The 288358-nt window shown below is 38.5% G+C and overlaps 2 protein-coding genes, 1 long non-coding RNA gene, 2 other non-coding genes and 1 pseudogene across 8 annotated transcripts; 5 read left to right on the forward strand and 1 right to left on the reverse strand.

Annotated features, from left to right (window-relative positions):
• Nucleotides 1–21680: 21680 nt before the first annotated feature.
• Nucleotides 21681–21752, forward strand: TRNAC-GCA (transfer RNA cysteine (anticodon GCA)). The gene has a single exon. It is a non-coding gene; the product is annotated as a tRNA-Cys (tRNA).
• Nucleotides 21753–26884: 5132 nt separating this feature from the next.
• On the reverse strand, nucleotides 26885–125151 carry WDR44 (WD repeat domain 44). Of its 4 annotated transcripts, none has more exons than XM_081564423.1 (20): nucleotides 124676–125151; nucleotides 91201–91234; nucleotides 84235–84309; nucleotides 75674–76310; nucleotides 75074–75204; nucleotides 73168–73263; nucleotides 71761–71897; nucleotides 69391–69474; nucleotides 63230–63336; nucleotides 62080–62231; nucleotides 59777–59915; nucleotides 58403–58467; nucleotides 43351–43464; nucleotides 36767–36889; nucleotides 33940–34131; nucleotides 33630–33731; nucleotides 33298–33413; nucleotides 32081–32184; nucleotides 31549–31683; nucleotides 26885–27954 (listed from the first exon to the last, which is right to left on the reverse strand). In XM_081564423.1, the coding sequence occupies exons 1-20, from the start codon at nucleotides 124750–124752 to the stop codon at nucleotides 27860–27862; spliced, it is 2715 nt and encodes a 904-aa protein (XP_081420549.1). In that variant the 5' UTR covers nucleotides 124753–125151; the 3' UTR covers nucleotides 26885–27859. The 4 variants fall into 4 exon arrangements, with proteins under 4 accessions (XP_081420549.1, XP_081420548.1, XP_081420550.1 ...); XM_081564422.1 differs by having other exon boundaries at nucleotides 32081–32208; XM_081564424.1 differs by lacking the exon at nucleotides 84235–84309 and having other exon boundaries at nucleotides 32081–32208.
• LOC145535601 (uncharacterized) lies at nucleotides 124869–222372 on the forward strand. Its single transcript, XM_081564026.1, has 6 exons — nucleotides 124869–124879; nucleotides 125350–125408; nucleotides 125804–125875; nucleotides 126990–127129; nucleotides 131451–131549; nucleotides 221658–222372. Exons 1-5 carry the CDS (start codon nucleotides 124869–124871, stop codon nucleotides 131532–131534), a joined length of 366 nt encoding a protein of 121 aa, XP_081420152.1. The 3' UTR covers nucleotides 131535–131549; nucleotides 221658–222372.
• LOC145536042 (BCL2/adenovirus E1B 19 kDa protein-interacting protein 3-like pseudogene) lies at nucleotides 206260–206905 on the forward strand (annotated as a pseudogene).
• A 388-nt stretch (nucleotides 222373–222760) lies between the features above and the next one.
• Nucleotides 222761–227350, forward strand: LOC145536043 (uncharacterized). The gene is made up of 2 exons (XR_014075629.1): nucleotides 222761–225361; nucleotides 225803–227350. It is a non-coding gene; the product is annotated as an uncharacterized LOC145536043 (long non-coding RNA).
• Nucleotides 227351–268467: 41117 nt separating this feature from the next.
• LOC145537239 (U6 spliceosomal RNA) lies at nucleotides 268468–268574 on the forward strand. Its single transcript, XR_014076270.1, has one exon. It is a non-coding gene; the product is annotated as a U6 spliceosomal RNA (small nuclear RNA).
• The last annotated feature ends 19784 nt before the right edge of the window (nucleotides 268575–288358 follow it).

Raw genomic sequence — 288358 nt, forward strand, 5'->3', positions numbered from 1 at the left:
AGTGTTGATGTTTTCCCAGCTCTGTGTGAGAAGAATTTTCGTTCTTTTTCTTTTTTCATCGCTTATATTCACAGCACCTAGAACAGTGCTTGGCACGTAGCAGGTGCTCAATGAATATTTGTCAAATGACTGAATAATATCAAACTCCTATTCAGCACAATTGTTTATAATATGAAGAAAGTGTGTGATCAGAAGACACAAAAGTGTTGTTCTCATCCCTAAATATTGCTTTTTATACCACATTTTATAATAAAACTTGAAAACACAAGATATCTGACCTTAATATATTTTGTTCTTTTATTTTTTTTTGTTGGCATTTTTTTTTATTTTAGTTGGGGGCTAATTACTTTACAATATTGTAGTAGTTTTTGCCATATATTTTGTTCTTTTATACATATATTTTTAAAAGTCTTTGTGGAATTTGTTTCAATATTGCTTCTGTTTTATGTTTTGTGTGTTTTGGCCCTGAGGCATGTGGGATCTTAGCTCTCCAACCATAGATCAAAAGGGCTCCCCCCTGCATTGGAAGCCAAAGTTTTAACCAGTGGGCCACCAGGGAAGTCCCTGTAGTTTGTTTTTAATGAAATAAAAATAATTTAATCTTCTAAATGTGTTATCATAAGTATTTTGGTGTCTTATATAATGTATAAAGCCTCTGAATCAAATTGTAATCATTTCTTACAGCAATTAATCTCCCAGTAAAACATTTTTGTTGTTTGATTTTCTCCTTTAATTCAAATGAGCATTATCTTGAGCTCTTGGTGAAGTTCCAGCCACACATGATAATTTTAATTTTGGTCAAATACACTCGGGAAATGCTGCTTAGTCTATTATCTTGTGTGAAACTACTCCATCTCCTTGGTCCTTTACCAGATTTTCTGGACTGCTTCCAGCTGGGCGACTTCAAATGGTCTCTTGCTCTTTTGTTTTGCAAGTCAGCCTGAATCTCTCGTCAAGTGCTTGCTGTAGCATTTGCTTTTCTGCTAGTATTGATAGTTAGAGAGCAATTTTTCCCTCTTAGAAAATTTATTTTTTTGTATCTAAGCCTTAATGGCTATTGACTTTAGTTTCATATTTCTCATGAAATGGCTGGAAATGTCTAAAGGGTCAATATATGTTGGACTTCTTGTTCTCCCCACATGAAAAGTTTTCGAGATTTTCTTTTTCTGTAATTATGACTGGTAGTCCATTTGAAACTTTGGGTCTGGTGTCATCCTAAATGTTAAATTCTTTCTTCATGTCCTCTTTGCAAAAGTTAAAAATTTGAACAAATATAATATAGACATATAATTATGTATATATCATATTTGTGCATGTATTTATATTTTTGTTCATTATAACAAATTTTGAATAATCTGTTAATTAGTATCATGAATAATGAAAATACATTCCATACACACACACACACACACACACACACATACACATGGGCTTCCCTGATGGCTCAGTGTTTAAAGGATCTGTCTGCAATGCAGGAGACACAGGAGACCCCTGTGTATGTGTGAATATGTATGTATATATATACATAAAGTCCGTGTATTTACTTTCCATGCATATTTTTCTACTTTTGCTGTATATATGTATTTTATTCATAAACAGTATATAGTATCTCCCCCTCTTTCATGGCCCATCTTCTAAAGTAAATAAACTTCCACCGCTTCTTCCTTTGTTTCTTAGCTACTTGCCACCTAAACTCTCATCTCTGTATGACACAATCTTCTCATCTGAAAGTAATCACCATATTCAATAACTTTTCCTCAGTCCTGATTACCTGACTCCACATTGTTCCTCATCCCCTCCCTCTTAAATCTCTTCTCTGAACGCCTGGAGTCTGTGACATGATAAAAAGGTAGAACTCAGGGCAAATATCCTGCTTTGGCACTTCCTATTTGTAGGCTAGTTTTCTTCCCAATCTCTGGTTTCACGAATCCTAAGTGCATTTTTAGCTGGACATTCTGCTGTTTCCTAAGGCGAACATGTCTGAAATATATAGCTCCTTTTATCTTCCACACAGCCGGCTTCCCTAGCTTCTCTCTTTCTGTCAATGACAGCATCACCAGACATAAAACCTGAGTCATCTCTGACTCCTTTCTTGACTTCACACCCACACTCTGTCAATCACCCAGCCTTGTTGATTCTTTTTTTTTAATATTTGAATTTATGACATCTTTCAAACACATAGAATGGAGCATAGAATAACCACCTATTTAACCACTGCTCAGTTCAGTTCAGTTCAGTCACTCAGTCGTGTTTGACTCTTTACGACCCCATGGACTGCAGCACGCCAGGCCTCCCTGTCCATCACCAACTCCCGGAGTTTACTCAAACTTATGTCCATTGAGTCGGTGATGCCATCCAACCATCTCATCCTCTGTTGTCCCCTTCTCCTCCCACCTTCAATCTTTCCCAGCATCAGGGTCTTTTCAAATGAGTCAGTTCTTCGCTTCAGGAGGCCAAAATATTGGAGTTTCAGGTTCAGCATCAGTCCTTCCAATGAATATTCAGGACTGATTTCCTTTAGGATTGACTGGTTTGATCTCTTGCAGTCCAAAGGACTCTCAAGAGTCTTCTCCAACACCACACTTCAAAAGCATCAATTCTTCAGTGCTCAGGTTTCTTTCTAGTCCAACTCTCACATCCATACATGACTACTGGAAAAACCATAGCTTTGACTATATGGACCTTTGATGGCAAAGTAATGTCTCTGCTTTTTAATATGCTGTCTAGGTTGGTCATAACTTTTCTTCCATGGAGCAAGTGTCTTTTAATTTCATGGCTGCAGTCACCATCTGCAGTGATTTTGGAGCCCATGACATACATTAATATTTTTCCATATGGGCTTCAGAGGTTTTCTTTTTAAAGTTTTTTCTAGCTTTATTGAGATATAATTGACATATATCTCTGTATAAGTTTAATGTGTACAGCATAATCACTTGATGCACTTATATTGTGGAATAATTACCACAATACGTTATCATCTCATATAGTTACAAATGTAACTCATATAGTTACAATTTTTTTTTTGGTTTTTCAAGAAATAAGGTATTATTAATACATTTCAGATCTACTTTATACCTCTCTCCTCAATCCTATTCCCCTCTCCCTTACAGGTAACCACTATGTAAATTCCAGGGATAACTTCCCATTCAAGGTTTTATACTTTTACTACGTATGCATTGGGGTTGCAAAGAGTTGGACACGACTGAGTGACTGAGCATACCCCATGCATTTTTCCATTAATAATATATGGTATTGTTTTGTGTATTTTAAAATTTTACATATATAGTGTATTGTATATACAACTTGGTTTTGTAATTCAACATAATGATTTTGAGTGTTATCCATATTAATACATTTATACCTAGTTCATTCCTTTGAACTGCTATACCCTATTCCATTGTATGAATATACTACAATTTATTTACCCATTTTCCTTTTGACTTGTAGGTTATTTCCAATTTTTCACCATCAAGAATGATACTGGATGAGCATTCTTGTACATGTTTCCTTGGGTACCTATGTAAAGTTTCTCTGGAGTCTGTATAGCCAAGACTGTCCTCACCTTTCCCATAAACTAGCACATTGTCCTTCCAAGTGGTGGTACAGTCTTGCACAAGCTATTTATGAAAATTTCCCTTTCTCTTCAGTCCCATTACTATTTGGAATTTTCAGACTTTCTTCCAAAAGCATTAACATTCTGTTTTCATATTTGTGCTCAGTCGCTGAGTCATGTCCGACTCTTTACAACCCCATGAATTATAGCCCACCAGGCTCCTCTGTCCATGGAATTTTCCAGGCAACAAAACTGGAGTGGGTTACCCTTTCCTCCTTTAGGTGATCTTGCCCACCCAGGGATCGAACCTGTGTCTCTTGTGTATCCTGCATTGGCAAGTTGATTCTTTACCATTAGTGCCACCTGTTTTTCATATTTGAGTATTTCATTAGCCTGGGATTTAATTTTGTGAATGGTGTGTGGTAGTGATATTATAAATCTCTTTCAATCTGGATAATCAATTGTTCTAGCATCACTTAGTAAACAGTCCATCCTCTCTGTTCTTATATTTCAATTCACTTCTGTCATATACCAATTTTCCTTATATGAATGAGTCTTTTCTGGTTTCTCTGTTCCAATCCATTGAACATCTTATCTTTCCTTCTGCCAATAGCACAATGTCTTCATTGCTATGTCTTTATAATGTCATCAAATGTCATAAGGGAAATACTCTCATATTGTCCTCCTTCAAAATGTGTTGGTTATTGGCACTTTTACATATGAATTAGAGAATCAACCTATCAAATTTCACATAAATACAAAAACCTCTGGGGATTTTTATTGGAATTGTATTGAATTTATAGATCAATTGGGGAAAATTTATCTCTTTATGATATTGAGTCTTCCCATTACTGAACTTGATACACTTCTTCTCTCTTTAGTAATGTCATCTTGTCCTATTGTGAGTATGATTATTCTTTTTTCTTTTTACATTGATCTTGTATCCAGTAATCTTGCTGAATTCTCATATGAAATCTAACAGTTTGTGGATTATCTTAGATTTTCAATAAGTGGACAATCATATCATTTACCAGTAAAAATAGCTTTGTCTCGTCCTTTCCAATTTTTATGCTTGTTTTGTTTCTTTCTTAGTGGATTGACTAGATTGTCCAGTACAATGCTGGATAGCAGGTGCAATTTCTATATCAATAAGAATGCTTCAAAAGTATTATGAACTCTGAGGATGATATAAGAGATTTTTGGTAGATACCCTTTATCAATTTAAGAATGTTTCCTTCTATTCCCTGGTAGCTCAGTCGGTAAAGAATCTGCCTGCAGTACAGGAGACCAGGGTTCAATCCCTGGGTCGGGAAGATCCCCTGGAGAAGGAAATGGCAACCCACTCCAGTATTCTTGCCTGGAGAATCCCATGGACAGAGGAGCCTGGGGGGCTACAGTCCATGGAGTCGCAAGAGTTGGATACGACTTAGTGACTAAACCACCACCACCACCTTCTATTCCAAGCTTACTAAAATTTTTGTGTATCACCTCTTTTTTTTTTTGTATCACCTCTTTCTAAACAAAGATTAAATCGTGTATTGCCTCTGTGTAAACAGAGATTAAATCACTATTAACAACATTTTATTGTAATGGAGAGTTTATTTTAGAGGCAGATCAAAATTATGGGAGAAACTATTCATATTCTCTGACCCAGCTATCTATGTCTACATAGAGGCAGACCATTTGGATCCCAAAGACATAAGCCACTCATCATTGGAGTCACCTGAATGTTACGTGTAATTCTTATGAGTCAAGAGAGAACCTTTGAATGTCTTAAGAATCCAAATGTGTATAATGGGCAAAGAGAAGAGTCCAAATGACATTCCTGTCATTACTGGTAGGTGCTGGTTTTTAGTCACAGGGATATGCTGAAAGGAAGGCATTGAAAGGGCTCAGCACTGTCAGGTAATGGAAGAGAGAAACTGACTACACTGACAAGTGTTTTGAGAAAGAAACTCCTGCTATTCTTCAACAAATTCTACTAGGAGAATGGGTTAACTATTTAGAAAAAAGTCTATAATCACTCCTACTCCATGCACATTGAAAAATTAAAAAAAAAAATCAAACCGCAAAAAACTTGAAGAAAAGGTAAATGAATATTGGCTATCTAGATAGGGAAATTGTTCTATGTATGAGGGTGAAAGCAAGAGACTGGGTCATGTAAAACCTCTGTAAATAAAGGGATCATGACTTACAAGATCAACAATAAATTAGGCACAGAAATAATATATTTATTGTATGAAGAACTGATGCTCTCTTTGATCAGAAACACAGAAAGATTGATCTGTCCACAAAGTGGGAGATAAAAATAATGAAGGATTGAAAGCCTGTTCGGCCTCACTAAAAATCAAAGAGAGGCAAATTAAAACAATCGTTAAATATCATTTATTGGTTATCAAATTAGCAAACTTTTTCTTGAAGTGTGACTATTAGTAAGTTAGAAACTCCTGTTCACTGTTGGTGCTTGAGTTTGCTATAGCAGTGTGACAGTGTGGTGGGTGTTAGAAATATGCACTCAGAGCTGCCCATCATCTTTTGAACACCATTTCTATTAAGGTTGCCAAATTTAGCAGAGAAAAATATAGGATGCCTGGTTAAGTTCAAATTTCAGATAAAACAACAAATAATTTTTAATATAAGTATGTTCCAAACATTTATGGGATATACTGGTTCTTAAAAATTATTTGTTGTTTATCTGAAATTCACACTTAACCATCTTGTATTTTATCCAGCAACGTTCTATACTTGTGGGAATTCTAGGTTTATAAGGGCCATCTCATATTCTCTGTGTCCTTTGCAGTTAGCCTGCAAGCATACGACCTCAGCTTTGCTTTCAGGAGACTTAGACTCTACAGTAAGGACGATAATTAAATCCAGCTCTGCATGGAGCTTCCATTCTTGCTAACATTGGTGATGAAAAGTGGGGTTCTGCTTTTTTTTCTTGGTGCTGGTGACAGTGCAGGGCAGTGGGATTTTTTATAGTGATGTTCAAGGCCACCACATACATACAACTCTAAAATGTGCTATTTACTTAGATTATGATATCTTTTTCATCAAGCTTGTTCTGTGACCTGGTTTGGAGCATCATTTCTGGCCATTTAGCCTTGATTATTCAGTCCTCCCAACAATTCTGTGAACGACTCAATATCCTTTAATAAATTCATTTTCTGCTTAATCTTCCAGAGTCAGCTTCTGTTGCTTTCAACTAAGAAACCTGACTGACAGACAATATGTATCAAGAGCCTCAAAAATGTGCATATCCCTGAGTGAAATCAGCCAGTCACAAAAGGACAGATACCGTGTAAGTCCATTTATATGAAGTTCTTAGAGGAAGTATATTCATAGAAGAAGTAGGGTGTTTGCCAGGGGATGGAGGGAGCAGGGAGTAGAGAGTTAGTGTTTAATAGGGACAAGGTTTCAGTTTGGGAAGATGAAAAATTCCTGGAGATGTATGGTGGTGATGGTTACACAACAATGTGTATTACTTAATGTCACTGAATAGGATGCTTAAAAATGGGTAAAATGGTGCATTTTACGTTATGTATATTTTACCTTGATAAGGAAAAACCCTACAATAACCTCAGCCAGTATAAATATATACTATATATACAATATATTAATATATCTAAATATAGTTAATATATCTAAATATATACAAAATGCATGAAAGCTCACATTCCTGCAGGGAAAAAAATGTGCATGTCCTTTGAGTCCCCATTCTAAGATGTTTACTTAAGTGCAGTCTATACTGTGGAGAAAATTTGTATACAGAAGTGTTCAGCCAAGTGTTATTGAAGAAAACTAAAACTTTGGAAACAATCTAAACCTCTGATATTAAGAGAATGGTTGAGTAAATGATGGCATATTTAGATATCAGTACACTCTGCAATCATTAAACAGAATCATTTAAGGAATATTTAGGGTCATGGGAAAATGCTATCATAGTAAGTGACAAAAATCAAAATAAAATTTACATGTGTGGTATGATCACTATTGTGTTAAAAAAAAAAAAAAAGAGCAAGGAAAAATAGCTGGAAGAAAACATGTCAAAATGGAACAAAAATGCCGCCTTGGAGAAGGGTCCTGGTTCCCCCTCCAGAGACATACATAACAATATCTTTGAGCTGTTTTTCAGATACTGAAAACCCCACCAGGTGGGAGAAGGTAACTGTATGCTTCCCACAAGCACAGTCTTAGATCCCAAACCAGTTGGAACCAGACAGCTGATGATGCTGACTCCCACTTATCTCACCACCAATCAATCAGAAGAATGTCCTTGAGCTGATCACGCCCTCTTTGAATCATTACCATAAGACTCCTCTACCCTCTCTAGGTCTGGACACATAGTTAGTTTTGAGGGCATTAACCCTCTGTGGCCCCCTTTGCCTGGCAAAGCAACAAAACTACCCTTTTCTAATTCAAAAAAAAGAAAGAAAGGAAGAGAAAATTTGCCAGCTTGAGGTTGCTCTGGGTCATCAGCTTATTTTTCCCCCTACTTTTAAAATACTTTTCCATTTGTTACACAGTGAATAAGAATTGCTTTTGTAACCATAAAAAGAAGGCTTTTCTCTAAACTTATTGGACAACCTATACCCCACCAGGCAGGCTCATGTCCATTGTGCAAACACACTGGATGATTTCTGTTGGGTCAAGGACTGTGCAGGCATAGGATTTTAGAGTGACATCTCAAGGCAGGGCATGGGGGCAGAAATGCAAAAGCGCTTACTGTTTCTCTCAATACCACTCACAACAGAGCTCCTGGAAAAATACCCCAAGTGCCTCAGAGTAACAGCTCACTTTTGTTGATTCTGATTGGTTTTTACATGCTTAGGATTTGCTTCTGGTATTCCTTTTGGGGAATGCCTCCTATATAAGGTGGCAAAGTCTAGCCAGGCAGATCTAGAGATTATAATTTGATGAACAGCTCCAACATAAGGATGAAGGGGCCTGTTTCTTACACAGAGACAGGTGAGCCTAGGAAAGAGGGGGGCAGGGTGGAGAAGGGGTCGTATGCAGAGCAACAAAGTGCAATCTTCTCAAGTATCCATTTGACTGTGTGTTGTGCTGTGTTTAGTCGCTCAGTCATGTCCGACTCTTGGCAACCCCATGGACTGTAGCTCACTAGGCTCCTCTGTCCATGGGTTTTCTCAGGCAAGAATACTGGAGTGTGTTGCCATGCCTTCCTCCAGGGTCCATTGGCTAGCTCAGTAGTAATTTTAAATAGTATTTTTATATGACAACAAACTTGAATATATTATGGAGCTAAAAGCAAAAATTGCCTGGATTTTTAAAGTAAAACCCAAGACTTCAATGAAATCTTATGCTCACAGCATTTATATGCCCCTGCACAGAACACCTCTGTCTGTGCACAGAGCCCTCAGGTGGGGTTTACTTGAGAATAAGGCCCATTTTATTTAACAACTCCAGATTTATTCAACGTGACTAAATAAATGCATGGGAATCATTTCTTTTTTCCCCTCAAATCTTGTGCAAGTTTTTCCTCCTTTTGCCTACTTGGTTTATGTCCTGGAGTTTTTGCACAAAACTGGCTAACATGTTATTTCTGTTCAACTTCATCTGAAAATCCAGTGTCCTCAGAGGGACATTCCTTATCAAAGCTTCCAGATATATTCCGTGATTGCAGTCAGCCCTGAAGTCCAGCTTGTAGGTTCCTCTTTCAGAATCTCTTAAACAAACCATTGTCCTTTTGCAATAGTTTCTTCCAAGTCTTAACAGAGATCTCTGTTCTCTCAAGTGATCGCAGGACATTTTTGACTGAATTGTGAAACACTCTGATATTCTAGAAAGAGAAATGGGTCATGTGAGAACTCTAGTGGAACACACAGAGATCCATTTATTCATCTATTATTTCAATGACATTCATTAAGCATCTGCTATGTACTAGGCACTGTTCTAGATGCTGGAGTTTCAACGATGAGCCAAGTTTGACACCATCTTACCCATTGCAAGAGAGAGATCTGAGTTAAATAAACACAAATACATGGATAATCATCATAAGAATAAATAAATAGGCCTTCTCAGCCACCTCAACTCTGCTCTGATGTGTGGACAAGGATGTCTAGAATACTGGCTCATTATTCTCATCTCTCCCCCCTCCTTACTGTAGAATTATACATCCACACCCTTTGCCATGCAACTTTGCAGTGCATTCCACCCAGTAGAGTAGATGGAGTATATTTCTTCATTCTATCTACTTTGGGTTTGAGCATGCGACCTACTTTGATCAAGGGTTTCATTTGGCCCATATTTGTGGGCCAAAGTGATAGTGTATCAGTTCTGAGCAGAGACTTTACCATCTTACAGAAAAACTGGAATGAACATTTTGGCCAGCCCAATACTTTTGCTTCTGTATTGTACTCTTGCCAGCCACTAAAAGATGACTGTCTACAGGTAGCTGCTCCTCTTTGGCTTGGATCCTGAATGGACAAGCAGACCTCAGGAGCCAGGCTAGTCAATCCCAGTAGACCAAAACCAGTCTACAGAACCATGAACAAGAGATAAAGATTTGTTGTTGTATCTGGAATTTGAAGGGTTATTATTGTAGCAAAACCTGACAGGTCATCAGGTTATGGATAGTTACTTGAGTACCTACTATATGTGAGGCTCTGGGCTAGGGGTTGGGTTTAAGTGGTTAGCAAACCCAGACACTCTTCTCATGGAAATCACAGTTTACCCCTTTTGTTTGGCTGCCATATTTTTTCTCATTATTTTTTATTTTCTCTTTAAATTGGGGCCAGTAAAATATGCTAAAAATATGTCTGAAACCTCAATGTTACTGATCTGGTCTTGAGTTTCTACCTTCCACTAACCCCTCAACTTACTTGGGCTCCTAGAATGGAGGTGTTACCATCACATTTTCATTTCCAATGACATGGAAAATCTGTCTCCCTTGGGAAAAAAAAAGTTGTCCTTGCCAGTATCAGGGAATTGAAAAAGATTGGAAACTACTCCTATTTTAAAATTCTGTCTTCAGTTATGAAAATCTTTCCAGTAATTTAGTGCCTTTAAGGTGTTTTGTAGATGTAAGCAGAGTATGCCTTATGGCCTGGCAGTTTTCTATCCAAAAGCATGCAAGGTAGAGGTCTCCTAAGCTTAGCTCTGTGAGGAGAGATTCATCAATCACAAAGCTTTGATAGAACTCATAGGGTCCCTGATAAAAAGTGGCAAATTCATTTAAAACTTACAGCAAAGGGGGGATTCCATGGTGGTCCAGTGGTTAGGATTCCACGCTTCCACTGCAGAAGGCTCATCTTTGACCCCTGGTTAGGGAACTAAGATCCCAAGTGTTATTTACATCATCCTATTTAACCTTCCCAACACTCACAGGGCTTAAGTCTTCAGTGAAAGCATTACTGAGCACCTGCTATGTGCCAGATATTATTGCAGACCGTTCTGGGCATATCATTAAACAAAATAGATAACAATCCCTGACTTCGGGGGCAATGAGGGAGGACAGAAAAGAAACTATTACAATATTAAATAAATAAATTAAATAATATTCTTAGGATATCATAATTACTATGTAAAAAGAAAAATATGACTAAGTACAATTATCTTCTTTGGGAATGAGTTACTAGTATCAGATGTGGGTTCAAATCTCAACTCTACCACTTAATAATTAGGTGATCTTGGGCAAGTTACTTAACTTCTCTGAGCCTTAGTTTCCTCATCTATACAGGCAGAGTAAAACCTCCCCTGGAATACCATTTTGAGGACTGAGATAACGCAGGTACAATGCTTCCCACATTGACCCATGGTAGGCATCAAGGATTGGTAGCTGCCCCTGTTGAGAAGTCATGTATGTTGCCTGAGATCTGAAGGGCGTGATCAGGACTTGCAACCATATTTTTTAAGCTTGTAAATTGAGAAATAATTTCAAAATTACAGAAAAGTTGCAAGAATGGTACAGAGAATACCTCTGATTACTGTTATAACACATGCTCTCTCTGTGTATACACATTCATTTTTTCTGAACCATTTAAGGATGTTACATAATTTATGACCAATTGAAAGTGTCAGTTGCTCAGTCATGTCCAACTCTTTGCAAGCCCCTGGATTGTAGCCCATCAGGCTCCTCTGACCATGGGACTCTCCAGGCAAGAATACTGGAGTGGGCTGCCATTCCCTTCTCCAGGGAGATTTTCTGACCCAGGGACTGAACCCAGGTCTGCTGCAATGCAAGCAGATTCTTTACTTTCTGAGCCACCAGGGAAGTTTATGACCAATTACCTCTAAATATTTCAGCATATATTTCATAAGAATAGGGATATTCTTTTATATGACCACAGTATAGTTATCAACTTCAGTAAATTCAATATTGATACAATTTTATGTGATCTACCATCTTATTCCAATTTTGTCGATTGACCAATAATATGATGACCAGATATGATGACCAATAGCATGATCCTCCCATACAGGGTCCAGTCTAAGATCATGTATATATTTAATGGTCATGTCTCTTTAATCTGGAGACATTTCCATAGACTTTGTCTTTTATGATATTGATATTCTCAAGGAGTACAGTCCTCACTCTCCTCTTTATTTTTTCAATAGAATGTTCCTTATTTGAGGTTTGACATTCAGGTGATACATTCTCAACTGAAATACTACAGAGACGATGGTGGGTCCTTCTCAGGGTGTCACATCTGGAGACACCCTGGTGATGTTAATTTTATTACTTGGTCAAGATGTTACTCAATTTCCTCATTGTATAGTTTTTTCTTTTACTATGCAATTAACAAGCAATTTGTGGAGTAAAACTTGAAGACCATGCAACTATCCTACTGCTAATCAAAAGTCATTGATGACTCTGACCAATACTTAATGTGATGTTGATTTTCCAACCCAAGTACTTCTTTTGCTTTCACCATTGCATACTCTAAACAAGATCCCTTCACATTCCTCCATTTATATATGTATGTATGTGTTTCTATTATTGGTATGGACTCATGGCTTTCTATTTTTTCAGGGTTTCATATTTCATCACCGTACTTATTTTGCTTCTCAATTTGTCAGACATTTGACCTATGGCCCTTTCAGGCTGGTTCCCGTTCTTGTGATGTACCTCCATCATTTATTTTGAGTACTTCCTTAATTTCTGGAATAACAGCATGTTCCAGGACCATCTTGTGCCTACCTTGTCTAGCCCTGAAATCAGCCGTCTTTCCAAGTTCTGTGTAATAAGATCTTTTGATTCTAGCCTGGGGCTCTTTCTGTCACACCACAGCTAGTTCAGCCCCGCAAAGACCATGGCTACATTTGGGGGATTTGCATGGAAAGGCTCATCTCTGGGGTACAGGATAATTCCTGGGGAGTTAAGGGAAACAAAGCTGATTACAAAGTTGTCCAGAGTGTAGAATTTTTTGTGGTAAGCAAATGGAAATCAATGAAGGTTTCTAATCAAAATTCTTGATTGGAAATCCCAGTAAAAAGAATGGGGAAGGAGTGAGCTTGAAGACTGATTTAGTAAAGATTGAATTTCTTAGCTGGGGATAGATAGTATGAACAAGGCAAGTATATACTTGATTTCCTTATATTGAATAAAAAGAAAATTATGTAAAATACTCTCAAAATTTTTTCGTGTAATATAGGAGCACAACCGCTAAGAGAAATGAAACCAGCAGAAATCTCCGTTTCATTTTTGTCCATGTAACATGTTCCTTCTCCCAACTTTTTTTTTTTTTTGAGCACCATCTCCTTTCTCTGGCTGTCCTCTAGTGGACGTGAACTGAAATTACACAATGGCCTAAAACCAGATTGCTAAAGGAAAAATACACCGATGTATAAACCAAGCCAGGCTTCAGCAATACATGAACCGTGAACTTCCAGATGTTCAAGCTGGTTTTAGAAAAGGCAGAGGAACCAGAGATCAAATTGCCAATATCCGATGGATCATCGAAAAAGCAAGAGAGTTCCAGAAAAACATCTATTTCTGCTTTATTGATTATGCCAAAGCCTTTGACTGTGTGGATCACAATAAACTGTGGAAAATTCTGAAAGAGATGGGAATACCAGACCATCTGACCTGTCTCTTGAGAAACCTGTATGCAGGTCAGGAAGAAACAGTTAGAACTGGACATGGAACAACAGACTGGTTCCAAATAGGAAAAGGAATACGTCAAGGCTGTATATTGTCACCCTGCTTATTTAACTTATGTGCAGAGTACATCATGAGAAACGCTGGGCTAGAAGAAACACAAGCTGGAATCAAGATTGCCGGGAGAAATATCAATAACCTCAGATATGCAGATGACACCACCCTTATGGCAGAAAGTGAAGAAGAACTAAAGAGCCTCTTGATGAAGGTGAAAGAAGAGAGTGAAAAAGTTGGCTTAAAGCTCAACGTTCAGAAAACTAAGATCATGGCATCTGGTCCCATTACTTCATGGGAAATAGATGGGGAAACAGTGGAAACAGTGTCAGACTTTATTTTTTTGGGCTCCAGAATCACTGCTGATGGTGACTGCAGCCATGAAATTAAAAGACGCTTACTCCTTGGAAGGAAGGTTATGACCAACCTAGATAGCATATTTAAAAGCAGAGACACTACTTTGCCAACAAAAGTCCGTCTAGTCAAGGCTATGGTTTTTCCAGTAGTCATGTATGGATGTGAGAGTTGGACGGTGAAGAAAGCTGAGCGCCGCAGAATTGATGCTTTTGAACTGTGGTGTTGGAGAAGACTCTTGAGAGTCCCTTGGACTGCAAGGAGATCCAGTCAGTCCATCCTAAAAGAGATCAATCCTGGGTGTTCATTGGAAGGTCTGATGTTGAGGCTGAAACTCCAATAATTTGGCCACCTCATGGAAGGGTTGACTCATTGGAAAAGACCCTGATGCTGGGTAGGATTGGGGGCAGGAGGAGAAGGGGACGACAGAGGATGAGATGGTTGGATGGCATCACCGACTCGATGGACATGGGTTTGGGTAGACTCCGGGAGTTGGTGATGGACAGAGAGGCCTGGCGTGCTGCAATTCATGGGGTCGCAAAGAGTCGGACACAATTGAGCGACTGAACTGAACTGAACTGATAAACCAATTAAGAGAAATAGGCGAGATCACCAGTTAGAGCAGGAAGGACTTGAAATATCTTTGTGTTCAGTCCCTTATTCTGCAGGTAGGGATAATGAAGCCCAGGAATGGGGGAAGCTACTTGTCCAAAGTCAGAAAGCTAATGAAAGGGTCAGAATATAAGCTGTTCCTGGAACACACCATCATTTCAAAGAAATCCTTGACAACTTTCCTGTTACAAACAGCCCATTTGGATGTAGAAGAGTTTACTTAAATTTTGTAATACTTAGCCATCCAATATATATTTTTCAGAACTTCATTTTTAAGAATGAGAGGGAGCAATCAGTAGTTATTCCATTATACGAAATACTCCAACCCATTCTCAGTTTTCTGTTTTTTATTTTTAATGTTTATTTATTTGGCTGCCTCAGGTCTCAGTTGTGACATGTGGGATCTAGTTCCCTGAACAGGGATCGAACCTACGTCCCCTGCATTACAAGCTGGATTCTCAACCACTGGACCACCAGGGAAGTCTCTCAATTTTCCATTTTTTAAATAGTAGCTTTTAGAAGATATATTTTATAAACCATAGGATTCATGCCATAACTACTCGACACCTACCATCATTCCTTTAAAATACATGTAGACAAGCTTTTCTTTAACAGTTGAAAATTATTTATTATTCTCTTTTCTCCTTGAATATATAGTTCTGTTCCTCTTCTCCCAGATTTTTATCCTAATATAATATATTTTCATTCTTGGAAATGTTTATATTGATCATCCTGCCATACTTCTTTGCAGCAATATACATATACATATGTTAAACTTATATTTTTCATTTTGTGTGACCATGATGCACTAAATATTACCACTTTTCTTCTTAATTGAGTTAGCCTTACATTTATATTGCTGTAAGGCTCGATGGAAATAAATGCAACAATTTTAATCAATTATTAAACACCAGTACATTTTGATTGGAAATAGAGCTCCAAATGAGGTGTATGAGGCAATTTTCAATTAGTTCATATTTCTGTGGCTGACTAGTTCTTACTGCTAAAACAACACAGGGTTCAGCTTCACTTTTTACCTATTTTCCTTTCCATTTATAGACCTAAGCATTGAGGAAGATTATTCACAAATTTAAGTAGATGAGAATTTTGTCATAATATTGCCATTCAATTCTTTGAACCCTTTTCAAGTATATTTAAAAATAACGATCTATGATTAAAGTGATTTTTTAATGGTTAGCTGACAATTAGGTATTCATACGATTTTGTTGGAAGTAAAGAGTTGGAAACCAACACTACCCCATTGTTGTAGTCACTCATGTTCTCAGCCTCAATAATGGTATTTTGAATTGTCCCTCTCTTTGTCTCTATGGAGGTTTTTACACCCTGGGGCCATTCCTTAGAGTAAGTTTTGAGATGGGTGAGAAGTATGGTTTTTTATTGTTCTGCCAAGGGAGATACAGGTGATCATGAATGGGGGAGGCAGTAAAGGAGAATTCTTCAGGTTGCTTCTTTCTCAGGCAGATGGATTTTAGGAAATCTGAGGACATATGAAAATGGAGGGTCTGGAAATTGATTCCTACAAAACTATCTTTGCCTATCTATGCCTACAAAACTACCTTTGCCTACAAAACTATCTATGCCTTAGAAAAATCTTCATGTACCCTCAGGGGTATGTGTACTTATCTCTAACAGCTGCTCCAACCAAGGAGTTCTAAAATGTTAGTGCTTATGAGAATTGATGGTGAGTTTGTGAATATGCAAATTCTGGAGCCAGATTCCCTTTGATCCTGATTCAGGAAGCCTGGGGAGGCCTGGGCTCTGCATTCTAAGCACACCTCCTTCTCTCTCCTCATCTGAGGCAAGTTGTCTGTGCCTGACACTCAAGAAATCTTGGGTTAGAGTATAAGGTGCAGAGGACAGTTTTTGCCTGTGGGCTGCAGCATATACACATACCTTCGTTTTCTTAGCTCAGGCTCTAGGGCAAGCCTCTGAATGAAGCTAAAGTAGCTGCCTCGCAGGTTCTCTTTGGCCACACAGGCCCCACAAGAGTGAATAAACCAATAGCAATTCATGGATGTTGGTTACTGACAAAATTAATCTCCATACAGCCTTGCTCCCTCCCTTCTCCCCACCTCCTACTTGCTCCTGCCTTACTGGGCAGATGGCAGGTTTTCTTAAGATTGCTCATGTGCCGTGATTAATCCACAGGAAAAAGGAGGGTGGTGCATCTTTCAGGAATAGTTGCAGGCAGTGGTGTGCTAGTGCCAGCTTATAATACCTGTGAGAGCTGATCATTAAATTTGCAAGCCATGTATTAGACAAAGGCCATGTATTGCAAAGCCATGTATTAGAACTGTCAAAGCTATGGTTTTTCCAGTAGTCATATATGGATGTGAGAGTTGAAGCATAAAGAAAGCTGAGTGCCGAAGAATTGATGCTTTTGAACTGTGGTGTTGGAGAAGACTCTTGAGAGTCCCTTGGACTGCAAGGAGATCCAACCAGTCCATCCTAAAGGAAATCAGTCCTGAATATTCATTGGAAGGACTGATGCTGAAGCTGAAGTTCCAATACTTTGGCCACCTGATGTGAAGAACTGACTCTTGTTAAAAGACCCTGATAATGGGAAAGATTGAAGGCTGGAGGAGAAAGGGACGACAGAGGATGAGATGGTTGGATGGCATCACTGACTTGATGGACATGAGTTTGAGCAAGCTCTGGGAGTTGGTGATGGACAGGGAAGCCTGGCATGCTGCAGTCCATGGGATCCCAAAGAGTCGGACATGACTGAGTGACTGAACTGAACTGAACTGATGTATTAGACAGTCATACTTAAAATGTAAATTACAAGATAAATTATAGTGAAGACAAAGGAAATAAGTACTCAAAAACTCATCACTTCCTAATTGTTTTCCTAGCTTTCACTATAAGGGTTTTTTTTGTTGTTGTTGCCGTGAGCCATGCATGGTCTTAGTTCCCTGACCAGGGATTGAACCTGTGCCCCCTGCAATGAAAGTGAAGAGTCTTAATTGCTGGACCACCAGGGAAGTCCCCCTTTTACTATAATTTTTGATCTTAAGGTTATTTACATCTATTATAGCTGCATGGTAGGACTACTATATAAACGTGCACTGCTGTGTATCCCTTCTCAAGTCCACACTAGGTGATGTCACACTGGTAGCTTGAAATCGGCTATAGTGAGAGTATTGACATGGCAGAAATGGCAAATGCTACCAATGGAGGCTCCCTCTCTTTTGGAGAGCTGACTGTTAAAACATTTACCAGCACACCCACCACTGGTTGTTGGCCTTGGGAAAATCCATGGCCACACTTGACTGCCTCTTGGCCTTGCCCAAGTGAGTTAGCTGCTTGAACATCTATTCCTAGTTCAGGGACTTTTAAAGTTGAGGGTGCAAAGAAGTCTCTTAGGAAGATGTGAAAAAAGATTCCTGCCTCTCCCCTACAAGAGGTTATCATTCAGTGTGACCCAGGAGTGTGCATGGTTAACAAGCTCCCAGGTGCTTCTGAGGACGGTGGACAAATCAGACATCCCACAATTTCAGTGCTGCCCTGCCAGACTGAAGGGAGAAGACCTTGAAAAAGGAGAAACAAAATGTTCTGTTCTCAACATTAATACTTGAGAGCAAAATGCTTTCATGTAATTGTTTACATTTATAAGATGAAAATAAATCCTTTCCCTAATGGAGATGCACAAAAGCTTGACTGACCAAATCCAGCCTCTAATGGATTATTCCTTTGATTTAGCAAATGCCCACGTCAAGGTAAAAATAGAGCCAGTGAAGTCACACATAATTTTCAATCTCTCTTCTATTACTGTATCCTTTTTCACAGCAGGCAACTCAAGTTGGACATTTGTTGAGCATCTCATACTTGTAAGGCCCTGTGATCAACTTTCATATACATTCTAAGGGTCAGTTCATAATAATCGACCATGAAGTGGAATCATTCTCTTGTGTATTTGTTTCAACTTGGTTCCTGGAAGTTTTAAGGCTTTCTACCATCCTCCACTCTCATTGCCATCGGGATCTCTTCCAGCCTTTGGTGCTTCTGCAGTCTGTCTGCACTCCCTCCACCTCATACTTAGGGATTTGCTCTTGCCACATACAGAACTTCATAAAGATCTTTGTTTTTTACCTCATCCCAAACTCATCTTTCCTGATCATGGATTCTGAATTACCAAAAGCAAGATTCGATTTAAGTTCTCTTTGATCATTATAATACTCAGCTTTTTTAGAAAGCAGGTTAGTTCTGGTTTGCTGTGCTTTAGCAAACACTTTGTTCTGTAGCTAACTTAGGTTGGTTTCACGGTTCACTAAAATACATGTGAAATTTCTTTGGGGGTTCAGCAGATTGATATAGTTCCTTCTTGCTTTTTGGTTCCCTGTTTGGTCTGGTCCCAGGAGAGGAAAAATACTGCCATCTGCTCCAAAATTCCTCCTCACTCTTCCCAGCAAGGGACAGTGAAAAACCTAAGGCCTTTTGTTCTCCTAGCAATTTTAAGTTATGACTTTGGTCTTCTTATCCAGATAATGAATAATATATACTGCAATATTTTATTTCTTAAAGTTTATTTATTTAATTTTTCGGCTGTGGTGAGTCTTTGTTGCTGCATGCAGGCTTTCTCTAGTTGCAGTGAACAGGGGCTACTCTTCGTTGCAATGCACGGGTTTCTCATTGTGGGGGCTTCTCTTGTTGTGGAGCACAGGCTCTAGGCACGTGGGCTTCTGTAGTTGCAGCATGTCGGCTCAGTAGTTGTGGTGCTCGGGCTTAGTTGCTCCATGGTGTGTGGGATCTTCCCGGACCAGGGATGGAAGCTGTGCCCTTGCATTGCAAGGCAAGTTCATGACCACTGTACCACCAGGGAAGCCCCAGCACTGCAGTATTTTAAATGTTGAGCATCAGCTAGAGGAGACAATATTTACTGATTCAGCTGATGCATGTATTTGGGAGGAAAAACATTAGGGAAAATGCTTCTCAGTACACTGATTTGGGGCATGATCAGTTGTAATTAGAAATTCTAGGTGTAGAACTCAGTCAGACTGTGCCATTCTGGTGCCACAGGTCAGAAGTTTTAATGCCAGCATGAACATAAAGACATTAACAACACAAAGCCACACCTGTCCTGGCAGTTGGGTGAGAGAGGTGATGGGCTTGGCTTTATTGAGGTTCCTAGTTGCCATATAATACAGCCAGCTCCTGGAGCAGTTGAATTTACTGCAGTGAAGCTCTCAGGGATGCTCTGACTTGGGAGCACTAAGTGCCCCCTTCTAGTAGTTTTGGTTATTGTTGGTGTTGGGCTGTGAGCCATCAATTTATTGTCGTAAACATGGTCTTACATTCCATATGGGGCTTCTCAGGTGGTGCGAGTGGTAAAGAACCCACCTGCCAATGCAGGAGACCTAAGAGATGCGGGTTTGATCCCTGGGTCGGGAAGATCCCTTGGAGGAGGGCATGGCAATCCACTCCAGTGTTCTTGCCTGGAAAATCCCATGGACAGAGGAGCCTGGTGGATTACAGTCCATAGGGTCGCAAAGAGTCAGACATGACTGAACCAATTTAACACAACACAACATTCCATATTCCAGAAGTAAGTAACCTTGGTATGGCCTCTAACAGTGACGTAGCTCAGAATACCTTAGACAAAAACGTGAGGCCCATAGAGTTTGTTTTGGAGTCTTATCTCCCATATGTTTCCCTTTCTTCCTTCCTGGTATCTTCCAACATTTTCCAGAGCCCTATTTTTCTTTATTCTCAACTATTAGTTAATGCCAAATGATAAGGAAAATTAACTGATACCACCTTAACTAGTTATTCCTTCCCAGGGTAAAAAACCTTCAAGACCCAAACAAATGAAGCTATGGAAGTATACTAAAGGCAGAGGAGTTGATATACCTGGATGCGGTGACTGGCCTTGTAGACAGGTAGGGCAAGGTGAGCCAACTCTATTACCCACCCTCCATTCTCCTACTAGTCAATTCCATAACCAGGAATTCCATCTCCAGAAATGAGCTCCCTGAGTTGACTTCAACAGACTTCACATGGCTATGACTTTGCAGGTGACATAAACTGTGATTGCCTTGCATATCACAGGTTATTTAGCTATCTGCTGAGGAAACAAGAAAGTGAGAGAATTCTTAGCTATACTGCCTCTGAAGGAATGCTGACCAGGCACATGGACCACCAGAGTTAGAAGGAATCATAATCTAAATATCCTATTTTGTTAGGCTCTCAGAGAATTCCTTAGCTTTCCTGAAATCACAAGGCCACCAGAACCAAGGCTACAAACCCAGGCTCCCAATTCCTTTGCAGAAGATTTTTACCATCTATGATACTGTTTATCCTTAGAAGTTCATGCTTTATACTTCCATTTTAAGGATTTATCATCTTAAGTCAGTAATTAGAAATTCTGACAAAGATATTTGCCTCTATGTTTTCTGTTATTCATAGTAATAAAATACAGACAGGTACACCCTCAGTATCCATACATTGCTTACATTGTGTTTGTATGATAGAACATTAATGCACCATGAAAAAATATGGAAACTGCCCATGATGTGTAGTATGAATAGTATTCAAATTATCTTGTATAATTATATAAGCTTTTAAAAATATACATGCATAAAAATAAAGCTAAATATTCTAAGATATTAATATGTTATCTTTGACTTACAGTATTATGGGTGATTATTTCTTAAACTTTTTGGTATAAGTCACATTTTCTACAATGTGTATTAAAATAAAATAAATATTTTAAATTAGAAAGGATTTCTTATGAATGTGTCAGTTTATAGACAAGGTATGTAGCTACTGAAGCCTTCCTTCTACCTAAGCCTTACTAGTCCCTGCCAGCAATCAACATATACAACCCAACTCTGCCCCTACAAATGCTTCTTCGAGGGTAGCATTTTACATGGAAATAATCCTTAGGTCATGGTTTCTCTATAGCTTTTTGTTAAATCCTCCTAAGATTTAGGTTTCCCACAAAATTCGAAGTTGAAAAATGTGTAACGGATCTGCCGTTATTTATGCTCTACTGCTGATCTGAAGAGGCTTTATTAACAAAGGGCTTCCCTGGTGACTCAGTTGGTAAAGAATCCGCCTGCAATGCAGGAGACCCAGGTTCAATTCCTGGCTGGGGAAGATCTCCTGGAGAAGGAAATGACAACCTACTCCAGTATTCTTGCCTGGAAAATCCCATGGACAGAGGAGCCTGGTGAGCTGCAGTCTATGGGGTCACAAAGAGTTGGACACGACTTAGTGACTAAACCACCAATAGTGGAAAAAGGTTTCTATCATATTAATGAAGAGTGCTCTGATTGTGACCTTTGAAGGAAAAGGCCATACCTTATTATCTTTTATTCTTTACAGCACCTCAGAGTAGGAACTCAGAAAATATGCAATAAAATGATTGAAATCATAATTGTAATGCCTTCATGAATTTCTGAGATTCAAAGCATATTAGACTCCCTCAAGGTCTTGAGACAGATTAAGCACTGGATGTTTGCTAAATGAGCGCAACCCCAGTGGAGCAACAGGACAGACTGTAAAACTGCTTTAGGATAATGCTAAGCATCTGAAAGCAAGGCAGGAAGTTGTCTACAAAAGAATACCATTATTTATTTACTAAATAAGTATGGCTATCTATATCATCAAATCTCAATAGAGGAACAGATAATATAGACAAATCTAATATTTTAAAAGGTGATATGAGTAGAGAAAAAAGGCACTGACCTAAGTAACTTTGAAAAATGGTGTTGTGATCAGATATTATGACATAAAAGTCAAAGGACTTTATGTAAAAACTGTATTCTAGTTGGTAAAGGTGTTTCTCCCAGGGATATGGGTTAGCAATTCTGAAACTGCTGAACATTTTATGTTGTGATTGAACAAATAAGTAAATGGATAGTGAGTAGTGGAAACCAGGTGACTCACTGTTGGAGAAAGAGGTTATTCATAAGAGGAGGAAACTAGAATAATTTATGCACTAATGGATCACTCAGAGACATCAGCAAGGATTCATATCCAATTTAATATTGAGATACATAGAAAATTTTATAGATGTGGATATAAACAGAGATTTGTATGCATGCATATATTTCTTTGCTCTGTCAGCTGAGATGGCCTAAGAGAAACAACGCCCCAGTAGCAATGAGCACATCTATCACCCAGATCTTCATTTTTAATACCAGTCTCTAATAAAACGAACTTGGATAAGTGGTTGATTACAGAACTGGAAACATATGAAATGAACCTGGAGCATGTTAGGAGTGACATAAAGAAAGGAAGTGCTCAAAAAAAAAAAAAAAGTCAAAGGGACATAGAAGCCAACTTGAAAGAACAAGTTGAAAGACAAAATAATGCAGTGTTGGACTACAACTCAAAGTATAAAATAGTTACCTGTAAGTCCAAGCTGATACAAACAAATGGTTGAATAAATAAATAAGGGAGAAGAGATCTATCTCCTGTCCTAAGCAATTCCAAATTAAGTTATACAGATACTTGCTTCTCAAGGAGGTGGGCCTTAACTCTTCCCCACCCCATGAGTTTGGGCTGTGCTTAGTGATTCACTTCCAAAGAACAGATTTATGGAAAGTGAGAAAAAAGTAACTTTGTAGTAGAGAAACCTGACAAACACTCCTCAGCCAAGTGATAAGTCATGCTGGTACTATATATGCTTGATGCGATGTAATGAAGGAGCAATCCACCTCCGTGAGCTTCCTCCCTAGAGGCTACAGCCTATTGAATCATGAGAAAAATACCAGACAAACCCAACTGAGGGACACTGAACAAAATACTTAACCAGTACTCCTCAAAACTGCTGAAGTCATCAAAAGCATGGGAAGCATGAGAAAACATCATGGCTAAGAGCCAAAGGAGACCTGACAACCACATGTAATGTCACATCCTGGATGGGATTCCTAAACAGAAAAAGGACATTAGGTAAAAACTAGTGAAATCCAAATAAAGCGTGAGTTAATAGTAATGTACCAGTGTTGGTTGCTTAATGTGAAAAATGTGCCACTGTAATGCCAGATGCTAACTGCAGGGGAAGTTGGTGCAGGGGATATGTGAACTGTGCAAACTTTTCTGAAAAATAGAAAACTAGTCTAAAACAAAGTTTATTTAAATTAAGGAAGCACAATATGCCTAAATGAAAGGTATTCTGGACTGGATCTTGGAACTGAAAAAGGACACTAGTGAAAAACTGGTGCAATATGAATAAAGTTGGGAGTTTACTTAATAGTATTGCAGCAGCGTGGATTTTAGTTTTGATGAATGTACCATGGTAATGTAAGATACTAACATTAAGGGAAACTGGGTAATGAGTATACGGGAACTCCGTATTTCCTTTGGAGCTTTTCTGTAAATCTAGTTATTCCAAAATAAAATTTTAAAAATGTAGTGCAGAGTAGCTGGACATACAAGCTAGCTCGATCTGCTTGGGCCAGCCTAGATAACCTGTAATCTACATGATGACATTTGATTTATTGGGGAATCTGCAGTGGATCGCTCCCCTCTTCTCCACACCCCCCTTCGCGCTGGCCCTGCTGTATCAACCTGAATGTATTTCACATGCATGGATCTACACCAGCCATGTGGTTGTGGTTAACGGGGGGAGCCTGGGTTCCCCAAGACTAGATAACTTACATCTAGAGAACAAAAGAAAACAGAATGGACCAAGCTTCAGAACTGAAGGGAACAGGAAAGCAGTTGCGGGGAGGAGTCTGATAATCAGGAGTTAGTTTGAAACAGAAGACAGGTAAGATTTGGGGGGAAATAGACGATTTTAGGCTGGGAGGAAGGGGGCCAGAGACCAGTGAAAATGTTGCCTTGGTTAGGTACTTTGTTTTTTCTGCCTTACCTCTGGCTTACTCATGAGGTCTTTTACTCGTGTTATCTTCGCTACTTGTAATATTAGATGAACAAAGACTGGCCTGAAAGTCAAGTGGCTGTCATGAGTTACTAGGAAGCAAAAAACCAGAGAGGGAATCGGATGAGAAGGGGCATTCCTAGGGCTACAGCCACAAGACAGTTCCAAGTCTCCTGCTTGTTTCCGTGGCCACCTTCTCCATCAGATTGTGAGCTCTTCTGGCACACGGATGCTGCCTTATTCTTCTCTAGTCCCAGCAATGGTCTGTACATAGGAGATGTTCAATAAACATATGCTAATGCAGAAGTAAGGCAGGAAGCTAGAAACTCTAGTCAAACTGGGCATGATTTTCTTTTGCAAACTTATGGGGAAATATTAAATCCCAAACACAGTTTTATTCTGAATCCCCATAATAAAGACTTAAAAAATTCCGAAAATTTGATTTTTTCATATCAGTAAGGAGAGCTGGCTCTCAAAATCTGAAATTGGAATTTGGGGAACGGATATATTAATGTGATACATATATTTCAAAGAATAAAAAGCAACTGCTTAGCTGTATAATGGGAAAGACCAGAGAAAATGGCATGCTAAATTATGTTGTCACTCATATTTTAATAATTAATGTAAACAACATGAAGGCAAGGGAAGGCTTGTTATGACTCTCCAAAGAGTTTTTAATGAAATGTGACTTTAAACTTATTTAGGCAGCCACACTAACTCTGTGATGAAATTTTCACCAGAGAAAGGGAAAATAAGAAAATATGGTTACTTTTTTCAAAAGCTAGGTTTATTCACTTTAATAGGCTGTTTGTTGCTCTAAGATAAGATTGTGCTTGACTTTTTTTAGTATTAAAATGTTCTCTCTTTTATGACGGTGGCTTCCCAGGTGGCTCAGTGGTAAAGAATTCACCTGCCAAGCAGGAGATGTAGGTTTGATCCCTGGGTAGGGAAGATCCACTGGAGAAGGAAATGGCAACCCACTGAGTATTCTTGCCTGGAAAATTTCATGGACAGAGGAGCCTGGTGGGTTACAGTCCACTGGGTCACAAGTCAGACATGATTTAGCAACTAAACAACAAATAGATAGTGGAAGTTTTTTAAAGTGTTGAGTTGACAAAAAAGGGCTGGTGCCCTATGTCAATCCTTAAAATACTATTCATCCATGAAATATCAGTATCTGAAAAGTGCTTCCACATCCTCTCCTTTTTTTTTTTTTGGTCTAGAAGTGTACTGAGGGATTTGGGAAATGCAGTGAGAAATGTATGTCTATTGAGCACTGGGTAGGTACCAAGTTTTACATATACATGATTTTCACTAAATCCTTACAATTTCAGTGAGATATTCTCATATTACATATAAGGACGTGGAAATTAATATAAAATGACATGCCCAAGGAAGGTGCTAACAGAGGAAACCAAATCTAAGTTTATCTAATTCTAGAATCAGTGCTCCTTCCTATAATACCACACCACCTAATACAGTGAGTTTCTAATACAGTTCATTTTAGGGAAAAATACTGTTCAATTTTTCTTTACATACATCTTGATGCTACCTTTTCAAACTCACTTTCTGACTTGTAACTTTGCAGTATATTTATATAATGATAAACCAACATTTTAAAAACTAAATTTAGAAGTATCAGTATTGTTCTCTTAAGCTTGCATCCCAACTATTTTGCCTTTGCCTTTTTGTTCAACAAACAACATAAAACCCATCAGGAAATACTCATATGGCAACACCCCGATTATACACAGTTGAAACATAACATCCAGCACCACAGCAAGACTACAAGGCATCAGGCAGAAGTCAGTGAAAGCCAAGCAGCCTCAGAGAGTTGAAGACACTGAGTTCTCTGAGACACTAGACCAATTCCACTGCCATCCAGACCTTGAGACTAAGAAAGGGACCGGTTAGTAAGCCACTGGCATAACAACTTGATCTGTCTGTCAGGCAGAGTACAGGAAATTGAGCAGAGAGGTGGGGAGAAGATAGTGAGGGAGGTGGGAGGAGAGGAAGGAGAAAGCATGTCACTGGCAAGAAGAAGAAGGCAGCATAGAAATAAAACCAAGGCAAACAATATGGAATGAACTAGAAAATCCAGGACACTCAAGACTATGCTGATTAATAAGGATATGATCATGGCTCCTCAGCTTCTCACTTACATACTGAAAACAAGTGCAGTAAAGAACATATAAGCATAGAGATGAACTGCTAGCAGTGTTCATTTTAGAACTAGAATTAAAAACTATTTTTCTTAAAGGTATGTAGCTAATGCATTATAATTTAGGGGTCCAAAATTTGATCTCTGCTTGCTAAAAGTCAAATTATATAACAAGACTTATTTTCTTACATTTCTCAAGTTACTGAAGTCATTGGAAAATAAAGTCACATGTTTAACAACTTTTGGCCACCAACTTTTAATAATACATATTTAATTTTCAGAAACATATGCTAACCATCAACAACATTATCAGGGTTCCATCAACCCCAGATGTTATTTCATTGGTACATTATATCAATATTTACAAAGGCTTCCAAATTTAACAACACAAAACAAAACAGCTTAATTTTTAAAACTACAATGCTTTAAAAAAATGTAAACAGTTTATTTTTACATTATTGTAAAAAAGAAGACTCACTCCTTAATACGGCTTAATTTTTTTTCAAGTGAGCAAAGCCTGGTGCTCATGGATAAAGAATGAAAAGAATTCTTTACATAGAAACATTGTGCTCCAGTGTGGCAAAAAAAATTATATATACACATACAAAGAAAAGAATCTTAAGTCCACAATTTAGACCACACACAAAAAAAAACCGTCCCCAAATTGAGAAATTTATAAAAACCATTTACACATGGTTGTTGACCTACTGAAAACCTATAGAACATTTTTAAAACAATAACTCAGTCAAAAGATACCACTTCTCTTAAAAATGAAATTTTGTGCAAAAGAAATTATTTAAGCTAGAAACAAAACACTCCTCCTCAATAAGAGGCCAAAAGAGCCACCGAAATAATTTAACTCTGTTTCTGTTAGATTTAGTGCATGTAACCAAAAGGCACACACATGTGATTAATATATTAATATATTTTCATGCAGAAACGTGTGCATGTTCACAATTATATAACAAAAACACAAACATAACAAAATGTAAAGCCTAATGTTTGGCAATGTTATTCTAGCTACATTCCTTTCTAGTCTATCAGTTGAGGGTTTACTAGATCATTAACATTGCCTCTCAAAAAATATATTATATTTGAACAACTTCCAATAAAAATTAAAAAAAAAAGGATGTTAACCTGAAACACTAATGATTTTTTTCAGTCCTGGTACATATAGAAACTTACTGATATGTTTATTTTAAACTTCATTTCAAATTAAGATACATTTTTCCTTTTGTTAATAAACACTTTGATTGCTCCAGTGAAGTCAGCAGAGAGAAGAACTTCTGTGTTTTCTGTCTTCATAATACCTTAAAAGCATAAAAAAAAGTTTTTCATTGATTTTAAAGGAATATGAAGTCTGCTGCCACAAGCCTGTCACGTGCCCATGACCCTCCATCTCTGGGGTGGGAAGAACCTCTCCCCGCCTTTTCAGTCTATTTCCTGGCTTGCTCCCGTAATCCTTTCATCCTCCTGTATCTCTCCTCTCTGAGGCTCAATTCCACTTTACCTTGTCTTAGCGGCTCCTTTCCTGGCATAGGGAGATTATGGTCCCTTGGGGCCTGGATGCCTGGATTTAGTCCCAGGCAGCCAAGGCCTCTAAATTGTCTAATTCTTCATTTCATGGCAAGAGTGTGTGTGTGTGTGTTAGTCACTTAGTCGTGTCTGACTCTTTGCGACCAGATGGACTATAGCTCACCAGGCTCCTCTGTCCATGGTATTCTCCAGGCAAGAAGAATACTGGAATGGGTTGCTGTGCCTTCCTCCAGGGGAATCTTCCTGATCCAGGGATTGAACCTGGGTCTCCTGCATTGCAGGCAGATTCTTTACTGTCTGGGCCATCAGAGAAGCCCTCACAGCAAGAGGCTAGTGTTATTCAGCCCCAGGACTGGAGTGTTGGCAAGATGGGATCAGCTGGGCAAGTCTTTTGCTAACAGGGTTCACTAATGAGGCTGACAGTAAGGTTTACTGTACAGCAGACATACTGGAACTGCCATGAAATGAAGTATATGTGATTGCTCTGTGAATGCTGACAACATCTTTTGCCTTTCCAGTCCATACTGAAGAACTATGTAGCTATGCTGAATGGCAAAAACGCTTACCTCTTACATTTGCCGGTAAAAACATTTAACAAACAAAATTCAGTGTTAACAATTATGCACAGGCAAAAATTGTAGACTTAAGAAGTGCTGATTTGTAAGGAAGCAGACAATCCAAACTTTAAATGGAAAGTTGTGTACAGGATGAGTTAGACAAAATGGTTTCACTTAGATTTGCTAAAAACATATGCTAAGCCCTTGAACATTTATCTCAAAGTACCATCATGCAGCAGAAGCAGCAGCAAACAACTGACAGATATCAGAGAGGCTGGAGAAGAAAAGAAACCATCATATATATAAATATAAAAATGCTTTATAAGATACTATATAATGAAGATGATAACATCTATTACATGCCAGGCATTTTGCTAGACGCATGTGTTATCTTTAATTCTTATCACAACTTTGTTTCTTTTTTTAGTTTTCAGCTGTATCTTTTTAAAAATTGAAGTATAGTTGATTTACAATATTGTGTTAGTTTCAGCTGTACAGAAAAGTGATTGAGACATGCATATACTTGGAGGTACATAAATATGTACATGAGATTCCCAGGTGGCGCTAGTGGTACAGGACCTGCTTGCCAATGCAGGTAGACATAAGAGACATGGGTTTGACCCCTGGGTTGGGAAGATCCCCTGTAAGAAGGTATGGCAACCTACACTAGTATTCTTGCCCAGAAAATGCCATGGACAGAGAAGCCTGGCAGGCTGCAGTCCATACAGTCACACAGAGTCGGACACAACTAAAATGACTTAGCATGCATGCACATGTATGTACATATGTATTTTTTTCCATTATAGGTTGTTATAAGATACTGAATATGGTTCCCTGTGCTGTATAGTAAATCCTTATTATTTCCCATACTCATAATTTCTCCCTCTCCTCTTCCTTTTTGGTAACTGTAAGTTTGTTTTCTATGTGAGTCTGTTTCTGTTTTGTAAGTTCACTGGTACTATTTTTTAGATTTCATATATAAATGATATCATACTTATCTTTCTCTGACTTACTTCACTTAATATAATCATTAGGTCCATCCATGTTGCAGCAAATGGTATTATTTCATTCTTTTTAATGGGTGAGTAATATTCCAGTGTGTGTGTGTGTGTGTGTGTGTGTGTGTGTGTGTGTGTGTGTACTGTACTTTTGATTTGCATTTCTCTAATAATTAGTGATGTGGAACATCTTTTCATGTGCCTGTTGGCCATCTGTATGTCTTCTTATGAAAACCTTATCAATGAGGTATTTTCACCATTTTAAACATGAGGAAAATGAAGCTTAAATAGTCAAATATGTCAGGAATAAAGAGGAGGGCAATCAGATATACTTTATGATCTCATACCCTGGGTTTGGGAGTATTCTTAGAATATACCTACACAGGTAGAAAACAGCAAACACAAATCTGAGTATGATCCAAAGTTGTGCCTGTTTAAAAAGGACCCAGCAAAGTAGTAACTGAACAATGTTAATACGGTGCGGTTTTGAGAAGTTTAAAAAAAGTACTTTCCATTTTTCCTCAAATAGTTAAAAAAGCTAGAATTTTCTGTGCAATGTGTAGGGGAAATATACAGAGTGCAAAAAGGAATCACTGGACAAAAAGAAAAGAAAAAACCCAACGAAACAACTTAATTTAGAAGGCAGAAACAGGATTTGACTGTGAGGGAAAAAAATGAAAAGAAATATTTCCAAACAGGCATTTAGTAAAGGTGTAATAATTCTGAGTTGGTTTATTTTTAAATCATGTAATTGAAAGAAGTGCTAGACTGAAGCTTGTCTTTGGTATCAAAATTTTGCTTCACAGACAGAAGAAATAGTGTATTTAGTGCAGTGTAGAGTGCAAACAATACCACAGGGAAACTGCTTGAGATAAAATAAACATGCTTGAGAACTTTTAAATATTCAAATAATTTTAGAAGCACTCTTGGTACACTGTATGTATTGTTGTGTCTTTATAACACTCTGTAAGACCTGGTGTAGTCTCTAAAGTGAGAAAACACATTTACTAAAATATTCTGCAATCGATTATTAACAGTACAAACTGTTTTTGTCAACAACTGGTCCAAATTCACATGGCTTTACCTTGTTCTTAAGAATTAAAAGGAAAATCATTTTTATATAATTGGCACTCAATACTACTTGATGGTTTCTTTTCACTTCCTAACCTGAGCATTTTATGTAACTGAAAGTACTATTCATTATTAAAGCCTTATTACAGGCTTGGAGATATTGGGTTGGCCAAAAACTTCATTCAGGTTTTTCCACTGGATGTTAGGGAAAAACCCAAACAAACTTTTTGGCCAACCCAAGAGCTATCTATGAGAAGCTATAAATTTGTGGCAAGTAGAAAAGAATATTGCTTTCATTTTGGTTTAACTCACTTATTCAGTAATTCTTTATTAAGCATCTACCATATGCAGGCAAGCACTGGGCTAGGCACTGGCACTACAACAATAAATAAAACACATAAAATCTGTGTCCTCACAGAGATGATACTGCAGTAGAAGAGAAAGGTGATATATTGTGTATATATTTATGTCTTGTTTGCATTTCTCTAAAGAGAACAACTGCTCATAAAAAAAATTACAACCGTTCAAAATTTTCATTTTTAATTCCCAGGTGAATTTAAGAGAAGTAAAACCTCCAAGAATTATGTTACCAAAACATTCAGAAATGAGTATCTGTCAACCATTATGTTGTATACAAGAAATATTCTTCATATTCATGAAGACCTCATAATACTCATAGATCAATGAAGCTACTAAAGGCTGATCAGAGAGCATGAAGGACAAATAAAACACAGGTACCTACCAGAGGGCATGGTTTCCAACACTTCAGCATCTTCACCTTTTTCATTTCCTTCTGATTTTTCAGATTGCACATCCAAAGACAACATCAAACTTGGGTTTGGAGCAAAGATAGCTGATGTAACAACTGCATTATGTGCTGTAAAAAAAAAATCGACTTTAGGATAACTAATAAGATTGATTCTAAACATCAAGATAAAAAGTATAATATGCAAAAAATATAACTGTATGTTATATACAAATATCTTTAGAAATGAACAGATAAGTAACTGAGAAATACTTAAAACTCAAAAATATTTTCTTAAAAAAAAACACAAAACCACATACAAGTTCTGAGATTCCATGACTTCTCAAATTTTACACAAGTATAAATTCTTCCTTGGTATAGAAAAGTCAAACAAAGCCAATACAAACTGGAAGCAGTTAAAACTGCCAAACTCTCTCTCTGAAATAATGCTTATACAAATTTACCTATAATATATCTTCATTTTAACTTTATTCATTTAAAAGACACACCAAACTGGGCATTTACTTACCTTTAATACCTTCCCAAAAGTCATTACGATCTCTCCTGACTGAAGTAAACTTGCTTAAGTCATGGTAAGTACTCCAGATATAAACATACTTATCTTCTGAGCCACTAACAAGGTAATTAAAATCATGGCTAAATTTAGGGAAGAAAGAAAAAGAATCAAAGTTGTGGGGCTTTTTAGGGGTTTCTCTCTATCAGAGCTTCCTAGTTTGAAACACCTAAGAAAACATTCAAGAGAACTTGCTGAAATACAGACTCCTAGCCTCACTTCAGAGGCCCTAAACATGTAGGGTTGACATGGGTGGCCAGTGGCATTCGTATATTCAAAGTTCTAGGTAACTGTTGCTGGGTTAACCCACACTGGGAGGAATGCCTGTTGTTGCTGCTTTGTCTCTAAGTCATGTATGACTCTTTGTGACACCAGGCCTGCCAGGCTCTTCTGTCCATGGGATTTCCCCAGGCAAGAATACTGGAGTGGGTTGCCATTTCCTTCTCCAGGGGATCTTCCCCACCCAGGGATCAAACCTGTGTCTCCTGCATTGCAGGCAGATCCTATTCCACTGAGCCACCAGGGAAGCCCTCAGGAGGAACGTCTACTTAAGAGATAAAAGAGAGAAGCTGAATACTTTACTAAGTAAATTACTAGGTAATTACTGAGTAGTTCAAGAAAAACGGAGAACTGTAAGAAAAGGACTGAAATAAAGAGGGTTATAAAGAAAGAAGAGGTAGGTATTTCAGGAGAGCCTGCAGACCCTAAATTAAGAGTTCAAATAATAATGACATGTAAAGGTATATAAATACAGGACATTGTACCTTAGGGTCTCAAAATGCTTTATTAGTTTCTGTACTTAAAAGGCCAAGGGTGAGTGGTGGTGGGATAAATCTCTTAGAAAGCATACATGAAAGTACAAAAGCACAAATTCTGGAGCTGGGAGTCTTCTAATCCTGGCTCTGCTACTACCAGTGTGACTTAAGGCAAATTACTTAATTTTCTGGATGTTGGCTTCTTCATCAGCAGAGGAGAAGCAATTTTAACTCTACCAAACAGGTGGATAAGGTAAGTTCTGTATGATTGATAGTATGAGATACCAGTTGTAAAAATCTAAAGTAACTAATACCACTATACATAAATATATAAAGATAAGGTATAGATCAATGGAAAAATGGGAGTAGGGGAGAAATATTCTGATCTCTATGGGGAATTCTTCATTGCCAATTTACCTGAAACTTGCTTTGATCTGGCTGCTGCTGTTGACATAACCCTTATACTTCATGGACAGTGACAAATCTCTAAGATCATATAGTCTGATTCTGGAGTCATTTGAGGTTACCAGTATCTAAAAACAAATCAAAGGAAAAGTTAAAAATACCACCATTTAATCTGTGTTAAGGTACAACCAAAAAAGGGTGTTACACAAATATAGAATATACCTCAAAACTAGAAAAAGCAATATTCCATAAGAAAGGAAATGTATTCTTAGCCAAGATATGAAGAACTTACTTTCAGGAGTCTATATATAGTGTGGAGAGAGATGGTTTTGAATACTTAGTACCTTATTTTCTCCAGGTAAAGGCTCAATGCCAGTAATTTTTCTTCCAACTTTGTTGCGCCCTCTGGTAGATCGGACATGTATCTGTGTGTGGTATTTCAAATGCTAAAAAGAAACCACAATTTAAAAAGATCAGAACTAGAATCTCAAAGATCATCTGAGCCAACTCACAGACAAACATGGTATTAATATTATTTGTCCCAATTTACAGATAAGGCAGTTAAAGCCCAGGAAGGATACACCAACTTATTCCAAACCACAAAAGGGTCTTCTAAGTATTCAAGTATGTAATTTATACAAGATAGTCATTTACCTCTGTATCATAGAAAATACACCTGCCGTCATATGTTCCAATCACTGCATATTTGCCATTCTGACAGAAATTTGCAGCTGTGATCAATTTTGTTTGACCATCTACTTCATTCCACAAAGCCACTTTTTTGTCAGGTATGTTCCAAAGGCGGAGCTTTCCATCCAGTGACCCACTTAGAAAATACCTGTCATCCTAATAAGGTGGCAAAAGAGGAAGCTTTCATTTTACCACATGAAGAAAAACTAATCAGCAAATCAATACATCAAGTCTATTACAAATAAATGTTAAAATATATAAGATTTTATTTTAAAAGTATTAAAGTAAGCATTATTTTATTCATTAAAAATAACAATTAGAAACCTCAACATTCATTTTTGAGAAATGAGGTTCTAATCATTTTATCATATCCTTAAACTGCTTTTCCCAAACAATAGATGTTAACAGACAATGGAGTAAATATCGTGTAGAAGTGTTCTGTGATGAAATAAGTTTAAGAAATTCTGGGTTCTCTGTTAATGTGTGTTCTGAATCTTTAATCACTGCCTTTCTGTGGGGGGTTGGCAGGGGGTCAGGTAGGGACACCTAGCAGGGCTAGCACATTCAAGGAACATGCTTTGGGAAACACTATCCTGTAATGGTACATTTGCCCATACCTTCCTTGGGATACATGTAATACATGGATAAAAGAGTAACTAATGTTAGTTAGCTCATAAAACCAGTTAATTTTTGGAACTCCAACACCCTGTCAGCAGAGAATAGCGTCACTACTTTAAATTCTCAACCAAACCTTCAATCTCAAACCAAGGATTCTCAGATGGGGGCAAACAGGCCCCACAGGGTACATCTAGCAATGTCCGGAGACATTTCCAATTGTCAAAATTTAGGGGGTGGGTGCTACTGACATCTAGTGGGTAGAGATCAGAAATGCTGTTAAACATACTACAATGCACAAGACAGCCTTCCCTCTCTCTACAAAAAAGAATTATCCAACCCAAAATGCCATTAGTGCCAAGGTTTAGAAACCTTGTTCTAAACTAAACCAGGCCTATCACAAAGTTGCTCTAATTTTTGGTAACATAAGAATCAAAGATAAGATAAAATAATCAGGACGCCAAAACATGAAATAGATTTTCTTTTCCACTCAAGATTATTATTCTTACCTACTTTTGAAGCCTGTCAAGGATTACCTTCATAGAATAGGTATTTTTACGGCTATGGTATAGTAGGCTCAACTCAAATGTATACCAGTAGAAGTGATGAACAAGTAAAAATACTTTATCTTGGTCTTACAATTCAGAATTTTATTTATATACACATATACACATGTGTATATGTGTGAGTATCTCTATTTTGCTATTTCTTTTATAACCCTGCTTCCTTCCAGGTAACATTATTTGATAAAGTCATATTTCCAAAGAAAATGTCAACTTCATTCCATTCTTCCCTAGCCCCTCTCATAAACTCTCCAGGTAAGTAGAAGTTTTAGAAATAAGGCTTTTCAGTTTCCAAAATAAAACCAAATAAAGGTATAGGAAAATTTCTGACTAAACAGAAACCTTAATGATAAAGTACTACATGGATAACTATCACCATTTTTTTTGTCGTTTTTTTTTTTAATTAGTTTATTTTCTATTTTTTAACTATCACCATTTAATACCCCTCTCTTTCCACTCTGATACATTATAGTTAGAATAGAGGTGGGGGATTTTGTTCACAGTTGCTGACAGGGGTACATCCATTCTTCTGTTGCATCCTTAGGTGACAGGATGGGGGTATTTTTCAGAAAGAAGCCTCAAGAGCTTGATGGTCAAACTGATACGGTGTTAAGATTAAACATCTTTAATTTTCAAAAGTTCTTAATAAAGTATTTTATTAATGCCTATGTTATAAGCCTGCCCAGGGAGGGAAATTATATTGAGAGACAAAAGTCATTCTTCTTTCTTAATCTGAGGAAAGACAGAAAGAAATGTGAATATAATTGAAAGTCTGCATTAAAAAGACAACGGGTATTAACATATAGAGATGAGGACATGATTGGAAATGAAATCATATACACCAACATAGGGGAGGGAAAGTCAACGAAGGTCAGCTCAAACCTTCCACTTATTTCAACCTAGCTGGTGAAGAAGTACCAACACATGACATCCCTTGTGCTTACAGCTGCAAAGAACTAAAACTTCTCTAGCCTCATGCATTTAGTGGATCTATCTTACAAGGGCATCAGATAGGTCTGGAGTCCATGGTAGTAGATTTTTCTCCTTTAGTTGAAATCATATGAAATTCCTTCTGGAGGAAAGATATTACAGGATTTTCTACACTGAATATGAGTAAGAGGAGATCTCAAGATTAACAATTTTCCAGACATGAAACAGGAATTCAGTCTATCTTGTAATGAATTTTGGTGTTTGTCACTTTCAACTTTTTCTTTGTCTCTTCCCTTCCTGACTCTCCTACAACTAACTATTCCTGCCTATATGCTTCCTTTTCTTATTTACCTGCTGTCTTTTCTTCTTCTACCATCTCCAACCTCTCTCCTCTTTAATAGGATAACTTATTTATTTATACCCTGCAGGTTTTATTAAAGACTTGGGATGACTTTTCACTAGTATATTGATATTTAGACTATAATATTTCCAGCTCTTCTAATGCAGATTAGTACAATATTTAGTTCCTTTCTTATTTCTAAAGCAGAATGAAACATTAAATTAAGTTGCTGTAAACTATATGGCTATTAATAATTTTTTTTTCCTGTAGTCCAGATATCTTCCAGAGAAACCTGGTTCCCTCACCTTCCTCACAGTATAACAAAAAACATGTAAACACTTACTCTTGGATGGAAAGCTATGGCAGTGACAAAATCTATATGCTGAAAACAGCAAAGGCATTCTCTTCTGGAAATGTGCCATAATCTGACTGTTTTATCCATTGAAGAAGAAAGCAGAAAGTAGTTCTATGGAGAAATTGACATTGATTATTTTATCATCATATAAAAAAATATTTACACCATAAAAGTGAAATTTAGTTTTAGTACCTCAATAGTTTTATTATTATTATTACTGTTATATGCAGCATCAGACAGCACAAAAGATATTCAATTCACGTGGGCAATCCCATTTTTTCCCCAAATAGTTAAATACTGTATTTCTTTGATTTTAAGACTTTTCCACATTACATATTCTGAAATGAGGATGAATCTTATTACTTCTATTGAAAGAAATTTGCAAGATGCCAAGAGAGGACCAGGGTGTGCCTTAGTCGTTGGAGTCTGCACCTACTGGAAGTTAGCATCACTTTGGTTATTTTCACATTGATAACACTAGTGAATTTTAACTTACATGAGTTCCCTAATTGTCACTTAACATGCCTTCAAAAAGATCACCGCCCAAAATAGCATGGAAATGAAAAGTTATTGTGCACCTGTCACACCTCAGGCAAGAAAATTAGAGAACAGCAATTGTCAAATGTCTCAGAATTTTCAAAGCCAGAAGAGGGTAGTGTAACTGACTTAGGCATTATGATGGCTCATCACCCAGAAATCAAACATCTATCTGTCAAAAGCTTCCAGCTGGCAGAAGCTCTTTAATTTCTAAACACAATCTATTTAAGGGAAGAACTATGAGTTATGCTGAACGAGGAAACCCAAATGAAATCCTAGTATTCTTTGGCATGTGTAAAGGTGCTAAATAAATTGAAATAATGATGACATTTACTGAGTACTTACAATATGCTAAACATTGTTCTCAGCACTATACAGCAACTCTATGAGGTATGTACATTATTATCTGCTTTTGCAAATGAGAACACTGACGTAGAGAGGTTAAATAATTTGTCTAAGACTACACAGCTTGTCAGTAGCAGAGCTGCAATTTGAACCCAGGTAGAAGAGTCTGACACGACTGAGCGACTTCACTTTCACTTTTCCCTTTCATGCGCTGGAGAAGGAACTGGCAACCCACTCCAGTATTCTTGCCTGGAGAATCCCAGGGACGGCGGAGCCTGGTGGGCTGCCGTCTATGGGGTCGCACAGAGTCGGACACGACTGAAGCGACTTAGCAGCAGCAGCAGCAGCAGCAGCAGCAGTCTGGCTCTAAGTCAGGCTCTAACCACTACAGAGTGGTTACAGTGCTTATGAATAACGAGATGCTTTGTTATTTGCTTAAAGTAATAAAGACGCTTTAATCTTTGAATGTAAAAAGACTAAGCACAAATATAGATTCAGATATGTTACTGTACTGATACATATATGCTATCTGGGCCAGTGTAAAAAAATGTATATTTTATGTGGTATACCTATTTTAAAATAAAGATATATCTTACAACTAAAAATAAAACTTTGACAAGTTAAAAAAAGAGAAAAGAAAAAAATCTAAAAACCCCCAAACAAAAAATAACCAAAATAATAGAAAAAATAGAATTTTGAAAGATTTACAATAACTTTTGAAACATCTAATAACAATTCTTTTTATTTTCAAGGTCCACTCAGTTCCAGAAGTTTTGAAGAGTATATACAGTTTGCTTTATATTTCCTGATATTTAATAACAAGTATATAAAAACTAAATCTATGGTCTGCTGTTCATTAAAACTGAATTTATTCAATTCTTCCAACAGCCCATTGGTTTAAGTATACAAAAGAAATACTAAGACATCCTTAAAAGTGAAGATGTCAAAGACATGTTAAGACTGGTTCTATTATGCTAAGAGATTTTTGTTCAAAAATACTTATTAACTAAACAAAATTAAAATAGTTTTCTTGAACTAAGCATGGTCTTTTTTTTTTTTTTTAATAAATTCATTTATTTTAGTTGGGGGCTAATTACTTTACAATATTGTAATAGTTTTTGCCATACATTGACATGAATCAGCCATGGGTTTACATGTGTTCCCCTTCCTGGATCCCCCATCCACCTCCCTCCCCATCACATCCCTCTGGGTCATCCCATTGCCCCGGCCCTGAGCCCTTGTCTCATAAGCATGGTCTTATGAGTCAGAAAAATTAGATTCAGATCTAGGTTCTACCCATAACTAGTTTTGTGATCTGGGATGGGTCAGAGGCCCAGTCTTCTAATTCACAATATGAAATAGCATCCACCTCACAGCATTAACAACGTAAATGTTAAAAAAAAAAAAAAAAAGAAAAGAACTAACAAGATAATTCTTGCTACCTGGCACAAAATAAATCTTCAACAAACAGAAAACCCACTATAAATATCAACTGTGCTAGATACTGAAAGAAACAACAGTAAAGTAAGTCAGACCCCTACTCTTGAGGGGCTTAGAATCTCACTGCCAATGAGACCTAGAAATGTACATACGTAAACAGTTAAGTAAAAAGAAAGTTTAAGGGAAGAGCACACAGACAGATGAAGGCCTTAAGAACAAAAACTGAGGCTTTCTGGAGAAGAAATTTTGCCTTAAGACTCCAGTATGACACCTGCTGTGCTTTCAAAGCCTGCCCTACAGATTTTAAACTTGCTTGGCCCCACAACCATGTGAGCCAATTCCTTAAAATAAACCTAATGCATGTATTTCCTCTTGGTTCTGTTACTCTGGAGAACCCTGACTGATACAGTGGTCAATGGAGAATTAATTTCTTCAGTTAGTTTTACATTTCACAAAAAATACTGGCTTGCTTTAAGACAGTAAAATGAGTGCAGGGTTCCCAATTAGGTGCTTTGTACTTCTTATTCTAGATGAATATGATTATCAGATTTAAGGATACTTTAAACTTATGGCTTCCCTTGTAGCTCAGTAGGTAAAGAATCTGCCTGCAGTGCAGGAGACTTGGGTTCGATCCCTGGGTTGGGACTATCCCCTGGGGAAGCAAATGGCAACCCACTCCAGTATCCTTGCCTAGAAAATCTCATGGACAGAGGAGCCTGGTGGGCTGCCATCCATGGGGTTGCAAAGAGTCGGGCACGACTGAGTGACTAACACTTACTTACTAACTTCTGACAACACAGATTTCATATAGAGTAGGGTGAAGGAGGAAGTACAAAGATACAATTGGGGCTCAATTTCGAATTAGACTACCAGATGTGGCCCAAGCTGGTTCCAGGAGGTTAGAGAAAGATGTTATGAAATGCACCCATAACATCTAAACAAATATGATAGGAGCAGCAATTCATAAGTGGAATGACTCAAAGCTGGAGCTCAGGGAAGCCTGACTCGCTAGTATGTGTGCACGCTCAGTCATGTCCAACTCTTTGGAAGCCCGCCAGGCTCCTCGGTCCATGAGATTCTCCAGGCAAGAATACTAGAGTGGGTTGCCATTCTCTTCTCCAGGGGATCTTCCTGACCCAGGGATCGAACGCACATCTCCTGCATTGGCAGTCAGATTCTTTACCACTGAGCCACCTGGGAATCCGACATGCCAATATATACCAGTGATATCTTTGTGATACGTGAAGTTCTCCTGACATTGTTAAAATATATGGGCATTACCAGTATATTGTCACCCTGCTTATTTAACTTATATGCAGAGTACATCATGAGAAATGCTGGGCTGGAAGAAACACAAGCTGGAATCAAGATTGCCGGGAGAAATATCAATAACCTCAGATATGCGGATGACACCACCCTTATGACAGAAAGTGAAGAACTAAAGAGCCTCTTGATGAAAGTGAAAGAGGAGAGTGAAAAAGTTGGCTTAAAGCTCAACGTTCAGAAAACTAAGATCATGGCATCTGGTCCCATCACTTCATGGGAAATAGGTGGGGAAACAGTGTCAGACTTTACTTTTTTGGGCTCCAAAATCACTGCTGATGGTGATTGCAGCCATGAAATTAAAAGACGCTTACTCCTTGGAAGGAAGGTTATGGCCAACCTAGATAGCATATTTAAAAGCAGAGACATTACTTTGCCAACAAAAGTACGTCTAGTCAAGGCTATGGTTTTTCCAGTGGTCATGTATGGATGTGAGAGTTGGGCGGTGAAGAAAGCTGAGTGCCGCAGATTTGATGCTTTTGAACTGTGGTGTTGGAGACGACTCTTGAGAGTCCCTTGGACGGCAAGGAGATCCAATCAATCCATCCTAAAAGAGATCAATCCTGGGTGTTCATTGGAAGGACTGATGTTGAAGCTGAAACTCCAATACTTTGGCCACCTCATGTGAAGAGTTGACTCACTGGAAAAGACCCTAATGCTGGGTAGGATTGGGGGCAGGAGGAGAAGGGGACGACAGAGGATGAGATGGTTGGATGGCATCACCGACTCGATGGACATGGGTTTGGGTAGACTCTGGGAGTTGGTGATGGACAGAGAGGCCTGGCGTGCTGCAATTCATGGGGTCGCAAAGAGTCGGACGCGACTGAACTGAACCGAACCAGTATCCTTGCTAGTATTTTGTTAACTCGGATGACTTTTCTCAGTTTAAGGCTTTTAAATATTACTTTCCCCCACAAAGTCTTAATATATATTAGATTCTGATTACTGACAAATTTTAATACAAAGAAAGTATATTGAATAATGCAAAAATTCCAAAAACACCTTCATGTTTCAGATATCTTAAATAAAATTTAAATTACCTCTTAAAATTTTTGCAAACTTCTAAGATATTTGGAAAACTCAGCAGTGGCCACAGGAATGGAAAAGGTCAGTTTTCATTCCAATCCCAAAGAAAGGCAATGCCAAAGAATGCTCAAACTACTGCACAATTGTACTCATCTCACACGCTAGTAAAGTAATGCTCAAAATTCTCCAAGCCAGGCTTCAGCAATACGTGAACTGTGAACTTCTAGATGTTCAAGCTGGTTTTAGAAAAGGCACAGGAACCAGAGATCAAATTGCCAACGTCCACTGGATCATTGAAAAAGCAAGAGAGTTCCAGAAAAACATCTATTTCTGCTTTATTGACTATGTCAAAGCCTTTGACTGTGTGGATCACAATAAACTGTGGGAAATTCTGAAAGAGTCTGGTCTGGAATACCAGACCACCTGACCTGCCTCTTGAAAATCCTGTATGCAGGTCAGGAAGCAATAGTTAGAACTGGACATGGAACAACAGACTGGTTCCAAATAGGTAAAGGAGTACATCAAGGCTGTATATTGTCACCCTGCTTATTTAACTTATATGCAGAGTACATCATGAGAAACGCTGGGCTGGAATAAATACAAGCTGGAATCAAGATTGCCAGGAGAAATATCAATAACCTCAGATATGCAGATGACACCACCCTTATGGCAGAAAGCGAAGAAGAACTAAAGAGTCTCTTGATGAAAGTGAAAGAGGAGAGTGCAAAAGTTGGCTTAAAGTTCAACATTCAGAAAACTAAGATCATGGCATCTGGTCCCATCAATTCATGGCACATAGATGGGGAAACAGTGGAAACAGTGTCAGACTTTATTTTTCTGGGCTCCAAAATCACTGCTTATGGTGATTGCAGCCATGAAATTAAAAGACGCTTACTCCTTGGAAGGAAAGTTATGACCGACCTAGACAGCATATTAAAAAGCAGAGACATTACTTTGCCAACAAAGGTCCGTCTAGTCAAGGCTATGGTTTTTCCAGTGGTCATGTATGGATGTGAGAGTTGGACAGTGAAGAAAGCTGAGCGCCAAAGAATTGATGCTTTTGAACTGTGGTGTTGGAGAAGACTCTTGAGAGTCCCTTGGACTGCAAGGAGATCCAACCAGTCCATCCTAAAGGAGATCAGTCCTGGGTATTCATTGGAAGGAATGATGTTGAAGCTGAAACTCCAATACTTTGGCCACCTCATGCAAAGAGCTGACTCATTTGAAAAGACCCTGATGCTGGGAAAGACTGAGGGCAGAAGAAGGGGACGACAGAGGATGAGATGGTTGGATGGCATTACTGACTCGATGGACATGGGTTTGGGTGGACTCTGGGAGTTGGTGATAGACAGGGAGGCCTGGCGTGCTGCAGTTCATGGGGTCGCAAAGAGTCAGACATGACTGAGCAACTGAACTGAACTGAAGATATTTGATTGGTGGCAAAATAGCCCCCTACTCCTAAAATAATCTTGCTCTAAGGAAAAAAAGCATAAAATGAAGACTTACCATTGATTTGTAGAATATAATTGTTAAACCTAAATTAATAATTTCATGAAGGTAGCAGACTAGCTCCAAAACAGTCTTGATTGGCTAGGTCAGACTTCATCTCTGTAGTTGAAGTCATATGCATTTTGCTGAGGATAGTTATTTTGCAAAACTACTTTATAAAAGAAGCAAGAAGTATAAGTATATAGACAGATCCAGATAGAAGCTGTTAAGTAATATAAACATTTTCTTATTAGCCTAATCTATCATTTCTCTTTTTTAATTTCAATCAGTTTGTAACTCCCACAAAGTAGCTACAGACATTTGGACTTGATGGTGACAATCATACAAATAAAACATTTGTTCTTATCCTAAAAAGTTATACAGAATACAAAATTCATATAAGAATTTCTTACTTTAGACCAGGAAAGATCAAGCAGATCAGCAGTATGTCCTTTATATTTGCAAAACGGCCGTTGTCGAAATGGTGCATTTTTATCATCAGGGTCCTCATCAGTTCCACTGCATACCTATTTAGACATGAAAACAAATGTTAAAACTAGAAAGACGAAAGATTCATACTCTTTCCTCCCTATTTGTTTTCTCATCATTTTGTATGATATTTGACTGAAATCTTGATCCACTAAAACCCAACTCCTCTTTATGTTGAATCTACTACTTATTACTTCCTCACCTCCTTGTCCTAATAAACCAAGATCATCCCTAAAGACATTGTGCTATTGCAATCTTTCCCTCTCTAACAGAACTCCCACTTTGTCTTTTTTTTTTTTGAGCATCTGTTCCTTTAGGAGAGGTGGGAGCAAATACCAGGGGATGATCATGATTGGTTTCAGCTAATTAAGATGAGCTCACTCTCTTCTCCACCGATGATTGGTTTAGGCATAAGCATATGCTAGAATTTTCATCAATAAAAATGAGGGCAGGTTGTTTGGGGATGAGGAGATAGGGGAGGTTTCTAGAAAGATTTCCTCACTCTTAAAAAGGAGTATTCTAAAGGGACCTTCCTCTTTTCTGCCTCTGAACACGGTTGTCTGCATGTGACAGTAAGTCACTAAGACAGCAGCAGTCATCTTACTACCATGAGGGGACCAAGGTGAAGAGAACAACAGGTAATGAACAGCAAAGCAGGAGGATGGAAGGACTTTGTGTCTCTGATGTCATAACTGAGCTGCTGAATTAACAACTCTGGAGCTCCCTTAACTCCAGACTTGCTGCCTTATTGTTTAAGACATTTTCAGTTGAATTTCTGTAACTTGAAGTCAAAAGCATCCTGACAGGTAGAGGTGGGTAGAAAGTAATGCCATGCATGTTGGCCATGCATTTAGTTTACAATATGCTTTTGTATTCATTATCTGAATGAATCCTAACAACTCTGTGAGGTAAGTATTACCATTATGAAGATGAAGAAATTAAGAAAAAATTGAGGCTCAAAGAGGTCAAAATAACATATTAAAGGTCACACAGCCACCTGTAAACAGCAGAACCAAAGCAAAAGGACAAGTCATCTAACTGTAAGTCCAGAGGTTGGTCCTCGTATGTTTTAGAGGATGTTGCTTGAGCAAAAATACAGAATGTTAGCTAAGACTTGTGTATTTAGGGAAGGGTAGGTAGGCTGATGAGGGAGAAAAACTTATATGGAAAAAAGTAGGGAATTAGGACAGAAAGGTACTTTGAGACCAGATCATAAAGGCCCCTGGATTTGCAGTTTAAAATTTCAGACATTCTAAGGTAATGGAGAGCCAAGACAAGTTTCTGAAAAGAAAAAAATAACATGATCTGACTGGGACTTTAGAAACAGAATGCTGGGTAGTAACATAAAAGGTGGTTTGGAAAGAGAGTTGGGGCAGGAAGAGCAGTGAGTAAGTTTAAGAGTAATGAGGGCTTAAATAGGACAGTGGCCATGAGGACAGACAGAAACTACTCCTGCTAGCTGTTAACAATTTTACAGGTTATAAAAACATTCTCACATTCACTGTGGAGGGAGACCAACAATATCAATGCCCTGACCCTTTGCCAAACACTCCTAATGCTGGATGACTTTACTGTTAACTTTACCCTAACTTTACTGTTAGATTAGTGAGCACCACGGGAAGACACAAAAGAAAACAGGCATCTTGCCCTGTTCCATCAAATTCAACTTTATGTTTAATAATCCTTTTCATTTCATTAACTCCTAGTGTATTGCCCCTAGCCATGATTCCAGGTCTCTTTTTTTCTCCTTAAACATCCATTTTCTTTCATGTATATCTGAAGCACTTTGCTGTATACCTGAACCTATCACAACATTGTTAATCAACTATACTCCAATATAAAGTTAAAAAAACATCCATTTTCTTTCCCTTGTATTCTACATATTTTTAAAAATATTTTTAAAAATACTTCATGTATTTTTGATTATAAAGTAATACATACTCAATATAGACAAATCAGAAAGCATAGAAAGTAGAAAAACTAAACTGGCCATCTTCAATCTTTTAAAAATATTTTTTAAATATAATTTTTTTAAAAATACAGTTTTTTAATTTTTTTAAAAAATATAATTGAAATCATATTGTACACATGACTGCCTGTATTCTTGCCTGGGAAATTCCATGGACAGAGGAGCCTGGTGGGCTGCAGTCCATGGGGTCCCAAGAGAGCTGGACACGACTGAGCAACTAAACAACAAGTGGTTCAGTATCTTTCTTTTATTTTACATGAGTACCTTCCATATTTCACTCTTTGGAAACACCTACTAGTTGCAATATGGGTGCACCATAATTTAACCATTTCCAATTTGTTGGTAATTTAGACATTTCCAATTTTTTGCGAAATAAACAGCAATTCAACAAACATCCCGGAACATGAATCTTTATCCCCATTTTATTATTTGTTTATCCTAACAGAAGTTTCAAAAGGCTTAAACCAGAGATTTATATAGTATCTTCTGCAGTCTTAATGTGTGCGTGTGTGTTAGTCGCTCAGTCGTGTATGATTTTTTGCGACCCCATGAACTGTAGCCTGCCAGGTTCCTCTGTCCATAGAATTCTCCAGGCAAGAATATTGGAGTGGGTTGCCATTTCCTTCTCCACAAAACCTGGGTGCCTGGGCCCCCGCTGGGGATCTCCTCCTGTAGTTTTAATAAAATCAGGTAAATTTATTGAAGAAAATTTTAGAAATACAGAGAAATATAAAGAATCAAATAAAAATGACCTAAAATCCTATCACTTAGAGATAACTACTAGTTACAATTTACATTTCCTTTAAATTTTAAAATCTATAAATATTTATAGATATTTTTAGTCAAGATTGGGATAATATTATATCTAACTTTTCATTCTGCTTTTTTCACTTTATATTTTAGGATATTTTTTAATGGCATTAAATAGTCTTTGAAAAGAATTTAAGGACTGCAACATAATAATCTATTACACTGTATAAATTATGCCACAGCTTTTATTTTCCAACCATAACAATTTCATTTGTTCAAATTTTAGCTATTCTGAAAACACTAATATAAAAATCCTTTTACTTACATCTTTGGGCATATATGATTATTTCTTTATGACAGATTTTTAAAGGCAGAATTACCAAATGAAATCTTACATATTTTATCTATATCTCTCTGAATAGATATATATATGTAGAGAGATATTTTTATCTCTATGTAAATATAATGTATATATTAAACCTTATTATGAATATTTCAAATATATACAGAAGTAGATAAAATAATATACAATAAAATAAACTCCATGCATCTATCACCCTATTTAATGATTATCAACATTTTACTCATCTTATTTTTTTTTTTTAATGTTTACGGTTAATTCTTTTTTTTTTTTTTATAAATTTATTTATTTTAGTTGGGGGCTAATTACTTTACAATATTGTAATAGTTTTTGCCATACATTGACATGAATCAGCCATGGGTTTACATGTGTTCCCCTTCCTGGACCCCCCACCCACCTCCCTCCCCATCCCATCCCTCTGGGTCATCCCATTGCCCCGGCCCTGAGCCCTTGTCTCATGCATCGAACATGGAATGGTGTTCTGTTTCACATACGATAATATACATGTTTCAATGCTATTCTCCCAGAACGTCCCACCCTCACCTTCTCCCTCAGAGTCCATAAAATTGTTCCATGCATCTGTGTCTCTTATTCTGTCTCGCATATAGGGTTATCGTTACCATCTCATCTTATTTTATCAATCCTCCCACTTTTATGTATTTGCTTATTTTTGCTGGAGCAGTAAAAGCAAGATCTAAACATCAGTCATTTTATCAGTTAATATTCTGTATGTATCTCTAACTAATAATCTCTCTTTTAAATGTAACTATCATTACATTATCATACCTAAAAATACCATTTGTATCATCTAATATCTAATTTATATCTAAACATCCTGATTATATAAAAATGTCATTTTAAAGTTAGATTGCTTTGAAAATTTGTTAACCTTTTGATATTTATTAACACTTACTATATACCAGGTATGGTATATAACTTGAATGCCAAAATAAATATTTCTAATCTACTTATAATCTATTCTCAGTATTTAAGTCAGAATAAGCCTTTTAAAATATGTCAGACTATGTCATTCTCTGTTCAAAAACTCTCCATCGGCTTCTTTCTCGGAGTAAAAGCCAAAGTCCTTGCACTGGCCTATATATTATGGCTGCCCCATCAACACCTCCATGACTTTATTTTCTACTACTCTTCTCTTGCTCACTGGCTCCAACTACCCAGGCCTCAATGCTATTTACTGAACATACCAGAACTCCTGCCTTATCACTGTTTCACATGCTGCCATCCCCTCTACCTGGAATGTTCTTCTCCTCCACATAGCTAGATAGATGATCCCTCTCTCACCTCCTTCAAGTTTTTCTCAAATGACAACTCCCCAATGCTTTGCTTGTCCACTGTATTTACCTCTCATCACCTCCACTTTATTTTTTTCCATGAAAAATTTCACCTTCTAATATATTACAAAATTTACTTGTTTTGTTTCTCTGTCTTTGACCAATAGAGTAAGTTTCATAAAAATAGATTTTTTGGTTTCTTTTATTCACTACTGTATCCCAAACTTTCAGGGATCACAGCCTTGTCATGGAGAAGGGGCTTGCATAACTCAATGAAGCTCTGAGCCATGCTGTGCGGGGCCACCCAAGACAGACAGGTCATAGTGGAGAGTTCTGACAAAATGTGGTCCACTGGAGGAGGGAATGGCAAACCACTCCAGTGTTCTTGCTGTGAGAACCCCATTAACATAAACAGTATGAAAAGATAGAAAGATATGACACCAAAAGATAAGTGCCTCCAGCCCCCCCCCGCCCCCGCAGGTCAGAAGGTGTCCAATATGCTACTGGGGAAGAGTAGAGGGCAATTACTAATAGCTCCAGAAAGAAAGAAGTGCCTGGGCCAAAGTGGAAATGACGTTCAGTTGTCGATGTGCCTGGTGGTGAAAGTAAAGTTCAATGCTGTAAAGAACAATAGTGCGTAAGAAGCTAGAATGTTAGGTTCATGAATCAAGGTAAACTGGATGTGATCAAGCAGGAGATAGCAAGAGTGAACATCAATATCTTAGTAATCAGTGAACAAAAATGAATGTGAATGGGCCAATTGAATTCAGATGGCCATTATATCGACTACTGTAGGCAAGAATCCCACAAAAGAAATGGAGTAGCCCTCATAGTCAACAAAAGAGTTTGAAATGCAGTACTTGGGTGCAACCTCAAAAATGACAGAATGATCTTAGTTTGTTTCTAAAGCAAACCATTCAACATCACAGGAATCCAAGTCTATGCCCCAACCACTGATGTTGAAGAAGCTGAAGTTGACCAGTTCTATGAAGACCTACAAGCCCTTTTAGAACCAACATCAAAAAAAAAAAAAAAAAGATGTCCTTTTCATCATAGGGGATTGGAATGCAAAAGTAGGAAGTCAAGAGATACCTGGAGTAACAGGCAAGTTTGGCCTTGGAGTACAAAATGAAGCAGGGCAAAGGTTAACAGAGTTTTGTCAAGAGAACACACTGGTCCTAGCAAACATACTCTTCCAACAACACAACAGACAACTCTACACATGGACATCACCAAATGGTCAATACTGAAAACAGACTGACTACATTCTTTGCAGCCAAAGATGGAGATGTTCTACACAGTCTGCAAAAAGAAGATCTGGAGCTGACTGTGGCTCAGATCATGAGCTCCTTATTGCAAAATTCAGGCTTAATTGAAGAAATTAGGGAAAACCATTAGGCCATTTAGATATGACCTAAATCAAATCCCTTATGATTATATAGTGGAAGTGACAAACAGATACAAGGGACTGGAGGTTCATAACATTGTATAGGAGGCAGTGACCAAAACAATCACCAAGAAAAAGAAATGCAAGAAGGTAAAGTGGTTGTCTGAGGAGGCTTTACAAATAGCTGGGAGGTGAAAGGCAAGGGAGAAAAGGAAAAATATACCCAACTGAATGAAGCATTCCAGAGAATAGCAAGGAGAGATAACAGGCCTTCTTCAATGAAAGTGCAAAGAAGTAGAGGAAAACAATAGAATAGGAAAGACTATAGGCCTCGTCAAGACAACTGGAAATATCAAGGGAACTTTTCATGCAAGGATGGGCAAAATAAAGGACAGGAAATGTAAGGACCTAACAGAGGCAAAAGAGATAAAGAACAGGTGGCAAGAAAACACAGAACTATACAAAAAAGGTCTTAAGGACCCAGATAACCATGATGGTGTGGGCACTGACCTAGAGCCAAACATCCTGGAGTGTGAAATCAACGGGGCCTTAGGAAGCATTACTATGAACAAAGCTAGTGGAGGTGATGGAATTCCAGCTGAGTTATTTAAAATCCTAAAAGGTGATGCTGTTAAAAGTGTTGCATTCAAAATGTGAGCAAATTTGGAAAATTCAGCAATGGCCACAGGACTGGAAAGGTCAGTTTTCATTCCAATCCCAAAGAAGGGCAGTGCCAAAATACCATACAATTGTGCTCATTTCACATGCTAGTAAGGTTATGCTCAAAATTCTTCAGCTAGGCTTCAACAGTATGTGAACCAAGAACTTCCAGACGTACAAGCTGGGTTTAGAAAACGCAGAGGAACCAGAGATCAAACGGCCAACATTCACAGGATCACAGAGAAAGCAAGGGAATTCCAGAAAAACATCTGCTTCATTGACTATGCGAAAGCCTTTGACTGTGTGGATCACAACAAACTGTGGAAAATTCTTCAAGAGATGGGAATACCAGACCCCCTTACCTGCCTCCTGAGAAACCTGTATGCAGGTCAAGAAGCAACAGTTAGAACCGGACATGGAACAACTGACTGGTTCCAAATTGGGAAAGGAGTAGGACAAGGCTGTATATTGTCCTTCTGCTTATTTAACTTATATGCAGAGTACATCATGTGAAATGCCAGGCTGGATGAATCACAAGCTGGAATCAAGATTGCCGGGAGAAATATCAATAACCTCAGATATGCAGATAATACTACCCTTATGGCAGAAAGCGAAGAGGGACTAAAGAGCCTCTTGATGAAGGTGAAAGAGGAGAGTGAAAAAACTGGCTTTAAACTCAACATTCAAAAAACTAAGGTCATGGCATCTTGTCCCATCACTTCATGGCAAATAGAAGAGGTAAAAGTGGAAGCAGCAACAGATTTTATTTTCTTGGGCTCCAATATCACTGCAGACAGTGACAGCAGCCATGAAATTCAAAGATGCTTGCTCCTTGGAAGGAAAGCTATGACAAACCTAGACAGCATATTAAAAAGCAGAGACAATTCTGGTTTCCTTGGTGTGTATGCCCAGCAGTGGGATTGCTGGGTCATATGGCAGTTCTATTTCCAATTTTTTAAGGAATCTCCACACTGTTCTCCATAATGGCTGTACTAGTTTACATTCCCACCAACAGTGTAAGAGGGTTCCCTTTTCTAAGTAAGCCAGAAAGAAAAACACCAATACAGTATACTAACGCATATATATGGAATTTGAAAGACGCGGTTCATGGGGTTGCAAAGAGTTGGACACGACTGAGCGACTGAACTGAACTGAACGATAACCCTATATGCGAGACAGAAAAAGAGACACAGATGCAAAGAACAGTCTTTTGGACTCTGTGGGAGAAGGTGAGGGTGGGACGATCTGAGAGAATAGCATTGAAACATGTATATTATCATATGTCAAACAGAATGTCAGTCCACGTTCGATGCATGAGACAAGTGCTCAGGGCTGGGGCAATGGGATGACCCAGAGGGATGGGATGGGGAGGGAGGTGGGAGGGGGGTTCAGGATGGGGACACATGTAAACCCATGGCTGATTCATGTCAATGTATGGCAAAAACCACTACACTATTGTAAAGTAATTAGCCTCCAACTAAAATAAATAAATTAATAAAAAAATAATAAAAAGCAGAGACATTACTTTGCCAGCAAAGGTCCACATAGTCAAAGCTATGGTTTTTCCAGTAGTCATGTAAAGATGTGAGAGTTGGACTGGAAAGAAGGCTGAGCACCAAATAATTAATGCTTTTGAATTATGGTGTTAAGACTCTTGAGAGTCCCTTGGACAGCAAGGAGATCAAATCAGTCAATCCTAAAGGAAATCAACCCTGAATATTCATTAGAAGGACTGATGCTGAACCTGAAGCTCCAATACTTTGGCCACTTGATGCAAAGAGCCAACTCACGGGAAAAGAACTTGACGCTGGGAAAGATAGAAGACAAAAGAAGAGGGCAGTAGATGATGAGATGGTTAGATAACACCAACTCAGTGGATATGGATTTGAGCAAATTCTGGGAGATAGTGAAGGACAGAGGAACCTGGCGTGCTACAGTCCACGGGCTTGCAAAGAGTAGGACACGAGTTAGCAACTGAACAACAACAGATGCTAAATATTTGTTGACTAAATGAAGACACAGTACCAGACCTTCAGATGCCAACTAGTGGAGCATAATGGTTAAGAGCATTAGATCTAAAGACAGATCAGAAAAGTGAAAGTGTTAGTCGTTCAGGCATGTCCAGCTCTTTTTGACCCCATGGACTGTAGCTCTCCAGGCTTCTCTATCCATGTGATTCTCTAGGCAAGAATACTTGAGTGGGTAGCCATTCACTACTCCAGGGGATCATTCCGACCCAGGGATTGAACCCAGATATTCTCATTGCAGGCAGATTCTTTACAATCCGAGCCACCAGGGAAGCCCAAAAGACTGATTAGAGCTGGGTTCTAATTCTGGCACTGTATCTACCTACTGTGTAAAATTGGTGTATTACTCAATATCTCTAAGCCTTCTTTTCTTAATCTGTAAAACAGGGTTCTTAATAGTACTTCACAACAGTACCAGCATTGTTGTGAGGTTAAATAGGACATAAAATGTACTTAGTAAAGTACATGGCACAAAGTAAAGGCTCATAAAATGTTAGCTGGTGTTACATAAATTGATATAGTATATAGTAAATGCTTTTAACAGAACTACGGACAAAGTACCATGGGAACAGTGAGGGAGCACTGATTAAATTAGGTGAAGCAAGGAATTTTTCAGTGAGGAGAAAAGTCTTAAATGAATTTCCCAGGCAAAGGGGAAACGCATATGTAAATACATGGAATCAACAAAGGGTCTGACATTTTTGTTGGGGCATGAACAACCAAGTGGCTCAGAACATAAGGTTTGGGAGAGGAAAGGGTTGGAAGTAACAGTGAGAGCTGAGGTCAGGCTGATCACTGAAAGACTGAGTCATCTAAGGAATTTAGACTTAATTCTATAGGAAAAAAAGAGAGCCAAAAGGAGTGCTTAAACAGTAGAGTAAATGATCAGATTTGTTTTACAGGAAACTAATTTTGCTGGCAGTGTGGATCAAAGAGTGGAATCTGGGAGAACAGCTATAATGGTCCAGGTAAGAGATAAAGGCCTGGATTGTAGCAGTGGAAATGAAAGGAATGGCCAGATTCCAAAGACATTTCTGAGACCAAGTGGACAGGATATGGTAAATGAGTAGACACTGAAAGAGACAAGAAAGTGAAAAGTGATCACAGCTTCTAACTCAGGAGATGACATATTTATTAAACAATGACCTGATATCAAGTATGTAGACCATCAAAGGAGTGGTTTTCTCAGGAAAATCGTAATTCTGTTTTGGGCATATATTATCATTGTTGGTATCTGTCTTCTCCCACACATTGCTCATTGGCATGAATTATCTACTGCATCTTTATATTTTCAGTGCCTAACACATTGTTGACATTTAATAATTATTTGTTGACTGAACCAAATATAAACTAGTGTGCATTTTTAATAAAATACTGCATGTGTACAATTTCACAAAAATTTCCTCTCACTTTCTTACAGTTAAGTCCTTTTATCCAAGTTTTAGGCTCTGATGATTTTGAAGGGAATCAGAATGTCATCCCCAAACATGCCCCTTTGACTAAGGATTATTTTGAGCTGAAGGCAACTGAGAAGAAACAGAGACAAGAAAAAATATCTGCCCTCCTCCTTTCTATCTGAAAGCAGAGCATAAAATGCCCTTTGTGAAGGTGTCTCCCCCTCACCTCTCCCTTACCAGGAAGGAGAGAATCAATCTTATCTGCCTAAACAGAATCTTAGTAAATAACCCTTACCTTCCATTACCTTACATTCCCCAACAGATTTACCTTCTCACAATTACTGCCCCTAAAAGCCTAAACTCCTTTTTCTTTATCTTGTCACTTTTCCACTAACTTCTTGCTCTTTGTTAAGATGATACATAAGCTCCTGTGTATAACAGCTTTTTGGGGTCTTCACTCTTTCCCTAGGAAGGCCTCCATATGCATACATAATAAACTGTCTCTCCTCTTAATCTGTCTTTTGTCAGATTATTTCATAGATTCCAGCCACAGAATGTAAGATGGTAGAGGAAACTTTTTCCTCCCCTACAATCTATTCTCAAAAATTCTAAGCAGAAATTAAATGCTATAACACCCATATTGGTATTCCACTAATCAAGTGCACCAAACATAAATAGATTTATCCAAGAAAAACATTAATTTTTAGGCAAACATCATACTTACAACTTCTAGTGTCAAGAAGAAATGTTACATGATTGTAGCATAATGGAGCAACCCAAACACACCCCTCTTCCTTTCTTTCTTATGTTTACTGAGCTACTTTTGGAAATCAATAGAAACAGAGTATAAGAGCCAGAATCCTAGGCTTGGCATGACCAATGAGTAGGTGAGTGATATTGGGTATGTCACTCTGTATGCCCAACTGTACAATAAGTACTTTTATGTACTCTATGTTACATGGATGCTAAGAAGGCAAGAGTCTGTAAGAGATGTAAGTCTATATTTATCTCAAAAGAGATAAAATATAAGATATCACTATCATGAGAAAAAAGAGCACATATATAAGGGAAATAAACTCCACTGTGCTTACTGTGCCTCACTGCAGCAAGTAATAGGTTCAAAGATAATACTAGATATCAAACTCCAAAGGCATAGAGGCTTCTTTTATGAAGGCTCCATATAGAATGACAGACATGAAAGAAACCCAAAAAAATCTTTTCCTGAAAATAACAGATATAAATGATACTCAAATACTCCAGAAAAAAGAGTTGAGTACTTCAGGGCATCAGTACTTTTTGGGTCAAAGAACTACTATGTTTATTTCCCACCCACCTCCCACCCCCTACAACCCGGCTATACCGCACAGCATGTTACCCAACCAGGGACTGAACCCTTTGTCTCCTACAGCGAAGTGTGGCATCCCAACCACTGGACTGCCAGGAAAGTCCCCATGCTCCTCATTTAATAGGTCTTCTATTCAAACAATGTTGGGAGTTACTTAGGGGTTTGGGGCGGGGGTAGGAATGGAAGTAGTTAATAATCTGTAAGTAGGATTGTTAAAATAAGATAATATAAGATGGTACAAATAGTCCCTGTTTTTAATAGTAATCAAGATCTGGAAACTTTATGGTGAATTAAACTAATAAAAGCAAATCCTTTTTCCCTAAAGCAAAGTAGTTAAAATTTTTACCACTACATTAGTTAGTGAAGGCTTTATGGAGGAAGTGGGCCTTGAAGAACAGGCAAGTTTAAAGTAGAAAAAAATGGAGATTCCAGGCATCCTGATAAGGGAATAAGAATGAATGAAAGGCACAGAAGTGGTAATTTAACACTGATTTAGGCCTGCTGCAGTCAGGCATGGGGTTAGGTTCAAGGATACTAAGATCGGTGATACACAGATTTTTGCCTTCAATCGGTTCTGAGCCTAGCCAGAGGGACAAACTGCCAAGGAAGACATAGTAAGTAATATCCATGTCAAAGTACATATGACATACTGTCAGAACACAAGCGAGGAACAATTTTGCTTGCATGACTCAGGGAAAATAATAAGAGAAGATAAGATATTTAGGCTGAATCTTGAAGGAAGAGTAGGGCTTTGCCCTGTAAGGAAAGGGGATAGGGAGGGAATTCCTGGCAAAATAAGCCACATGAATGAAAACATGAAAGTGAGTGTTTAGGGTACAGATCTACACCTGGCCTAGCAAGTAGGATGCAGAGGTACTAGGAAATTAGTACTGAGTTAAAAAGGTAAGATGAGGTAATATCAGGAAGGATGGTGACAAGGAGCCACTAGAAGATTTTATTTATTTTTTTAAACTCAGATGTTATTTTATTTTTAAACAAACAACCATCTCAATGTTTTAAACGGAGAACAAAGAACAGGAAATTCTATTCTAAAATTATTACTGTTGTTGTTATTTAGTCACTAAGTTGTATCCAACTCTTTGTAACCCCATGGACTGCAGCCTGCCAGGCTCCTCTGTCCGAGGAATTCCCCAGGTAAGAATACTGGAGTGGGCTGCCATTTCCTTCTCCACACTAGATGATTTTAAATCACAAAATGATACAGTCAGGTCTGGAATTCCCTGATGGTCCAGTGGTTAGGACTCCTTGCTTCCAAAGCAGGGTCCATTTGCAAGCCTTGTGGTGTGGCAAAAAAAAAAAAAAAAAAAAAAATCTAGTGGCAGTAGAGACCAGAGACAGAAAACCCAATTAGAAGGCTACAGCAAGCATCTAAATAAGTATCAAGGGTCGGGATGACGTGAGTGATGAGGTGACAGATTCCATGGGCATAGAAGAGGTAGATTGGATAGAATTTTTAACTAATTCAACATGTGAGTAAGAAAGAAAAAGTAATAAGAGTGTTTCTACTGAGTTAAAAAGGTAACTTATGGATGTTGATGCCATTAAAGATGGCTCAAAAGAGCAGAAGCAGGGTTGTGGGTAGATAATAATAAAAAACATTTTCATGAATGATCATTAATATCTAACCAGCTGCTCAAGTCAGACACATGGGAATCATCCTATGCTACTCATTTTTTGCCCCAGGTAGTGAGTTATCAATTCTTTCTTTTATATTTTTCAAATTCAGCTCCTCTTTACGGTTTCTAGACTCACTGCTATCATAATCTACCATAATTGAAGTACTCATTTCTTTGTGAAGTTGAGAGCCTCTTAAACGGTCTCCCTTGTCTCTAGCCTGGAACCTCCATCCAATCGGTCTTTTACACTGCTACCAGAATGTTCTTTCCAAAACAAAAATTGAAACATTTTAACTCAGCTTCTGATCTAAACCCCTCAAAGCCCATCCTTCCCCAGTACCTTGAGGATAAAGTTCATGTCTTGGTTTAACATAAAAAGCCACTTAAAATCCCAATCCTGTCTACCTTTCCTACAACTCCCACACATGCAGCCTTTGGTCCAGCCAGGTAGTACCTTTAACATGCCATGCTATTTCAGCCTCCACGCTTTTGCACTTGCTATCTGCTCTGATACTCCCCTTCCTTCCTTGTCTTACATAATTGACTCCTCGTTCAAAAGCCTCCAGGGAGCTTTTCCTGACACCCTGATTCATAAGGCTAACTTGTATATTTGTGTAGTATCTTCGATAGAGTATTACCATCAAATACTATAACTGCTGCTGCTGCTAAGTCGCTTCAGTCGTGTCCAACTCTGTGTGACCCCATAGACAGCAGCCCAACAGGCTTCTCTGTCCCTGGGATTCTCCAGGCAAGAATACTGGAGTGGGTTGCCATTTCCTTCTCCAATGCATGAAAGTGGAAAGTGAAAGTGAAGTCGCTCAGTCGTGTCCGACTCTTCGCGACCCCATGGACTGCAGCCTACCAGGCTCCTCCGTCCATGGGATTTTCCAGGCAAGAGTACTGGAGTGGGTTGCCATTGCCTTCTCCGACTATAACTGCAGGTATATCTATTTCACTAGTCAGCAAGGTCCCTGAGGCCAGAAAATAAGTCTTTGATTTTGCAGAATCTAGCAGTATGTGGAACATGTAACAGACATTCAAAAAACATTTGTTGAGAGAGTATAGTTAATTGATGTGCTTAAAGAACATGTAGGTGGAGAGAGCCTTTATATATTGTTATGTGAATAGGGCAGCATGAACAATAAGATTTCATTGTTGTTTAAAAAACATAAAGCTTTTGAAAGAAAACAAGAACTTTGGAGCCAAAGCCAGTTTAGGACTGCAGGTAGTGAGTGAGTATCTTAATTGAGAATGGACAAAGGACAAAACTCAAGAGAAACAGTAATACTTAAGGGGGTGGAAGAGGAAGAGACAGCAGGGGTATAGGAAGAGAACAAGGAAGAACAGAACCATGGAAAGCTGAGATGAGTATGTTTAGAGTAGGGAAAAATTAGGGTCAAATACTATAGAGCTAATGAAATTCCAGGAAAATACTATTGAGCAGGTGAACATTTTAGGTTCTCTTTGTTTGCATCACCTTTGCCTCACTCAATACCTAAGCACCACAGGGGACAGCTTAGAATAATATTTTGCATTCTGTTTTTTAGGTTTAAAACTGGTTATATTTAACTCTCCAGCTCTGAAGGCAAATGAAAATCATTAAGATATTTTAAACTACCTGACACTGGGATAAAGCATTTACTAAACCAAGAAGATGGAAAAATTAAGATATTTCAGTATCTTTTTTTCTTTTCTTAGTTACTTCTTATTCAGGTATCCATTACTTTTATTATTTTAAAAATATCTAGGGACTTTCCTGGTGGGCCAGTGGCTAAGACACTGTGCTTCCACTGCAGGGGGAACAGGTTCAATCCCTGGTCAGGGAACTAAGATCTCACATGCTGTGTGGTGTGGGCAAAAAATAGGAAAAAATCTTTAAATAAAATATCTCACATGGATTTGAGGGGAGGGAATTTTTTTTGTTTAGATTTACATTAGTATGGTAGCTTGAGTAATATTAGTTACTGTCTGACAAGCTTTAATCATCACAATTTTTCATTTACTAATTCTAACAGAAGGAATTCTCATTTCTAATGCATCTCAATTTTAAGTGCTTTCATGCACCTGTAATATCTGATAAACAATAAGGTACTTTATGGTAAAAAAAAATCATAGCATGTAACAACAGTAACCATAAAATAATGAACATACCCCTGTATCTGTATCAGATTTTGATGAATTTAGACTTTCCTGAGAAGGTGATGGGGACACACGTCCTAAAAAGACATAATTGTAAAAAGGCACGTATGTATATGCAACTGTATATACACACACACAGAAAACATCAATCACAAATAATAATACAGTAACACCTAATTAAAAGTCATAGAATGTATCATTCTAGAAAAATGTATTTTTCTAAACAAGCAAAGCATTAACTCTTAGGCACCAAAGTATTTGTTTTTATTATTTTTATATAGAATCTTTATAAATTGGCTTAACCATTTCTCCAATTTAATAAAATATTGTTATATCCTCATTATTCATTGTGAAGACATTCTTGTCAATCAGAACGATTAGCAAGACAAACAATAAAGGGGCAAAAAGTGTCTGGGCTGGGTTAAATCTCAATGGCCACTGAAAAGTCTTTCTGCTCTAGGCAGGGCAATAAAAGAAATGTATAATAAACATAGGTTTACTTTCTGTCAACTCATTATCATCTCAAATTATGTTATTATAACATATTGCAAACAACCTCATGGGGCTACTAAAGTATATGGGCCAGCTGGCCAGTTTAGTGGCTCTCCCTAGATTTCTATGTTCCTCAAACTACTACTTCAACTATATTCTATACTCCTGCCCATGGTCACCTCTATTCTTCTTTCTCCCATATCTTAACTTCATGTATTCAGCCTTGGATGATTGGATAGCGAGAGGTTTGTGGTGAAAATGTACTGCAGTTAAATAACGACAGTAATTACAAGAAAAGAATCCTCTAAACTTAAAGCTCCTAAAACATCAATTCTAAACACTTTGCTAATAACATAATACAGAAATATTTTACATAGTTGTAATTGTGTGTACACAAATATTTTACATAGTTGTAATTGTGTATACACACATCATATTCTGGGGTTTCTCTTTTCCACTTAACCTAGTTTCATATACTCTTTGATGTACTGACAAATCACATTTACTTTCCACGGCTTATGTTTCCTTAATCATTCTTTACTTATCAGATGTATGTATTATTCTCATTCTTTTTCTAGATTAATCACACATTTCATTTTAACCTAGGATAGAACTGAAAGTTACCAGGGGAAACCAAACAACCTTGTCCTCAATAGTTCATGAATTTAACTCGGCAGTATACCTGATAAGAGATAAAGTAAAAAACTCTGTGGTAGCTTTTTTCACTGGGTTTAGATGCTTTTTGCTGTTGACTTCTGTCTTAGGTTTGTGGCTTTTATGGAAACTAGTGGTTGCTGCAAATGATTGCCAGATAAGAGGGCATTATTATACCTAAAATGTAAAAATGCCAGATGTCTCTGGATTTTTTAAAGCCCACCAATAAAGGAAAAATACCTTCTGTATTGTATTTCATTCGCATATTGTTGAAATAGTCAAAAGCATTTTTTAAAGCCCATATTCTCACTACATTGTCTTGTCCAGCAGAGGCAAGTAATCTGCCACAGTGAGAAAATTTCATGGTCCACACAGCTCCCTGTGAAAACAAAGGAAGGTTCAAAGTTCAAAAGTTGAGACATTATTTTTCAGCCAAAAAAAAATCTTATAAGCTGTATGCCAAATTATACATAAAGTCTCTGCATATGAACAAATTCCATTCCAAAAGTGCCTTCATAAATCCAATTTGTTCATAAGTCCAACAAAGTTAGCTTAGGTATCCAACTAACACAATTGGCTATAAAGTACTGTACTGTAATAGATTTATGATGCTTTTCAAACAAATAATACACAAACACAAAAAATTAAGACAATATTTTTAATCTTATAGTACAGGACCTTGAAAAGTACAGTAGTACCAGCTACATCACCACTGCTTTTATACTCGCTTCCAGGCATCCTGGGCTTGAAATAAGGATACTGTACTACTGTACTTTATACAGTACTGTAAAGTACACAAAAGTACAACCACTTGTAGAGGATGTACACATGTGACCATGTATGCCAGACACGTGAACTAACTTCCATGATTGGACATGCGAATGCAGGTTCGCATCTTTGAAAGTTCACAGCTTGAAGGTTTGTATGTAGGGGACTTATTGTATACTAAAATAATGCTCACATTACTAGCACCACTTAAGGCTAACAGTCCAGTGGCGCTATAATACCACAAAAGGGGCTTTTAGAACAGGGGAAAGACAGCTGAGCTGCAGTTTGCTATAATGTAAACTAACAACTTCAAGACCCATATATTGTCCACATATTAATGGAAATGGGAGATCTGAGGTGGCCAGAAACCTTCACTGCAAAAGTACAAATCCTAGTTTGGGGTCTTAGTCTCCTAGCTGAACATGACAGCAAGTGGGATAGGAGGGGGCACAGCCCTGAGAATAGCAATAACAACTCCTGACAAGGGCTGAGGGAAGAATAAGGTGCACCTTAGCAGTAACCCTCACAGCACTGGGCATTTTGAAGTGTTGGAATGGTGTGGTCTCATTCTGTTTTTCTCCCCTGAAAAAAGGTTTTGTAGCATATTGCTAAAATTCCCAGACAGACAGTACCGAAGAGTGGGGAGGTATGTGGGGGAAAGCAATAAAGAATGTGAATCCTTAAATTGGAAAGGCCAAATCCCAAATAATCTTATAACCACTATTAAATTGATAACATATATATATGCAGATCAGAAAGGTCATCCAAGTTAGAGGTAACAGTTTATTTACTGGAATATTCATTTCCAAAAAATTTCCACAAAAATGTTAAGAAATTTGTCATTTGGAGCCTATTGCCATGAGATTTTAACTTAAAACTGGAAATACTAAAAGAGACTCAATACAGTACAAGGAAATTCATCAGATTCCTTAAGGAACTAACTATAAACAACTCAAACTTTTTAAAAGCTTTTATTTTATTGAAGTGTAGCTGATTTACAATGCTGTGTTAATTTGTGCCGTATAGCACAGTGATTCAGTTGTAAATATAATACATATTCTTTTTCATACTCTTTTCCATTATAGTTTATCACAGGATATTGAATATAGTTCCCTATGCTCTACAACTCAAATGTTTTATGTGTAGATTATAAGCACCAAAGTAAATTCAAATCTGGTTGCCCCCTGATATGTATAAGCCAACTTTTAGATTTAAAAATGTAAATAGATAAATAGATTCCCTGATCAAAGACCCACAGCATCACTTACCCAGTTCTGAGTTTATTATACTCTTCTCTGTGTTTCTAGCATTTTCAGGGGGTAACTGCGATGTACTTTGTGAACTTGACATCTACTTTGGTACATTTTAAGACAACCTATACCTCTACCTCTCTCTTTGCTCTTCCACTTCACAAAATATACCGAGCTTCTGAAATATTTGTGTTAATTATTTAAAATATACCAGGGAACATTTTAAACATTGTTCAAAGTGACAGATCACCCTTAATTGCTTTTAAGTTTGGTATCTTTCTTTGGTAAAAGAAAGTTTACATAGCTTTAATGATACAGGCCTAGAGTTTACTTATAAGTCACTTGAACAACAATTCAGAGACGGCCTCTGCATTACCTATTCATTAAATCACATTAATATCAATTCACTCTTCATGGCTCAGGCTAGCAAAATTATATACATAAGAAGACATCAGCTTTATAGAAGCCAAATTATTTCTCTCAATGAAAACAGATTCAATCCTAAAAAATAAAAAGGTTGCTTACCATATGTTCACCACTAAGATCTTGTACCACTTTGATCTGATCAAAATCGTAAGGTCCTTTGAAGCCATGTGCTGCTTTGAATTTAACTGGTCTTGTGTATGGCATTCCTTCATCATCACTTGATGAAGGATCCTCTTGATCAGTATGAAAAACTGAATAGAAAAGCAATAGAAAGCATCACTAGCTAATGTAGATATTGCTACAATCATATTTGCATATCTACTGCTTACCAAGAAGATTCATTAATTGGACAAGCAAAATCTGTCTACTACTAAATAGCATATTGATTTAGCAGCATGGAGTCTCGTAGTACCAGACTGCTTGGGTCCAAATTCAGCTCTGTCATTTATTATCTATGTGACTATGGGCAAGGTATTTGACCTTTCTGTGCCTCAGTTTTCCTATCTATAAAATGGGATAATAATGGTATCCCCACTGTACTCAGTCATGGGGGTTTCCCTGGTGGCTCAGTGGTAAAGAACCCGCCTGCAATGCAGGAGACATGGGTTCAATCCCTGGGTAGGGAAGATCCCCTGGAGAAGCAAATGGCAACACACTGCAGTATACTTGCCTGGGAAAACCCATGGACAGAGAAGCCTGGTGGGCTACAATCCACAGAGTCACAAAGAGTCAGATATGACTTAGTGACTAAACAACAACAATAATGGTACTTACTTCACAGACTTTTTAAGAGGATTAAATGAGCTAATACAGGTGAAAGTGCTGAGAACAGTGTTTGGCACAGAATAAATACTATATAAGTGCTTATTAAATAAAATAAACGAATAGTTATAACAAGGGCATAGGAAGTTAAGGTGCAGAAATTCAGAAAATCTACCTCATTTTGAGAATATTTATAAACACTAGTCTTACAAAACTAATTTACAACTGATTATTGAACAATCAACTCTTCCAAGTTGCCACAGTCACAAAATATGTACAAATTCATGTTTAAGATAAATAAATTAATTTTTCTTTCCACTCATAAAATTGATAGTGAGAGTAACATGATTTATTGAAATGCTAAGATAAAAGCTATAAAGATTTATTACTTTCAATAAAACAGAATGTTTCTTATAAACTACAGGCTAAACTTAAAAATGACTACAAATCAATTAAATATTCAGTTGAAGGGTTCTATTTCCCTTACCTTCGTCTCTAACACTTTTAACTTTATTTACAGCACGTTCACCATATTCCTCAGCAAGGTGCTTCGCTCTCTTTACTGATTTTCCTAGGAACTTCTTTAGTTGAGTCCTTACCAAAAATGTCAAAAAAAACACAAACACCAACCCAGATTACTTCTTATTAACTCAACTAACTTTAAAAGTTCAATAATTCACAGATAATCTCATGAACTGTGACTGGTAAAGTGTATCATTTTGAAATAACTCCTTTTTTATATAAATAGTAGGTGTTTAACTCCCAAAATTCCTTGTTCTATGGAATAAATATACTCAAATCAATATGGCTACAAAGGAAATATAGGCAGTTCTCCCCAATGACAGTATCATATCCTCTACAGCATTATAATGTCACTAGAGGAAAACATAGGTAGAAAACTCTTTGGCATATATTGCAGCACTATCTATTTGGATTTAACTCCTAGAGTAATGAAAATAAAAACAACAAAAAAAACGGGATCTAATTAAACTTAAAAGCTTTCACACAGCAAAGGAAATCATAAACAAAACAAAAGACAACCCACAGAATGGGAGAAAATATTTGCAAATGAAGTGACCAACAAGGGACTAATCTCTAAAATATAAAAAACAGCTCCTGCCAGCTGAATATCAAAAAAAAAAAACCCCAAAACCAAAAAAACCCCAAAACCAAACAATTCGATTAAAAATGAGCAGAAGATCTAAACAGACATTTCTCCAAAGAAGACATATAGATGGCAAAAAGCAGACGGAAAGATGCTCAACATCACTCATTATTAGAGAAATGCAAATCAAAACTACAATGAGGCATCACCTCACACCAGCCAGAATGGTCATCATCAGCAAGTCTACAAACAATAAATGCTGGAGAGGGTGCGGCGAAAAGGGAACTCTCCCACATGTTGGTAGGAATTCAAATTGGTAAAACCACTATGGAGAACAGTATGGAGATTCCTTAAAAAAAGAACTACCATATGGTCCAGCAATCCCACTCCTCTGGGCATATATCTGGAGAAAAGCACACTTGGAAAAGATACATGCACCCCCAATGTACATTACTCACAATAGCCAAGACATGGAAGTAACCTAAATGTCCATCAACAAAGGAATGAATAAAGAAGATGAGGTACATATATATAATGGAATATTACTCAGCCATAAAAAAGAATGAAATGATGAGATTTGTAGCAATATGGATGGACCTAGAGGTTATCATACATAAGTGAAGTAAGTCAGACAAACACAAATATCATATGTTATCACTTACATGTGGAATCTAAAAAAAAGATACAAAAAATGATATGTGGAATCTAAAAAAATAATACAAATGAACTTATTTACAAAACAGAAAGATACTCACGGACTTCAAAAACAAACTTAAGTTTACCAAAGGGGAAAGGTGGAGGGGGGAGATAAATTAGGAGTTTGGGATTGACATATACATACTACTATATATAAAATAGATAATCAACAAGGATCTACTGTATAGCATAGGAAACCCTATTCAATATTCTCTAATAACTTATATGGGAAAAGAATCTGAAAAAGAATGGATATATGCACATGCATACCTGAATCACTTTGTTGTACACCTGTAAAGTTAACATGATATTGTAAATCAACTATCCTCCAATATAAAATAAAAATTAAATAAAAGTTATTATAAAATAGTGGCTATATTTCCCATGCTGTACAATATATCCTTGTAGCTTACTTTATACATAGCAGTGTGTATCTCTTAATCCCCTACCCCTATCTTGTCTCTCCCTTCTTCCCTCTCCCCACTGGTAACCACTAGTTTATATCTGTGATACAGAGATTAAATACATATAGAGATTAAAAACAGATAAACCATTTTTAAAGTCACAATAAGGTCTCTGCTATCTATAACTGAAGTTATATTTTTCTGGTTAACTATAGGTTTACTACTACTATAAGCAAGAAAGCAGATATTTTAACCATTTTGTGTGAGACCATCTCTAAAATACATAATTTGTGCCTTCTTCAATGGCACTTAATGCTCAATAAGTTTCTTTAATAAATAGGGTCAGCTACTATCTTTACTATTCTTTAATACACCAAGGCTTCTCAAATGATTGCAAGTGGGCCATAATAATGGTTCCCCTCTCAGTCTTCAAGGCAACAGGGTAGGGCCCAGAGAAGCCAGAACCCTTGGTCAGTCTCTTCTGGCCATCAGCTGCCTCATCAGCTTACACCAGGATTCAGTGCAAATAATACCACGCTCTGAACATCATGGTGTGAGAAGAAGTTGAAAGCACTGCCATGTGGAATGGCTGAGCAATATATGAGTCCTTTTTATCATTTTCCTGATTCCTCTCTTGCAATCAAGAGTATTCTCTGACATTCTTATGTGATAACTTATATCTGTCATGGTTTGATGCTTCTATTTTGCTCTGAGATCAAACATCAGATGACCAGACTTTTAAAAATTATGTAAGAAGTAAGTATAAAGGTTTTCAATAAACCTGAGGAGCTTTTCTTTTAAAAAAAAAATAACGAGCTTTACTGCATGAAGCACTATCTTTCCTAGATGTCTATACATCTCCTGAATAATTCCAATTATATGGTCCTTAATAGTTGCCACTGCTAGACAGCCAAGGTCCAGATGGCTGAGGTGTTATCATATACCTCCACTGTGGACATACCTTTTCTAAAAAAATCTCAATGCTTTCTTTGCTATACTTTCCACATGAGGAAAAGATCAGACTTGAGTGGAGAACTTGCTTTGGCCTTAGACTAAATTACTGCCAATTAAAGGACTTCCAGATGTACAAGCTAGATTAAGAAAAGGCAAAGGAACCAGAGATCAAATTGCCAAGATCCACTGGATCATAGAAAAAGTAAGGGAATTCCAGAAAAACATCTATTTCTGATTCATTGACAACACTAAAGCATTTGACTGTGTATCACAACAAATTGTGGAAAATTCTTAAAAGAGATGGGAATACCAAACCACCTTACTTGTCTCCTGAGAAACCTACATGCACATCAAACGCAACAGTTAGAACTGGACATGGAACAATGGACAGTTCAAAATTGGGAAATGGGGAGGTCAAGGCTGTATATTATCACCCTGTTTATTTAACTTGCATGCACAGTACATCATGAAAAATGCCTGCCAGGCTGGATGAATCACAAGCTGAAATTAAAACTGCGAGGAGAAATATCAATAATCTCAGATATGCAGATGACACCACCCTGATGGCAGAAAGCAAAAAAAGAACTCAAGAGCCTCTTGATGAAAGTGAAAGAGGAGAGTGAAAAAGCTGGCTTAAAACTCAACATTCAAAAAACGAAAATCATGGCATCCAGTCCCATCACTTCATGACAAATAGATGGGGAAACAATGGAAACAATGACAGACTATTTTCTTGGGCTCCAAAAATCACTGCAGATGGTGACTGCAGCCATGAAATTAAAAGACGCTTGCTCCTTGGAAGAAAAGCTGTGACAAACCTAGACAGCGTATTCAAAAGCAGAGACATCACTTTGCCAACAAAGGTCCATATAGTCACAGCTATGGTTTTTCCAGTAGTCATGTATGGATGTGAGACTTGGACCATAAAGAAGGCTGAGTGCCAAAGAATTGGTGCTTTCCAACTGTGGTGCTGGAGAAGACTCTTGAGAGTCCCTTGGACAGAAAGGAGCTCAAACCAGTCAATCCTAAAGGAAATCAGTCCTTAATATTTATTGGAAGGACTGATGCTGAAGCTGAAGCTCCAATACTTTAGCCACCACTCATTTGAAAAGACCCTGATGCTGGGAATGATTGAGGGCAGGAGAGGAAGGGCGTGACAGAGGATGAGATGGTTGGATGGCATCATCGTCTCAATGGACATGAATTTGAGCAAACTCTGGGAGGTGGTGAAGGACAGGGAAGCCTGGCACATTGCAGTCCATGGGGTCTCAAAGAGTCAGACACAACTGAGTGACAGAACAACAAGGGACTTGTGTATAATCAAGGAAATCCTACATGTCTACCACTGTGCTAGATTTTTACACAGGAAAAAGGAATGGTATGATCAAAATCCTTTTGCAACATATTGTTGCTCAGTCACTCAGTCACGTCTGACTCTTTGTGGCCTCACGGACTGCAGCATGCCAGGCTTCCCTGTCCTTCACCATCTCCTGGAGCCTGCTTAATCTCATGTCCATTGATTAGGTGATGCCATCCAACCATCTCATCCTTTGTCATCCCCTTCTCCTGTCTCAATCTTTCTAAGCATCAGGGTCTTTTCAAATGAGTCAGTTCTTCACATCAGGTGGCCAAAGTACTGCAGCTTCAGCATTAGTCCTTTCAATGAATATTCAGGATTAATTTCCTTTACAATTGACTGGTTTGATCTCCTTGCAGTCCAAAGGTCTCTTAAGAATTTTCTTCAACATCACAGTTCAAAAGCATCAGTTCTTATGGTCTAGTTGTTTAACATGTATTTATTTTATTTTTTAAATCAGAAAACAATTTAAGATAATTTAAATAGCAAATGTATGGTATATAGACTATAGCTGTCATTGAAATTGAGAACAGGAAAATCTTTATACTATGAACCGGAGTGGTCAGGAAGTCTCATGTAGTTGGGTTTAGACAGACAAATAGGATTTGGAGAGATGATGTGAAATGGAAAAAGCAACTTCAAGAACAATCATGTTCTTCTACCAACACTTCAGGTACCTATCTATCATGAGAAAAATAATACAAGCATGAAGCAAAATGTATTGATCATTTACTGTATGTCAGATGGTATAAAAATGACCAAGACAGCCTCAAGGAACTCATAATCCATTGCCTGAGGGCAGGGGGTGGTGGTGGTAGATGGACAAACAAACTGGCCAGAGCATAGATTTAAAATAGTATGATAGCCATGACCCACCTCCCAGAATATTGGAAATAAAAGCACAAATAAACAAATGGGACCTACTTAAAATTAAAAGCTTTTGCACAACAAAGGAAACTATAAGCAAGGTGAAAAGACAGCCTTCAGAGTGGGAGAAAATAATAGCAAACAAAGCAACAGACAAACAATCTCAAAAATATACAAGCAACTCCTGCAGCTCAATTCCAGAGAAATAAATGACCCAATCAAAAAATGGGCCAAAGAACTAAACAGACATTTCTCCAAAGAAGACATACAGATGGCTAACAAACACATGAAAAGATGCTCAACATCACTCATTATTAGAGAAATGCAAATCAAAACCACAATGAGGTACCATTTCATGCCAGTCAGAATGGCTGCTATCCAAAAGTCTACAAGCAATAAATGCTGGAGAGGGTGTGGAGAAAAGGGAACCCTCTTACACTGTTGGTGGGAATGCAAACTAGGACAGCCACTATGGAGAACAGTGGGGAGATTCCTTAAAAAACTGGGAATAGAACTGCCATACGACCCAGCAATCCCACTGCTGGGCATACACACTGAGGAAACCAGAATTGAAAGAGACATGTGTACCCCAATGTTCATCGCAGCACTGTTTACAATAGCCAGGACATGGAAGCAATCTAGATGTCCATCAACAGATGAATGGATAAGGAAGCTGTGGTACATATACACAATGGAATATTACTCAGCCATTAAAAAGAACACACTTAAATCAGTTCTATTGAGATGGATGAAACTGGAGCCCATTATACAGAGTGAAGTAAGCCAGAAAGAAAAACACGATAACCCTATATGCAACACAGAATAAGAGACACAGATGCATAGAACAGTCTTATGGACTCTGAGGGAGAAGGTGAGGGTGGGACATTCTGGGACAATAGCATTGAAACATGTATATTATCATATGTGAAACAGAACACCATTCCAGGTTCGATGCATGAGACAAATGCTCAGGGCTGGGGCAATGGGATGACCCAGAGGGATCGGATGGGGAGGGAGGTGGGAGGGGGGTTCAGGATGGGGAACACATGTAAACCCATGGCTGATTCATGTCAATGTATGGCAACAACCACTACAATATTGTAAAGTAATTAGCCCCCAACTAAAACAAATAAATTTATTAAAAAAAATAAATAAAAGTTATCCAAAAAAAATAAATAAAATAGTATGATAGTTCTCATATATAAAATACACACACACACACATAGTAATAAAAGCCTGAAATGAAGAAATTGGATGTAACTCACGTTTTCTGTTTTAACCGTCCACCATCAGTATCTGTTTGTTGAGATTGTAACTTCTCTTCATCATCTGACTGTGCTGCATCATTACTACAAGAAGAAGCCATTTCTCAAAACTTCTCAAAAATCTCTATGTATACTTACTATACAATTAACTAATTAGGGTTAAGAAAAAAATGTTTACATGCTTTATGTAAGTTTAATTAATTAATTAATTTATTTTTATATTTTCCCACATTTATTTTGGACATTAGGGTGGTAATACATAAGTTACCTTTGAATAAAACATTGTCCTGGTTTACCACAGATTATACACAGGTTATATAATCCCAGAATTTAGACATTTGTTCAAGTAAGAATTTCCTCCATCCCACCAACACTATTACAGATTTATTCAAGTGTTAGAAATATTCCAGAAAAAATATAAGCCAATTTAGCACCTAGTAAGAACATGTGGAAAACTATTTGAATTTTCATTCCTCATCCTGAAACAAGAAAATATAAGGAACGCTCAAGAACAAAGCAGGACATTTTCTCTGTTATTTTGAATTCTGTTTCTGGCTAAATATTATTTTTAAATTCCTACTCTTGAAAACTTATAAAACATTGCCAGAGAAAAGGTTATAATAACAATCTTAAGATAAAATATTCATTATACTTCCTTTGTACTGTTTTGTACTGGTCTCTTGATTTTTGAAATATTGCTGCTGCTGCTAAGTCGCTTCAGTCGTGTCCAACTCTATGCAACCCCATAGATGGCAGCCCACCAGGCTTCCCTGTCCCTGGGATTCTCCAGGCAAGAACACTGGAGTGGGTTGCCATTTCCTTCTCCAAGTAAGTTTAATTTAAATGACCCTGAGAATTAAAAGACTTGAAAGATGGTACAATGCATAAAGCATAAACAAATGCAATTCAGGAATTTATGAAAAAACTAACACAAAACAGGCATTGTGCTGGGTAAAACATGCTACACAGAAATGACAAATTAACTTGTAAATATCTTCCTCCTTACTTATCAGGCACATCATGTGAAAGCTTTGGTTTCACAGAAATTATTTCTTGGGTCTATATATTTCTCACAGTAAAGTCAATCATCTCACTCTAAAGATACTGTCTGACCTAAAAAGACAATACAATTATTTATAAAATTTCTGATCCTTAAAGCAAGGTTTCAGAAGACTGGGTATTTATCCTACATGGCTTTTTAGCCTCTTACATTTTAATATTGTCTCTAGAATAATATAAATCATTGTAAAAGAAGACAAACCAAATACTATGATATTTAAGATATATCATGGCATCTGGTCCCATCATTTCATGGCAAATAGATGGTGAAACAGTGGAAACAGTGGCTGACTTTATTTTTGGGGGCTCCAAAATCACTGCAGATGGTGACTGCAGCCATGAAATTAAAAGACACTTACTCCTTGGAAGGAAAGTTATGACCGACCTAGACAGCATATTAAAAAGCAGAGACATTACTTTGCCAACAAAGGTCCATCTAGTCAAGGCTATGGTTTTTCCAGTGGTCATGTATGGATGTGAGAGTTGGACTGTAAAGAAAGCTGAGCACTGAAGAATTGATGTTTTTGAACTGTGGTGTTGGAGAAGACTCTTGAGAGTCCCTTGGACTACAAGGAGATCCAACCAGTCAATCCTAAAGGAGATCAGTCCTGGGTGTTCATTGGAAGGACTGATGTTGAAGCTGAAATCGCAATACTTTGGCCACCTGATGCAAAGAGCTGACTCATTTGAAAAGACCCTGATGCTGGGAAAGACTGAAGGTGGGAAGAGAAGGGGATGACAGAGGATGAGATGGTTGGATGGCATCACTGACTCAATGGACATGGGTTTGGGTAAACTCCGGGAGTTGGTGATGGACAGGGAGGCCTGGTGTGCTGTGGTCCATGGGGTCACAAAGAGTCGGACACAACTGAGCAACTGAACTGAACTGAACTAAGATATATATATTTCCCCCCAAGTAACTGCACAGTTATAAGAGAGAACAAAGTTAAATGAAGAAAATGTGACACATAGAGGAATATTATTCACCCATAAAAAGGAAGGAAATCCAGCCATTTGTGACAATATGGATAGATCTTGGGAACATTAAACTAAATGAAATAAATCAGACAGAAAAAGACAAATACTTTATGATATCACTTAAATGTGGAATCTTAAAAAAAAAAGAACTTGTTTTAAAAAAGAAAGGACAAAGTTTAAGAATACATACATTAACTGACTCTATTTTAATTCTAACTTTAAAAAAAGAACACTGAATGAAACCAAATTAGGGACTTTCACAGTTCATAAACAGAACTCTTCATCACTTTGAATGAAATACTACAAATGATGAATAATAACATTAGGCCATACCTTACATATTCCTTAGTCCTTCTCATGATGTGTAGAGTGAGAGGATTAATACCCGTTGGCAGTTTCTCTTCTGCAAGACTCAAAGGTATTTCTTCTCCAGTATCTAGGTTCTTAATCATTACACTGGCTAAAATTTCCTGAAGTAAAAAATAACACCAAGAGTATCTATAATTTAATTATCTTTTTGAGTCCACAAAATCCTAAAGAATTTAAGCTAAGAACTTTCTAGATACATTCAGTACTGTGTGCAGTAATTTTGTAAACATTTTTAGTGAGATAAAATTCCCACACCACAAAATGTACTCATTTAATGTATAATTCAACGGTTTTTAGTACACTCACAGAGTTGTGCAACTACCACCATTATCTAAGTTTAGAACATTTCTGTCTTCCCCAAGAGAAATCCTATATCCATTAGCTGTCATACCTTATTCCCTTTTCCTCCCAGTTCCTGGCAACCACTAATTTACTTTTTTTCTCTATGTAATTGCCTATCCTGGGCATTTCATACAAATTATATTATATAGTACATAGTCTTTTGTGATTGGCTTCTTTCACTTAGCATCATGCTTTCAAGGTTCATTCTTATTATGGCATGTATTTTAACTGCCAAAAAATAGTCCATATGGATGGATATACTACATTTTATTTATCTATTCATCAGACATTTGTATTGTTTCCACACTTTAGCTAGTTATGAACACCTATGTACATTTTTTGTGTGGACATATGTTTTCATTTCACTTTGCTGTATACACAGGAGTGGTATTGCTGGGTCATGGTAACTTAATGTTTAATATTTTGAGGAACTACAAAACTGTTTTCCAAAGTACAATATTTTTTTTTAAATGTGTTGTTTAAAAGAAACAAAAACTAAGATTTTGCTTCAAAGCTTCATTCTGAATAAATTAGCCAACAGATATATGCTAAATTTTAAGTTAAGAATCAAGCATTGAGCTTGTATATATTGTACATCATCTAACATGTACAAAGACACATGTCTATAATATTAAGTTCCTTTTAAGCCCACTTCCTATAAAACAGGCCTTGGCTTTCAATACATTTATTCTACCATATAATTGTGTGAAAGGGCAAGTTTAAGTCAGTTAAAATTCTAGCACATTAAAAAAACAAAAACTAAGACAAACTTCAATTTTCATTTTTTCTTTTACAATATGATTTTTTGCCTAATAGCAATAAACTTACTTTTTTTGATCATAGTAAAATATATATATAATACAAAATTTATCATTATAACCACTTTTAATTATATAGTTCAGTGGCATCAACTACATTTACATTGCCATGCAACCACCATCACCATTCATCTCTGACATTTTTTCATCTTCTCACTATGACCTTTATATCTTATATTTTCAAGAACAAACAAAAAAAATTTAATTATACCTCATCAGTAAGCTCTCTCCCAGAGTTGGATCTAGGTCTCTGAGGGCCCATCACTTCACCTGCTATTGTCTGCCCATCAGGTGCTTTTCCATTTTCCTGAAATTATAATTTTATGAACAGAAAGTAGACTGAGTCAGTTTTTATAAATATTCAATTATTCATTACCACACACAGTTCTAAAGAATTCCATAATACCGATAATGGAGCCTACTGAAAATTTAAATGGAACATTCCATTTCAGTCTTTTATTATTCCCATCATGCTAAAAAACATTAGGTACCAAAAGTGTTGCTGCTCATAAAATAATGTCTGAGTAGTCTTGAAAGCAAATAAATGTTCTATTTGAACTTGGTCCAAAATCAGGTCTCTGCTAGTAAAATTTGCCATTAATCAGGAGTATACACATGGATGTCTTAAGGACAGGGGTTGGCAAACTTTTTCCTGTACAGCCAGATAGTAAAGATTTTAAGCTTTTTGCTTCACATATAGTATCTGTTGCATATTCTTTTTTAAAAAACAAAACAAAACAAAACAACAATGCTTTAAAAATACAAAGACCATTTTTAGCTTGAGGACCCTATAAAATCAGGCCACTACTGACCTCTGCTCTAAGGCTATGAAAAGACCATTCATTGTGCCTTTTTGTGTGTATGTGTGTTTTGAATTTTATTCCAAGTCCAGTGGCCACAGAATCCTTGATTTTTTAAAAAAAGTTAAACATTTTTATTTTATATTGAAGTATAGTTGATTAACAATGTTGTGTCAGTTTCAGGTGTATAGTAAAGTGATTCAGTTATACATATACATGTAGCTCTTCTTTTTCAATTCTTTTCTCATTTAGGTTATTACAGAATATTAAGCAGAGTTCCCTTTGCTATACAGTAGGTCCTTGTTGACTACCTATTTTAAATATAGCAGTGTGTATATGTCAATTCCAAACTCTCAATCTACCTCACCTACTCTTCCCCCTCACCCCTGGTAATCATAAGTTCAATTCTCTAAGTCTGTTTCTGTTCTGTAAATAAGTTCATTTGTACAACTTTTTAAGATTCTGCATGTAAGCAATATCATATGATATTTGTCTTTCTCTATCTGACTTACTTCACTTAGTATGATAATATCTCCCAGTCTGCTAACCTGCCCCATCAACCACATAAGTAACCCTTGAATCCCAGAATTTGGCAGAGGTAGAAATTCATGTTATCAAGTTCTTTCTATATTGCCTCATATATGGATGCATAGTCTACTGTATTAAGGTTTTTTTTTTCATGATTAGGAAAAGGAAATTATAAAAAATAAAAGTTCCCAATTTGACCACTATGTGTACGTGTGTGTGTTAAGTCATTTCAGTTGTGTATGACTCTTTGCGACCCTACACTCCCTTGTCAATGGGATTCTCCAGACAAGAATACTGGAGTAGGTTGCCATACCCTCCTCCAAGAGATCTTTCCGACCTAGGGATTGAAGCCTCATCCCTTATGTCTCCTGCATTGGCAGGCAGGTTCTTCACTACTAGCGCCGCCTGGGAAGTCCTTTGACCATTATAGGTCAGGTAAATGAAGACGGTAGTTGGTATTTTTAATAAATACTACATATGGCAGCATCTGTCACTTTTTGAACACACATACCAGATACCTGGCATACTTTAGCTCATTTCAATCTTGCAAGAAACCTTCAAGGAAGGTTTTCCCCTCATTTTATCAATGAGCCATTTCAGACTCAGATGTTAAATAGGTTGCTAGAATCAGTCAGCTACTTAGTAGCAGAGCTGGACAAGGGATGTGGTAGCCAGGTTTTGGAGACAAGGAAATATTTGGCCTGGAGAAGAAAGGTTCAACAATCAACAAACCAGCTAGTTGCAGAAAGTTGAGAAAGTCTATATCAAATGTAACACATATTCACCAACCTGGGCAGTAACTATTTTATCTCCACTGGTAGCACTTGCCAAATCAAGAGAAGGCTGAGAATCTTTGACTGTACTCTCTGAAGCCATGTTCGTAGTTAGGAGAGTATCAGATGTAATATTCTCTTTGGGAACTGCAATAATAATAATATAACAATAACACAACAACCAATACTTATATGACCTTATTCATAGCTTTAAAGTGCTTAAACCTTTATCTGATTCTTAGAACAATCCTATGAGAAAAGTGGTTTCATTACTCTCTTTTTATATATGGGGAAACCAGGGTTCAAATAAGTTATTTAAATTCCTCAAGGCTATACACCTTATACATGAAGAGATCTGGGGCTTGAATTCAAATCTTAAGTCTCCAAATCCTAAGTTCTTTTCACTGTGCCACTCTGGCTCTCCAATGGTAACAGATTTGAAAGTCTGCTGAAATGTTTAATTACAATAATGTAACAATACCAATGGAAACATTTTGGCTTTCTGTTACTAAAACACATTTTATAACCTGGTCATCAATGTAGTTAAATACAGCATAAACTGAAAAAAAAAAGTTTCAACTCCCCAAAAGATAGTTATTTCTCAATTAATACTTACCATCTAGATCAGGTGTCTTAAGAGCCTCAAATTCCAATTCACTCTTCTTTTTTCTTGGTGGTGGAGCAGGTCGAGATGGAGGTGGGGGCCTAGGAGGTGGGAAGTTAGCTGGAGGGGGTGGGCGTGCTGGAATAGGCTTCTTTGTACTAGCTACTATATCAGGTTCTGGAGTAAGCTGTCTTGGCGGTTTGGCAGGTGCAACTTCTTCCACTACAGCAAAATCTTTCGTAGATAAGGAGTGTGATGATGCAGATTCTAGAACATCACTTTCTTTGACTTCTACTTCTTCCTTGTTCAACACTTCTGTTACAGTTGCAGGCACATTAAGCTGTGTAGTTGAACTTATTTCAGTTAACTTTGTGGTTTCATCTATTGGCTTCTCACATGTGTCATCAGAAGCAAAACATTGTTTTGATTCTAATTCAGTTTCTTCAGATACATCCTGACTCTCTGCCTTTTGGGAATCTTCCTGCAGTACTTGATCTATGGCTAACAGTCCAGGTATATTGCTAAGATCTGTTCCAGCTGTGACAGAACTGGCAGTAGCCTGATCAGACTGTCCTTTTCCTTTGGAATCCAAAGAATCATCTTCAATCTGTAGTACTTTCTGACTCTCCTCAATAATACTTTCAATAATCTGATGAAAGGTTAAAAAGCAGTTTAAAAAACAGTGAAGTGACTTTCAAGAACATAATATTAGCTAATCATTTATATTGTACTTACTATGTGCCAGGCAATGTTCTTAACACTTTATGTGTTTTAATCTTTACAACAACCTTATAAGACAGCACTCTTACTATCATCAATATACAAATGAGGGAACTAAGTCACAGAGATTTATTCAAAGTTACAAAGATAGTAAGTGATGAAACTGGTATAAATGTAGGGAGCTTGGTTCCAGAAACTGTACTCTTAATCGTTATAACAAGGCATCTGTGTTAGTCTGTGTAATCACAAAAGTTCAATCAATCCTCTAAAAAAATTTTAAACCTAAATTTACATTCAGATGCTTCATGTCATAGTTTATTTACATATTTATGCCAAGTTAGTTGCAGTAATAGCCTGCTGGTTTGAGTCTAATTAACAAAACTACGAGAATCAAAACCACCTTGTACAAGAATTCAAGCTGTTGAGCTCTGAACTCAGGCCTGAACATGAAAAGCTAGCAGATCCAGGGAGATTCAAGTTCTTAAACAGGCTACATCTATCCCCTCGTGCTGCCAAGAGATGTCAGGAGCATCAAGAGTTCAAATACCCAGCTCATCTTGCCTTTTTCCCCTTTTATGTCTTATTTATAGTTGAAAAATACAGGCAGGCTTTCTGTTATTTCTACTAACGTTTAGGAAAAAAATACATTTTCTACCCAGTCCTGTCATCATTAACACATTAAATCTCCCAGCCCACTCACTTATCTTTCTACCACAGAGCCATAGATAACTTCTGCTTTCTCAATTCTTTGGCTCCAGAAAATTAACAGAATGTCTCATTAAACTATCCTGATGTGATTTACTACAAATTTGTGCCAAGTTGAACTGGATAGATATTATGCCATTCAATAATATTCATCCCTGATTTTGCACCATATTCTATATATGGTTTTTTGTCAATCTTCAAATTTTTATCCTAGATCTACCTCACTTTCACCAGGGAAATACTAACTAGACTCCACCTAATTTGTGAATTAGGTAGTTACTGAGCACTGAGTCCTTTAGCAGTAACAGAAGCCAGATTATAGTAGGTTCAAGAAGGAATAAGAGGTGAAGGGCATCTTGGGTGGTCTAGTGGTTGGGAGTCTGCCTGCCAATGCAGGGGACGCAGGGTTCAGTCCCTGGCCTGGGAGGATCCCATATGCCGTGGAGCAGGTGGGCTTATACAGTGTACTACAACTACTGAGCTCATATGCCACAGCCACTGAAGTCCATGTGCCCTAGAAGTTGTGCTACACAACAAGAGAAGCAACTGCAATGCGTGTGTAATGAAGAGTAGTTCCCGCTCGCAACAACTAGAGAAAGCCAGTGTGCAGTGACAAAGACCCAGCACAACCAAAACCAAATAAATAAATCTTTAAAAAAAAAAGAGGTGAAGACACAGGGACAGCCAGTACAGTCTATGTTCTCAAAAAGCTTGGCTACACATGGAAGAGGGTTCAAGAAAGTGCTCCAGCATTTTTATAAGCTGAGGGGAAGGTGCCAAAGGAAAGGAAGGTAAGTTCTGGAGAAGAAAGAGGGTCTGCTGTGTATTAGATCCAGTACACACATTTTCTATTCAATCTTTACACAGCTTTTGTGAGGTAACTAGATTATCTCCCTTCTACAAAAGCAGCCCCACCCATCAGCAGAAAATTGGATTAAAGACTTATTGAGCATGTCCCTGTCCATCAGAGCAAGACCTAGTTTTCCCAACAGCCAGTCCCTCCCATCAGGAAGCTTGCACAACCCTCTTAAGCTCATCCATCAGAAGGCAGACAGAAAAAGCAAAAACTACAATTCTACTGCCTCCAGAACAACAACAATCACAGAAAGCTAACCAAAATGATCACACGGATCACAGCCTTGTGTAACTCAATGAAGCTCTGCACCATGTAGTGCAGGACACCCAAGAAAGATGGGTCATGGTGAAGAGTTCTGACAAAACGTGGTCCACTGGAAAAGGGAATGGCAAACCAGGTCAGTATCCTTGCCTCGAGAACCCAATGAACAGTATGAAAAGGCAAAAAGATATGACATTGAAAGATGAGCACCTCATCATCAGGTCAGTGTCTAATATGCTACTGGATAAGAGTAGAGAAATAGTTCCAGAAAGAATAAAGAGGCTGAGCCAAAGCAGAAATGATACCAGTTGTGGACGTGTGTTGTGGTGAAAATTACAGATTGATGTTGTAAAGAACAATATTGCATAGGAATCTGGAATGTTAGGTCCATGAATTAGGGTAAATTGGACATGGTCAAGCAGGAGATGGCAAGAGTAAACATCAACATTTTAGGAATCCGTGAACTAAAATGGATAGGAATGGGAGAATTTAACTCAAGTGACCATTATATCTACTACTGTGGGCAAGAATCCCGTAGAAGAAATGGAGAAGCCCTCATAGTCAACAGAAGAGTCTGAAATGCAGTACTTGGGTGCAGTCTCAAAAACAACAGAATTATCTCTGTTCGTTTCCAAGGCAAATCATTCAACATGGCAGTAATCCAAGTCTATTCCCCAACCACTAATGCTGAAGAAGCTGATGATGAACTGTTCTATGGTGACCTATAAAACCTTCTAGAACTAACACCAAAAAAAAAATGTCCTTATCATCACAGGGGATAGGAATGTAAAAGTCAAGAGATACTTGGAGTAATAGGCAAGTTTGGCCTTGGAGTACAAAATGAAGCAGGGCAAAGGTTAACTGAGTTTTGTCAAGAGAACACATTGGTCATAACGAACACCCTTTTCCAAAAACACAAGAGATGACTCTACACATGGACATCATCAGATGATCAATACGAAATGAGACTGATTATAATCTTTGCAGTCAAAGATGGAGAAGCTCTATACAGTCAGCAAAAATAAGACCTGGAGCTGACTGTGGCTCAGATCATGAGCTCCTTATTACAAAATTCAGGCTTAAATTGAAGAAAGTAGGGAAAACTACTAAACCATTCAGGTATGACCTAAATCACATCCCTTATGATTATACAGTGGAGGTGACAAATAGACTCAAGGGATTAGATCTGACAGACAGAGTGCCTGAAGAACTATGGATGGAAGTTAGTAACATTGTATAGGAAATGGTGACCAAAACTATCTCAAAGAAAAGGAAATGCAAGAAAATAAAATGGTTGTCTGAGGAGGTTTTACAAATAGCTGAGAAAATAAAGGAAGCAAAGAGCAAAGGAGAAAGGGAAAGATATATCCAACTGAATGCAGAGTTCTAGAGAACAGCAAGGAGAGATAAGAAAGCCTTCTTAAGTGAAGAACAATGCAAAGAAACAGAGAAAAACAACAGAATGGGAAAGACCAGAGATCTTATCAAGAAAACTGGCGATACCAAGGGAACATTTCATGCAAAGATTGGCACAATAAAGAACAGAAACAGCAAGGACCTAGCAGAACAAGAGACTGGGAAGAGGTGGCAATAATACACAGAAGAACTGTACAAAAAAGGTCTTAATAACCCGTATAACTACAATGGTGTAGTCACTCACCTAGAGCCAGACATCCTGGAGCGTGAAGCCAAGTGGGGCTTAGGAAGCATCACTACGAACAAAGTTAGTGACTGTGATGGAATTCCAGCTGAGCTATTTCAAATCCTAAAAGATGATACTATTAAAGTGCTGCACTCAACATGTCAGCAGATTTGGGAAACTCATCAATGGCCACAGGACTGGAAAAGGTGTTTTCATTCTAATCCCAAAGAAAGGCAATGCCAAAGAATTTTCAAACTACTGCACAATTGCACTCATTCCACATGTTAGCAAGGTAATGTTCAAAATCCTTAAACAGTATGTGAACCAAGAAATCTCATATGTATGAGATGGATTTAGAAAAGGCAGAGGAACCAGAGATCCAATGGCCAACATCCATTGGCTCATAGAAAAAGCAAGGGAATTCCACCCAGAAAAACATCTACTTCTGCATCATTAACTGCACTAAATCCTCTGACTGTGTGGATCACAACAAACTGTGGAAAATTCTTCAAGAGATGGGAATACCAGACCACCTTACCTGCCTCCTGAGAAACCTATGTGCAGGGCAAGAAGTAACAGTTAGAACCAGACATGGAACAACAGACTGGTTCAAAATTGGGAAAGGAGTATGTCAAGGCTGTATATTGTCAACCTGCTTATTTAACTTATATGCAGAGCACATCATGTGAAATGCCAGGCTGGATGAATCACAAGCTGCAATCAAGACTTCAAGAAGAAATATCAACAACCTCAGATATGCAGATGATACTACTCTAATGGCAGAAAGTGAAGTGGAACTAAAGAGCCTCTTGATAAGGGTGAAAGAGAATGAAAAAGCTGGCTTAAAACACAACATTCAAAAAACTAAGATCATGGCATCTGGTCCCATCACTTTATGGCAAATAGATGGGGGGAAAGTGGAAACAGTGGCAGATTTTATTTTCTTAGGCTCCAAAATCACTGTGGATGGTGACTGCAGTCATGAAATTAAAAGACGCTTGCTCCTTGGAAGAAAAGCTATGACAGACCTAGACAGAGACTTCATTTTGCTGAAAAAGTTCTGCACAGTCAAGGCTATGGTTTTCCAGTAGTCATGTATGGATGTGAGAATTGGACCATTCATGGCTGATTCTGGAAGAACTGATGCTTTCAAACTGTGGTGTTGGAGATGACTCTTGAGAGTCCCTTGGACTGTAAGGAGATCAAACTAGTCAATCCTAAAGGAAATCAACCCTGAGCATTCATTGGAGGACTGATGCTGAAGCTGAAGCTCCAATACTTTGGCCACCTGATGTGAAGAGCCAATTCACTGGAAAAGACCCTGATGCTGAGAAAGATTGAGGGCAGGAGGAGAAGGGGGCAACAGATGAGATGGTTGAATGGCATCACTGACTCAATGGATATGAGTTTGAGCAAATTACAGGACATAGTGAAGGGCAGTGAAGCCTGGCATACTGCAGTTCATGGGGTCGCAAAGAGATGGACATGACTTAGCGACTGAACAACAACTATACAAAAGCAGGAATCTGAGACAGAGGCATTAAGAATTTCACCCAAGGTCCCACAGCTAGTAAACTACAAAGTCAAAACTGAAATCCAGGTTTTTCTCTAAAAGTCCAGGGTTCTTTATACCATTCTACTCTGGACAGGAAAAAAAGAATACTCAATTCTCAGGAATTACATGAAAAAGAGGTAAAAGTTGAAAATTTGCAGCGAGGGAAGTTTGAGATGATGGAAAGGAGTGAATTTAGGCTTCTTAGCCTCTGATGGGCTTCCCTGGTGGCTCAGCAGTAAATAATCCACCTGCAATGCAGGAGCCGCCGGTTCTATCCCCGGGTCAGGAAGATCCTCTGGAGGAGGGCATGGCAACCCACACCAGTATTCTTGCCTGGAGGATCCCCATGGACAGAGGAGCCTGGTGGGTTACAGTCCATAGGGTCGGGAAGAGTCAGACATGACTGAAACAACTTACCACACCACAGCACAGCCTCTGACACCTACATGCAATGGAAAGCAAGGTTATCTGCTAAAAGTGAGTAGACCCAAGTGGGCACTGTGAGATGAGGTGAATGTAAAGGTTTCAAATGATAACTATGCAAAGTGAAAAAGCCTATGCCATCAGAGGGGTTAAAAAAAGGTTGAAAGTCTTAATTAAGCCTTCCCTCACCCTTTACCTGAGGACAATCTCTTCCTCTTCTGAACTTATCAGTCTTAACTGTTCATTATAATATGAACTAGAATATAATAAATGCAGAGTAGTACATGAGCTAACTCTGTACAAATATTTTCTCTACACCTGGAAAGCAAGGCCCATGTTTTCTACCTCTTGATATGCTCCCATAGCACCTATTTACAGTACCTAGCTCTGTTTTTCGCCCCCCTGGGTTTCAGGAGGCAGCAAACAGGGAAAGAACAAGAGAACAGTGAGAATCAAAACTTTGTTTCCTATCACCTCCCTGCTTCAAAAAACTCATTCCTTTCACAGCGCTGTAAAATAAAAACCAGATGTTTTAGCATGACATAAGAGGCATTCCCATAATCCGGCCCTAAATTTGGTTTCTAGACTCATCGTCAAACATTCCACACATTCCTCATCTCCATGCCTTTGTTTATGCCTCTCCTCTTCCACCTCTGCCTGCCCAAATCTTATCCATCCATCAAGAATCAGTTCAGATGCTAGTTCCTTCTTCCCCATTCCTATCCTCAAGCAGAAAGTAAAGTCTCCCTTGTTTTCTTATAATAGTTTGAGAGTTTATTTGAATACTTATTACATTCAGTTTTGTGTTGATCTAATTTATCCCACTAAAATGTAAGTTACTGAGAACAGGGATTGTGTCCTGATCCAGCACATAACTCCATACCCTGTATCATTAATGTTGGATACTTAATTTACCTGAATGGCCTAGAACTTAAAAACTAATACCTAGAGTCTTAAGACTCACTCTATAGCCCTATGTGCGTGCATCGTCAATCAGTCGTGTCTGACTCTTTGCAGCACCATGGACTGTAGCCTGCCAGGCTCCTCTGTTCATGGAATTCTCCAGGCAAGAATTATTAGAGCAGGTTGCTATTTCTTCCTCCAGGGGACGTTCCCAACTCAGGAATCAAACCCACATCTCCTGCATTGGCAGGCAGATTCTTTACCACTGAGCCAAATGGGAAGCCCTATTGCCCCATAGTGTTTACTATTTTTTCAGCTTCTAAACTCTCTTTAAAAAGTCACTTTTGGGGGTGGGGGGGCTACTAACTATACTTGGTTAGTTATAGTCACTCAGTTGTGTTGTATCTGACTCTGCAACTCCATGGACTGTAGCCCACCAGGCTCCTCTGTCCATGGAATTCTCCAGGCAAGAATACTGGAGTGGGTTCCCTGCCCTTCTCCAGGAGATCTTCCTGATCCAGGGATCAAACCCAGGTCTCCTGCATTGCAGGCAGATTCTTTACTGCTGAGCCACCAGGGAAGCCCAAAGGAAAACGTAGGATCAATATTAAAATTTGTAGTCCATTAATTTTCTAAATTCCATAAGGGTAGGACAATGAATCTTCAGGGGTGATGATTTTGCCCAGTACCATTCCCCTAGACATTTGGTGATGTCTGGAGACATTTTTGGTTGTCAAGATGGGGTAGGGGTGGGTGGGGGCTGGGATCTGACATCCAATGAGTCAAAGCCAGGAATGCTGCTAAACATTCTAATATGTACAGAACAGTCTCCCTTTCCCTCCACAACAAACAATTATTCATCCCAAAGTGTTGCTGTTGAGAAACTCTGGGGTAGATGTGTCATCTCATTGGTCTCTGGAACTCCAATGGCTAGAACAGTGCCTGGGGCACAGAAAACACTCAAAACTGATATAAATGAATAACACACACCATTCTTTCTCCTTGGTTTTTATCCCAATACTGTTAACAACCCATTGTCAACATTTTTATCTATGCTCAGTCTCTTTTAGTAAATCAAACTCTGAAGGTTCATATCATCAATTCCTTAAAAAGTATCAAATGTACTACAAAAGTAATGACTTCTTGTAATCCTCAAGACACCAGAATTTGCTGCACTAAGCTTTTCAATACCTTTATCTCTTGGTACTAAACTCAAGAGTAGCTATGGCTTACTCTAACAAAAATACAAGTATGAAAAATAAAAATACATTATAAAACATTTTTCAAAATACTGATTCAAGGATAAATTACCAATTAGTTGGATTACAAAATGACTTCTAAAAAGTCTGATGTGCTTTCACTCAAATTCAACAGATTCAAGGAACATTTACTGAACATCCAGCATGTACAGGGTACTATATTAAAATAATATAAAAAAATTTCCACTTTAAATATACCATACAAATATGACATCTGCTAAATTAATATTGACATTTTATATTACCAACCTTTTTAGATACATCTTGTTTCAGTTCTTGTACAGTGGATTCATTTCCAACTTTGTATGCAGAGCTCTCTGTTTCCTATTTTCAAAAGAAAAGAACAAACCAAATGACATCTTTTTTTAAAACTCTGTTTAAAATGGGTACAAATTAGAAATTATAGCATTAAGAAATCAAAGGCCCATAAAGGGCTTAGACGTTTGGGTACTGATAGATTCCCAGAGATTTTATGCCAATTTGGACAATTTAATTTTCATAAGAAGGTTACCAATCAGCAATTTTCTATTTTTCTACTATAATAGGATATTTTCTTTTAAAGTGTACCTAACTTTTTAACATTAAAAAACTGTACAGGAATATAAGAACTACTAAGTATTTTGCAGCACAAAAAGGTTACGAATTTAAGCAAAGGGTTGAACCAGAATTGTTATATTTCCCAAAGTATTGCTCCATAAATATGGAAAATGTGGAAAACCATATTCAGAGAGTTGTTTTCTTGGAAACTCTATATGCTTTAGATAAATGGAATCAAAATTTAACTGATACTAAATGAAGTTCCCAAAATAGTAACAGATGAAAAAAATTGAACCCACCAAAAATACATATATATCTACGTATACATTCATATACACATACGTACATATATATATATATTTGGGAGGTTAAAGAAGGTAGAAATGGATGCTGCATTTCTGCTGGAAAAAATTTGGGTAAAATAAGACAATCATACATTTGCAAATCTTAATACAGTATTCTTTTCCATCTTAAATTTTCTTTACATTTATAGAAGTACAGGAATTTGAATGCTACTACTGATACTGAGAAAAAAAAATTCATAATTCTTGGTGTCCATCACAGAGTTTGTCAGAAAGTCACTATATAACCATTTTTAACTGACCTAAGATATATATGGATATATGTACATATTAAGGTAGCAATTACACAAGTATCAGGAAGGCTCCAATAATCTCTCTACTCTAGAGATTATTATACTGCTAAAGATTTAATGTGCTAGATATATTTCTGTAGGACTGTGGGACTTCCAATATCTTCAAGCTGAAAAGTTGTTTCACTGAATTCCTCCCAGCATTTGGGAAATATTACCAATCTTATATAGATTATTCTAGAGAAAAGTTGTTTCAGGGGATTTGAAGTATTAGATAAAATCTAAACTCTACCATAGTTCACATGAGCACCTAATATGATTTGGCTCCTGCCTGCATCTTTCACATTCAATATTCAGAAAACTAAGATCATGGCATCTGGTCCCATCACTTCATGGCAAATAGATGGGGAAACAGTGGAAACAGTGAGAGACTTTATTTTCTTGGGCTCCGAAATTACTGCAGATGGTGACTGCAGCCATGAAATTAAAAGACGCTTGCTCCTTGGAAGAAAAGTTATGACCAACCTAGACAGCATATTAAAAAGCAGAGACATTACTTTGCCAACAAAGGTCCATCTAGTCAAAGCTTTGGTTTTTCCAGTACTCATGGATGGATGGCTTCCCTGGTGGCTCAGCTGGTAAAGAATCCGTCTGCAATGTAGGAGACCTGGGTTCAATCCCTGGGTTGGGAAAGATCCCCTGGAGAAAGGAACGGCTGCCCACTCCAGTATCCTGGCCTGGAGAATTTCATGGACTATTCCATGGGATCGCAAAGAGTTGGACACGACTGAGTGACTTTCACTTTCGCTTTACTTTCACTTTCATGTATGGATGTGACAGTTGGACTATAAAGAAAGCTGAACACTGGAGAATTGATGCTTTTGAACTGTGGTGTTGGAGAAGACTCTTGAGAGTCTCTTGGACAGCAAGGAGATCCAATCAGTCCAACCTAAAGGAAATCAGTCATGAACATTCATTGGAAGGACTGATGCTAAGCTGAAGCTCCAATACTTTGGCCACCTGATGCCAAGAACTGACTCATTTGAAAAGACCCTGATGCTGGGAAAGATAGAAGGTGGGAGGAGAAGGGGATGACAGAGGATGAGATGGTTGGATGGCATCACTGACTCGATGGACATGAGTTTGAGTAAGCTCCAGGAGTTGGTGATGGACAGGGAAGCCTGGTGTACTGCAGTCCATGGGGTTGCAAAGAGTCGGAACAACTGAGCAACTGAATTGAACTGAACTGCATCTTTCACATCTATAGTGATCACCTCGCTTTCCCATCATAACCCCAGAATCATACTTTGGTCAACTGGATGGTTCCTTACCATCCTTAGGGTCATAGCTCAAGCGTTATTATATTAGATAAGTCTTCCCTGACCACTTTAAAATGGCCATGTTGACAAGATGAGAGTGAATTCTTGAAAGCTGATGATCGTTAAGAACAGTTCATGCATATTAGAGAAACACCTTCAACTGTCCTACAAATGAACTGCATGCATGCATGTGTGCCAAGTCCCTTCAGTCATGTCTGACTATCTGTGACCCCCTGGACTGTAGTCAGTCAGGCTCCTCTGTCCATGGGATTCCCCAGGCAAGAATATTGGGGTGGGTTGCCATGTCCTCCTCCAATTACCTTCTCATAACTGTTCATTATTAGTAGGGAAATCAGAAGCACTGTACTACCTTAATTCCACAGATATTTTCCCTAAGTTAACCTAAGAAAAATACATACCAATAATTCCTGTACCTCAATTTAATTTGATTAAATTAAGTACTTACAAAGATCACAGACCAAAACTGCCAAGCAGTGATTAGGCTTCTATTTTATTTGGCTTAAAAAAAACTCTTAGACTTTGAATTTTTGAAAGCTATCAACTCCTATAAGGTAAATTGCTGCTAAGTCCTAGTTTTAAGGAGTGATACTGTACCTACCAGATGATCTGATCTCTAAAGAGGTTAACCAGAATTGCAGTTTTACTAATTAGTAATTAGTTTTACTAATTTTTCTTAGTAAAATCTGATTTAATATATAGTCATCTATGATTCTCTCCTTGGTAAGGTCTAAGGTCCAGGCCCTTCCCCCAGCACTTCAATCAGGCTGAGGACAAAGCAATGTAAGCCAAGCATGTGCCTGCAGACAACCAACATCAACTTAGCTAGACTTGAGACAGTCCTTAGTTATTACCTTCTTCTGGAGATGGGCTGCCCCAATACAAAAGCACAGTACCAACTAAATCCCGGTTCCCACCATCAGGCCATTTCTCTAACTCCTACCTATCAGAACCTAAAAAACATGCTTTCTTAAAAGGTATGGTTTTTCTATTCAATTTCCATTCAATTTCCAGCAATTCACACCATTGTTTCCCTCCATCTATATTGGATATTAAAGAGCCATTTGTACCCTCCTCGTAGTATTCAGTTGTAAGATTTAAGCTTTTTAATTTTAAAAAGCACACCACCAAAGGACCTAGTTTCACAAATCATTTGTACAAAGAAATCATTATATACTCAAAGAAATCTTCATTATTATCTACTAAAGAACATTAAGCTAAAAATGTTAGTTACTAAAAATTTCAGGTCACTTCTGTTTTAGTAGTGAGGAAGGGGAAGTTATTACTGTGACTAAAGTGAAATTTTAAAAAATGCTTGACAGATGAGAAAGCCATTCTTTTTTTCAGAGGAGAGAGAAGAAAAATAAAACCCAGGAAACTCAAATAGTTGTCCATATGCATCCATACATTCCTATCAAAACCATCTCTCCATCAGAGTCTTTTGCTTTAAAATTTTAAAGCCCAGATTTAAAAAAAAAATTATTTATTTTTAATTGGAGGATAATTGCTTTACAATGGTGTGTTGGTCTCTGCCATACATCAACATAATGAATCAGCTGTAGTTATACATATGTCCCCTCCCTCTTGAACCTCCCTCCCACTGCTGACCCCATCTCATCCCTCTAGGTTGTCACAGAGCACCAGTTTGAGCTCCCTGAGTCATACAGCAAATTCCCACTGGCTATCTATTTCACATGTGGTAGTGTATATGTTTCTATGCTACTCTCTCCATTTGTACAACCCTCTCCTTCACCCTGTGTGTCCACAAGTCTGTTCTCTATGTCTGCGTCTCCACTGCTGCCTTGCAAATAGGCTCATTAGTAACATCTTTTCTAGATTCTACATATATGCATTAATGTATGGTATTTGTTTTCTGTTTCTGAATTACTTCACTCTGTATAAATAGGCTCTAGGTTCATTCAACTCATTAGCACCGACTCAAATGTGTTCCTTTTTATGGCTGAAGAATATTCCATTATATATATGTACCACAGCTTATCCATTCATATGTCGATGGATATCTAGGTTGCTTCCATGTCTTAGCTATTGTAAATAGAGATGTAGTGAACACTGGGATACATGTGTCTTTTTCAAATATGATTTTCTCAGGGTATATGCCCAGTAGTGGGATTGTTGGGTCATAAGGTAGTTTTATTCCTAGTTTTCGAAGGAATCTCCATATTGTCTTTCACAGTGTAAAGGCCAGATTTCTTAACCTGACATTCAAGACTCATGGAAATATGGCCCCAATTTATTTTTCCAACATTCTACCACTGAAATGTTTACATTGTTCACACCAGTCTTTCAACACTCCCATCAAATTCTCTCCTTTGCATACTATTTAGTTCATACTATTACCTAACATATAATGCTTTCTCATTTTTTCTCTATCTACCTATGTAAATATCTCCCAATTTTCAAAGCCTAACACAAGTTCTATCTCCTCCCAAAAACTCTTCTCTGCTATTCCAGGTAACAGTGCCCTCACCATTGCTCTATCTTCCTGTTCCTCCTCCAAACTCCTTTTAGTACTTAAGATCTATTCTAGTCTACAAATATCAATACCTCATCTATCATCCCTTCTTATATGTAGCTCTCTTCTGTGAGCTTGTAAAGTCATCAAAAGCCAGGACTATACCAAACTTTTCTTTAGATTGCTTAAGATATCAACAGATATGCTGTTATACATAATAAGCACTCAATAACCCATGTAGCGTCTGCCTACAATGCGGGAGACCCGGGTTCAATCCCTGAGTCGGGAAGATCTCCTGGAGAAGGAAATGGCAACCCACTCCAGTATTCTTGCCTGGAAAATCCCTTGGACAGAGGAACCTGGTAGGCTACATACAGTCCATGGGGTCGCAAAGAGTTGGACACGACTGAGCAACTTCACTGAACCCATGTGCATCCACATCATAGAATATTACTTAACAACAAAAAGGAATAAACCATTGATACAGGCAACAACTTGGATGGATCAATTGAGCCAATCTCAAAAGGTTACATTCTATATGATTCAATTTTTAGGACATTCTCAAACGACAAAATTATAGAGATGGAAAACAGATTAGTGGCTGTCTGGGATTAGGGGTGATTGTGGGGGAGGTGGTGGGTATGACTTTCTAAAGGAAGATCTCTGTGGTGATAAAATCTCATCTTGATTGCGGTGGTGGTTACACAAATATACACAAGTAATAAACTGACACAGAACTATATACTTACACTGTACTGATGTCAAATTCTTGGTTTTGATATTATACTATAATTAAGACATAACCACTGGGAAAAATAGGTGAAGGATAAACAGGACTTCTCTGTACTATCTCTGCAGCTTTCTGTGACTCTATAATTATTTCAATATAAAAAGTAAAAAAAAAAAAACCAATATATAACTTCATCTTTATTTACTAAATATGTACATTTTCTACCTAATTTTATTCAAGCTAAGGACAATCTATAATTACTGAGATAAAATAAATTCCCCAAACCTATTTGTGATAACTTAAAAATATCTTAAGATCTAAGTGGCTTTTAAAATCTACAAGCATAACCAGCAACAGTCTGTGGACAGGGGGACTGGGAGGTGGAGGGTGAGGAATGGGAGGGAAGCTACAATTTCAACCATCTTTTCACACTGAGTGAACTTTAACCATGTCCATGTGTTATTTTTTTTTTTTCCATGTGTTATTTTTTAAATGGCTTTATTAAATAGTTAATACAAAAGGATTTTTATAAAATATAAGGACTAAAGAATTATGATATAACCTTTCTAAGTACTCAGTTTAATAAAAAGAAGTCTTATTATTAGCTTTCAAGTCTCCTGTATATTCTTCTCCATTTCCATTACATTCTTTCCCCTCTCAGAGATGACTGATATCCTAAACTTTGTGTTTACCATTCCTTGCTGTTCTTAGTTTTACTCTGCTTATATCTCTAAACAATATATTCTTTAATTTTGCATGTTTTGAGACTTAATATAAATGGAATCTTACTGCACATATTTTTCTGTGACTTGTTTTCCCCTCCACTCGACACCATGGTGCTGAAATTCACCCATGTTACTATATATAACTAATTCATTCATATCTACTATATAGAATATTCCATATGAATATCCCATAATTTATCAAATATATCAGTATCCAATGTATATAAATAGAAGGTAGAGACACTGGAACTGAAAAAAAAAATATAGCATGTTTGAGATTATACATACATATGTACAGACATACAAACACCACCAAACATACACATACAGTATATATTCTATTTGATGTAAATAGTTCTGTTTGGTGATATTCCTGTATTTAAAATGGTTCTCATTGGCATAATTTCTCAGTATCAAATTTCTTGGCTTGAATATAAGGCTAGGATTGATTTTTATATATAGTTATGATATCAATATATGTGCCCATAATAAATATACAAGTGTTTTGGTTACTTTATAAAATACACACACACACACAAATACAAGTGTTCCTTTATTCTAAAAATTATAAACCAAATAAAAATTAGTAGAAATCTACAAAAGACTTATAGTCCCTTCCTTACAGTACAGTATTTAACTAGGTATTTCTAGAATACTTAATCACACCTCAGGTAAGATACAATGATAATATTACTTAGCAAAAAATAAGTAATAGAAAGCAAAAGCAGAAAATGAAGAATTACATAAAAAAGAGAAAAATGAATGAAAAGTGCATGAGATTTGTAAAAATACACTTATCACTTTCACAAAGCACAACTTACCTTTAATGCTGAAATCCCAACTTTTCCTGGATACCTGTTCAGAAATAAAAGCAAGAAGGTGTTGAATAGTGGCAATGAGAAGGGAAATCCTTCTATACACTCATTAAAGGCAAGCCCATATTTTTAAAAACATTTATATATTTTGTCATTTAAAAGACTCTTCTGTACATACAGAAGATGTAGAAAACATAAAAAAGTAAAGAAGAAAATTAAAGTGACCCATAATCTTAACACCAAGAGATCTGAGTTTGTATCTTTGTCTTCCTAGATATATAACACTATAATTAGCATTAATATGAATATAATTTTGTATTCTTCCACAAATTTCTTTAGAAGTGGAATTGCAGCTCAAAAGTATACATGCTTTTCAGCAATTGGAGAAACTCTCAAATTGCTCTCTAGAACAGTTGTGCCAATTTACATTCCCATTGCTCTACGTGTCTGTTTCTTAGTACCCTTGCCAAAAATGAGTGTTATTTTTAAATGTTTAGAAAATTCGATAGGCAAAAGTATATTTCACTGCTGTCTTAATTTGTGCTTCTTCGATTTATAGTGAACTGAAGTGAAGTGAAAGTCACTCAGTTATGTCCAACTCTGTGACCCCATGGACTATACAGTCCATGGAATTCTCCAGGCCAGAATACTGGAGTGGGTAGCCTTTCCCTTCTCCAGGGGATCTTCCCAACCCAGGGATCAAACCCAGGTTTCCCACATTGCAGGTGGATTCTTTACCAGCTGAGCCACAAAGGGAAGTCCAATGGATGAAAAGTTTCATATGCATTAGACATTTACGTTACTTTTAAAAAGAGAGAACCCATTTTTGTTCATAGCTCTTTTTTGGTTTGCTTTTTTACTACAACAAAACTCTATTCTTAAATACAGGCTACTTCAGATATGATAATTTTCAAAAGTAACTTTTCATCAATTATTTTCATCCCCCATATTTTTCTTCAAATAGGAACAATTTGATATCTGCTTCAAAACATAAAAGAGTAACATACCCTTACAGCTGCTTATTATATTTCAGGGTTACACACTAAGAAGCTTTTAAATCATAAATATTAATAAGCCATTTCTAAATTTTTTAAATGCAGTGATCACAGATGATACAATTTTGTGTAGAAAGCTGCCTTCAAGTGGGGAAATTGGGAACCTTCTTTCTTAATATTCAGCATCTATATAAGATGAAAATCATCTTGAATATGAAGCCAACTTCAGTAATATTATTAAGCTAACTTGAGAAGTCAATTTACATTTTTTTCAGGAAAAATTTTAATCCAAATAGTGCTGATTTCCCATAAGCTATGAGTCTGTCAACTTTCATAAGAGATAGAGGGACATTTGAGCTTCAATCATAAAGTGTGCTTGGAAAAATCTTAGACTATATCCTGAAGGACTTGAAAAGGTGCGAAATAAACAACAGGTCCCCTGGGTTTGGATATACTCTACAAGCCTCTTACATTAATGCTTTAGCCCTCAATACAATGTTGAGAATAAATTTTAAAAATAAAAAATTATAAAAATGCTGCAAAAGCAATTAAAGATGGTCAAGTAAAGCTAAAAAAAAAAAAGAAACAAAGGTGCCTTCAAGATCTATCTAGCCATAGAGCCTCTTTTTACACGTAAAGAAACTGGGGAGCTGAGAGACTAAATGACTTTCCCCAAAGTCACATATTTCATTAGGGGCAGAATCAAGAGAAGCATCAAGTCCTACTACCAAGCTTCTCATGTGCCAAATTGAGTAATCTTTGACCTCTAATCAAAAGTGTGATTAAAAAATTACTTTTGCCATTCAATAGAAAATCAACCTCTTTATTCAACAAATATCTATGGAAGATGATTAAGACACAATCCTAGTTTAGGGGTTTTTTAAAGCTTGTTTAAAAAACAAAAAAAAGGTAGCTGTATAAAATAGTGCCTGCCCACTTAATTGCATAACCTGGACAATATAATTTCATCTTAATAAAGGATAGTTTCCAGGAACGAAAATTTTTTTTATCCCCAATTACTTGTTTTCCCTGGCAAACATATACTGCTCTGTAACAAAATCCTGTTTATCCAGAGGTGATTAGGACCAAGGCTATTCCAATTTTTAAGTAAGGAATCAAGATTCTACACAAAGAATGTGTAAAATAATACAAGTGCAATCAAATCAGTAACAAAAGGTTAAAAAGCAAAAACAAAAAATCTTGAAGAGGCTCAAATTCCCACGTAGCAAATATTCTGAATCCCAACCAAGAAGAAAATCACCTGCCACAGAGGTATAGACACAAGAGAAAGTAAGATTTTTTTCAAAAAACTTAAGACCGGAGGGATGGGATGGGGAGGGAGGTGGGAGGGGGGTTCTGGAAGGGGAACACACATACACACATGGTGGATTCATGTCAATGTATGGCAAAACAAATACAATATTGTAAAGATAAAAAAATAGATAAATAAACTAATTAAAAAAAAAACCCAGAATAGGGCACCACATTTTTCTCTCTTGTATGTAACTGGTTTTATAAAGAGCTCTAAGTTATAGATCAGTTGTTGACGTACAAGGAAACAGTCCTGACTGGTTCTGGTGGAGCTTTACATATAACTATGTACAAACTATAAAAAGTAATTTATTACTTCCTTTTGAGAGCCAAGGGAATGTAGTGAAAAGAACATGTGCAGATAGATGTTGCTTGAATATTGTTTCTGCCGTTCACCTTATGTGTGCTCTTGATCAATTCATTTAATTTCTCCAAGCCTCAATCTCCTCCTTTGGAAAAGGGGTAAAACCATCTACACTTCATAGGATTAAGTGAGAGAGCACATGGGGCACACACAATAAGCTGTAGTTTCCTCAGCAGCTTTGAATTGCTCCATTGAAACTCACAAATAATGAGTGTCACCAACTTTCTCCAAGGGACTTTGGCAGTCTGTCAGTAGCGAGCAGCCTGAGACCAAATCCTGGATACAGAAAAGATAGCCTACAGCCCATAAAGCTCCAGCCTATTTAACAACAGGGAACATGAAAAACACCAGATTATACTGAGCTGGGGATTAAAATGGGATCCTGCTTGCATTTTGTGATGTCATTAAAAAAAAAACTAATAAGAAAAGCCATTCATGTTTGAAACATAATGTAAATATTAAAAGGTTGTTAAAGTTTTGGTAGGTAGTAAAATACTTTATAGCTTCTTCCAGTCTGATTAAGCCTGAATTTGTCTTTAACAGGTAGTCTGTAAGACCAGAATTTTTTGTGATAAATTTTTTCATCCATTTATAGAACATTAGCACCTAGTAAAAACTGAAAGCATATTTATAATTTGCAAAGTTAGCTAAAATGATTTGTATCATGTGACAAAATGTGAAAACAGCAATTCATTTCACCAAAAGAACAGTAAATCATTATTTAGTATTCCCACATGAAAAATTCTTAATAGGGGCCTTGTAATAACAATTACACAATGGCCATCAGTTATTAAGCATGTGCCAAAAACTGTGCTAAGATTTGATTGCTTTAGCTTCTTTAGTCCTCACAACTTCCCAACGAGGTATAAGTTATGTTACCTTCCCTATTTTACACAACAACAAAAAAAAAACCTGAAGCTTGGGTCAGATGGGGTAACTGCACTGCTAGTAAATAACTGGGCCAGAATTTGACTCTAGGCAGTCTGACTTTAGGGTCCACTCTCTCAACTACATTGCAATGTTGCCTTTTTTCTGTGTAAGGCCTTAAAAGATGACAGTTATGAGAATATTCTAAGCAGTGCTGTGAATGAACACCAAAGTAAAGGTAATTAGTGTTGCTTCTTGGGTTGGACTAAACTAATTAAGTCAAAGGCTTGAATCCTGATCTGCCTTTAACAACTACAATTAACATCTAATTGATTTGGCACCGCTAGGAAATAAAATAATGAAATGTTCCATATAGAAAACTGCCAGAGAAATGAAGCTTCTCTTTTCAGTGCCAAACTTCTGAAAGTGTTTTAATTATTTTTGAATTTCAAATTTCAAAAGCAGCTTGTAAATAAGTACATTATAGGCTAAGCCTTGCCATTTCAGTAATCTTGCCCTTGAAAATACCTTCTTAAACGATATACATTTTTCCCTTTGCTACTGACTCAGAATAATTATGCTCAAACACTACACTATATTTTAATCCAGTAATGCCCTCCAGGGACTGTAAGGCACAGAGGATTTATGTGCCTTCACACTATAGGACCCTAGGCTACCGTGCTTGGAATGTCTCGATTTTATAGCTTTACATCTCTCTCCTCAATGGAAGTAGTCACTTTATACAATTGGCCATGTGCCTGCCTTTAAAAGCTCTCCTCCCCCTCCTTTTCTATCTTTTGCTTTTAGTCTGGGAAACCGGGTTTTTAAAAATGGAATTGTAAGGTAAAGAAAGAATCCAGATATTATGAGGATCTCCCCAGACAACCATTCAACTATTCTCTGTAACTCAGTCTATACATTCAAAGTAGAGATAATAATATTATACTATTTCAGAGTGATTATGTGCCTAAAGACAATTTATTCATGTTCGAGTCTGGGGACAGGAGAAATAAGGGACTAGATCAAGAAAATTTAGTTCTACTCTTGGCTTTCCCAACCAACTAGCTGCAAGACCTTTAAGCAAGGGTTTTTAGAGTTCTGTAATTTTAGGAAAGTTTATTTTGAGACCCTTCATTAGTTTGGGAGTGAAGATGTAATTTTTATACCATGATTAATGATCTAAATTTTATACCCTCTGACTTCCCTTAAATTTGAGATACATCATAGAAAACATGGACATAATCCAGGCCCCCACCCCACACACAAACATCCAGAAATGTCTGGTAAATACTCTGATACATCTAGTTAACTAGAAAAATACTCCTTCAAATTTCTGTAGATACTAAATATTAGATTCCTTCTGTTTAAAGGTTAAGGTTAGTAATTCTTCCCATAAAAAGACCCAATTTTCCCATAAAAAAGTAAATAAAACAATTTTTATTACACCCCATCCATACAAGTGAGAAATCTTTAAGAAAACCGAAGTAACAGGTAGATATATTTAAGTATTGGTAGTTTACCATACATTTAAACAAAACTTTTACAAACCAAAATGAGAACTTCAAAAGTTCAATTTTCATTTTAAAAGTTTTTATTATAGGTTATTTTTAAATCAAATATTTTTGACGCATTTAATATATGATTAACAAAGCTTCATTGAAATAAGAAATGTGCTTCTTACAAAGCTGAACAAAAATATGACTTTAACGGGCAAAACTACCTTCATCACCTAATAGCATAAAAAAAATCTTCCAACATATTCTTACTAATTACAAATGCAGTAAATCTTTGATTTTGCAGCATAGTTTCTGAAATTGAAGACAACGTCTATCAATGGTACTATTAAATATGAAAACAAACAATTTCTGAAACAGCTCCAAAATAGAGTCTAAGTTAAAAAAATATTGGTATTCTACTAAACAAACAACAACAAAAAAACCCACATGGCTGACAGATCAAATACTAATTTTTAGTGCAGCCTGCACTCAGGTTTTGAATATAAAAGCAATTTTAAGGTTAGCATTTCAGCAACTTATAATACAGATAGACTATCTTAATTTATTATATCCTGTTTTCTGTAAAAAGTTAATTTCATGCACTCACTACGTTGAGTTTATACTAACGAACCTCATGTTTGAATATAAATCAATGTGTGACAGATGCTTTCTCCCATTCCTATCCATTTAGCATTTTAATTATAGAGGTTTTTTTTTTTTTTTTTTGCAGCTAGGGTATTTGTGTTCAGTACCAAATAGTAACGATGTAACAGAAGCAGAAGTGATTAAGAGGTAGAAGAATACACAGAAGAACTATACAAAAAAAGTCTTAATGACCAGGATAACTACGATGGTGTGGTTACTCACCTAGAGACAGAGATCTGGAGTGTGAAGTCAAGTGGCCCTTACAAAGCTTTACTATGAACAAAGCTAGTGGAGGTGATAGAATTCCAGCTGAATTATTTAAAATCCTAAAAGATGACACTGTTGAAGTGCTGCACTCAATATGTCAGCAAATTTGGAAAACTCAGCAGTGGGCACAGGACTGGAAAAGGTCAGTTTTTCATCCAATCCCAAAGAAGGGAAATGCCAAAGAATGTTCAAACGACCCTAAAATTGCATTCATTTCACATGCTAGTAAGGTTATGCTCAAAATCCTTCAAGCTAGGCGTCCACAGTACGTGAACTGAGAACTTCCAGGTGTACAAGCTGGATTTAGAAAAGGCAGAGAAACCAGAGATCAAATTGCCAACACCCACTGGATCATACAGTAAGTAAGGGAATTCCAGAAAAACATCTACTTCTGCTTCATTGATTACTCTAAAGGCTTTGACTGTGTCACAACAAACTGTAAAATTCTTAAAGAGATAGGAATAGCAGACCACCTTATCTGACTCCAGAGAAATCTGTATGCAGGTTAAGAAGCAACAGTTAGAACTGGACATGGAACAACATATTGGGTCCAAATCGGGAAAGGAGTACATCAAGGCTGTTTATTGTCATCCTGCTTATTTAAGTCGTATGCAGAGAACATCATACAAAATGCCGGGTTGTATGAAGCTCAAGCTGGAAATCAAGATTTCTGGGAGAAATATCAATAACCTCAGATATACAAATGATACCACTCTAATGGCAGAAAGGGAAGAGGAACTAAAGAGCCTCTTAAGGGCAAAAGAAGAAGGTGAAAAAGCTGGCTCAAAACTCAACATTTAAAAAACTAAGATCACTGGCATCCAGTCCCATCACTTCAGTGACGGGAAGCAGTGACAAGTTTTATTTTCTGGGGCTCCAAAATCACTGCAGATGGTGACTGCAGCCATGAAATTAAAAGATGCTTGCTCCTTGGAAGGCAAGTTATGACAAACCTAGACAGCATATTAAAAAGCAGAGACATTACTTTGCCAACAAAGGTCTGTATAGTCAGTCAATGCTATGGTTTTTCCAGTAGTCATGTATGGATGTGAGAGTTGGACCATAAAGAAGGCTGAGTGCCAGAATTGATGCTTTCAAATTATGGTGTTGGAGAAGATTCTTGAAGAGTCCCTTGGACTTCAAGGAGATCAAACCAGTCATCCTAAAGGAAATCAGTCCTGAATATTCATTGGAAGGATTGATGCTGAAGCTCCAATACTTTGGCCACCGGATACAAAGAGCTGACTAATTGGAAAAGACCCTGATGCTGGGAAAGATTGAAGGCAAAAGGAGAAGGGGGTAGCAGACGATGAGATGGTTAGATAGCATCACCAAATCAGTGGACATGAATCTGAGCAAACTCCAAGAGATGGTAGAGGAAAGAGGAGCCTGGCGTACTGCAGTCCACAGGGTTGCAAAGAGTTGGAAATGACTTAGCAACTGAACAACCACTACCAATGCAGTTTAGTATCTACACAACATTATTTTTAAAATGTTACATGTCATCAAAACATTGCTCTGGTCATTTTGCAGAGCAGTATAGGAATTATTTTTTCTTTTATTAACTCTGACCTGATCCAGTGATAACTCTCAGACACCTTGGGTAAAATTTTATTAGAATGATAAGGTCATTACTTCCAAAGGTAGGTGCTAATCACTGGGACTTGGATCTGATGACAATAATTACAACTTATCTAAAAGCTGCTCACTACATTTCCACAGAATGCAAAATGTCAAGTCCTTTCAATAATACTGCATTCAATACAAAATATGCAAGCAATGCAATATTTTATTTATACTCTCTTAGCTTGATTTTGTTGTTGTTTTTGAGTCGCTAAATTGTGTCCTACTCTTTGCAACCCAATGGACTGTACCTCCCAGGTTCCTCTGCTCATGGGATTTCCCAGGCAAGGATACTAGAGTGGGTTGCCATTTCCTTCTCTGGAGGATTTTCCCAACTCAGGGATTGAACCCACGTCTCCTGCATTGGCAGGTGGATTCCTTACTGCTGAGCCACCTGGGAAGCCTGAGCTTGATTTTGCAACTTGCTAATAAACCTGACTCTCTAATTTACTAATGTTGAGAACAGTGGGCTTCTCTCATAGCTCAGTTGGTAAAGAATCCACCTGTAATGCAGGAGACCCTGGTTTGTATTCATTTACTTAATACAAACAAAACCAATCCAACAGAAAATGCATAGCAGGAGGCTACTTTTAAGGGATTTTGATACAACATAATAACTGTGAGTTTTCTGTCCCAGGTGTTAAAAGTGAGCATACTATCTATAGATATTACCTAGCGTTAAAAAGAAATTTACAGTAATTCTTTTCAAAGTCCTAAAAGGATTTTTTAAAAAAAAAAATCAGTAAGAAGGGAAGAATATATATTTTTTCAGTGTTTGAAGGAAGACGCATTTAGAACACTGTCTCATTTCACATGTGAGGAAAACAAGGCTGAAGAAGGTTAAATTAATACCTTCATTCAACATTTACCTACTGCTTACCTCGTACCAGCACAGTGCTAGGCACTGGTTGGAAAGTAGTGAACAAAGCAGACATGGTCATGCTCTCTTAGAGCTTATGCTAAGATGAAGGGTCTGATTAGGTCTAGGACCCAGGTCTCTACTGATTCTAACAACACATGCAGCCTGTCAGTTTACCCCAAGAAGTATAAAATCCCTTCAGGCAGGTAGCCGGTCAAGTGAAACTGGCCATTTACAGTTGGTCCATTTCAATCAATATGCAAATGAGCTTCATATGCCATAATCAGTTGATATGTCTCTTTCAGTCAGTTTCCTTTCATTTTTTTATTTCTTGCAGTTCATGTATTGAGGAACTAGGCTGTTCATCCTAAAGAGGATTTTTTTCGGGTGGTGAAACTATTGTGTGTATGATATACTATAATGATGGCTACATGCTATTATGCAGTTATCCAAAACCATAGAACCTACAACACCAAAAGTGAACCCAAAGGGAAACTTTGGACTTTAGGTGATTATGCTGTGTCAATGGAGGTTCATCAGTTGTAACAAATGTACCACTCTGGTGAGGGAATGTTGATAATGGGGGAGACAATACATGTGTTGCGGGAGGGGGTGTGTGGGAAATCTCTGTACCTTCCTCTCAGTTTTCCTGTGAATCTAAAAGAGCTCTTTAGATAAGTCTTAAACAAACAAAAACACTAGGTTGTTCAGCCTGTAGAATTTCTCATTGTCTGAATTTTGTTGACTGCATCTCCATGGCGATATGTCATAAGGAATATTTTAAAGGAGAAAATGCAGAAGAGATTGGAGGGATGGAATGGACACATATCCAAGAAAAGGTACAAAAACCTATAAGAACAGTTATCAGAAAGACTGCTGCTCAGAATGTGAGATTTAAAAAATATCAGAGACAGTTTTTCATTCTTTTAATTTCTATTAATAAGAATAACAAAAATAAACTGCAGTCTGCTTATACATGGATAAATTATATAATGTAATAGGCTGGGCTTCCCTGGTAGTTCAGTGGTAAAGAATCCACCTGCCAATGCAGGAGACGTGGGTTTGATCCCTGGGTCAAGAAGATTCCCTGGAGAAGGAAATGGCAGCCCACTCCAGTATTCTTGCCTCGAGGATCCCATGGACAGAGGAGTCTGGCAGGCTATCAAATCAGACACGATTTGACTGAATGTACATATGTGAAAGATATATTGATTCTTTTTTTTTCCAATTAAGATTGCTGATAGTCAAACCAGAAAGGGAAAAATAAATTATAGAATGAGCAAATTGAATTCCAAAGCATTTGAAGAGATAAAAATACCTGGCTACTCTAAATGAGTTCAGTTCTTCTATCCCAGACAAATTATATCCTAGCAAAAGCTGAGAATTTATAGAGTTCAATCTCTAAAACCTCTGAAGAATCAGAGTATGGAAGAGGATATTAGGGAAAACTCTGGTGGTCAACACTGGAAAGCAGGTAGTGCTACAAACTATAAACAGATTCACTTGATGTCAATGTCAAGCAAAATTCTTAAACACGTGATGAAATGGTTTAAGGGCCCTAGGTGTAGGGAAAAGATACTTATTTAAGAATAAGCATTCACACAGAAAGCCAAACATGCAAAATTAACCTAATTTTCTTTTTTGATAGGGTTACTGGCCTAGACCATAAACAGCATATTGTACACACAAAAAATCTGGATATTTTTGTATAAAAATTTGTACTAAATTTTATAATTCTCTCAAGATATCCTTTTAGACAACAAAGGGATGTAGGCTAGAATACACTTAGGAAGGTTTGTAACTGGATAAACATTACTCAAGGTGTGCTGATAAATGGATCAATGAAAAACCATAAGGAAATATTAATTTTTATTGTGCTCTATCCTACTTGATGTTCTATCCACTTGATGTTCTAATGTCTTAAACGAAGAAACTGATGGCATATCTACCAATTTATAGATGGCACAAAGTTGGAGGGCTTAGGGAATATACTAGCTGACAGTATCCAAAAATATATTTCAACAGGTCAGAACCGCTGGCCAAATCTTAACAGAATGTAATGTAGTAGGGATAAATGCAAAATGCATGACTGGGGAGATGTGACTTAACAAATCACATGAAAACATTCAGGTACTTTTGTTGATTGCTTGGACAGAGTAAAGGCTGTGATATGACTGCTGAAAAAGTCATAAAAGACTGCTGTGACTTCAGCATATGACTGCTGAAAAAGCTAGTGTGATCTTAGGCTGAACTGCACGCATTCTAAGTCACTTCAGTCGTGTCCAACTCTTTGCGACCCTATGGACTGTAGCCCTCCAGGTTCCTGTGTCCATGGGATTTTCCAGGCAAGAATACTGAAGTGGGTTGCCATTTCCTTCTCCAGGGGATCTTCCCGACCCAGGGATTGAACCTGTGTCTCTTATGTCTCCTGCATTGGCAGGCATGACACAACTATCATGTCCTGAAAAAGGTGGGGGGTAAATTCTACTCTACTTCCCACTAATAATAACACACTTTAGAGTATCATGTGTCATTGGGATACCATATTTTAAAAGAAACACTGATAAAATGGAACATATCCAAAAGAGAAACCAATTTGGTGAATATTTCAGAAACTGAATAGGATGATACAAAGTACTAAGGATGGCTAATCCAGAGAAGATAAGACAGAAATGACTGCCTCTTGACTTTTTTGACTTTGGTTTTATTTTGGAAAGTATAAGCAGTGAGACTTTGCATATAGGCTAATTTTCTTACTGAAGTCTGTCTTAATTTAACTTTTAAACTGTTATTCTGTATTTGATATGTATAAGAGTATAATGTAGCATGTACATGTAATTATGAAGCACAACAAATAAACTAAACTGTGACTCACTCAGTTCAGTTCAGTCGCTCAGTTGTGTCCAACTCTTTGCGACCCCATGAACCACTGCACGCCAGGCCTCCCTGTCCATCATCAACTCCCAGAGTTTACCCAAACTCACGTCCATTGAGTCGGTGATGCCATCTAACCATCTCATCCTCTGTTGTCCCCTTCTCCTCCTGCCCTCAATCTTTCCCAGCATCAGGGTCTTTTCCAATGAGTAGGCTCTTTGCATCAGGTGGCCAAAGTACTGCAGTTTCAGCTTCAACATCAGTCCTTCCAATGAACACCCAGGACTGATCTCCTTTAGGATGGACTGGTTGGATCTCCTTGCAGTCCAAGGAACTCTCAAGAGTCTTCTCCAACACCACAGTTCAAAGGCATCAATTCTTCAGTGCTCAGCTTTCTTTATAGTCCAAATCTTACATCTATACATGACTACTGGAAAAACCATAGCCTTGACTAGATGGACTTTTGTTGGTAAAGTAATGCCTCTGCTTTTTAATATGCTGTCTAGATTGGTCATAACTTTCCTTCCAAGGAGTAAAAGTCTTTTAATGTGACTCACTAGGTTACCTGAGATTCTGATGCCTTTGTCTTAGAGGGAACCACTAGCCCAGATCTGACTTACTGTTCCCTTACTTATTTTAAAATGCCATGTATCTCTGAACAATATATTAAGTTTTGTTATTTCTGAGGTCTGTTTTCAGGAATGCACTTACAAAGGAAAAAAGAGTTGGACTCTTAAAATTAACATTGCAAAAATCTTGGTATTCATGTCAGAGTAAATAAAGGCGACCCTTGTCACTACATACTCAGTTGTATTTAAGTCTCACAACTGTGCCCATACCTACTAGTCTCCTTCTGCTTCTCCTCCACCTAGGGTTGCCACATTTAGCAATGATAAATATATGATAGATAGATATGATAAATAGAATGATAAATTCTATGATCTGTTCGTGTGTGATAAAGGAATAAAATGGGAGGATTTGTATGGCCAATGTCATTGTATAAATATTAATCTAAGTATTAAACAGCATTTACTGACTGGGGAAAAAAATAGAACATCTGTGAATTTAGTCAAAGCTTTTCCAGACAATGCATTCAGTAGACCTGCCCAAATGCAAATATTGTATATATGCTACTATATACATTTTTCAAAAACACTCTGTGAATAGGAAGGTGTATTATTAACAGCTTCATTATTTTGACTTAGATCGAATCCCTCAAAAAAACAAGATGGCTACTGTAACAAACTGATAATCTCTTGATATGTAAATTGACTTATAACCATTATTTATAAAGATATATCATTTGAAACTGTCCTCATGTTAAAAATGAACTTAAGCTATATAGGTCAAATAAAGATCAGCAGTCAACTTTCTGGATAAATATCAATTAAAATTATGTTGTCATTAAAAAGGGATTAGGTTACTGCCTTTACAAAGTCATTTTAAGGACAGGCTTCACTTTATAAAGGGGATATTAGAAATATTTCAGATATGTTATTTTTTTTTCAGTCAAGAAAACTAATGAACCTTCTACGATATGAGGTAGAATCTGCGTTTCAATTGTCTCAATATCTTCCCACAACCTGAAGCATGAATAGCTCCTAGATTTGAATGGCAATCAATACAAGTGTGCATTAAGAACACATATAGATTAGATTCCCCAAATAGAAGCCAGCTGCATTCCCTTCCCTGTCTTACTGCAAAATCCACATTTTGAAATCAGGTATAGACATGGCTGACTACTGCAGGAGTCTAACTTGGTTTTCACAGCTTCAGCAAGTGGTTTCTCTCTAGGAAATCACTGGATCACCTTCTCCAACTTTTAAACTCAAATCTTCATCACTCATGCACTAAGGCTTTAGGATAATCAGTGCTTAAGTCCACTTTAAAAAAGAACATTGAATTTCTGTAATTTCAAAGAGGCAGATCCCATAAGCCATTCTACCTCTAGTTTCTCACCCTTTATTTAGCTATAGACAGATCCTTCTGCCTTTGGGGTTTGGTGTTTCTCTTACCTCTTACCTGAGAGTTATCTGAAAAAACAAAACCAAACCTGTAAGCCTTCTGAGAATAGGGCGGAAGGAATGTGCAGACTAAACCTGTCACCTGCTTCAGAGTCAGCTAAATAGCTAGGAACTCAAAGACCCACTACACAAAATGTAATGATCTCACATTTAACATTCCCATTTCTAGACTTCTGGATGAAATTGGGCAACACAGAAAAATGGTCTAACAAGGTCTTCTTTTCTTTTTCTGTCAGTAAAAGAAAGGGAAGTCCCTCAGTCGTGTCCGACTCTTTGCGACCCTGTGGACTGTAGCCTACCAGGCTCCTCCGTCCATGGGATTCTCCAGGCAAGAATACTGGAGTGGTTTGCCATTTCCTTCTCCAGGGGATCTTCCCGACCCAGGGATCGAACCCAGGTCTCCCGCATTGGAGGCAGATGCTTTAACCTCTGAGCCACCAGGGAAGTCCGTCAGTAAAAGGACTCGTTTTTTATTTTAGGTTCTGAGGAAAAAAAGTAGTTGGCTCTGAAGAAGCCTCTTGTCAGGCTGCAAAATTCCTGACAGACTCCTAAGGAGGTTAAAAAGAGTAATGACACGGAAGGAGGGAGTACAGAATGAGTCAGTGAGAATAAACCTGGTGGCTTGGCAAACACTTTTCTTATAAGAAGGTGACTACCAAGGGCTTAGAGGAGAATTGCCCCATAGCTTGATTTTGTTTTTATCCACCTTTTTTTGCCTTTGCCATCGGGAAAATATAAAAGTAGGATGAGCTTAAGCAGTACATCAATGAACTGAATCAAGCAGAGCAAAGAACAGCTCACCTGTACGAAGGTTTGGGATTCTAAGGTCCTTGAGGTGAAAAGGAGATAAGCATAGATAAGGCCCTAGCTAGCCAGTAAAATAAGCAGGTAATTAAAGGGTTTTGATTTCCAAAGCCCAGCAAGCTGAAATACGAAGATCTGATGGCAAACTAAGACCAACACAAAAGCGCTCAGTCTAAACTAGTAATCAGAAAGGTTCTGGTGCTCACAAAACTTTGACATGAGGATTTCTTCCCACTTAGGCCAGGCAAGAGAAAAACAAAAACAAAGCAAAAATCCAAATCCAAAACCAAACCAAACCTCAAGTTGAACAAGAACAGTTCAAATTTAGAGAATAATATACTAGGTTTTATTTTTTAAAAATCTTTCTCTAAGTGCATAATTTTTAAAAATTTGTTCACTGGAATGAAAATGTATACACTGATGCATATACATCATTAATAAATGTATTTATTAATTAGTTACATTCTTATGGCAAGTTTTACTAGATTATATACTAAGCATAAAAGTCCCCATAGAAGGAGGTTTCCCTTGATACATGGTAATACTGGTTTATTAACAAGATTAATAAAAAATGGAGAATATACTTGTGACAGTTATCTAATAGGAAATTAACCAAATCCTCAAGATGTGAATTAATACTTTTAATATTCTTTGAAATGCCATTTTAAAGTTTTAAGTACTATGAAAGTTAAGAAGCAGAATATGTCTAAAATACCTAATGACTATTTTATAACTGATATTAACAGAAATAGATGGTGAGAAAGTTTGGCACAATGGTTCTATGTTTTCTGAAAGTGGATTTTGTGGCAACATTTGTAAGTGATCTATAATGAAATCAAAGGAAACTTTATAATGAAATATAATTCCAGCCATATATAAAGTAATTACAAACTTGAAGTGGACCTTAAGCAACTAAATATTGTCTAAAATGACAAGCTGATTTTTCAAAACTGATTTATGTAATTCATGTAGTTTTATGTCATATTTCTGAAAGAACAGCTTGATAATCTATTTATTGATAAAATAATAGAATAATCACTTCTCTGGTCCTGCTCAAGAATTCTAAATTAAAAACATTCTACCCTGCACATTTACAACCAATAAATACCCACATTCAAACAGTAACTCCAGGGTAGGGCAGCTATATCACGTTTCAAATTGTCAAACTGGGTTAGATAAAAGTCACATCTATTAATGATTTAAAATAATTTCTAGAAAATTGCAACAGAAACAGATGTCTAAATTTATGACTGTCTGGAAAAGTCAATACTAATGCAACCATGCTAAATTACTTTGTAACTTACTTCTTAGAAAATAAACAAGATTTTTGTCTACAGGCCACTTTACAGAAGCTTTATCAAGTTAATGTGCTAATATGATTTTTAAGTTATCTAATCTTAAAAAGTAAATGCCAGTAACTTCTAAGGTCACCCCACATAAAAATTAAGAGCACTAAAGAACCTGTCACAACTACCCTTTTTAAAAAGTGTAAATAAATCAATTATATTATCAATGAACTGATTATTCAGACTTTGAGATTCTCTTTCTCCTTCTGAGTTCACTACTTATCACCAAAGATTGGCAGAGGAACAAAAAAAAAAATCAAACTAGGGGAGCGGGGTTAAGATGGCGGAGGAATAGGATGGGGAGACCACTCTCTCCCCCACAAATTTATCGAAAGAACATCGGAACGCTGAGCAAACTTCACAAAACAACTTCTGAACGCTGGCAGAGGACATCAGGTGTCCAGAAAAACAGCGCATTATCTTCGAAAGGAGGTAGGAGAAAATATAAAAGATAAAAAGAGAGACAAAAGAGTTAGGGAGGGAGACTCGTCCCGGGGAGGGAGTCTTGAAAGAGGAGAAGTTTCCAAACACCAGGAAACCCTCTCACGGGCAGGTTTAGGGGAAGATTTCGAATCTCAGAGGGCAACATAACCAGGAGAAAAAATAAATAAAACCCACAGATTACGTGCCTAAAGGCAACTCCCAGCAAAGAACCCCAGACACTCGCATCCGCCACCAGCAAGTGGGGGCTGAACGGAGAGTAGCGGGCGGAAATGCTTAGGGTAAGGACCGGGCCGAATGCCCTGAGGGCAATCTGAGGGAGCTAACGCAAGATAGCAACCTAAACAGTGGGACAGCCAGAGAGAGAGAACTATCCCGTGAAAAGCCCAAATGTAAGGCACTGCCGGCCCGCTCACAGAACAAAGGACTGAGCGATACCAGAGGAGAGCTAGCCGGCAGCGGACCGCCCCATCCCCCGCCGGACACAGCGGGCAGGCGGGACCAGCCAGAGCCGGAAAGGGGCAAACTTGGCCCCAGAGAGGGCACCCACTACCAAACTGCAAACAGGCTCCCGGTTTCTGAGCAAAGACTGCCTGAGATCCCGGAGGGTCGACAGCCGCCGGGAGGGTCGCAGCCAGAGACCAGCTCCCCAGAACTAACACAAAGCACCCCAGAACTAACACAAAGCACACTGGAGCCGGGCGCACCTGTAAACCGAGGCAGGGACCAGGGAGGTGATAAGCCGCACCGCCCCAACAGGGGAGAGTGCGCTCGCCAAACTCCTAGCTGCCTGAGCTGCTCCCACCAGGAACGGCACAAACCGCGGGCCCAACCGAGTCTGTGCCTTTGTGGAGTACCCGGAAACCTGAACCCGAGCGGCTTAGACCTGGGAAGTGCACGCATCTCAGGGCCCACTCCCCGGCTGAGTAACCCGAAGCCTGAGCAGGGTAGATGGGGAAAGCACACACGCCGTGAGCGGGGGCAAACCCAGTGCTGCCGAGACACTGCGAGCTCTCCACACACATGCCAGTGATATTGGTTTGCAGTGTTCCTCCCTCCCCACAGCACGACTGAACCAGCGAACCTAAAGAGACCACCTCCGCCCCTTTGTGGCAGGGCGGAAATTAGACACTGAAGAGACCTGCAAACAAAAGCCAAATAAACAGAGGGAAGCGCTTTGAAAGTGACAGGCCAACAGATTAAAATCCCTGTAGTTATCACCAACTGCAGTGAAAGGGGCCTATCGATCTTGAAAAGTATAAGCAGGAACAAGGATCTATCTGAAACTGAACAGACCCCACACTGCTCACAACAGCTCCAGAGAAAGTCCTGGATATATTTTTACTATTATCATTTTTTCTTTTTTTAATTTAAAAAAATTTTTTTTTTACTTTTTTCTTTAAGTCCTCTATTACACTTTTAATTTTCATTTTTATAACCCACTATTACCTTGCAAAAAAAAAACCCCTATTTTTAAAGCAAACTGCATACATATATCTTCTACTTTTTGTGATTTTGCTTTTCTTTTTTTTATATTGTATTTTTCTAAGAATCTAACCTCTACTCTAGATTTTTAATCTTTGTTTTACATATTTGATATCAATTTTGTACATTTAAGAACCCAATCCTTAGTACCCATTTTTACTCAGGACTGTGATTACTGGCTTGATTACTCTCTCCCCCTATTGACGCTCTTTCTTCTCCCCCAAGGAACCTCTATCTCCCACCCTCCTCCTTCTCTTCTCAACCCAATTCTGTGAATCTCTGAGGGTGTTCTGCCCACCGGAGAACACTTCAGGAACAGAATACTTCCCAGATCTCTTTCTTCCCTCTTGATTCCTCCCTTTCTACTCATGCTCACCTCTATTACCTTCCTCCCCCCTCTCTATGTATCTCTGTGAACCTCTCTGAGGGTTCCAGACTGTGGAGAGCACAGAGGGAAGTGCATACTGGCTAGACTGCTCTCTCCACATTTGAATTCCCCTCTTCCCCTCCTGGTCACCTCAACTCCCCCCCCCACCTCATCTCTCCATGTAACTCAGTGAACCTTTCTGGGTATCCCTCACTGTGGAGAATCTTTTCACCATTAACCTAAAAGTTTTATTATTGAGGCTGTATGGAAGGAGAAGTCTTGAGGCTACTGCAAGAATAAGACTGAAAGCCAGAGGAAACATTAATTAATAAGAGATCATCCAAAAGCCTCCACATATACACTGAAACCAAGCTCCACCCAAGAGCCAATAAGTTCCAGAGCAAGACATACCACGCAAATTCTCCAGCAACACAGGAACATAGACCTGAGCATCAATATACAGGCTGCTCAGAGGCATACCAAATCCACAGACATCTCAAAACTCAATACTGGGCACTCCATTGCACTCTACAGAGAAGAAATCCAGCTCCATCCACCAGAACACCAACACAAGCTCCCCCAACCAGGAAACCTTGACAAGCCACCCGTTCAACCCAACCCACAGTGAGGAACCTCCACAATAAAGAGGAACTTCAATCTACCAGAATACAGAAAGGCCACGCCAAACACAGCAATCTAAACAAGGGGAAAAGGCAGAGAAATACTCAGCAAGTAAAGGAAAATGATAAATGCCCACCAAACCAAACAAAAGAGGAGGAGATAGGGAATCTATCTGAAAAAGAATTTAGAATAATGATAATAAAAATGATCCAAAATCTTGAAAACAAAATGGAGTTACAGATAAATAGCCTGGAGACAAGGATTGAGAAGATGCAAGAAATGTTTATCAAGGACCTAGAAGAAATAAAAAGCAGTCAATAGATAATGAATAATGAAATAAAGGAGATAAAAGACACTCTGGAGGGAACCAACAGTAGAATAACGGAGGCAGAAGATAGGATAAGTGAGGTAGAAGATAGAAAGGTGGAAATAAACGAAGCAGAGAGGAAAAAAGAAAAAAGAATCAAAAGAAATGAGGAAAACCTCAGGGACCTCTGGGACAATATGAAATGCCCCAACATTCGAATCATAGGAGTCCCAGAAGAAGAAGATAAAAGGAAAGGCCATGAAAAAATACTCGAGGAGATAATAGTTGATAATTTCCCTAAAATGGGGAAGGAAATAGTCACAGAAGTCCAAGAAACCCAGAGAGTCCCAAACAGGATAAACCCAAGGCAAAACACCCCAAGACACATATTAATCAAATTAACACAGATCAAACACAAAGAACAAATATTAAAAGCAGCAAGGGAAAAACAACAAATAACACACAAGGGGATCCCTATAAGGATAACAGCTGATCTTTCAATAGAAACTCTTCAGGCTAGAAGGGAATGGCAGGACATACTTAAAGTAATGAAAGAGAATAATCTACAACCCACATCACTGTACCAAGCAAGGATCTCATTCTGATATGAAGGAGAATTCAAAAGCTTTACAGACAAGCAAGAGCTGAGGGAATTCAGCACCACCAAACTAGCTCTCCAACAAATGCTAAAGGATCTTCTCTAAACAGGAAACACAGAAAGGATGTTTAAACGCAAACTCAAAACAACAAAGTAAATGGCAACGGGACCATACTTATCAATAATTACCTTAAATGTAAATGGGTTGAATGCCCCAACCAAAAGACAAAGACTGGCAGAAAGGATACAAAAGCAAGACCCTTATATATGCTGTCTATAAGAGACCCACCTCAAAACTAGGGACACACACAGGCTGAAAGTGAAGGGATGGAAAAATATATTTCATGCAAACGGAGACCAAAAGAAAGCAGGAGCTGCAATACTCATTTCAGATAAAATAGACTTTAAAATAAAGGCTGTGAAAAGAGACAAAGAAGGACACTACATAATGATCAAAGGATCAATCCAAGAAGAAGATATAACAATTATAAATATATATGCACCCAACATAGGAGCACCACAATATATAAGGCAAATACTAACAAGTATGAAAGAGGAAATTAACAATAACACAATAATAGTGGGAGACTTTAATACTCCACTCACACACATGGATAGATCAACTAAACAGGAAATTAACAAGGAAACACAAACTTTAAATGATACAACAGACAAGTTAGATTTAATTGATATTTACAGGACTTTCCACCCCAAAACAATCAATTTCACCTTTTTCTCAAGTGCACACGGAACTTTCTCCAGGATAGATCACATCCTGGGCCATAAATCTAGCCTTGGTAAATTCAAAAAATTGAAATCATCCCAGTCATCTTCTCTGACCACAATGCAGTAAGATTAGACCTCAATTACAGGAAAAAAACTATTAAAAATTCCAACATATGGAGGCTAATCAACACGCTTCTGAATAACCAACAAAACACAGAAGAAATCAAAAAAGAAATCAAAATATGCATAGAAACGAATGAAAATGAAAACACAACAACCCAAAACCTATGGGACACCGTAAAAGCAATGCTAAGGGGAAGGTTCATAGCAATACAGGCGTACCTCAAGAAACAAGAAAAAAATCAAATAAATAACCTAACGCTACACCTAAAGCAACTAGAGAAGGAAGAAATGAAGAACCCCAGGGTTAGTAGAAGGAAAGATATCTTAAAAATTAGGGCAGAAATAAATGCTAAAGAAACAAAAGAGACCATAGCAAAAATCAACAAAACTAAAAGCTGGTTTTTTGAGAAGATAAACAAAATTGACACGCCATTAGCCAGACTCATCAAGAAACAAAGGGAGAAGAATCAGATCAACAAAATTAGAAATGAAAATGGAGAGATCACAACAGACTACACAGAAATACAAAGGATCATAAGAGACTACTACCAACAGCTATATGCCAATAAAATGGACAACTTGGAAGAAATGGACAAATTCTTAGAAAAGTATAACTTTCCAAAACTGAACCAGGAAGACATAGAAGGTCTTAACAGACCCATCACAAGCACGGAAATCGAAACTGTAATCAGAAATCTTCCAGCAAACAAAAGCCCAGGACCAGACAGCCTCACAGCTGAATTCTACAAAAAATTTAGAGAAGAGCTAACACCTATCCTACTCAAACTCTTCCAGAAAATTGCAGAAGATGGTAAACTTCCAAACTCATTCTATGAGGCCACCATCACCTTAATTCCAAAACCAGACAAAGATGCCACAAAAAAAGAAAACTACAGGCCAATATCACTGATGAACATAGATGCAAAAATCCTTAATAAAATTCTAGCAAACAGAATCCAACATCATATTAAAAAGATCATACATCATGACCAAGTGGGCTTTATCCCAGGAATGCAAGGTTTCTTTAACATCCGTAAATCAATCAATGTAATACACCACATTAACAAATTGAAAGATAAAAACCATATGATTATCTCAATAGATGCAGAAAAAGCCTTTGACAAAATTCAACATCCATTTATGATAAAAAACCCTCCAGAAAGCAGGAATAGAAGGAACATGCCTCAACAGAATAAAAGCTATATATGACAAACCCACAGCAAACATTATCCTAAATGGTGAAAAACTGAAAGCATTTCCCCTAAAGTCAGGAACAAGGCAAGGATGCCCACTTTCACCACTACTATTCAACATAGTTTTGGAAGTTTTGGCCACAGCAATCAGAGCTGAAAAAGAAATAAAAGGAATACAGATAGGAAAAGAAGAAGTAAAACTCTCACTGTTTGCAGATGACATGATCCTCTACATAGAAAACCCTAAAGATTCTACCAGAAAAGTACTAGAGCTAATCAATGAATATAGTAAAGTTGCAGGATATAAAATTAACACGCAGAAATCCCCTGCATTCCTACACACCAATAATGAGAAAACAGAAAGAGAAATTAAGGAAACAATACCATTCACCATTGCAACAAAAAGAATAAAATACTTAGGAATATATCTACCTAAAGAAACAAAAGACTCATATATAGAAAACTATAAAACACTGATGAAAGAAATCAAAGAGGACACAAACAGATGGAGAAATATACTGTGTTCATGGAGTGGAAGAATTAATATAGTGAAAATGAGTATACTACCCAAAGCAATCTGTAGATTCAATGCAATCCCTATCAAGCTACCAACGGTATTTTTCACAGAACTAGAACAAATCATTTCACAATTTGTATGGAAATATAAGAAACCATGAATAGCCAAAGCAATCTTGAGAAAGAAGAATGGAACTGGAGGAATCAACCTGCCTGACTTCAGGCTCTACTACAAAGCCACAGTCATTAAGACAGTATGGTACTGGCACAAAGTTAGAAATATAGATCAATGGAACAAAATAGAAAGCACAGAGATAAATCCACATACCTATGGACACCTTATCTTTGACAAAGGAGGCAAGAATATACAATGGAGAAAAGACAATCTCTTTAACAAGTGGTGCTGGGAAAACTGGTCCACCACTTGTAAAAGAATGAAATTAGAACACTTTCTAACACCATACACAAAAATAAACTCAAAATGGATTAAAGATCTAAATGTAAGACCAGAAACTATAAAACTCCCAGAGGAAAACATAGGCAAAACACTCTCCGACATAAATCACAGCAGAATCCTCCATGACTCACCTCCCAGAAATATTGGAAATAAAAGCAAAAATAAACAAATGGGACCTAATTAAAATTAAAAGTTTTTGCACAACAAAGGAAACTATAAGCAAGGTGAAAAGACAGCCTTCAGAGTGGGAGAAAATAATAGCAAACGAAGCAACAGACAAACAATTAATCTCAAAAATATACAAGCAACTCCTGCAGCTCAATTCCAGAAAAATAAACAACCCAATCAAGAAATGGGCCAAAGAACTAAACAGACATTTCTCCAAAGAAGACATACAGATGGCTAACAAACACATGAAAAGATGCTCAACATCACTCATTATCAGAGAAATGCAAATCAAAACCACAGTGAGGTACCATTTCACGCCAGTCAGAATGGCTGCTATCCAAAAGTCTACAAGCAATAGATGCTGGAGAGGGTGTGGAGAAAAGGGAACCCTCTTACACTGTTAGTGGGAATGCAAACTAGTACAGCCACTATGGAGAACAGTGTGGAGATTCCTTAAAAAACTGGGAATAGAACTGCCATATGACCCAGCAATCCCACTGCTGGGCATACACACCAACGAAACCAGAATTGAAAGAGATGCATGTACCCCAATGTTCATCGCAGCACTGTTTACAATAGCCAGGAGATGGAAGCAACCTAGATATCCATCAGCAGATGAATGGATAAGGAAGCTGTGGTACATATACACAAAGGAATATTACTCAGCCATTAAAAAGAATACATTTTATCAGTTCTATTGAGATGGATGAAACTGGAGCCCGTTATACAGAGTGAAGTAAGCCAGAAAGAAAAACACCAATGCAGTATACTAATGCATATATATGGAATTTGAAAAATGGTAACGATAACCCTATATGTGAGACAGAATAAGAGACACAGATGCATAGAACAGTCTTATGGACTCTGAGGGAGAAGGTGAGGGTGGGACGTTCTGGGAGAATAGCATTGAAACATGTATATTATCGTATGTGAAACAGAACACCATTCCATGTTCGATGCATGAGACAAACGCTCAGGGCTGGGGCAATGGGATGACCCAGAGGGAATGGATGGGGAGGGAGGTGGGTGGGGGGTCCAGGATGGGGAACACATGTAAACCCATGGCTGATTCATGTCAATGTATGGCAAAAACCACTACAATATTGTAAAGTAATTAGCCCCCAACTAAAATAAATAAATTTATTAAAAAATTAAAATAAAAATATATAAGTATAAAAAAAATCAAACTAAATCACACACAAAATATTACTGTTATCTCTGATAAAAGATTTGATGGGAAAGGAAGTTGTAAACTAACGACTGAACTGAGGGTTTGGTGTAACTGGTAACATTTAACTATTCATATTCTCCCTCAATATTATGAATAATAGAAAAATGGACATTTTTCAGTAATTAAGCATTTTAGTTTATAAATTCTACTTTTACGATTTATCTGAATTTCTACTTCTGCATTCTTTAATGAAGATGTATTTAAAACTTGATAAAATATTCCAGAAAAATCTCAAATTACCTAGAATGCTTTACCTATATAAAACAATCTGTAGGCCAAGTTTATTATTAAAAATATTAATTATTCATCCTTATTTCCACCTTAAATAGTAATTACTGAGAATATAATTTTTCTAATTAGCTACTGGAATGCATTTTCCCCATTAATTTGATAGCCAAAATGTTTGACCAGCTGGAAAATATTAAAAACCACCACATGTATTTATTGTGACTGCTAGAAAACACCTCTGAAGAGGAAGGGTGGGCAAGGAGAAACATTGTGTTTCCAATTAGTGACTTGTAGCTAAAAATATGAACCAGAGTTATACTGCAAAAAAAAAAAAAAGGAAAAAAATGTGGTCTAAACAACTAACAACAACCTACAAAACAATTACAGAAAAGAAAAATCTGGGATCAAGATTTTTTGATGAAGCACAGAAGTCCAAATTAGCAGCGTCTCACATCTTGAGGAGTTTTCCCTTAGAACATAGAACAAAGAACATACCCTTTGAAATGCAGTAGCAGTGTCTGGGATTCCAGCTTTTTCAGGAGCAAGGTCATTTTCTGACCTAGCTACCAGAGCATAATCAATTTCTTTAAAGCATAAAAAGAAAAGCATTTAAAATACTGCTTTTTGTTGTTTTCAAGAATGAATTATACATTCCCAACTGGCAGGAGAGTCGGCCTCATCATTTTAATAATTCATGTTTAAAACATATCATCAAAAAATGTTTATAGCTTAGAAAAGTGAAGTGGGAGGGACCTAATGTTTTACATCTTCATTCAAAATCATCATCTAAGTACCACAAACTAGTGAAATTCCACTTTTGCTAGCTGATCCTTGTTCACCCTGAGCTGTTTTTTATTGGCAAAATTAGCACAATAACTGTCCTGTCTCACAAAAATTGTCCTATCTTACAGAACTGCACGATAGTCAGAAGAGATAATGTAAATAAAAGTACTTTGAAAATGAATGTCCAACATTAATTGACAGTATGGCATTACCATTCTTTGCATGTTTAACAACATGCAGGACTATAATACTTCTTTCTTATTGGGAATACATTCAATCCTGGGGCGGGGGGTGGGGGAGTTGGTAACAAGAAATCGATATGATTGCAGGATAACTGGCAACACTTCCCAAGGCTTCACTGTTAACACAATATTTACTGAATACAGAATGTCCCCGAGTTACAAAGGTCCTATAAATCTAAACCACCGTCTTTGCCTCAGTCCCCTCCATTTCTTCCCTTCACTCTTATAGGAACCAGTGTGTACTGTGGTGTTGGAAAGGACTCTTGAGAGTCCCTTGGACTGCAAGGAGATCAAACCAGTCAATCCTAAAGGAAATCAGTCCTGAGTATTCACTGGAAGGACTGACGCTGAAGCTCCAATACTTTGGCCACCGGATACAAAGAGCCGCCTCATTGAAAAGACCCTGATGCTGGGAAAGATTGAAGGCAGGAGGAAAAGGGGACGACAAAGGATGAGATAGTTTGATGTCATCACCGACTTGATGGACATGAGTTTGAGCAAGCTCTGGGAGATGGTGAAGGACAGGGAAGCCTGGTGTTCTGCAGTCCATGGGGTCGCAAAGAGTCAGACATGAATGAGCGACTGAACAACAACAACAACAACAACAACATCAACTACAGACATCTCTCTACCCAGAAAAATAAGGCAAAGGTTAAAAGTTAACAAACAGGAGCTCTGATCTGGGATAAAATAGGTATAGCAAAGTTCACTTAAAGGAAAAAAGACTGATTTCGGTAACTAGCTTTAATCTCTAAAGCCAATCCAATAAAGATAAAATGCCAACTGCATAATACTGACAAACCCACTCACTTTCACTCACAAAGGTACTAGTTTTATCAAGCTACCTATTCCTTCTGCTCACCTATCTTCCACTAATCCAATGCTCTACTCTACCTGTGACACTAACCAATCCCACTTACCAATACATCTGCTATATCCAATTCAACCAATCTTTCCCTTATTCATCCCCAAAGACCCACCCATTCATTATATTTCATCCATCACTGTTTCTTCTCGGTTGTTAAGGAAGAATAAATTATTACGCTGGGGAATCTCTGTACTAATGACCTTGAGGTAAGCTAGGAAGGAGAAAGCTGGGGGTGAATGGGGTGGAACTGAGGCTGAGAAGAAATGTTCAAATCACCTGTCATTTGGGTAGATAAGCATATTTTAAAAGAGTGATTTTTTTTAAAAAAACACACAAATTGTTAATAGTACTGCTAATAACTAGAAAAATAATTTCCTCAGTCTCCCAATTTAAATAAAGACATTCAGAAACAAATTTAAAAGAGGACTATGGATATTAAGTTCATCCATGGCTAGTCTTTCCAGTTCAAGAGTGATGCCAGAAAGAACACTTTAACCTCTTCTCTTGAGCCTACTTAGTAACCAGGATGCCTGCTTCTGAGAAAATGGGTTTGAATACAGCTCTACATTCTATTTATTGGTTCTCTAAAGAGTTTGACCTGTGGTTCATAAGAATGCCCACGGTTCAATGAGTTTGTACTGGAACAGTCTATTACAATTAGTAGTGGTCAAGTACATTTTATACAGGTATGGCTTGCTCTGTACAGGCTGCCTACTGGAAAACATTAAAGTTTTCTGTCAGTAGTTTCCAAAATTTTTATGGTTCATCCTTGGCCTTTAAAAAAAAATTCTTATCCTCCCCTCCCCCTTTATTTAAAAAATTTTAAGGATTAGGGTCCTGTGGATAAACTAAAACCTTTTCTGCTCTGTAGCCTATTCGTGCAATTAAAATAAAGTTCTCCTTGGGGCATCATCAGAATTTAGTAACCAGAGTTTTGAATAGGATAAACTAATCTTAAAATGGTTTAAACTCTTAAACCTTTCAAATGATTTAAAAATAAAAATTCAAGCCAGGAAATTTTAATTTAATCATTTCACAAACTCACAAGCTTACTACATAACATTCTAATTCAGAAAGATAAACATTTCTTGAAAAGTACACAAAATATCTTAAGAGAAATATTTCTGATTTTTTAAAAGCACATTACTTATGTTATTGTTATATATTGAAACACACACCAAAATTGGCTAAAGCATTAAAAGATTAACCACCTCAGTTAAACTGAAAGATTAATTAGGCATATTTAGAAAGATTAATCAGGCATATATTTATTACTACACCATATAATATTAATAAGCATGAGCACCAAAAACAAACATTAACACAAACATTATATAAACTACTATATGAACTACCAGTTTATATTCCTAAATATTTCTTCAACATTCTTATTTTCAGCAAGACAAACATGTTTGTAACTTAACTATTTTAGTGATTTGAATTCTGAGGTTTTTATGAGATTTAAAAAAATAGAACATAATAAGGATCCATACAACTATTCAATCTTTATGTTTCTTTTCCCATTTATCAAAGGCTGCAAAAGAAAGATAACCTTTCCTATTAAACTTCTAAACTGTTTTCCCAAATTAGAATGAAAAGTCCAAACATTCTTTCTACTATCTACGGAAATAATTTTTGGTAGAAGCCAGATTATTTATTTGTGAATTGATGAATCAAGGTACTTTTAAGTCACTTCAGCTAGCTGGTGATGACATCGAGTCTAAAATCATATTTGTACATATTTCTTAAATGGTCACTTGATCTTGAAATTTATCCTAGCTGATATGACAAATGGATGGCCTTTGGATGCCAGTGATGTAATGCATTCAATCTTCAAGACAATGACTAACAATGGAACTCATAAAATTAGTATGAGAGAAATATTGCCTAAACATGTTCCTGTTAAATTCTGTATGTTTAAAACGTCTGGAGACAAAAAGGTTTTGTGAACTTAAAACCGATTGACCCTAATGGAATGCCAAGCTGAAACTGTCAGACAGCTGCAGCTGGTAATAAAATGCTAAGATCTGAAGGGCTTTAGCAGAACCTGATTATATGGTAATCCTAGTATCTGAGAAGGCAAAAGAGCTAGAAAAATAACTGATAGGCTGGTTGCTATAGTAACTAAGATAAATTTGTATACGGACTGGGGAAAAACATTGGAGTTGCCATCAGGTACAAGGCCCACATTATGTCTTATGCGGTTTTTCCACAATTTTGAATCACAAGATGACAGACTAATACAAAGGCTCAGTCTGAAATAAGAGAACAGATAAGATTCCACTCTGAAGAGCAAGGAAAGCACCCAATTAAAGGTTTAGCTTGTTAGCAGAATAATATCTGACAGCAAGGGTGGAACAAACCTTGTGAAAGTTTGTAGAAATTAGCTTAGCTATGGGTAGAAAACAAAAATGTAGGTTAATTAGCAATTCAAGTTAAATATCAGTAGGGCATCATAAAGTACCTACAATTTTTATTACTTTAAATTTTGCTTGAGTTAATTCTTATAGACTATTAATCTCTCACAGAAAGGGGTGTTTAATTCACTGTGTAGATGTGTATCTAGAACAATACTAAATACTGTGATTTGTCTGATCTCAGTTATCCATGTCCCAGTAAGCAGTCTAAGAACCTGGTCTCTCTCTCTTGGCTTCGGGGGCTACCTTCACCACCTACTCCATCACCATCAACACTATCACCACCACCCTGTCCTCCACCTACATACCCCAGGAAGTAATTACCAGAATTGCAGGCAGAGTATGAGGAGGAAACAAACACCCTCTTCAAGGTGCTTGCCTGGCCAATTCACCTGACTTTGTCAAAATCTAAACAATGAACTGAAAGGAACACAAGGACTGTCATGTACTGCGAAGGTTATACAGGTCTCAAATAACAACAATTAGAAGTTACTTTTTGTTCTGTAGGACCATCACTGAACTGTCAACATCCTAAAACTATCTAGGTTTTTAACATTTTTAAACATCAAATTTTATCTACCCTATTTTTTGAAGTAGGTTATCCCAAGAACAGAATAAAGTTTTCAGTTTATGAGAGTTTGTACAGATTCAAATTGAGTCCCCAAACTGCAGTACTGCTTCAGACTGTCCTACTTCCATGAGTCACCAAACTGATAGTTGGAGGCCACTAAATTTAGAGCTTGAATTTACCAATTAATATGCAAAAGGTCCCCTCCCACCTTTACATGATGTTACATGGTGTGATAAAAAAGCATATGTAAATATATTTTTATCAATCCACAAAGCCAATGGCAATCAAATATAGTCCATAATTCATCTATGCTTCCAGGCCAACCCATGAACAGCCATTTTTAATAAGGCTGTTAAATAACAGCTTATTTTTAATAGGGCTGTTAAATAACCCATATCACGCAAATAATTTTTAATGGAAATGCATCAATTTTCAATTCAGAGAGAAATGTTTCTGATGTCTAAGTGAAAAACTGAGTTTTCAACAAAGGCAGCTAAGCAACTTTTTATATTTTAGACCAAACAACTCTTTGGGACAGTTTGATATCAGTTCTTATGACTTAAAAATCAAGATTTTTAATAAGACTGCAATTGACACTAAACTAACAAAACAAATAACCATCCCCGTTCTTATATCAGCTGTTCTGTCACCGTTTTTTCATCCAGACTTGGAGAAATTAGTGAGCAAAACTGAGGATCCTAGAACATTCCATGTCCTCTGACAGCAAGACATGAAAGAAACAGAATTATGGTAAATGTAGTTGACTATCTCAGGAGTCCTGCTAACAGAGTATGTGCCATAAACCTACAGCAGGGATAACTGCCAATACTTTCCTTCCTTCTACAGACAAGGCATCATGGTATAAATGAGGAATCAGAAGACTTGGGTTCTAGTTCTGAGTTTGCTGCTCATCAGCAATGTGTCACTTCCCCTCTCTGAGCATAGTTTCTCTTTCAGTTAAATGGAAGGGCTGGGCCAAATGATATTCTGTCCTTTCCTACTCTAAAAATTTTACCATTTCTTCCAATAAAAAAATAAAGAATGCTCAAAACATCACGTTTGTTTTTACAACATGTTCTCAGCGCCAGCCTTTAGTATGTGTATGCATAATCCACACAAAATAGCACAAACATTCATTTCACATATAATTTACCCAGTAAATATCTAATTTCAAATCTACAGGTCTTAAATCATGTACGAAATACCATCAACTCTGTTAAACTTTCCTCAAATTAAAGATGAGGAAATGAAATGACTCATCTAGTCCAGGGCTTTTTTGTACTATACCAAACTTCCTCCTCCCTTTCCTGCTTTATCAAAAGATAGCATGATAGCAGAAGATAATTCTAGACAGTGAAACTGATCTGGATTCAAGTCCTAACTTTGCCATTAGTTTGCTGTGGCACCTTGGACAAGTCACTTTCCTTTCTCGAGGCTCTGGCTTTCACATTTTACATGAAGGAGTTAAACTAGATGTCCCTTCCAGCTGTAACATGCTATGATCTTATAACAGCCCTATCTGACAAAACAAAATACACATTCTTGAAAGAAAAACTGGGAATTTCTAGCCAAGAGAACTGAAGTTTGGGCTGCTAGTTTTAAATATATGCATCAGTTCAATTTAGCAAGTTGGTCCTAAAGCATCTGACTCAAGTATCTCTTGGAGGAAGTTACCTTGAATACACACACACACACACAGCACACACCCAGTATGCGGCAGCTATGATCTACTAGAAAAAATACTGGAGTAGGAGTCCAAAGAACTGGTTTCAAATCCCAGCTGTCATTTACAAGCTGTGTCCCCTAGGTCAATTTATTAACCTCTCTGAGCCTAAGGTTCCTCATTAAAGCAGATTAAAGAATAAGGAAACCTGACCTAAAATATCAATCAAAATAAAGCGCTGTAACTGTAATGTACATTGCAAAGCTTGACAAGCGGAGATGATCTGCCACTGTGGAAAAGTAGCTGCATTCAAACCAAGTCTTCCTATAAAAAACTGGACTGATTTTTAACTTCATTAACTCTGATTTCAAAATAACAAAGCTGAAGACACCATTGGAAGGGGAAAGAAGAAAGAAATCAGTTTTAGGAAATGGATTATTTATCTGGATTCTGCTAATTAACAAAACATATGAGATAACTCGCAACAGCCTACTCAGTTTACTACAATCTGGTGAAATGTTCTCTGTCCTCTAGAACATGCAATGCAAACAACATTTCTTAAAGTGCCCAAACTGGGTCGGTTAACCTCTTAGAGTGCATATGGTGTAAATCTCCAAGTGTATCTCAAGGGAGAGAAGATACTTCTAATAACCAGATATCTGATGATATCATATGTTTTCACAAATCAAGATTTCTCACTCATTTCTAGGTTGTTAGTTACCCAGCCAAGTTTCCTCACAGTACCTTATGCAAATAACAAAAACTGTCACAAAGGACAGAGGGAATGTTAATAATGTCAACCTTGCGCAGTCCTCTCAGTACTGCTAGTTCTTTTCAGATTAAATTCTCCAGTTGAGTCTAATTTCCTTCGAAATCCCCTCAATAATGCAGGATGGAGCCTTGAAATTCACAGACTGACAGTAGTTTTACGAATAGAGCTCAACATCCTCAATATCTGGGCAGGTTAGAGTTAAAATCAGAAGGCTGTGTCCCAAGAGATGTTTTTACTTTTCACCTAGCATATCAAAGGATCAAAGTGCTTGAGAAGTTTATTATCCCAGGAGGGAAGAAGTGACTAGCAATTCTATCAAAATGAGTCATTCAGTTTAGATAAGTTAAATAACTCCAAGTTGTGCATACTTCCTCCCAAAGTAAGCACTCTGTGAAGTTAAATTTGCTAATTACAAGAAAGGAAGGAGAAGGGAATGAAAACTGGAGTTCTTTCGGCCAGGTACTGGACTGCTAGGCAGTTTACACAGGTCCTGATGTAGCTGTTCTTCAAAATTAAATGTTACATTCATTGAAAAGAAACAATATTCATACAGCTCTAAATTTATTAAATCATATGATTACTTTAAGGGGAATACCACAAAGACAAAACTTAATTTCAGAGGACTCCAATATACTTGGAAATCCAAGTGAATTTTCTATCCTCTACCATCTAGCTGTGAATTTGTTTCATATATTGAACTTGAAGGAGATTCAATGCTATCTCAAGATTGGCCATTGCCACCTTCAAATCCCATACTAGTGATTTGAAGGTTGGTGGAAACACACTCATCAACAACCTACCAACGTACATTTTTTCCGCTTCTGTTGCTGTAACTTTTGGGGTATGCTAAGTCACCTCAGTCGTGTCCGACTCTGTGCGACCCCATAGACGGCAGCCCACCAGGCTCTGCCGTCCCTGGGATTCTCCAGGCAAGAACACTGGAGTGGGTTGCCATTTCCTTCTCCAATGCATGAAAGTGAAAAGGGAAAGTGAAGTCGCTCAGTCGTGTCCGACTCTTAGCGACCCCATGGACTGCAGCCCACCAGGCTCCTCCGACCATGGGAGTTTCCAGGCAAGAACACTGGAGTGGGGTGCCATTGCCTTCTCCATTTGGGGTATATATTATATATAATACCTATTCAGTTTTAGAACGACTTCTAGAATGTACAGATAACATTAATTTGCATTAAGGTATTTCTTCCACGGGTAAGCTTGCAAATTGAAGGCAGCTGACTCCTGGAACCGTATTAGTGACTTTTACAGTAACATGACAAATTTTACCTATTTTCAAGTTCTTATAGCACGAAAATGTATTTCACTGCCTCTAGTGCCACACAAGACCAGTAGAAGAGTTCAGTGAACTTGCTTTAAACATTATTCCAACTTGGAAGAGTTGGGAGTGGGTCAGTAGAAGTCCCAGGCAAGCGAAGCATTCCAACTCCTGTAGTTCCTACTCAAAATCTCCCTATTAATCACCACTCAAACATTTTGCAGAATTAGATAAAGAGCACAAAGCTGTGGCTCTCCTTCCAACCACAGATTACTCAGCACTTGTTTGTATCGCTGTAGTCGGTTGTACACATTTCTGTACGGCAACTCTTAAAACCGCAGTCTCACTAATGGTAAAGGACCTCGTCTTCGATTTCCTCTGCCTCACGGCAAGGTGCTATTTTAATAAAACACCGTGGATCTAGAGTACATCAGCTAGAGGACTTTCCTAAGTAAACACCCAATCTTCCCCCTCCCCGCGCTCCGCTCCTTTTCTTTTTGTGCAACCAAAAGAGGACGGCAATAGGGAGAGGTAGAGACACCTCTGAATCGGATAGGTAAGTTAGCGGCAAAAGAAGAAGAAAAAAACAACCGGCACTGCAATTTCTCTTGTTACCGCTCCTTTCATCTATGGCCCCCAAGGCCAAAACGGATGTTTCAAGGTAAGCTCTGAAACCCTCAAATACACATCTCCGGCTCTCGAGCTCGTAAACTGTCCCACCTCGCAGAAAGCTGGACAAGAGAAAGAGGCTCCGAGAGAAGCCCGGGGCCGTTTACCAGAGCCAAGACGGGAGTTTGCCCGAGGTGGGCGATAGCCCTCCCCCGAACTCACTCTGAAGTAGCCGAGGGAGACGGAGAGGGGCTGCGGCGGCGGGACCCGGGAAGGGTGTAGAGGGGAAGGCACAGGGGAAGCCGGGAGACGGGGACGCCTGGCTTCTGGGCCAGGGCTCCGGTACTTACTCGATAGGGTCGCCGCCCTCTAGGTGCACATCTTCAGGGGCATCAAAGAATTCCTCCGTGTCGCTTTCCGACGCCATTTATAGGACACACCCGCGGGTGAGGGGGCCGGCGCCGCCTGGAGGGAGGGTGACTCTCGTCTCCTCCTCGTCGTCCCTCACCCCGGCGAACCGTGGGGAGGTGAGTCCCGGGGAGGATGAGGAGGGAGCAGACGATCTGAAGAGAGGAGCCGGACAGGGGGCCGCCGGCAACTGCCGGACTGAGGGAATAACCAGCAGAGCGGCCGTCTGAGGAGGCGGCAGTGGGTCCAGGGACTGTTGCTGCCGCCGCTCCCGGCGATAGGTGTGTGAGGAGAGCGAAAGAGGCGGTGGCTCTCCTCAGTGGGGGAGGGCGGGCGCGCGGACGACAGCAGCTCCAATACCTCCCGCAGCAGCAATTACAGCTGCCGGGAGAGCCAGTTGCCCGCAAAACACGGACGCGCACCTACCCTCGCGAGACTTCGGGAGGGGCCGGTGAGACGTGGGCGGGGCGAAGAGGAGGCGGGGGCGGTTCCTGAGAGGCAGAACTCAGATTTCTTGTACTCGAGAAGCCTATCAAAACGGCGCAAGCGCCGTTGAGGGCGTTCGGTGAGGGCCGGAAGTAGCCGGGAAGGATGGGGGTGAGTGTTCTGAGGGGAGGAGTCTAGAGCCTACGCCTGAGCGGCTCGGTCCCCGGGCGTTGTGGGAGCGTGCCCGATGTAGGTGGGGTCCCACAGAGTGTCCCATCCACCAACTCTGCAATTCTAAAGAGAGGCATTTTTAGAGGGGTGATTGGAGTCTGCTTTTTTTCTTATGAGGAAATGGTGTCGGGATAAGTTGGCATTGTGGTTTAAATTTTCTTCGATTTAATTTATCCAAGCCCAGATTCCCAAACCCTAGGGAGTAGGCGGGTCCACCTCCTCTAGCGTTATGGGGCATAACCTGTGCTATTTACTACAAAATCTCTAATTGAGATCTCTAGATAGGATCCTGCCGGCCAGAGGGTGGGGTCCAGGAGAGATAGTGGGGAGTGTGCCAGTTCAATGGAGTATAATGATGGATTTGTTGCTGGAGCTGAGCCACTGTAGGGCCTCTGGTTACTTTCTCTTTACAGATACCTATTGTTGCCCACACTTAACGGGAGAGAAATTCTTACATACTGGCCAAGACGTGCATCAGTCAAATGGTAAATATATTGAGCAGATTACGTTGCAAGGCTAAGAGCTTGTAACTTAATTCTGATCTTCGACTGCCCAGTGTCCAGTGATGAAAATAGAAAGGTGCTTATAAAAGCCCAAGATGTTCCTTGTTAATGCATCATTGACCATCAAAGTGATAATGCTGACTTTATATATATATAATCGGGAAGCACATTTATTTTTCCAACTGCCGTGACAAGAAGGCACTCTGAGCTGTTTGTACTACAATTGTTGCTCAAGATGGCGGCAGAAAAGCAACTGGGACCAGGGACATGGCCTCAAAGAGGCTGGAATGAGACTCTGGATTGCTACGTGGAAAGCAACCAGGAAAAGATCTGGGGTTGTCTGGAGAATTTGTGTAAAACCGAATGCCATATACTATGTATTCTTTAACACCCTAGGGAGTTGAGGGAAAATGCTGCATAATCAAATAGGATAATATTTCTTGCAGCAAACCGTATGATTATTCATAAGGGGTAGATAAACACCAGTAAGTAGCCACCTTCAGTTCAGGTCAGCTACTACTGTCGGATAAGTTTAGGTTAGACTAAATTGACTGTCAAATAAGTCACTAAAAATACAAAACAAGAATGTTTGGCTTCCAGAGCTTTTTGTATTTAAGAAGTGCACATAAGGGATTTGTGGGCCCAACTATTAGCTTTTATGTGTTTTAAACATGCTAATTTTCTAGCTTTAAAAGTATATCTCAAAGTACAAACTTTTAATTTTGTTGTTCACTGTAAGGGACTTCCCAGGTAGTGCTAATGGTAAAGAACCCGCTTGCCAATGCAGGAGACCCAGGGCTCAATCCCTGAGTCAGGAAGATCTCTTGCAAGAGGGCATGGCAACCTACTCCAGTATTCTTGCCTGGAGAATCCCATGGACAGAGGAGCCTGGTGGGTTACAGTCCATAGGGCTGCACAGAGTTGGACATGACTGAAGCAATTTAGCATACAAGCAGGAAAGATATGCTTTTTTTCCTTATGGATTATGGAAAGATATAAGTAAATAAACTACCTGAATTTATCTTCTTCCTAGCTATGTAATAGTTAATTTGCATTTGCCTTAAAAATTAAAACTTGGTGTCATGTTCTGTTCTAGGTGCTGAGCATAATTCAAACACGAAGAAGACAATTTATTTCCTGTTTCCCAGGAGCTCACAATCTAGCAATGGAGGAAAATACAGTCTCCTAATTTGGTGTTTTTTTCATTATTTCATACCACCTCTCGGACCTTTTAAGGTACCTTAAACATTATGTTTAGAAAAAGCTGAAATGAAATAGGAATGATAAGCCAATAACATTTTTAGAGCTGTTCAAGTTATCTATTTAAATGCTTTTATCAATTTTATGAGAAAGTGAATTTCTGGGAACATCAAAACACATGTGTACCACCTATGATCATTTTTAAATATGTCAAAAGATGCATTTGTTTTGCCTTAAACATCTGTTCTTGAGTTTTAAGGGAGCAGATTTTAGGCTTAGTCCAAGGCTGTGGTTTTAAAGCTTTTCTCCTTATTAGAAATGAAACTCTTTAATCAAACCTGATTTCATACAAGGGTCTACATATTATAAAAATAAAAACTATTTTAGTTGAAGCAGGAATAATTCAGGTTCCTGCCTGCTTGGCCTTCCTTGGGTCTCAAGAGACTGCTGAAAGGCTCCATTAAAAAAAAAGTGAAAACTATTGGTCCAAAGCAGGCATTGGCAAATTACGGTACCAGAACTCTGGACAAATCTGTCCTGCTGTCTGTTTTTGTAAAGAAGGTTTTATTGGAACATAACCAGCCATACTTGTTTACATATTGTTTATGTCTGCTTTCAGAGCAGAGTTGAGTGGCTCATTTCCAATGACTATAAAAACTACACAGATCTAAGGCTGATGGGTTTAAGGAAACTTTTTATGCCTCCTTATCTGCATAGCATAAACCTGCTTAGGGATAGCCAGTGTATGGAAGAACTTGTCTGTGGTGTGGAATACTCGCTCTCTCCTCTTGTCGAGAATAATACAAAATGGCAGTACCTTTGGGGCCAATTTTGCTCCAACCCCAAGAGTAATCACCTAGAACATCAGTGATAAAACTATAATGCATGTAGGCCTTTGCATAAACAAGAGCTAAAGTGATAACCCAGGGGAAAACTTTTTATGTACAAGGTTAGGTGATTTGAGCTATAATATTTACATGAAAAAATTTAATATTGCAATCTCCATGAGAGTTTTTATGGATTTTAAAGTAGCAGAATCCATGGGAAAAATCTTTCTGAAAATGGCCAAAACTTGTCAGGGCCAAGGTTAAATTCTGTAATCATCAACTTTCAATCATCTGTTTGAAAAGTCAGTTGTGTTACAGATTATAATAATAAAAATTTAAAAATCTTTTGAATTTGAATTGTTATGCCTTTTTCAGGTCCATTCTACCTTCTTTTTTAAAAATACTTATTGAATTTGTTACAATATTGCTTCTGTTTTGACTGCAAAGCATGTGGGATCTTAGCTCCCTGAACAGGTATTGAACCTGCACCCCCTGCATTGGCAGGCAAAGTCTTAATGCCACTGGACCACCAAGGAAGTCCCCACTTCACCTTCTTAATGATGGTTTATGTTAATATTAAAATGAATTTTCAGTCTCTGAGCACACAAGAACTGAAAGTAGAGAAAGAGTCTAGAAATGTGTCAAGAAACACAGAGAAGCCAGCCTGGAACTTAAGATGTGTTACTGATATATAATGGAATATTTTTTAGCCATATATTACTATTCAGGACCCTGGAAGAAAGCTAACTGGAATTATGTTAAACCAAAAAAGGGAATTTATTTACTTACATAGTCAAGTACAGACTGCTCTAACACTTGTCTGTTCCTTTGTGACTAATGTATTAGAGAACAGTTTAAGTGTAAGATAAATTTTGCATTTTCTTATGTGCAATTTTGTCAGCCAGAAACATTAGGTGAAAACAGAAAACTAAACCCAGATGAATCAAGTTGCAGAGGAGTACATAAAATACACACATAGACCTCAGACATCTACCAGTTGCCTCACTTCTTTGTGTGTTTTGAGTCATACCCATCCACATCTAGTGTTGGAGCTTTCCACCTGATTTCAGATAACCATCCGTCACCTCACAGTAACTCATAACTTGCAACCCTTCTGATACCCATTTCCACAAGCAAGCTTCAGGTCTTTTTCAAACTAAAGCACCATGTTTATTGTAGTGTTTTTGTATTTCGTAACCAGTTAGCATGTAAAACTGTGCTACCATTTTCATTAAGTTCATACCTTTTTTGTATATGTGTCCGTGACAAAGTTTTTAAATCTTGTACTCCTAGTCCCATTTCCCCTATAAGCCCTGTGATTTTTACTGAACAACTTTGCATAGTGCAGTAATTTTGGGGAAAGCCTATGTTGTGTTATAGCAGCACTGACTGTAGTCCAGATGAAGTAGCTTCAGGCATAGTGGGATCCTGGGTCTAAGATATCTCAAAACTTTCTCTTTCATCTTTGCTTATCTCTGCTTCTTTTGTGCTTAGGCTTCAATTTTCCTATCACAGACAGATTCCTTTTTGTTGTCAGCAAAGATGACTGTAGGCAATTGGTTTATACTGTCTTAATAATTCTCAATCCTAAAGGAAGTAAGACTCTCTCTCTCTCCTAGTGTTGATATATTAAATCTCAGGGTCTATGTTGATTGGTCTTAGGAAACCCCTGTAGCTAAGGGAATAGAGACTCTGAGTTTTCAGGCATGGGTCAACCGATTCCCTGCCACACACCATGTAGGGAAAGACTACTCTGATCATCTTTCTTACTAGGACCACATGGAGGATACAATGGATGTTTTTTCCAAGAAAGGGTTACTAGCAGACAAGAACAATGTGCTAACCACCAGTCGTTAAGGAGTAAGTCTCTATATTCATTGATATGACAGGAGCTGATAATGTGTTAAATGAAAACAGATGTTATGAAATAATTGCATGAAGAATAATTTCATTTACGAAAATTATTTATCTATGTATCTATATGTGTATATAAGCGTAGAGAATTCTGGAAGAGTATTCCCAAATGATTAATGGTGATTGTATTTGGTTGTTGATTAAAATAATAATGAAATTTATGGTTATTTGTACCTTTATAAAATGACTCAGTTTTCTGCAATGAATATGTGTTACTTTGTAAATGGGGGGAAAATATTAAAAGAAAATATATAACCAATCATATACAAGGTAGACTTACACATGAAATGAAAATCTGAGATTCATTTCCAATATAAGATATTACATGTATCACACTTAGCTTCTAGAACAGTTTAATAAGTACCACTAAGAAAATGAACTTGGAAACAATACCCACAAAGAAAATCTTGGAATGTAATTATTCTACTGGTAAAAATCATGTTTTCTACACTGCAGGCCTGACAAACAAAAGAGAATGGTAATGATAATTTCTAAAGCAACTGTGAAATGATGCACTGATATGGAGCTTCTAGAAGCAAAGTATAATGTTAGAGGTTCACTTCTAAATAATATGGACTAAGAATAATTTTGTTTTTCAAAACAGTAAGCAGTAATTTATGACCTAATCTAAAGAGAGAAAAACTAAGACATATACTTTATGCTTCAAAATTCACACCAGGTCAAAATCTGAGGAAGAGATCTTTTATTTTTCTTTCATGGAAGAAAAAGAATGTATACATTCATACATATATACATATATATGTATTTTTTAATTGATGAAATAATCTGGTGGCAAACATTTACATAGAAATATCACTCAGGCTAATGTGTGCACTTGTGTGTGTGTGCATGTATAGTTTAATCGAGTTTACTATCTTATAGCAAATGAGCCATGTTAATGAGAGAAGTGTCTGAAATAGTAATATTACTACAAAATTTAAAGCAACTGGTTGATATTTCTTTTTTCCCATTTTTATGGTATTTATCTAAATAGAAACATCCCAACATTGGGGTTTATGGTAGGCAGAATTTTAAGCTAGACCTCCAAGACTGCCTCGCTCCTTATATACACACATCTTCTCCCAACTATTTAATTCAGTGCTAATCCAGCTGCTGTTGTGATCTGATTGTGCAGATGTAATTAAAGTTCCAAATCTGTTGACTTTAAGATAGAGAGATGATACTTGTGAATCTGGCCTAATCATATGAGCCCCTTAAAAGCAGAGTTTTCTCTGACTAGTGGGAAAAGGAAGTCAGAGAAATACTCTCTGGCAGCCTTGGGAGAAAGCAAACATCTAAAAAAAAAAAAAAAGCAAACATCGATGCTGTGTGTTGACTTTGGGGGACAAGACTTGTGAAATGTGGCCTCTAGGAACCAAGAGTAACTCCCTGCTGATAGTAAGGAAATGGGGACCTCAGTCCTCTGGCTGCAGGGGTATGAATTCTGCTGATAACCTGAATGGGGTTGGAAGAGGACCCCAAACTCCATATGAGAAAGCAGCCTAGCTGACACCTTGATTTCAGCCATGCTTGACCCTGAGCAGAGAGCCCAGCCACAGTGTACCCAGACTTCTGATTTACAGAACTATGAGCTAACAAATTTGTCTTTTTTTTAGGCCATTCAGTTTGTGGTAATTCGTTATGAAACAGTAGAAAACTACTCCGGGGATAAATATCCTTATCTTCTCTCTGCCAATTGAGAACCAGGAATCGAGGTAGGTCCTGGAAAAACAAGTGTAACACATCAGCAGGTGCTGTTTGCTCTCTGAAGTCCTTGGGAATAAATGTCACCCTGGAAATGAACATTATGATATGATGTAACAGAAGAAAAAACAGTGAGTTCATAAAAAAGAAAAAGCCATAACATGAATTTAAAATACAAAAGAAGTATCTTGCTTCACATACACTCACACACACAGTACACCTAAAATTCAACCCCGTTTGTACATAATCTTTCTTCTGGTATTCTGAAAGATAAACCATAAGGCTTATTCAAGCAACTGTACTCAATTGCCTTTGTTCCTTTTGAAGGTGACATGAATGGATACTCTAATTGTGATCTATCCAGGATTGTCATGTGAGCAAATGAAGGGTTGATATTAGCCTAATAAGTTTAATAGAGTAAGCAAGTTCATAAAGGGTGGCCTGAATGTAAAGATTTGTATATTTCACTAACTTTGGAAAATGCTTAGCCATTCTCTCTTTCTTATTCTTTTTAATATTTCCATCTAGGACTTCCATTAGATGCTTGTTGATCCTTCTCATTATATCCTCCATATGTCTTTACCTGTCTTTCATATTTTCCCTTGTGTATATTATGATATTTATTTGTGAACATGTGTTCCTTGGAACTTTTTCTTTGGAGACTGAGACCTGGGTTTAAAGTGAATTCTTCTAGAGGAGAGTTGCATTTGCTCCTACTAGTCACCCAGGAATATTGCCAATCCACAACTGTTTTAAGCTAAATTTCTCGTATGAGATGTTTTGGCCATAGATTTCTGGACCCATATGAATTCTGGACCCAGAGCTGCCTGGGGTTATGATGTCTGAAGGGAATTTCTCTCTGTCTGTCTCTTCTACTCAGAACCAAAACCAGCGCAAGCACCTATCTCTACCATCTGCCTCTGGGTGGTAGTTTTGCCCCCATTCATCCATTAAGAGCATCAGCCTTTGGGAGTCTGACTAAGCAGAGAAGGAAAGGAATGGTGTATGCCTGATCTAACTACTAACCTTGCTTGCCTCTCAGGATTTGTCTTCTTTGTCCCTTGCACTTGACTGGCCCTTTAAAACTACTAGGAACCAGTAGCGATCCAAAGGTAGATGCCATCTTCAGAGCTTCCTTTTTTTACTCTGAATCAGTGCTGACATATCCTTACTGGCTGTTATTTTCCCACTGTCTCAACCATCAGCCATGAATTTAAAAGAATATATTCTATCTATCATACCTGTCTATCATTATCTATCTGTCTATATATCTATCTACTTATTTTAAGATGTGCTAAACTAGAGGTACTTCTTTGGCCATCTCTTCTGCCATATTACTTCAATTCAATTCTATTCCACAGAAAGATGTTTGGATAGGTGGATTAAGATCTGTACAGTTATCATGGAGGCAGTCTTCCAGGCAAAAAGTAAAACTGATGATACAGAAGCTCTGCTTCTAGGTTTATATCAATTAGGCCATTGCTTAGTTGTGGTGGATGTGTTTTTACCAGATTTATCGTATCCTCAAAAAAATAAAGAAGTTTGAGGCCCTGGATCAGGTAGTGTGATATAATTACTTCTACCAGCAGCAGATCCTAAAGCAGACACTTTCTGGACTAGAGAATTGCAGAAAGTAGATCAAAAACTGGGTAGAAGGTGAGACTCCTTTCTTTCCAGAAGAGCATAAGGATAGCTAGTCTGCCTAGGAAGTGTGAAGATTCAATTTATTTAAAACTGAGCTACTTTCTTACTGAGGAGCCATAACCTTTGTCTAAGAAGGGGTCAATCATTTCTTTGATTGGAATCTAAGTCTTCTTCCTTTGGGTATACATTGGTTAGTGAACAGCTAGCTATTCAATGTCCATCATTTTGGTTGAGGGATGAATGTCAGTGAGGCTAGTAACAGAAACCCATTTCCTCTGGTCATACACCATATGTGGGAAACTCAGAGTCTAAGTCATATTTCATACCACCCCGGGAAAAACTCTAGATCCTGTCAGTTTCCGAGGATGCCCATTGTAAATCTAAAAGTCATTCTGTAGATCAAAGGATAGAAGGGAAGAAGTAATTAAGTAGTAATACTCTGAGCTGATGCCACCTAAGGAGTAAGGGTTGGGATGGTCGTGGAGGGTGTTTATGGTGTTGTAAAGGAAGAGTTATATAGTGAGAGAAACAGGAGAATTTGTTTTCAGCTTAGATTCAAAACCATAAGTGGCTTTTCCAGCAAAATGTATTGAAAGTGCATCTCCTATTGTATTACCTTGAAAAACACTGATTTAAAAAAATAAGAGATTCCTACTATTCCAGAGAATATAGATGCAGAATGCTGTTTAGCCTGGTAATTCTTAACCTGAATCTAGTATCCTGTCCACAAAAATGAATCTTGCCAAAAGCTCAGCCATCTTGGATAGAGGGCACACATCAGTTGATTTTCATATATCCCCTTGCCTCCCCACTGACTCTCTTTTGGAACAATCAGATTAGAGATTTACTGAAAGTGTTGCAAAATCTGGGACTTCACTGATGGCTCAGAGGTAAAGAATCTGCCTGCAATGTAGGAGATGCCGGAGATGTGTGTTCAATCCCTGGGTCGGGAAGATCCTCCAGAGGTGGAAATGGCAACTCACTCCAGGATTCTTGCCTGGAAAAAATCCCATGGACAGAGGAGCCTGGCGGGCTACAGTCCATGGGGTCTCAGAGAGTAGGACATGACTAAGCGACTAAACACACACACATTGCCAATTCCAGTTAACTAATACAGCAGGTAGTCAGCTGTTCGCAGAACCCGTTGGAAGGATGTAAAGCTTAACGTAGAAATCATTTAATTTTCCATACTTAGAGCAAGTACATGTGATTCCTGAGAAGCACCCTGAAGCTAGAATTGGATCTCCCAGGTCAGTCAGCATGAGAAAATAACTTGGCAGAAAGACAGTGATCCTTGGATCCTAGAAGGAAAATGTACACAATTCCTTAGAAAGGAGAATATGGAGATTGATATCAAAACCTGCCATAGACCCTTATAGTTTGTTTTATCTAAATATATGCAGTAAATAAATAAGCAGAGCGTGTGTGTGTGTGTGTGTGTGTGTGTGTGTGTGTGTATTGTGTATGAATGAGTAGGTATATGGTTCTTGTTAGAGTTCAGTTCAGCTTCAGTTATTCTCAACAGATATTTTTGCTGTCTTCATAAAGCCCCAAGTTAAAGAACTCTACATACTGTTATAGGTATATAACCTGATGACCATGGTCAAGATTGCTACACCTAAAGTAAAGAAAGCTGGAAATTCCCTGGTGGTCCAGTGATTAGGACTCTGTGTTTTTCACTGCCGTTGGCATGGGTTCAATACCTGGTTAGGGAACTAAGATTCTGCAAGCTGTGTGGCATGGCCAAAATAAAATATATAAATAAAGTAAGTAAGGAAAGTTATGTAAGCAACATGTCTTACTGCAATGGTTTTCAAACTATATACTCTTCTAGGGAGCTGCTTAAAATATAGATCCTGGAACTTCATCCTAGGCCTATTGAATTCTGATTTCTGGGAAGCCCCTAAAATTAGCATTTTAAGAAGCTTCCCTCAAGTGACTATGATGCAGGTAGTCCTTAGATAACACTTTAAACAAGATCTATTTGAGGGAGTGTCACATTGTATTTGCATATTTGGTCATCAGACTGAGGATTCTAGCCATAAATACTCAGAGCAATCTATAGATAAAAATGCCTTCCTTCTTCAAAGTGACTGTGAAATTGAGGAAGGGAGGTCTAAAAGTGGGACTATTAAAGTATAAATGTAAGAATCTTAAGTATATGTAAGTGTTTAATGGCAATTAGTGTGTGTAGGGTGGTACTTTTTTTAAAACAAAATTATTTTTGACTGCATTGGCTCTTCAATGTGGTGCACAAGCTTCTCTTTCTAGTTGTGGCCCTAGAGTACATGAGCTCAGTAGTTGCTACGCTTAGGCTTAGTTGCCCTGTGTCATGTGGGATCTTATTTCCCTGACCAGGGATGGAACCTGTGTCCCCTATATGGCAAGGCAGATTCTCAACTGCTGGACCACCAGAGAAATCCCCTGGGAGGTACTTTTGAAGATATATATTGTTCAAGCCTGAATGAGGGAAAGATTGAACTACAGGAAGGTAAAGAAATGGGACCTCATATAGTGGGTAGGTGATACCTAGGGGTAAACTTGTGAAAAACAAATCCAAAATCCAAAAGTGTATTTTTTGGAAAGAAAGAGAAGAGACGGAAAGTGTAGGATGACCAGAGTCAAAAAGAAGCTCAAGAGCACTGGATACAGAATATAGGATGAATGCCAGAAAGTACAGCAGCTGGGGAGAATCTGAAGAGAGGCAATAGAGAGAAATGGCAGACCACTCAGGATGCTCTAGTCCTTGGGACAGGGACCAGGAACAGTGTGGGCACAGGGCTTCTGTCACAAGCCGGGAGGAAGAGATAGAAAGAGGACATCCTGGGACCAGCCAGAGGGAAGCTAACCAAGTGGGTGATGAGAAGTGGTCAGAAGTTAATGCTGTTTCAAGCTGAAGTCAAAACTCATGTCTGTTGAAGGCCAGATAACAAAGGACTTTAACTCCTTAAAGACCAAAAAGGAAATTAAAGCTTATATTGTAATCTGCGTCTGGAAGGTGGAAGTAGGGAAAATTAATTAGAAAAACTAGACTTTGTGGTCAGGGTCTAGGGACTGTTGTCACTTCCCTGTTTTATAGGGAGTATTAGCAGTGAATACTGGAAGGACCTACTTAGTGGTTCAACCTGTGCAAAGTTTGTTGCTCAACTTTGTGGAAAAGTGAAAGTGTTAGTCGCTCAGTCGTGTCCGACTCTTTGAGACCCCATGGACTATAGCCCACCAGGCTCCTCTGTCCATGATATTTCCCAGGCAAGAATCCTGGAGTGAGCTGCCATTTCCTTCTCCAGGGGATCTTTCTGACAGAGGGATCGAACCTGTGTCTCTTACATCTGCATTGGCAGGTGGGTTCTTTACCATCTGAGCCATCAAGGAAGCCTGAGCAATACTTTGCCATCACCACAAATGTAAATAACTTTTCCTCAAATTTTCCTCTCAGTGCTTTAAATTTACTTGTGTCTGAAATAGACCAAGAGAGTTGGTCAGTAGAGAAAAAATGAAGGGCCCATTAGAGGCTGTCCAGATCCATTTCATCCTATCTGCAACCCCAATAGAGCTTTTTTTTTAATTGGTTTATTTATCTATTTTTTAACTTTACAATATTTCGCCAGTCCAGGTTCAATGCATGTACACCAATAGAGCTTTAAGTTAAAAAACAAGATGCTTACCCTTTAAGTCCTGAAAATAGGAAGAATATTTGCCATTTTATTGTCAAACAGTCCTCCTTAGGGGGTTCCCAGGTGGATCAGTGGTAAAGAATTTGCCTGCCAATGCTGGAGATGGGGAGACATCAATTCTTCGGTGCTCAGCTTTCTTTATGGTCCAACTCTCACATCCATAGATGACTGCTAGAAAAACCATAGCTTTGACTAGATGGACCTTTGTTGGCAAAGTAATGTCTCTGCTTTTCAATATGCTATCTAGGTTGGTCATAGCTTTTCTTCCAAGGGGCAAGTATTTTTTAATTTCATGGCTGCAGTCACCATGTACAGTGATTTGGGGGCCCGAGAAAATAAATCTGTCACTGTTTCCATTGTTTCCCCATCTATTTGCCATGAAATGATGGGACCGGATGCCATGATCTTAGTTTTTTGAATGTTGAATTTTAAGCCAGCTTTTTCACTCTCCTCTTTCACTTTCATCAAAAGACTCTTTAGTTCCTCTTCGCTTTCTGCTGTAAGAGTGGTGTCATCTGCATATCTGAGGTTATTGATATTTCTCCCAGCAATCTTGATTCCAGCTTGTGCTTCATCCAGCCCAGCATTTCTCATGATGTACTCTGCATATAAGTTAAATAAGCAGAGTGACAATATATAGTCTTGACGTACTCCTTTCTCAACTTGGAACCAGTCCGTAGTTCCATGTCTGGTTCCAACTGTTGCTTCCTGACCTGCATACAGATTTCTCAGGAGGCAGGTCAGGTGGTCTGGTATTCCCATCTCTTGAAGAATTTTCCACAGTTTGTGGTGATCCACACAGTCAAAGGCTTTAGCATAGTTAATGAAGCAGAAGTAGATGTTTTTCTGGAACCCTTTTGGTTTTTCTGTGATCCAGTGGATGTTGGCAATTTGATCTCTGGTTCCTCTGCATTTTCTAAATCTAGCTTGAACATCTGGAAATTCTTAGTTCACATACTGCTGAAGCCTCGCTTGGAGAATTTCGAGCATCACTTTGCTAGCGTGTGAGGTGAGTGCAATTGTGTGGTAGTTTGAACATTCTTTGGCATTGCCTTTCTTTGGGCTTGGAATGAAAACTGACCTTTTCCAGTCCTGTGGCCACTGCTGAGTTTTCCATATTTACTGGCATATTGAGTGCAGCACTTTCACAGCATCATCTTTTAGGATTTGAAATAGCTCAACTGGAATTCCATCACCTCCACTAGCTTTGTTTGTAGTGATGCTTCCTGAGGCCCACTTGACCTCGCATTCCGGAATGTCTGGCTCTAGGTGAGTGATCACACCATCGTGGTTATCTGGGTGGTCGTGAAGATCTTTTTTGTATAGTTCTTCTATGTATTCTTGCCACCTCTTCTTAATATCTTCTGCTTCTGTTAGGTCCGTACCATCTCTGTCCTTTATTGGGCCCATCTTTGCATGAAATGTTCCCTTGGTATCTCTAATTTTCTTGAAGAGATCTCTAGTCTTTCCCATTCTATTGTTTTCCTCTATTTTTTGCATTGATCACTGAGAAAGGCCTTCTTATCTCTCCTTGCTAGTCTTTGGAACTCTGCATTCAAATGGGTATATCTTTCCTTCTCTCCTTTGCCTTTTGCTTCTCTTCTCAGCTATTTGTAAGGCCTCCTCAGACAACCATTTTGCCTTTTTGCATTTCTTTTTGTTGGGGATGGTCTTGGTCACTGCCTCCTACAATGTCACGAATGTCCGTCCATAGTTCATCAGGCACTCTATCAGATCTAATCCCTTGAATCTATTTGTCACCTCCACTGTATAATCATAAGGGATTTGATTTAGGTCATACCTGAAAGGTCTAGTGGTTTTCCCTACTTTCTTCAATTTAAGTCTGAATTTTGCAATAAAGAGTTCATGATCTGGGCTACAGTCAGCTCAACTCGGTTGGGCCTTCACATTTCCTCATGGGCCAGAAATCTCCAAATTGTGTTTAGGCACTTATACCCAGGATGAAGGTCCAAGTTGTTTGGTGTCTTTTTTATTGTGGAAGGACAACAACAGATGTCCTCTATTTCCATGGTCTCTCAACTCTCTCTCCTAATCACAGAAATATCTTCAAGTTTTGGGGTTGGGCTGGATGAACTGTCCTCAGGACTTTTTAGCTAAGCAGCTGTTGATAAGAATGTGATGGTGTAATGGAGGCATCTAGGGAAGCTGCTATGGGGATAAATTGTCCTTGGTCATAGGATTGAGTTCTATCTAAAAAAGAAAATTTTAGGTGGCTTCCTTGTATGCTGTGTCTCCTACCAGGCCCTGGAATGCTGCTGCATGCCAGTGGTAAATGTATCCCCACAAAATAGGGCTAGCTGAAATTATAAATAGCTTCTAAAGAGACTTATTAATTCCTCTGTAATGTTTTTTAATAATAAATTAGTTTAGGAAGCTAAAATTACTATAGGTATATCTTTGAGCAGATTAAAGTAATTGTTAGTGACAATCATGTTCTTTTACACTATTGGTGACAATATTTAGTCTAAATCAGCAATATGATTTTTATGTTCTTTTTTTGGGGGAAAGGGGGTGTTGTGTGGCATTAACTCCCCAATCAAGTATTAAACCTTTGCCCCCTGCAATGGAAGTGCAGAGTCTTAACTGCTGGACTGCCAGGGAAGCCCCAATTCCTATGTTCTTATAATGTAATACTTCCTCATATTTTTATAGAAGAGACTCATATGACACAAAAATATTAGTGGAAACTTGTATTTTTATATCATTGGGAGGGTTTATTCACTTGTTCCTTCATTTCTTCTCCACAAGTACTAGGATTGTAAAATTGAGTAAAACATAGCTTATTCCCTCAAAGATCTTAGAATTTAGAAAGGAGGACAGATATACCTAAAACTGGTTGAAATACAGTGGAGTTTTAGAGATACGTGGTGGCAGTGGTTCTCAATCTCGGTACATGTCAGAATCACCAGATGAGCTTTGACAAATCCTGATGTCCAGGCAGTTCCAGAGTGACTGTCTTTCCCTGAAAAGAGAAGGAAACTCCATAGCTGAATTTTGAAAGATGAGTAGCTTACCAAGTTATAAAGAGGAGGAAGGACATGGTAGAGAGGAAATACAGAGATGGGGGAACTTCAAGATTGTGGACATCAGATCTTAGCATGCTAGAAAACAGGCTGAGAAAGATGTGTTTGGAGAAAAAGGCAAAGAGCTAGATCTTAAAAGGCCCTAAAGGGATATTTATACTTTATTATGTATGGAGCTGCTGAAGGGTTTTAAGCAGGGGACTGCCATGATCACGGTCAGCTTTGGGGTTTTGGAAGCTCATTCTGGTGGCAGTGTTAAGGAAGGAGTAGGCAACCCCAGACTGGGTCAGAGAGACCTGTTAGGAGGTTACTATAAAAATCCAAATGAGAAGTCCTATGGGTCTTGTCTAAGGCCATGGCAGTAGGGATAAAGAAGAAGAAATGGGGGCTTCCTTGGTTGCTCAGTGGTAAAGAAATTTCATGCAATGCAGGAGACTCGGATTTGATCCCTGGGTTGGGAAGATCCCCTGGAGGAGGAAATGGCAACCCAGTCCAGTATTCTTGCCTGGGAAATCCCATGAACAGAGGATCCTGGCAGGCTACAGTCCATGGGATTGTGAAGAGTTGGACACAACTTAGCAACTAAAACAAAAGAAAACAAACAGAAGAAATGGATGTGAGAAATATTTAGGAGGTAAATCAGTTTGGAGCTTGGAGGGGACACATGGGAAAAGAAAGCATGGGATTGTGGAGTTTCTCCTTACGTGCCTGGGAGAATCCATCTCGCAGAATAATGGAAATAAAAATAAACAAATGGGACCCACTTAAACTCAAAAGCTTTTGCACAGCAAAGGAAATAATAAACAAAATTAAAAGGCAGCCTACAGATTGGAAGAAAATATTTGCAAACGATGTGACCTATAAGGGATTAGTCTCCAAAATTTACAAACAGCTTATGATGCTTAACAGCATCAAAACAAACAACCCACTTAAAAAATGGGCAGAAGACCTGAATAGACATTTCTCCAAAGAGGACATACAGATGGCTAATAGGCACATGAAAAGATGTTTAATATCGCTAGTTATTAGAGAAATGCAAATCAAACCTACAATGAGATATGGTCTCATGCCAGTCAGAATGGCCATCATCAAAAAACCCACAAACAGTAAATGTTGGAGAGGGTGTGGAGAGAAGGGAACCCTCCTATGTTGTTGGTGGGAATGTAAATTGGTGCAGGGACTATGGAGAACAGTTTAGAGGTTCTTCAAAAACCTAAAAATAGAGCTACCATATGACCCTGCAATCCCACTCCTGGGCATATATGCAGAGGAAAACATGCCCCCAAATATTCAAGCACCCCAATGTTCATTGCAGCACTGTTTACAATAGCCAAGACATGGAAGAAACATAAATGTCCATCAATAGAGGAGTGGATAAAGAAGATGTGGTACACATATACAATGGAATATTACTCAGCTATTAAAAAAAATAGTGCCATTTGTGGCAACATGGATGGACCTAGAGTGTCATACTGAGTGAAGTTAAGTCAGACAGAGAAAGAGAAATATCTATGACATCCCTTATATGTGGAATCTAAAAAGAAATGATACAAATGAACTTACTTACAAAATAGAAACAGACTCACAGACTTAGAAAACTAACTTATGGTTGCCAGGGGGAAGGGATAGTTAGGGACTTTGGGAAGGTCATGTACACACTGCTGTATTTAAAATGGATAACCAACAAGGACCTACTGTATAGCACATGGAACTCTGTTCAATGTTATGTGCCAGGCTGGATGGGAGGAGGGTTTGGGAGAGAATGGATACAGGTATATATACGGCTGAGTCCCTTTACTATTTACCTGAAACTACCACAACATTGTTAATTGGTTACACCCCAACACAAAAAGTTTGAAGTTTGGGGGAAAAAAATAAAAACATCATGGACAGGAACAGAAGTCAGAGGGGAAGTCAGTTTGGGGAGGCTTGTGTTTGATTTTAGTATAAATTAAGTTTGATTTAGTATAAATTTAGTATAAATTTAGTATAAATTTAGTTTGATTTTAGTTTGATTGAGTTGAATGTGAGGTGGTGAATAATCATGAAGAAATTGCAAGGCTGCACTTGAATCTACACGACTGGACGTTTGAAAAGTGATCAGAGCAAGTGATAGAAAGCTTAGCTTCCTACTCATCAAAATGATAGGAACCGTGGGAGTAAATGGATTCTCTGAATTTTGACAGTTTTGTTTCTTCCTTCTTTCTTCCTTACCTTACCTGACAGCCCTCTAGTGACAACAAGCACATATTACATTTTTTTTTAAAAAAGTGCCTCAACTCAGTTAATGTGATCATGAAATGTATCTTCAGAACCCTGATTTGGTCAAAATATTATTGTATTACTATTTCAATATGAGCGTATGGCAGCACATCTATGCAGCAGGGACCTCAGGTGTCTCAGATTGATCCTAAAGATGTCATTCGTTGTAATTCTGGGAGATTCGAGAGTATTTGAAATTGACCTCCCAGGAATCTAATTTCTATGAGGACTCAAGAAGGCTCCTGTCAAAGACTTTATTCCAAAGCAGTGGTTATCACATCAAAATCACCTGGGGAGCTTAAAAAAACATCCCTTTGCCTACGATGCATCTCAGACCAATTAATCAGAACCTCTGAGGGTGGAACCTGACCAGGCATCAAACTTCCTCAGGTAATTCTTTGCACAGCCAAGATGGAGAACTGTAGCTCTAGAGGATGAGAGCATAGAGATACACAGGATTGAGTCAAGGACACTGACAAATGAAGCAGGGGAAGAGGGGTTCTGGGTACAACATGTTTCTATCAATCAAGTTGCCCCTGGATTCAGCCCCCAGGGAGTCATATCCACGGCTATCCCTGGATTCCCATACTTGAGACTAGGTCGAAAGAGCTGCAGAAGAGTAAAAGCTAAAATAACGGTGTCCTCTAAAACTCAGTAGGATAGTAAGAGCACAAGGGGTTACCAGCTTTGACAGCAACACTGGCAGTGTTGGTTGTGGTGATTGCTTCATTTAGCAAAATTTTATTGAAAGCTATATTATGTGCTAGGCACTAGTCTAGGTATTAAGGATACAGTGGCAAACAGGATTGACAAGGTCCTTTCTCTCTTGGATCAGGTATTCTCATAGTTTTTTGGTGGAAATGAGCTTAAAAAAAAACAGTGTCAGATATTGAGAAATGGACTAACAAAAGAGGGTGCAGAATATTAAATGGAGTAATATGATAGAGAATGAGTGGGCATTTGTATTGGTAGGTCAGGGAAGGTTGCTCTCTGCAGAGGAGACATTTAAGGTAAAGTATGAATGACGAGGAGGCAGCCACATAAAATGCAGGGGGATGAATATTCTAGGCACAGAGAACAGCAAATATAATGACTTGAAGGCTTTTGAGAAGCTTGGCATGTTTGAGGAACAGAAAGGAGGCCAGTTTTCAAAAAAATTATTTTTTATTTTTTGACTGTGGTGTTTTCGTTGCTGCACATGGACTTTCTCTAGTTGCAGTGCTCAGGTTTCTCATTGTGGTGGCTTCTCTTGTTGCAGAGCACAGGCTCTAGGGTGCATGGGCTTCAGTAGTTGCAGCACATGGGCTCAGTAGTTACAGCTTTAGAGCACAGGCTCAATAGTTGTGGGCTTAGTTGCTCCATGGCATGTGGGATCTTCCCGGACCAGGGATTGAAACTATGTCCCTTGCATTGCAAAGTGGATTCTTAACCACTGGACCACCATGGAAGCACAGGAGGCTGGTTTGATTGAAGAGAGAGTAGCACAAGATGAGATTCTAGAGGTAGTCAGGGGTCAGATGATGTCCAGTGCAGTGAGTCATGGTTAAGAGTCTGAATTTTAATCTAAATGTGAAGAGTCACTGAATAATTTTCAGCAGGGAAATGATAAGACCTAATTTATATTTTAAATGATCATTGTTATTACTGTAGTAGAAAATGGATCAGATTGATGTAAGAATGGAAACAGGGAAAGTACTTAGGGCGTTTGCAATAGCACAAGTATGATGGTGGCTTGGGCCAGGGTGATAACAGTGGAAGACATATTTGAGATGTGTTTTGGAGCTTGAATCCATTGGACTTATACATAAATAGAATATGGGGGTGAAGGAAAGAGAGCTATCCAGGTGATGGTGATGGTGGCAGCAACATTAGCAGAGGCATTGTTGAAGGCAGTAGCTCTGTTGGCAGTGGTGCCTTCAGTGTCTCTGACAAACAGCATTGGCACCTTCAGCTCAAGCATCAGCTTATGTGCCTTTCACAGGCATTGTTGAGATACTAGCCACTCTTGGTGGTGAAAGGAACGGAGACATCATTACTGGAGGAAAATGGCAGGCACCACATGGCAGCAAGCAGATTCATTTACAGAGCATATGTGAGATAGCCTCTGGGGACTTAATGCCAGAAATATTTGGGAAAAATTTAAGAAGAGTTATTTTTAACTTCTGCAGAGCAGATGGGGGTGAAGTCAGAGATACACTATTTTGTGATTGCGCTTGTGAGCCCATATTATCCATAAGCTGATTTGACAAAAGTAATCTGGATTATTTTAAGGGAAGTCCCAATCAAAGCTATACTAAATTAAACATTATCAAATATATTTTTTGTAAACATTTCCCCACCAACTATGCAAGCATTAGCATTTTTATATTATAGTTGTACAAGAAATCTTCAGGTACATGCTGATAAAGATTCAAACAATACAGAAGTTAAGTATTATAATTGCTAATCTTTCTCCAGCTGCCACCCGGTTACATTACCCAACAAGGGGTAACCATAATGAACAGTTTAGTGGTTTCTTTCAAAATACTTTCTATGCTTATATATATATACACACACATGTATATGCTTTTTGATATACTTTTATATACCATATGTAAATTGTTAAAAAGCATATAGAAAAAAAGAATATATAAGCAGACAAAAACATATAGACAAAGGCATATATGTGATATTTTAATATTTATTTATATATATGTAAATACACATATAGAGTTTTTGATAAATCATTGATCTGCATATTGCTTTTTTGAAAATCTAACTATAAACCAGAAGCATTTTTCCATGTCAGTTAATCTTCTTTTTTCAACACACGCGTGTATTCCGTTATATGATCCATTATGAGTATCTTGTGATATATTTAATCTGTCCTCTATGGATGGGAATTTATTTTTATTTTTACATTTTTACTTTGTATACCTATGCAAGTGTGTCTGAAGACTAGGTCTCTAGAAGAGGGATTGCAGGGTTGAAAAATGCATTTAATATTTTGTTAGATGTATAACCAGATTGTCCTCTAAGAAGAATGTACATTCTCACCAATAGTATTTGAGAGGCTCTCTTCCTTACACCCTCACCAACACTGGATATCTATCATCAATCTTTTTTATCTTTGCCAACAAAGTGGGTGAGAATTGGCATTTCATTGTTGTTTAATTTGTTGTTCCTGCAATGTTAGCAATATGAAATATTTTTCATCTGTTTAATATTTGCAGTTTTTTTTCTATGAATTGTCCATTGACAACAGACAGTTCTTTACTGTTTTCTGATGTGTTGTTTGTCTTTTTCTCACTGATTTGTAGGGACCCTTCATATATTTTAAGTATTAATCCTTTCCTTACATAATAGAAAAACTTCCTCCCTACTCTGTTTATGTTTCTTTTGTTGCACAGAAATTTAAAATTGTTTTGATTAAACCTGTAAATCTTTTGAATTTGGGGTTTGGAGTCTTGCTAAGGGAGGCTCTCCCAATTGAAGATTATGTAAAAATATTCTACTGTATTTTATTTTACTACATAGTTTTTCTTTTGTGTTTGCTCTCTTTTTTCTATTTTATTATTACTTAAATATTTTAAACTATTAAATAGAGGGATGGGATGGGGAGGGAGGTGGGAGGGGAGTTCAGGATGGGGAACACATGTAAACCCATGGCTGATCCATGTCAATGTATGGCAAAAACCACTACAATATTGTAAAGTAATTAGCCCCCAACTAAAATAAATAAATTTATTAAAAAAAAATACATATTATATATATGATGATAATTATATATATTACATTTTTAAAAAGCATAGGCATAACAATAAAATAAACCTAGATATATGTCATCTGACTTAAGAATAGAACATCATCAATACCTTAGAAGGCTCCTGTGTGGGTCCTCCTCACTTGTGTCCCCTTCCCTCACCACCAGAGATAATCACTATCTTGCTTTTTGTTTTAAACATTTGTTTTTTTCTATGTATATTAAACACATATGTGTAATGAATTTTGCTTAATTTTGAAAAATTGAGTAGTAAGCACTAATCTCACTGTATTAAGAATGGACAATATTAAGAATGTGTCTATCAACAGTTGAATGGATAAAGATATAGTATATCTATATATACAATGAAGTATTTTCATAAAAAGAATGAAATAGTGCCATTTGCAGCAACATGGATGGACCTTAGAGATTATCATATGAAGTGAAGTAAGTCAGATAAAGACAAATATTATATGGTATCACTTATATGTGGAATCTAAGAAATAGTACAAATGAACTTATTTATAAAACAGACTTTGAAAACAAACTTATGGTTCCCAAAGGGAAATGGAGGGGTAGGGATAAATTGGGAGTATGAAATTAATAGAAGCACACTACCGTATGTAAAATAGATAATCAACAAGGATCAACTGTATAGCACAGGGAACTACATTCAATATCTTGTAATAAACTATAATGGAAAGAATAAAAATGAATATATTTGCATATATATGTATAATGGAATCACTTTGCTGTACACCTGAAACTAACACTATTATAAATAATGATTACAAACACTATTATAAATCAACTATACTTCAAAAAGAAGAATAGATCAAATCATAACATTTCTGTGCACGTGCGCATGTGTGTGTGTGTGTATGTGTGTGTTGCGCATGGGGAGATGAGAATCTCAAGCATTATTTGAGATCTTACCTATTTGAAATGTCTTTACCCTGTCACTTGATTTTTGGCTGAATATAGAATTTTAGTTTGGAAATAATTTTCCTTCAGAATTTTGAAGGCATTGTTCTATTGTCTTTGAATTGCCAGTGTTACATTGAGAGGTGATTCAGTGATAGTAATTACAGATTTAGGTTATGGCAGTGAAGTGGGCAGCTGAGGCAGCCTGGAGAAAAGCACCATGGGATGTGATGGAGGTCAAGGAACTGATTGACTAGAGGGGGTTCAGTGATCATCCATGTGACTATCAAAGTCACCAAGAACAATAGCAGTAGATTTGGAGGGCAAGATTAAGACTCATGGCAAAGTCATCAGTCTTGGGGCTAGATGACAGCAGCAAGGTGTGGAGCTGGTGATTTTTAAGGAGGAATGGATTAGAAATAGCTGTGAGAGCAGGGGCAACATGGAGGGCACTTTACCTCCAAGTCTAGTGGTGTGATTTGTGTAAAACAGGTACAACCTCCACTTGAGAGGGCTGTAGGGAAAGCAGTGTGCTCAGGGGAGTGTGAGGTTTTAGTGAGAACAGGAGGGTGAAGGGAACATTTAAGGAAGAGACTGAGAATATGACAGAGCTTAAGATTGACACAAATGGAGTTCCAGAGGACACAGTAGAAGAATTAGGGAGGTTGTAAAAGATAGTGAGAGATTTGGTTATTTTAGAAGAGGAAGAGAGCTATATGAGAATTAACATATAAATTATAATAAAGGAGAGGTTTGGATTGGTGTAACCAAAGGAAATAGTGTATGTCAGGCACACTACAATTACTGGATGTTGGGGTATGTACATGTTAAATTCTAATATAAACTTAAATATGTAATTGACATTTTATAGATTTTAATGTAGAGCTTTAATGGTCAATAACAATTTGCCTTCTGAAAAGCTTGAAGCAATTTATAATCACTGTCACCAGTAGGATTTAAGAGAGTCCACTTCTCCATGCTTAAATCAGTGGCATTGCATGCATGCTAAGTTGCTTCAGTTGTGTCTGACTCTGTGCAACCCTATGGACAGCAGCCCACCAGGCTCCTCTGTCCACGGGATTCTCTAGGCAAGAATACTGGAGTGGGTTGCCATTTCCTTCTCCATCAGTGGCATTGGATACGCATTAACAAGTGTTTGATTGTTTTCAAAAAGAAAAGATCTCATTGTTTTTATTTGCATAAATTGATTACTAGTGAGGCTGAATGTTTTGAAAATTTGTACTTCTTATCTTTGAATTGCCTGTTTATAACTATTTTTCAAAATTCTCTTTTCCTATCGATTTTTGGGAATTCTTTATCCTTTATGTATATTAATCCTTTAATTTGTTACTGTACTTTATCCAAATTGTACTTATTAGTGTTTTATTAAAACACTTGATTTTTATTTATGCTGTCATTTGTTGTGCAATTTTACATTTATCTACAGTCAGATCTATCATTTTTTCACTTTATAATTTCTGTGTTTTGTGAGTTGCTTAGAAAGCTTTTCCTATTTCAGTATTGTCATGAGTCTTGTTTTTTCTTCTATATTTTCTTTTAGATCTTCAATCCATCTGGAATTTATTTTTTAATTTTTAAAAGTTTATTTATTTTTAATTGGAGGATAATTGCTTTACAATGTTGTGTTGGTTTCTGCCATGCAACAACATGAATCAGCCATAGGTATACATATGTCCTCTCTTTCTTGAATCTCCCTCCCACCTCCCACCCTGTCCCACCCCTGAAATTTATTTTTGTGTGTGGTATAAGGTAGAGATTCTAATTTCCCCCCCAAAGAATAGAAAACTGTACTAACTTTATTTACTGAATAGTCATTTTCTTCCCCTCTGATTTGAAATTTCACTGTTATCACATACTAAATCCCCAGATGTGCATAAATATGCTCTGAAGCTGCATTCATCACTGTTCCTTTATAGAAATTTTACTTTCTTGTGAAGCAAGTCCATTCTCATTAATCCTCTTTTTCAAAAATTTCTGGGATATGTTCTTCCAGAGGAATTTTGGAATTAACTTTTAATATTTCCAAAAATTTATGTAGGTTTTTGATTAAAATTACGTTAGATTTATATATTAATTTTATGAAGAATTGTTTTATTTAGAATACTTATTCTAAATAATACAAGTTCCCCCAGGAACTTGGTATACTTTTCCATTTTTAAAAATTTTCTTTTATGTGCATCAGTGAAGTTTTATGATTTTCTTCATATAGATTTTACACATTTTTTTCTAAGTATTTTATAGTTTTGCTATTATTATGAATAGGTTTTTTAAAATTGCATTCTTGATTAGTTATTTTCATTGTATTGAAAGCAATTGATTTTATGTATTCATCTTTTATCCTGGTGTCTATAATTTTATTGACTTTTATCCTTTCCCAGTTAGACCATCATATCATCAGCAAATAATTTCAGTATTTAGCACTCACTTCTTTTTCTTCTTCTTTTTTTTCATTTTTTACTAAGACCAGTGTGGGGAAAGTGGATATCTTTTTCTTGTCACTTAATCCTGATAGCTTCAATGATAGATGAATGCTAAGTCTGCATGTGTTGCAATTTAAATTCAGATTTGGGTTTGAAATGTTGGGTAGATGTTTCCTGGAACCTTAAACTCAGTATATCTAAAATTAAATAAAGTCCTAATTACCCACACTTGCCCAAACCTGTGCCTAGTATTCATTTCTTTTTTTCTGTTATTCAGGTTTAATTGACTCAGTTATTCTAGTCATTCAGGTTCAAAATCTTAATCATCCTTGATTTTCTCCTTATGTCTTTCCTCTCTCCCGCTACTTGGTTCAGAAGATTCTCTCAATTTGGTCTCTATCCATTGTTATAACACACATCTCCTCCTCTCTATTTTTACTGTTACCTCCTTCCATCTAATTTACAAACTATTATTTAGGACCTTCAGTACAGTATATAGAGGTGCAAATGTAAATAACACAAAGTTCTTGCTCTTGAGTTCACAAGAAATGGATGATGGTTCTTAAACTTAACTACTACAATACAATGCAGTAGATGCTATAAGAACTTTTGGTTGTTTTGTTGTTTAGCCACTAAGTCATGTCTGACTCTTGCAACCCCATGGACTTTAGCCTGCCAGGCCCTTCTGTCCGTGGGATTCTCCAGGCAAGAATACTGGAGTGGGTTGCCATTCCTTTCTTCAGGGGGTCTTCCTGACTCAGGAATTGAACCAAGGTCTCCTGCAATGCAGGCAGATTCTTTACCAACAGAGCTATGATGGAAGCCTGTGGGCTTCCCTTGTGGCTCAGTTGGTAAAGAATCCGCTAGCAATGTGGGAGACTTGGGTTTGATCCCTGCGTCGGGAAGATCCCCTGGAGAAGGGAAAGGCTACCCACTCCAGTATTCTGGCCTAGAGAATTCCATGGACTGTATAGTCCATGGGGTCACAAAGAGTCAGACATGACTGAGCGACTATAAGAACTACACATATACTAACTACAGTAGCCCAGAGGAGGAAATGATTATTTCTGCTTTATGCTGAATCAGAAAGGATTGACATTTGAGCTGAATCCTGAAGAACAAGTATAAATTTTTTTTCAAGTCTAAAAGGGGAGGGAGAAGAGGCATTTCTGGTAGAGGAAATAGTATGAATATATGTTATATATTATTCAACAAACATTTATTGAGTGTTGACTATGTGTCAAGCATTGTACTGGGTGTGCGGCTTTAAGAAGCTCTTACTCTTGTAGGAGATACACAGATAATCACAATAAGAAATTAGAGGGAATATAGGTTATTCGTTTTTAGAACTGTCAGTTCACTCAATGAAGATTTCCTTTTGGCCAAATAATTTGCATATAGAAGCAATATATACACAATACTAAACAGTCTTAGCCAAATTTGACAAATTTCTCAAAATGTACTTATGACTGGGTTTGGACCAGATTTTTTTTCTTCCTCAAGGCATTACTTCATTTCTGGATTGGGGCAGGGGGATTGGTTTAGCAATGAAATGACAGGACTGAGTTTATTTATTTGTTTATTTAACCAGCAAGAATTTATTGAGGGCCTGTTGTGTACCACATATTGTTAGACCTTGGGGATTCACAGAGAGATAAGAGAGAGCCCTTCCCTAAGAGAGTGCTGCCATCAAATGGGTTCAGTGGTACACTAAAATATAATTAAAATACAGTGAATGAAAAACTGTAATAAATTTCATATTCTGTATTATAGGAGGATGTATGAAAGACGTTTAACCCAGCCTTTGAGGAGAAGCTACCAGGGAACCAGGGAAGATTTCCTGGAGGTGATGACACTTTAACTGAGGTTGGTTTTAATAACTTAGGAGCACGCTGGTATAGGGTAGACAAGGTTAAAGGCAAAGGACAACAGGGATTTCAGTTGCTGGCATGTTGTAGCTGCAACCAGGGACTAGGTAAAAGCCTGCCTTCTTCTTGAGAAGGTTTGTTGGTAGGGTTACTAGGGTGGAGGTGGAAAACTGGGGGAACTCCAGTGATCGGTTGATGCCCTTCAGGGGGTTTCCACTCCAAGATAACTGATACTTTTTGTCCAGCACCCTGAAGATGTCTCAGCCAAAGAGAACTTATCCTTTGCACTTCTAAGTTTTTTCAAATAAACATCTCTAGGTTGGCTGAAGAATGTTACTGTGACAGCTAAGATGCAGGGAGTTCTACAGACTAGTGACACCCTGTGCTGCTGAGACTCAAAGGACAGCCAGTGGCCAGGAGCCCAGCCTCAATTACCATGAGGACATCTTGGGAAGGAGAAGGGAGTGAAACTTTGAAAGTCTAGGCATTTACCCAAAGGAAATTATTTGAAATGGAAAAATATTATTTTTTAAACTTAATGAGTTACAGATATCTTTAATTGACAAATTTATGTCTGTATGTCTCCTGTATCATCCAGAGGAATAAGGGTATTAAAGAATCTTTAGATATAAAAAAATAAAGTGGCTACACATATTTGCTCAATATGAACTGTAAAGTATAAATTTCTTGTTCGTATCCTTTAATCTAGCCATTATACATCTAGTAGTTTATTCTAAAGAAATGATTTTAATGGGTCCAAACATACACACTCATATACACACATATATGCAACTAAATGTTCATCACAGTATTGCCTTAAAAATTGAAAATTGGGGGTCTTCCCTGGTGGTCCAGTGGCTAAGACTCTGCGCTCCCAATACAGGGGGCCTGGGTTCGATCCCTGGTCAGGGAACTAGATCCCACATGCCACAACTAAAGATCCTGTGTGCCACAACTAAGACCCAGCGAAGTCAAATAAATAAATATTAAAAAAAATTGAAAATTGGAAACAAGCTAAATGTTTCATCATCTGAGGAATGGTTATAGTATAATAAATCTACACAATGAGTATTAATAAGCCTTAGTTTAATAACTCTTCAGTCATTACAAAGAATAAGAGAAGTCAATGTGTATCAGGATGGGAAAGACATTTGAGTCATATTGTTAGGAGATAAAGTCAGGATGAAGAATATTATATATAGGATAATCTCATTTATATAAAAGTGTATAGTGATCAGGGGCTTCCCTGGTGGCTCAGTGGTACAGAATCTGCCTGCCAATTCAGGAGACACAAGAGATGTGGGCTCAGTCCCTGGGTTGGGAAGATCCCTGAAGAAGGGCATGGCAACCCACTCCAGTATTCTTGCCTGGGGAACCCCATGGACAGCAGAGTCTGGTGGGCTACGGTCCATGGGGTCGCAAAAGAGTTGGACATGACTTAGCAACTAAACCACCACCACCACATATAGTGATCTATATTCACATAGAAATATGCCCATATTCCACAGGAAAATTAAAAAGATTTTATGACTAAACATAGAGTGTGATCCCTTATTGTTTAAAGTGTATATAATATAAAACATATGTGTGTATTTATACATACACACAGAAGAAGGTTTCCAAGTATTTACAGCAAATTGTTAGCAGTGATTATCTATGGATGGTGAGATTAAGTAAAAATTTCATTCTTATTTATACATTTCTCTATTTCCTGATGCTTTCCCCCAGTGAGCTAATATTATTTTTATAATTAGAAAAATTAACATGTTTATTTCCTTTTGAAAACAAAAATGTATATATTTAGTGACATAAAAATGTTTTTAATGTATTAATATAGTGCATGCATGCATGCTTAGTCGCTCAGTTGTGTCCAACTCTTGGCAACTCCATGGGTTGTAGTCCACCAGGCTCCTCTGTTCATGGGATTCTCCAGGCAAGAATACTGGAGTGGGTTGCCATTCCCTTCTCCAGGGGATCTTCCCAACCCAGGGATCAAACCCAGGTCTTCTGCATTGCAGGCGGTGGATACTTTACCACCTGAGCCACCAGGGAATAAAAGAACAGATTACTAAAAAGTTGTGATTTAACATTTGTTCTTATAGAAATGTTATAAAAATGAGTACATGTGCACATAAGTAGGATATATGCCAAGATATCTAGAGTGGTTATCTCTGGATCTTGGGATTAGCAATGATTTTTATATATTTTTATTTTTGATTAATCTATTTTCTAATTTTCCTCTAATAAATATATTTCGTGAAATTAAGGGGAAAAAACCCCCATAAAGTACCATCAAGTTCCAGCCTGCTTGAAGCAGAGCTAGAGTACCTGGTTGGTAGATTTGAGGTGGTTGATGTGTCTTGCAGGGAAAATGTGCTTATGCTGGACTAGCTGCCTGACGCCAGGTCCACTGCAAAATGAAAATGCTTTTTTTCAAAAGCAAGGGAAAAATTGCTGTTAAAGGTACTAAAATACAAAGCTTTTTTTCTTTGTTCCACATACCTTCTCTGCTTATAAACATGATCTATTGTCCCATTGGACTTCACTTACAAAACATAAATTCAAAGATAAAATCATGAAGAATTTCAAGATGGTTCTGGATACAGTTGGCTAGGAACACCCATGAAACTGTGGCAGTATCTTTTCCTATCAGCTGCAGAACAATTTGGAGTGGCATGCTTAGAGAGGATTCAGATCAGGCTTCTCTAGTCCAGGCTCCGCTTTGCAAAGCTAATAGTTACTTTTCCAAAGTGTGTCTTTGGAATCCATTTCTATCTATCCTGATCTCCACTAAGGACTCATGTTTATTAGGGGTAGTGCTGACCCAACCAATTGTCCCTTTATTTGTGGGCTATGTGGTTTCCTAACAGTGACTGTGGTTCTGTTTTGAACAACGGGATCTGTCCCATCAATGTTTAGTGAGAACTTTACCCAACTCTATCAACTTTTTCTTCCTTACTTTGGAGGTAGTTTCTAAGCTTTGACCTCAGCCTCATACAAAAGTCTATTCTGTCTTGCTGCCTTCTAACTCAGTACTCCTTACCCCAGTTCTAGAGCATTCCCTGCCATTTCCTGACAAACAGGACTGGAGATTCCCCAGGTCCAAGCAGCTAGTGGCAGCTTTCATGGTCTGCCATTCTGGCTCAATAAGATGAATGCAGGCAGAGTATGGAAAGGAGACAGAAATGAAAGGATCTTGAGTTGAGGAATCCAAGGGAGAGGATTCCATAGAAAGAAATGGGATGGGGACAATAGAAAAGTGAAGAAATAGAATATAGTTTAGGGAAAGGGAAAGGTGGTTGAAAAAGAGGAGCAAGGACTCCAGAGGTCTGGAGAAATGTGGCAAGGTTTAATCTTGGGGATATATTAAAAATAAATTCCAAGTGAGGGATTCAAATTGTGGTATATTTAAAATGTTTGCATTTAAAGAATTGATGCTTTCGAATTGTGGTGCTGGAGAAGACTCTTGAGAGTCCCTTGTACAATAAGGGGATCAAACCAGTCAATCCTAAAGGAAATCAACCCTGAATATTTACTGGAAGGACTGATGCTGAAGCTGAAGCTCCAATACTTTGGTCACCTGATATGAAGAGCTGACTCATTGGAAATGACCCTGATGCTTGGAAAGACTGAGGGCAGGAGGAGGAGAAGGGAGTGACAGAGGATGAGATGATTGGATGGCATCATCAACTCAAAGGACATGAATTTGAGCAGACTCCGGGAGATGGTGAAGGATAGGGAAGGCTTGTGTGCTGCAGTCCTTGGGGTCGCAAAGAGTTGGAAAAACTTAGCCACCGAACAACAACAACACATTTAAGAAGTTGTTTTTTTTTTAACATGGACAATATTGTGCATGGACAATAATATTCTGAAATGTTATTCAGAATAATTACTGGGTTTGTACAAAATAAGGATTTATAGTATGTTATATAGGCACATATTGGAAATGAAACACAAGGTTAAACTTACACGATGAATGTTTTTTAAAAAAGTTTTAATTGTGGTAAAATATACGTAACAAAATTTACCACCTTAACCAGTGTTATGTGTACAGTTCAGGCATGTTAAGTACATTCACATTCTTCTGCAACCAATCTCCAGAACTCTTAATCTTGTGAAACGGAAACTTTATACCCACTAAACAACAGCTCCCCATTTCCCCCACCCCCTCAATTCTCTGATTAACCACCATCCTACTTTCTGTTTCTATGAATTTGACTACTTTAGATACCTCATATAAGTGGAGTCATAGGGTATTTGTCTTCTGTAACTGGCTTATTTTATTTATCAGAATGTCCTTAAGCTTCATCTATGTTGTAGCACGTGCCACAATTTCCTTCCTTTTTTTAAAGACTGAATAATATGCCACTGTATGTATGTAGGGTTTCCCTATGTATGTAGGGTTTCCCTGGTGGCTCAAAAAGTAAAGAATCTGCCTGCCATGCAGGAGACCCAGGTTTGATCCCTGAGTTGGGAAGATTCCCTGAAGAAGAGAATGACTACCCATTCCAGTATTCTTGCCTGGAGAGTTCCAGGGATGAAGGAGCCTGGCAGGCTATCACATTTTGTTTATTCATTTGTTTATCAATGGATATTTGGGTTGCTTCCATCTGCTGCTATGAATATGGCTGTGAAAATATCTCTTTGAGACTCTGCTTTCAGTTCTTTTGGATATATATCCAAAGTGAGATTGCTAGATTATTTGGTAGTTCTAGTTTTAAATTTTTGAGAAACTTCCACATTGTTTTCCATAGTGGTTGCAGCATTTTACAATACTGTAAACATGTACTATGGTTCCAATTTCTCCACATGCTCACCAACATTTCTGGGTTTTTTTTATAGTAGCCATACTAGTGGATATGAGGTGACATTCATTCCAGTTTGCTGCTGAGTATTATTCCATAGTATGAGTGTAACAAGGTTTAGCTATCTACCTGTTGAAGGACATCTGAGTTATTTCTAGATTTTGACTATTATGAATAAAACTGCTATAAACATTCTTGTGTAGGTTTTTGTGTGAACATAACTTTTCATTTCCCTGGGATCGATGCCCGAGAGTGCAATTGCCGAGTCATATAATGGTTGCTTGTTTAGTTTTTTAAAATTACCAAACTGTTTTCCAGAGTGGCTGTACCATTTTACATCCCCACCAGCAATGTATGAATAATAGTTTTTTTACATCATTGCTAGTATTTGGATGTTGCCATTATTTTTTAATTTTGCCCTTCTTATAGTAGTAATATCTTACCATTTTGATTTTCATCTCCCTAGTGGCTAATGATTTTATTTTAAAAATTTATTTATCTACTTTTGATTGAGCTGGGTCTTCGTTGCTGCACAAGTGCTTTCTCTAGTTGCGGTGAGCGGGGACTAATCTTTGTTGCAGTGCTCAGGCTTCTCATTGTGGTGGCTTCTCGTTGCTGAGCTCTAGATGCCTGGGCTACAGTGGTTGCAGCACGCAGGCTCAGCAGTTGAGGCTTGCAAGGCCTAGAGCATGTTGTGGCACACGGGCTTAGTTGCTCTGCAGCGTGTGGAATCTTCCCGGATCAGGGATTGAATCTGTGTCCCTGAAGTGGCAGGCGAATTCCTATCCACTGTACCACCAGGAAAATCCAGCTAATGACTTTTAACATATTTTCATGTACTTCTTTGTCATATGTATATCCTCTTTGGTGAAATGCCTCTTCAATGTCTTTTGCCCATTTTTCTAATACTGTTGAGTTTTCAGAGTTTTTTAAAAAATATATTCCGTATATTAGTCCTTTGGAATATTTGGAATATCTTCTTCCATTCTGTAGCTTCTCTTTTCACGTTCTTCATTGGATCTTTCACAGGGCAAAAGGTTTTCATTTTGGTGAAGCCCAACTTACCAACTTTTTCTTTTATGGATCCTGCTTTTGATGTCAAATCTGAGAACTCCTTGCCTACCCCAGATCCCAATGATTTTCTCCTGAAAGTTTTATAGTTTTATATTTAAATACCTGATCTATTTTTAGTTAATATTTGTATAAGGCATGAGACTTAGATTGAGTTTCATTTTTTGCTGATGGATGACCAGTTGCTCCATCATCGTTTGTTAAAAAGTCTACGTTTCTTCCATTGGGTTGCCTTTGCACCTCTATCAAAACTCAGTTGGGCATTTTTGTGTGGGTCTAGTTCTGGGTTCTCTACTTTATTTCATTGGTCTATGTGTCTGTCCCTCCACCAATATCACACAGTCCTGATTACTATAGCATTATAATAAGTTTTAAAATCATGTAGACTGATTCTCCCCACTTTATTCTTGTTCAAAGTTGCTTTAGCTATTCTAGTTACTTTGTTTTTCTATGTAATTATGGAATAATCTTGTTTAGATCTATAAGAAAATAATCTTCTTTAGATCTAAACCTACCTGATAAGTTAGGTAGGTTTAGTTGCTCAGACGTGTCCAACTCTTGCGACCCTGTGAACTGTAGTCTGCCAGGCTCTTCTGTCCATAGGATTTCCCAGGCAAGAATACTGGAGTGCATTGCCTTTTCATTCTGCATTAGAGCTGTATATCAGTTTGGAGAGGATTGACTTCTTGACTATGTTGAGTCTTCTAAGCCATGAACTTGTGTTTAGATATGTGATTTATTTTATAAGCATTTTGTAATTTTTGGCATTAAGTCCTATATGTGTTTTGTTAGAATTGTTGTTAGTTAGTTGCTAAGTTGTGTCCGACTCTTTTGTGACCCTATGGACTTTAGCCCACGAGGCTCCTCTGTCCATGAGATTTCCCAGGAAGAATACTGAAGTGGGTTGCCATTTCCTTCTCCAGGGGATCTTCTCGATCCAGGGATCAACCTGCGTCTCCTGCACTGGCAGGCAAATTCTCTACTGCTGAGCCACTAGGGAAGCCCTTATTAGAATTACACCTACACATTTAATTAATTTTTGAGCAATTGTAAATTGTATTTTATTTAAATTTTGGTACTTTGGTGTAGATGTTTTCATTGCTATTAGATTGGAGCAAATTTAATTACAGTTTTGGACCATGAATTTTAAATCATTATAACTAGGCTCAAAAGCATCTTTATTAATCAAAATAGGAACCGTTAAATCAACACATTTTTTTGCCAACAAGAAATAAATTTGCTTTTTCCTATAGCATGAAAAATCCATGTTTCAGGATTCACTGAATTCTTGGAAAGCATTTTCTGCCTCCTGCTGGTTGTGGAAGTGTTTTCCCTGTAAAAAGTTGTCAAGATTCTTAAAGAAGTGGTAGTTGGTTGGCGAGAAGTCAAGTGAATATGGTGGATGAGGCAAAACTTTGTAGCTCAATTCGTTCAACTTTTGAAGCATTGGTTGTGTGATGGGCAGTCAGGCATTGTTGTGGAGAAGAGTTGGGCCCTTTCTGTTGACCAATGCTGGCTGCAGGCATTGTAGTTTCCAATGCATCTCATCGATTTGCTAAACATACTTCTCAGATATAATGGTTTCACTGGGATTCAGAAAGCTGTAGTGGATCAAATGGGCAACAGACCACCAAAGAGTGATGATGACTTTTTTTTTGGTGAAGTTTGGCTTTTCGAAGTGCTTTGGAGCTTCTTCTCAGTCCAGCCACTCAGCTGGTCATCGCCCATTGTCATACAAAATCCACTTTTCATCACACATCACAATCTGATCGAGAAATGGCTTGTTGTTATTGCATAGAATAATAGAAGATGACACTTCAAAACGATGATTTTTTTTGATTTGTGGTCAGCTCATTAGGCACCCACTTATTGAGCTTTTTCACCTTTCCAATTTGCTTCAAATGGCGAACGACCATAAAATAGTTGACATTGAGTTCTTCAAGAACTTTTTGTGAATTAATATTATATAGAAATTCAGTGGATTTTTATGTATTTATCTTGTATACTTAAATTTTTCTGAACTTCTAAGGCTTCTATGGCAGATCCCTTGGAATTTTCTGCATAGACAATCATGTTGTCTGCAAATAGGGACAGTTTTATTTCTTCTTTTCCTATCTGTATACCTTTTATTTCCATTTTTTTGTCGTATTGCACTGGCTAGAATTTCCAGCACCATGATAAATAGGAGTGGTTCAAAGTATATATCCTTGCCTTGTTCTGGATCTTAGGAGGAAACCATCTAGTTTCTTACCATTAAGTATGATGTCAGCTGTACAGTTCTTGTAGATTTCTTTATCAAGTTGAGGAAGTTCCCCTATGTTCTTAGTTTTTCTGAGATTTTTTTTCTTATGAATAGTGTTGCATTTTGTCAAATTCTTTTTCTGCATATATTGATATAATTATGTGATTTTTCTTCTTTAGCTTGTTTGTACAGACGATGTTTGACTGCTACAGAGTAGTTATCGTCTAAAAGTTTTCTGTCTTACTAGGCTGTCCCTTTCCTAATCTTTTAGATAGAGAGTACAGTCTTTTCTAATGGATTTTTGTGTTTGTGCCCATTGTAGTTTTGGGGATGCCTGTTTACTCAGATTTAAGCCTTTTTTCTTTTGCTGAAAGAACTTTTAACATGCATTTTGACTAGACAAACTCTCTTTACTAATAAAATAAACATCTCTACCCTCTTCCAAATCAAAACAAGAACTTCAGAATGCTTTAACTCCACTGAAACCCCACACCTCTGCATTTGTACTTGTTAATGTTGTCCAGTATTATACTTCCCCCTTATCCAAATCATATGTTGTTAATATTGTTTCATACAGCCAATGCTTGTTTGACTTTGACCACGTATTTTCTGATTTCCTTCCCAGTCATCTTTTCTTTAATATCAGCTCCTCCTTTTGGGTTTCTTTTTCTTCTTTCTTCAGTTTGTTGTTGTTTAGTTGCCAATTTGTGTCTAACTGTTTGTGACCTCATGGACTATAACCTTCCAGGCTGCTATGTCCATAGGATTTTCCAGGCAAGAATGCTGAAATGGGTTGCAATTTCCTTCTCCAGGGGATCTTCCCAACCCAGGGATGGAACCCATATCTCCTACATTCGCAGGCAGTTTCTTAAGTTTATTCATTAGAATTTCCTTTGGTGAAGGTCTTTTGGTAAAACTTCTAATTTTTTAATTTAATTTTTTTCTGTTGTTTTAGCCACACTAGATCTTTGTTACAGTGTGTGGACTCTTCATTGTGATGCACAGGCTTTCTCTAGTTGCAGTGCTCTGGCTTCCCTTGTTGCGGAGCATGGGCTCTAGAGTACATGGGCTCAGTAGTTGCAGTGCACAGACTTCTTTTGTTATGGCAACAGACTTAGTTGCCCCATAGCATGTGGGATATTAGTTTCCTGACCAGGGATCAAGCCTGTGTCCCCGGCATTGGAAGGTAGATTCTTAATCACTGGACCACCAGGGAAGTCCCTCTAATTTTCATTTGTCTGAAAATGTTTTTATTTTGCTGTGCATAGTTTTTGATAGCTAGTTCTGCTGGTTACATAATTCCAGGTTGACGATTATTTTCTCTCAGCACTTTGAAAATATTATTTTATTTTCTTCTGGCTTTTATTGTTGCTTTTGAGATGCCTGCTGTCAGTTTTTTTTTTGTTTTTTTTTTAAATAATCTATCTTTTCTCTCTGGCTGCTTTAAGACTTTTTTGTTTTTGATATTTGACAGCACTGTATTTAGATTTGTGTAAGGTAATAAATATATATATATATATTGATCTCTGTCTCAGTTCCTGGCACAGAGCTCCTGAATCCCTTGTAATTTCCTAAGTGATAAGAATACTAGGAGCACCTTTTATTCTAATTCTGTCTTTGACCCCATCCCTGACACAGGGCTCCTAAAACCCTGGTAAATTCTTGAGTGATCAGAGCAAGGAGTAGCATCTTTTGTTCTGCTGAGGTGATTCTGGGTGGGTTCTTGCATGGCTCCTGCATGGGAGTGATCTCCAGAAAGACTGAGCCATAATAAAAATCTTGGGATTTTCAGCTCCCTCCATATTCCCTGGAGAGGGAAGAGGGGCTGTCAGTGGAGTTAATGATGGATCATGCCTATAAAATTTATGGAAGCCTCCATAAAATCTCAACAGTAGGGGGTTCAGAGAGCTCCAGGGTTGGTAAAACACATCCATACTGGGAGGATGACATATCCCAGCTCCACAGGAACAGAAGTTCCTGCATTTAGGACCCTCCCAGACCTTGCCCTGTGTATCTCTTTTATCTGGCTGTTCATCTGGAGCCTTTATATCCTTTAATAAACTGGTAAATATAAGTGTTTCCCTGATTCTGTGAATTGTTATAGCAAATTAAGCAAGCCGAAGGAGGAGGGTTGTAGGAACCTCTGATTTGTATCAATAACTAAATTGGAAAGACGTTGTGGGTAACTTGGAGACTTACTACTTACAATTGGCATCTGAAGTGGGTTAGGAGCAGTCTTGTGGGACTGAGCCCTTAACTTATGGAACCTGACACTATCTCCAGGTAGATAGTATTAGAATCAAGTTTAAAATTATAGGATACACAAGGATACACAGCTGGTGTTACAAAGAATTGCTTGACATCACATTTGATGATTGGAGTGTCAGGAGTGAAGTGTTCTTTGTGGGTAGGGTGTCTATGTAAAGGAAAGGAGAAACAGGAGGGAAGAAAGAGGTTTTTCCTAACATGGGAGGTAGATGTAACTAAGGTTCAATAAGAAGGAAAAATCTTGAGTTTTCCTTTACAATTTGGAATTTCTTTTTTTAAAAATCACAACCCATGGCTGATTCTTGTCAATGTATGGCAAAAACTATTACAATATTGTAAAGTAATTAGCCCCCAAGTAAAATAAATAAATTTATTAAAAAAAAAAAAAAAAAGAAAAAAAAAAATCCTGTTTATGGTTTATGCTTTTAGAATTTGAGACTTTATAACTTCCATAATTTCTGAAAATTTGTCTGCTAATATCTCTTTGAACATTCATTACTGACAACTGCAAAAACACTCAGGGCTGTTGAAGCATCAACATCTGATTCAGTTCAGTTCAGTTCAGTTCAGTTCAGTGGCTCAGTCATGTGCGACTTTTTGCGACCCCATGAATTGCAGCACGCCAGGCCTCTCTGTCCATCACCAACTCCCGGAGTCTACCCAAACCCATGTCCATCGAGTCGGTGATGCCATCCAACCATCTCATCCTCTGTCGTCCCCTTCTCCTCCCGCCCCCAATCCTACCCAGCATTAGGGTCTTTTCCAATGAGTCAACCCTTCGCATGAGGTGGCCAAAGTATTGGAGTTTCCGCTTCAACATCAGACCTTCCAATGAACACCCAGGATTGATCTCTTTTAGGATAGATTGATTGGATCTCCTTGCAGTCCAAGGGACTCTCAAGAGTCTTCTCCAACACCACAGTTCAAAAGCATCAATTCTTCGGCGCTCAGCTTTCTTCACCGTCCAACTCTCACATCCATATGTGACCACTGGAAAAACCATAGCCTTGACTAGACATACTTTTGTTGGCAAAGTAATGTCTCTGCTTTTAAATATGCTATCTAGGTTGGCCATAACCTCCCTTCCAAGGAGTAAGCGTCTTTTAATTTCATGGCTGCAATCACCATCAGCAGTGATTTTGGAGCCCAAAAAAATAAAGTCTGACACTGTTTCCCCATCTATTTCCCATGAAGTGATGGGACCAGATGCCATGATCTTAGTTTTCTGAATGTTGAACTTTAAGCCAACTTTTTCACTCTCCTCTTTCACCTTCATCAAGAGGCTCTTTAGTTCTTCTTCACTTTCTGCCATAAGGGTGGTGTCATCTGCATATCTGAGGTTATTGATATTTCTCCCAGCAATCTTGATTCCAGCTTGTGTTTCTTCCAGCCCAGCGTTTCTCATGATGTATTCTGCATATAAGTTAAATAAGCAGGGTGACAATGTACAGCCTTGACATACTCCTTTTCCTGTTTGGAACCAGTCTGTTGTTCCATGTCCAGTTCTAACTGTTTCTTCCTGACCTGCATACAAGTTTCTCAAGAGACAGGTCAAATGGTCTGGTATTCACATCTCTTTCAGAATTTTCCACAGTTTCTTGTGATCCACAGAGTCAAAGGCTTTGGCATAGTCGATAAAGCAGAAATAGATGTTTTTCTGGAACTCTCTTGCTTTTTCAATGATCCAGTGGATATTGGCAATTTGATCTCTGGTTCCTCTGCCTTTTCTAAAACCAGCTTGAACATCTGGAAGTTCACGGTTCACGTATTGCTGAAGCCTGGCTTGGAGAATTTTGAGCATTACTTTACTAGCGTGTGAGATGAGTGCAATTGTGCGGTAGTTTGAGCATTCTTTGGCATTGCCTTTCTTTGGGATTGGAATGAAGACTGACCTCTTCCAGTCCTGTGGCCACTGCTGAGTTTTCCAAATTTGCTGGCATATCAAGTGCAGCACTTTCACAGCATTACCTTTGAGGATTTGAAATAGCTCAACTGGAATTCCATCACCTCCACTAGCTTTGTTCGTAGTGATGCTTTCTAAGGCCCACTTGACTTCACATTCCAGGATGTCTGGCTCTAGGTGAGTGATCACACCATCGTGATTATCTGGGTCATGAAGATTTTTTTTGTACAGTTCTTCTGTGTATTCTTGCCACCTCTTCTTAATATCTTCTGCTTCTGTTAGGTCCATACCATTTCTGTCCTTTATCGAGCCTATCTTTGCATGAAATGTTCCTTTGGTATCTCTAATTTTCTTGAAGAGATCTCTAGTCTTTCCCAATCTGTTGTTTTCCTCTATTTCTTTGCACTGATCGCTGAGGAAGGCTTTCTTATCTCTCCTTGCTATTCTTTGGAACTCTGCATCGAGATGGGAATATCTTTCCTTTTCTCCTTTGCTTTTCACTTCTCTTCTCTTCCCAGCTATCTGTAAGGCCTCCTCAGACAGCCATTTTGCTTTTTTGCATTTCTTTTCCATGGGGATTTTCTTGATCCCTGTCTCCTGTACAATGTCACGAACCTCTCTCCATAGTTCATCAGTCACTCTGTCTATCAGATCTAGTCCCTTAAAACTTTTTTTCACTTCCACTGTATACTCATAAGGGATTTGATCTAGGTCATACCTGAGTGGTCTAGTGGTTTTCCCTACTTTCTTCAATTTAAGTCTGAATTTGGCAATAAGCAGTTCATGATCCGAGCCACAGTCTGCTCCCGGTCTTGTTTTTGCTGACTGTATAGAGCTTCTCCATCTTTGGCTGCAAAGAATATAATCCATCTGATTTCGGTGTTGACCATCTGGTGATGTCCACGTGTAGAGTCTTCTGTTGTGTTGTTGGAATAGGGTGTTTGCTATTACCAGTGCGTTCTCGCGGCAAAACTCTATTAGCCTTTGCCCTGCTTCATTCTGTACTCCAAGGCCAAACTTGCCTGTTACGCCAGGTGTTTCTTGACTTCCTACTTTTGCATTCCAGTCCCCTATAATGAAAAGGACATTTTTTGGGGTGTTAATTCTAGAATGTCTTGTAGGTCTTCATAGAATCATTCAACTTCAGCTTCTTCAGTGTTACTGGTCGGGGCATAGACTTGGATTACCGTGATATTGAATGGTTTGCCTTGGAAACGAACAGAGATCATTCTATCGTTTTTGAGACTGCATCCAAGTACTGCATTTTGGACTCTTTTGTTGACCATGATGGCTACTCCATTTCTTCTTTTCTCTTGTGGGCTGAGTGTTATTACAGATGAGGAAAATTAGAGAAACATACAGAGGTCTTCCCTGGTGGTTCAGTGGTAAAGAACCCACCTGCCAGTGCAAGAGAAAGGAGTTTGATTCCTGGGTCAGGAAGATCCCCTGGAGAAGGAATTGGCAACCCACTCCACTATTCTTGCCTGGAGAATCCCAGGGATGGGAGAGCCTGGTGGGCTGCCATCTATGGGGTCGCACAGAGTCAGACACGACTGAAGTGACTTAGCAGCAGCAGCATCCGGTATTCTTACCTGGAAAATCCCATGGACAGAGGAGCCTGGTGGGCTACACTCCATAGGGTCACAAAGAATTGGAAACAACTTAGTGGCTAAACAACAATAACAACAAAACCTACAGAATTTCTAGTTATTATGTAGCAGGAGATTTTTAAAAGAGATCTAGTCCCCCAGATTCCTGGAAATGAAATTTCACGAAGATCTTGCCATCCCTTTATTTGTCTCTAAGATTGTATGTGTAACTTTATTGTTCAGTTCAGTTCAGTAGCTCAGTCTTGTCCGACTCTTTGCGACACCATGAATTGCAGCACGCCAGGCCTCCCTGTCCATCACCAGTTCCCAGAGTTTACCCAAACCCATGTCCATCGAGTCAGTGATGCCATCCAACCATCTCATCCTCTGTCGTCTCCTTCTCCTCCTGCCCCCAATCCTTCCCAGCATTAGGGTCTTTAACAATGAGTCAACTCTTCGCATGAGGTGGCCAAAGTACTGGAGTTTCAGCTTCAACATCAGACCTTCCAATGAACAACCAGGACTGATCTCCCTTAGGATAGACTGTTTGGATCTCCTTGCAGTCCAAGGGACTCTCAAGAGTCTTCTCCAACACCACAGTTCAAAAGCATCAATTCTTCAGCAATCAGCTTTCTTCACCGTCCAACTCGCGCATCCATACATGACCACTGGAAAAACCATAGCCTTGACTAGACGGACCTTTGTTGGCAAAGTAATGTCTCTGCTTTTAAATATGCTATCTAGGTTGGCCATAACTTTCCTTCCAAGGAGTAAGTGTCTTTTAATTTCATGGCTGCAATCACCATCAGCAGTGATTTTGGAGCCCCCCAAAATAAAGTCTGACACTGTTTTCACTGTTTCCCTATCTATTTGCCATGAAGTGATTGGACCAGATGCCATGATCTTAGTTTTCTGAACATTGAGCTTTAAGCCAACTTTTTCACTCTCCTCTTTGACTTTCATCAAGAGGCTTTTTAGTTCTTCTTCACTTTCTGCCATAAGGGTGGTGTCATCTGCATATCTGAGGTTATTGATATTTCTCCCGGCAATCTTGATTCCAGCTTGTGTTTCTTCCAGCCCAGCATTTCTCATGATGTACTCTGCATATAAGTTAAATAAGCAGGGTGACAATATACAGCCTTGACGTACTCCTTTTCCTATTTGGAACCAGTCTGTTGTTCCATGTCCAGTTCTAACTGTTGCTTCCTGACCTGCATACAGGTTTCTCAAGAGACAGGTCAGATGGTCTGGTATTCCCATCTCTTTCAGAATTTTCCACAGTTTTTTGTGATCCACAGAGTCAAAGGCTTTGGCATAGTCAATAAAGCAGAAATAGATGTTTTTCTGGAACTCTTACTTTTTCGATGATCCAGCGGATGTTGGCAATTTGATCTCTGGTTCCTCTGCCTTTTCTAAAACCAGCTTGAGCATCTCGAAGTTCACAGTTCACGTATTGCTGAAGCCTGGCTTGGAGAATTTTGAGCATTACTTTACTAGCGTGTGAGATGAGTGCAGTTGTACGGTAGTTTGAGCATTCTTTGGCCTTGCCTTTCTTTGGGATTGGAATGAAGACTGACCTCTTCCAGTCCTGTGGCCACTGCTGAGTTTTCCAGATTTGCTGGCATATCGAGTGCAGCACTTTCACAGCATCATCTTTTAGGATTTGAAATAGCTCAACTGGAAATCTGTCACCTCCACTAGCTTTGTTCGTAGTGATGCTTTCTAAGGCCCACTTGACTTCACATTCCAGGATGTCTGGCTCTAGGTGAGTGATCACACCATCGTGATTATCTGGGTCGTGAAGATCCTTTTTGTACAGTTCTTCTGTGTATTCATGCCACCTTTTCTTAATATCTTCTGCTTCTGTTAGGTCCATACCATTTCTGTCCTTTATCGAGCCCATCTTTGCATGAAAAATTCCCTTGGTATCTCTAATTTTCTTGTCGAGATCTCTAGTCTTTCCCATTCTGTTGTTTTCCTCTATTTCTTTGCATTGATTCCTGAGGAAGTCTTTCTTATCTCTCCTTCCTGTTCTTTGGAACTCTGCATTCAGATGGAAATATCTTTCCTTTTCTCCTTTGCTTTTCGCTTCTCTTCTTTTCCCAGCTATTTGTAAGGCCTCCTCAGACAGCCATTTTGCTTTTTTGCATTTCTTTTCCATGGGGATGGTCTTGATCCCTGTCTCCTGTATGATGTCACGAACCTCTCTCCACAGTTCATCAGTCACTCTGTCTATCAGATCTAGTCCCTTAAATCCATTTGTCACTTCCACTGTATACTCATAAGGGATTTGATCTAGGTCATACCTGAGTGGTCTAGTGGTTTTCCCTACTTTCTTCAATTTAAGTCTGAATTTGGCAATAAGCAGTTCATGATCCGAGCCACAGTCTGCTCCCGGTCTTGTTTTTGCTGACTGTATAGAGCTTCTCCATCTTTGGCTGCAAAGAATATAATCCATCTGATTTCGGTGTTGACCATCTGGTGATGTCCACGTGTAGAGTCTTCTGTTGTGTTGTTGGAATAGGGTGTTTGCTATTACCAGTGCGTTCTCGCGGCAAAACTCTATTAGCCTTTGCCCTGCTTCATTCTGTACTCCAAGGCCAAACTTGCCTGTTACGCCAGGTGTTTCTTGACTTCCTACTTTTGCATTCCAGTCCCCTATAATGAAAAGGACATTTTTTGGGGTGTTAATTCTAGAATGTCTTGTAGGTCTTCATAGAATCATTCAACTTCAGCTTCTTCAGTGTTACTGGTCGGGGCATAGACTTGGATTACCGTGATATTGAATGGTTTGCCTTGGAAACGAACAGAGATCATTCTATCGTTTTTGAGACTGCATCCAAGTACTGCATTTTGGACTCTTTTGTTGACCATGATGGCTACTCCATTTCTTCTTTTCTCTTGTGGGCTGAGTGTTATTACAGATGAGGAAAATTAGAGAAACATACAGAGGTCTTCCCTGGTGGTTCAGTGGTAAAGAACCCACCTGCCAGTGCAAGAGAAAGGAGTTTGATTCCTGGGTCAGGAAGATCCCCTGGAGAAGGAATTGGCAACCCACTCCACTATTCTTGTCTGGAGAATCCCAGGGATGGGAGAGCCTGGTGGGCTGCCATCTATGGGGTCGCACAGAGTCAGACACGACTGAAGTGACTTAGCAGCAGCAGCATCCGGTATTCTTACCTGGAAAATCCCATGGACAGAGGAGCCTGGTGGGCTACACTCCATAGGGTCACAAAGAATTGGAAACAACTTAGTGGCTAAACAACAATAACAACAAAACCTACAGAATTTCTAGTTATTATGTAGCAGGAGATTTTTAAAAGAGATCTAGTCCCCCAGATTCCTGGAAATGAAATTTCACGAAGATCTTGCCATCCCTTTATTTGTCTCTAAGATTGTATGTGTAACTTTATTGTTCAGTTCAGTTCAGTAGCTCAGTCTTGTCCGACTCTTTGCGACACCATGAATTGCAGCACGCCAGGCCTCCCTGTCCATCACCAGTTCCCAGAGTTTACCCAAACCCATGTCCATCGAGTCAGTGATGCCATCCAACCATCTCATCCTCTGTCGTCTCCTTCTCCTCCTGCCCCCAATCCTTCCCAGCATTAGGGTCTTTAACAATGAGTCAACTCTTCGCATGAGGTGGCCAAAGTACTGGAGTTTCAGCTTCAACATCAGACCTTCCAATGAACAACCAGGACTGATCTCCCTTAGGATAGACTGTTTGGATCTCCTTGCAGTCCAAGGGACTCTCAAGAGTCTTCTCCAACACCACAGTTCAAAAGCATCAATTCTTCAGCAATCAGCTTTCTTCACCGTCCAACTCGCGCATCCATACATGACCACTGGAAAAACCATAGCCTTGACTAGACGGACCTTTGTTGGCAAAGTAATGTCTCTGCTTTTAAATATGCTATCTAGGTTGGCCATAACTTTCCTTCCAAGGAGTAAGTGTCTTTTAATTTCATGGCTGCAATCACCATCAGCAGTGATTTTGGAGCCCCCCAAAATAAAGTCTGACACTGTTTTCACTGTTTCCCTATCTATTTGCCATGAAGTGATTGGACCAGATGCCATGATCTTAGTTTTCTGAACATTGAGCTTTAAGCCAACTTTTTCACTCTCCTCTTTGACTTTCATCAAGAGGCTTTTTAGTTCTTCTTCACTTTCTGCCATAAGGGTGGTGTCATCTGCATATCTGAGGTTATTGATATTTCTCCCGGCAATCTTGATTCCAGCTTGTGTTTCTTCCAGCCCAGCATTTCTCATGATGTACTCTGCATATAAGTTAAATAAGCAGGGTGACAATATACAGCCTTGACGTACTCCTTTTCCTATTTGGAACCAGTCTGTTGTTCCATGTCCAGTTCTAACTGTTGCTTCCTGACCTGCATACAGGTTTCTCAAGAGACAGGTCAGATGGTCTGGTATTCCCATCTCTTTCAGAATTTTCCACAGTTTTTTGTGATCCACAGAGTCAAAGGCTTTGGCATAGTCAATAAAGCAGAAATAGATGTTTTTCTGGAACTCTTACTTTTTCGATGATCCAGCGGATGTTGGCAATTTGATCTCTGGTTCCTCTGCCTTTTCTAAAACCAGCTTGAGCATCTCGAAGTTCACAGTTCACGTATTGCTGAAGCCTGGCTTGGAGAATTTTGAGCATTACTTTACTAGCGTGTGAGATGAGTGCAGTTGTACGGTAGTTTGAGCATTCTTTGGCCTTGCCTTTCTTTGGGATTGGAATGAAGACTGACCTCTTCCAGTCCTGTGGCCACTGCTGAGTTTTCCAGATTTGCTGGCATATCGAGTGCAGCACTTTCACAGCATCATCTTTTAGGATTTGAAATAGCTCAACTGGAAATCTGTCACCTCCACTAGCTTTGTTCGTAGTGATGCTTTCTAAGGCCCACTTGACTTCACATTCCAGGATGTCTGGCTCTAGGTGAGTGATCACACCATCGTGATTATCTGGGTCGTGAAGATCCTTTTTGTACAGTTCTTCTGTGTATTCATGCCACCTTTTCTTAATATCTTCTGCTTCTGTTAGGTCCATACCATTTCTGTCCTTTATCGAGCCCATCTTTGCATGAAAAATTCCCTTGGTATCTCTAATTTTCTTGTCGAGATCTCTAGTCTTTCCCATTCTGTTGTTTTCCTCTATTTCTTTGCATTGATTCCTGAGGAAGTCTTTCTTATCTCTCCTTCCTGTTCTTTGGAACTCTGCATTCAGATGGAAATATCTTTCCTTTTCTCCTTTGCTTTTCGCTTCTCTTCTTTTCCCAGCTATTTGTAAGGCCTCCTCAGACAGCCATTTTGCTTTTTTGCATTTCTTTTCCATGGGGATGGTCTTGATCCCTGTCTCCTGTATGATGTCACGAACCTCTCTCCACAGTTCATCAGTCACTCTGTCTATCAGATCTAGTCCCTTAAATCCATTTGTCACTTCCACTGTATACTCATAAGGGATTTGATCTAGGTCATACCTGAATGGTCTAGTGGTTTTCCCTACTTTCTTCAATTTAAGTCTGAATTTGGCAATAAGCAGTTCGTGATCTGAGCCACCGTCTGCTCCCGGTCTTGTTTTTGCTGACTGTATAGAGCTTCTCCATCTTTGGCTGCAAAGAATATAATCCATCTGATTTCGGTGTTGACCACCTGGTGATGTCCACGTGTAGAGTCTTCTCTTGTGTTGTTGGAATAGGGTGTTTGCTATTACCAGTGCGTTCTCGCGGCAAAACTCTATTAGCCTTTGCCCTGCTTCATTCTGTACTCCAAGGCCAAATTTGCCTGTTATTCCAGGTGTTTCTTGACTTCCTACTTTTGCATTCCAGTCCCCTATAATGAAAAGGACATCTTTTTTGGGTGTTGGTTCTAAAAGGTCTTGTATTGCTAAGAATAATGGAGTGTAGATTTGAGGGTGTAAAAGTGCTTTCTGGAATTTTATTGATTGGAAAAATATGTTTTCAAAGGAATATCTTGTCATCTGCAAATTACTGACTTTTAGTCTATTAAAAGGCCCTAACCTAAGTAACAGGCAAAATAAATGAAAACAAAATATATATCTATTTAGCATGATATAAGAAGTAGAGTTTCAATCTCAATTCTTAATTTATGAGTTCCTGGGTGATAGAGTTAGATTTTATGGTAATTTATATAGGCTTGCTTCATGCTTTAATTTTAACTATATATTACTGATCCTAATTCAAATGTCAGAGTCTTAGATTAAGAACCCAAAGAGGATTTAAATTATTGGCTTCTGCTCTTTTTTTGCTGATTTACCAATTGCAGTAAAGCATGAATTATAGCCTTGCTATTCTCTGGAAGACCATGACTAATACTAGAAATAATAATAATTCTTACCACCCCTGAATCAAGAGAAACAGCATAAACATAGTAACTGATTTGGTATGTGGATAGGAAATTTATTTCTTTTGGAGTGAGAGTGAAAAATAGGCAATTTGCCTATGGTTTAGGGGAAAAGATATAGGAATGCTTTTGTGATAATCAGTCAATAGTTATTCAAGGGAGACTTTGAGAGAAGAGCAATTATTTTGCGGACTGATGTGGGGAGCTGTATGTAATTCAGAGGAAGTCAGAATGCAGCTCAATTGGCTAGTTTATATCTTTTTAGTACATCACTCAAAAAAGTCAGGATCATTGTTTTAAAATCTATATTTACAATATGACTTCCGAACCATAAAACAATTATCTGAAATATCAGTATTAAGAGTATTAATATGTTTAGTTAAAGTTGTGATATGTTGAATGTAGTATAGAATAAGGATTGTTATTCTTAACTGTGTGAGAACTTTTAATAATTTATTATGCAAAAGAGAGTTGAGTCTTAAGAGCATTGGACTAATGTGCTCCTAGTCGATGTACCTCTAGGCCTTTCCTGCCATATACCTTAGTCAAGCCTCAGAAAAAAAATCTTTCCCGTTTCTCTTCCTAGCCCTTCTCTTAGCAAGGCACTCTGTCACTTTCCCTAAAGGCGTCAAAGCTGTGATATTGGCGGGGCTGAGGGTGGAATTCCTTTGTAATCTAATTAAAAGCCATTTATAGGCTAACTGACAGAGTCCAGCCTGAATGGATAGGTGTCTCTCATTCATCAGTGATTGATTTAGAGAAACTCAAATCAAGAAATTCATTTAGTGTGATACAAACAGCAACCTCATTTTCTATGTTTAAATTGTTATTATTTTTATTTTATTATTATTTTTAGTAAGTAAGTGTTAGTCGCTCAGTCGTGCCTGACTCTTTGTGATGCCATGGACTGCACCCCACCAGGATTCTCTGTCCATGAGATTTTCCAGGCAGGGATACTGGAATGAGTTGCCATTTCCTTCTCCAGGGGATCTTCCCAAACCAGGGATCAAACCCGAGTCTCCTGCACTGCAGGCAGATTCTTTACTGACTGAGCTACAAGGGAAGCCCCTTTTATTATTTTTAAATAGTTATTTATTTATTCATTTGATTGTTCTGAGTCTTATTTATGGTACACAGGATCTTTGATCTTCGTTGCTTTGTACCTTAGGGTGGCTGTCAGCCTTAAATGTGATAATACATGTAAAACATTTATCACAGTATCTTGGTATATAGTGAATAATCTGTAAAAGTTAGCTATTATTGTTCTATGCTGGAGTGATAAATGACATCAAAGAGTTAATAAGCTAATATCTATGATCAGCGTTTTGTCGATCTCAACAAACACTATTTTGATAAAATGACATACCTCAATGAGACCAGTACCACCATTTTAACCAGTACGTTGGGAATAGTATAGTGATAATTTAATTTATTATCATTTTGTGGACATTAACCAGCTAGCTGCCAGTCAGTAGCATATCTAAACATACCTACTTTGTGCATTGTTTTTCTTCTAACAAAAAAAATCCTTTAATGAGCCATACAGACTCCATCAGAGAGGTCTGAAAGGGGATGGTACATCTAGGAAAATACTAGTAATGGTGCACAACTACGCTTTCATAGTGGAACAATATGTGAGGCAGTGTTAGCTAAGTAATCCTATTACCAGAATCTCTAGCATTCTACTGTTTTTGATTTAGTCATTCTATCTGTGACATTTTGAGTAAAACATGTTATTTATTATCTTAGTGTTAATCACATTTTCCTCTAAGATATATAATTGAAAATTCTATAGCATTTATTTTCTTGGGCTCCAAAATCACTGCAGACAGTAACTGCAGCCATGAAATTAAAAGACACTTGCTTCTTGGAGGAAAAGCTATGACAAACCTAGACAGTGTATTAAAAAGCAGAGACATCACTTTGCTGACAAAGGTCCATCTAGTCAAAGCTATGGTTTTTCCAGTAGTCATGTACAGAAGTGAGGGTTGGACCATAAAGAAGGCTGAGCACCAAAAAAATGATGCTATCGAACTGTGGTGTTGGAGAAGACTCTTGAGAGTCTCTTGGACAGCAAGGAGGTCAAGCCAGTCAATCCTAAAGGAAATCAATCATGAATATTCATTGGAAGGACTGATGCTGAAGCTGAAGCTCCAATACTTTGGCCACCTGATGCGAAGAACCGACTCACTGGAAAAGACCCTGATGCTGGAAAAGATTGAGGGCAGGAGGAGAAGGGGACAACAGAGGATGAAATGGTTGAATGGCATCACCAGCTCGATGGGTTTGAGCAAGCTCTGGGAGTTGGTGATGGACAGGGAAGCCTGGCGTGCTGCAGTCCACGGGCTCGCAAAGAGTCGGACTCAACTGAGAGACTGAACAACAAAATAGCATTTATAATTTGCAATTTAAAAAAAATAACCAGGGAACAAAATTCTTTGCAGGGCAATGTGGCTCCTAATTTGGTGAGCAAATCAATGGAAAAAAAATGAATTCCTTGTTTACTGCTTTACAGTAAACCTTTCAGAAACTTAGCAAGTGTGTTCCGTTAGGATTACCTATATAAACATTTAATGCCATAGTGTGTGATTATAGAGGAAACCAGAAAGTATATTCTTCTTCCAATACTTCGATTGTAGCTTGTGTGTTGTAGCCAGAAATAGAGTAAGGGGTTGTTACAGAGAGTGCTTCTTTGGAAATTCCCGGAGGCATGCATTTAGCTTCCTTCTCCTCAGGGCTAGAGATGTCTGTCCTTTTGCCAGCTGCTCTGTTCAGTTGTCAGGGCTATTTTGGGCAGCAGTGGGTTGATTCCAGTGGGGAAACGGCTGTATATCTCTGCTTTTTGAAATGTCCTGTTCAAATATATTATGAAAACCTTGGGGGTGGAAATCTTAGTCTTTCTGAAACAGCTTTTATTTGAATTCTGGGGAGTCGGCCAGGTTGTAAACTTTAGAAACCTGCAGAATTTAGTAAAGAAACCAATTGTTTATTAATTTTGAACACCTACCATGAAGGGGGTTTCAGAGCAGCTTAGCCAACAAGGGAATGGTATGGACAGTTTGCAGAAAACACTGGGAATCTCCAGATAGCCTGATGGGTAAGGGGAATTTAGGGGATGTGAGTGGAATGATAGATAGTACAGTCCATTGGATTGGTAGCTCATTACCCAAAGAGATTGATTAATGTGATCCTAGAGGGATCCCTGTTCTCACCAACAGAGCTCTGCTTAAGCTCCATCATGTGTAAAACATTTTCATCAACAACCTGGATGGAAACAGAAAGCATGCTTGCCTCATTTAAGTATTTAATAAAGATGAATGCCATGCATTCAGAATCATGATACAAAAAGAGCTTGGCCCACTGGGTTAAAATGATGAAATTTGGCAGGAATGCACTGACAGGTCTATACTTAGGAATGGCAGTTTATTATTAATTGGCAGAATAGTTATTCATACTTATATGTTATTATTATTTTTTTACTATCTGTATGATTTGGGGCAAGTGACTTAACCCTGTTTGAGTTTCAGTTTCCTCATCTGTAAATATATGCTCATGATAAAAAAACAAACAAAATCCAGTAGTGCAAAGAGATATACAATGACAAGGAAGTTTTCCAGACCTCCAGTTCCACAGTCCCTTTTTCCATAGATTAAAAAACAGAGATAGCATGTGTGTGTATGTAAAACTTCCTTTTTAAAAAATGCATAATATGTATAGTATTTTCTCCCATGATTTTCCCACTTAATGTATCTTGTAGGTAGTCCCATGTCAGCACATATATAACTACACAATTTTCCTCCTGTGATTTATTTATCTAGCATATAGATTAAAAGCATAGATTCTGAAGCCACACTACCTGGGTTCAATTCCCAGCTCTTCTACTTACTGGCTGTGTGATCTTGGGCAATTTACATAACTTCTCCATGCCTGCAGGAGACACAGTACCTAGGACCTATTCTAGTTTTAGGAGTCAATGAAAATGTTTTAAATTTAATTTCATCTAAAATCAGAAGAAAAATGATTATAAAACTAATGAATATATAATAATGAATCCAGGCTGGATTATATTTGTCTTTTTTTTTTCAGTATACTTTCACCTTCTTGGTTAAATGTATTTCTAAGTATTTTATTCTTTTTGATATAAATTGGAAATGAACTTGTTTTTTTATTTTTAAATTAGTTTATTTTCTATTTTTTAACTTTACAATATTGTATTTGTTTTGCCATACATTGACATGAATCCACCATGGGTGTACATGTTTTCCCCTTCCAGAACCCCCCTTCCACCTCCCTCCCCACATATTTGTCTTTATATACCAAAGCAGTTGGAAAATATAATTGTCAACACTTTCCTATGGTGGAAGTGGCCCACAACAGCCAAAGTGCTCAGGGCCCACGGAAATCATAATGTGACCCTGTGTGCCTCGGTTTTTTCATATTGTGAAATACAGATAAAAAGAGTGCTTATTGTGTAGTGTTGTTATGAAAAACATTTGAACTAATATTTGGGAAGTCAGTAGTGTTTAGCACATACTGATTTCTACATATTCATTAAATAAATTGATAAGTTTAAAAAATAGGTAAATTATGGATATAGTAAAAAAAAAAAAACTCAAGAAATATTTAAAAATGTATATGATGAGGGAATTCCCTGGAAGTCCAGTGATTAGGACTCCTTGCTTCCACTGTCCCAAAGCACAGGTTCAGTCCCTGGTTGGGGAACTGAAATCCCACATGCCATATGGTGTGGCCAAACAATCAAAAATGTATGCAATGAAAATTAAATCTCTTTCTAATCACTGATTCTCAGTTTCCTTTCTCAGAAATAGCTGCTTTTAACATTTTTCATGTATCCTGTAGAGACTACCTGTATAATCATATAGTTTTTAAAAATTTATTTAAACTGTCTCCTATTCGATGGACATTCGGTTGTTTCCAACCCTTGCTATTGCAATCAATGCTGCAATAAATAACTCCTGTACATATGTCATTTTGCCAATGTGTGAGTATAACAAGATAAATTCTCTGAAATAAAACTGCTGTATCAACTACTTGAAATTTGGATAGATATTGCTCAATTGATCTCTGTGCTGGTAGCACCAATGTACACTCTTATCAGAAATGTAAGAGTGCATGTTCTCTTGCACCTGCATCAAAAATAATGTTATCCAACTTTTGGGTGCTTGATAATTTAGTAGGTGAAAATTGTATCTCTTTGTAAGTGTGCATCTCTTTAATTAAGAGTTCAGTAATCTTGAGATTCTAAAACCAATTTCCTTTTTTTGTTGTTAACTCTGTCCATATTCTTTGCCTATTTTTCCATTGTTTTTTTCCCCCTTTTTGAGTTGTAGTAGCTCTTGATCAAGAAAACTAGATCTGTTTTATGAATTGCCTATAATTATTCAGCTTGTCTTTTGACTTTGGTTATAGTGTTTTTCCTGTGCAGACCTCTCAAATTTTTATGCATTCAAGTTTGTCAGTATTTTCTTTATGGCCTCTAGATTTTATGCCCTGTTTAGAAAAAGTCTTTTCTGCACTTTGGGATAATTAAAAAAAAACCTCCCACTTTTTTTGTCATTAAAAAAATGTTTAAATCTTTGATACATTTAGAATTATTTTAAGGTAAGGAGCAACTGGTCCCATCACTTCATGGCAAATAGATGGGGGAAAAAAAATGGAAACAGTGATAAATTTTATTTTCTTGGGCTCCAGAATCACTGCAGACAGTGACTGCAGTCATGAAATTAAAAGATGCTTGCTCCTTGTAAGGAAAGCTATGACAAACCTAGACAATGTATTAAAAAGCAGAGACATCACTTTACCAACAAAGGTCTGTATGGTCAAAGCTATGGTTTTTCCAGTAGTCATTTATGGATGTGAGAGTTGGACCATTAAGAACGCTGAGCACCAAAGAATTGATGCTTTTTAACTGTTGTGTTGCAGAAGACTCTTGAGAGTCCCTTGGACTTCAAGGAGATCAAACAAGTCAATCCTAAAGGAAATCAATCCTGAACATTCATTGGAAGGATTAATGCTGAAGCTTTCTTAAAAACTAATTCTCTCTGCAATACCATAATGTTAAGCAAATATATACTTATCCCTAGTTTATTAAGAATATTTTAAATCAGCAGTGGATGTTGAATTTTGTCAAATGCCTTTTTGGCATGTGTGAAAAATGATCATATTCTTTTTCTCCCTTGATCTGTTAACATAGTGAATTATATTGATGGATTTCCTAACATTAAAAAGGTTTCCCCCCCCCCAGAAATAAATCAACTAGGTCACTGGTGTGTTATTCTTTCAATGGGATAATTTTGTTTTTTTGTATTTTGTATAGTATTTTTGCATTGAGATTCATAAGTGAGATTGAGCTCAAGCTTTCTTAAAATTTGAAGAAGATACTTTAGATTCTTTTCTGTGCTATTAAACAGGTGAAATAACTTGGAGTTATTCAGTATTTGTAGATTTGGTAGAATTTATCTGAGATTTCTTCGCTTCATACATTTGACATTTTCAATTTCTTTTATAGTAATTGGCTTGTTTTCATTCTGTTCAAAGAGTTAATTTTGGTGATTCTTAAGAAATAGGCCATTGACCCAAGTTTTCAAGTTGATCTGTAGAGAGTTGAGTAAACTACTGTACAATAATTCTTTTTACTTCATCCATCTGTGGTTGCTTCTCTATTTTCAATTTTGTAACTTTCCTCTTTATTTGTATAAAATGGCTTTTTAAAAATGTCTTTCATGATATAATTCACTTTACAATTCACCCATTTAAAGTGTACACTTTAGTAGGTTTAGTATGTTCACAGAGATCTACACCCAGCACCACAATCCATTTTAGGACACATTCTACATTCTCAGAAGAAACTTTGTGGCCATTAGTAGTCATTTCTAATTTCCCTCCAAGACCTTCAGGCCTAGGCAGTCACTTATCTCTGTCTATCTGTATAGATTTTCTTAATCTGGACATTTCATATAAATGGAATCATATAGTATGTGGTCTTTTGTGACTGACTTATTTCACTTAGCATGTTTTCAAGGTTCATCCATGTTGTTATAAAGTAAAATTTAAAATATAGATCTATAGTGGTTTTACAATTTTCCTTATGAGTTTACCATCTGTATTAATTAGCTGGGGCTGCCACAACAAACTTATTAGGTGATATTTTAAACAATAGAAATTTATTTTCTCACAAATCTGGAAGATCAAGAATTTCAAGATCAGGGGTCAGCAGGATTGGTTTCTTCTGAGCATCTCTCCTTGGCTTGTACATAGCCATCTTCTGTTGTTGTTAGTTGCTAAGTAATGTCGACTCTTTGTGACCCCATGGACTGCAGCACGCCAGGCTTCCCTGTCCTTCACCATCTCCCGGAGCTTGCCCCAACTCATGTCCATTGAATCAGTGATACCGTCCGACCATCTCATCCTCTGTCACCCCCTTCTTTTCCTGCCACCTTCTGGCTGTATCTTAATATGGTCATTCTGTGTCTGTGTTCTAATCTCTTCTTATAAAGACACCAGTTACACAGGATTATGGCCTACCCTAATGACCTCATTTTAACTTAATTAGCTCTTTAAAGGCCCTATCTCAAAACACAGTCTCATTCTGAATTACTGGGAATTAGGACTTCAAAATATTAGTTTTGACAGGACACAATTTAGTGCATAACACCATCTTAAAGAGAAAAATCAAGTCTGTGTAGCCTAGCCTGTTTCTACATCTATTTTTGATGAGTTTGACCTAAGTCAGTCAAAATGCTCAGTTTCTGTGTGTGTGTGTGTGTGTGTGTATTTGTGTGTGTGCAAAATCTCAGTGTCTTAAAAAATAATTTAAAAATCATTTTTTCTCATGAAATTTTTCTCATTATGAAATTAATATGTACACTATATGAGATTCAAATGCTATAGAAATACATAAACTGAAAGGTGGAAGTCTTCTTTAGCCTCCATTTCACTAGTTTACAGCTTATTCCTCTAATTTGTGTTAGCTTTAAATGTAGAGCAAAAGAATCAGTCCGACACTTTGCAACCCCATGAACTGCAGTATGCCAGGCTTCCCTATCCTTCACTGTCTCCAAGAGTTTGCTCAGACTCATGTCCATTGAGTTGATCATGCCATCTAACCATCTCATCTTCTGTTGTCCCCTTCTGTTCCTGCCCTCAATCTTTCCCAGCATCAGTGTCTTTTCCAATCAGTCAGCTCTTCGCATCAGGTGGCCAAAGTATTGGAGTTTCAGCTTCAGCATCAGTCCTTCCAATGAATATTCAGGACTGATTTCCTTTAGGACTGACCAGTTTGATCTTGCAGTCCAAGGGACTCTCAAGAGTCTTGTCCAACACAACAGTTCAAAAGCATCTATTCTTTGGCGCTCAGTGTTCTTTATGGTCCAACTCTTACATCCATATATGACTACTGGAAAAACCATAGCTTTGACCGTACAGACCTTTGTTGGCAAATTGATGTCTCTGCTTTTTAATATGCTGTCTAGGTTTGTCATAACTTTTCTTCCGAGAAGAAAGCATCTTTGAATTTCATGGCTGCAATCACAGTCCACAGTGATTTTGGAGCCTAAGAAAATAAGAACTGTCACTGCTTCCAGTTTTTCTCCTTCTGTTTGCCATGAAGTGATGGGACTGGATGCCATGATCTTGGTTTTTTAAATGTTGAGTTTCAAAACAGCTTTTTTAGTCTCCTCTTCCACCCTCATCAAGAGGCTGTTTAGTTCCTCTTCACTTTCAGTTATACATATACATATATGTACTCTTTTTTTAGATTCTTTTCCCATATAGTTCATTACAGAGTATTGAGTAAAGTTTCCCATGCTATACAGTAGGTCCTTATTAGTTATCTATGTTTTGTATATAGCAGTGTGCAACACAGCATTTTTCAGAATACTTTTTTTCACTTAATATCCATGCACATCTTCCCATGGTGGTACTGATGAATCTGTCATTAACACACACATATGTGTGTGTGTATATATATATATATATATGTGTATATATATATATATATATATATGTATATATATATTGCATTTTGTTGTGTGCATATAATGATTTATTTAAATACGTCTCTGTTGTTGAACATTTGGATTGGTATCAACTTTTAGTTATTGCACAAATCATGAACAATATAGTACAATGAATATCCTTGTATATTCATCTTCGTACTCTTACAGGATTCTGCAGAATAATTTTCTAGAAGCTGAAAAACTATATTCAAAGGTTATGAACATTTGTTCATAGCACTTTTTGACCTAGGAGGACGTTGGCAGAGACCACTTTTCCTCTAGGTGAATCAAAAAGGTGTTTAGAGGTCCATGGTGGACCCTGTTCTGTCTGGTCTTTTTGAGGGGCCCATTTTGGGTAATTTCCATATCCATTTTTGGGAAATGCTGATATAAAATTATCTTTTAAACTTTGGCCACTAGGCTTAAAAATTTTTTAACAGAGAAATGTACTTACCTGAAAACCTATATATTTAACATTGCATTGTTTGATGCATGTTCTTTTTTTTTTTCCCCTTTTGGTCTTCCAGCTACTAGCATATGACTCATTTCCATCTCAGCCATGGGATTATGAAATATGATTATGGCAATCCTCCTTCTCCATTAAAGATGATACCCACTTGTGGGTACATTTTATAAAACACGTTCACAATGATGTTGCCACATAATGCTGAAAGAGTATAATTATTCAATATCTCTGTTATGTATGATATATATTCTGTTTAAAACATGTTCCCATAGCTTACATCTCAGAACTCTGATTTATGTTTAGAATTAGCCTTCACACACAATATGCATGTAGTCATATCTGTCATGGTCTATGCTAAGGTTTTTATCCTTGCAAACATACAATATGTATATTAAATATAAGCATACTTGCAAACCAATGTATACTGAATGATACCTGCCACTGGCATAAGACACAGGCAAGAGGACAATTCCAGTCTCTCATTACATTTTGTTTTTTTCTTTTCCTGTTACCATGCCAACAATCTAACAGTTTTGTTGTCACTGTAAACTCCCTAGATTAGCCTTCTACTTCAAATCACCCAAGCCAGCATTATCCAATTACAGCCTAAGAATGGCCTAATCTTCCAGGCCAGCTGCCATAGGATGGCATAGGCATCCCTTTCCTTGAAATCATAAATCTTATTCTTTCGTTTTTGCCCATTGTAGTAATGGAATTGCTGAGCAAGAATACCCGAAAATATCTACATTTTGCATTGATTTGTTAATCGCTTCTCCCAGCATTTCGGCACAATGTAGCATAACACTCCATTCAGAGAAGGCTTGCTTGAAAACGGCATTTTCTGCAATATTCTTTTTCTTTTGTTTTAATTCTTGTTGCATTGAGTTTTCCTAATGAAGACTAAAGGTGTGTTCAGATTCCCTTGATTACATTTTTTATTGTTTCTACTTTAAAAAAATATTTCCACTGCTTACAGTAGTAATATCTGCTTATTGTAAAACAAAACAAAATAAACAATCGCAATATATAACAGATAGTGAAAGTAGGTTGCAATCCTCTTCTCTAGAGACACTCTGAAGAGTTAAGCATGTATTTTTTGCATGCTTCTTCCAACATATGTTATTTTAATTATTCATAAATATATACATATGAATGATTTTTAAACCATTTTTAAAAATTGAAGTATAGTTGATTTACAATGTTGTGTTAGCTTCAGGTATACAGCAAAGTGATTCAGAGATTAAACCTGTGTCTCCTAAATTGGCAAGCAGATTCTCTACCACTGAGCCACCTGGGAAGCCTGTATATGTTATTCCCAAAGGTCTAATTTATCTCTCTCTTCTCCATTACTACCCCCTTTTGTAACCATAAGTTTTTTTTCTACATATGTGTTTTTTTTATGTCTAGCTCTTCTTTGTAAACCTATTTTTTAAGGTAGGAATTATTTCTAACATAAAGACAAGAATAAATAATTAAATAATGAATGCCTGGGCACCCACCACCCACCTTCATAAAATCTTGATATTATGTTTTAATATTAAAAAAAATTTATAAAATAGAAATAAAAATGTAAAAAGTTGAGAGACCCTATGTATCTATCGTTTCTTGATTTCATTCTCCTTTCTTTACAGAGATAATTGCTATCACAAATTTTGAATATATCATTTAGGTACCCAGAAACAATAAGCAGTATTGTTTTCTGGGCTTTTAAAACTTCATATGAATTGTATTATTTTATATATATTATATATACTATATATATATGGATATATATATTTTTGAAACTTGCTTCTTTCACTTAATTTAGGTTCTGCTTACCAACAGATTTTTTCTTGCTTCTTTTATTCCCTCCACCTCCACTTTTCCAACCTTCTAGTAGATTATTAAGTTTTCCTTGTTCCCTTTATTTCTTCTTCTGGTTTTAAAGCTATATATTATATTTTTGTCTCTTTAAGGTATTTCAACATTTTATGATGCATACTTAAATATACTTTTTTAAATAGAGTCAACAAATTATTCTGTCCTTACTATTAACAGCACAAGGATCTTATTACATAATACCCTCTTTATTTATTATTTCCCCTATATTATTACTGTTTCAACTACTTTCCCACACATGCACAGCCTCCTCCACTGTCAGCATCCCCAACCAGAGTGGCATACTTGTTACAACTGATGGACTTATATTGATGCCTCATAATCACCCAAAGCTCATAGTTTATCAGTACATTTGGGTTCACTCTTGGTGTTGTACATTCTGTGGTTTTGGCAAAATATATAATGGCATGTATCCATCATTATAGTGTCATACAGAATATCTGTTTCACTGCCTTAGAAATCATTCATGCTCTGACTATTCGTCCCACTTTCTCCCCTAACACCTGGAAATCACCGATCTTTTTACTGTCTCCATAATTTTATCTTTTCCAGAATGTCACATAGTTGGAAAGGTACAGTATGCTTCTTTTTCAGGTAAGCTTTCACTTAATGAATTTAAGGCTTATCCGTCTTTTCATGGCTTGTTATCTTTTTTTTTTTTTAAGTGGTGAATAATGTTTGTCTGAATGTATGACAGTTTATCCATTCAACTACTGAAGGATATCTTGGTTACTTAAAAGTTTTGGCAGTTATAAACAAAGCAGCTATAAACATCTGTGTGCAGGTTTGTGTGTGTGTAAGCTTTTGACTCCTTTGGGTAAATACCAAGGAGCACAACTGCTGGATCATATTGTAAGAGTATGTTTAATTTTGTAGGAAACTGCCAAAAATTTTTACAAAGTACTGTAGCTTTTTGCATTCCCACCAGCAATGAATGAGAATTCTTATTGCTCCATGTTCTAGCCAGCATTTAGTATTGTCAGTATTTTGGATTTTGACCCATTCTAAATGTGCATAGTGAAATCTCATTGTTGTTTTAATTTGCAGTTCCCTAAGATATATGAAAGTCGCTCAGTCGTGTCCGATTCTTTGTGACCCCATGGACTGTCCATGAAATTCTCCAGGCCAGAATACTGGAGTGGGTAGCCTTTCCCTTCTCCAGGGGATCTTCCCAACCCAGGGGTTGAACCTAGGTCTCCCACATTGCAGGCGGATTCTTTACTAGCTGAGCCATAAGAGTGCATCATGAGAAACGCTGGGCTGGAAAAAGCAGAAGCTGGAATCAAGATTTCCAGGAGAAATATCAATAACCTCAGATATGCAGATGACACCACCCTTATGGCAGAAAGTGAAGAGGAACTAAAAAGCCTCTTGATGAAAGTGAAAGAGGAGAGTGAAAAAGTTGGCTTAAAGCTCATCATTCAGAAAACTAAGATCATGGCATCTGGTCCCATCACTTCATGGCAAATAGATGAGGAAACAGTGGAAACAGTGTCAGACTTTATTTTGGCGGGCCCCAAAATCACTGCAGATGGTGATTGCAGCCATGAAATTAAAAGACACTTACTCCTTGGAAGGAAAGTTATAACCAACCTAGACAGCATATTAAAAAGCAGAGCCATTACTTTGCCAACAAAGGTCCAGTTAAGGCTATGTTTTTTCCAGTAGTCATGTATGGATGTGAGAGTTGGACTGTGAAGAAAGCTGAGCACCGAAGAATTGATGCTTTTGAACTGTGGTGTTGGAGAAGACTCTTGAGAGTCCCTTGGACTGCAAGGAGATCTAACCAGTCCATCCTAAGGGAGATCAGTCCTGGGTGTTCATTGGAAGGACTGATGTTGAAGCTGAAACTCCAATACTTTGGCCACTTCATGCGAAGAGTTGACTCATTGGAAAAGACCCTGATGTTGGGAAGTATTGGGGGCAGGAGGAGAAGGGGACGACGGAGGATGAGATGGCTGGATGGCATCACCAACTCGATGGACATGAGTTTGGGTGGACTCAGGGAGTTGGTGATGGACAGGGAGGCCTGGTGTTGTGCAATTCATGGGGTCGCAAAGAGTTGGACACAACTGAGCGACTGAACTGAACTGAAGATATATGATGGGCTTCTCTGGTGGCCTATACGGTAAAAAATCTGCCTGTAATGCAGGAGGCCTGGGTTCGATCCCTGGGTTGGGACGATCCCCTGGAGAAGAGAATGACAGCTCACTCCAGTATTCTTGCCTGGAGAATCCCATGGACAGAGGAGCCTGGCAGGCTACTATCCATGAGGTTGCAAAGAGTTGGACATGACATAACACTTTCACTTTGAAGGTATATGGTATTGAGCATCTTTTCATATGATTATTTGGCTATATATGGTACATATATATGGTTCCTTTACTTTTTACCTATATGTATCTTTTTATTATTATTAATTTTATTTTAATTTTTTTGCCTGCACTGGGTCTTCTTGTTGCACGTGAGCTTTCTCTACTTGCAGTGAGTGAGGGCTACTCTCTAGTTGCAGTGTGAAGGCGTCTCATTGCAGTGGCTTCTCTTGTTGCAGAGCACAGCCTCTAGGCATGCGGGCTTTAGTAGTTGGGGCACATGGGCTTAGTTGCTCCATGGCATGTGGGATCTTCCCTGACCAGGGATGGAACCTGTGTCCTCTGCACTGGGAGATGGATTCCTAACCACTGGACCACCAGAGAAATTCCCTGTATGTATCTTTACCTGTAAAGTGGGTATCTTGTAGACAACATATACTTAGGTCTTGCTTTTATTCCCTTTGACAATTTTTGCCTTTTATTAATTATTTTGTCTTTAGACACTGATATTTAAGGTGATTATTGATATAGTTGGATTAATATCTACCGTATTTATTCATGTTTTCTCTTTTTCCCTGTCCTTGCTTTTGTCTCCTACATTTTATATGCCTTCTGTGGTTCTGAGAATTTTATATGATTCTGTTTTCTCTTCTTTTTTAGCATATTAGTTATACTTTCTTTATATTTTTCTTAGATATTTTCTTTTATAGTCTTATTTATATTATCCTAGAGTTTAAAATATACTTTTACAACTAATCCAAGTTCACTTTCAAATAATACTATACTACTTAATGGGTAATATGAGTACTTTCCAATAGCAAAATAATTAATCTCTGATAGGTTTTTAGTGGTATGGTGGTAGGTGTAGGGGGATGGCAAGTGTTCTATGGAACTATGATTAGGTCTCAGGCTTCTAGTAAGCCTATATTGTGGGCTGTGAACTTCACAGGTGCTTCACAGTTTTGTTCCCCCTTAAGTGTTATAGGATGTCTAGAGTTGGCTGGAGTTGGTATTTTTCCTTCCCCTGGATTGGTTAGACTCTTATTATCAAAGACTCCAGTAAAGTTATGTGCTGGTACTAAGTTGCTTCAGTTGTGTGCAACTCTCTGTGACCCCATGGACTATAGCCCGCCAGACTCTCTGTCCATGGGATTTTCCAGGCACAAATACTGGAGTGGGTAGCCATTCCCTTCTCTAGGGGATCTTCCAAACCCAGGGATTAAACTTGTGTCTCTTGCATCTCCTGCATTGGCAGGCAGGTTCTTTACCACCAGTGCCACCTGGGAAGCCCTATGTGCTGGTGAAATTGTTTATTTTGAAGGCAGGCCTTGTTAAGAAGAACAGAGTTATCTTGGTATATTTCAAATGGTTACTTTTCTCCTCCTGCTCTAAGTCCTGGAGGATTTTTCTGAGATAGTCACTGTGCTGCTGCTGCTGCTGCTAAGTCACTTCAGTCGTGTCCGACTCTGTGTGACCCCATGGACTGCAGCCTACCAGGCCCCTCTGTCCATGGGATTTTCCAGGCAAGAGTACTGGAGTGGGTTGCCATTGCCTTCTCTGATAGTCACTGTGAGAACCTGCTAAAGTTTCTGGAAGTAGAACTCACAAAGTGTGGGGACTCCCCTATGACCAGGACCCTCTGGATTTTTAACTCTTAGACTAGTCCACACTTAGACTAGCCTCCAGCAATTTGTCAGTTATAGTACAGGTTTTTATTCCCTGGCAATAGTTCCTGTGGAGGTTTCTGCTTATGGGTTCTTGCCCCAGTAAGTTGTGATTCTCTGTATTTGCCTGTTAGTCTCTAATTTGGGGGCAGCGGTTTGGCCTGTGACCTCATTTCTCTGATGGATCTAAAAGAGTTGTTGATTTTTTAGTTTGGTCAGCATTTTACTTAGAATGGAGTGATGCCTTCAAAGTTCCTTATGTGCCTGACTGGAAACTGGAAGTGTCTCATCCCATTTTAACATGGGATTATTTGTCTTGATTATTCAGTAGAAGAGTTATCCATATATTATGGCTTTAAGTTCTAGTTTATTTTTTATTTTGTGGTTCTTTTAGCCCTGTAAATTGGTTTCTTTATTTGGGATGGTCAAATTTATAATTCTTTTATGTTATGGCTTCATGTTTTGTGCCATGTTTAGAAAGACCTTTCCCACTTAAAAATATGAAAAATAATCACCCACATTTTCTTCTTGTACACATATTATTTCATTTGTAAACATTTAAATCCTGCCCAATCTTGCTGAGCTAAAGATGCTAAAGATAAAAATAATACTAATACCAAGAATATCTTTAGGAAAAGGATGTAGAATTATTTTAATTAGGCAGTAATTTGTATGCTTTGTTTGTCTTGAAGCAGGCTGGCCTTTCCAAAATTGTGAAACTAGTGTGTGGCCTCCTCTCTTCTCATTAGATGCCCTTTGGTCCAATCACCCAGTGCTCTTATGCTGTCACCTGTCTTTATTAAGTGCTCTGCACAGTTCAAAACTCTTTCCCATCTGTGTCAAGTATTCATTCTACCCAGCTGCCTATCATGTGCAAAAGAGGCTAATTTCTATCGATAACAGCTAATGTCTTACTGGCTTCCCAGGTGATGTTAGTGGTAAAGAACCTGCCTGCCAACGCAGGAGATGTAAGAGATGTGGGTTCGATCCCTGGGTCAGCAAGATCCCCTGGAGTAGGAAATGGCAACCCGCTCCAATATTCTTGCCTGGAGAATCACATGGATAGAGGGGCCTGCCAGGCTGTAGTCCATAGGGTCACAAAGTCAGACACGGCTGAAGCGACTTAGTACACATGTATGCAGTATATTACTCCTCTTAGAGGTATCTGTTTCTTACTTCCTAGAAATGTGCTATGCTTAGTCACTCAGTTGTGTCCAACTCTTTGTGACCCCATGGACTGCAGCCCACCGGCTCCTCTGTCCATGGGGGTTCTTCAAGCAAGAATACTGGAGTGGGTTGCCATGCCCTTCTCCAGGAGATCTTCTCAACCCAGGGACTGAACCCAAGTCTCCTGCATTGCAGGCAGATTCTTTACCATTTAAGCCACCAGGGAAGCCCATGAATACTGACTTAGGTAGCCTATCCCTTCTCCAGGGGATCTTCCCAGCCCAGGAATCAAACCAGGGTCTCCTGCATTGCAGGCAGATTCTTTACCAGCTGAGCTACCAGGGAAGAAATGTAGGGCCTCAAATCAGAGTAAAGAATCTCTGGAGTCTTGGAGGTTGGTCTCCATGGAGAATTTTTTAAGTGAGGGACCTTTCTGATGACCCTCAAAGTACTCCATGTCGAGTGGTCACCTACTCTCCAGGATGACCCCATCTGGAAGATTTTGCTCCTAATGAGAGACTGGTATTGAAGTCATGATCATCCTCTGCCCAGGGACTAATCTTTCATCCTCCCTATTTGTTGTTGTTTAGTCGCTCAGTTGTGTCTGACTCTTTGCAACCCCATGGACGGCAGCAGGCCAGACTTCCCTGTCCTTCACTATCTCCCAGAGTTTGCTCATACTCATATCTATTTGAGTGGGTGATACAATCTATCTAACCATCTCATCCTTTGCTGCCCTCTTCTCCTTTTCCTTCAATCTTTCCCAACATCAGGGTCTTTTCCAATGAGTTGACTCTTCACATCAGGTGGCCAAAGTATTGGAGGTTCAGTGTCAGTCCTTCCATTGAATATTCAGGGTTGATTTCCTTTAGGATTGACTGGTTTGATCTCCTTGCAGTCCACGGGACTCTCAAGAGTCTTCTCCAGCACCACAATTCAAATGCATCAATTCTTTGGTGCTAAGCCTTCTTTATAGTCCAACTCTTACATACATACATGACTACTGGAAAAACCATACCTTTGACTATATGGATGTTTGTCAGTAAAGTGGATATCTCTGTTTTTTAATATGCTGTCTAGGTTTGTCATAGCTTTTCTTCCAAGAAGCAACCATCTTTGAATTTCATGGCTGCAGTCACCATCCACAGTGATTTTGGAGCCCAAGAAAATAAAGTCTATCAGTGTTTCCATTTTTCCCCATCTATTTTCTATGAAGTGATGGGACTGGATGCCATGATCTTAGTGTTTTGAATGTTGAGTTTCAAGCCAGCTTCTTCACTCTCCTCTTTCACCCTCATGAAGAGACTCTTTAGTTCCTCTTCACTTTCTGCCATTAGAGTAGTATCATTTGCATATCTGAGGTTGTTGTTGTTTCTCCCAGCAATCTTGATTCCAGCTTGTGATTCATCCACCTGGCATTTTGCATGATGTACTCTGTATAGAAGTTAAATGAGCAGGGTGACAATATACAGCCTTGACATAATCTTTTCCCAATTTTGAACCATTTTGTTCCATGTCTGGTTCTAACTGTTGCTTCTTGACCAGCATACAGGTTTCTCAGGAGACAGGTAAGGTGGTCTGGTATTCCCATCTCTTTCAGAATTTTCCACAGTTTGTTGTGATCCACAAAATCAAAGACTTTAGTGTAGCCAATGAAGCAGAAGTAGATGTTTTTATGGAATTCCCTTGCTTTCTTCATGATCCAACACATGTTGGCAATTTGATCTCTGATTCCTCTGGTTTTTCTAAACCCAGATTGTATATCTGGAAGTTCTCGGTAAACGTACTGCTGAAGCCTAGCTTGAAGGATTTTGAGCATAACCTTACTAGCATGGGAAATGAGTGCAATTGTTCAGCAATTCAAACATTCTTTGGCACTGCCCTTCTTTGGGATTGGAGTGAAAACTGAGCTTTCTAGTCCCGTGGCCACTGCTGAGTTTTCCAAATTTGCTGACATATTGAGTGCAACACTTTGACAGCATTATCTTTTAGGATTTGAGGTAACTCAGCTGGAATTCTATCACCTCCACTAGCTTTGTTTGTAGTAATGCTTCCTAAGGCCCACTTGACTTCACACTCCAGGATGTCTGACTCTAGGTGAGTGATCACACCATCGTGGTTATCTGGGTCATTAAGAGAGTTTTCTTTAGTTCTTTTGTGTATTCTTGCCACCTCTTCTTAATCTCTTCTGCTTCTATTAGGTCCTTACTGTTTCTGTCCTTTATCATGCTCATCCTTGCATGAAATGTTTCCCTGATATCTCCAATTTTCTTGAAGAGATCTCTAGTCTTTCGAATTCTATCATATCCCTCTATTTCTTTGCATTGTTCACTTAGGAAGGCTTTCTTATCTCTCCTTGGTATTCTCTAGAACTCTGCATTCATTCATTTGGGTGTATCTTTCCCTTTTTTGCTTGCTTTTTGCTTCTCTTCTTTTCTCAGCTATTTGAAAAGCCTCCTCAGACAACCAGTTTGCCATCTTCATTTCTTTTTCTTTGGGATGGTTTTGGACACTGCCTCCTGTACAATGTTATGAACCTCTGTCCATGGTTATTCAGGCACTCTGTCTACCAGATCTAATCCCTTGAAACTATTTGTCTCCTCTACTGTATGATTATAAGGGATTTGATTTAGGTCATACCTGAATTGCTGGCCTAGTGGTTTTCCCTGCTTTCTTCAAGCCTGAATTTTGCTATATAGAGCTGATGATCTGAGCCACAGTCAGCTCCAGGTCTTATTTTTCCTGACTGATAGACCTTCCCCATCTTTGGCTGCAAAGACTATAATCAATCTGATTTCAGTATTGACCATCTAGTGATGTCCGTGTGTAGAGTTGTCTCTTGTGTTGTTGGAAGAGAGTGTTTGCTATGACTGTCCTTCGTTTGTTCCTTTAATAGAGTATATTGATGTACTCGAAGGTTTTTGTATTTTCAATGACATGTCATGTTATTTTTCAAATAGCAGTCAGTGACTTCCATTGTGAAATCTAATGAAACTTTTACATCTTATGGCACTTATTTTGTATTGTAGTCATCTGTGGAAATGGGAGAAGGGACTGTGTTTTTTTCCCCTCAACTTCTAGCACTAAGCATAGTCTGGCCCCTCAGTACATTTTTTTAATTGATGAAAAACAAAGATCAAATAATTTTTAAGAAACCTCTGATCTTACTTTGCCATTCTGACATCATTTGTTTTGGTTACCCCAAAATGAAAGTCAAAAAACTGAGTTTCTTTTTTTCACAGGACACAAGCACATGAAATGGAAAGTTGCTTACCATGAGACACAGGTATATGGTTTATCCACCACTCAAGTTACTTGTTACATCAGTTAGTTGACCTAAAAATTTCAAGCATTGAAAACAATGTCAACAACCTAAGATCAAAATGCACCACTGACCTCTTAGAGTCAGGATAAATTTATATGCAGCCCATCTTGAAGTAATCTCATAAAACAGATAAGAAACAGGTCCACTAGGGCTCAATGTTCAGAGATGCACCTTCCCTTACATTTAAGAAGAATAAAGTTTAAACTATTGGGTTGGCCAAAAAGTTCATTCAGGATTATTCCATCTGATGTTATGGAAGAATCCACGTGATTTTTTTGCCAGCCCAATAGTTGATAATATGCATTAGCACGGACAAAAAAAAAATCATAGGTCATGCTTTGGATTTTGATATGCTCTTTAATCTTCTATTAATTTAATGATTTTCTGATCATCCAAGATTCCATTTTCGTAACTCTTTATTTTAAATAGCATTTGATTACAAACTTCTTTTGCTGGATTGGGCACAGCCTTACTCTATTGTGCAGTGTTGGGAAATGTGCTTGCTGATCTTAGGTTTTTAAAATTTGAATTGAAATTATTTTTATCCATATCCAAGTGTTATTAAACTGAATCTAATATTACTTTATTATAGATAATATAAAGTATCTCTTAGGCTTTTAGATACCTTGTATAATACATTACAGCTGAAGTTAAAAAAAAATGTGTTCCATTTAGTTTTGGTGTATTATGGGTATTTCTTTCCTAATTCTAATTATGTTCTCAGTCTTACTCAGTTTATTGAATTGATTTCCCTGTTACTGTTAAAATAAAAGCTTATAATCTTGGGCTGTGAGGTTATCTATCACTCTTCCTTTGTACCACTACATGTTATATTTTTATTACAGTTGCTTCGGTGGTAGCATTCAAATGATAAAGTTATATATAGGGACAAATGAGTACAATTTCTTTCCTTGTTGATGTAAATAAAGCTGGAGTTGATCAGCCAAAGATCATTACACACAGTTTTCATACTAGCTTTTGTCAGATCTAGAGATATAGCTAATTAACACCCTCTTCCCCTCCCCCCATCCAGGGCTAGACCTGTGAAAGCTATATGAGCCTTTAAAGAGAATTTTGAAAAAAATCTTGTAATTTGATTCCAAAATGAGAGCCTAATGAAGGGCAATTTGCAAAACAAGAAATGGGCAATCTAGGAAATAGTTATCCTTTTATTATTGGCAGTGCCCTAGTAAATAACCCTAAATTTTAGTGCTCAAAGTAATGCGGACACTTTAGACACTTATGTTAAAGTGGCAAAGGACCTCTCTTTGAACATTTAAACCATCAAAAGAGTGACCTGTAGTGGTATCGGTTTCATTACTGGTCATTGTGATGTTCTGAACTTATTCCAAATATGGCCATTCGTCCTCCAATGCTGGCTAAAGGTTCCCCCATTTAGATTTGACTTGACAAGGGATTAAATGTGAAGAGATGAGGCAGGTGTGGTTGACAGAGCTGGACTGATTACCTCATTTCTGGATTCCTGAAACATGCTTCTAATAGATTTCCATGCTTCCAGTTTTCCTCCTTAGTCAATTTTCACTACTACTGCTGTCATTCTACCAGAATCTACAACATGGCTTTTGTTTTCATCCTCTTGCTTTCCTGCTTAGAAACTTCACAGACTCCCCACTTTCTGTAAATTTGAGTCCCTAGTTCATAATCTGATATTCAAGGCCCTTCATCATCTTGCCTGACCATCCATTTCATGCACATGTTCTTGAGTGTCCACCACTGGGCCAGAACACCTAGGTCAGAACATTGCCAGAGCAGAGCAGAGTTTTAACTGGGAAGTACGAAAACCATGACCTGGGATTCAACTATGTGTATCCAGTTCCAAGACATACTTACAGGCAAAGACTATTTGAAGTCTCTGTATGGAAGACAGAAGAGAGATAGAATGGGGTGGAAGGTGTGTGTCAGGCTGGGAAGGGAAGTTCAGAAAATAGTAACTGAACTAAAACTTTGAAATTAATTATTGGCAACACATTTTATGTAGTGCATGCTGTGTGCTCAGTTGTGTCTGACTCATTGTGACCCATGGACTGTCACATTGTGACCCATGTGAGCCCATCAGGCTCCTCTGTTCACGGGATATCCCAGACAAGAATACTAGAGTGGGTTACCACTTCCTCCTCTAGTAGATCTTCCTGACCCAGAGATTGAACCCACGTCTCCTGCATCTCCTGCATTGGTAGGTGGATTCTTTGCCACTGAGCTACCTGGGAAGCCAATGACAGTAATTATTGGCAACACATTTTATGTAGCGCCTAGTACCTATTGGTAGGAATAGGTAGAGCATGGTTTTTTTTTCTTTTTAAATTAATTTTTATTGGAGTATAGTTGCTTTACAGTGTTGTGTTAGTTTCTGTGCTATGCTAAGTCACTTCAGTCGTGACCGACTCTTTGTGAACCCATGGGCTACAGCCCACCAGGCTCCTCTGTCCATGAGATTCTTTCTCCATGCAAGAATACGGGAGTGGGTTGCCATGCCCTCCTCCAGGGGATCTTCCCAACCCAGGGATCGAACCCGTGTCTCTTATGTCTCCTGTATTGGCAGGCAGGCTCTGTACAGCAAAATGAATCAATCATACATATTCATATATCCCCTCCCTTTTGGCCCTCCTTCCTATTCAGGTCACCACAGTGCATTAAGTAGTAGGTAGAGCATGTTAAAGGAACCACATTGAGCGAGTCACTACTCCTTGTCATCCCTCGTCTGCACCCCCCTCATGCCCTGTGCAAGATGTTGCTCCTTGGGCTGTATCTCTACTCAGGTCCAGATACTTCAACTGACCTTAGTAGTGACAGGAGGAGTATCAGAATTTTGGATAGGAACAATTGTGGTTTGGTGGCTATAGGCAGCTACTTGGCAGGCATTTCCAAAATAAGTGTGGAGGGAGAGGTCTGGCTGGAGATAAACTGGGAAGTTACCCACATGTGCTTGTAATCCAGGGAATGGGTGATATCATCCATGGAGAGTGTGTGGGATAATAGGAGAAAAGAATTCTGGGGAATACCAACACTTAAGGGCTGGATAGAGGCTGAGAGAAAAAGAGGCCAGCAAGAGCAATAGGAGAAGTGGCCAATAGCATTGGCGTGGTAACTGGACTGAGAATGTGTTTCAGTAAGGAGGGAGGTGTCCACAGATCCAATTGTTGCAGAGAAGCCAAGATAGATGTGGCTGGAATTTTGTCTACCAGATATTGCCATACAGAGGTCAGTGGCAGCCTCAGAGAAGGTGTTTGGGTAGAGTGATGAGACCAGTGCATGTGGTGAGCAAGTTGACAGAGGAAATCTGGATTATTCATTTCAGGTATTTTCCAGAGAAGGAAGAGAAAGAGAAAAGGAAGTGGCTAGAAGCCTGTGTGAGGCAAAGGAAGGACCTTTAAAGGAAAGGAAAGCCCTAAGGAGGTATTGGTAGAGGGGGATGGATTAGAGGAGTGAGAGAGTTGAAGGTAAAAAAAAAAAATCCAGGGTAGGTGGGCTGGAGGAGACAGGAGGGATGGAAATTTGAGCACAGGGTGTGTGGGGAGGCTGGGGGACCTGGAAGGGTGGGCAATAGCCATGTCCCTTCCTCTGGCCAAAAGAAAGAGTGGGTTACAGTTGCAGGAAAGTTTGCACAGTGAAAGGAAATCGAGGCTGGGCACATCTATCAGCCACCTCTTCCTCACCAGTTTAGATCCTCTGGGCCTGATTGTCTCAGGGGCCTTTGGCTATTGCTTTGTTTCAGCCCATTCTCTCAATGGGCTCAGACACACTGACAAGGTGCAACCCTGCAGCTTCTTAGCTCTGGGCCCTGGCACTTTTCCTTCAGACACTGAGGCTTGAGACAGGGAGGGACTGCCTGGGGCGCTCATGCATGGTGTAGCCTGGAAGAGCCTGGAAATGTGGAGGAGTTAATGCAGCCCAGGGGTGCAAACTTTTGACAAAGAAAACCTTTATATTGACTCTCTCATTCCTTTGTGCTAAGTCGCTTTAGTTGTGTCCGACTCTTGAGACCCCATGCACTGTAGCCCACCAGGCTCCTCTGTCCATGGGATTCTCCAGGCAAGAATACTGGAGTAGGTTGCCATGCCCTCCTCCAGGGATCTTCCTGACCTGGGGATTGAACCCACATCTCTTATGTCTCCTTGCGTTGGCGGGGAAATTCTACCACCACCTGGGAAGATTCCCTGGGAGTGCTCTCTAGTAACTTACAAGGCTGAATCTTATGGCTTCTGTCTGTCAGAATGGCTGAATTTCAGCACTTTCTTATGATGCAACCAAATAGCACATAAACCATTGTTCTGCCTTTTGGGGACCTCAGCTAAGAAACACTTAATGGTCTTATCAAAGTAGGAGATACAGTCACCTCCTGAACAGGAGCTCTCATTTTGCTTTTTTAAAGGTCATGTTTAAGCTTTTTTATAGTCTATTTTTTGGCCATGCCATGTGGCATGCAGGATATTAGTTCCCTGACCTGGGATTGAACCCATGCCCCGTGTAGTGGAAGCATGGTGTCTGAACCACTGGACCACCAGGGAAGTCCCATAAGCTCTTTTTTTTTTCTACTTAGGAAGCCTTTTATTTTATTTTATGTTATTTAATAAATTAATTTATTTTAGTTGGGGGCTAATTACTTTACAATATTGTAGTGGTTTTTGCAATACATTGACATGAATCAGCCATGGGTTTACATGTGTTCCCCATCCTGAACCCCTCTCCCACCTCCCTCCACATCCCATCCCTCTGGGTCATCCCATTGCCCCAGCCCTGAGCATTTGTCTCATGCATCGAACCTGGAATGATGTTCTGTTTCACATATGATAATATACATGTTTCAATGCTATTGTCCCAGAACGTCCCACCCTCACCTTCTCCCTCAGAGTCCATAAGACTGTTCTATGCATCTGTGTCTCTTATTCTGTCTCACATATAGGGTTATCGTTACCATCTTTCAAATTCCATATATATGCATTAGTATACTGTATTGGTGTTTTTCTTTCTGGCTTACTTCACGCTGTATAATGGGCTCCAGTTTCATCTATCTCAATAGAACTGATTCAAATGTATTCTTTTTAATGGCTGAGTAATATTCCATTGTGTATATGTACCACAGCTTCCTTATCCATTCGTCTGCTGATGGACATCTAGGTTGCTTCCATGTCCTGGCTATTGTAAACAGTGCTGCGATGAACATTGGGGTACACGCGTCTCTTTCAATTCTGGTTTCCTCAGTGTGTATGCCCAGCAGTGGGATTGCTGAGTCATATGGCAGTTCTATTCCCAGTTTTTTAAGGAATCTCCACACTGTTCTCCATAGTGGCTGTACTAGTTTGCATTCCCACCAACAGTGTAAGAGGGTTCCCTTTCCTCCACACCCTCTCCAGCATTTATTGCTTGTAGACTTTTGGATAGCAGCCATTCTGACTGGTGTGAAATGGTACCTCACTGTGGTTTTGATTTGCATTTCTCTAATAATGAGAAACGCTGGACTGGAAGAAACACAAGCTGGAATCAAGATTGCTGGGAGAAATATCAATAACCTCAGATATGCGGATGACACCACCCTTATGGCAGAAAGTGAAGAAGAACTAAAGAGCCTCTTGATGAAGGTGAAAGAGGAGAGTGAAAAAGTTGACTTAAAGCTCAACATTCAGAAAACTAAGATCATGGCATCTGGTCCCATCACTTCATGGGAAATAGATGGAGAAACAGTGGAAACAGTGTCAGACTTTATTTTTTTGGGCCCCAGAATCACTGCTGATGGTGACTGCAGCCATGAAATTAAAAGACGCTTACTCCTTGGAAGGAAGGTTATGGCCAACCTAGATAGCATATTTAAAAGCAGAGACATTACTTTGCCAACAAAAGTCTGTCTTGTCAAGGCTATGTTTTTTCCAGTAGTCATGTATGGATGTGAGAGTTGGACGGTGAAGAAAGCTGAGCGCCGCAGAATTGATGCTTTTGAACTGTGGTGTTGGAGAAGACTCTTGCGAGTCCCTTGGACTGCAAGGAGATCCAATCAATCCATCCTAAAGGAGATCAATCCTGGGTGTTCATTGGAAGGTCTGATATTGAAGCTGAAACTCCAATACTTTGGCCACCTCATGCGAAGGGTTGACTCATTGGAAAAGACCCTAATGCTGGGTAGGATTGGGGGCAGGAAGAGAAGGGGACGACAGAGAATGAGATGGTTGGATGGCATCACCGACTTGATGGACATGGGATTGGGTAGACTCCGGGAGTTGGTGATGGACAGAGAGGCCTGGCGTGCTGCAATTCATGGAGTTGCAAAAAGTCGGACACGACTGAGCGACTGAACTGAACTGAACTGAATAATGAGTGATGTTGAGCATCTTTTCATGTGTTTGTTAGCCGTCTGTAAGTCTTCTTTGGAGAAATGTCTGTTTAGTTCTTTGGCCCATTTTTTGATTGGGTCGTTTATTTTTCTGGAATTCAGCTGCAGGAGTTGCTTGTATATTTTTGAGATTAATTGTTTGTCTGTTGCTTCATTTGCTATTATTTTCTCCCATTCTGACGGCTGTCTTTTCACCTTGCTTATAGTTTCCTTTGTTGTGCAAAAGCTTTTAATTTTAATTAGGTCCCATTTGTTTATTTTTGCTTCTATTTCCAATATTCTGGGAGGTGGGTCATGGAGGATCCTGCTGTGATTTATGTCGGAGAGTGTTTTGCCTATGTTTTCCTCTAGGAGTTTTATAGTTTCTGGTCTTATGTTTAGATCTTTAATCCATTTTGAGTTTATTTTTGTGTATGGTGTTAGAAAGTGTTCTAATTTCATTCTTTTACAAGTGGTGGACCAGTTTTCCCAGCACCACTTGTTAAAGAGATTGTCTTTTCTCCATTGTATATTCTTGCCTCCTTTGTCAAAGATAAGGTGTCCATAGTTGCGTGGATTTATCTCTGGGCTTTCTATTTTGTTCCATTGATCTATATTTCTATCTTTGTGCCACCATACTGTCTTGATGACTGTGGCTTTGTAGTAGAGCCTGAAGTCAGGCAGGTTGATTCCTCCAGTTCCATTCTTCTTTCTCAAGATTGCTTTGGCTATTTGAAGCTTCTTATATTTCCATACAAATTGTGAAATGATTTGTTCTAGTTCTGTGAAAAATACCGTTGGTAGCTTGATAGGGATTGCATTGAATCTATAGATTGCTTTGGGTAGTATACTCATTTTCACTATATTAATTCTTCCACTCCATGAACACGGTATATTTCTCCATCTGTTTGTGTCCTCTTTGATTTCTTTCATCAGTGTTTTATACTTTTCTATATATAAGTCTTTTGTTTCTTTAGGTAGATATATTCCTAAGTATTTTATTCTTTTTGTTGCAATGTTGAATGGTATTGTTTCCTTAATTTCTCTTTCTGTTTTCTCATTATTGGAGTATAGGAATGCAAGGGATTTCTGTGTGTTAATTTTATATCCTGCAACTTTACTATATTCATTGATTAGCTCTAGTAATTTTCTGGTAGAATCTTTAGGGTTTTCTATGTAGAGAATCATGTCATCTGCAAACAGTGAGAGTTTTACTTCTTCTTTTCCTATCTGTATTCCTTTTATTTCTTTTTCAGCTCTGATTGCTGTGGCCAAAACTTCCAAAACTATGTTGAATAGTAGTGGTGAAAGTGGGCATCCTTGCCTTGTTCCTGACTTTAGGGGAAATGCTTTCAATTTTTCACCATTGAGGATAATGTTTGCTGTGGGTTTGTCATATATAGCTTTTATTCTGTTGAGGTATGTTCCTTCTATTCCTGCTTTCTGGAGGGTTTTTATCATAAATGGATGCTGAATTTTGTCAAAGGCTTTTTCTGCATCTGTTGAGATAATCATATGGTTTTTATCTTTCAATTTGTTAATGTGGTGTATTACATTGATTGATTTGCGAATGTTAAAGAAACCTTGCATTCCTGGGATAAAGCCCACTTGGTCATGATGTATGATCTTTTTAATATGATGTTGGATTCTGTTTGCTAGAATTTTATTAAGGATTTTTGCATCTATGTTCATCAGTGATATTGGCCTGTAGTTTTCTTTTTTTGTGGCATCTTTGTCTGGTTTTGGAATTAAGGTGATGGTGGCCTCATAGAATGAGTTTGGAAGTTTACCATCTTCTGCAATTTTCTGGAAGAGTTTGAGTAGGATAGGTGTTAGCTCTTCTCTAAATTTTTTGTAGAATTCAGCTGTGAGGCCGTCTGGTCCTGGGCTTTTGTTTGCTGGAAGATTTCTGATTACAGTTTCGATTTCCGTGCTTGTGATGGGTCTGTTAAGACCTTCTATGTCTTCCTGGTTCAGTTTTGGAAAGTTATACTTTTCTAAGAATTTTTCCATTTCTTCAAGTTGTCCATTTTATTGGCATATAGCTGTTGGTAGTAGTCTCTTATGATCCTTTGTATTTCTGTGGAGTCTGTTGTGATCTCTCCATTTTCATTTCTAATTTTGTTGATCTGATTCTTCTCCCTTTGTTTCTTGATGAGTCTGGCTAATGGCGTGTCAATTTTGTTTATCTTCTCAAAAAACCAGCTTTTAGTTTTGTTGATTTTTGCTATGGTCTCTTTTGTTTCTTTAGCATTTATTTCTGCCCTAATTTTTAAGATTTCTTTCCTTCTACTAACCCTGGGGTTCTTCATTTCTTCCTTCTCTAGTTGCTTTAGGTGTAGAGTTAGGTTATTTATTTGATTTTTTCTTGTTTCTTGAGGTACGCCTGTATTGCTATGAACCTTCCCCTTAGCATTGCTTTTACGGTGTCCCATAGGTTTTGGGTTGTTGTGTTTTCATTTTCATTCGTTTCTATGCATATTTTGATTTCTTTTGTGATCTGTTGGTTATTCAGAAGCGTGTTGTTTAGCCTCCATATGTTGGAATTTTTAATAGTTTTTTTCCTGTAATTGAGGTCTAATCTTACTGCATTGTGGTCAGAGAAGATGACTGGGATGATTTCAATTTTTTTGAACTTACCAAGACTAGATTTATGGCCCAGGATGTGATCTATCCTGGAGAAAGTTCCGTGTGCACTTGAGAAAAAAGGTGAAATTGATTGTTTTGGGGTGGAAAGTCCTGTAAATATCAATTAAATCTAACTTGTCTATTGTATCATTTAAAGTTTGTGTTTCCTTGTTAATTTTCTGTTTAGTTGATCTATCCATGTGTGTGAGTGGAGTATTAAAGTCTCCCACTATTATTGTGTTATTGTTAATTTCCCTTTTCATACTTGTTAGTATTTGCCTTATATATTGTGGTGCTCCTATGTTGGGTGCATACCATTAGCTCTTATTAATAGCTCTCATCTATTCAGCAATTCCTGGGTATCAGGCAGCATGTTAATTGTTTTACATACATAATCTTATTAAGATATAAAGTAGATATTATTTTCCCATTTTACTCTTGAGGAAACTGAGAGAAAAAGAATTTAAATAACTTGTTCATGACCATACAGCTAGTAAATGGTGGATCCAGATATCAAACCCAAGTCTATCTGGATTCTAAGCCTGCAGTCTCTCTACAGCATTATGTTGTCTTGCCTAATATAAATGTGATAGAGAGTTACTGGAAGACTGTTAAAAAGGATAGACTAGAAGTTGTGAGGGCCCAGCTGGATTTAAAATTATGAGTTCATAGTGGCTCAAATATATATAGTGGTACAGGGTTTCCCTTCTAGCTCAGATGGTAAAGAATATGCCTGCAATGCAGGAGACCCAGATTCAATCCCTGGGTCGGGAAGATCCCCTGGAGAAGAAAATGGCAACCCACTCGAATAGTCTTGCCTGGAGAATTCCATGGACAGAGGAGCCTGGTGGGCTACAGTCCATGGGATCACAAAGAGGCAACATGACTGAGTGACTAACACAGACAGTGTTCTCCAGCTGTGTTCAGCCATTTGGCCATAGAATCAGAGAAAGCTGGTAATTAAATTTGTTCAGAAATGGTGTATGGTTTTGATAGTGAACAATGTACAGTGGAAAGAAAAGGGAGCAAGGGGATTGAGGATATAAGAGAGTGCAGTGACTGACCATGGCATCCAGACTGGGTAAGTGAAAAGTGAGGCTCAGTGGAGGCAAACTAATAGGGAGGCAATGGAGGGGTTGTGAGCTTAAAGATCAGATTTATTGGGGAACAAAGAGTTGGAAAGTCTGCAGGATAAGAGTTGTGGGGAGAGTGGCAAATTGGTTTGAAGGTATTAAAGGTGGAGTGAAAATCATTGGGAATGAGGAATTCAAGGCACTGGGAGGCCATGACAGTGTATTGATCATCCTTATGTTCAAGTCTGGTCTTGCTGCCTGTTTTGTCAATAAAGTTTTATTGGAACACAGCCATGTCTATTTGTTTGCATATTGTTGATGGCTGCTTTCAAGCTACAACAGTAGAGTCAGGTAGTTGCAAAAGAGCCAGTATATCCTACAAAGCCTAAAATATTTACTGTATGGTACTTAAAAATGTTTGGTGACCATGGTTTCGAAAATGCAATGGGGGAGTAAGGTGAATGGTGACATAGCTCTCCCTAACCCTCACCTTCACCCTGCATATAGGCTGTGGAAGAGAATACAGCCTTGAGATGGCTTTATGGGACATGGTGCTGTAGGTGGAGAACTACCTTTCAATTAGCAACAGGAGATGGAGTGAATGTTCAGGAAAAAAGTGGACACATAGAAGTGGACTTTGTTTACCATGGAATTAGAGTTCCAGACTGTGCAGTGGAAGTGTTGGGAGAGAGAGGAGGAGTTAAGAAATTGGATAGAAAAGGGAGGAAGAGAGGATTGGCATTGAGATAACTGTTGGATTGTTGATGTCTAGCCAGAACTTGCAATTTGGGTGGTGCCCAAGGATCACAGGCATAAAAAGGGAAGGAGGAATTTAACCAAGGTTCTAATTTGGGTCAGGCTGAGCTACTTCCAGATTGCCTCCAGTTTAGCTAGGAATTCCAAATTCCAAAGGCAAGCTGCCCATGGTATGGTGGCTTCCAGGATAGCCCTAGGCCTCTCTAATTTCCTTGTTTTGGCAGTCTAAGAGAAATGTCATCTGGTAATTTTTGAATATAGAATAAAATCCTGTTTTTCCCCTAATGGAATATTCATGGATTTTGCTTTCTCTCAGCGGAATTAGAAAGATTGTAAATTTACTTTTTGGTCACCTAGTCAGAGAATGTGCATGCTGATAACCTTTGTTTTAAAGTAGTAAATTATTTTTAAAATATATCTTAAATTAAAAAAAATGTATATCTATATATATAGAAGGCATTCCTAGGTCAGAGTCATCTCCTTTCTCTTTTCTGTCTTGAATAGTGTTCAGAACCATAAGTTCCATCAAGGCAGGGACCATATCTGGCTTTTTCATTATTGTGTCCTTACAGCCTAGGAATATTAAAAGCTCAATAAATTTTTGTTAGGTAAATAAGAAACGGTTTTTCCCTTAATGGAGTATAACTTAGGTATTAATACTGAAAATATTGGAAAATACCTTTTATGATTTTCCATGAAACCCAGTGCTTGCTCAAACTGCATGGAAAAAAACCTATAGATTCTACCAGATTTTTAAAAAGTACCACAGGAGACCATTTTTAAAGAAACAAATGCTTTAGGAAAAATTCTGATTTGAGTTATATTAGCATTGGTAAATTTTTAGGTATGTGTCCTTTTTAAAATGTTATTGAAATATAGTTGATTTACAGTGTGTTAATTTCTGCTGTACACCAAAGTGATTCAGTTATACATGTATATATTCTTTTCCGTTGTGTTTTATCACAGGATATTAAATATAGTTTCCTGTGCCCTATAGTAAGACCTTGTTGTTTATGGAAATATGTCATTTTCAACATGATTTTAAATGAATGATGTTTGAGGGGCCTGAGGTAAAATAGGGGGAAGAGACAGAAAATCTAAGTTCTCAGTGTCTCAGTCCTTTGGGGCTGCTATAATAGAAAAATCATAGACTGGGTGGCTTAAACAACAAACATTTATTTCTCACAGTTCTGGGGGCTGGAAAGTCCAAGATGAGGTGCTGGAAGACTTCAATATCTTCTGGGAACCTGCTTCCTGGTCCATAGTTAGCCAACCTCTGGCTGTGTCCTCATACAGTGGAAGGGGCAAAGAGCTCTTGAGAGTGTATTTTATAAGTGCACTAATCTGATTCATGAGGGTTCCACCCTTATGACCTAAGTACCTCCCAAGGTCCCCACTTCCTAATACCATCACATGGGAGATTAGGTTTCAACATGTGGATTTTGGAGGGGTGCAAATGTTCAGTGTATAGCTCTCTACTGCAATACTTTATACTCAAAATCACAAATAGAATCATTGCCAAAGTTGGGAAGGAACATAGGAGATAAGCCAAAGAATTACAAATCTGGACCACCATGAGAGGAATAGAAATTGAACCAGGGATCTTGTCTTGCCTTCATCTATGAATATTTTGAGAAAGAATGGGTAAGAGCATGGCTTCAAGTTGTTTATTTTGAGAGAGATCTTACTGAATTTGAGCTTTAGAAAGAGGCAGTATGGCATGGTGGTTTAGAATCTGGGCTAGTGACTCTCAGCTCTACCACTTAGTAGCTGTGTGGCCTTGAGAAATTTATGTACCTTCTCTAGGCCTCACTTTCTTCATCTGGATAGTGGAGTTTATAATAGTACCTCTCTTATAGGGTTGTATGAGTATTAAATTAGCATGTATATATATATATATATTGCAGAAGGGTATGGCAACCCACTCCAGTCTTCTTGCCTGGAGAATCCCATGGAACGAGGAGCCTAGTGGGCTACAGTCCATGGGGTCGCAAAGAGTTGGACATGACTGAAGTGACTTAGCAGCAGCAGCAGCAGCAGCATAGACCATAATCTGGTTCATAATAGGAACTCAAGAATCATTAGTTATGATGATAATGTTTGGTATCAAGTAAAAAGGACTCTTGTTTTACCAATTTAGTATATGTATCGTTTCTTACTAGTACCCAGTTCAATAGCCAACTGAAAGATTTTGCTTAATTTTAACTTAGCCTTGGCCATTTTGGCACTTTGAGCATATCATGGAAGAGGATTTACAATTTGTTGGGGGAGGTGGTCTGTATTTTTTAATCCTTTTCCCCTCTGAGTTTCTAAGTGAAGTGAAGTGAAAGTTGTTCAGTCTGACTCTTTACGATCCCATGGACTATACATTCCCTGGAATTCTCTAGGCCAGAATACTGGAGTGGGTAGCCTTTCCCTTTTCCAGGGGATCTTCCCAACCCAGGGATCGAACCCAGGTCGGCTGAGCCACCAGGGAAGCCCAAGAATACTGGAGTGGATCTTCCCAACCCAGGAATGGAACCAGGGTCTCCTGCATTGCAGGTGGATTCTTTACCAACTGAGCTATCAGGGAAGCCCCTCTTGAGTTTCTAGGACAATTCTAAAAATCGTGGCCTTTTCTCGGTGTACTTCAAAATAGTACCATAAGGTGGAGCTCTTCCCTTACTCTAGAATCATGAGTGGCTTGAATAACTTAACTTGACTAGATAGAGAGTAATGAAAGCAGCTTAAAATTATGGTCTTGGTACACTAAAAGTAGTCCTGTATTTTAAAAGAATAACAGTGTAAAAAGTTCAAACTTTAACTATCTCACAATAGACAAGTACTTGCTTCTAGAAAGATCAAAACATCTATTTGAAGATTTTAGATTCGAATCAGAGACATGAGAAATTCTAAAATATTAGGCAATCTAAAATGAAATGCATAATGTAAAACACTTTACATAGTGAATGCCTAATTTATGTGTGTGTGTTACACATCTCAATCTCCTAAAGACTGTTACAAGGTCTCAAATTGATGTCTGAACGTGCTTGCTCTTGGGAGCACCGGGTAAATCCAGGTCAGTTGTCTGAAGTCATTTGCTTTCATATTGCGGGTGTCTATCCCAGGTGTCTAGCATGGCTATAGGCCTTCAGTGCTGATGAGGATGATGGATCCGCCTATACACCTTGTGACCAGCTCATGGTGAGAGAGAGAATGCCAAATATTCTCACCCTGTTTATGACCAAAGTTCTGGATCCTCATTCAGTGTCAAGCAAACCAAATCTAATCACAGGGAATATCAGAGGCTGGTACAACTTGGATGGATGGGGTTCCTCAGGGCTTGATCAGGAAATTCTTAGTTGAGTCAGAAGAGGGTATCAACTGGGTAGTGGTATCGTGAATAATTTTTTTGTATATATGCCAGTCGGAGAAGGCAATGGCACCCCACTCCAGTACTCTTGCCTGGAAACTCCCATGGACGGAGGAGCCTGGTGGGCTGCAGTCCATGGGGTTGCTAAGGGTCGGACACGACTGAGCAACTTCACTTTCACTTTTCCCTTTCATGCATTGGAGGAGGAAATGGCAACCCACTCCAGTGTTCTTGCCTGGAGAATCCCAGGGACGGGGGAGCCTGGTGGGCTGCTGTCTATGGGGTCGCACAGAGTTGGACACGACTGAAGCAACTTAGCAGCAGCAGCATATATGCCAGTGCAGGAGATGCAAGAGACCTGGGTTCAATCCCTGGGTTGGGGAGAGCCCATGGAGGAGGTAATGGCAACCCACTCCAGTTTTCTTGCTTAGGAAGTCCCATGAACAGAGAAGCCTGGCATGCTACAGTACATGGGGTCGCAAAGAGTCAGGCACAACTGAGGACACACACACTAGGTTTGTCATAGCTTTCCTTCCAAGGAGCAAGCGTCTTTTAATTTTATGATGGCAGTCACCATCCACAGTGATTTCGGAGTCCAGGGAAATAAAGTCTGTCACTGTTTCCACTTTTTCCCCTTCTATTTGTCATGAAGTGATGGGACCAGATGCTATGATCTTGGATTTTTTAATGTTGAGTTTCAACCAGCATTGTCACTCTCCTCTTTCACCCTCATCAAGAAGCTCTTTAGTTCTATATATATATATATATATATTCTTTTTATATATATTCTGATATGAATTGAAAATCTTTTATAACCAATCTCAATTGGCTGATATTTTAGAAAAATTCTTGGTGTTGATGCCCGAGAATCGGAGACGGTCCTTACTGCAGGGCCGCAGCTCTTCCAGCCGCCTGACAATGTTGTCTCACTTAGTAGAACAGCTGCTGCCCCAGCACAACAACAACAGTAACTGTGAGGAAGGTGAACAGTCTTTGCCACCACCTGCTGGCCTCAACAGTTCCTGGGTGGAGCTCCCTATGAACAGCAGCAATGGCAATGAGAAGAATGGGGGGCTAGAGCTTGTACCCTCCTCGTCCTCCATCCACAATGGGGACATGGAGAAGATTCTTTTGGATGCACAGAATGAATCCAGACAGAGCAGTTCAAGAGGCAGTTCTCACTGCGACAGCCATTCCCCACAAGAAGATGGGCAGATCATGCTTGATGTGGAAATGCACACCAGCAAGGGCCATAGCTCTCAGTCAGAAGAAGAAGTTGCAGAGGGAGAGAAAGAGGTGGATGCTCTGAAGAAAAGCGTAGACTGGGTGTTCAATTGGTCCAGTAGACCTGAAAACATTCTACCCAAGGAGTTCCACTTCAGGCACCCTAAACATTGTTTCCTTAAGCATAAGGAAAAGTGGAGCCATGAAGAAAGGGGGGATCTTCTCCATAGAGTTTCTTAAGGTGTTCATTCCATCTCTCTTCCTCTCCCATGTTTTGGCTTTGGGGCTAGGCATTTACACTGGAAAATGACTGAGCACACCTTCTGCCAGCACCTACTGAGGGAAGAGAAGAGCCCCCGGGCCAGCGTGTGACCTGTGAAGTGGTGTCTTGTCACAGTAGTTTATTTGAACTTGAGACTATTGTGAAAGTGCTGCACTCAATATGCCAGCAAATATGGAAAACTCAGCAGTGGCCACAGGACTGGAAAAGGTCAGTTTTCATTCCAATCCCAAAGAAAGGCATTGCCAAAGAATGCTCAAACTACCGCACAATTGCACTCATCTCACATGCTAGTAAAGTAATGCTCAAAATTCTCCAAGCCAGGCTTTAGCAATACATGAACCATGAAATTCCAGATGTTCAAGCTGGTTTTAGAAAAGGCAGAGGAACCAGAGATCAAATTGCCAACATCTGATGGATCATCAAAAAAGCAAGAGAGTACCAGAAAAACATCTATTTCTGCTTTATTGACTATGCCAAAGCCTTTGACTGTGTGGATCACAATAAACTGTGGAAAATTTTGAAAGAGATGGGAATACCAGACCACCTGACCTGCCTCTTGAGAAACCTGTATGCAGGTCAGGAAGCAACAGTTAGAACTGGACATGGAACAACAGACTGGTTCCAAATAGGAAAAGGAGTACATCAAGGCTGTATATTGTCACCCTGCTTATTTAACTTATATGCAGAGTACATCATGAGAAACACTGGGCTGGAGGAACCACAAGCTGGAATCAAGATTGCCAGGAGAAATATCAATAACCTCAGATATGCAGATGACACCACCCTTATGGCAGAAAGTGAAGAAGAACTAAAGAGCCTCTTGATGAAAGTGAAAATGGAGAGTGAAAAAGTTGGCTTAAAGCTCATCATTCAGAAAACTAAGGTCATGGCATCCGGTCCCATCACTTCATGGCAGATAGATGGGGAAACTGTGGCTGACTTTATTTTTCTGGGCTCCAAAATCACTGCAGATGGTGATTGCAGCCATGAAATTAAAAGACACTTACTCCTTGGAAGGAAAGTTATGACCAACCTAGACAGCATAACATAAAAGCAGAGATATTACTTTGCCAACAAAGGTCCGTCTAGTCCAGGCTGTGGTTTTTCCAGTAGTCATGTATGGATGTGAGAGTTGGACTATAAAGAAAGCTGAGTGCTGAAGAATTGATGCTTTTGAACTGTGGTGTTGGAGAAGACTCTTGAGAGTCCCTCCCTTGGACTGCAAAGAGATCCAACCAGTCCATCCTAAAGGAGATCAGTCCTGGGTGTTCATTGGAAGGAATGATGTTGAAGCTGAAACTCCAATACTTTGGCCACCTGATGCGAAGAGCTGACTCATTGGAAAAGACCCTGATGCTGGGAAAGATTGAGGGCAGGAGGAGAAGGGGACAACAGAGGATGAGATGGCTGGATGGCATCACCGACTCGATGGACATGGGTTTGGGTGGACTCAGGGAGTTGGTGATGGACAGAGAGGCCTGGTGTGCTGCGGTTCATGGGGTCGCAAAGAGTCGGACACGACTGAGCGACTGAACTGAACTGAAATAACTGAGACCATTGTAAGCATGTCCCAATCTCCACCCTCTTTTTACATATCCAAGTTCCAGTAACTCTCAAATTCAGTATTTTATTCCAACTCTGTTGAGGCATTTTACTAACCTCATTCCCTTTTTGCCATGTAAAACACTTCAGAATTGCCTAATGAGATTTTACTGTCATTTAGAAATTTGAAAGGGCTTCTTTTCCGCAAACACCACCGGCAGATTTAACTTTGTCAAGAATGCCGTTGTCTCCTCTCTGTACCACCAGACCTAGACCTGCACCATTCATGGTATAAATCTTACTCTTGCAAGATAGCTCCCACCTGTCTCTTCAAATGAGACCAGGTTGCAAATGATATGAAAGCTACATGTTGTTTTGTTTTTCAAGACAAAGGGAAGCTTGAATTTATAGTTATGAAAAAAGAAAACAAAAACAAATAAAACAGACAAAATACAACACAAGGAAAAAACATATCCTGGGCAATAAAGTTATTTTAAACCAAAAAAAGAAAAAGAAAAATTCTTTACAATGAATATATAGTATTTTCGTAATCAAAATAAAGTAACCCAATCTCGTTCTGGAAGAATGAACAAACAAAATAAACAAAGGGAAAACTAGATGAGATCCAAAGCTCTGGTCTCGGAGGAGAGCCCATAGTATCACCAAAACTAAAATATGGGCTAAATATGGGTGTTAACATTGGGGTATGGAGCCAAGAGTCCAGGTTCTACGTGATGAGAACAAACATAAGTTGATTTGACAACAATGCATATGGTGGTGGTGGGTGATTCTGAATAAATAGAGAGAAAGGAATCCACCCCTTCAGGATGAGCAAGGCCAAGCCTTCCCAAGGTTATCTGGGTGCCTGACAAGTTCTGTGGTGTGCGTGAGGTAGGAGACAAGCTCCATGACTTGGGTCCTGGTCCATTGCCCCTGAATTGTGGTTGGGAGGCCAGTAGAGTTGGCCTTCTGTATGGGCAGTTTCTTCATCCTAATTGCGTATTGAAAATGTTTGGGGGGGAAAAAAATTCCAGAAACTTCCAAAAAGCAAAACTTGAATTTACCATGCAATGGCAACTATTTACATAGCAATGACATTGTATTATACATTATACTTAATCTAGAGATGATTTAAAGCATACAGGAGAATGTGCATAGGTTATATGCAAATACTGAGCCATTTTATGGCTTGAGCATCCATTTGGTGGGGATGGGGTTGTCCTGGATCCAATCGCCACACAAGCTGAGGGACATCTGTACTCAGTTTCCTGGTCTGAGGTTGTTGGGATGGCTCAGGGTTGGGGAGTGGCAGGTTAGGTCTTGATGGGCCAAATTCAGGCCCCTTCCTTTTCTTGGATTACTGGACCATTCTCAACAGGTGACACTCTAGAGTTATAAATGTATCAGCAGCACTCCTGTCCTGGCATGCAGTGGTGTTATATTCATGAAATATAACAGCTGGGAAGGCTGCATAGTGCTCCAATGGGAAACTGGTTGGTGAAGAAGCATCAGTTTGGTTAAAGGAGAACCTGAGAATATTCATCTGCCTCCTCAAGCCCAGATCAGCTGTGAGTCCTGTTAGTTTTGCCTTAAGTAAAGCTACTTGGTCCCATCACTGCCTTTTTCCTCACAGTGCTTTTGTCCCAGGAATAAGAAAAATGGTGCTTCTTCCATATTCCCCAGGTGCTTATGGAAAGCACTAGAGGCTGCCAAACCTGCTGGAGTTCCCCCTTTTCCTCTGTGTGTGTGTGTGTGTGTGTGTGTGTGTGTGTGTGTGTCTATGAGAGAGAGAGAAAGAAGGAGAGAAAGAAAGAAAGGGTAATAAACACAAAAGTCAAAGGAGCCAGCAAAATTGATATGTAAGCCAGAAAGCCAAGATTCAAAAAATTACTATGAATGAGACACCATGATTTATGGGATTAGAGGCAGCTATCAAAGCTGAAGTACAACTTTAGGAATCTAAAGTTAAGGAAACAAGAGAAAATTGGTGGGAAACAATCTAGATGACCAGGAATCTAAAGGACAAATACTAGCAATTGTTATTTTAGACATCTGTTTTTGGTGTTAGTTATATGAGCATATACCCCTTTGTTAATTAGTTGGATCTTCATAGCTGTGTTATATTAGGCAATTACTTGACCTGTTTGTTTTCCCAACTCTACTAAAATTTTACAAGAAATAGAGTGTCATCAGATAAAAGAATTGACCATAAGGGTAGATCCATCATTTTGCCTTTCTCACCATTGAAAAGTGCCTCTGTGTATGCATCGGAAAAGAAAGATATTAAGGCCCCAGTTTGTTTTTCTGTTTAGATGAGAAATATCATGTCTTTGTGTAATTGGCTTTGTTTTGAAACACAGATTTTTTTCAGGCCAGATTTTTTCTCTGACCCAATTTTTCCCTCTCTTCTGTCACTTGGCTTATTTAAAATATGAAACTGGGAATCAGGCACTTGAGGCCTCATGATGACTGTGTCACTGATTTGGTATGTGATCTTGGCCAACATACTTAACAAATGAGGCACAGAAAGGTTAAATGGGGTTCGAAGGACTGTAAATACTGACCTGCCTCATTATGATATTGTTTAGGTCTAGTACATTTTTTAACCAAAAACCAAAGCAAAGCAATTTAAAGCAAAGCACACAAGTTTTTTCCACATTTTTTTTCTACTCCCTGTCCCTTTCTTCCTCCCTGCTCCCCTCCTTTCCCATATCTGTTGATTGAGTCCAGAGTAGAGATGGTCCCTTTTCAGGATGTCTCTCATCCCTCTTTGCTGGGCCGTTAAGCAATCCAGCAGCATCTTTTGGGTGTGTTTTTGGGTGTTTGGTCTTTGCAAATGGGGAGGGAGTTCTATTTGGGAAAACATAAAATTTGTTTTGAATCATGGCCCATGCAGATCAATACTGGGTATGTTGAGGGATCTAGGCTTAACCTCAGTTCCATCCATGGTTAACTGTGCACTCAAGCCCCACTTGAGGGGTAATAGAAGGGAAAGCTGGGGTCACCAATCTGTCTGGGAAAAACAAACTTGCTTGCTAGAAAGCCCAATAGAGGACTTTGTGCTTAAAGCCATCTGAGAAACCCTATGACCTTGAGCATCGATTTGTTCTTGACCCTATCAAAGGCTCAGTGGTAAAGAACCCAATTGCCAATGCAGGAGATATGGGTTCAATTCCTGGGTCGGGAAGATCCTCTGGAGGAGGAAATGGTAATCCACTCCAGTATTCTTGCCTGCGAAATCCCATGGACAGAGGAGCTTGGTGGGCTACAGTCCATGGGGTTGCAAAAGTCAGACATGACTTAGTGACTAAACAACAGTCAATAAAAAACTACTAAATTATTTGCCTACTGTATAGCTTGTATGTATATCATGTATATTAGATTAAAAATGATAAGGACAGTCATGTATTTTAATTTCTTGGAAATATAATTTCAAAGCATAATCATAATAAAACAGGGCTTTATAACACCTATTTGAAGATCTGGTGATATAGACTGTGATTCCTGCTAATGCAGTCTGTAATAGTCAGGACTCCAAATGGCTCTTTTCTAATTCTCATTTCTATGTTTGCATGTGCTCATGCTAAGTTGCTTCAGTTGTTTCTGACTCTTTGCAACCCCACGGACTATAGCCTGCCAGGCTCCTCTGTCCATGGGATTCTCCAGGCAAGAATACTGGATTGGGTTGCCATGCCCTCCTCTAGGGGATCTTCCAGACCCAGGGATTGAACCCGCATCTCTTATGTCTCCTGCATTGGCAGGTGGGTTCTTTACCACTAGTGCCACCTTGGAAACCCCAATTTCTATGTGTAGCTATAATCAAATCTGCTAGTAGGACTATATTAGTATCTTCTGCATTGTACCAAATGGGTAAACTATTTAAAATGCTTCTGGGTTCAATCCTTGGGTTGGGAAGATCCCCTGGAGAAGGAAATGGCAACTCACTCCAGTATTCTTGCCTAGAGAATTTCATGGACAGAGGAGCCTGGTGGGTTACAGTCCACGGGGTCTCAAAGAGTCAGACATGACTTATCGACTAAACAACAACAACTTAGAATGCATAAATCTACACTAGAGTATATTGGTTCAGTTGCAAATAAAAGAATAATTCCTCTCTCAACCATACATGCTGGAAAACTTGCCTTTCTTGACACCCTTTCCTTTCCTTTGCTCTCCCTCTCAATCTTATGACTTTTTTTTTTGGCAGCACCATGCGGTTTGTGGAATCTTAGTTCCCAGACCAGGGATCAAACCTGAGTCATTGGCAGTGAGAGCATGAGCCCTAACCACTGGACCACCAGGGAGTTCCCTCTCCTTTTCAGTCTTATAGATTTCACCTTCTGTGGTAGACCTTGCCAATTACCCCCCCAAATCCATTCTTCCTTTAAAAAAAAATAAGAGAAACTGGACTTTTAGCTGGACACATGTTCATTCAGTTTTCCTTGTATGTGTCCATGTGACTAAGTTCTGGCTGATGAGGTAAATGTGGGTGTGTTATGTGATCATTTCAGGAAGTCTTCTTGAAAGGGTAGGGATCACACATTTCTTCTCTTCTTCCTCGAGCACAGTCTGGAACAAGGATGTTATGGCTAGAATTCTAGCCTTCATTTTCATACTACTGGCAGAATGTATATACCTATGAGTCTTGTGATTCCTGAAGATTTCATGGTGCTGTCATACTAGTCCTGGCCTGCCTACTTCTGAAGTTCTTATTTAAGCCACCCTTGTTTTGTGGTGGTATGCACAGAAGAAATAGTTTTCAGGACAAAGATAATGGGTTTGATTTGGGGTATGTGAAATATGAAGCATTAGCAGGTCACTCACGGATAAATGTACAAGAGTCAGGGCTGTGGAGAGATGGTAGGACTGAATGAAACCATGAAGCTTTCTCTGCTTCTATTCTCCTGCTATCTGGTGTAGTTGTTAAAATCCAGAGGAAATAGCATTAGTTCCACAGAGCTACTTTGCAAAATGTTGGCTTATACTACAAGGCCAGTGAGCATCTAACTGGTCTTCCAGTCACTCCCAGTTCTTGCCTTTCGAAAGTATTTTATACATTTTCCCCAAGGAACTTCTTTTTTAAAAAAAGAAAACTTCTTTTTAAAAAAAAAAAAATAAATTTTTTTTTGGCCACACTGCATGGTGTGTGGAATCTTAGTTTCCTGACCAAGGATCGAACCCACACCCCCTGCATTGGAAGCATGGAGTCTTAACACCGGGACCACCAGGGAAGTCCTCCAAGGTAACTTCCAGAAACCATTCTGACCTGTGCCTACTGACTAGAGTTTGATTTTCTTATGGTGACACTCACAGCCCTCCACAATCTGGACTGAATCTACTTTTCCAGTTTGTTTTTGTTGTGTCTTTTCATGCACCCCAAGCTTTTGTCAGACTGATGTTGACAGTCTGTCCAAATGGACTCTCTGTCCTATTTGTGCTCCACAATTTTCTCTATTATGCCTTTGCACACACTCGGGATTATCTCTAGCCCATTTTGGTATGAAGTAGAAAAATTTGTCTCCTCCTCAGACACTTACTTCCATCTGTCAAAAAATTGTTGTTGTGTACTGATTGGTAGAAAATGACATTTTCCTGTGATCTAGTAGAAAATTTTTGTAATAAACGTACAAATCACTCACCTTTGAGGTAACAAGAACGTTATTAAAATACGAACATTTTCAACTAATAGGGATGTTAACAAGGTGGACAGGGCCCTCTTAGGTGTAGCACTTTTGCAGCACACAGACTGAAGAACCATGAGGGAGGCCCTGCTTGTATTGTTCCCTCCACCTGAAATTCTACCCACCACCATCTTTGCATGCCCAAGGTCTACTCAAATGCCACTATCACAAAGCTTTTCCTGATTCTTCAAGGAGAAAATAAATCTCCTCTCATCCTGAAAATGCAGTATATTTTATCTGGACCTCTCTTAGGGTATTTATCACTTTCTAATAGTATTCTGTTTATGTTGGTGTCTCCTCACTCTACTAGACTTAATGCTCTTTGGGGACAGGATGCATTTATGATTTACTTTTTAACTTCATAATACTTGGCAGAGTACCTTATACTTAGGGTTACCATATGTTTCAATTTGCTTGGCCAATCTGGTTTATGTCTAGTGCTCTGACATAAGCATTAATATTGATCCCCTTTCATACTCAAAATGTCCCAGTTAGAATGACAAATTGTATAGTCACTCTGCATGCGTGCTGAGTAGCTTCAGTCATGTCCAACTCTTTGCCACCCTATGGACTGCAGCCCACCAGGCTCTGTCCCATGGGATTCTCCAGGCGAGAATACTGGAGTGGGTTGCCATTTCCTCCTCCAGGGGATCTTTCCAACTAAGGGATCGAACCCACATCTCCTGCTGATTTCTGCATTGCAGGCAGATTCTTTACTGCTGAGCCACTAGGGAAGCCCAAAGTCACTCTGCTGCTGCTAAGTTGCTTCAGTCGTGTCCGACTCTGTGCGACCCCATAGACGGCAGCCCACCAGGCTCCCCCATCCCTGGGATTCTCCAGGGAAGAACACTGGAGTGGATCAAAGTCACTCTACATATGTGGTATTCAGTAAGTAATTAATGAATGAAGACATGAATAAATGACAGTGATTAAGGAGCCATTCACGTAGAGAAGATAAGTGAATATATGCAGTTGGTAAGTTCATCAAAACAGAGAGAATACAAAAGATAAGGGCCAAGGACAGGGCCAATGTGGAATGTTTACATTGAAGGGGTAGAGGAAGAGTCAACCAAGGATTTAAAGCAAAAGAGGTTGGGACTTCCCTGGTAGTCCAGTGGCTAAGACTCCACACTCTCAATGCAGGAGAGCTGAGTTTGATCCCTGGTCAAGGCAATAGATCCCATGTGCTGCAAATAATACCATATATATTTATTTTTATTTTATTTTATTTTATTTTTTGTCTGTCTAGTCAAAGCTATGGTTTGGTTTTTTTGTTTGTTTGTTTGTTTTTTAATAAATTTATTTATTTTAGTTGGGGGCTAATTACTTTACAATATTGTAGTGGTTTTTGCCATACATTGACATGAATCAGCCATGGGTTCACATGTGTTCCCCATCCTGAACCCCTCTCCCACCTCCCTCCCCATCCCATCCCTCTAGGTCATCCCATTGCCCCAGCCCTGAGCATTTGTCTCATGCATCGAACCTGGAATGGTGTTCTGTTTCACATATGATAATATACATGTTTCAATGCTATTCTCTCAGAATGACCCACCCTTACCTTCTCCCTCAGAGTCCATAAGACTGTTCTATGCATCTGTGTCTCTTATTCTGTCTCGCATATAGGGTTATCGTTACCATCTTTCAAATTCCATATATATGCATTAGTATACTGTATTGGTGTTTTCTTTCTGGCTTACTTCACTCTGTATAATGGGCTCCAGTTTCATCCATCTCAATAGAACTGATTCAAATGTATTCTTTTTAATGGCTGAGTAATATTCCATCATGTATATGTACCACAGATTTCTTATCCATTCGTCTGCTGATGGACATCTAGGTTGCTTCCATGTCCTGGCTCTTGTAAACAGTGCTGCAATGAACATTGGGGTACGTGTGTCTCTTTCAATTCTGGTTTCCTCGGTGTGTATGCCCAGCAGTGGGGTTGCTGGGTCTTATGGCAGTTCTATTCCCAGTTTTGTGGGACCTAATTAAAATTAAAAGCTTTTTTACAACAAAGGAAACTATAAGCAAGGTGAAAAGACAGCCTTCAGAATGGGAGAAAATAATAGCAAACGAAGCAACAGACAAACAATTAATCTCAAAAATATACAAGCAACTCCTGCAGCTGAATTCCAGAAAAATAAACGACCCAATCAAAAAATGGGCCAAAGAACTAAACAGACATTTCTCCAAAGAAGACATACAGATGGCTAACAAACACATGAAAAGATGCTCAACATCACTCATTATTAGAGAAATGCAAATCAAAACCACAATGACGTACCATTTCACACCAGTCAGAATGGCTGCTATCCAAAAGTCTACAAGCAATAAATGCTGGAGAGGGTGTGGAGAAAAGGGAACCCTCTTACACTGTTGGTGGGAATGCAAACTAGTACAGCCACTATGGAGAACAGTGTGGAGATTCCTTAAATAATACCATATATATTTAAAAGGGAGTAAAATAGGAGAAAACTCAGGGTCATGTAACAGAAGCCAGGAAGAGAGTTTTAGGAGGGATGAAGTGGTCAGCATTGGTAAAAAGCTGTGGCTAGATCAAGCAAGGTGAGTTTTAAGAAAAAGCCAGCCAATCTGCCAGTTATTAGTCCATTGCTGACTTTCAAGACAGCAGTTTCAATAGAGTGTCGTTGAAGTGGGGTGGAAGCTTGGTTGTGAGGCGTTAATGGTGAGAAAGGAGTCAGTAAGCATTGACTACATTTGTGAGAAGTCTGACTTGTGAAAGGAAGGTGATAGATAGAGTGATAACTTGGGTCAAAGTCAGAGAAGCCCTGAGTAGGTTTATAGACCGTGAGGAAGGAGCCATTAAAATAGCTGATGGAACAATTTTTTCCTGGAGTGGAGAGGGAATGAGATCAAGTGTCCAAACAGACGGCATAGCCTGGGCAAAAAGAAAGAAAGAAAGATGTGGTTTTCTTTGAGACGTGAGCATTGTGGTGCAGGCAAAAGCGCCATGCATCATGCAGTTTGAAGAAAAGGGGAATGAAGGAGCCTACACGGCCAGTCTTTGTGGTGAAGTGGGAGGTGAGATCATCTTTGAGAGGACAGACAGCTGGGGTAGGACTGGGGAACAGTGGAAACAGTTTGGATTTTGAACAACTGTTCTAAGAAATTCTCGAGGGAGTCAACAAGAGGCCTGCCAAGCTGTAGTGCAAGCCCAGCTGAGGTTCAACTTCCCAGAGCGAGTGAGATAATTTATTTCCACAGAATCCAGAGAAAATGTATTTCTCAAGCTTATTATCAAAATAGGCTTTTTGTTTCCACCAGGAAGAGAATAAAGGAAAACACGCTGGCAGTTTACAATTGACAGAGGGTTATGAACATTTAGTCTTTCCCGAAAGTCTGTTGTTGCTCAGCCATCTGGAAGACTTATAGCACCCCAAGTGAAAGCAAATGCTCCTACAGGTTGTTTGTGGGCTGTTAAGAACAGAGACCTAAAGTCAAGCATCTTCTATTTTCAGAGCTACTCTGGGATAAACCTTGAGTTGCTATGCCCAGTTCTGAGCAAAGGCAAACACTGACATTTCTGTGAGATGGAGCATGAAGTTGCAAATAGCCTCTGCAATAAAACACACTTTAACCAGGCAAAACCTTTAAGCTTACAAGCGGCCTGTTAAATCTACCAAAGACCAAATGTCAGGAGTTGCCCTTTAAAACCCAAGTAAATGACCACAGTACTGGTGGCTTAAAATGAGAAAAGTTAAACATCTCACATGTCCACAGGTAATCTTTCCAAATATCGTTTCATCATATATTCATAATTATTACCATGTTCTTGAAGGAGGTTAACATTTGGAGACAACTGTTTGGCCAAAGTGTTAGGCGTTATTTTCTTGAAAACAGAGTTTGCTTCCTTTGTTTCAGTGGGGAATCAAGGTGGCATTGGTCCAACAGCACAGCTGTCCAAGTGCATAAACAAGTGACTCCAATTCTTTTTCATCCACCTCTCTAACCAAAGTGTGCAATCTACGCATATGCACTTGATTAAGGCTACTTTCATATTTGTGTTGCCAGGCTCTTCCAGAGACACGCATCTGAGAGGTGAGCAGTAAACTAGAATAAAGGTCTTAGGACATCTATGCATAAGGCACCATAAGTGATTTCACTTAGATGACTGTAAATTACTCACAGTTTCCCTCTTTTGTTTACTCAGTGAAAGGATTGTTTATTAAGCACCACCTGCATTAAATTATATGAGTATTCATTTCCTTTGGAAATAATTAGCTTGTTGTTTATGCATCATTTTCTTTTCTCACCGATTGTGGTACCATTTCAGGGGCACTATGGAGGGGGGGAGGGTAATAGTGTTTCTCCATCTCAGGAGGAGTATGTCTCTCTCACTTCAGCCTGAAAGAACTCCCTTTACTAGCTCTGCCATGTACTTTTTTAAAAAATTTATTTTAATTGGAGGCTAATTACTTTACAATATTGTGGTGGTTTTTGCCATACATTCACATGAATCAGCCATGGGTGTACATGTGTTCCCCATCCTGACTCTCCCTCCCACCTCCCTCCCCATCCCATCCCTCAGGGTCATCCCAGTGTACCAGCCCTGAACACCCTGTCTCATGCATCGAACCCGGACTGGCAATCTATTCCACATATGATAATATACATGTTTTAATGCTATTCTCTCAAATCATCCCACCCTTGCCTTCTCCCACACAGTCCAAAAGTCTGTTCTTTACATCTGTGTCTCTTTTGCTGTCTCACATATAGGGTCATCGTTACCATCTTTCTAAATTCCATATATACGTGTTAATATACTGTATTGGTGTTTTTCTTTCTGACTTAACTTCACTCTGTATAATAGGCTCCAGTTTCATCCACCTCATTAGAACTGATTCAAATGCATTCTTTTTAATAGCTGAGTAATATTCCATTGTGTATATGTACCACAGCTTTCTTATCCATTCATCTGCCGATGGACATCTAGGTTGCTTCCATGTCCTGGCTATTGTAAACAGTGCTGCGATGAACATTGGGGTACACATGTCTCTTTCAATTCTGGTTTCCTCAGTGTGTATGCCCAGCAGTGGGATTTCTGGGTCGTATGGCAGTTCTATTTCCAGTTTTTTAAGGAATCTCCACACTAATGGGACCTCATTAAACTTAAAAGCTTTTGCACAATGAAGGAAACCATAAGCAAGGTGACAAGACAGTCTTCAGAATGGGAGAAAATAATAGCAAACAAAGCAACTGACAAAGAATTAATTTCAAAAATATACAAGCAACTCCTGCAGCTCAATTCCAGAAACATAAGTGACCCAATCAAAAAATGGGCCAAAGAACTTAACAGACATTTCTCCAAAGAAGACATACAGATACCACGTACTTCTAATTGGCAGTTGGATGGGGATGACAGAGCCTGTAGGCAAAGAAATCACCCTTTACTCCTAGAGAGCCCAGACACCTACTTACCTCAATAACAGGAATTATGACTATTATTACCAAGCATTTATTAAATACCATGACTACCAATGGTGGTGCTAAATGTTCTTTCTGTTATTTCATTTGATTTTCACTACAGCCATATGGAGTGATTCTAGAAAGTTTTTTTTTTTTTTTAAGAGAAACTTGATATTCACAGAAGTTAAATGATTTCTATCCCTCACCTAATATTCTCAGTGGTTAATTGGGGGAACGCATTTTAAAGTTTTGGTATTCCAAAATCAGAAGTGCCCCTGAAGGCATGTCTTTTTTCCTCCTGAAAGGTTACTGAGCAAGTGCATACTTCTCTCTATGGTGGACTCTCCTTTTTCTGCCTGTGGCTAGAACTGTCTTTATTTTGACGAATTTGCTTTTCCTTAACTATTACTTGTTCATCTCTGAGTTCTCATAGAAGTGTAAAAGGACAAGTTTACAGTCTAAAACTATTGAGGCAGTTTACACAAATGGCTGCTAAATTCCAGAAGCGCTCTGATTTAACCAGCTAGTAATTATAGACTTAGCTATGCCCTGGGCCTAATCACAGTTGCTGAAACATAACTTCCTACTGCATAAGCCTGATCAAAGATAATTAGAGACGAGCACAGGTGGTAAGTCTGTCGCCTGGGAGAAGAATTAGAGCTAGTTTCCACCATACAGTACCCAGAAAAATTTATACGTTGGCATGCTCCAGGCCAAACTCACAAGGGTCCTAAGTCTCTTCCTTACCGTCGAGCTGCTGCTGTCTCTGCCTTACTTTTTAATTTTAGTTCTGTCGTCATCTGTGCAGTGGAGGGCAGTGCTCCTCAGTGGGTTCGGGTGAGCCAACAGGCAAAGACTGGAGGGGTACCTGACACATTCCCCATCAGCTTGCTCGATTCTTCCCGTGGCTGACTCAGTGCCTCCAGCATTCTCCGGGTTGTTTTTGGATCCCTGGCCATGTTATTAATACAGAAGATGTATTGACATGATTGTTCCCCATGTGCTCCTGCTGGATTGTATTTACCCATGTAGGTTATTAAGCTTTTAGATCTCTGCATCCATTTGGTAGCTCCAAATCCTAATAGATTTCCCATGGAATATGGACCAAACATGTAGTCTGATCTATGAAAAAAAAACGTTGCTGGAGGCATGAATTCTAATACCAAATCTGTGAACTCTAGACCTACATGTGATTGGCATACAGAGACCTTAAAGTGATGCAAGACCAAGAATAACAAACCAGTGCCATTTCTAAAATTATACTATTACTTACAAATTGTGGAAAATTAACAAATGTGGGGCCAAGTCATTTAAACAAAGGGCTACCTTGGAAAATACTCTGTGGAACCAAAAATTCACAGTTCTGGAGCACACATCTGGTCCTCAACAATTCAAACACAGAGCACAGGTTTCTCTTCCATCCAATTTCCCATTCATCCACTAGTGATGGTTTCATTTTTCATTTTCTTCCATTGTAATGTATTAAATGAAAAGAATAACCATATTTCAAACCTATCACTAAATACTGATTTTATGCTGATTTATACTGACATAAAGCCAGACAAAATGCAAAGACTAAAAGGGCCACTTCAAGTCTAATAATCACAATTACCTTGATATGGGAAAGTGTCTGAATTTACATCCTCATAAGTATTGAGACAACACAAATACTGGGGCTAAGTGTATGCATTTTAATTATGATCAATCAAAAGGAATATTAGGAGTCCAATCCAAGTGTTACTTTACAGATAATAGAGAATACAAACGCACTTGGAAATGAATATGAGAGAAAAAAAGTGTGCTAAAGTGAATTGCAATTTGATACATGTACATCAATTACATTTATTTTGCAAAAAGCAATGTTCACCTAAAAAATCTCATTTAGTTCTAGTTGCTTCTATTTCTAGATAATATGGATACTTAATTGTTGAGAAGATCGACTATTTAAACATTGGATTTAAATAATATTTATGAAAATCCCATTGGTAACAATTTGATTGTGCTTTTTGTGTATTTTATTCCCCAAGTTACAGCCCTTTTCCTACTTCTTTACATATATTTTAAGTTTTATTATTGGAATATTAATGCATGTGCAAAAGGAAAAAAAATCAGAGCAGGATTTCAAACAGATATTTACATCTCCATGTCCATTACAGCATATTGACAGTAGCCAAGAGGTGGAAGCAACCCAATGTCCATGGATGGATGAATGGATAAATCATATATGGTAATACATGCAATGGAATATTATTCAGCCTTAAAAAAGAAGGAAATCCTGTCACATGCTACAACATGGATGAACCCTGAGGACATTATGCCAAGTGAAACAAGCTAGTCATAAAAAAGACAAATACTATATGATTTCACTCATGAGAAAGGAAAAGTTGTCAAACTCATAGATACAGAAGGTAAAATGATAGTTTCCAAAGGCTGAGGGGAAGGGAAAATGGGTGTGGAGTTTCAGTTTTACAAGATGATCTGTTGCACGACAAGGTGGGTATACTTAACACTACTGAACAATATGCTTAAAAGTGGGTAAGATGGCAAATTTTATGTTGTTTTTTTTAACTACAATTTAATTTTTTTTTAAAGTTTAAAAATGAATACTAATACTAGAGTAGGGTGGGCCCCTAATCCAATATGACTGGTGTCCTTATGAGAAAATGGCCTTGTGAAGACACAGGCACCAAGAGTCTGTGTGAGGATGGAAGCAAACCAAGGAACACCAGGTTGCCAGGCAACCACCATCGGAAGCTAGGAAGAGGCAAGAAAGGATTCCACTACAGGTTTCAGAAGGAACATGGCCCTGCCAGCATCTTGATTTTGGATTTCTAGCTTTTGTAACTGTGAAGTAAATCTCTATTGTTTCAAGATACCCAGTTTATGGTAGTTTGTTACAGAAGCTCTAGGAAATTAATACAAGCAGGGATGATGTCTTTTTGTTCACTGCTGTATGTTTAGCATCTAACCCAGGGTCTGGAATATACTAAGTGCTCAGTAAATACATTTGTTGAATTTAAAAAGCACATACAAAAGTAGAATAGCAGTGGTGTGCTCATAAACATTTTAACATCTAACTCTTGGGGGAGGGAGCTGATTTGTAGCGTATGCTGATTTTCATGATGGAAATACTTCCACCATGGCCAATTTCAAGATACCAGTGTGATGTCAGAATTCCTGAAAATTCAAAAATAGGCTCTCCTGAGTCTTACCCCACTCCAGTACTCTTGCCTGGAAAATCCCATGGACGGAGAAGCCTGGTAGGCTGCAGTCCATGGGATCGCTAAGAGTCGGACATGACTGAGCGGCTTCACTTTCACTTTTCTCTTTCATGCACTGGTGAAGGAAATGGCAACCCACTCCAGTGTTCTTGCCTGGAGAATCCCAGGGACGGCGGAGCCTGGTGGGCTGCCGTCTATGGGGTCACACAGAGTCGGACACGACTGAAGCGACTTAGCAGCAGCAGAGTTAAGTCTTAGCCAGTTTCAGCACACCGCTACTAGTATAATAAGATGGGGAAACAGTGGAAACAGCGTCAGACTTTATTTTTTTGGGCTCCAAAATCACTGCTGATGGTGAATGCAGCCATGAAATTAAAAGACGCTTACTCCTTGGAAGGAAGGTTATGGCCAACCTAGATAGCATATTTAAAAGCAGAGACATTACTTTGCCAACAAAGGTCCGTCTAGTCAAGGCTATGGTTTTTCCAGTGGTCATGTATGGATGTGAGAGTTGGACAGTGAAGAAAGCTGAGCACCGCAGAATTGATGCTTTTGAACTGTGGTGTTGGAGAAGACTCTTGTGAGTCCCTTGGACTGCAAGGAGATCCAATCAATCCATCCTAAAGGAGATCAATCCTGGGTGTTCATTGGAAGGACTGATGTTGAAGCTGAAACTCCAATACTTTGGCCACCTGATGCAAAGAGTTGACTCATTGGAAAAGACCCTAATGCTGGGTAGGATTGGGGGCAGGAGGAGAAGGGGATGACAGAGGATGAGATGGTTGGATGGCATCACCGACTTGATGGACATGGGATTGGGTAGACTCCGGGAGTTGGTGATGGACAGAGAGGCCTGGCGTGCTGCAATTCATGGGGTCGCAAAGAGTCAGACACGACTGAGTGACTGAACTGAACTGAACTGAACTCACTATCTGCATCAACAATTATCAACTCATGGCCAATCTTGTTTCATTTCTATACTCACCCATTTCTCTCCACTTATATAATTTCAAGGCAAATAATATTTTGATGAATTAAATTTGACTAAAGAAAGTTCATCAGTGACATCTCAGTATGTGTCTCTAAAAGATAAGGACACTTAAAATCACAATACTGTTATTGTACCTACGGAATTAAATTTGACTAAAGAAAGTTCATCAGTGACATCTCAGTATGTGTCTCTAAAAGATAAGGACACTTAAAATCACAATACTGTTATTGTACCTACGGTATTATAGTTTCTTAATATAATCAAATATCAGGTTAGTGTTCGTATGTCCAGTTGTCTCATAAGTACCATTTTCTTGCACTGCTTGTTTGCCTCAGGATTTAAAAGAGGACCATACAGTGCGATTATTTCCTAGGTGTCTTCATTGACTTAATTTGTATGTTTCCTCTTTATTTCTTAATTTATTGTTACTTATTTGTTGAAGAAACTGAATCCTTTGTTCTGAAGAGTTTCCCACTGTATGATTTTTGTTGATTTTTTTTTTATCAGAAAGCACCTAAGGTCTGGTTGTCTCTTTTAGAGTATTAGCCACCCACAACTTATGATCAACACCTTAGATATATTAACTCATTAAGGGTTGCAAAATGATGATGTCATAACATTCATTCTTCATTTATTAGCTGGAATATTTTTATAGAGAATACAAGTCCCTTCTATCTACTCTTTGGTTATGCTGAGGTCCAGTGTTTATGGGAAAAGCTGGATAAAATACATGAATTCTTCCCTTTGTTTACCATTTTTCAAAATAATGAATTGGTTTACTAGCATCCTTCAACAATGACCAGTTGTTTTTCCCTTAACCTAATCATGAACCTTGGATTTAAATATATTTGATGGATTTCAATCTACTGCAGCTAATATTTTCACTGACTGTAATTATCCCATCTTTGCAGATTGAGACCATTCAATCTGACAAGATCCCAGTAATCTTGTTTTGTCCTTGTTTTTTTTTTTAATTGGAGTGTAGCTGCTTTTCAATGATCCTAGTAGTCTTAGATAGATGCCTTAGTGTCTAGTAGGACAAGTTGTTCCATTCTCAAGCATCTAGACAGGATGTTAATGTCTTCTATCTTACATCTGTTTACTTTGCTTATGTGTTTTTTTTTGACATGCAAGTTTTAAAGGTTTCTATGTCATTAAATTTATATTCCCTTCTTGCTTTTGGATTTTGAGTCATAGGAGAGATTTCCTCATTCTTGGGTTATAGAGGATATCACCAAAATTTTATGTACTGATAAATGTTTGCTTGCTTGCTTCATTTAAATTTCTGATTCAGTTGGAATTTATCTTGTTTATGGCATGAAGAATAGATCCAATTTTATCTTTTTTCCTTATGGCTCTCTAGTTATCCCAATATAATTTTTTAGTAAGCCAGGTAGTCATGTACATATGTGAGAGACTACAGAGAAGGCTGAGCGCTGAAGAACTGATGCTTTTGAATTGTGGAGCTGGAGAAGACTCTTGAGAGTCCCTTGGACTGCATGGAGATTAAACTAATCAATCCTAAAGGAAATCAACCCTGAATATTCATTGGAAGGACTGATGCTGAAGCTGAAGCTCCAGTACTTTGGTCAGCTGATGTGAAGAGCAGACTCTTTGGAAAAGACCCTGATGCTGGGAAAGATTGAAGGTAAAAGGAGAAGGGGGTGACAAAGGATAAAATGGTTGGATGGCATCACTGACTCAATTGACATGAATTTAAGTAAACTCTGGGAGATAGTGGAGGACAGAGGAGTCTGGTGTGCTGCATGGACACAAAGAGTATCCATGAGGTCACAAAGAGTCAGACGTAACTTGGCAACTGAACAACAAAACCCATGTTTTCCTCTCTGATTTGAAGATTTGCCACTTTTATTTTAAACTAAATTTGCATATGAAATTGGGTCTCTTTCTAGATTTTATATTCTGTTATTGGTCTGTCTTATCATTCTATTTATAGAGGCTTTATAGTATATTTTATTATCAGATGAGTCTAGTGGCTCCTCTCAGGAGCTCTTATTTTTCAGACTTTTTTTTTTAATAGTCTTACTTGTTTGTTCTTCCTGATTAACTTTGTAATTATTAATTACAGTTTTTTAGAGCCAGACATCCTGGAATGTGGAGTGAAGTGGGCCTTAGGAAGCATCACTATGAACAAAGCTAGTGGAGGTGATGGAATCCCAGTTGAGCTATTTCAAATCCTAAAAGACGATGCTGTGAAAGTGCTGCACTCAATATGCTGGCAAATTTGGAAAACTCAGCAGTGGCCACAGGACTGGAAAAGGTCACTTTGCATTCCAATCCCAAAGAAAGGAAATGCCAAAGAATGCTCAAACTACTACACAATTGCACTCATCTTACATGCTAGTAAAGTAATGCTCAAAATTCTCCAAGCCAGGCTTCAGCAATATGTGAACCGTGAACTTCCAGGTGTGCAGGCTGGTTTTAGGAAAGGCAGAGGAACCAGAGATCAAATTGCCAACATCCGCTGGATCATCGAAAAAGCAAGAGAGTTCCAGAAAAACATCGATTTCTGCTTTATTGACTATACTGAAGCCTTTGACTGTGTGGATCACAATAAACTGTGAAAAATTCTGAAGGAGATGGGAATACCAGACCACCTGACCTGTCTCTTCAGAAACCTGTATGCAGGTTAGGAAGCAACAGTTAGAACTGGACATGGAACAACAGACTGGTTCCAAATAGGAAAAGGAATACGTCAAGGCTGTATATTGTCACCCTGCTTATTTAACTTATATGCAGAGTACATCATGAGAAATGCTGGGCTGGAGGAAGCACAAGCGGGAGTCAAGATTGCCAGGAGAAATATCAATAACCTCAGCTATGCAGATGACACCACCCTTATGGCAGAAAGTGAAGAAGAACTAAAGAGCCTCTTGATGAAGGTGAAAGAGAAGAGTGAAAATGTTGGCTTAAGGCTCAACATTCAGAAAACTAAGATCACGGCATCCAGTCCCATCACTTCATGGCAAATAGATGGGGAAACAGTGGCTGACTTTATTTTTCTGGGCTCCAAAATCACTGCAGATGGTGACTGCAGCCATGAAATTAAAAGACGCTTACTCCTTGGAAGGAAAGTTATGACCAACCTAGACAGCATATTAAAAAGCAGAGACATTACTTCGCCAACAAAGGTCCGTCTAGTCCAGGCTGTGGTTTTTCCAGTAGTCATGTATGGATGTGAGAGTTGGACTATAAAGAAAGCTGAGTGCTGAAGAATTGATGCTTTTGAACTGTGGTGTTGGAGAAGACTCTTGAGAGTCCCTTGGACTGCAAGGAGATCCAACCAGTCCATCCTAAAGGAGATCAGTCCTGGGTGTTCATTGGAAGGACTGATGTTGAAGCTGAAACTCCAACACTTTGGCCACCTGATGCGAAGAGTTGACTCATTTGAAAAGACCCTGATGCTGGGAAAGATTGAGGGCAGGAGGAGAAGAGAACGACAGGATGAGATGGTTGGATGGCATCATCGACTCAATGGACATGGGTTTGGGTAGACTCTGGCAGTTGGCAATGGACAGGGAGGCCTGGCGTGCTGTGGTTCATGGGATCGCAAAGAGTCGAACACGACTGAGCGACTGAACTGAACTGAACTAATAAAGTATATTTAACCATCTTACAAGCAACCTAACGTTACTTTTTTTATTAGAAAAAGAAGGTAAAGTTATAACACACTTTCAGCTAAGGGGGTGAGAAAGAATTCATTTTAAATAAATAATTTCAATTTTTACATGTGATCTCCAATCTATTTAGAATTTATCCTGGTTTGTGGTGTGAGGAGTGAATCCAGTTTTATCTTCTGTTTGGAGTATTGAAAGGCAAAGTAGGCTGTAGGAAAGAGGCTTCAAACAATTGCTGGAGATATGAGTCAACAGAATCATTGTGAAATTTCATTCACAGAAAACACAATTAAACCTACTACTGCTGTACCATCGTTATACCACTGCTGTTTATGCTCTGTACTCTACCCTCATTGACAGGAAATACTGCTTAACAGGAAGCCCTATAATCTAGTCACTTCTGGAGGTCAAACTGAATGTATGTTACTAAGGCAGGGCATGTTGACCCAAAGACTCATTGATAGTACTTTTACTGTGTGGTAATGCATTGGATATGCATATCTCCCGCTTTCTGGAGATACTGATTAATAGTTATCCATTTGAATCTTTATTGGACGACTAAGACTACTTATATAAGATAAGTGTCAATAAGCAGAATTGTACTAACAGAAATAGAACAGTTCTGGAGAACACAGTCCTGGGGCTCACACAGTCTTGACTTGGGAGTTTCCAGCTTCTATTATCATTTTGAGCAAAATCACTAGTCTTGCTATAAAAGCAAAAAATATACATACATGCACACAAGTTGCCCCTTCCAACCAGCAGCATCAAGTGATAAAATGTGTATCGTGTTCCTTAATTTTCATCACCCTGGCCCTCACCTTTCTGTTTGCCAGAGAACTGCATCTTGAAACGACTCCTAGTCAGCTTGTGTCAAAGAATAGTTGAAGATATTTAAGAGCTAGCCACTAAAATGTTAAGCATACATTCCCTCAGGTTCTCTAAATACAGTTAGATATAGTACCTGTGACCTGCTTTTGAGAGATAGTATTAAGAAATGGTCACATGAAGCAATTCTGTATCTTTCAGAGAATTATTTTTTGAAAATTATTGCAATATTCATTGTCTTTTAACTAAGAACTCTTAAGAAAACTTCCGTCTAGAATGTAGTACCAGGCAAAAGCTTATTTCTGTGAAAGTGGAGTTGAGATACTAGGAGCTATACATTTTTTTTTTGACTTGATTTGGCTGGTCTTGGTCTCAGGATGCTCAGAAGAAAACTGAATGCTCAGTTATGGTCATTATTTCACCCCTGGTTCCTAGTAAATTCTCTTTTCCTATCTCTAGAGTTTTAATATATGTAATTTATATCTTTATTTTCACCACCAGTGATGCATAAATCTTACATTTATTTATTTTATTTTACTCTACATTATATCAAATTCTTTAGAAGCAAGTAGGCTGCAAATGGGAGAAGGCAATGGCAACCCACTCCAGTACTTTTGCCTGGAGAATCCCATGGATGGAAGAGCCTGGTGGGCTGCAGTCCATGGGGTCACGAAGAGTCGGACACGACTGAGTGACTTCACTTTCACTTTTCACTTTCATGCCTTGGAGAAGGAAATGGCAACCCACTCCAGTGTTCTTGCCTGGAGAATCTCAGGGACGGTGGAGCCTGGTCTGTTGGGTCGCACAGAGTTGGACGTGACTGACGCGACTTAGCAGCAGCAGCAGGCTACAAATGGGGCTTCCCAGGTGGCGCAATCGTAAAAAATCAGCCTGCCAATGCAAGAGACTCAGGAGATGTGGGTTCGATCCCTGGGTTGGGAAAATCCCTGAGGAGATGGCAACCCACTCCAGTAATCTTGCCTGGGAAAGCCTATGGACAGAGGAGCCTGGTGGGCTACAGTTCATGGGGTCGAAAAGAGTCAGATATGACTGAGCATGCACAGCATGCAAGGCTATAAATAGGAAATAAATAAATGTAAAATAAACAAACCAGACCTCTTCTAGTGTGACATAAAATTTGAAAGAAAGTGAAAGTCCCTCAGTCGTCTCTGACTCTTTGCGACCCCATGGACTATACAGTTCATGGAATTCTCCAGGCCAGAATACTGGAGTGGGTAGCCATTCCCTTCTCCAGGGGATTTTCCCAACCCAGGGATCAAACCCAGGTCTCCCGAATTCCAGGCAGATTCTTTACCACCTGAGCCACCAGCAAACCAATTATCACATGTATTTGGTACTTGGCTGGACTGCTACTCTTAAACTCTTGACTTGGGCATCTCAATCTGCAGAAGGATATTTTTATGCTTACTCAATTTACAGGCTTCTAAATCTAGAATGGAGTAAAGACTTTCCCTGTTTTTGGTGGGGGGGATGGAGTGGGGTGGTAGATTGTTGTTGCATCTTTAAACTTGGGCTCTTTCATGATCAACTTATCTTCAGTTATGGAAAATTTGTCTGATGCAAAAAGACCAGTATCATGTCAGAGGGAATTGCTGAGTGTTCATATAAGCAGCTTGCATCATGTATCATTCTAATGTGGCAGAGTTAGTATTGCAACAGGTGATTTTAAGCATCAAGAAAAAGATAGGAAAGGTGTGAGGGAAGTGATAGCAAGGGACCCTGGCAATAATAGTTAGCAGGTGGGAACAGATTAAGAGGAGAACTGAAGGCCCTAGGCAGAGTACATGGCAGAGTGACCCAAGTGTGAGAACTATATGCACTGAAGTAAGCAAGTAAAATAACAAAAGAGCATTAATAAACCCTATTCACATAGAGTACTCCTACCTTTCAATATTCCAGCTCCAAACAACCTCCTCCCGAGTTAAGCATCTCCTCCTCTCTTTCCAGAGGCATTTAGAAATAATCTCTTTGTCTGACATTGTGTAGTACATCATTCATACTGATTTTATGGCTCTTAGCGCTTTTTACTGTGTTTGTGGGTTTCTCTCCTTCCCTCCTTGAGGGAAGTTTGTTCATCTTTAGTGCTTAGATGCCTGGCTATGCTCCTGGGCTGTATATAGAGTTGTTAGTAGTTTGTTGAATAATGAATGTCAGGATGAGTAACAGTGCAGACTGAATCCATACTGCCTGTTCAGTGTTGATTGGTGTCTTAAACACTAATGGACCCGACTGTTGGCCTATAAAAAAGTTGGATACTTTGAAACCACAGCTCTTTCATTTAAATTGAACTTCATGGGGCCCCTTTGGTGTAGTTAAAGATCTCTTTAATGCTTTGAAAGCGGTGACCCTTGTGTGTTGGTGAGCATCAGGCTTTGGGGAAGGAATATGGCTTTTCAGGCTGATGTCCCACATTTAACTAACTGGTATGCCAAGGACAGACTGAAATGCCTTTCTCCCCACCTTCATGATGACCTCACTTCAGAAGAGGTGACAACTTTTGTGTTGATTATAACTTTTCTAAAAACTCTGTTGAGTGAAAGCCTCCTGTCAGACTTTTCTTACAATGGGACCAGTAACTTGGTCTTCCTGATTGTCACTCTCCACTTTTGCCATGAACTCTGGCTGTCTCTATGTGGCCACTCTGGTGGCCATGGATGAGCCTAGTCCACATTTCTTTCTCCTTTGGTGGAAGACAATCACCTTCTTTTTAATCCCCAGTGGTGCTTCACTGGAAAGGTACAAAAGTGGAGGGTTACATAGCTGTAGTCTTGTGAAAGGGGCTTCCTCAAGAGTTGAGTGGTTGTCTCCTCACATGACATTCTTCCCCAGAGTCACTGTTTCAAAAACAATAATGTTTTTGTTTTTGTCATAATATTTCCGGAGATCTTCAAAACCCCTGTTTCTCATACCAGGCTAGCCATCTGGACCTAAATGAAACTGACTCAGTCATATGTGTTACTGGCCTCTCCCTCAGCAGAACTTTATGCCTCTAGTCCCTCAAGCATTCAGGCTGTTTCTTTTGGCTTACCAAGATATGCTTGCAGGATAGGATCTTGTGTAAGTTATTTCTTATTTGCATTAAGATATCAAGTGTCATCTTTTTTCAAAATTATTTTCATACTGTCATCTCCATTTGTTTAGTAAAATAGCATCCCACTCCCTGCTTTTATTATCTTTTTCTTCGAATTCACACGTCCAGAAATAATTAGGGGAGAAATTGGGAGGTAGGTGGTAATTCTCTGGGTATCTTTGACATGTTAATTTGGCCATTTCATATTCCATCTAAATGCCCTGTTAAGTTAAGATCTAGAATAGGAGCCAGATTTCCTGAACCTCAGGATAATGTCCTATATACCTCATAAACTACTGAGTAAAGATGCAAGTTTTGGGGTACTAAAGATCATATTCTCTTACAGAGCATTGCCTGCCCCTTCCAGAATGTCCTTATAATTTAATTGATCACTGTAAGGTGGACATTCATTCAAGACAAGCAGATGCTGCCGTGTCACTGAAGAAGGGATTAAGCCTCTGCTGACATCTTGATTTTAAGACTTCTGACCTCCAGAAGTATAAGATAATAAATCACTGTTTGTGATAATTTGTTACAGAAACCAAAGAAAATTAATACAGAGCTCATGCTTTTGACTACTTAGCTTTGGTGTCTTGGTGGTGGTTTAGTCACTTCAGTCATGTCCAACTCTTTGCGACCCCATGGACCATAGCCTGCCAGGTTCCTTTGTCCATGGTGTCTTAGTGAAAGTGAAAGTTGCTGAGTCCTGTCCAACACTTTGCGACCCCACGGACTGTATAGTCCATGGGATTCTTGGATGCCTACAAAAGGAGAACCTATGGCATACCGGTCCATCCTAAGGGGGGAAAAAAAGCCTTTCAGTGGCTCCAAACCTAACCAGTAAGTATATATGTGTAGCTCAGACTTACCAGTGGGAGATACTTAGTTTTGTTTTCACCTTGAATTATGATCAAAAGCTCTAAGAGAGAGAAAGTTTCACTTTACCCAAAACTGATCCTTTGAAAATTGTAGTTGCTGTGGTATCTGGTCTCCATCCACTAGATGTCAGGAGAGACAATGTCAAGGCTCCTACTGACTGCTTCAACTTTCTACTGGGGTAGCGTTCCTGATGAAACTGAAAAGCAAACAGTTGCAGAAATTATATAGTAATGGACATGTAAAATTCAGACAGGATACAACAATACTCTAAATTGTTTTTTTGGAATATGTACAGCAAAATATACTAGTCTGTGTTCTCATGATGCCAGATGAAATATTGCCAGCTCTTTTAAAGAGTTTGTGGTAGCCCACAGAGGATTTCCTGGGCATTTCCCACTGGCCTGAGGCTTAACCTGTACTTTTTACCCTTTCAAACAGCACTTTACCTAGAAAGCTTCTTAGCAGCTTATCACAAGGGAATTTTATTTATTGGTTTTGTGTAAGGTAGATCATTTCGTGGCTCTGAGTGTTCATGGGAGGGAAGGCATTATGTTTTTAGGAACACTTGATTTGCTTTTTCAGAAGATTTAAGCAATTTGTTCTAGATCCTGTCTGCTCTCTGTTCTCAAACTGACCAGCTTGGTTCTGACTGACTACAATTTTCTCTTTAAATTCCACTTGTTTTGATTTGCTCCTGGGTCAGATGGGGTGGGTATAGTAAGAGAGCACAGAAAAGTTAAACACAAATAAAGATCAGAAATAACAAAAGTTAAAGGCACTAATGTCAGATGACTTATCAGCATGGCAACTATGGTCAAGAGAGCAGAAGCAAAAACACCAAAAAAAGTACAGCACTTCTTGCTGACTATGAATGTGTGTGTGTGTGTGTGTGTGTGTGTGTGTGTGTGTGTGTGTGTGCGCGTGCATGCACATGGGTTGGGTAGATTCCTAGGGTAAGAAACAAGTCACATATTTGTTCATGGCATACCTGATCACAGATTACCCAAGAACTGCCCATTGGTTATAGAAACAGCTTGAATCAGTAAATTGAACCAGAGCTCCTAAGCAAGCTATGTCTATTCTAAATACAGTGGAAAGGTGACCTTCTTATTAATAAGTCCTGTTATTCCACCTCAGTGTCCCTAGAATCATGTGGTCATTTCAGACCCTGGTGGCTCAGACAGTAAAGAATCTACCTGCAATGCAGGAACCACAGGAAATCCAGGTTGGATTCCTGGGTTGGGAAGATCCCCTGGAGAAGGAAATGGCAGCCCACTCCAGTATTCTTGCCTGAAGACCTCCATGTGCAGAGGAGCCTAGTGAGCTACAGTCCATGGGGTCGTAAAGAGTGGAACACAACTGAGGGACTAGCACTTTCACTTTCTTTCACCATACTTTTTAGGCCTTCTAATGACATAGTATAGTTTTTTAAGCTTTCTTTCTATTCATGAATCTTACTGAATATTTCTTGCTTTGTATCTGTAAAACTTTCTGGATTTTCTTTCTTCTTAACTTATGCATGCTCTCAGATCATCTTTGTTTAACTGTCTTGAGTCATCTATGATAGCTTAACATTCTCTTCCTATATTTTTCCTATATTCAGCATCAGTATGCTTTACATTCACCCAAAGCTTGTTGAGAGAGGGATATTTTGAGCTATTATCCTCCTATATCTACATTTTTAGTGCTCTTTTAACTTTTATTCATTGTAAAGTAATTAATTTTTGAATAAGTAATACATGCATATGGCAAAAACTCAAACACTAAAAAGATACAAATAAATATGTTTTGGGGAAAAGAAACTCAAAAAGTGCAAAGTTTCCCTCCCATCATAACCCCAGCCATTCCATACCCTTCCCCAGAAGCAGTAACTACTACCAGTTTCTTGTTTATTTTCCAAAGGTATTCTAAGCACTTATACAATATACACAATAATGTACTTTACATACTCTTCTACACCCAACATTTTTCATTTAACATTATTTTAGAGGTAGTTAATATCACTGCGTGTAGGAATGCTTGATTCACTGTTTGAATTAACCATAATTTATTGATGAGTATCTAGGTGGTTTCCAATCTTCTGTTATTTTAGTACTAGTCATTCAGTTGTGTCCAGCTCTTTTGTGACCCCTTGGACTGTGGCCTGCCAGGCTCCTCGGTCCATGGAATTCTAAGGCAAGAATACTGGAGTCGGTTGCGATTCCCTTCTCTAGGGGATCTTCCCGACTCAAGGATCGAACCTGGGTCTCCCATTTTGCTGGCAGATTCTTTACCATCTGAGCCACCAGGGAAGCCCCTTGCTGTTATAAACATTGTTCTAATACGTATCTTTGTAGTCTTTCTTTTTTAGTTTATTTTTTAATTGAAGGATAATTGCTTTACAGAATTTTGTTGTTTTCTGTAAAAATTAAACATGAATCAGCCATAGGTATACATATATCCCCTCCCTTTTGAACCTCCCTCCCATCTCGCTCCCCATTCCACCCCTCTAGGTTGATACAGAGCCCCTGTTTGAGTTTCCTGAGCCATACAGCAAATTCCCGTTGGCTATTTTACATATGGTAATGTAATTTTCCATGTTACTCTTTTCATACATCTCATCCTCTCCTCCCCTCTCCTCGTGTCCATAAATCTATTCTCCAAGTCTGTTTCTCCATGCTGCCCTGTAAATAAGTTCTTCAGTACCATTCTTATAGATTCTGTATATATGTGTTAGAATACAGTATTAATCTTTCTCTTTCTGACTCACTTCACTCTGTATAATAGGTTCTATATTCATCCACCTCATCAGAAATGACTCAAATGCATTCCTTTTTATGGCTGAGTGATATCCCATTGTGTATATGTACCACAACTTCTTTATCCATTCATCTGTCGATGGACATCTACATTGCTTCCATGTTCTAGCTGTTGTAAATAGTGCTGCAATGAACAATGGGATACATGTGTCTTTTTCAGTTTTGGTTTCCTCAGGGTATATGCCTAGGAGTGGGATTGCTGGGTCATATGGTGCTTTTATTCCTAGATTTTTAAGGAATCTCCATACTGTCTTCCATAGTGGCTATATCGATTTATATTCCCACCAACAGTGCAAGAGGGGTCCTTTTTCTCCACACCGTCTCCAGAATTTATTGTTTGTAGACTTTTTGATGATGGCCATTCTGACCTGTGTGAGGTGATAACTCATTGAAGTTTTGATTTGCATTTCTCTAATAATGAGTGATGTTGAGCATCTTTTCATGTATTTGTTAGCCATCTGTATGTCTTTTTTGGAGAAATGTCTGTTTAGGTCTTTTCCCCACTTTTTGATTGGGTTGTTTTTCTGGTATTGAGTTGTATGAGCTGCTTGTATATTTTGGAAATTAATCCTTTGTCAGTTGTTTCACTTGCTATTATTTTCTCCTATTCTGAGGGTTGTCTTTTCACCTTGCTTATAGTTTCCTTTGCTGTGTAAAAGCTTTTAAGTTTAATCAGGTCCCACTTGTTTACTTTTGTTTTTATTTCCGTTACTCTAAGAGATGGATCATAGAGGATCTTGCTTTGATTTATGTCATCGAGTGTTCTGCCTATGTTTTCCTCTAAGAGTTTTATAGTTTCTGGGCTTACATTTAGGTCTTTAATCCATTTTGAGTTTATCTTTGTGTATGGTGTTAGGAAGTGTTCTAATTTCATTCTTTCACATGTAGCTATCCAGTTTTCCCAGGACCATTTATTGAAGAGGCTGTCTTTCCCCATTGTGTAATCTTGCCTTCTTTGTCAAAAATAAGTTACCCATAGGTGTGTGGGTTTATTTCCAGGCTTTCTATCTTGTTCCATTGGTCTATATTTCTGTTTTTGTGCCAGTACCATACTGTCTTGATGACTGTAGCTTTGTAGTATAATCTGAAGTCAGGAAGGTTGAATCCTCCAGCTCCATTCTTCTTTCTCAAGACTGCTTTCGCTATTCGGGATCTTTTGTGTTTCCATATGAGTTGTGAAACTTTTTTTTATAATTCTGTGAAAAATTTCATTGATAATTCGATAGGGATCGCATTGAATCTGTAGACTGCATTTGGTAGTATAGTCATTTTCACAATATTGATTCTTCCTACCCAGCAACATGGAATATCTCTCCATCTGTTTATGTCATCTTTGATTTCTGTCATTAGTGTCTTATAATTTTCTGTGTCTTTTGTCTCCTTAGGTAAGTTTATTCCTAGATATTTAATTCTTTTTGTTGCAATGGTTAATGGGATTGATTCCATAATTTCTCTTTCTGATTATTCATTGTTAGTATATAGAAATGCAAGTGATTTCTGTGTATTGATTTTGTATCCTGCAACTTTGCTAAATTCACTGATTAGCTCTAATAATTTTCTGATACTATCTTTAGGGTTTTCTATGTACAGTATCATGTCATCTGCAGACAGTGAGAGCTTTACTTCTTCTTTTCCAATCTGGATTCCTTTTATTTCTTTTTCTTCTCTGATTGCTGTAGCTAGGACTTCCAAAACTATGTTGAATAATAGTGGTGAAAGTGGACACCCTTGTCTTGTTCCTGATCTTAGGGGGAATGCTTTCAGTATTTCGCCATTGAGAATAATGTTTGCTGTAGGCTTATCATATATGGCCCTTACTATATTGAAGTATGTTCCTTCTATGCCCATTTTTTGAAGAGTTTTAATCAAACGGGTGCTGAATTTTGTCAAAGGCTTTTTCTGCATCTATTGAGTTATCATATGATTTTTTCTTTCAATTTGTTAATATGGTGTATCACATTGATTTGCATATACTGAAGAATACTTACATTTCTGGAATAAACTCAACTTGATCATAGTGTATGAGCTTTTTGATGTGTTGCTGAATTCTGTTTGCTAAAATTTTGTTGAGGATTTTTGCATCTATGTTCATCAGTGATACTGGCCTGTAGTTTTCTTTATTTGTGTTGTCTTTGTCTTGTTTTGGTATCAGGGTGATGGTGGCCTCATATAATGAGTTTGGAAGTGTTCCTTCCTCTGCAATTTTTTGAAAGAGTTTTAGAAGGATAGGTATTAGCTCTTCTCTAAATGTTTGATAGAATTCTGCTGTGAAGCCATCTGGTCCTGAGCTTTTGTTTTTTGGGAGATTTTTGATCACAGCTTCGATTTCAGTGCTTGTAATTGGGTTGTTCATAATTTCTGTTTCCTCTTGGTTCAGTCTTGGAAGATTGAACTTTTCTAAGAATCTATCCATTTCTTCCAGATTATCCATTTTTTTGCCATATAGTTGTTCATAATAGTCTCTTTAATAATCCTTTGTATTTCTGCATCGTCTGTTGTAACCTCTCCTTTTTCATTTCTAATTTTGTTGGTTTGATTCTTCTTTATTTTTTTCTTGATGAGTCTGGAAAAAGGTGTGCAAGTTTGTTTATCTTCTCAAAGAACCAGCTTTTAGTTTTATTAATCTTTACTATTGTTTCTTTCATTTCTTTTTCATTTATTTCTGCTCAGATCTTTATGATTTCTTTCCTTCTCCTAATTTTGAGGTTTTTTGTTCTTCTTTTTCCAGCTGTTTTAGGTGTCAAGTTAGGTTGTCTATTTGATGTTTTTCTTGTTTCTTGAGGCAGGATTGTATCGCTATAAACTTCGCTCTTAGGACTGCTTTTGTTGCTTCCCATAGGTTTTGAGTTGCAGTGTTTTCATTGTCATTTGTTTCTACAAATTTTTTGATTTCCCTTTTGATTTCTTCAGTAACCTGTTGGTTATTTAGAAATGTGTTGTTTAATCTCCATGTGTTTGTGTTTCTTACAGTTTTTTTCTTGTAATTGATATCTAGTCTCATAGCGTTGTGGTTGGAGAAGATGCTTGATATGATTTCAATTTTCTTAAATTTACTGAGGTTTCATTTCTGACCCAAGATGTGGTCTATCCTGGAGAATGGTCCATGTGCACTTGAGAAGAAGGTGTACTCTTCTGCATTTGGATGGAATGTCCTGAAGATATCAATGAGACCCATCTCATCTAATGTATCACTTAAGACTTGTGTTTCCTTATTAATTTTCTGTTTTGATGATCTGTCCACTGGTGTGAGTGGGGTGTTAAAGTCTCCTACTATTATTGTGTTACTGTCAATTTCTCCTTTTATGTTTGTTGGTGTTTGTCTTATGTATTGAGGTGTTCCTATGTTGTGTGCATAAATATTTACAATTGTTATTTCTTCCTGTTGGATTGATCCCTTGATCATTATGTAGTGTCCTTCCTTATCTCTTGTAATATTCTTTATTTTAAGGTCTACTTTGTCTGATATGAGGATTGTTACTACAGCTTTCTTTTGCTTTCCATTTGCCTGGAATATATTTTTCCATCCTCTCATTTTCAGTCTATATGTGTCTTTAAGTCTGAAGTGGGTTTCTTGTAGACAGCATATACATGGGTCTTGTTTTTGTATCCATTCAGCCAGTCTATGTCTTTTGGTTGGAGCATTTAATCCATTTATGTTTAAAGTAATTATTGATATATATGTTCCTATTGCCATTTTCTTAATTGTTTGGGGTTGATTTTGTAGATCTTTTTTCTTGTTTTATATTTCTTGACTCTGTAAGTCCATTTAACATTTGTTGTAAAGCTGGTTTGGTGGTACTGAATTCTCTTAACTTTTGCTTGTCTGAAAAGCTTTTTGTTTCTCCATCAATTTGGAATGAGATCCTTGCCGGGTACAGTAATCTTGGTTGTAGATTTTTCCCTTTCAGTATTTTAAATATATCCTGCCATTCCATTCTGGCCTGCAGTTTCTGCTGAAAGATCAGGTGTTAAGCGTATGGGGTTTCCCTTGTATGTTACTTGTTGCTTTTCCCCTGCTGCTTTTAATATTCTTTCCTTGTGTTTAGTCTTTGTTAGTTTGATTACTATGTGTCTTGGGGTGTTTCTCCTTGGGTTTATCCTGTATGGGACTCTTGGTGCCTCTTGGACTTGATTGACTATTTCCTTTTCCACCATCTTGGGAAAATTTTCAACTATAATCTCTTCAAACATTTTCTTATACCCTTTCTTTTCCTCTTCTCCTTCTGGGACCCCTATAATTCAAATGTTGGTGCATTTGATATTGTCCCAGAGGTCTCTGAGACTATCCTCAGTTCTTTTCATTCTTTTTACTTTATTCTTCTCTTCATAAGTTATTTCCACCATTTTATCTTCCAGCTCACTGATTCATTCTTCTGCTTCAGATATTCTGCTATTGATTCCTTCTAGAGTATTTTTAATTTCAGTAGTTGTGTTGTTTGTCTCTGTATGTTTATTCTTTAACTCTTCTAGGTCTTTGTTAATTGATTCTTGCATTTTCTCCATTTTGTTTTCAAGGTTTTTGATCATCTTTACTATCATTATTCTGAATTCTTTTTCAGACAGTTTGCCTATTTCCTCTTCATTTATTTGGACTTCTGTGTTTTTAGTTTGTTCCTTCATTTGTGTAGTATTTCTCTGCCTTTTCATTATTTTTTAAATTTATTATGTTTGAGGTCTCCTTTTCCCAGGCTTCAAGGTTGAATTCTTTCTTCCTTTTGGTTTCTGCCCTCCTAAGTTTGGTCCAGTGGTTTGTGTAAGCTTGGGTGAGATTTGTGCTGAGTTTTTGTTTGTTTATTTGTTTTTCCTCTGATGAAGGCTGAATGAGGTGGTAATCCTGTCTGCTGATGATTGGATTTGTATTTTCGTTTTGTTTGTTTTTTAGATGAGTGTCCTTCACAGAGTGCTACTGGTGGTTGGGAGATGGTTTCCTTTGTGTGAGTTCTCACTATTTGATACTCCCTAGGGTTAGTTCTCTCATTGTCTAGGGTCTTGGAGTCAGTGCTTCCACTCTAAAGGCTCAGGGCTTGATCTCCAGATCAAATTCAGGGAAGTTGTGATGCTCACTGTCCTTTCAGGAGTCCACATTTATGAAGAACCAATTTATGAAGAGGAGCTGTGGGAGAGTCTATCAGTAGCCACCAGGTCTTGGGTGTTTTGGATGACCCACAGTCTGTGACCCTCCACTCAGCAGTCTAATGTGGCTGGAGTGCCAGGGACCCACAGGCCGGGTTCTGGCTCCAGAGACTCTTTGTAGTCTTTTTTGCACATGTAGGAGTATATCTGTAGCATAAATCCCAAGAAAGGGAATTTCTGGGTCAAAAGGTAGGTACACTTTTAATTTTGACAGAAATTGCCAAATTGTTTCCATTGCGATAAAAATATGAAGCCCATAAGCAGTGTATGCCTGCTTTTTTATCTTTTTTAATCTTATATATATCATAGATCTATATGTTCTAGATTTAGTTTGCATTTCTTTCATGTATGAGATTGAACATATTTCATATGTTCAAGAGAAATTTGTGTTACATCTGTTGCTCAGTTGAAATGGATAATGATCAAGGTTGTTGACTTAAGTCTTATTAATTTGCAGGAGTACTTTATGTATTAAGAAAAGTAGCACTTTTTTTGCTTTGTGTTCCTATTTTTTCCAGTTTGTCTTTTGATTTCCTGTTAATGATTTTGTGTGTGTGATGCAGTGTTTTTAGATTATATAGTCAAAGTAATCAATCTTTCCTTTTATGGCTTCTGAGTTATATGGCATCTTATCTTTCCCTCCCTGAAATTATTAAAAATTTCACTCATGCTTTTTCTAGTATTTTTACGGTCCTATCATTTGAGATTTAAAATTTTAATTCATTTAGTATAAGGAATGACATAGTGATTTAATTTTCCAAATATACTTTTTAACCTTAACTTCCCCCTGAGTATATTAATAATAACTGCTCATTGAAAAGAAACTGGCAGATAAAGGAAAGAAAACAGAAAAATCAGCTATCATTCCATTTCCTAGAGATAATTACTGTTGACCTATTATATTTCCTTTTTCTTTTTTTCTATGTATATGTAGAAGTACAGTTTTTTCTTATGAAAACCAGGATCATATTATACATATAGTTCAATATCTTGCTCTTTTTTCAACTCAATATTATATCATGAGAAATTTCCCATGTCAAATATGCTTACTCTTTTTTTAAAATTTTAATTGGAGGCTAATTACTTTACAATATTGTGGTAGTTTTTGCCATACATTCACATGAATCAGCCATGGGTATACATGTGTTCCCCATCCTGACCCTCCCTCCCACCTCCCTCCCCATCCCATCCCTCAGGGTCATCCCAGTGCACCAGCCCTGAGCACCCTGTCTCATGCATCAAGCCTGGACTGGCGATCTATTTCATGTATGATAATATACATGTTTCAATGCTATTCTCTCAAATCATCCCACCCTCACCTTCTCCAGAGTCCAAAAGTCTGTTCTTTAAAATATGCTTACTCTTGAAATATGAGTACTTTTGTTCTCTGTCTGAGTCTGTCCCATCTATATCTATTTTTAGGCTTAGATTAAAAGCTCTGGAGTAATAGAAACCATTTCTGTACAAATGGAAGTCTCATTTTTTGATCAGCATCTAGAAAATGCTCATTGATAATACCATGCTTTTCCTTTCATTATTTTAATTCTTGATTAGAAGTTAGGTGCAAGCATATTTAATATGGGACCAACTTCTATTTTCTATATAATTCTCCAAAAATGAATCACAGAGCTATATGTCAGGTAACTATTCAATAATATTTTGATACTGAACCACACCAAATCTTTATTTTCTGTGAACAATTTACTGTTAAGTAGGTATCACTTAATGGGATAATCATCTAATAATTACTTTAACCAACAATACAAAGGGAATAGAGTGGGGAGAGATTTAGATTTCTGGTGGGTAATAAAAGTCTTCGTGGAACAACTGATATTTATAGGGCTGGACGGAATTTGACAGGTAGAGATAGAGGCGGGAAGGGCAAGACATTTCTGGCAAAGGGGATAAAATGTGCTAAAATCTAGAAGTGGTAAGGTTCCAGGTATGTTCATTGAATTGTCAGTCCAGTTTGATTGGGGTGTGGGTTACATGAATAAAAATAGGGGGCAATTAGGTTTAAAAATTAACCTCGCAAATGCAAAGCTTAATGAAGGTTTTGAAAGGCAGACTGAAGAGTTGCTGCTTCTCTAGGCATTAGGATGATGAAAGGTTTTTGACTTTTTATTATGAAAAATGTTAAACATATACAGTAAACAGAACTATTGCTGATTCCTTATGTAGCCGTCAGCCTGCTGTCGCAGTTGTGATCTTATAACCACTCTTGTTTCATCTACATGTCCCATTTTCACCATATAATTTTGAAGGAAATCCTAGACATCCTATCCTTTCATATACAAATATTTCAGTATATGTCTCTAAAATATAAGGATTTTTTACAAAAACATAATCATGATATCAAAATATAACCACACTAAGAGAACTGATGATACATATTTCCTTAGAATGTTTGAAGAAAGGCATGCCATCACCAGCGCAGTGCTAAACCCAGAAAAAAATTATAGCTGCTCCCCCAAGTATAAAATATTGTGTTATTTAATTGAATGAACTTGATGTTGTGCAGAGAGTTACCTAAATGCAGATAACAGGAATGAACCATTTTTTATGAGTGGTGAACGCGATAAGTCACTTCACTGACACAGAGTCATTTAAAGATTTTTTTAAAAAGCATGCAATTACATCAGAAGCAGAGCTTGGAAATGATGCTTCTCAGAAGGGAAAATGGCATCGTCAATTTTCATTAAAATCAAACTGACAAAATAATTTTCTCAACCTTTTAAAGTCTTTCATAGAAATAACAGAGCTTTATTTCTTTCAGTCTTTGGTACCTTTGCCTAGAACTGCCCAAGAAAGAGTGATTTTTTTTTTTAAAGACTAAGGTTAAAGAGACATAATTAAAAGAAAAAAAATTAAATAGCTCAGTGTCCCAATAAATTGTGTCCTCCTAAGGAATCTATATTATATTAGAATAGATTATTATCTGGGGGTTCGTTGGGAAAGTGCTGCTATCATGGTGGAAATGCAATTACATTGTGTTGGATGTTGATGAAGAGAAGGCCATTGAAGCCCAAAAGCCTCCTTATTCCCCTGTGTGCCTTTATCCCTGTGACATTAGCCACCTGGAGCCCTGTTTTTTCAGTTGCCCATCTGATAGAATATCCAATCTCCTCATTTCCTGTGCGGTGGAAAATTATTTTATTCGGCAAGTGATTGAACCCTTCTTTGCAATGGAAATCACTGATGTATTTGAGACAATGTATTTGGCACAAAGCACAGATGAGTTCTTATATTCCTTTTTCTAGCAAACCTTGCCCAAAGGCTGCTGTTTTTTTTTAAAGACAACAGAAGGTCTAAATGGGTTAGGTAGAGCAGAGATTGCTTTAGAATGTAAATGGTTTCTTTATTTTAACTTTATTTTCTGAAGACTTACTCTCCTCTAATGAGAGAAAGATGGGAGAGAGGGGAAAAAAAGCATCCCTTAGAACAGTTCAGTTTTAGGTGTGATTCAGCCCTTCTGTGAGGTCACAAAGCCATTCAAATCTAAGGGGACAGTTGCACATTATAGCGTGATGCTGATGCTTGTGCTGAATGACTTTGCATTCAAGATGGTTAAAAGTGGGATATGTGCACTTTAAGAAAATTTGCCCTTTCTTTGAAATATAGTAGTCCCAATGAGAAATAGAGACTTCTGAGTGTAGGAGGCTGAACTTGGCATATATTTTATCTTTCCTCATTTTCTTGTTCTAACAGACCTTGCTTTTGCTCTTTGTGTTGGATGGGTTATGGCTTGTTCTCTATTATTCTGTCTCTAACTCTAAGTTTATGCAAACTTAGTTCCTCTAGATGATAAGGCTCACTCATCCTTCTGCCTAGCATGGAGATGAGCAAAATTTGACCAGATCAGACTAAATAGATGTCAGCTCTGGTCACAGCCCCTTTATCTATAGTTTGGACTTCCAGCAATCTTAACTGGGCCTCTCTGGAAGATGGCCAGAACCTGGAAAGAAACAAAGAAGGCCTTTGAGAGTTGGAAAGAACTATCACAGAGGCCATGGACTTTACCCTGTAGGAGAAGCACCAGGAGAGGCAGGCAGATCCGTCTTTAATCAGTAACCTTATTTGGTACACAGTTCTAATAGACTTCATCATCTGGCCTGCTGGCCCACAGCAAATTAGATGAGAGGCTATTAGCAGCAGGTCCATTGAGAGCCAGAAGAAATAATAGCCAAAGCTTGGAATGCAAGGGAGGAGTAGAATTTTAAAAGACACATACAAAAACCCAAAAAAGCTCAGCAGTCTGAGGCCATTGAATGAAAAGGAAAACAGCTGTGTGGACCACCAAAGCCCCAAGCACATCTCCTCCTTTAAGACTAGGAACTGTCTTTCCTCTCTGTCTATATGTATTCCCAGCACTTAAGTCCATAAAGTTGTATAAGATAGATTCTATTCACTCCATTCTGAGTAAGAAGGCAGGAAAAAAAAATTCATCCTAAAAAAATGTAATTAAAAGACACGTAAGTAAATCCCTGACCACAGGATTACTGGATCTTATGGTCGGTTTATGTTTAACTTTATTAGAAACTGCTAAACTTTTCCGAAGTGACTGTAGCAATGTTTCAGTTTCCATTGCTCTGCAGCCTCATCAGCATTTGGTATTATTAGGCTTTAAGCATTTTAATATTCTAATAGATACATAGTGGTGTATTATTTTGGTTTTAATTTATATTTATCTAACCACTTATGATATGGAGTATCTTTTCATGTGCTTATTTGCTATCTGTATGTCTTCTTTGGTGAAGTATTTGTTCAAATATTTTGCCTTTTTAAGAATTGGGTTACTTTTTTCTCCTTATTATTGAATTTTCAGAGTTCTTTATACATTCTGGGTACAAACCTTTTATCAGATCAGTATTTACTTAAGTGAAGTGAAACTTTATATTCACATAAAAACCTGTATATAAATGTTTCTAGTGGATTTATTCATAATTGCTGAAAACTGGAAACAATCCAGATATCTTGCAACTGGTGAATAGTTAAAAAAATTGTAGTACATCTGTAAAATGGACTACTACTCAGCAATAAAAATGAGCAAACTCTTGATTCACACAACAATATGGATGAAACTCCAGTGCCTTATGTGAAGTAAAAGAAGTCGGGTTCATATTGCTATATATTGTCTGATTCCACTTATGTGACATTCTAGAAGAGGCCAAACTATAAGGGCAGAAAACAGATGAGTGGTTACCAGGAGCTGTGGGATGGGAACAGGGGTTGACTACAAAAGGGCGAGCAGGAAGGACGTTTGAAAGGTGACAGAACTATTTTTTATTAACATATTGATTTTGTCGGTGCTTTGTCAACACTCATAGATCTAACATGACAGAAGGTGTATTTTATTCTGTATAAATCACGCCTCAGATTTTAAAAAGGACAAAAAGAAGAGTTGGAGGTATCAAAAGGAAGTAAGCTTTAAAGTCACTTGTTTGACTAAGTATGAATAGAATGCTAGATTTCTAATTTATATTCACTCAAGACTTTGATATAGTTCCATTTATTCTGGCATTTAGTATTACTGCTAAAAGTCTAGAAAGCTTATTATCTTAGTGATTTTTTAAATTAGTTTATTTTTTTTATTTTTTAACTTTACAATATTGTATTTGTTTTGCCATACATTGACATGAGGCTTGAAACTTCTACTTCAATTCTGAGAATGTGAAGAAACACAGTGTTGTAAAAAAAAAAACCCAGGAAATTAACATGTGATACAGTATTATTAACTAAAGTACAGATTTTGTTCAAATTTCACAAAATTTTATGCTAGTGTCCATTATTTGTTTTCATACCCTATTTAAGATTCCATATTGCATTTAGTTGCATTGGACAGTTTTAGCTGCATGTAACAAATTCTAATAAACTCTCTTTTCATTTTTATTGTGTTACAAATATTTTCTAATTTTCCTTGTTATGGCTTCTTAGATACACCCGTCATTTAAAAGTGGACATTTAATTTCCAAATACATGAGTTTTTTAAAGTATCTTTGATATTAATTTCTCATTTGGCTTTTAATTTCTCATTTAAATGCTCTCTTGTCTGTAATCACCTTCTGTGTTTTTTCAGCCTTTTAAGTTTATTGAGGCTTTCAATGGCTAAGTCAAAGATCTCTCTTGGTAAATGTCACATTGCACTTGAAAATATGTGGATTATTCTCAAATATCTTTTGATACTGATTTCTAACATAATTCCACAGTGATAAGAGAACAGACTCTGTATGATTTCAATACCTTTGGACCATGAAATTTTTGCAGCTTATTTTATGTCCCTGGATATGTTCCTGGTTTATAGTCTATAGGAACTTGAATAGAATTTGTATCCTGCTGTTGTGTGAAAATTATATAAAACTTGATTATGTTAAATTGGTTCATAGTGATTTTCAGGTCTACTATATCCTTCTACTTTTCTGTCTATTCATTCTATTAATTTTTGAAAGTTTGCTGCTGCTGCTAAGTCGCTTCAGTCGTGTCCGACTCTGTGTGACCCCATAGACGGCAGCCCACCAGGCTCCACCGTCCCTGGGATTCTCCAGACAAGAACACTGGAGTGGGTTGCCATTTCCTTCTCCAATGCATGAAAGTGAAAAGTGAAAGGGAAGTCGCTCAGTCGTGTCCGACTCTTAGCAACCCCATGGACTGCAGCCTACCAGGCTCTTCCGTCCATGGGATTTTCCAGGCAAGAGTACTGGAGTGGGTCTCCAGTGCCTTCTCCATTTTGAAAGTTTAATCTTGTTCAAATTTAATATTGAAAATCCAACTAAAAATCTTAATTTATCTATTTAAAGAAATAATTATAATATATAGTGGAACCGTATGTAGCTTTACTCTGTATTTTCCAAGTTCCCTGTAAGTGTGTTATCATACTTTCACAATTTAAAAAAAAAAAGAAAAAAAAATTGTGAAAGATACACTACTGTGGCTACCTTTCAAGGGGGCGTTCAGTAAGCTAGAGTATTAAACTAGTTATTAGAATTCTATAAGAAGCTTAATCCTGTTTTGAGGGGAACAAAAAAATGTTAATTACTTAGATTTGAACTTGCAGGGAATTGTAAATGCAGCAGCATCAGGCCTTTGCTTAGCAGCGAGTTATTCATATGATGGAGACATAGTTATGGTGGAAGAAGGGAGGGGAGAAAACTGGTCATCAAAAATAATCATTGGCTTCTCTGATTTTTCCTAAGTTCATGTGTGTACAACACAGACATGAATTACACTCTATTTTTCCCTTTTCTTTTTTATCCTCCTCTTCATCCTAGACCCATCAGTCCATCCTTCACTTTGGAGCCACATCTCTGTGATGCAGGCATACAACCAACAGCTCAGTCTCACAGTTTTACTTATTTCCTATGAATATTCCTACCTGTGTAATTTGTTCATATTGGTCCCTTTGCCTAATATAACCTACACCTGTGACTCCCCTAATCTCTGATAGGCAAAATATATCTTTCAAGATCCAACTGAAAACCTGCCTCCTGCATGGTTAATCACCCCATTTATAAGTGAATTTTCCCTGTGTGTACTTAGTAGAGTTGCAGAGAATGCTTACTGCTTTGACTCCAAAGGCAGGAAGTAAAATAAAAGAACAAATATGTGCAGATTACAGATGCTGGAGAAATGTTGAATGATGAACCTGGACCATTTGTTTGAAGCCGTAAAGTGTAGTGGTTAATAGCATGGAGGTGCCACTTTGCTTAAGTTTGAATATAAATACTACGAGCTTTGTGGTATACGGCAAGAATACACAGAAGAACCATTCAAAAAAGATCTTCACAACCCAGTTAATAACGATGGTGTGATCACTCACCTAGAGCCAGACATCCTGGAATGTGAAGTCAAGTGGACCTTAGAAAGCATCACTACGAACAAAGCTGGTGGAGGTGATGGAATCCCAGTTGAGCTATTTCAAATCCTAAAAGATGATGCTGTGAAAGTGCTGCACTCAATATGCCAGCAAATCTGGAAAACTCAGCAGTGGCCACAGGACTGAAAAAGGTCAGTTTTCATTCCAATCCCAAAGAAAGGCAAGGCCAAAGAATGCTCAAACTACTGCACAATTGCACTCATCTCACACGTTAGTAAAGTAATGCTCAAAATTCTCCAAACCAGGCTTCAACAGTACGTGAACCATGAGCTTCCAGATGTTCAAGCTGGTTTTAGGAAAGGCAGAGGAACCAGAGATCAAATTGCCAACATCCGCTGGATCATCGAAAAAGCAAGAGAGTTCCAGAAAAACATCTATTTCTGCTTTATTGACTATGCCAAAGCCTTTGACTGTGTGGATCACAATAAACTGTGGAAAATTCTGAAAGAGATGGGAATACCAGACCACCTGACCTGCCTCTTGAGAAACCTGTATGCAGGTCAGGAAGCAACAGTTAGAACTGGACATGGAACAACAGACTGGTTCCAAATAGGAAAAGGAGTATGTCAAGGCTGTATATTGTCATCCTGCTTATTTAACTTATATGCAGAGTACATCATGAGAAACGCTGGGCTGGAGGAAGCACAAGCTGGAATCAAGATTGCCGGGAGAAAGATCAATAACCTCAGATATGCAGATGACACCACCCTTATGGCAGAAAGTGAAGAACTAAAGAGCTTCTTGATGAAAGTGAAAGTGGAGAGTGAAAAAATTGGCTTAAAGCTCAACATTCAGAAAACTAAGATCATGGCATCCGGTCCCATCACTTCATGGCAAATAGATGGGGAAACAGTGGAAACAGTGGCTGACTTTATTTTTGGGGGCTCCAAAATCACTGCTGATGGTGTTTGCAGTCATGAAATTAAAAGACGCTTACTCCTTGGAAGGAAAGTTATGACCAACCTAGACAGCATAACATAAAAGCAGAGACATTACTTTGCCAACAAAGGTCCGTCTAGTCAAGGCTATGGTTTTTCAAGTGGTCATGTATGGATGTGAGAGTTGGACTTGAAGAAAGCTGAGTGCCGAAGAATTGATGCTTTTGAAATGTGGTGTTGGAGAAGACTCTTGAGAGTCCCTTGGACTGTCAAGGAGACCCAACCAGTCCATCCTAAAGGAGATCAGTCCTGGGTGTTCATTGGAAGGACTGATGTTGAAGCTGAAACTCTAATACTTTGGCCACCTGATTCGAAGAACTGACTCATTTGCAAGACCCTGATGCTGGGAAAGATTGAGGGCAGGAGGAGAAGGGGACGACAGAGGATGAGATGGTTGGATGGCATCACCGACTCGATGGACATGAGTTTGGGTAGGCTCCTGGTGTTGGTCATGGACAGGGAGCCCTGGCATGCTGCGTTTCATGGGGTTGCAAAGAGTCGGACATGACTGAGCGACTGAACTGAACTGTACTGAACTACCAGCTCTGTGGTATACTGGCTATATTGGGCAAATTAACCTTGAAGTCTCAATTTTCTTATCCATAAACTGGCACTAATAATAGCACCTACCTAGAGTTGTGAATTAATCCAGGTGGCTCAGTGGGTAAAGAATCTGCTTGCAATGCAGGAGACTCGGGATCAATCCCTGAGTCGGGAAGATTCCCTGGAGGAGAGCATGGCAACCCACTCCAGTATTCTTGCTGGAGAATCCCATGGACAGAGGAGCCTGGCAGGCTACAGTCCATGGGGTCACAAAGAGCTGGACACGACTGAAACCAGTGAGCACATATGCACTATGTTATATAGCTGGCATATCGGTAGCCCCATGTAAGTGTTGGTTTTACTATTTTGAAAGCAGCCTTATTACTTACAACTAATTCTAATCAGGCTAAATTGTCAATTCAAAGGATGTGTTGGTTTTCAAGGGGATATCCATTAGGAGACGTAGAAATATAAGATGGCATTTATATTCATCCCATCCAGGTGTGTCAGAAGGATCATCACCACTGGTTCCATTATGGTTTCTGACCTAGACGCTCAGTCATGTCTGAGTTTTTGTGACCCCATGGACTGTAGCCGGCCAGGTCCTCTGTCCATGGGGATTCTCCATGCAAGAATACTGGAGCGGGTTGCCATTTCCTTCTCCAGGGGATCTTCCTGACCCAGGGAGCAAACCCGGGTCTCCAGCATTGCAGGCAGATTCTTTACCATCTGAGCCACCAGGGAAGCCCAAGGATTCTAACCTAACTTGATGAAAATATATCATTGCAGCCCTTCATAATAGGACTTTAAAGGGGGTTGCACTGGTGTAGGCATGGGCAGGGGTAAGTCAGCTGCTATACCGATCTCTCTGAAGAGAGCCCTTAGAGCGTAACTGTTAAACTTGCAGCCATTTGATATTTTAGGCAGCTGCCTGACACTGAACTTTGGTGCCCCACAGTGTAATTAACAGGCACACACACAGCTGCCTTGTCAGACAATTGGCCAGACTTGGCAGTGCACGCTGCGGAGGCGGGGTGGTGGCAGGGAGCACCCAAGATATGTTCACCACCTTGGGCATGGAGTTTTCCCATCAGCTCCATAAATCACACTGCAGCTGTGCCCTGAGCACTTCTCAAGGCAGTGTGCATGCTAATTTCTTAGAGTGGACCACCTACATTCCTCAATTCATAACAGGTTTCCATTCTCTAGCTTATCCAACAACAATCCCACTAGCTTGAACGCCTCCTCGATGCTATCAGTGTCAGCTGTGACTGGCCCATTAGCTTTTTTGTTTTTAATTTCCCTCTAAACCACACAAAGACAAGACTTTTCATCCCTGTTGCCACAGGCCAGATAAATCTTGCTCAGGGAAGGAAGTGTAAGAGGAAGGGTGATGTCAGGAAAAAAGCATGGGACTTGGAATCAGGAGACCTCCCTTTTTGTTTTAGCTCATTAGTTACGTGACCTTGAGAAAGTTGTTTGTTCTCTCTGGAACTTTGTACTTTAATGTGTACAGTTAAGAAAGTTAAGGTTAGAGAGGGCTCTCCAGGATATTTGTGGTTTTGGGTTTCTACTACCCTTAAACCATTTCAGCAACTCTGGATCTTGGATCCTGGATGCAGTGAAACCCTGTATAAGAATGTCAGAACTGTCCCTACCCTGAAACTGCTGCTGCTGCTGCTAAGTCGCTTCAGTCATGTCTGACTCTGTGCGACCCCATAGAGGGCAGCCCACCAGGCTCCCCCGTCCCTGGGATTCTCCAGGCAAGAACACTGGAGTGGGTTGCCATTTCCTTCTCCAATGCATGAAAGTGAAAAGTGAAAGTGAAGTCGCTCAGACGTGTCTGACTCTTAGCGACCCCATGGACTGCAGCCTACCAGGCTCCTCCGTCCATGGGGTTTTCCAGGCAAGAGTACTGGAGTGGGGTGCCATCACCTTCTCCGATCCTGCAACTGCTCCTTGCTAAATAACCAACTCTTTTGCAAACTAGGATCTATGTCTTTGAAACTTCCAGTCTACTTTGCTTTCTCTCCTTTCTTAAGGGTGCTGCATAATCCTAACATGGGGCTGTATTCAGAATGCTCCAGCAGCTTTTGCTGAAACACTCAAGAATGACAAGATCAATTCTAAGCCCAGTTTTGCTACTCCATTTAGGGTATACTCCTACCCTGGTCTTGCTCATCTATGTTATGATTTTGACTTTTTATCTGTGTCAGCCATCGGGCTTCTAGTTTGAGAAACACTGTTGATTTTAGCTAGGCTCATTTAGCTCATTTCCCTTGTGGGGAAATGTTGTCTCACACTAGGGGCCTCCCCTAGAGCCAGAGGAACGGGCCCCTCCCTGACAGTCTCACTCAGTGACCTCTGCACATCCTTACCCAATTGAAATCAGGTTGGGAGTGCCTGAAAAGGAGATCAACAGCCTTAGGGTGTGTGTGGTCAGAAGGCTGAGACTCAGTAGACTCTAGTACTGCTGATTTTGTCTTGGAGGGTGAGAGATGTTTGTGGGTAAGAGCCAATTATGTACATCTCTCCCCAACTGTATTCAGTCATACCTGGATTGATACCTGTATGTTGGCCAGGGTAGACGTATTTTCCTTACAGAAATCGGCAAACTTTACAAATCAAGGATGTTTATTTTTTCAATCTTTTTTCTTTCTTTTGTTCAGGTTAGATAATTTCTGTTGATCTGTCTTTTAAGTTCGTTGGCTCTTTCCTCTGGCATCTCCAATCTGCTATTGATCCCTTGGAGTGAATTTCTAATTTTGGTTATTGTGTTTTTCAATTCTAAACTTTACATTTTCTTCTTTATGTCTTTTCTTCCTTTTTTTTTTGAGACTTTCCCTTTTTCCAGTTGTCTCAAAAATATTCATGACTGTTTCCAAGACCATTTTTGTAATAGCTGTTTCAAAGTTACTATCAGATAATTATATCTGTGTTATTTTGACGCTGGCATCTGTTGATTGTTTATTCTCATGTGAATTGAGATTTCACTGGTTCTTTGTATGCCTAGGATTTTTGGATTGCATACTGGACATTTTGACTATTATAAAACCCTATGACAGATGTTAATATTTTAGCAATCGGCCTGGTTAGGTTTGGGATACAGTTTCCAATCCACCTCTGTAGGCTAGTAGTTCCAATTTCAGTTTGATTTTCAAAGCCTTTGTATTGCTATTTGGATCTGTCCCAGTTGTGTACCACCCAGTGGTCAGCGTAGGACCTGAGCAATAATATCTCTTGCGGTTCAGTTCTCAGAGTTTTTGGCATGGTCATTGAGTTAAAGGTGATTAGGATCAGATCCACACATGCTCCCCTAGCAGGTGAGCCCAGGAGCTTATAAAACAATCTCATGGGGTCACTTTCCTGGGGTCTGCCCTCTGTGTAATCTCCTCAATACTTTCTGGCTTCCAGGACTCCATTTTTGGTCTTCAAGACAGAAATTAGGGACTTTAGTTCTCCCTCTGCTATGCACATCTGTACTTATGTCCACTTCCCAGGCCAAGCCATAGGAAGAGAGAAGAGCGCAACCACAAAAGAGGAATGGGAGTTTGCCCAAGGGGGTCAAGCTGTACTGATCAAAAACTATTTTGGCTCATGCAGGTTGCTTTGCCACCACTGCCCCTGGGTTGCTTGGGGTCTGGACCATGAGATAGTGGAGAGAGATAAACAAAAACTACTTTGATCATCAGGAGTTTCTTTCCCTGGTCTTAGAGTCGGGATTAGAGTTTCTCCTGCAACTTTCTATGTTCATACTGATGCCTACTTTTGGGTTTTAGGCTATGTTGTGTTTAGTGTGGGGGATACCACAGGGGGACAATGGTAGGTAAACTTGCCATCAGTGGGGTGATACTTCAGATTTTGGTTTTCTTCCTCAATCTGCCTACTACTATTTACTTTTCCTGGGCCTCCCAGGTGGCTCAGTGGTAAAGAATCCACCTGCCAATGCAGGAGACACAAGAGATGTGGGTTCAGTCCCTGGATCAGGAAGATGCCCTGGAGGAGGAAATGGCAACCCACTCCAGTATTCTTGCCTGAAAAATTCCATGGATAGAGGAGCCTGGAGAGCTACAGCCCATGGGGATGCAAAGAGTCGGACATGACAGCATGCATGCACACATTTACTTTTCAGCATCTTCAAATAGCTGCTTCATGAATCTGTCCAGGTTTTATAGCTGCATTAAGTGGGAGAGACAGGCTGGATTGCACTTACTCTTGCCTGCCTGGAGCTGAGGGCCCTTTGTTTTTTCCCTGAGATCCAGTGGTTAAACATTAGTCAGCACACTACTGGCTGATTGTACAAAATGCGATTCTAAGTAAGGTCACTCCTTATGCAATCTCTCACCTTTCAGACAGGCCTACCATTTTCTCTCTGTGTGACTCTGAACAATTAGTTACTCTGCCACTCTAGGCTTCAATATTCTCATTGTAACTTGAGGATAATAATAGTATATGCCTCATTGGTTTGTCATGAAATAATGCAGTACCTGGCATATAGTACATGCTCAGTATTCTCATTTGTAACTTGAGGATAATAATAGTATATGCCTCATTGGTTTGTCATGAAATAATGTAGCACCTGGCATATAATACATGCTCAATAAATGGAAGTGATACTATTAAGAAATTAAGAAATAACTTGTGTTTCCATCTCTTTCAAAAGAAGAGAGTTATGTATTTGGCCAGAAATAAAACCTAGACATGGAGAGGCCTTCTAGCATAAAGTTTTAGAGCTTGGACTTTGGAGCCAGCAGGCAAGTCTCCAACTAAGCTACTTACGAGCTATGTGACATTGGGCAAGTCATTTCACCTTTCTGTGCCATCAGTAAAATGAGTACAATGATAGTGCATACTTTACAGTTATTGGAAGGATTGAAGGAGATAATACATGAAAAATACTCATTAAATATTGGCCTTATTAATACTGTATCAACTGAATTTAGTGTCTACTGTGATCTAGGCCCTGTAGGGCTATTTAATGGGTAGCTTATAGATGAAATGCCTATAGACAATTTTATAAACATGTGTATGCATGTGTGTATGCACATACACAACACATATTATATTGTGTACATATAAACACAAATGAATTTCATGTCATAATACTGTATCATATGTATGTATGTGTATATATATATATACACACACACAGTCATCTATGTAAACACACATACAATCATCTACATATTTATAAAATATCCATTAAATGGCCCTGTAGGGCCTAGCTCACAGTAGACACTACATTCTCTCTCTCTCTCACACACATACACACACACACACACACACTCATGTTATGGTGGCGTTTTGGAACTTGCTGTCAGCCATGCTTTCTCTTCCTAAGACACTTCCCAGTCACCTGGTCTCTGCAGGATTGCAGGGCCCAGAGCCACTACCATGATCCACTTTAAAACACCTGACAATGCTTACTGGACTGTAACAAAGTGAAATTAATGGGAACACAGCTCATCTTTCCAGATTGACTTAGGGCTCTGTCACTTCCTGCTTAGAGCTGTGGTCCTCAGTTCCCTTCGAGTTAAGAGCTTGTGACTCTTGGGCCTGCCCTTTCCATGCTATGGGCTGACTGCTTGCTTACCCAGACTCTCCATGGGAGCAGCATGTGCATTGTTTCTATGGTGGCCGAAGCTAGAATTTCGAGAAGTGGTTTTGCTGATACATTGTTCTGTGGTTTGTCTAACAGCCTCTTTCCAGAGCAGCACATTGCCTCTAATTTTCTTCTTTGGGTGTCTGGTTGGATTTAAAATTTTCTCTTTATTCAATCCTTGTGATTTTAAATTTTCTCTGTGCTCTAAGGATGTTGAGATTCCCTTTTACAGCTTTGACAAAGAGTGGCATAATTGAATGTTTGGTATTCAAAGCAGCAGCAACAGCCAAAGCCCTTCATGTGATAAGATCCTGTTCTCTGTGTCCCCAGCATCTGCCACCTTTGGGGAGAGAGCATGGTACAGTAGATAGAATTCTGCACTGGCAGTCCAAAAACTGATGCCCAGTCCTGGATCTGACCTTCACTGCCTTGAAGTCATAGGGCAAGTCATATCACTGCTCCGAGTGTCATTTTCTGTCATCTGAATACAGGCGGGCTTGGGATCGCAGCCACAGAGCTCAGCTAAGGCCACAAGTGGAGCAGATGGAAACCAGCAAGAGCACATGATGCCCTGGGGGCCCCCCCGCTGGGGAAAGCAAATAATTTAAGGAGCTGGTCTCCAGCCAATCTCCTTTGCTCTTCCTCCCTCAGGCTGATAAAAGCTCTGGAAACATGCATTCTCTATGAAACATGGAGACTTGAGCCAGATCATTTTGGAGACCTTTTAGTTCCCAAATTGGGGGATTATCATGGGAGAGACTGGGTTTTAAAGCAGGTAGGGGAATATTGCTGAAACTGCTGCTGTTATGCTTGGGGGGTCCCAAGCAGGAAGAGAGAAAAATCTAGTCATTTAACGTTGTGGTTTTGGTTTCCTCATTTCTGAAAGGGGGATAATAATATCTCCTCTCCTGAGTGCTCAGGGCAGCTGTGAAGAGCAAAGGCGATGATGCTGTGGCTGTGGTCCTGGGAGCACTCTCTAGCAGAAATCAGCTGCATTCAGGCCCCATGTGGGAAAATGTGTTCCTTTCCTGGCCTTCCCACGCTGGGCACCAAAATCTAACTGCATCTGCCAGGTGGCATCCACGCAGTCCAGTCAAGTGTCCTTGAAGACCCAATGAAGGCTTTACCGAAAGAACTCAATGTAGGCAAGGATTACCTAGAATTTAGTGTAATTTAAACTGAGGTGTAAAATTTCTATATCAAACTATAGGCTTCCCTGGTGGCTCAGTGGTAAAGAATCTGCCTGCAATGCAGGAGCTACAGGAGACACATGTTCAATCCCTGGATCAGGAAGGTCCCTTAGAGAAGGGCCTGGCAACCCACTCCAGTATTCTTGCCTGGAGAATCCCATGGACAGAGGAGCCTGGTGGGCTACAGTCCATGGGGTCACAAAGAGTCGGACACAACTGAAGCAACTTAGCACGAAATGTTAATTTCCAGTTTCATCTTCACTAAGGCATTGGGGGAAGCGTTTAGCTCAGTGTAGTTTTGAAACTGTTGAGGTTCTGGGTTTCTATGCTATTCTCCTCATCTAAGACCTCCAGATCCTTTTCTTTGTGTCTTATGCTGTTTTGTCTCCTGCTGAGCTGCTCTGGGAAGAGTGCTTCCTTTGTATCAGGACCTTCATGAATCAATGCAGGAAATTCACAATCACTTGGCAAATATTTATAAAGTGTTGGCTCTATGTCATGTAATGCACTAAACTGGAGAGTGGGGACACAGAGTTTTTAAAATAAGTTCCTATCCTTTAGAAACTCAGAGTTTGGAGCAGAGGAGCCAAACTATTCAAGAAGTGAGATAAGTGCTCAGATAGTTTCATAGAGGAGGCCAGGGGAGCCTCACCCAGCATGGTTGAGGGTGCAGGTAGGGATGGTTCAAGGAAGACTGCCATCTGAGCTGAGGGTTGCAGGAGTAGTTGGAGCTTCCCTAGAGAAGGTGGTTAGAAGTAGGATTTTCCAGGCAGAGGAAGTAGTGTGCTTCAAGGCAATGGGGGCATAGGCAAGCATGGCATTTGTAGAGAGCTGCAATAGCTTAGTTGACTCAGGAAAAGGGATTAAGGGGTGGAGTGATGGGAGATGAGGCTGGAGAGATAAGCAGAGGCTGGATCAGGAAGGACCTTGGACATCATGCTGAAAGAAAGCTAGAAACTCGTGAAGGGTTTTAAGTAGGGAATCAACATGATTGGGGCTGTGTTTTTGAGAATACAGTATTGAAAGAGAATTCAAGATTCTCAAGCATGATGCAGGGAGACCAGTTAGGGCATATGACAGAAACCCATAATTTCCAATATGGCAGGCAGTTGAATTAAGGCAGTAGCAGTGCAGATAGAGATTCAAACTTGCCTCTGCTGAAGCAGTAGTAACTTGGGTCTAGGGTGGTGTTGGCTAAGTGCTCTAAAGGTCAAGGCATTTAAGGACTGGGGGAAAAGCCCTGGATCTGTCTCAAAGGAAGTCACTGGTACCAGGACCGAGAATCAGGATAGCAGGAAGTGATGATGGCAGTGCTTTCATGTGCCGAGTCCAAAAGAGCTTTAGCGGTACTGTATATTGAGGTCAAGTGCAGGTCAGTTGATATTTTTATGTTGCTTTGCTTGTATCAATATTAAAAACTAGTATTTGTGTCTTGTTTGGCCTATACAACATTCTAAGTATTTGAGTAGACAGTTAAAAACCAGGAGATAGGGACTTCCCTGGGAGTCCAGTGGTTAAGACACTGTGCTTCCAATTCTGGGGATGCAGGTTCGATCCCTGGTTAGGAAACTAAGATCCCTCCTGCTGCATGGTGTGCACCCCTGTCCCCCACAGCAAAAACAAACCAGGAGGTTTTCCATTTTGATAATCCAGATTTCTAGTTTCTCTGGAGAATCCAGAAACTCGGGCTGCACTGGGCCAGCATTCGTTCATGGTCATGATCAGCTCAAGCTGAGTAGCTACTGTTGCCTTTAGAGGTAGTGCTGCTTTTCAATCCACCATGAACCTACCCTCACCCTCTCTCATGGCCTGATTGGCCAGTATAAACTTTCAACTTGTGATCCCCAGGTTATCTCAGGCTTGGATTTAAAGGGAGCTCAAGGCAGCTGGATTGCTCATACAGGACAGTCTTTATCTTCATACTGAAAAGAGGAGGAATTCCAAAAAAAATCCAGTGACTAGACTTTTAAATGTTGTCTTGATAACAAACATATTAGGCTTTTAAAAAGATTCCTTAAGTGTGGAATCTTTTCAAAGGCCTTTGATGAAATATTTTTGTATTGCTCTGTATTGTGATTGTTTACATAGACATCGTTCCCACATATCTTGTGATTCTGTGCCTTTTCCTTAATGGTGGGTATGAAATTTAAAAAGGTGCTGAATATACACATCTGTTGAAAGGAACAAATGGGGGGAGATAAGACTGCTCCCCTTTCTTACTGAGGGCACCAGATGAGACTATGTATGTCAAAATACATAGCACAAAGCCTAGCACATAGTATATGAGTAAATCAATTTTTCCTCTCTGTGTAGAAAAGTGCTTAAGGATCAGACCTTTGGCAAAAGCTGGTTTCCTTTCTTCCTCCTTCCACTTCTCTGGTATCTATGTTCCTTTGACCATAATAGCAGGGCTCTTACATGCAATCTCTCCCACTCAGAATGGCACTTGTCTATATATTCAATTCATTGATTGTATATTATAAGCCTATGACGTATACAGCTCTGTAGTAGGGACTGCAGGGTTACCAGGGTTGTTAGATCCAGTTCCTCCCACTTGTTCTTGCTTGGTAGAGGAAATTGGACACATAATCAAGGAGCTGAATATACACAAAGCAAACTGTTCTGTGTTCCACAAGAAAGGAGAGACAGAATGCCCCCACCATTTTTGAGGGAGGTTGGAGGAATCAGAAGAGGCTTCCTGAAGGAGGTGAGACCAGAGATGGCACTGAAAAGAAAAAGATTTCAGCACATGGAGGTGGACTGGCTGCAGAGGCAGCTCTCCACCTGCAGGAAATGTTTCCCTTGGAATCGTGCCTGGTTGTCAAAGGCCTTTTGAAAGTCTAAATAAAGTAGACAGACTGGTTCCTTTTTTGCCAAGAGGTATATTTACCCTCTGAGAATTCTGTAGATGAATGATGCAAAAGCAAACAAAAACCCCAAAGTATCACACTTAACTAGGTCATGATACCATGATATTCGAACTATTGAACTGATATTTCTTTGCTTATAGCTGAAACTCATCCTGCAAATATTTATTGAGCATCTGTTATGTGCCAGGCACTGACCCTGTTGCAAGATATTGGGGCATGTTAAAGTGAATATGATACAGGCTATGCCCTCAAAAAGCCTCTAATATATTGAGACAGATATGAAAATTATGCAATGTGGTAAGTAGTCTAAAAGGGGTCTGATCAGAGTGCTGTGAATGTGCAGAGGAAGCAATAATTAATTCTGTAGAGAAGGTGAGGCAAAGTGTCACGAAAGAGGTGATTTTTTGTTTTTTGTGGACCTTGAAGAATAAGTAGGATTTCTCAAGACAGAGAAGGGGGAAAAGAAAGAATTAATATTAATCAGAGCCAAAAGCGTTGCACGTAGCCCTCAATGAAATTTGTGATCCAGGTATTACTGTTTCCATTTTGCAGATGAGGAGACTGAGACCTCAAGAGACTAATTGACTCATTTGAGGCCACACAGCTAATCAGTGTCTGGTCAGGGTCAGAGACAGGCTTTGAATTCAAGCCTCTGTGGCTCCACTATACCAAGCTGCCTTCATGAGGAAGAAGCTGGTGCCAGTGGGGATATGGAATGGTACGCTAGGCAGAAGCAAAAGTTTTCCTGGAAACTGACAGAATTTGGGTCAGTGTGGTCCCACTTCAGCTGTGATGGTGACTTGAGGGCACTTTTAGGAATGATTATCTTTTTTTAGACCTGTTTTTGAAATGGGAGTTGTTCAGTGTCTGCTTATATCCACTGTAACATTCAGTTCAACAAGCACTTATTGACTGAACCGCAGCACAAGGGGTTTGGGGCCATTTGACCATCTTCACGATCATTTGTACAGTGATAGATTGGAATGATTCTTGGAAGACTCTTTGTAGCCAAAGTCACCAGATTGATGATGCTATTTCCTGGTCCTTAGAGGCAGAGAGACATGGCCTGAAAGTAAAGGCTGCAAGAACTTATTTTTCAAGATGTCACTCTCTTGAAAGTACAAAATGTTATCTATTTAATAGCCATTTAAAATCCTTTCTTCAACAAGGGATGGTTTAAATAAATAGCTATCTATTTAAATATTAAGGTATTTAAATAGATACCTAAATAAATATTTAGGCATCTAAATAAATATTTATTTATCTATACAGATACTTATTTATTTATTTATTTAAATATATATCTGTGTAGAGGATAGAAAAAGCATGTATCTATAAACCTGCATGCATGCATATATGCATGTGTGCTGTGCTTAGTCACTCAGTCATGTCCAACTCTTTGTGACCCCATGGACTGTAACCCTCCAGGCTCCTCTGTCCATGGGGATTCTCCAGGTAAGAACACTAGAGTGGGTTGCCATGCCTTCCTCCAGGGGAATCTTCCCAACCCAGGGAACAAACCCAGGTTTCCCGTATTGCAGGCAGGAATGCATACGTGAGTACTAACTCATTAGAATTTATATAGTAGCTTAACTGATAAAAATTACCTCAAAGCAAAGTCTACTGTAGTAGCTCCCCACCCCTCTTAACAAAAACAAAAAATCTTCCCCCCTTTCTCCTTTGAGCAGACGAAATGTTTGACTCAGAACTGAAGAGGCTGTTAGTGAAGAGAAAAATGACAGAACCCTGCCTACTTTGCTGATGTGAAAAAACTTAGCAAATATTAGGAGACAGAAACCTCATGGCTAACAACAACAGCAGCATAGAGCACGTAGCTAAAGAATTTCCCTACATCTCTCCATGGGGTGATCTTGGCCAAAGAATATGAATTTTCAGTAGTGTAAGATGAATGAGTTCTGGAGATTTAACGTACAGCATGGTGACTATTGTTTAACTATAGAATGACAGTTGTGGATTTGTCTTGTGTTTTTCTGTCTTTTCCATGACTGTATCTACTGCCTCATCTTGATTTACAATCAAAGCCTAGAAAACCTACAAAAATAAGTGTTTTATAGTTTATCTAGGAATAATACAGAAAATATTGCTGTTATTTTTGGTGAAGAAAATCAATTTTGTATAGTTTATTTCAACCTAAATAAAATGTGAATTTTGTTTAAAAAAAAAAAAAGAATGACAGTTGTGTTAATTAGCTTGATTGTGGTCATCATTTCACAATATATGTATATATCGAACATTAAGTTGTACACCTTAAATGCATACAATTTTTTGTTGATTATACCTCAATAAAGCTGAAAAAGCTCCCACTGGTTAAAAGCTTTAAAGTGGTATGTGTGTGCACACGTATGGTCCTCCAAATTGTCAAGTCCTCTCAGTCCCTTATCTAAAATAATTTTAAACTGTATCCCCTCCTATTATTCTCTGTTTGTAACTGGTTTCATAGCTGTTCAAAACTGAACCCTACTTTCTTCTTCCCCATTGTCTTTTAGAAAATAGATTTATTCTTTTTCTGATTAGATAACTAATATGTTTATTATTCAAAGTGCAAAAATAAAGTACAGAAAAATACAAGAAATAAAGGTAAAACATCACCTGAAATCTCACCACCCTGAGGTAACCAGCGTTATATGTTGGTTACCATCCTTTCATTCATCTCTCGTAAGTATTTACATACAAATACAATTTTGGTCATTTGCATCTCACCCTCCACTGCATAACCAGTGCTAACAAAAGGATGTGTATATCCTTCATCTCCTTCTTCAGGTCCATATAACTATGTTAAAAATAAATACTCATATATACACATAGGGGTTTAAAAACCATTATTCATTTTTGAAGAAGCGTGATATTATATACTTTCCTCTGCCTCTTGCTTTTCTTACTCAACAGTGGAATCTCCAAGTTTACTGGAACAGATCTAGTTAATTCCTCTGAATGTCTACACAGTATTTCATGGTATGGATATATAATTTATTTACTTATTTCTCTGTTAAAGGGCATTCTTTTTGCTACTAGCTTTTTGCCATGATAGAAACAATGCTGCTGTAAACATCCTTGTGTATGGATTTGTGTCAGTCACTTCAGTTCAGTCGCCCAGTCGTGTCCAACTCTTTGCGACCCATGGACTGCAGCATGCCAGGCTTCCCTGTCCATTACCAACTCCTGGAGCTTGCTCAAACTCATGTCCATCAAGTCAGTGATGCCATCCTACCATCTCTTCATGGATTTGTGTAAATCTCCTTATACTGTTATTTTTATTTCTTTGAGATACATTCACACCAGTGGAATCGTTGGAACCAAAGGTATGTGTGGTTTTCATTTTTATAGATATTCCCAAATTGCTTTCCCAAAAAACTATGAACAGTCACGGTACTGTAAGCAGTGTGATGAATGCTTCCTTCCCATCCTGCCAACAATAGTTGTGAGTACTTAAATATTGGCCAATCTAATGGGTGAGAAAGAACTTAAGTACTTTTTAAAATTTACATATTCTCAAACTGCTATTGTTCAAGACCATTTGGATTTGCACTTCATATTCTTCAGTTTCCTACCGTGTATTTTTGTCTTATCAGTTTGAAGGAGCTAGTTGAGTATTACACATTTTAACCTTTTATCTGGCATATGTATTTGTAAGTTGTATTTCTCAATGGATTATCTGTCTTTTGAACTTGTTTATGAAATTTTTCTATAGAAATGTTTAAAAATAAAATTACATTGTCAGTATGTTTAAGTTTTCCTATAAAGGGTGTTCTAGCTCAGATAAAAGATCTCAAAACCACTAAGTTACACATATATTTGTCTAAAAGTTCTTGGGATTTTTCTTGTTTTATTATTGAAACTTATGTTTTTAAGTTTAAATAAATTTACCCTTAACAGTGGGGTATTGTAGAGAGTTAAAATTAATTTTATTGTAGATGGATAACCAATTGTGCCAGACTTTTTGTTAAATAAATTGTCCCTTTCTAACTGAATTGAATTACCACTTTTGTCACATATCAAAGCCTCTGTAATAGTTCCACTGACCTATTTGTCTATTCATATGTTGATATCATACTATTTTCTTTATAGTGGCTTCAAGATATATTTAAATTTTGACATATGCAGATTCACATACTATTTTTTTTATAACTTTATTAGTTTAGACTTAGATTTTTTTTTGTTAAATTTATTTTCTATTTTTTAACTTTACAATATTGTATTTGTTTGCTATACATTGACATGAATCCACCATGGGTGTACATGTTTTTCCCTTCCAGAACCCCCCTTCCACCTCCCTCCCCATCCCATCCCTCCGGGTCATCCCGGTGCACCAGCCCCAAGCACCCTGTATCATGCATTGACTCTGGACTGGCGATTCATTTCACATATGATAATTTACATGCTTCAATGCCATTCTCCCATATCATCCCACCCACGCCCTCCCCAATAGAATCCATAATACTGTTCTATTTATCTGTGTCTCTTTTGATGTGTCACATACAGGGTTATCTTTACCAATTGACTAAATACCATATATATGTGTTAGTATACTATATTGGTGTTTTTCTTTCTGGCTTACTTCACTCTATATAATAGGCTTCAGTTTCACCCACCTCATTAGAACTGATTCGAATGTATTCTTTTTAATGGCTGAGTAATATTGCATTGTGTATATGTACCACAGCTTCCTTATCCATTCATCTGCTGATGGGCATCTAGGCTGCTTCCATGTCCTGGCTGTTATAAACAGTGCTGCGATGAACATTGGGGTACACGTGTCTCTTTCAATTCTGGTTTCCTCTGTGTATGATTTTTGTTTTTCTATCTAAAGCTCATGTGTGTGTGTGTTAGTTGCTCAGTCGTGTCTGCCTCTTTGAGATTCCATGGACTGTAGCCCCCCAGGCTCATCTGTCCATGGAATTCTCCAGGCAAGAATACTGGGTGGGTCGCCATACCCTCCTCCAGGGGATCTTCCCAACCCAGGGATTGAATCTAGATTTCCTGCATTGCAGGCAGATTCTTTACCGTCTGAGCTACCAGGGAAGCCTTAAGCTCATGTACTCTGTTATAAAACAAAGTAGTACAAAAAATTATGCGATTCTAATTGTAATTGCTTTGAATTTATATATTCATTTGGGGAGAATTACCATTTTTATTATAGTTAGGCTTTCCCTCCAAAAATATGGTGTGTTTTTATTTTTTCAAGAAAGCTAAGTTTAACATGGCTTACATTCTAGTCAATGTTATAAGCCAAGAGTCAGAATAAGCCATCTAGTTGTTGAACAAAGTGAATAAGAAAGTGGTCATTATTTGCTGATAACTTTGATTTCTGTCTGTAAGCTATAAGAGAATGAACTGAAAGTCAATTAGCACTAGTTACAGATACTAGAAATGTGGTAAGCACAAAATAAATATAGGTAGTTCTCACTCTCACTATCCAAATAGTTGTTAGATTGACAGGAAAACATTACAACCAAATTTTGCTATGTGTTTCTTATACCTACTGTAAGAGACCCATATGTGGCAACATTAAAAACCTTTACTGCTAGATTTATTTTTATTCTTCTAAATGTCATTGTAACAATTACAAATCTTTAATATATTATTTACATTAATGTATGTGATTATTGCTGTATAGAAGGAAAATAATTGCATGTGATATTGTATAGTTTCATTGTGTATTACATGCAAACATATCCATTAATGAGGTCCTTAAGGGTTAAGTTATTCAGTAATTGTTTTATTTTTTTAATATTTTAATTTTTTAAATTAATTTTTTGTCTGTGCTGGGTCTTTGTTGCTGCAGGCTTTTCTTTAGTTGTGGCGAGCAGGGGCTACTCTCTAGTTGTGGCACTTGGGTTTCTCCTTATGGTGGCTTCTCTTGTTGTGGAGAAGGGCTCTAGAGTGTGCGGGCTTAGTTGTCTTGCGGCATGTAGAATCTTCCCAGACAAGGGATAGAACCCATGTCCCTTGCATTGACAGGAGGATTCTTAACCACTGGACCACCAGGGAAGTCCTGTAATTACTGTTTTAAATGCTTTTTATTATGTTGAAATCTTTGGTGGATGGTTGCTGCTGCTGCTAAGTCACTTCAGTCATGTCCGATTCTGTGCAACCCCATAGATGGCAGCCCACCAGGCTCCACTGTCCCTGGGATTCTCCAGACAAGAACACTGGAGTGGGTTGCCATTGCCTTCTAGATATATATCTAAGAGTGCTTTAGTGATATTTGTGGAAATTGATTGGAATTACTGGCAGGGCTGGGGACATTTTCTTTTTTCTTTTAAAAATGTACTGTAGGCTCCTGCTTTTATAAAATTTCTTAATCAGCATGTTTTCAGGTATTGAATAGATTCTGATAATGATACCTGCCCACCCCCCCTCCCCAAACAGATTTCCTCTATTATACCAGAAAAAGCAATTTGAGGATAAAATGAGGAAAGATGCCCTCACAAAGGTCAGTGATATGGGGAGAGACCCTACCTATGATTGGCTGTCTCTGAGATGGCTCCCAATGATCCCAGCTTCCAGGTATTAGTGCCCTTTTGTGACCACCTACCATTGTGTGTAGCTCCACCTAATGACTTGCTTCTCATCTCACAAAAGTGATGGATGTAACTTTTGAGATTAGGTTACAAAAAGACCATGACTTCCTTCCTGCTTCAGCCCTTCCTCTGGGGGAAGCCAGCTGCCGACTTCTGAGTTGCCCTATGGAGAGATCTATGTGGCAAGGGACTGTTGTCTCTGGCCATCAGCCAAGGAAGATCTGAAGCCTTGCCAGTAGCCATGCGAGAGAGCTTGGAAGTTGATCCTTCCCTAGTCAAGCCTTGAGGTGACTGCAGCCCTGGCTGACAGCCTGGCTGCAGCCTTGGGCGAGACCCGAGACAGAGGCAGCCAGCTAAGCCACAATCAGATTTCTGATCCACACAAACTATGAGATAATAAATGTTCGCTGTTTTAAACCACTAAGTTTTTTTTCAGTTTTGTAAATTAAAAAATTTTTTTTAATTGAAGGATAATTGCTTTATAGAATTTTGTGGTTTTCTGTCATACATCAACAAGAATCAGCCATACGTATACCCATGTTCCCTCCCAACCTGAACCTCCCTCTCATCTCCCTCCCAATCCCACCCTTCTAGATTGTCACAGAGCCCATGTTTGAGTTCCTTGAGTCATACAGAAAATTCCCATTGGCTATCTATTTTACATATGGTATTGTAAGTTTCCATGTTACTCTTTCCATGCATCTCACCCTCTCCCTCCTCCCCTTCCCCTGTGTCTGTAAGTCTGTTCTCTATGTCTGTTACTCCCCAATGTTCATTGCAGCACTATTTACAATAGCTAGAACATGGAAGCAAGCTAGATGTACATTGACAGATGAATGGATAAAGAAGCTGTGGTAACATATATACGATGGAATACTACTCAGCCATAAAAAGGAAAGCATTTGAGTCAGTTCTAATGAGGTAGATGAACCTAAAACCTATTATACAGAGTGAAGTAAGTCAGAAAGAGAAATATAAATATTGTATACTGATGCATATATATGGAATCTAGAAAGATGGTACTGATGAATTAATTTTCAGGGCAACAGTGGAGAAACCACTAAGTTTTGAGGTAATTTATTAGGCAGCAATGATGAATAATACAAAAGCAGAATGTAAGAGATGTGAAGAGAGGCACTGAGAGTGTCTGGTTCACCACTCTCTCCTCCAGCATGTAGCACAGAGTGCAATGCAAAGTGGGCTTTCAATAAATGTTTTTTTGAAGATTTTTTTTTGATGCAGAACATTTTAAAAGTCTTTATTGAATTTGTTACACCGTTGTTTCTATTTTATGTTTTGGTTTTTTGGCCTTGAGGCATGTGAGATCTTAGTTCCCTGACCAGGGATTGAACCCTCACCCCCTGCACTAGAAGGTGAAGTCTTAACCACTGGACTACCAGGGAAGTCCCTCAATAAATGTTCTTTGAATGAATGAATCAACAAATGAAAAGGCCAAGAGAATTGTCCTTTCCTCAACTCTCTTACATTTTGTCATCTGGGTCTTACCCATAGAATCTTATAAAATCTTTTCTGAAAAGAGTTGCAGTACACTTCTGACCCGCTCCTCTAAGCACAAGATCAAAAATGAGTTCAGAGAACCAGGCAGGGAACTGGAATTGTGTCACCTCTCCCTCTTCCTCCAGAAACACATTTTCTCCCAAAGTATCCTGGTCCACAGAGATGCAGCCTGCTTCCAACAGAGGGTACCTTTAACATCACCACTCTTAAATGAGGAAATCATATTCTCATCTCCATTTCAGAAGACAGTCTTTGTTTCAGTTCAGTTCAGTTCAGTCGCTCAGTCGTGTCCGACTCTTTGTGACCCCATGAACTGCAGCATGCCAGGCCTCCCTGTCCATCACCAACTCCTGGAGTCCACCCAAACCCATGTCCATCGAGTCAGTGATGCCATCCAACCATCTCATCCTCTGTCGTCCCCTTCTCCTCCTGCCCCTGATCCCTCCCAGCATCAGGGTCTTTTCCAATGAATCAACCCTTCACATGAGGTGGCCAAAGTATTGGAGTTTCAGCTTCAACATCAGACCTTCCAATGAACACCCAGGATTGATCTCTTTTAGGATGGATTGATTGGATCTCCTTGCAGTCCAAGGGACTCTCAAGAGTCTTCTCCAACACCAAACTTAAAGGGTCCAATTGGGTTTTTTTCTCCCCAGAACAAAGGGAGAGTCTGCTTTCAAGGAACATTGGCATCTCCACCAATTAATTACTAGAAAGACATTGCTTGGAGTGCAGAAATGACATTTTGTTGTTGCCATTTTTCTTTTTCCTTAGTTTTATTGACCAATGTTTTAAAATATATCTCAAAGGTATATAGTGCTCTGTGACATCCTAGAGGGGTGGGATTGGGTAGGGGGTGGGACGGAGGGGACATAAGTATACTAATGGCTGATTCATGTTGATATATGGCAGAAACCAACACAATATTGTAAAGCAATCATCCTCCAATTAAAAATTTTAAAATGTCAAAAAATATATCTCAAGGGTTTGGATGTTCACATGGGCCCCTTTGAAACACTGTAGCCCATAGACTCCATGCTACCTACTGATCAACTGCACTGGCTGTTTCTCCCCTGGGTTGTATGTACCATTATATCATAAACACTTTTTTGCTCTTAAAGCCCTGCGAGAGGGCGAGTGCGTTCACAATGCCAAATATTAAAAAAAAAAAAAAAAAGCACAAGGACGTTAAAAATGGGGTCTAATTCATGTCACCACATCTGGCCACAGATCCCTTGGAGAAGACTTAAAATTACAAGTGATCATATTTTCTCCTGGCTATGAAAATGAAGCTTGAGTAAAAGAACCCAGCGAGTGCTTGCTTCGGCAGCACATATACTAAAATTGGAACGATACAGAGAAGATTAGCATGGCCCCTCGGCAAGGATGACTTGCAAATTTGTGAAGCATTAAAAAAAAAAAGAAGCCAGTGAATTGTTTATTTGGTACTTTTCATTATTTTATTAGTTTACCACATGAATAGCAAAAAATGACCTTGAACAATGCCAACACTTATTTGTTAACCACCTAGTATTGTAGCTTAGACTTACTCATATCTAAAAAATTGTACTACTCTGTTCTAATTTCATATAGAGAGAAACATGGTCTCTTTCAAGATAAATGTGGATATAAGCATTTCAGGTTTGTTTACATCAAAATTCAAAATTTTCTTTGACAAACTTTTATAGAGTCTACTATGTACACATATTTCCTGTCTCATGGAGTTTATAATCTATTAAGAATTACAAGAGATGTGATGATAATGACATCTTTTTTTGAGAGCTCGGTAGTGCCAAACACCTTTTCTCCAGATGACTTCTTTTGGTCCTCACAGGAAACTATTAAAGTAGTAGTATTAGTATCTTAATTGTATACATAAGTGAAGTGAGTCTTGGGGGAGGGGGTCAAATAAAATGGCCAGTCACAGAACTTACAACAGTGGCATGGGGAATAAAGGCCAGGTCTGTCTGATGCTGGAGTTCTTAACTGACAAAACATCATAATGCCAAGTTTATTACAGTGACTCTGGTGTGAAAACCTGCTGGTTAGTCTCCAAGAAACCAAAGTCTGTGGGTCCCTTGGGATGGGAGAATAGGGAATAAGGTTGCAGAGTTGACATGCAAAGGAACTGATGAAAGGGCATCACCAGGTATGGAGCCTGAGGCTGAATTTCACTCAAGGGTGGAGACCTCACCTGGTTCAGATATAGCAAGGACTGACAGATTGATAGCTCTCATGATTCTGCAGGATATGGTGAATGATTGTTTTAAGTCAGTAGTGGTTTAATTGATTAATCCCACTAACAAATAAGATAAGACTGAACAGGGTAAGTAGCATAAAGGAACTTTGCATAAAATGCCATTGGGATTCAGATAATACAAAATAAGGGAAAAAAGCTTGCATTTCCAGAATGCTTTCTCTATGCCAAGCACTGTGCTAAGTGCCTTACATGCAATCACTTAATCCTCACAATGCTTATCTTATGAAGTGGTATCTTTTCTCATGCCCATAGATAACTTTGAGAAGTTGTGTTTTGTCAAGGCCACACAGTTAGTAAGCAGTGGAGCTAGATTCAAGCCTGAATCTGTCTGGTTGACCTCAAAGAGTATCTCGGTGCATGACTCAGGACAGTCATTATGAAGCAGGTGGCACTTGAGATGGACCTTAAAGGAAAGATAAGTGGTCACAGGCAGAGACTGTCCTAAGTAAGAGGACAGAGCCAGAACAAAGGTGCACATGTGGGAGAGTGTGGAGCTGAGTGCAGGAACAGCAAGTAGTACAGTTTGCCTAGAGCTCCATTTGGTTAAAGAGCTATAGGTGAAGAGAAGATTGAAGAGAGCAGTTGAGACCACATTTTGGATGTCTCTGAATTCCAAGCTGAAGAATTTGTACTATGTAGTTGTGTTAGTTTTCTAGGGCTGCCACAAAGTACAACACACTGGATGGCTTAAAGAACAGAAATTTATTATCTCAAAGTTCAGGATTCTAGGAGTCTAAGATCAAGGTGTTCATGGCAGGGTCGTTTCCTTCTGACAGCTGTGAGAACGATCTGCACCAAGCCTCTCTCTTGGCCTGTAGGTGATCTTTTCTCTGTGTCTTCATGTTGTCTTTCTTTTGTCTGTGTCTGTGTCCAATATCTCCTCTTCTTATAAGGTTACCAGTCAGATTGAATTAGAGCCCATCTTAATGACCTCCATGACTTCCCTGGTGGCTCAGACGGTAAAGTGTCTGCCTACAATGTGGGAGACCCAGGTTCAATCCCTGGGTCGGGAAGATCTCCTGGAGAAGGCAATGGCAACCCACTCCAGTACTCTTGCCTGGAAACTCCCATGGATGGAGAAGCCTGGTGGGCTGCAGCCCATGGGGTCGCGAAGAGTCAGACACGACTGAGCGACTTCACTTCACTAATGACCTCCATAAAGACCCTGTCTCCAAAAGGGAACCCTCCTAAACTGTTGGTAAGGATGTAGATTGATATAGTCACTATGGAAACAGTTTAGAGGTTCCTCAAAAAACTAAAAATAGAATTACCATATGTTTCAGCAATCCCACTCCTGGGTCCTGGGTGTATATCTGGACAAAACTATAATGCAAAAAGATACATGCACCCCAATGTTCATTGCAACACTATTTATAATAGCCAAGATATGGAAACAAACTAAAAGTCCATTGACAGATGAATGGTTAAAGATGTGGTACATGTATGCAATGGAATAATACTCAGCCTTTAAAAAGAATGAAATATTGCCATTTGCAGCAATGTGGATAGACCTAGCGATTATCATACTAAGTGAAGTAAGTCATAAAGAGAAAGACAAGTGCTATATGATATCACTTACATTTGGAATCTTAACTGTGACACAAATGAACTTATTTACAAAACAGAAACAGACATAGAGATCAGACTTGTGGTTGCCAAAGGGGCAAAGGGGGGGATGGATTGGAAATTTGGGACTAGAAGATACAAACCATTATATAGAGAATGGATAAACAACAAGGTCCTATTGTATAGCATAGAGAACTATATTCAACATCCTGTAATAAACCATCATGGAAAAGAATATGAAAAAGAATGTATATATATGTATGACTGAATCACTTTGCTGTACAGTAGAAATTAACACAACATTGTAAATCAACTATATTTCAGTAAAATAAATTTTTAATAAAAGACCTTGTCTCCAAATAAGTTCATATACTGAGGTACTAAGGGTTGAGACTTCAACATATGAATTGTAGGGGGTGGGGCACAGAATTCAAGCTATAACACTAGTCAGGCAGATGGTTCAGTGGTTTTAAGGAGTCTGCTTTATTTTGAGAAAACTGTTGTTTAATGTCAGTCTTTCAAACTGGGTACATAAAATCAAGTGATGCAAATCATATGAAATAAGCAGGATAATAAATCTCAGCGGCATCAGTGTGGTGAGAAGATAAAGAAAATCTTTCTATTTAAAACAAGAACCAACTATGGGCATTTTTACATCAAGAGAAAGGGCATTATTCACATCCAGGGAGATGCTTCTTTGTTTTGGAAAATGTCTTGATGGCATATTTGAGTTTGAATGGTGAACCCCATATCCCTCACTCCAGCCCTGGGCATTGTTGGAAAGAGGAGAATAATACAAAGGAAGGATTCAATTTATCATTATACTAAAGGTTGACTTTGAAAAATGGGAATCAGGTGATGATAATGTAAGGTGAAAGGAAGATGCAAATACTGAGAGAAGGGGTAGGGAAGAGCAAGGAGAAGACAGGACAGTAGGAAACAGGAGGAAGAAAGTTGGACAATTCGATATAAAAATGGGAGCAGACAGGGGTGTATAATATTCAATTTTAAGTTGTTTATTATATTTCAGTAATGTGCTGCCCTCCTTTCAAAAGGCTTCTTCTACATGTAAGATCCTTTGATAGTGGTGTTTAAGGGAGATGAATGCAAAAAGAGCTGAATGCTTGAATTAGGTCTACATGTGAAAAAGAAAAAAATGACTAGAGCAGGCAAGATGTTCCTGAGATCAAGAGCTTAGTGGAAATAAAATCTCAGAGTTCTGAGATTAGGCCAAGTGGAGACCACCACTACTTATTAACAGTGTGGCCTTGAGGAAGTCAACGAACCTCTTTAGTCTCAGTTTCCTCATCTTGTAAGTGGGGACAAAAAGAACTTTTGTGCCATTCTCTTAGTATATATTATTTTCAATAAATATTTATTTTAAGCTTGCTGCATTCACAGATTAAATGAGACAATGGTTGTGAAATGTTTGGACCACCACCAGACACGTAATTAAGAGCGAGATAAGTATTAGCCGTGGGAAGGACCAAGGGACTTCCAGCAGTACTTGGAATGGAGGCTCAAAGTACTTTTTTTCTAACAATTGAAAGGAAGGATGAGGCCAAAAGGAGGGAGGTCTTGGGAACACCAAAGCTGGAAACATCTGGGTTCCTCTGGGGAGTAAGGGGAGGTCTGTAGGAGTGTAGTATGCATAGGAAGAATAAAATGGACAAAGTTCCTGGAAGAATATCAAGGGAAAATATCTCTTTTAATTAATTCAATCAAGGATGGGTGCTCCCCATCTCACTGTTGCTCTTTCTTTCTGTGTGTCTCGCAGTTTGGCTCTGTTTTTAGCAACTGTGTTGCTGAGTGAGTGCCTCCTCCGTGCCCGTTTATGTTTTGTTTTGACAAATTGCAAGGATGCAGAAAAGCACAGACAAAAACCTCATAGACACCTATGTGCCCACCGCCCAGTTCTAGTAAATCTTCACATTCTGCTTTGCTTCCTTCATTTCTTTTTATTTACTTCTTTTTGAGAAATTAGACATTATAGGTACAATGGAAGCCCCTGGATTCTTCTTCCTCTCTTTCAGTCTGTGACTGCCTCTCCCTGGAATACAGTTTTCTGCCATACGGTGTGGATTAGGCTCAGGAGTAGCCCAGGACCCTGGATTCAGTGTTCATCATTCTTATGTATGCTGTTGTACTTGTAAAACTTACGACTGTATCTATAGACAATATTCTTTTATAGGTGTACAGCATATTGTTTCAAAATTTTATAGATTTTACTCCATTTATAGTTATTATAAAATATTGGCTGTATTTCCTGTGCTGTACAATATATCCTTGTAACTTACATATTTCATACATAGCAGTTTGTACCTCTTAATCCTCTACTCCTATCTTGACCCTCCCCTGTTCCCACTTCCCAGGGGTAACCACTAGTTTGTTTTCTGAATCTGTGAATACGTTCCTTTTTTTGTTGTATTCATGAGCTTATTTTATGTTTTAGATTCTACATATAAGTGATTATATGCTTTTAAGTTTAATGAGGCTCCATTTATTTATTTTTGTTTTTGTTTCCTTTGCCTCGGGAGACAGACCCAAAAAAATATTGCTGTGATTTATGTCAAAGAGTGTTCTGCTTAGGTTTTCTTCTAGGAGTTTTATAGTTTCTGGTCCTACATTTAAGTCTTTAATCCATTTTGAGTTTATTTTTTAATATGGTCTGTGAAAATGTTTTAATTTCATTCTTTCACATGTAGCTGTCCAGTTTTCCCAGCACCGCTTATTGAAGAGACTATCTTCTCCACTGTATATTCTTGCCTCCTTTGTCATAGATTAAGTGACCATAGGTGCATGGACATGGTGTGCGTGCATGTGTGCTAAGTCCCTTCAGTCGTGTCTGACTCTTTGCCATCCTATGGACTGTAGCCCACCAGGCTCCTCTGTCCATTGGATTCTCCAGGCAAGAATACTGGAGTGGGTTGCCATTCCTTCCTCCAGGGGATCTTCCTGACCCAGAGATTGAACCTCCATCTCCAGTGGCTCCTGCACTGCAGGCAGATTCTTTACTGCTGAGCCACTGGGGAAGCCAGACATGGTATAGTATTCTCTTTTAATGTCCTTCTTTTGTTTTTCAGTAAAGTTTTATTATTTCCCCTTGCCCCTAAAGTTTTGTACATATTTTGTTTGATTTATTCCTAGGTACTATGTTAGTCAGGGCTCACCAAAGAAATAGAAACAGTAGGATATAGCTATATCTGTATCTATATCTATCTATATATGTAGATATAGATATGCTTCCCTGGTGGCTCGGTGGTAAAGAATCCACCTGCCTCGCATATAGGGTTATCGTTACCATCTTTCAAATTCCATATATATGCATTAGTATACTGTATTGGTGTTTTTCTTTTTGGCGTACTTCACTCTGTATAATGGGTACAATATTGTAAAGTAATTAGCCCCCAACTAAAATAAATAAATTTATTAAAAAAAAAAAAAAAGAATCCACCTGCCAACGCAGGAGACTTGGATTCAATCCCTGGGTCGGGAAGATCAACTGGAGAAGGAAATGGCAACCCACTCCAGTATTGTTGCCTGGGAAATCCCATGGACTAAGGAGCCTGACAAGCTACATACAGTCTATGGGGTGGCAGAGTAGCACACGACTGAGTGACTAACACTTTCACTTCACTTTCAAAAGGAGATTTGTTATAGGAATTGGCTCCCATGGTTATGGAGGCTGAGAAGTCCCACAGTCTTCTGTGTGCAAACTGGAGAGCCAGGACAGCCAGTGGTATAATTCAGTCTGAGTCAAAGACCTGAGAACCAGGGGAGTTGATAGTGTAACTCCCAATCTGAGGCCAAAGACTTGAGAACGAGATGGCTGCTTGTAAAAGTCCCAGAGTCTGAAGGCCCAAGATCCAGGAGCTCTGATGTCTGAGGGTAGGAAAAAAAAATGGACATCCAGCTCAAGAAAAAAAGAATTTGTTCTTTTTTTTGCTTTTGCTTTTTTGTTCTATTTGGGCACTCAACAAATTGGAAAATGCCCACCCACATTGGGTGAGAGCAGATCTCTTTACTCAGTCTACTGATTCAAATGCTACTCTCTTCTGGCAGCACCCTGATAGTCTCACCCAGAACTAACGTTTTACCAGTTATCTGGTCATTCCTTAGCCCAGTCAAGTTGGCATGTGAAATTAAACAAAATTATAATATGTTATATATATTATATATATAATTATATATTATAATTTTGTTGCTATTTAAAAAATTTGTTTCATTTTAATTCATATATTTTATCTGCTTCTTGTGTATAGGAATGCAACATTTTTTTTAATAAATTTATTTATTTTAGTTGGGGGCTAATTACTTTACAATATTGTAGTGGTTTTTGCCATACATTGACATGAATCAGCCATGGGTTTACATGTGTTCTCCATCCTGAACACCCCTCCCACCTCCCTCCCCATCCCATCCCTCTGGGTCATCCCATTGCCCCAGCCCTGAGCATTTGTCTCATGCATAGAACTTGGAATGGTGTTCTGTTTCACATATGATAATATACATGTTTCAGTGCTATTCTCTCAGAACGTCCCACCCTTACCTTCTCCCTCAGAGTCCATAAGACTGTTCTATGCATCTGTGTCTCTTATTCTGTCTCGCATATAGGCTTATCGTTACCATCTTTCAAATTCCATATATTTGCATTAGTATACTGTATTGGTGTTTTTCTTTCTGGCTTACTTCACTCTGTATAATGGGCTCCAGTTTCATCCATCTCAATAGAACTGATTCAAATGTATTCTTTTTAATGGCTGAGTAATATTCCTTTGTGTATATGTACCACAGCTTCCTTATCCATTTGTCTGCTGATGGACATCTAGGTTGCTTCCATGTCCTGGCTACTATAAACAGTGCTGCAATGAACATTGGGGTACACGTGTCTCTTTCAATTCTGGTTTCCTTGGTGTGTATGCCCAGCAGTGGGATTGCTGGGTCATATGGCAGTTCTATTCCCAGTTTTTTAAGGAATGTCCACACTGTTCTCCATAGTGGCTGTACTAGTTTGCATTCCCACCAACAGTGTAAGAGGGTTCCCTTTTCTCCACACCCTCCCCAGCATTTATTTCTTGTAGACTTTTGGATAGCAGCCATTCTGACTGGTGTGAAATGGTACCTCATTGTGGTTTTGATTTGCATTTCTCTAATGAGTGATGTTGAGCATCTTTTCATGTGTTTGTTGGCCATCTGTATGTCTTCTTTGGAGAAATGTCTGTTTAGTTCTTTGGCCCACTTTTTGATTGGGTCGTTTATTTTTCTGGAATTGAGCTGCAGGAGTTGCTTGTATATTTTTGAGATTAATTGTTTGTCTGTTGCTTCATTTGCTATTATTTTCTCCCATTCTGAAGGCTGTCTTTTCACCTTGCTTATAGTTTCCTTTGTTTTGCAAAAGCTTTTAATTTTAATTAGGTCCCATTTGTTTATTTTTGCTTTTATTTCCAATATTCTGGGAAGTGGGTCATGGAGGATCCTGCTGTGATTTATGTTGGAGAGTGTTTTGCCTATGTTTTCCTCTAGGAGTTTTATAGTTTCTGGTCTTACGTTTAGATCTTTAATCCATTTTGAGTTTGTTTTTGTGTATGGTGTTAGAAAATGTTCTAGTTTCATTCTTTTACAAGTGGTGGACCAGTTTTCCCAGCACCACTTGTTAAAGAGATTGTCTTTTCTCCATTGTATATTCTTGCCTCCTTTGTTGAATATAAGGTGTCCATAGGTGCATGAATTTATCTCTGGGCTTTCTATTTTGTTCCATTGATCTATATTTCTATCTTTGTGCCAGTACCATACTGTCTTGATGACTGTGGCTTTGTAGTAGAGCCTGAGGTCAGGCAGGTTGATTCCTCCAGTTCCATTCTTCTTTCTCAAGACTGCTTTGGCTACTCGAGGTTTTTTATTTCCATACAAATTGTGAAATGATTTGTTCTAGTTCTGTGAAAAATACCGTTGGTAGCTTGATAGGGATTGCACTGAATCTATAGATTGCTTTGGGTAGTATACTCATTTTCACTATATTAATTCTTCCAATCCATGAACATGGTATATTTCTCCATCTGTTTGGCAACACATATTTTTATAAAATCTTTTATCTAACAACATTGCTCGTATCTCTTACTAGTTCCTTATATGCAGAGCATCCAATCATGTCATTTGAATATAATGTAATATAATATAATACAATATTTTGTATTATATTCCGTATTACATGTTTGAATATAATATTTTCCCGATCTTTATATCCTTTAATTTCAAATACTATATTTTTCAATTTTATAATTGTCATTTAAAGGAGTGTGTGTGTGTGTTTCAACCCTGGTGAAATTCTCCCTTTTTTCATCTGTCTTCTCCAGCTTTTCCTCTATCTGATTAAATATATTCATGATAGATATTCTTGGGACGCTCTTCTGAGTAGGTCCCAAACTCTAATCTTTATATAGTGAGTTTTAGATTGCCTTTCACAGCCTTGACAGATATCATAAAATGTCCTGAGGACAAAATCAGCTATGTGCTTGAGATCAAACTTCCTGCCAAGTCTCTTCCTAAAGTTTATTAGTCTTCCCAGAGTATAAGCTTTTAGTTTTGTTGTACATCTTTACTATTTAAAAAAATTGTTTTGTTAACCTCTGTGATCTTTATTACTTTTCTTATCTTTCTAACTTTTTGAGTTGTACAACATGTTCACTAATTATTTTACATCTTCCTTTCTGAGATTAGTATCTGTAGAATAAATTTACTTGAATTGCTGTTTTAGTAGGGCTTCCCCAGTGGCTCAGCAGTAAAGAATCCACCTGCCAATGTGTGTTCAATCCCTGGGTCAGGAAGATCGCCTGGAGAGGGCATGACAACCCACTCCAGTATTCTTGCCTGGGAAATCCGAAGGACAGAAGAGCTTAGCGGGCTATAGTCCATGGGGTTACAAAGAGTCAGACACGACTGAGCAACTAAAATAACTGCTTTAGCTGTATCCTCCTGGTTTGTGATACATAGTGCTTTCACTTTCAGTTTTGTGTATTGGATAATTTCCATTATGATTTCTTCCTTTTGGCCAGTGAGTCATTTAAAAATGTTCTTCATTTCCATTGTACGTTTTAGAGTTATTTTTATTATTCTTTTCTATGATGTCAGTAGGATATTGATACTTTGGTGTGTTCTGAGACTTGCTTCATTATCTATTGCAACATCAAGTTTTAAATAATTATTCCCTATGTACTTGATATAAATGTGTATTTTTAATTGTTATATGCAACATTTGTAAATATCTTTTAGAAAAGCTTCACTTTTTGCTCCATTTCTGTATAATTATGAAATTATAAAGTTCTAGTTTTGAAGTCTTCTTTATATTTAGATATATACATCATGTCACCTCTGTTGACCACAAAATATGTAATTTATTTAAGTTTCTAAATATTTTTCTTTTAATGCATGCATGAGATTATTAAATACACAGGCCAAATTGTCTTTTAACTATCTATGCTTTTGTATTATTTCTTATAATAACACACTAAGGTAGGGAGAGCATAACATTTATCTCTCCATCCTAACATTTTCTCTTAGACTCTCTGGTATTTCCATACTACATTTTGAATCTTCCTAGCATTGCTAAAGCCTTTTGCTCTCTTCTCCCATTACAAGAATATTAAACAGAGCTAGAACATGAAGTGAAAATTTAGTGAAATAGAAACCTCCAGAATATCTCCTGGGTCTTATTAAAATAAGATAGCAGGTGCTGTTGCTTTAGTGCTCAAAGGCCATGCTGCCTTAAATTGCAGCTCTGTTACATGAGGCTCAAGCGTCTGTAGACCCCTGATTTAACCATTACTGCATTGTATGAAACATATATTATCAAATCAGGGTGTCCTAGAAATGTGAATATGAAGGAGTCTTGGCTGAATACCCTTATTTGGCTTACTTGAAAGGCCTTAAAAAATGAGTTGGTGTTCTCAGACCCAGTTTAATTTGTAATGAGTCAAAGAAACTAAAGAATCATTACCATGGGGCCCCAGAATGAAATCAATCTTTTTGTTATTATTACATTTTGCCTCTGTCTTTGATGTGATGCTTTTAAAGTGAAACAGAGACTATTAACCAGATGCAAGCAAATGGAGACTATCACATTTCAAAATCTAAAAATTTCCCAGCTGCCACCGATTGACATTTAAGTCCTAAATAATTCCACATATTGCTTGGAAATTTAGAGCGTTTGCACGGAGGGGTTGTTTCCCCTGGAGAGATGCTCAGTGTGTATAATAACAGTGCTGGCTTCTAGTTTTTAGAGAGTTGGGGAGTATCATGACTTTCTCTGTGGTGGTCAGAATTTGGGGCATTAGTTTCCTGAAGCAAGAATCTTAGTCTTCCTTTTACATCACAGAAAGAGAATCATTATTTTCTGATATTTGGATATAGACAAAGAAGTAATGTTTTAAGTCATTTGAGGAGATGCTTAGGGTAAGAATATGTAAGCCTTCTTTAGGAAAAGACCTCAGGAAGATAATTTCAGATTCCAGCTTGCATAAACCAGAATCCAAAATCTCATAATTGACCATTCAGGCAACCTTTAAATTTATAAAAGGGATCCATTCCCACATTTTCTAAGTGGCATGTTTGGAATTTGACATTTAGTTTCTCATATAAACGATGATATATTTGATTAGGCATCAAGGTGGGCCTACAAAACCCCAATGGAACAAAGAGTGTGACTGAAAAATGGTTACATTTATGATTTTTTTCTTTTAAACTTTACAAAGTATGTTTAAACATACAAGATATCTTTAAAAGATGCTGAACACTTGGGATGCTAACCAGCCTGGCCCATATTTAGGAACTCAGCGGGGGCTTCGTACATTGCTCAGTCCCCCAAATGCACCACTAGGAAGGAATGAGGTTCCGTGAACCTTAAGGTGCAGTGAAACTCTTAATGCTTCAGTTTCTACTTTTCCCCATCTCAGGAGTCAAAATGCATGTCCCATGAAGAGGAAGGAAAAGACTGAGGTGGACACTGGAGGCACGTCGATGAGCTCCAGATATCAGCTAACCACCTAAACAACCAGATGGAGCCTTAGCTGGGAGCAGCTGGAAGCAGGGGAGCTGGCTTTTCCATCAGTCATGCTGGAGCGTGGACTGAGGAAAGCTCCCACAGAGCTCCTGCAGCTGCACGCCGGCCCCAGCAAGAGGGGAGGGAAGTGAGGAAGGCAAAGGTCAGTTCATTAAGATACTGATTGGCATACTACCAGCAAAATCCAGACTGGGAAATGCTATTAGTCAAAGTGCCTGGGTATTTCAACAGATAAATGATAAGGAAAAGCGAGGGATGGAGGAGAAGCTGTAGATTAAAAGAGACATAAAAACAGATCTAATTTTTAAAACAGACAAGATGAAAATATAGGGATGCACATTTAGATAATAAAACTTTTTTTTTAAGACAAAGAACTATAAAAGTCAATAGTTACATATTATAGGAAGGGAGGAGGCTTGTGATCTGGACGATGCACATGGAGTGGCTTCTGGGGTAACTGATAAAAATCTACATAGTTCTTAATCTGATAATGGTTATAAAAATGTTGAATTTATTAAACCACACATCTGTGTAGTTTCCTTATATGTTTTGCTTTATAATAAAAATCATTAAAAAAATTAAAACAAGGGCATACCCATGGAATCAAAGTGCAACTGCTGTCGGGGGTGTGGGGGGCTGACATTGTCCTAACCACTGGATCATGTTTTTAAGCTACAATTATATTAAGAAAGAAATTTCCCACATCAACTCTATGGTTATCCTGAAGTACAGTTTTTATAGGAAAGTTTAGGACAAGTACCTGGCTCTTGCCTTTTACTTATCAATTTTCAGAATGATTTGGTGTCCTAGGAAGCTCCAATGGTGACTAATGTGTTTTTATTATCTCATTATGAATTCATGGACTTTTATATATTTGATATGCTTCAATAAATCAGTGACTTTTCGCTTTAATACCCAAATTGTTCCATATTAGGCCAATAGGAGCCCCATTAAAGTTGATTTCTGAGGCCTTCTGACATGACAGTAGTAGTTGCTGATAGCTTACTTGTTTTCTAGCACAAGAAGACAGACATCCCAAGTTCATCTAGTACAGCTCCTGCCCTAGACCTGGAGTGAGTCATTTCTCTAAGGAATCCTGGTTTTATTTAGTGGGGAATGATATTCAGAGATTACAATTTGTGTTGTGTGTCGTTTAGTCACTAAGTCGTATCTGACTCTTGCGACCCCATGGACTATGGCCCACCAAGCTCCTCTGTGCATGGGATTTCTCTGTCAAGAATAATGGAGTGGATTGCCATTTCCTTCTCCAGCAATTTGTGTGTCAGGGTGCTTATTGCTATTTAATGACCATTGCTTCTAGATCTTTTCAGTAGTCAGGCTAGAAATTACATTTTGTTTAAAACTAGGACTAAAACTACCCTATGACCCAGCAATCCCACTACTGGGCATGTACCCTGAGAAAACCATAATTCAAAAAGACACATATGCCCCAGTGTTCATAACAGTGCTATTTACAATAGCCAGGACATGGAAGCAACCTAGATGTCCATCAACAGATGAATGGATAAAGAAGTTGTGGTACATGTATATGATGGAATATTACTCAGTCATAAAAAATGCACCTGAGTGAGTTCTCATGAGGTGGATGAACCTAGAACCTGTTATACAGAGTGAAGTAAGTCAGAAAGAGAAAAACAAGTATCATATACTAACACATATGAAATCTAGAAGGATGGTACCTAACTACAGGGCAGGAATAGAGACATAGACATAGAGAGCAGACTCTGGACACAGCAGGATAGGAGAGGGTGGGATGAATTGAGAGTAGCATTGAAACATATACATTACCATATGTAAAATGCATAGCCAGTGAGAATTTGCTGTATGACACAGGGAGCTCAAATCTGGTGCTCTGTGACTACCTAGAAGGATGGGATGGAGTGGGAGTTGGGGGGGAATTTCAAGAGGGAGGGAACATATGTATACTTATGGTTGATTCACGTTGTTGTATGGCAAAAGCCAAGACAATATTGTAAAGCAATTATCCTCAAATTAAAAATAAAATTTAAAAAATGAGTTATAGTGATATTTCCAATTCAAATTTAAGATAACAGGATTTTTACTTAACTTCTTTGAATTTATACTTCTATCTCCTTTCTCTTATTTTGAGCATCTTGGTTCTTAGAATTGACATAGTTATCTATAATTGTTCCAAAATAAAAATATCAATATTACCTTTAACAATAAAACTACTAAATGCTGTTTAGAATTTGCTTATAGTTCTCTATGTCCTGAGAATATATCCAAGTAGGGGTGTGCAGTCAAAATTCTGTATTTCAAAGTCAAGTTGAAATAATTCTTTTCTCTGTATGGGTTTGTCACCAATGTAGTATAAAGTTAAGGTTGTTTCAGTTTGCTTTCTACTTTTAAGGTTTTTTCCTTTTTTGTTAATTTTGTTTCAAAGTCAAGTATATACCAAGGTTTATATTAAGGAAGACTCAAGACCACCCTTCTCTTCTAATCTGGCCCTCCCTCCCTCTATTGATAAACATCTTTATTAGTTATTGTTCTACTCCAACCTTTGTTTCTCTTTGAGAATATAAGTGGCTGTATATATATGTATTTCCCGTTAGCATTGGCTACTCAAAAGGTAGCATACAAGCATTGTTTATTCCTGCTTTTTCTCAAAATAAGAGATTGTAGAGATAAATCATATTATTATATAGAAGTATCCCTCTTTCTTTTATTTTCTTAAACAGCTGTATGATGCCCATTGTGTGGTTGTACCATAGTTTATTCAAGCAGTCCCTAATTTATGGACATTTGGTTTCTTTCCAGTCCTTTGCTAGAACAAATAACACTGCGTTGAATCCATATGCTGTTTTCTATTGTCAGTGTGTCTTGTCAGTGACAACACGGATATAATTTTTAATGCGAGTTCCAGTGGAGCAAGACTAGTTCCATATGCTAGTGAATGGTTAACAGTAAGAGCTCCTTGCTTAATCTAGTGTTGATGTATGCTATAAAAGGAGAAATCCTGAAGAGAGCAGATATATTCACAAGTCATTTCTGATTCATTGCCCCTCAACTTTCCCCAAACACATCATACCCACTCCAGTCTCTGGACCTTTGCTCTTCCACAGACCACCAGCCCCAGAATACTTTCTCTCCTTCATGAATTCTAATTTGAACATTTCCTATCTTTATGCCTGTTTTCTCTGATCTCTTAAAGTCTTTTAAAACTTTTTTTAGTTTAGACTTCCCTGGTGGCTCAGACTGTAAAGCCTCTGCCTACAATGCAGGAGACCGGGGTTCGATCCCTGGGTTGGGAAGATCCTCTGGATAAGGAAATGGCACCCCACTCCAGTACTCTTGCCTGGAAAATCCCATAGACGGAGGAGCCTGGCAGGCTACAGTCCATGGGGTTGCAAAGAGTCGGACACGACTGAGCGACTTCACTTTCACTTTCTTTAGTTTGAATATTCAAGCATCCTTTGAAAGGATGCTTATTGTCTCCCTGCAATTAAGGTATACTAATTGCTAGATGTGGATCTTCCCTGGTGGTAAAGAATCACAAAGTGTCGGACACGACTGAGCAACTGAGCATGCAAGCATGTGCTGCTAGATGGCAGAAGTATCTTGGTTTTGTTCACATGCTCCCAAACCCCAAAGCCTGGGCAACATGGGTGAGTTTCTCTGAGCCAATTTCCTGATCTGCAAATTGAAAGGAATGGGTTCGGTAATTTCTAAAGTTTCTGTCTCAAACTATGATGAGTTTAAATAATTTCCTAAATGTTTTCAGTTTCCTCTGACCACCTCTTTTATTTCCTCTTGGCAAGAGAGAAAAATGAGATCCAGGCCTTTCCTAGACTGACTGCATAATACTCAGGAATTACCACTAACTGAAGAGGAAAATTAAAAAGAAAAATTTCCATGTTGTTTTCACCATAGAGTGAAAATCCTCCTCTTATTTATCAATCTTCTCCCCCTCCCCACTAGCTGCTGGCTAGGTATTACTTGAATCTATGTTTATTTCATTTGATATCTTATTTACTTATTCAACCAACATTTATATAAAGTCTTCTATGTGCCAGGCACTATTTGGTCATTATTGGTTTTGTTCTTTTTGTTGTTGTTTTGTTTTTAGCAGTAGCTTGAGCTCAAAATCTGTTTTCTTTTTTGGGAGCTTCTAATTATAAATGCAAACAATTCCCAGAATAGCAACTTCTGAATAACCAATTGAAGCAATTTTCTTGACTAAACTATAAACCAGATTAATCATCTCTTTGAGTAGGTGGTAAGGGTGGTTCTCATATGTTGTGAGTTAATGGGCCAGCAAAATTAAAAGAAAACAACTGAATGACCTAGACTTGACAATTTTTTGTTTTGCTAAGTGAAGGTGTTACAAAGAGACAACTGCCACCATAAAATAAGGAGATTTTTGGGTTCCAACGGAAAAAAAAAAGCTAGAACAGAAATATTCATGAGAAATTTGTAGTAAATGAAATTCTTTTAAACTGCACATAAATTTAGAGTCACGAAACTTTCTTTGGGGTTTTTTTTTTTTAAACATCTTGCCTTGTGGAAACATGGTCACAGACTAACCAAAGTCTGTGGACAAGTGTTTGCCAATCACCATTTTAGGATGGGAATTTTATTCTGTATTTTATTCTGACTTGTGTTCCCATTGTGCTGGTCTGCAAGAAATAATCATCAGATTCAGCTGAAGTCTACCCTTAGAGTTAATACATTTTAACAAAAGCATTATTTTTGTAACTGAGGAAGTGGTGTGTTATGCTGTGAATGACACTGATGAAGTAAAAATGGCTTTGTACACAGTTAAATATTTGTAGCTCAGATTTTACTGATGATGAAAGAGACACAGAAAGGTTAAGTGAGCTAGCGCCCTCAACTCAGTGAGTCAGTAAATAGACAAGAATAGAACAAGACTCTGGACTTTTGGGACCATATAACCACTCAACCACAATAAAAAATTAGAACAGATTAACTGTGGTTTTCAATAGCTTTGGCTGACTCATTATCCTAATGATACAGCATGACTCTTCTAACAAATATGAATGAGTTTATACTTTACTCCCAGACTCAAATTAGCTTTATTCCTGTTACACTTGGCTGTGGAATAAATTCACCTTTTGCTCTAGCTAGTGAGAAGACCATGAACTTTAGCAGTGGTTGTCCAATGTCCCACTTAATAAAATTCTGTGAAGATGCCTAGACAAATCGGATCTTGACAATTGATGATTTTCCCCAGCATTCTCACAGTTCAGTAATGCAAACAGGACTAATCTTCAGCTGAGAGGTCCTAGAATTCTATTATTTTTCTACCTCTTCTGATATACAGGCCAATACTGACTCAACTAGATCAGGGATTGTCCATTTTAGCAAGATTTTCTAAAGATTTTGTGTATAGTGTGTGTCCAAAGCCATTTTTTCTTCAACAGTGGAGTCATAGGGAAAATTTTTGCTTTGTTTAAATTTAATTTTCTATTTTGGTATAAAAATAATGAGAGTTTGCATGGAACCACATCAGACCCCATTACATATTATTATTAGTAATCTCATATTATTCTTTCTAATCCTAATCTACTCATCCTCTGGATTAAATTTTATCCCCCTTTTTGAAAGAAAAAAGCTGAGGCTTAGAAACATAAAATATAAGTGGTCCTGGATGACTGTAGGGCTGTCAACAGATGCAGTTGTTAAACAATGACTAACATGGTGTGATCCCAGCCTAGTCATCATGGAAGACTGGCCCTTTAAGGCTAGGAGAGGCCACAAGGGAAGACCTGAGCTAAAAACCTGGCCAAGATCTACAGATCTTGTTGACACAGCCTCACTTCTAAGGAGAACTCCTCGAGGCTATTATGTATGACTAGGCTCCTGCCTTGCCATGGTTTCCACTTCCCTGTCTCTTTTCTGTGTCTGCTACAGCCCTGATTCCAAATTTCCTGCACCAGCCTGCTTTATTAAGGAAAGGGGTGTTCATTTGGTTTACTGATCTCTCTCACCCCCCCGAATCAAAGCACATTTACCTTAATTTACCTGACATAAGTCTCAGTCACTTCCGCCTAGCAGTCACCAGCCACAGCTGGTATTTGCTTTTGTCAGCCTAAGAATCTTCTGTTACCATCCCTACCTTGAATCTACTTATTCACTCTTACTTCTTCAAGCTGTGTTCCCTTTATCCTAGTCCTAGGCCTTATCTAATTTCCAGTAGATTGGGGATTATAATTGATTATATGACTCCTGTCTATTCTTTGACATTTATTCACTCACATCCAACGCATTCAAAATATATTCATTGAGTGTCTACTACTAGTCACTGTGATAGATACTAAGGATAAAGCAGTGAACAAGACAGACATGGTCTCTGCTTCTGTGGAGTTTAAAATTTAGCAAGAGAGATAGTCATTAATAATCAGAGTAATGAATGTGCTCAGTAGCTCAGTTGTGTTCAACTCTTTGCAGCCCCATGGACTGTAGCCCGCCAGGCTCCGCTGTCTGTGGAATTTTCCAGGCAAGAATAGTAGAGTGGGTTGCCATTTCCTTCTCCAGGGGATCTTCTCGACCCAGGGATCGAACCCACATTTCTTGCATCTCCTGCATTGACAGGTGAGTTCTTTACCACTAGTGCCACCTGGGAAGATGAATATATAAGTTGACCTTACCTAGGGGTGGGGTTGGAATCAGGAAAGGCTTTTCTTAAGAAAAGAAGCTGGAGCTGAGATTTGCAGGAGTAGTTCAAAATAGAGGAGGCAGGAGCTGTGTTGGGGGCCCATGAGAATGTGCCTGGCAGAAACCATCTGTAATAGGAAGCAGAATTGACTAAGGGCCTCAGCTGCTGTGTCCTGGCACTTCTCTTAGGCTGTTCCATCATATGACTGAGTGCCTAGTCACTCAGTCATGTCTGACTCTTTACGAACCCATGGACTATAGCCCACCAGGCTCTTCTGTCTATGGGATTCTCCAGGCAAGAATACTGGAGTAGATAGCCATTCCTTTCTCCAGGGGATCTTCCCCACCCAGAGATTGAACCTGGGTTTCCTGCATTGGTGGGCAGGTTCTTTACCATCTGAGCCTCCAGGGAAGCACCCATGACTGAGTACAGCAGGGATACTAAGGCAGACATGTGGACTCCTTTGTTGGACAACTTTGGCTCAAGGTCTTGCAGAAGTTTCCTTAGACTGCCTGGTAGTCTCAACTGCTTCCATCCAACCTTTTCTCCTCTTTCCCTCCTTTCTGGTCAGGCTTCAATCACAGCTCCTTCTCTATTTTCTTTCACACAGTCATTTCTCCTAATAAAATCTTGCCATGTTTAATCTTGTTTTGACAAGAGCTTCTTGGAGGTGTAGAGTAAAGTAAGCAGAGTGGGTATTTGAGATGCAGGGAACAATGTTTACTTCCTAGGCCTAGATCTGAGTCACATGACTTGATAAGAAAACCCAAAGCTGTGAGGCTTCAAGAAAACTTAATGGTTGGTAGCTGAATATGCATGACCAGGCTATCAGGAATAATCAAGTCAAGAGGGGTGAGGAGGAAGAGGCTGGGGCACTGGCTGCAAGCCCTGCCATTGCCTTATGCCATCCAAAAGCTGGAGAAAGATCTCTGAGTGTCTTGGGGATGCTAGTATTTTCATTCGGCACCATCTTACATGGCTGGCTCTGATTTGTCTGCCTGGCTCCAGATGTCACTCTTTTCCTCCACGATTACCAAGTGGTTGCTACATCATCAAGTGAGGAAATACTGTGTAACACAGCAGAGAATTTGGAATCCAGGCTTTACTTCTTTCCTAAAGATAATCTCATTTGTTCAAGGTCTGTCTTCCAGCTTCCAAAAATCTCATTTTTCTTGGTTTGTGCCTTTCCACAAGTTCTTTGCTATGTCTTTTGTCTTTGTAAACATGAAATGTTTTATTTTCTTCACTCAATTAAAATGCCCTTGTGGGGACTTCCCTGGTGGTCCAGTGATTAAGACTTCACCTTCCATTGCAGGGAATATGGGTTAGATCCCTGGTCAGGGAGCTAAGATCCCACATGCCTTGTAGCCAAAAAACCATAAAACAGAAGCACTATTTTAACAAATAAAGGCTTTAAAAATGGTCCACATAAAAAAAAAAACTTAAAAAAATGCTCATATGTTTTCAGCTCTCTTCCTTTTGGATTTTTTTCTTTTTTTTGGTGGGGGGAAGTACAGTTGCTTTACAATGTTGTGTTAGTTTCTGCTGTACAACAAAGTGAATCAGCTATATAGCTCTCTTCTTTCCTTAATATTTATTTATTTGTTTGTTTGCCCTGAGTCTTAGCTGTGCATACAGGATCTTCAATTTTTGTTGTGACATGTGG

The sequence above is a fragment of the Giraffa tippelskirchi genome, chromosome X (genome assembly GCF_054371585.1).
Source record: "Giraffa tippelskirchi isolate mGirTip1 chromosome X, T2T-mGirTip1v1.2.pri, whole genome shotgun sequence".
Lineage (NCBI taxonomy): Eukaryota > Metazoa > Chordata > Mammalia > Artiodactyla > Giraffidae > Giraffa > Giraffa tippelskirchi.

Excerpts from the sequence above, each read along its gene's own strand:
- WDR44 (XM_081564422.1), bottom strand. The coding sequence starts at position 124,752 with ATGGCGTCGGAAAGCGACACGGAGGAATTCTTTGATGCCCCTGAAGAT. Across the intron at positions 76,311-84,234 it reads AACAAGATGTATCTAAAAAG|ATTATTGAAAGTATTATTGA; the intron begins GTTGGTAATATA and ends ACCTTTCATCAG. Across the intron at positions 32,209-33,297 it reads CAGATCAAAGCAAGTTTCAG|CCATGATTTTAATTACCTTG; the intron begins GTAAATTGGCAA and ends CCCTAAATTTAG.
- LOC145535601 (XM_081564026.1), top strand. Across the intron at positions 125,876-126,989 it reads AGACGTGCATCAGTCAAATG|GTGCTGAGCATAATTCAAAC; the intron begins GTAAATATATTG and ends GTTCTGTTCTAG. Across the intron at positions 127,130-131,450 it reads CACCTCTCGGACCTTTTAAG|GCCATTCAGTTTGTGGTAAT; the intron begins GTACCTTAAACA and ends TCTTTTTTTTAG.